Source organism: Pinus tabuliformis, chromosome 7 (assembly GCF_031772625.1).
Source record: "Pinus tabuliformis cultivar Carrire ecotype Pingquan chromosome 7, CPIR1, whole genome shotgun sequence".
In the NCBI taxonomy this organism is placed as follows: Eukaryota; Viridiplantae; Streptophyta; class Pinopsida; order Pinales; family Pinaceae; genus Pinus; species Pinus tabuliformis.
In genome coordinates, this window is record NC_142293.1 from 1,680,555,843 (window position 1) to 1,680,844,200 (window position 288,358).

At 39.9% G+C, this 288,358-nt stretch overlaps 1 protein-coding gene across 1 annotated transcript; it reads left to right on the forward strand.

Annotated features, from left to right (window-relative positions):
- Positions 1-2,572: 2,572 nt before the first annotated feature.
- On the forward strand, positions 2,573-241,684 carry LOC149254923 (thioredoxin-1-like). The gene is made up of 6 exons (XM_089457144.1): positions 2,573-3,038; positions 40,095-40,160; positions 40,323-40,373; positions 105,799-105,878; positions 203,128-203,172; positions 241,238-241,684. The coding sequence occupies exons 1-6, from the start codon at positions 2,828-2,830 to the stop codon at positions 241,334-241,336; spliced, it is 552 nt and encodes a 183-aa protein (XP_089313270.1). The 5' UTR covers positions 2,573-2,827; the 3' UTR covers positions 241,337-241,684.
- Positions 241,685-288,358: the final 46,674 nt, after the last annotated feature.

The following is a 288,358-nucleotide window of genomic DNA, read 5'->3' on the forward strand; positions in this document are numbered from 1 at the left end:
TGGCTCTCTCATTCATTCTCTCATACTCTTGCACACTTAGAGTATTCTTGGAGCACTTTGACATACATTAGATTTGGAGAAAGAAGGCAAAGGAAAGCAGGAAGCGCAAGGGAATAGGTGGATTAACAACTACAACTAGACTGCTTTGCAGGTAATAGGTTGCATGCGTGATTTCCTTGCTCATTTATGGATGCATGGTAGATGCATGTAGTTTTATGGTTATGTGCTTTCATTGGCATGGAAGATTGCATGGATTGACATTGATTTTAGCCTTTCCTTGCCATTTCTTGGATAGCCATGGTGTTGTGGGTTTTTCCACTTGATTGTTTTTTGGTTGGTGCTCATAATTCCTTATGGTTGTGGGTTGGAACAAACGCTCTTGAAGCCTTAGAACAGGTTGGGTTGAGTTACTAGTCCTAGAGCCTAGGTTGGGACAAACGCTCTGGAGCCCTTGGTGGGTTGAGTTACTAGTCCCTGGAGCCGGCTTAGACAAACGCTTTGGAACCTTGAAAGGTTGTGGGTCGAGTTACTAGTTCCTAGAGCCTTGGACAACTTGGGTAGAAACTGATCTGGTTGGTGTTAGTGATGTCCGACCGTGAGGTGGAATCACTAGATGACGGTTGAGGTGGTTTGGCCTCTTGAAGCTTTGGTTTGGTTTTGTCTTGGTTTATTCCATGAGATCCCACATTCATGCTTGGAATATGGCGTTGGGGTGATTCGCTGAAAGAGAGATTTGTTTCAGCCCAATCTATGGTCAGGTGGTACGTGGAAGTCCCTAACTTGGTTGGTATGTTCATATTTTAATAATATTTATTCTTCTATTGTGATTCATATATATTTGTTGGCAACATGTTGGTGATATTATAGTTGGGTTGTCATGGTTTATATGCTAGTTATTTTATGGTTATATGTTGTTCATATCATGTGTATCTTCTATGGCTCTTGTCATGAATTGTTTAACTATTGATTAGTGGATGAATATATGGACTAATAAGTGTTGTTGCAGGTAAGTGGAGAGGGAATAAGGCCTTCTTGGTGATTCTGAGATGAATTTCATACTTTTATGACCAAACATGCATTCATGACACCAAACATGCATTCATGACCTGTAGCTTACATGTTTGGCATGTGTTTGACAAAATGTCTGTTATGTTCTAGGCAGTCTATGTAAAGTTCTACCTTCAAGTTTGTATATTTAGCCTTGTTGTCATGATATTAATGATTTTAAGAAGTTTAAGGAAGTTCAGGGCAGTAGTCTAGAGGCTGACCTGGAATTGAGGTTATGATCTCGGGACCACACCCTCTAAACTGGACAATTTGGGTCACAACCACACCCAGATAGGTTTGTGAGCGTTGTTGGAGGCCTTCAACCACATGGAGGCCTTTTCATGCATGCAGTTGGGGGTTAAGTTGTGTGAAAATGAGCCCCAACTCAGGGTTTGGTCACTTGGGGTGGTTCTTTGGTCCTTGAGTGTCCCTGTAGCCCTGAGGAATGTTGTGAGTTGTTAGTCGGTGGTCAGTTGTAGGCCCCACTTCGTTAACTGGAGCTAGGAGGTCGGGCCATGTCATAGTAACTCTTCGTCTCATGTTTAACATGGCAAGGCGGTGAAATTGGACAAATGTGGGAAGAGATGGTTACATTTAAAGACAAGAAGCTTCTTGTCCTTGAAAATGAGTGAAGTGTTCACCCTAAATGTTGAGCATATCAATTTATTAAAAACACAATTTTTTCTAAAAATTATCAACACTAAAAAATTATAATATTACAAAAACATCAACCTAAAAAAAATTGATTTCTTTCATATACATTAAAAATTTAAGTGTCTAAATTTCAATATAATAACATTAAAAGTAAAAAATTATGTTATTAGAAAAACATCATCAATTTTAAACTTCACCTCTCTCCCAATAAACTTATAAGCTTTGAGGAAAAAAAACAAAACTACATAAAATATAGTAAAAACTTCAAATTATCTTTCTTAAAATATAACTAAAAAAAATCTAAAATTTATATAATTTAGTCCCTAATGAAAACAAAAATAATTTCCTTTAAAAGTATTTTTAATACATTAATGTAATAATAATGAATGTTATAATCTCAATTTAATTTATGAAATTCAAACTAATTTATTTTTTTATTAAAATTTAAATTCATATCAAAACAAATATCCAAATAAGTAATCTAAAGATTTTTGCTTTTTATTTTGTTTTATTCGAATATTTTAGCTTTTTATTTTATTTTCTTTATTCGAATTTTGAAAACTAAATTATTCTAACATTCACCCTTTTTCCTTTCGGGAGACTTAGAAACATTTACTTACATCATCATCTTTATGATAATTCGCCTCAAATTAAATCAAAAAAATATTATTAATATACTCTTTCTTCTTCTTCTCTTTCTTTTTTTTTTTTTTTTTTTATAAAATTCTAAAATTATTTTTATATAAATAATTTAAAATATCTAAGTGAAAATAAATTTAATTTAAATTATTAATATTTTTACCACAAACCTTTATTTTTATTTATTAATATTATTTACCATTTATTTCGATATAAAACGAACCAAATTCTCTCTTTGCTATAGAAACACATGCGCATCATTGCAAGTTCATTTTTTATCTGCATTTGAAATCCAGTTCCCACGCTATATTTTCTGTTATGTTTCAGGAATGTTATAGGAGATCGAGTTAGCGCTTTTTTTCTACCCCTTAAACCCTTTCGACCTACTGCTCCCAGAGGACTTGCCTGATTTTCTTCTTGTAAATTTTGTTCATATTTCAATTGCATTGAAACACGATACAGTACAAATCCTTCAATTTACTCCGTAATGGGGTCCAGAGTCTTGCAGACCATTGCTCGTGGGTGCTCACTCAAAACCCCAAATCCTATTCGGTCACTTTATTTATGCTCTGCTGCCAAAATCCACTCATCTTCGAACTCTTCGTCAGCTCTTCAGCGTCCTCCTGCTTCTCAGATTTGGCAGCATAAGCCATGGAGCCCTTCTTGGGCAAGTACGAGACCTTTAAGTGCTTCTTCAGGTAGGTCTTTTTGTATCATTCGTAATATTTTTACAGTGTCATATATAATGAATTAAATTGCTGCCACGTTGAGCTCCTCATTGAAAACATGATTACTTAGTCAAAGTTTCTCCCTGCCAACCGTAGGGAGGTGTTTATTAACATCAAGAGAAACCCACTTCAAGGCAATATTCTTTTAAATCCTATTTGCACAAGTTTTGCACCTGAAGCAATCCAATGTGCGAGGTTTTCATTTAAAAACATGAAAGCATACATGAGCAAATATCCATGCTAAAATTGTGTGTTTTGTTATAAAGCCCAAGGTTTAGAAATTCGGACAGAAATGATGCATTTGGGAAACTAGAACGTTATAATGAATGTCATAGCTCTGAAATGTAGCTGTAAATTGCACTTTGCGCAGGTGCAATGCACAATATTTTGTGACTTGCTTTCCAATAACAGTACAGGGTATGATTAAGTATAAGACATTCCATATACAAGGATAGATATTAAACACTGATAAAACACTAGAACTGAATGCCTTTAGTATGGCCCTCACTAGTGTAGTTTTAGCTCTTTTGAAATGCCACCCACTTATCCTAATTGGACATGTTTTTGGCTACCACTAAGCTTACTTATTAAACGACTTGTGAAAACTGGATAGGCTAGGAATCAAATCCAGAAGCTGCCCTTGGCCAACGGCCTGCTCTACCACTGAGCTTCATCCCATTTAAAGAATGGGCAAACATACTGGTTTTTTATCATGGTGTGGATTGTTCTCTCGAACATTCCACCGCCAAAGAACACTATGGCTCAGGCCTCCCAGCCATCGGCAACCAACTTGGCTCTGATACTGTATTGAAAATTGGACATGCTAGGAATCAAAGCTAGTATCCAACTTTGGCTGATAGGCTTGTTTACCACTGAGATTATCACACTTTTTCTGACCGGCCACCATACTGGTTCCTTATCAAGCAGTGGTTTGCTACGTCCAACACTGTTGTCCTGAAAATTGTCTTAGAGTGAGGTATTATGGTAGCCATGTTTGGGAGAAATGGAGAATATACAGAATAAGAAAAGGGTTAAATGTGATACAGGCAAAAATTCAAAGAGAAAAAATGGCAAAATTAAAAAAATTCATGCTGTAAAGTCTCACAAACACCATGGATCACCAATGTTTGATGAAGATTCCACAGGAAGTAAGAGCAATAGAGGAGACAACTAGGTTGATAATCATTTGAATATGAGAATATGCTGCAAACAGCAGATAAGATATGATAAGATAAAATAATTTTATTAATATCCAACACATAACACAAAAGTAGGTCAACGGGACTAAAAGAGTACACCCAGTGTGTGAAAATTCCTTGAAAAAGCAGCAACTGGAAATATCTCTTCTGACTGATAAATTAATTATGCAGTTTTTTTTGTTAATGGAAAAATAAAGAAATATTCACGCTGCAATTTCTTCACAAATAAACACTGCGGAAGATAAACTGGAAACTGAGAAAATACTGACACCAAGGTTGCTTGGGAGCGGGAGCAGAAGTGGGAGCAGGGAGCGACATTTTCAAAAGCTCCTGATTCGGGAGCGAATTTTTATAAAATATATATTTTAATGTATTTTGATGCATATATGTCAACAAAAGCATGCAGAATGATGAATTAGATATAAAAAGCATAAAAACGTGGATTGAACCATATAACATCAATCATCTAGAAGTTATAATCTTCATCAACCACATCCAAAAGGTAGGAACATACAACATATCAAGTCTCATGATTCATCAATCTTAAAGTTTCAAGGTTTCAAAATTCGATATATAACATTTGTCATCATTGATCACTAAAGTTGTAACTTGTATTTGTAACTGCTACTATTACCAAGTAACCAAATTATAACAAAGACTATCTAACATGAAATGGAATGTTTCGACTTTCAACTTTCACGAAACATCATATTCATAATTCATTACCAATGAGTTATAATTGCCAACTTCAAACTCCAAACTTAAATTGTCATTTATAGTTTACAAAAAATATCATAATAAATATGAAAGAGTCAACAGTTATAAAAACTACTTCAAACCAATGTTTTAAAACTTCGACTCCGACTCCGACTCGGCCGAGGGTCGACTCCGACTCTGACTCCGACTCGGTATCGACTCGGCCGGCTCGATTTCAATGACTCGATCGTTGTAAAAAATACATTAAATATTTATTTTTTATAAAAACACATAATTTTAAAGATTTTCTTTCATGTTTCCAAACACACAGCATTAGAATATAGATAGAAGACAACATATTATCAAAGTAGGCTCATGAATATATCCATTATATCAAAATGGCACCCAGTGCATTGTCCAATACATACACGATGATGATATAGAGATCAAAACAAAAACAAATAACCAAGGAGGCTATAAATGGCCTCTACAACAAAACTCTGTGACCAGTACTACTGGCTACTGCTAGAGTTGCCAACATCATTTGGCTCAGTGCTACTTGGGAGCGGGAGCGAAAGTGGGGAGCAAGAGCGAAAACGGGAGCTGGAGCGACATTTTCAGAAGCTCCTGGTTTGGGAGCGAATCCTGGAGAAGTTCGACAACCAATGTCACTAACATCAAGGTACAAAGAGGGATTGGTGCTCTTGGTTAAATACGAATTCCATACCTTAATACATGACAAAATTCAATGGAAACATTGCAATCCTCCAATCTTGAAATCCTGAAAATCTGATAAGTCTGCTGAATTTTGAATGAAATCTAAAATTCTACTTTCTCCATATGAAATCCAATGAGGCCGGAATCACTCTCAAACATCCTGAGTCATTTCATGGTAATGTTAAAAATTTAAGTAAAAGGATGAAAATGAAGATTAAGGAGTGCCACTTTTACTTTAAGAATTTAACATTACAATGAAATTTGAGTAGCATATCAATACTAGGAGAGGTGAATGGACCCCAAATAGCACTTAACCAATTGAGAAAACACCTTGGAGTCCCCAACAATCAGCTAAATGTTAAAAAGTTCCAAAAAAATTAGAAAAATCGCTGTTTTTTGTGGGGACTGGCTAGATTTAATGACTCGGCCGAGTAGATGTGGAAACGGCCGGGTTGACCGAGTCATGATTGACTCGGCCGAGTCATGCAATAACTCAGCGAGTCAGTCATGACTCGGCCTCCCGAACTGGTTTTTCTGCCGAGTCATAAAATTCTTCAATGACTTGGATCAACTCGGCCGTTTCGGATTCGATTCGGCCGAATTTTAAAACTATGCTTCAAACTAGAAAAGACAAGTAAATCTATCATCTATTTCTAATGCTTGGGCTTCTTGCCACCATGAGAAATGTCTAATTTTTGAGAAAGCATGTAGAATGATGAATTAGTTATAAAAAGCATAAAAACATGGATTAAACCATATAACATCAATCATTTAGTAGTTACAATCTTCATCAACCACAGGTCCACAAGTTACAAGTTTTGATTTATATAGCATGTAAGGGTGCACATAACCAAAATAGCATCGAGTGCAATCCATCTCTAAACCGAAAATACATCAACAAACAGGCTCTAGATGGCCTCTAGCATCCAAAAAAATCATGCTACAACAAATAGCTACATATCATCAACATCATTGCCTATTTTGGGATCTTTGTCATTAATATCACCCTCTAAGCATTAACATAAGATAGAAAAAATGTAGCATGTCAAGTCAATATTTTGTTTGAGTGATAGGTACATTTTTAATAGGGTCATGATAAAGGAGTTTGACAACCAATGTCTCTAACATCAAGGTACATAGTGGGATTGGTGCTCTTGATTAAATATGAGTTCCATACCCTAGTACATGACGAAATCCAATGGAAACATTGCAATCCCCCCAATCTCGAAATCCCAAAAAATTGATAAGTCTGTTGGATTTTGAGTGAAATCTAAAATTCTACCTTCTCCATATGAAATCCAATGAGGTCAGAACAACTCTCAAACATCTTGAGTCATTTCATGGTAATGTTAAAAATAAGTAAAAGGATGAAAATGAAAGATAAAGGAGAATGTCACTTTTACTTTAATAATTTAACATTACCATGAATTTCATATCAATACTAGGGCCATAGGTTTGATCATTAGGAAGCCCTAGTCAAAGATTCTTGGTTCTTTGAAAAAATTGCGTTCAGAACGTGTTTGCAATTTTTTTTTGCGAAAAAGGCTAGGGAGTGATTTTTTTTAGGGAGCACGATTCGAGAGCGGATTTGGGGGGGGGGGGGCCCGCTCCCTCGCAACCCTGACGGCACACACACACAAAAGAATGACATAATTATTTTTGGACAAATGTCCCCGGAAAAACCCAATGTGGGAAAATCGATGTAACAACTGAGGGTTTTATTATTATGCAGCAGTGAGAAATTTTGAGTACCACTGGATGCCCAAAATTGACAATCCACAGCAAAATATCTTGCAAAATTATAAGAGAGAATTTTCTTTCTCTATGGGCAATCCTAAGAAAACCCAACTCAGAAAATCTAACTGTCCAAGACCCTTGCGTGGCTCTGCGTAGCCTATAACTCGCACTTCCTGGAATTGCCTCAAGTCTGATGTCCTGCTTGCTGCTGCTAGTGGAACTAATCCTCTGACCTTCTGGAATACTTTCCCGATTGTTATTTTTTGTAGCATCTGATGTGATCAAGCCACAAAATTTGGTGGAGAGGCTAGAATACATGTGATCTCCAAAACCCATAAATTGTTTCTGGAAATTCCGCCTAGAAGTGTCTCAACTAGATTATTCGTTGTTTTTTATATATTTCTTAAGTCTAAACTTAGGGAATATGGTTAATTAATCAATATTAATTGAGATAAGGCGAGATTAGTCTAGAAACTCACATGGATCGATCCAGAGATGATACTAGCCATCATTTATGTTTTAATCTTGGCCATTGGTGCTCCAACAGTGGATTATAAGAGGAGGTCGATGTGGTGATGGAGAAAGCACTTGAACAGTTCGATTTCTTGGTAGATCAATTTCCAGAGTATCAGCAGTCAATTGCGAGAGAAAGCCAGAGATCAAAGCAGTGAGTGAGGGGCAGAGACAGTTATCCGAAGGAAGATTTCCAGATCTAGAGGCAGCAACAAGAGGGCCGAGTTATCCCAGTGAGGTAGCGTGGTAGCTTTAGAGAGGGCAGCTCGATTTGCTGGAGAGAAAATCGTTCTCAGTTCCAGAGGTCGGGTAGAGGTTCCAAAAGGCTGGAGAGACTATTTCCTCAGCAGCTAGAGGCAGAACGACTTCATCAGAGATTGGTTGGAGGCTTGACGTCAAGCAAACTGCACAGAGGATGACGCAGAGGGTCAGAGGGCCGAGTTTCTGAAGGCAGGTTGTGTCGGGATTGCTGGTGGAGGAAGGGTAAATTCCCTTCAATAATTTTGCCCAAAATTTCTTGCTGTGGATTGCCAGTTTCAGGCATCCAGATTGTACTCAGATTTTCACTACTGCATAATAATAAAAACTCTCACTACTGCACTAGTTTTCCCAATTCAGGGTTTTCGAGGACATTTGTCCAAAAATAATTGTCTCATATTTTATGTGTGTGTGCTAGCATTTCTCAGTTTCTAGCGTATTATTTTTCTGCAGTATTTTATTTGTGAATGTTGCAGTGTGTTTATTTCGATATTTGCCGTAGCAGATAAATTGTTAAATTAATTAACAATTAGGAACAATAATTCCAGTTGTTGCAATAGGATTCCAATTTGGAATTTTCACACCGGTCACTGGCTATTGAATCATACCCCTGCTAAGCCAAATCAAACTGCCACTCTAAATCTGCTTGCATAAACCTCTGCCCAACCAGTAGTGGAATAATGCTGCCTCTTGCTGCTGGCTCTCAGGAACTGGAAAGCTTCCTCTGGACTCACTGTTTCTGCCGCTCTAACACTTGCTACTCGATCATTGGCTCAATCTTGCTGCTCGATCGCCTGCACTGCAAAATCGAACTGTCCAGACCACCGAGTATCTGCAATGGTGTGTTCTCCATCTACCCATCGACCTCTATAATCTCCAGTTAGGACTCCAACGATCACGATTAAAACTTAATCGATGGTTGAGATCATCTTTGAGTCGACTCGTGTGAGTTTCTAGAATATTCTCACCTTTCTCAATTAATTCTTATTAATTAATCGATTTCTTTAAGTTAGATGTTAGGCATTTTTAATTATCGATCAATTAATTTAATTGAGCTATCTCTAGGTGGAATTTCCAGAAACAATTTCTGGGTTTTGGAGAACTTATGTGTTTTAGCCTCTCTGCAAAATCTTGAGACTAGAACACCATCTGATGCTACAAAAATTAACACTCCCTCTTAGTGAGGAAGGTGTTCTAGTGTTGCACTGCTACAACACCTTGTCTCTGCATCATCCTCCCATACACGCTGCTGATGTCTGACATGAAACTCTACTGGAAATGCTTGCGCTGCTCCCTTAGCCACAATGCTGCTCCCTTAGTCACATTGTTGCTTCTTCAGTCGTTATGATGTTCCCTTAGTCATTGCGTTGTTCCCTCAGTCACTAGTCATCAACCACTGTGTCAACTTTGATTCATCTGCCATTGACTGTAGCTGAACCAAAATGCTGCATTTGCGCTGTTGCTGACATTGCACGGTACATCCTAAACTGTTTCGAACTCTGCATCTGCGTTGCAACACCTATCCCTCTCACTGTTGCTGCTGTTACTGCAACAATTGCAACTAAGAAGTATCCAAAATACTAATCAACTATGTCTCTGTGTTGCAACTGTCTCTTGAGCACTTGACTTCTACTAGCCTCTACACTGTTTACTAAGGAATCTGCATTGCTATTGACTCTGCTACTGAGCCTCCTACCCTATTATTAACACTGCTCTGTGCTCTTCAATATTAGACTACAACTATTCTGCGACTGTCACTCTGGAATTTGATTGTATCAACTGACCTTGATCCTCCTGCTACTAGTGGGCCCCTGTAGCAAGGGTAATGAGTCTGATCTCCCCAGATCCAGAAGTACTAGCTTCCATATCGTCGCTCCCTCTGAAACTAGACTCCCTCTAAGTCTCAATCTCCCTTTGGGAAATCTCTCTGCTCCCTCCTGGCAACTCGCACTATCCTCTTGTATTAGAAATTGGACTGCACAACTCTACATTGGGAATCTCTATTGGTTGGAACTGCACCTAAATCCTGTAATTGGGCAATTCGCATTGCTTGTGTCACTGCAACTAGTTCTGCAACTGTCCCTTGAGTACTAATTGCAACTAGCTATGTAATAGTCATCTGAATAACTAACTGCACCTGCTGACACTGAACCTGCTACTATGATATTGTGGGCTCTTGTAGCAAAGGTGATGATCCTGCTGCAACAACTGGAACTGATCTAACTGATCTCATTGCTACTTCTGCACTGGATCCTGCCCATCTAGCACATTGGAGTTTCATACTCCTCCTCTTGGATTTGGTGCCCCACTACCTCCTTTCGAGCCTTGCCCCTTACTGGGACCTTTCTTCGCTTTGCAACTCGCACTTCCTTCGGCACTCGTCTCCCGCAACTGGAAGTCGATTTGCTGCCCAAATCCCCATTTTGGCTAACTCGTATGACCTCCTTTGGCAATCTTGTACGACCATCTTTGGGAAGCTACAAAATCTCTGAAACTCAAATACTGGAGAAATAAACATGAATCTCCTCCCTTTCCTGCTCGACTTCCTGCATTGCTACTTGCACTCCTTCATGAAATGCACAGCTCTGCTCTGCGACTATTGGAAATCACATATTTTTGAACTAGAAACCCTCTGAGAGAAAGTCCCTCTGTGTGTGTACTTTTCCTTCCACCAGGCACTGATTCTGCTGGAAACCTGCTGCAAACCCTCTGTGCCTAGACAAGAATATGCTTTGCGAAAATACTAAGTTGCTGCTCCCTTTGCTTGTTGGAATCGCTTTCCTGGACAAGTCGAATTTTCTGCCACCCTGCAACTGAAAATCGAACCCTCTGTGCAGCAATTCGCACTGCCTGGCTAGGCACTACACAACCCTTGAATATTTCGGCTTGTTGCTCCCTTTGAACAACGAAATTTTCTCTCTTCCGCCTATGAGCTTTCTGCCTGTCAAATATGCTTTGATACCATGTGAAAATTCCTTGAAAAAGCAACAACTGGAAATATATCTTCTAATTGATAAATTAATTATGCAATTTATTTTGTTAATGGCAAAAAAACGAAATATTCACACTGCAATTTCCTCACAAATAAATGTTGCAGAAGATAAATTGGAAACTGAGAAAATACTGACACACACACACAAAAGAATGATAGTTATATTTGGACAAATGTCCTTGGGAAAACCCAATGTGGGAAAATTGGTACAGTAGTTGAGGGTTTTATTTTTATGCAGCAGTGAGAAATTACGAGTACAACTGGATGCCCAAAACTGGCAATACACAACAAAATATCTAGAAAAATTATTAGAGAGAATTTTCTCTCTCCACATGTAATCCCGACAAAACCTAGCTCATAAAATCTAGCTGTCCAAGACCCTTGCACAGGCCTCTGTGCTGTCTCTGCGCAACTTGTAACTCACACTTCCCGGAACTCCCTCCATGTCTGATGTCTCGCTTGCTGTTGCTACTGGAACTGATCCTTCGGCCTTATGGAAGACTTTCCTGGTCATTGGCTACTAAATCAAGCCCCTGCTCAGCCAAATTGAACTGTCACTTTGAAGCTGCATGCGCAGACCTCTACGCAACCTTTAGTGGAATAATGTTGCCTCTTGCTGCTGGCTCTCCGAAACTAGAAAAATTTCTCCATACTCACTGTCTTGCTGCTTTGACACCTGCTACTTGATCACTGGCTCAATCTTGTTTCTGGATCACCTGCACTGCAAAATCGAACTGCCCATACCACTGAGTGTCTACACTGGTGCGTTCTCCATCTACCCATTGGCCTCTTCTTATAATCTCCAGTTGGGATTCCAATGGCCACGATTAAAACTTAATTGATGGTTGAGATCATCTTTGAGTCGACCAATGTGAGTTTCCAGAGAATTTTAGCCTTTTTCAATTAATTCCTATTAATTAATCGATTTCCCTAAATTAGACTTTAGGCATTTTTAATTATCGATCAATTAATTTAATTGAGCTATCTCTAGGTGGAATTTCCACAAAGTATCGAGACTAGAACACCATACGATGCTACAAAAAATCACATTGTCGGTGTAAAGTGAGAGGGGAAAACCAACTCCTAAACAATACTGAATCTAGGACAAGATAAAGAAGTAAGAAATAAATGTCCAGATAGAACCAAATGTTGAACAAAATAAAGTGCTCAATAGATCTAGATCATTTTTTGGTTTATCTTTATTTTTTTAATGTTTGGGTCAGTGTTCAATCATCAAACCACAGCCTGCCACAACTGTTAGAAAAATTGTAATATTTAGACAGTGACATCAAAGAAAGTTCTAAACATTGGTTTTAGAATCTCTCCTTTGTACTGTAACCGAACAATATTAAATTTAACACCATAGGATCAATACCCTGGGATAGTCCATATCCACAACACATGTTATGTAATACGAAGTAATTAAACATAAACTGCTCAACATACACATTGTTGAAGTTTCTAAGTCTAACAGTTAGAAACCCTCCATGTACTTTTTGATTTATTCCTTCCTACTTGTTGTGATTAATTAACAAGTTATTTACCATGTAAACACTGAAAATAAACGCAAGTACATGCTCAACACATTACAGATCATCAACTGAAGGAAACAAAAACAAACACACAAATGAGACCGTTATTTTTGGACTAATGTCCTAGGAAATACCCAATGCGGGAAAACCGGTGCAACTATTTGAGGGTTTGATTTATTACGCAGTTTCAAAATACAATTTGGGTGTCAAATCCAGCTCACCCAACAGAGAAAAATCTCGGCAATAGTACCTCTCCTTTGGAGATATATGCTCTGGCTGAAACCTCGGATAAACACTCCGACAACTCCTCAACTCCAATCTACCCCATGGAAAACCCTAGCGTCAGCGTCTAGGGACTGTGTCAGCCTCTTCTGCCCTCTGCATCAGCTTTCCCGACAGTTCCGGCAGTTCCCGGCAGTTTCAGCAGTTCTCGACTGTTCTGGCTTTTGCCCTCTGCGTCAGCTTTCCTGGCAGTTCCGGCTTCTGCCCTCTGCGTCAGCTTTCTTGACAGTCCTGACAGCTCTCGGCAGTTCTGGCTATTCCCGGTAGTTTTGGCAGTTCCTGACAGTTATGGCTGTTCCCTGCAGTTTCGGCTTCTGCCCTCTGCGTCAGCTTTCCCGGCTGTTGTGCTGATCCTCTCGACACTATCTCTGCCTCTCTGCTTCTGTATTCACTGCCCCTCAGCTGCAACTCCAGATCACTCTCTCAACTTTCTCAGCAAACCCAGCCCCAGAAAGTCGAAATCTTGATCTCTTGGTGTGTTCTCCAAGTGACCCTCAAGCCTCCTCTTATACTTTTCTCGTTGACAGATCAATGGCCGAGATTAAGTCCCTAATCAACGACTAAGATTAGATCTGGCTTGATCCATGACTTTTGGACCATTCTAACACAATTTTATATTAATTCACATTAATATTTTAATTTCCCTAAGTTTAGACATAGGGACTCCATTAAAAATATTAATTATTTTAATATCTCCCAAACTGTTTAGAATCTGCCCAAACCCTTTCTCGGTATTGGAGATCACATGTGCCTTAGCCTCTCCTCCAATTTCGTGGCTAGAGCACATCCGATGCTACCCCAAATCAACACTCCCTCTTAGCGAGGACTGTGCTCTAGTAATACTCCTCACTGAGCATCACTCTGATCATCCGGCATCGGTCCCTATGCTGATGCTAGGCCTGCTGCCTAACATCCTCTACACTGCTGCATCTTGTACTGCTACCCATGGCCCTACCACTGCCACTGCTGCATCCGTACTGCAACTTCCTCTTCATCCGTGTTGCTGCCCATGGCCCTGCCACTGCCACTGCTGCATCTGCACTGCAAGTCCCTCATCATGCTGCATCGTGCTGCCCATAGCACTACCACTGCAACCCAGTTACTAAGAAGTAAGTAACTGATCTCCCAACTTTGACATCTCAGTGAGGCTAGAAACTCTCCTGATGTTGAAGCTCCCTTTGTCACTGACAAGTGCTCCCTCTCTGACCTCTGTGCTGCTGCAACAACTCCCTGCATCTCGCACCGTTGCACACCTCTTTGTGCCATCCTACACTGGTGCAACACTCCCGTGCCTTTCGCACTGTTGCAGCTTGCTAGCCTCGCGCTGTCGTGGGAATCCTGCATTGTAGCTCTCTCTGCTGCTCCATTCTCATCCGTCTCTACCGATATCCGCCAATCCTGCTACTCCTCTTCAGGGCTCCTATAGCCAGGTATAATCCAAGAGGTTGGGTACCTTAAAGATCTTGCCCCTCATCTTTTGTAGTCCTCCCGACTACAGCTCGATGTCTCCCCACTTTTGCCCAAGTGGTGTGTGTGCACTCATGGCACAGACATCATCTATCTCCACTTCCTTCTCTGCCCTTGCTGGCGCTGCCTTGGTCTCGGAAGCCTCTCCCTTTCTCTTCTTCCTCGGACACTGTGTCGCATAATGACCCACCTCCCCACAGTGGAAGCATTTGACCTTGGAGAGGTCCTTCTTCTTTCGCTTTTCTTGCTTACCCTCAGATGCTAGGGCAACATCCACCTCCTCCTCCTTGATTCTGATCCCCTTGCTATTGCTTCTTGTCTTGGTCACCCTCCTGATCTCTTCTTGGTGAAGAGCCGCCCACATTTCCTCCCAATCTGGAAGGGTCGCCCTGCCCAGTATGCTCTGGACAAATACCTCCCAGTCTTCTGAGACTGCATTCAGGGCTGTTCTCACCATCAACTCTGGATTTGGTGTGGCCCCTATCGAAGTCAGTGGATCTCGGATCTCCTTCAATCGACCGAGGAAGGTGTCGATCTGTTCTCCCTTCTGCATTTGGTATGATCGCAGCTGATTTTCTAGGAGCATCTTCTTTTGCACAAAAGTATGTTGATACAACTTGGTCAGGGCCTCCCACATCTCCCGTGCCATATTCTTCTCGACAATATGTGGTACTATATGATCCTTGACCTCGTCAAGAATGATACTCTTGGCCCTCACCATTGCTTCCTCATACCTGTCATTGTCAGCTTGGTCAACTTGGACCGCTATCGTCTTCAAGGCGAAGTGCTTGACATGATTTCTGTCAAGTATGGGTAAGATTCTGGCCTTCCAGACTACGAAGTTTGAGGCTCCGTCTAGTCTGTCCTGGTCTCTTACTCCGTGTAGTGCCATTTCGCTACTCTTCTACTTCCCTCTTGGAAGTTCTCGATGTGACTCCCTCTGAGCCTCGATTTCCCTCCTGGAAATCCTTTTGCCGATGTCGAGATGCCCCCTACTTTGATCGTCTGTGCAACTGCACCACTGATCTGGATTTCTCAGCTAGAAACCCTCGGTAGCAACTCCCTCCTCCTGGGCCTTGTCCTGTTAGGTACTGTTTTGACAACATTACCCCATCAGCTCCACTCTGCAACTTATCCACAGCCTCCTAAACCCCAGCAACCTGAAGGTGAGAGCTCCTAGGCTTTGCGCAGTCCCAACACCGACAAACTAGCTCCCTAAGCCAACTGCGTTAGCCCTCCTGGCCTCTGAGTGGCTCTATGTGAGCTTGTATTTGCCTCCCTCAGCCTCTACATAGCCTCTTCTTGGCCCGAACTTGATGACGCAGACATTTCGTCACCCTTTCCTTGCTGTTTTGCTGCTAGGAACAACTTCTGTCACTCGGGACAACTGTTTTCTGCTACTGTTGCTCTGCTCGACTGATGTCCTCAGTTCTCCTGTGATTTGCAACAACGCTCTGATACCATGTTAAAGTTTCTAAGTCTAACAGTTAGAAACCCTCCATGTACTTTCTGATTTATTCCTTCCTACTTGTTTTGATTAATTAACAAGTTATTTACCATGTAAATACTGAAAATAAACATAAGTACATGCTCAACGCATTACAGATCATCCACTGAAGGAAACAGAAACAAGAACACAAATGACACCGTTATTTTTGGACTAATGTCCCCGGAAAAACCCAATGTGGGAAAACCGATGCAGTTATCTGAGGGTTTGATTTATTAAGCAGTTTCAAAATACAATCTGTGTGCCAAATCTGGCTCACTCAACAGAGAAAAATCTCGGTAGTAGTACCTCTCCTTTGGAGACAGATGCTCCGACTAAAACCCCAGATAAACACTCCGATAGCTCCTCAGCTCCAGTCTGCCCCACAAAAAACCCTAGCGTCAGCCTCTAGGGATTGTGTCAGACTCTTCTGCCCTCTGCGTCAGCCTCTTCTGCCCTTTGCGTCAGCTTTCCCGATAGTTTCGGCTGTTCCCGACAGTTCCGGCTTCTGCCCTCTACGTCAGCTTTCTTGGCAGTTCCGGCTGTTCCCGACAGTTCCGGCTTCTACCCTCTGCGTTAGCCTTCCCGGCAGTTTCGACTGTTCTCGGCAGCTTCGGCTTCTGCGCTCTGCGTCAGCTTTCTCGACAGTTCCCGACAGTTCCGACTTTTGCCCTTTGCGTCAGCTTTCTCGGTTATTGTGTTGATCCTCCTGGCACTATCTCTGCCTCTCTGCTTCTGTATTCACTGCCCCTCAACTGCAACTCCAGATCACTCTCTCAACTTTTTCAGCAAACCCAGCCCCAGAAAGTCAAAATCTTGATCTCTTGGTGTGTTCTCCAAGTGACCCTCAAGCCTCCTCTTATACTTTTCTTGTTGACAGATCAACAATCGAGATTAAGTCCCTAATCAACGGCTAAGATTAGATCTAGCTTGATCCATGACTTTTGGACCATTCTAACACAATTTTATATTAATTCACATTAATATTTTAATTTCCCTAACTTTAGACTTAGGGACTCCATAAAAAATATTAATTATTTTAATATCTCCCAAACTGTTTAGAATCCGCCCAAACCCTTTCTCAGTATTGGAGATCTCATGTGCCTTAGCCTCTCCAACAATTTCATGGCTAGAGCACATTCGATGCTACCCAAAATCAACACACACGTCTGCTAACTCAGAAGAAAAGTCATCTCTTCCTTCAAGGTTTGACACCTGCTACTTGATTACTGGCTCAATCTTGTTGCTAGATCACCCGCACTTCAAAATTGAACTGTCCAGAACACTGAGTATTTGCACTGGTGTGTTCTCCGTCTACCCATCAACCTCTATAATCTCCAATTAGGACTCCAACGACCACGATTAAAACTTAATCGATGGTTGAGATCATCTTCGAGTTGATCTGTGTGAGTTTCTAAAGAATTCTCACATTTCTCAATTAATTCCTATTAATTAATCGATTTCCTTAAGTTAGATATTAGGGATTTTTAATTATCGATTAGTTAATTTAATTGAGCTATCTGTAGGTGGAATTTCCAGAAACAATTTCTAGGTTTTGGAGAACTTATGTGTTTTAGCCTCTCTGCAAAATCTCGAGACTAGAACACCATCTGGTGCTACAAAAACTAACACTCCCTCTTAGTGAGGAAGGTGTTCTAGTGCTGAATTGCTACAACACCTTGCCTCTGCATCATCCTCACATACACGCTGTTGATGTCTGACAGGAAACTCTGTTGGAAATCATTGCACTGCTCCCTCAGCCACAGTGCTGCTCCCTTAGTCACATTGTTGCTTCTTCAGTCACTGTGCTGTTCCCTTAGTCATTGCGTTGTTCCCTCAGTCACTAGCCATCAACCACTGTGTTAACTCTGATTCATTTGCCATTGACTGTAACTGAACCAAAATGATGCATCTGCGCTGCTGCTGGCACTGCACAGTACATCCTATACTGCTGGCAACTTTGCATCTGCGTTGCAACTCCTATCCCTCTCACTGTTGCTGCTGCTACTGCAACAACTGTAACTAAGAAGTATCCAAAATACTGAATCAGCTATGTCTCTGTGCTGCAACTGTCTCCTGAGCATCTGACTACTACTAGCCTCTACACTATTTACTGAGGAATCTGTGTTGCTGCTGACTCTGCTACTGAGCCTCCTACCTTGCTATTAACACTTCTCTGCGCTCTTCAGTATTTGACTGCAACTAGTCTGCGACTGTCACTCTGGAAATTGATTGCATCAACTGACCTTGATCCTCCTGCTACTGAATATTGTGGGCCCTTGTAGCAAGGGTAATGATCCACGAGGAAACACCATCCGATGCTTGCCTCATTGGAACCTGTCCCAATCTCTACACAACTCTAGGACTAAAGCTCCATATTGCCCCACCTCACTCCTGGAGGTATAGCTGCAAACATGGCGAAATCTAATCTACTCATACTGCTACTGCTATTGCTCTGCTGATGCTTCCTCACTACTATCGCAACTACTACAATAATGAGTCTGATATCCCCAGATCCAGAAGTACTAGCTTACATAGCGTTGCTCCCTTTGAAACTAGACTCCCTCTGAGTCTCAATCTCCTTTTGGGAAATCTCTTTGCTCCCTCCTGGCAACTCGCACTGTCCTCTTGTATTAGAAATTGGATTGCACAACTCTACACTGGGAATCTCTACTGGCTGGAACTGCACCTACATCCTGCAGTTGGGCAATTCACACTGCCTGTGTCATTGCAACTAGTTCTGCAACTGTCTCTTGAGTACTGATTGCAACTAGCTATGTAATAGTCCTCTGAATAACTGAATGCACCTGCTGACACTGAACCTGCTACTATGATATTGTGGGCTCCTGTAGCAAAGGTGATGATCCTGCTGCAACTACTGGAACTGATCTAACTGATCTCCTTGCTACTTCTGCACTGGATCTTGCTCATCCAGCACATTGGAGTTTCATACTCCTCCTCTTGGATCTGGTGCCCCACTACCTCCTTTTGAGCCTTGTCGCCTACTAGAAATTTCTTTGCTTTGCAACTCGCACTTCCTTCGACACTCGTCTCCCGCAACTAGAAGTCGATTTGCTGCCCAAATCCCCATTCTGGCTAACTCGTACGACCTCCCTCGGCAATCTTGTATGACCATCTTTGGGAAGCTACAAAATCTGCGAAACTCAAATACTAGAGAAATAAACATGAATCTCCTCCCTTTCCTACTCAGCTTCCTGCATTGCTACTCACACTCCCTCATGGAATACGCAGATCTGCTCTGTTGCTACTGGAAATCACTAATTTTTGAACTAGAAACCCTTTGAGAGAAATTCCCTGTGTGTGTGCACTTTCTCTTCCACCAGGGACTGATTCTGCTATGGGAACCTGTTGTAAACCCTCTGTGCCTAGACAAGAATTTGCTTTGCGAAAATGCTAAGTTGTTGCTCCCTCTGCTTGTTGGAATCGCTGTCTTGGACAAGTCGAATTTTCTGCCACCTTGCAACTGAAAATCAAACCCTCTATCTAGCAATTCACACTGCCTGGCTAGGCACTACACAACCCCTGAAAATTTCGGCTTGTTGCTCCCTCTGAACAACAAAATTTTCTTTCTTCTGCATATGAACTTTCCGCTTGTCAAATATGCTTTGATATCATGTGAAAATTCCTTGAAAAAGCAACAACTTGAAATATCTCTTCTAACTAATAAATTAATTATGCAATTTATTTTGTTAATGGCGAAATAACGAAATATTCACATTGCAATTTCTTCACAAATAAACGTTGCAGAAGATAAACTGGAAACTGAGAAAATACTAACACACACACACAAAAGAATGACAGTTATTTTTGGTCAAATGCCCCTGGAAAAACCCATGTGGGAAAACCGATGCAGCAGTGAGAAATTCTGAGTACAACTGGATGCCCAAAACTTGCAATCCACAATAACATATCTGGAAAAATTATTAGAGAGAATTTTCTCTCTCCATAGGTAATCCTGACAAAACCTAGCTCATAAAATCTAGCTGTCCAAGACCCATGTGCAGACCTTTGTGCTGTCTCTACGTAACCTGTAACTCGCGCTTCCCAGAACTCCCTCCATGTCTGACGTCCTACTTGCTGTTGCTACTGGAACTGATCCTCCGACCTTCTATAAGACTTTCTTGGTCACTGACTACTAAATCAAGCCCCTGCTTAGCCAAATCGAACTGTCACTTTGACGCTGTCTGCGCAGACCTCTAGTGGAATAATGCCTCCTCTTGTTGCTGGCTCTACGGAACTGGAAAACTTCCTCTAGACTCATTGTCTCTGCCGCTTTGACACCTGCTACTTGATCACTGGCTCAATCTTGCTGCTGGATCACCCGCACTGCAAAATTGAACTGCCCATACCACTGAGTATCTACACTGGTGCGTTCTCCATCTACCCATTGGCATGTTCTTATAATCTCTAGTTGGGATTCCAATGGCCACGATTAAAACTTAATTGATGGTTGAGATCATCTTTGAGTCGATCCGTGTGAGTTTCTAGAGAATTCTCATATTTTTCAATTAATTCCTATTAATTAATCGCTTTCCCTAAGTTAGACTTTAGGCATTTTTAATTGTCGATCGATTAATTTAATTGAGCTATCTCTAGGTGGAATTTCCAGAAATGATTTTTGGGTTTTGGAGAATTCATGTGTTTTAGCCTCTCCACAAAGTCACGAGACTAGAACACCATATGATGCTACAAAAACTCACATTGTCGGTGTAAAGTGGGAGGGGAAAAACAACTCCTAGAACAATACTGGAAGCAGGAAAAGATAAAGAAGTAAGAAATAAATGTCCAGCTAGAAGCCAAATGTTGAACAAAATAAAGTGCTCAATGGATTTGTTGATTTGGGGTAGCATCGGATGTGCTTTAGCCATGCAAATTGGTGGAGAGGCTAAAGCACATGAGATCTCCAAGACTCAGAAATGGTTTGGGTAGATTCTAACTGGTTTGGGAAATATTAAAATAATTAATATTTTTAATGGAGTTCCTAAGTCTAAACTTAGGAAAAATAAAATATTAATGGGTATTAATACAAAACTGGCTAGAAGGTTCCAAAAGTCATGGATCAAGCCAAATCTAATCTTAGTCGTTGATTAGAGATTTAATCTCGGTCGTTGAAGGACCAACGAGAAAAGTATAAGAAGAGGCTTGAGGGTCAGTTGGAGAACACATCAGAGTGATCAGTCATTCATTTTGCTAGAGCGGGGTTGCTAAGCAAAAGTGAATCAGTGATCAGCAGCGAGGGGCAGTGAGTATGAGGTAGAGAGGCAGGGACATAGCCAGTCCAGGCGACGCAGAGCCCAGTAGACACAGCGCAGAGGCTAGAGTGACTGCGTCATCCAGAAGGATTTCCAGGAGGGAAATCGGGACTCAGAGGGAGTCCAGAAGAGAACTTCTAGACGGGAAGTAGAGAGACTCAACAGGAGTCGAACCGAGAACTTCCAGGCGGGAGTAGAGAGACTCAACAAAATTCGAAGTAGAGAGACTTGGCGGAATCAACAGAGGAGCGGAGATGGCTGTGAATGGGCTGAGGGATCAGGATAGGCTGGACAGAGCGTCCAACTTTGTGGTCTGGAAGGCTAGGATCCTGCCCATTCTAGACAGATATCGCATCAAGGCCTTCGCCTTTAAAGTAGTGCCCAGTTGACCCGACTGAAAATGAGAAGTACGAGGAGGTAATGGCTAAGGCGAAGTGCATCATCCTTGATGGGGTCAAGGATCATGTGGTCCAACATATTGCCGAGAAAGAAACGACAAATGAGATGTGGGATACCCTGAAGAAATTGTACTAGAATACTTCCGTGCAGAGGAAGATGTTACTTGAGAATCAGCTGCGGTCATACCAAATGCAGAAGGGGGAGCAGATAGATCACTTCCTCGGTCGGTTGAAGGAAATCCAGGACTAGCTAACTTCCATAGGGGCCACACCTGATGAGGAGATGTTGGTGAGGACCACACTTAACACAGTCTCCGAGGAGTGGGAGACATTTATCCAGAGTATACTGGGCAGGGCGGATCTTCTAGATTGGGAAGAATTGTGGGTGGCTCTTCGCCAAGAAGATATCAAATGATTGAGCAAGACGGGGAGTAGCGGGAAAGGAGTGAGGATTAAGAAGGAAGAGGAAGAGGATGCAGTTCTAATATCTGCGGGAAAGCAAGAGAATAGAAAGAAGAAGGACCTCTCCAAGGTCAAGTGCTTCCATTGTCGAGAATTGGGTCACTATGCGAATTAGTGTCTGAGGAAGAAGAGTAAGGGAGAGGCTTCTGACGCCTGTAGTCAGGAGGACTACAGGCGATGAGGGGCAGGATCCTCGAGGTACCCAACCTCTTGGATTATACCTTGCTACGGGAGCCCCGAAGAGGAGTAGCGGGACTGGCGAATGTTGGTAGAGACGGATGCGGATGAAGCGGCAGAGAGTGCTACAGTGTAGGAGTTCCTGGGCAGCGCGAGGCTAGCAGGTTGCAACAGTGCGAGAGGCACGAGAGTGTTGCACCAGTGCAGGATGGCACAAAGATGTGTGCAACGGTGTGGGATGCAGGGAGTTGCAGTAGCAACATAGAGGTTAGTAGAGGGAGCACTTGTTAGTGGCAGAGAGAGCTTTAGCATTGGGAGCGTCTCTAGCCTGACAGGGATGTCAGAAGTTGTGTGGATCGGTTACTTCTCAGTAATTGAGTTGCAGTGTAGTAGCAGTATGCAGTAGCACGATGCAACATGATGAGAGGGGGATGCAGTGCAGATGCAGTGTTGGGAGGATTATCCAACAACAGCACAAATGCAGAGGGAGCTGCCGTACGGATGCAGTAGTGGCAGTGGCAGGGCCATGGGCAACAGTATAGGAGGCAGCAGTTGCAGAGGATGTTGGGCGGAGAGGCCTAACATCAACACAGGTACTGGTGCCAGATAATCAATGATGTTTAGTGAGGAGTATTACTAGAGCACAGTCCTCGCTAAGAGGGAGTGATGATTTGGGGTAGCATCAGATGTGTTTTAGCCAGTGAAACAGGAATCGCCGACTTTGGCGATTAATCGCGAGTCATACTCGGCTCGGCGGCTAAAAGATCCGATTGGAAACTCTGCGAGTCAACTCGCGTTGACCGAGTTTGACTCGTGGTCAACGCGAGTTTGACTCGCGAGTCTGGCGATTTAGCCGATTCTGCGTTTTTTTGGCGAGTCCCGCCAGTTTTTTTTATCGGGTTTTGGGTTTCGGATTATGGCGGTAAGGCGTTTATAACTATCTCAGTTACGTGATAGCGCTGTTTCATTGTTTCTAACTTTCTCACTGTCGATTGGCGCTGAATTTCTTTCTCATTTCAGGCTGAGGTTACCATACCAAGAGGTTGGGCGCATCTCTCTTTGCTGGCCAAGTATACCTTCCTTGCTAGCTGAGAGCTGAGTGTTAAAGTCGGGCCGAGTCCAGTTATTTTAGAGGCCCGAATTCATCCTAGTATGCTGCACGAGTTGCTGGAAAGGGTCACAATTCACTGGCTAAGTTGTCATCATATTATGCCGAGTTTATACCTGTTGTAGTGACCATGAACTCCCTGGTCTGTTGGCTGAGTGGACTGATATAAATATACAGTCTTTTGTGTAGGTTGAGTATTAAGAAAAGGGGTCGACCTGCTGCCGGTTTAGAAGACTATACAAACAACCTTGCACGGGACTGCTATCTCTGTGGAAAAGGGGCCGAGTTACAGTCATTTTATTCATAGTCCCGAGTCCGCAGAGCCGGATTGCTGAGTACCTGCGTGAGCCGCCTTCAGCCTTGAGGACCGAGGTAACCTGCGTGAAGTTTGAACGGTTACGTATTCCGCAGAGCCGGATTGCTGAGTACCTGCGTGAGCCGCCTTCAGCCTTGAGGACCGAGGTAACCTGCGTGAAGTTTGAACGGTTACGTATTCGGTATTGACAGTGACTTGACATATTAAGTTTTAACTTTTAACTTTTAACATATATATTATAAACTTAACAGTCTAAATCCCTGTGTCCCTTCAACACAGACAATACAATATTAAACTTTGCTGAGGAACGAGAATCAAACAGCCCAACCTCAAACCAAATAACAAGGAAGAGCAGACCTAGTGGGAGGCTCGAATTTCACTAGATTACTATGATCACACAACCCAGGCTTATACCTCTGCAGCATAAACACACAGACCCATACTATAAAGCTGCATCCGAAAGAAAATTTACCTTGGTTCCAAGACGATTGCTGGCCAGCTACCATTAGACGGGTGCATTGAAGTTTTGAACCTCCAATCCCTCCTCTGCCTTGTTTAAATAAGAAAGCTAAGCTACTCAGGGGGTACACAAACTGAGAGTGCCACCTTCAGAAAGATCATGCTGAGGCTCACCTCTATCCTGAAGCATATCCATCCATAATTTTGCTCCCCTTAGATGATGTACTGAGCATAATTCCCTCTTGAATTTATCATCACACCGCAATTGCATTAGCACCATCATCCCACTGCCATCGAATTCGAAATGACTTGCGCATATCCTAAAGTAAGGCACTGGATTATCAAGCCACAACTCGATAAATTGGCATCATATCTAACCGTTCTTGTCCAACAAGTGAATGCACCTTACACCTGGATACATGACCATATGGTCTGCTTATGTGGAAGACGTGCCTATGTCGAAAAACTATCAAAACAACAGAAATTGGATCTCAGAGCTGAGAACTTAATATTATCAAAATTCCTTCTCTGGATTGGAGGTGCCCTACTTTCCTAGGTAAACACTCTCTGTTCAGGTTGACAGTTGGAAGTTGGAACTCAGTATGTTCAGCAGAAGTCCCTTCATCTTCACATAAATCATGGTCTGGCCCTTATGTTGACCATGTCTTCTTGAATCTGCCTTATATTTGAACTACTAATGCTCTCATCCATGACCGAAGAAAGAGTTAACTGTTAAACAACAGTAGGGCAGCCAAAAGAGGTGCAGCCCTACAGAGAAAAATAAACCCCAGCACAAGTACACTAGAGAGAGAAATAATCCAGATTCCAAGCACAGGGTTCTGCTTTTATTGAAAGGCAACATTTCTATATGTTTACAACTTTACTGACATCTGTCTTCATTTAATTTTTTAAATTTCTAGCATATTTTAAATTTTTGGATCATTTTTAAATTTGATTTTTTGTTGTCTTTCACAGGAGCCACAAATTAAATAGAAGCCACGACTCCAAATCTTAACAGAAGCCACAAATTAAACACAAGTTCAAAGCAACAACAATGCCGAGAGAGATGGACTTTGCTTGGGCTTATTGTGACAAGATTCCCGGAAAATCCAAGCTCCTTTGTAAATTTTGCAAAAAGGAATGTAGTGGAGGCATTTATAGATTCAAGTTCCACCTTGCACAAATACCTGGCCATGATATAGGTCTTTGCGGCAAGGTTGACGACAATGTCAAATACCAAGCAGCCTTGGCCCTTGAGATGTTAGAGCAGCATAATGCCAAGAAAGCAAAGCAAAATACTGAAATAGGAACTGTTGGAGTTGATACTTTTTCTGCCACTAGCCCCATGTCACCTCAATCTGTTGAATCCTCAATGCCATTCCCAAGTTTTCCACACATGCCTCCAAGGCCAAGTCAAACTCAAAGCCATGCGAGTCCTTCAACTCCTTCCTTCAACACTGGAGGTGGAAACGTAAACACCTTTTTTGCTCCCCGCACAAAACCTGGTTCCCAACCTACCTTGGATGGCACTGGTTGGAAAAAAAAAATATATAGTCAGGCAAGGAAGGCCATTGCTAACTTTTGGTACTATTCTGACATACCTTTCCACTATGCCAGAAGTCCTTATTGGCAAGCTATGATTGATGCAATTGCTGTTGCAGGTCCAGGGTTCAAAGCCCCTACATCAGAGAGCCTTAGGACAAATATGTTGTTAGAGAGTGTTGAAGATGTCATGCTTGTGCTAGCTGAGTTTCATTCATCATGGGTAGAAACAGGGTGCACCATCATGAGTGTTGGATGGACAGATCAGAGGAATAGAACTTTAATAAATTTCCTTGTATTTTGTCCCGCAGGCACAATGTTTCTCAAATCAGTGGATGCTTCAGACAAGGTTAAGACTGCCCAACTTATCTGTGAAATGATGGAGGAAGTCGTTCAAGAAGTGGGAGAAGAACATGTTGTACAAATTGTCACCGATAATGCAGCTAATTATATGGCTGCTGGTAGACTTTTTGAGATGAGGCACCCCACTATTTTTTGGACCTCTTGTGCTGCCCATTGCATAGATTTAATGCTTGAGGACATTGGTAAGCTTCATTGGATACATGAGGTTGTGGAGAAGGCAAAATCCATAACCAAATACCTATACAACCACACTATTGTCCTAAACACTATGAGAATATACACTGAAGGTAAAGAAATTGTTCGACCTGCAGTGACTAGATTTGCAACAAATTTCATATCTTTGCAATCTGTGGTTGAGCAAAAGATAAATCTGAAGAGGATGTTCTTGGGACCTGAGTGGATGGGATCTAAACATTCCAAGACCCCTGAAGGCATCGAAATTGCTGCACTTGTGTTTAATGATGGCTTCTGGAAAGATGCCGAAGAGATTATTGCTGTGACCAATGTTACTTGGGAGCGGGAGCGGGAGCGACCATTTTCAGAAGCTCCCGGTTTGGGAGCGAATTTTTAAAAATATATATATTTTTTATATTTTTTAATTTTTGATACATATATGTCAACAAAAACATGTAGAATGATGAAATAGACATAAAAAACATAAAAAAACATAAATTGATCATTGAACCATATCACATCAATCATCTAGAAATTATAACCGTCATCAACCATGTCCACAAGTTAGTAAAATAGATATTACAACTGCAACATATTGAGTCTTATAAATCATGATTCATCAAATTCAATATTAAAGTTTCAACTTCAAGCTTTCAGAATTGAAAATTCAATAACATTTATCATCATTGATGACCAAAGTTGTACTTGTAAGCCAAGTTTAACCATTACAAGAAGTAATATCGAAGATATTTCTAAGTCCTAACTTCTAACTGTTAACATGATATGAAATATTAAAAATTTATAAAATGAAACATGAATAATGAGATGAAATGAAACAACTTTAGTCTTTCACAAAGCATCATATTCATAATTCACAATCATTACCAATGAGTTATAATTGCCAAGGCTCAACTTCAAACTTCAAATTTTCATTGTCACAGTGATATAATGTTTACAAAAAATATCATAATGTCATAATGATATGAAAGAGTCAAGAGTCAAGAGTCAAGGACTCAAAACTCAACAGTTATGAAAACTAAAGTCTAGCAGAAACTAAAAAAGACAAGTAAACTGTAAATCTACAAGTGGCCCTTGCCACGAGAGTCTCCAGGAGTATAAGTAGGTCATGGTGGTCTTCTAGGAGTCTCCCGCACAGACCGACGACCAGAACTAGAGCCTCCACGCGAGGGTGTCGATGTTGATGGAGGTGGCGACAGCAATGGAACAAGACTCGGGCCCCGAGCACTGCTACTGGATGGTGGAGGTGGAGGTGGCATGGCTGCTGCAGCTGCTTCATTTTCATCCCTTACAAGCTCCTCTTCTAGTTCTTCAATATGTACAATGCCATCCTCCAAATTGTCGTCCTCAGGGTGATTGTTCCAAATTTTATATGTGGGATCTTCATTAGCCCGATCACAGTAATGGCTCAACAACCTCAAGTTGTAGTGGACATAAACCAAGCTTTCTGCTCGATTTTCGTTGAGTCTGTTTCTTTTCACATTATGTATATAATTGTAGGTGCTCCAACACCTCTCTGCAGAAGAAGAATTTACAACCTATGAAAGAACTTTTTTTGCCAATTTTGGCAAAAGTCCGTGGCCGCCATATGTTTCCCACCATGTGAGAGTATCAAATTTATCTCTGTCGTCCATTGCATGGAAGTTACCATACAAACCACTGCCACTGAGGTATTTGCCTATTTCAAGGCGTACAACTGCACATTCCTCCCTGTCAGGTATCAATTTTTCTAATGCTTCCAAATATCCTCTAGTTACCTCTTGATCTAAGTGGGGTTTGGTCCTAACCCCACCCCCTGCTGCAGGTTTGCCCAACCAAGATGAAGAGTAGTATTTTGGCGTAAGGATATACGCCAAGCAATGTAGTGGAACATTAAGCTTATTCCACCGTTCACACACACAATCATGAATTAGTTTGTACAAGTTGGGATCTCTATTATGAACAATATCTTTTATTTGCCCCAACATGGTATCCATTTGCTCATACACCTCGCCAATCACTGGTTTGTCTGTATCTGCAAACCGAATCATGTGATAAATTGGCTTGGTGAAATCCAATACCTGCCTCACACTTGTCCAAAACTGCCCATCAAGAGCGGCCTCCTCCACCATTTTAAAACCTCCCATGTCAGCTGCATTTGTAGCCCTTTCCTTTAATACCTGCCAATGTGCATTGTGGACTTGATACCATGCTAGCTAATGCCTCTCTTACCTTCACAAGGCGCCTGAAGGTGAGGTAATAGCTACCAAATCTTGTCTTCGCAATCTTCAGCAACTCCAATCTCGAGTGATTGCGGAAAAGGCCATGGGTATTGCTATGATTTGTAATAAATTTTATCATTTGTTTGCCTTTCTTGTACAAATCACCAATCCATTTGTATTGTGCATTTTTGTTTTTGACAATATCATGCAACAAAAGGTTCAATGTGTGAACCAAACATCCAGACCAAAATATGTTGGGGTATTTATCCTCAATAATTGCTCCCGCTGCCTTACAATTAGCAGCATTATCAGTGATGACTTGGATGACATTGTATGGGCCAATACGCTCAATTGTTTCAAGTAATGCTTCTGCAATGTTGATAGCGGTCTTGAACTTGTCTGAGTAATCATGTGCAGCTAGAAAGATGGGACCACTAACAGACACAGCAAGAACACTTATCAATGGCTTGCCTTTTACATTTGTCCATCCATCAGATACAATGGACACCCCATAGTCAGTCCAAGAACTTGTCATTTTATTCAAAGAATGTGATATTTTTGCTTTTTCATGATCAAGGCCAACGGTTCTTGCCTTGTCATACCCAGGGCTCTTGTATCCTTTAGGGGCATCATTTATGGCAGAAACCATTTCGTGCCAATAAGGTGAGCGTAGAACATTGAATGGTATCCCACATGCATAGAGAAACCTGTAAACTTTTGAATCCACATCATTCCTACACCCCTCATCAAGGAAATCTGATATGGTTCTACGGCGTAAAGATGATGACCCTGTGCCTCCATGTCCATATCCACTGCCTTGGGAGGATGCTGAAGGAGTTCTTTGTGAGCTTGGTTCAAAGAAACCCCTTGATCTTTTTGTTCTGTATTGGGCTTCCTCCTCTTCCTTTATGTATTTGGCTCTATCTGCTGTTGACACCGCTGCACAAGTTTTGATTCCTATTTGTTTCTCTCCATCCCATGGCCTTTTCCCGCAGAGGTGTCTTCTAGCACGGGTGTATGAACCTGTGTAATCAGTGTTGCAATGGGGGCAATGAAATTTAGTGGTTCCACCCCCTCTCCCTGTTTCAGCCCTTTGAACATATTTCCACAGTGGAGTTTGGTCTTGTTTAGTTTTTTGAGGGTCATGTTCACCCTCCTCCACCTCCTCCTCACTGGGGTTTTCACCCATTTGACTTCCTCCGGCTTCTTCATCCACCTCTTCAGTTTCAGGCCCCCTCCGTTTCCTACTCTCCACCACCATAATAACCATAAAAGGGACCAGGAAGAGGGAAATGCCAATAAATATCCCCAGGTCCATGGTGTTTGATGTTTGTAGGGTTTGAGTCTTGAATCTGCAAATTAATTTAGTTTATTGGGATTAATTCATTTAATTTATTAATTTAATTTAAATACATGATCTTTAAACTCAAACAGCTAAATTAAACTAACCAAATTAACTACCTAACCAGCTAAACTAACTAAATGATTAAGTTACTTACCTCTGCAGGCTTGCTCCTCGCTCCTTGGCACTTGCTCCTTGCTCCTTTGCTCTTGCTCCAGTGCTCAATCTCCTGCTCAATGAAGTTGAAATGAAATTTTTTTGGCCCATTGGGCTTATAAAATAAAATTTTTTTTCTAAATTTTTTTGAAATTTCGGGTCCGGCGGATTTTTTTTTCCGCCGACCCGCTCCCGGCCCGGCTGAAATCGCTCCCGGAGCGATTTTTAATGCCCGGGAGCAATGATTGCCAGTTCTGTGTTCCATCTTCATCCTCTACATTCCAGACTGATGAATCCCCTAGCTCTGAAGTCTTTATACCTGATATCAAAAGTTTCTCACTTCCTAGAGCTCAGTCAGAAGTTACTGCAAAAATACCAGAAAGATATTTAGAATCTGGAAATTCTAGAAGGACATTTAGCAATGGAACGAAGAAAGCAGACTTCCAATGGTTATCTATGAGAGCAACTTCTGATCCAGATCAGAATGAAAATGAAAAGCTGCATAATTATACAAACTACCAAATAGTTTGTATGCTTCAGAATATTGATGATATAGCCCGAGATGTTTTAGAAATTAAAGAGCATATAAAAAAGATGCATACTGGTTATATTGAGACATTGGGAATCCAAGATGCACACACACAAAAGTTAAATAATATTCAGTCAAACATGGGCATTATCTCCAAGTCTTTGGAACATCTTACAAATGCACTCCCCACTCCTGCTTCTCCACCTCATTATAGAGAAGTAGATGTCTTAAGTTCAAAGCTGAAATTCTCCTCCAATTCTGATGAATCAAAGCAAATCTTTTTTAAAGGGATAGAGAATATAGATAGAGCCAGACTTGAGAAGATCAAGAAAGGAATCAATCTAGCTAGAGAAAAGACAGAGTTGATGAAGAATAGACTAGCTGATCTTCCTTATGTTGAAAGTCTAAGATTACCAAAGAACTATGTCAGCCTTAGTTCTTTGATGAAACAAAATGGCCAACCATCTGCTCCTTCAATAATGGCCATGTCAGGAGTAACTGGTGAGCAAACACAAGGTGAATCAAGTTCTAAAAGAGACAGAAGTGATTCATTTTTCCATTCCAACAAAGGGAAAAGAGGTGCCGGTGATACCAATGCACATGAAGCATCAGCATCCAGCCCGTTCAGCAGATATACTGAAAATCTGCAATCTGTACCTATAAGGCTAGACAATCCTGCTTCCAGAGGATATGGAAATTCATTGTTAGTAAATATTGATTGCCTTGATTATAATGAAGTAATTGCTGTTTTGCATAATGTCCATGCTTGGGCATTATAGAGGAAAACTGAAACCAAAGTATCATGGTCTGATGTAGTTACTCAGATTGTATGGTCTTTTACTGGCATACTAAAGCAATGGTGGGAAAGGCTTGCAGAGGAAGAGAAAGATCAAATAGTTGAACATAGTACTGATCCATTAAGAGCATTGTTTGAAGCTTTAAAACATGAATTTGTTGGATTAGTCCCTGAAGATTCAGCCCATCATTCACAACTATTTCTCTCCCAGAAGTTATGCGACATTGATTACTTGCAAGAGTATTTTTGTGTTATGCAAAAACTTCTGTATCAGGCTAGTGATCCTCATAATGTTGCCTATCTAAGATATTACATCCAGTCTATGCCTGGTAAAATTCCTGATCTAATTAACCAGTACATAGCAGATCATAAAGTAAATTTGGAAGGACAATCATTTGCAGCTATTCACCAATTGATTGTCACAATATTGCAGAAAGAATGTGCAGAAAGCAAAGCCAAAAAGAATTTTTCAAAACAGATGCACTTTAGCACAAAGCTTTGCAATAATTTCAAAGAAACCTATAATTTTGGTTGTCACAAGAAAAATGAAAGAAAGGTTTCTAAAAAGGCAAAGTTTGATAACTCTTGCTCCTGCAAGGCTGATAAATACTTTCCTAAAAAGAAAAAATACTTTCCTTCCAAAAGATCATTTAAAGGACGAAGGGTAGTATTTAGGAAAAGATCAAAACCTTCTAAAAAAGGTGTGTGTTTTATTTGTGGTAAAGAAGGTCATTATGCTAACGCTTGCAGAGAAAGAAAAGATAAAAAGCAGATGAAGATAATGAATATCTTTTTTACAATACATGATCCACAAGATTGGGATCTCATATCCCACTCTGATGGAGAATATTTTGAAGTTTCAAGTTCTTCAGAATCTTCAGATAGTGAAATTCCTGAAATCAGGAAATTAACAATTGATTCAGAATCATCTGATTCTGATGAAACATTCATTCCTGATATTAAAATGTTCAGTTTGAATTCCTCAGGAGAGATACAAGCAAAGATTGCAACAGTTAAAGCTGATCTAGCACAGTTAGATCCAGTTCAGTTTACGGCAAGAAGAAGATTGACTGAAAAACTTGAGAATCTTGAGAAACAACTGCCATCCAAAAAGAAAGAAAGATTTTCAGAGGAAGAAAGAGATGATGATGACTTCATCGAGAAAGAGTTCGATTCAATGTTCAGACCTTTGCAGATTTCAGTATCTCCAGGTATGAATCAAATTGATGCTCTTAAAAAGAAGATCACAGATTTGGAATCTTCAATTCATCATACAAGGTCAGAAATGATACAGTTGTCTTCCAAACTTCAAATACTTATTTCTGATTATGATGATTGTAATTCCAAATTAACCAGCCTATTGATGAAAAATGTGCCAGTTATTGAAGAGATAACCCCAAAGAAAAATGTTGAACTTTTTAATGTTATGGGCATCGGAGATAGAGTAGTTATTCCAATAAGAATTAAAGTCCCTAGCATTAAACCGTATACTTTGGATGCTCAAATAGATTCTGGTGCTATGAGTAGCTGCTGCAAATATAAAGCCATTCCTCATTATTATTGGCAGCCTACTAAACTCCAATTCAGGGCTATCACTGGTGATTTAATGGAAATAAGTCACATAGCTCCTGAATTTCCTATTTTCTTGAATGATGTCCAGGTTTTTGTCACTTTGTATAGTTTTGATACTGGTGCTGATGTTCTGTTAGGACAAGATTTTCTGAAGAAATATTTGCCAGTCACTTTTGGACAAGATTATGTTATATTCTCCACCACTGCTGGTCCTATCACAGTCCCTGCTTCTAGTGACTACAAAATTAATGTGCAGCCTGAAGATCAGGATCCTCTCCAGTATAGTCTGCAAGATCTAACCAAGATTAATAAGATCGTAAAAAATGCAGAGTTACATGGTCCCAAAACTTTGCAACAAATTTCTGATAAACTTCGTGCAGATTGTACTTCCAGTAGGCCAGATGCCTTTTGGGCAAGAGAAAAGTATTTTGTTGCACTACCTTACCGAGAAGGATATATTCCTAGGCCACAAAAAGCCAGTGCAAATCATATGAGTCCAAAAGAGCAAGAATTATGCAAAGCAGAAATTGAACAATTGTTAGAACAAAAGCTTATTGAATCCTGCAAGAGCCCTTGGGCCTGCCCGGCTTTTTATGTCAATAAGCATAATGAGCAGAAAAGAGGCAAGAAAAGGCTTGTGATTAATTATAAGGCTTTGAATGATGCTCTTCTTCCTATTCGATATCCTCTGCCTAACAAAGAATTGTTACTTGCTAAGATTGCTAATGCTAATGTGTTTAGCAAGTTTGATCTTAAAAGTGGATTTTGGCAGATTGGTATTATTCCTGCTGACAGGTATAAAACAGCCTTCACTGTTCCTCATGGCCAATACCAATGGACTGTGATGCCCTTTGGTTTGAAAAATGCTCCATCTGAATTCCAAAAAAGGATGGAAGACATTTTTGTGGGGTAGAGTACATTATTGTATATATTGATGATTTGCTTGTATTTAGCAGAGATGTAAATATGCACAAGATCCATTTAGAACAATTCTACCAACTTGTATATAAGCATGGATTAGTACTTTCAGATTCAGAAGAGAAGTTTCAGATTGGAAAAGTCAAGATTGATTACTTGGGTTTACACATAGAAAAAGGACATGTAGAACTTCAGCCACATGTGCTAACCCATCTATTAAAATTTCCTGATATAGTTGCCGATGTAAAGACCCTGCAGAGATTTCTTGGATGTCTGAATTATATAAGAAAATTTTATGCTAAACAATCAGAGGATACAAATATACTGCAGAACAGACTAAAGAAGAAAGGTGCCAGTTGGACAGATGAAATGACAGCAGCAGTAATTAGTATTAAGAGTAAGATTAATGATTTGCCAAAACTCAAGCTTCCTGATACTAATCTTCCTTTTATACTTGAAACAGATGCTTCTTATCACACTTGGGCTGCAGTTTTGGTACAAAAGCATGGAAGAAAAGAATTGGTTTGTGCTTATTCCTCAGGATCTTTTGATGATACAGAGAAAAAGTATCCTTCTTCTCATAAAGAAATACTTGCAGTAAAGAGAGGAATAAAGAGATTTCACTTGTTCTTGAAAAGTGTTAAATTTATTGTCAGAACAGATCTAAAGCATATGAAACAGATGTTGGCAAACAAAAGATTGTTAGAACAAGGGAGTACCAGAGTACTAAGATGGGCACTTTGGCTAGAAGGTTTTGATTTTGATATTGTTTACAAATCTGGTGCAGAAAATTATCTTGCTGACATGCTTACAAGAGAAGGTGCTCAAGAAACCAAGGAGATCAAGATGTTTAGACCACTTAATCAGCACGAAGCTTCTACAAGTCAGTCCAGTCATGTCGAGTCTAAAAGAGTTAAGAATGTTACAGTCTGTAGTAATTGTCATTATGAGTTTTGTCTAGAATGCCTATCAAAACAGGTCCGAGTCTTGCCATTATGCTTAAGACAAATCATTTTGCAAAAATGGTTTGATTCTGAGGAATCTAGATGGTCATATACAAAAGAGTTGCCATATAGGATCAGGCCATGGCGTGTTTATTATGCATTGTCTAGGGAACCAGATCCTGTTTATTTTGGGTGTATTCAAAATACTGACTGGACATGGTCAGACTACTTTTCTATTCATCAAAGAGCTAGGATACATGGTTCGGTTAAGGTCATATTTTATGCTAGCGCTATAGATCCCTCTAACAATTGGTGGAGCCCATGGTTTAAGCTATTCATGTTTAGATATTTGCCTAGAGCTAAAAGCATTTTTGATAGGACTTTTGCTGAGTTTGTGAGAATCTTCCATTGGGAAATGCATGTAGCTGTCCAGAATGATTACGTCTTAGAATTCGAATTCATCCACAAACACACAATTGTCATTCCTAATGAAGAAGATGAGTCCTTTAAGCTTTCTGTCAGATTCAGAGGATTAATATCAGTGGACCCACATGACAGGCCAACATTCATGTTCACATTCCCATTCTTTTGTTGTACCAGAGATGCAGCACCATATTGGCTAGATGAATCTATCCCATACGAAGTGCTGGCTCCAAACAATGAAGAACTAATTGAGGAATTGATAGAACAAGACCAAATCAGACTTGGCCATAATAATCCAGTTGTTCCAGATACTCATGCACATGATTATGACGACAGGGCTAACAGCGACTGATTGAAAGGATCAATCAAATGAAATCCTTTCATATCCTACTTTATTTGTACATATACTGCTCTTTGGTTTCCGTGGGATTTAGTCCGAATAAAATCTCCACTGTGTAATTACTTTATCCTGCTGTTCTATGGTTTCCGTGGGATTTAGTCCAAATAAAATCTCCACTGTGTAATCACTTTTGTATAAGAGCCGATGTCCTAGATTCCGGCCATCTTTTCACTTCAGAGATGTCATGATTCGGTCCCCATATGGCCTAGCCTCCAAGGGACGAGATAACAAGTGGTTGTCCCCACTTGCCCGAATCTTTAGAACTATTCATTACTTTTGTACAAAGTCCTTTCGTGATAGACATCTTGCATGATGTTCTAGCGAAAGTTTGATTCTTTTGGTTTCAAGTTCCCGGTAAAACCTTTCACCGGATGACCTGCTAGGATATTATAAATACTAGCATTGTAAGCTCATGAGGGGCATTAGAGTCTTGAGAGTTTGAGAGTCTGAGTATTGTTAAAGTCTGAGTGAAGTCTCCCTGCTCTGCATCTGCGAGAAGTTTTCTCGATCTGCTTGCATCACGGAGTTTAACTCTATAGTCTGTATTGTGAGTTTGAGTTCTTTGAGTTTTAGACGAGACGAGATCTCCCTGCTCTGCATCTGCGAGAAGTTTTCTCGATCTGCTTGCATCACGGAGCGCTAGTCTCATATCTGGATTCTGTAATTATCTGAGAAGCTAATATATCTTTCGCATCGCATCTTTGTATTTATGATCGCTCCCCGATCGCTCTCGGGCATTAAAAATCGCTCCGGGAGCTCGGGAGCGATCGCTCCCTAAGTCGCTCCTTAACAGACCAGGGAGCGCAAATTTTTTTAAGGGAGCGCGCTCCCGAAAATCGCTCCCGTCCGGGAGCGATTTTGGGAGTGCGCTCTCGAGCCGCTCCCGCCCGGAGCGTGGTTCGGGAGCGGGTTCGAGGGGGGGGGGGCGCTCCCCCGCAACATAGGCTGTGACTGAGTCCTTTGTTAGAGTTCTCAGGTACTTCAAGTCTTTTAACTTTTTCATTTTTTAAATTTCATTTCAAGCTTCTTTTTATTTACAATGTTTCATATTTCTTTAAATTTGAATGCTTGAACTTTTAGGATGGTTGATGGTGACAAACCCGCTATGGGTTACATTTATGAGGCGATGGATCTCGCAAAGGAGGCCATCAAAAGAAGATATGGGGATGATGAGACAAAGTATATGCCTCTTTGGGACATTATAGATGCACGTTGGGATAGGCAATTGCATTCCCCCTTACATGCTGCTGGGTACTTCTTAAACCCACAATATTTTTATGATAAGAGCAAATTTAATGAGGATGGGGAGGTTGGCAGAGGACTTATGACATGCGTGGAAAGGTGCTTCCCTGATCCAGAACAACAAAGTCGTGTCTTTTCCCAACTACAAGATTATAGGGCACCATCTAAATTGTTTGCCTATACCAGTGCTATAAGACAAAGGTCTAAGATGTTGCCAGGTACCCAGCTTGAAGGCTTCATCAATTCATTAAATTTTTTTTAAACTTTATTTTGTATGTTAAATGTTTTATTAAATTTTCTTTTCTTTTTAAGTTTTTACTATTTACTAATTTAGTACTTCTAGTCTTCTACTCACAAACCCTTACCACTTGCTAGGTCTTTGGTGGCAAAACTTTGGTAGTGATACGCCAGATTTGAAGAGATTTGCCATTCGAATCTTAAACCAAGCATGCAGTGCTTCAGGTTGTGAACGCAACTGGAGCATGTTTGAGAAAATACATTCTAAGAAGCGCAACCGATTGACACAAAAACGCTTGAATGACCTTGTATTTGTCCATTACAATCTACGACTTCGCAACAAACAAATACAAGGTGAGATTCAAGAGCTTGAATTTGAAGGTTTCATAATCTAGTTCATACTTTAAAGTTTAAAGTTCAAAGTTCAAAGTTCAAACTTGAAAGTGAAAATGCGGCAGACTGGGTTCAATTAGATGAGCCTCCGCTTTTAAGCCTTCATGACTTGGAGAACCTTGAGAGTCAAGCAAGCGAAGGAGTGGAAGGAATCGCTTTTAGTTCTCACTCTTAAGAGTCTTAGACTCTTAGTTGCTGATTTTTTTTTCTGATTAGTATGCAGTTTTTAACTTTTTTGTAAACTTTTAGAAGCATATGCTTCTAAGGACTCAAGACTCAGTGCTTTGGATCATGTTTGGACTCATAACATATATGAGATACTTATTTATTCATGATATTTTGGACATCTATTGATATTATGCATTGTTTGGACATGCCTTTACCCAATATTGATGAAAAATGGTTTTTTTAATTCAATATATGTGTATATTTTTATTTAATGAATTCAACGATTTTTTGCCGATTTTTTCCCGATCTGATTAAAACTCTTCGCTCTTTTGCCTCGCCGATTTATTGCCGATTTCGAGTCTGGTAACATTGGTTTTAGCCATGAAAATTGGTGGAGAGGCCAAAGCACATGAGATCTCCACGACCTAGAAATGGTTTGGGCAGATTCTAACTGGTTTGGGAGATGTTAAAATAATTAATATTTTTAATGGAGTTCCTAAATCTAAACTTAGGAAAAATAAAATATTAATGGGTATTAATTTAAAACTAGGTTCGAAGGTTCCAAAAGTCATGGATCAAGCCAAATTTAATCTTAGCCATTGATTAGAGATTTAATCTTGGCCGTTGATGGACCAACGAGAAAAGTATAAGAAGAGGTTTGAGGGTCAGTTGGAGAACACATCAGAGTGATCAATCATTCATTTTGCTAGGGCGGGGTTGCTAAGCAAAAGTGAATCAGTGATCAGCAACGAGGGGTAGTGAGTACAAGGCAGAGAGGCAATGATAGTATTGAGAGATTAGTGCAGAAGCAGAGAGAGCGAGAGTAGCAACCAGTCCAGGCTACGCAGAGCCCAACAGAGACAACGCAAAGGGACTGTGTCATCCACATAGAGGCTGCTGGAGTGACGCAGAGGGTCCCAGAGGCTGCCTAGTGCCTCAAAGGGTTGACGCAGGTCAGCAGGAGGTTGACGTAGAGGCCAAAAGGGCCAGTGCTGAGCTTTAGTTGTGCCGGAGAGGGTTTCGTGGGACAGGTTTTCTAAATAGTAAATACCTGTTTCCGAATATAGAGGTATTGCTGCCGTGTATTTTTCTCTGTCGGGTGAGTCGGTTAGGCACCCAGTTGTACTCAGAAAGACTGCATAATAATATAACCCTCAGAATAGCTGCACCGGTTTGTGTTTTCCGGGGACATTTGTCCAAAAATAACGGTGTCACTTGTGTGTTTGTTTTCTTTCAGCTGTTGATCTGTAGATGTTGTGAATATATTGTGTTTATTTCGGTATTTAACTGTATTAAATAACTTATTCAAATTTAATCAAGTAGACGAAATAAACCAGCAGAACACAGATTAATTTTCTAACGGATAGACTTATAACATTCAACATTTAGATCATTTTTTGGTTTATCTTTCTTTTTTTAATGTTTGGGTCAGTGTTCAATCATCAAACCACAGCCTGCCACAACTGTTAGAAAAATTGTAATATTTAGACAGTGACATCAAAGAAAGTTCTAAACATTGGTTTTAGAATCTCTCCTTTGTACTGTAACTGAACAATATTAAATTTAACACCATAGGATCAATACCCTAGGCTAGTCCATATCTATCCTACCTTACTGAAAAATTTCACTTTAACCCCTTTGGGTAGTAAAGTCATATATGACATCACATGTTATGTAATATGAAGTAATTAAACATAAACTGCTCAGCATCCACACGTCCGCTAACTATGAAGAAAAGTCATCTCTTCCTTCAAGGTCTGCTCTGTTAGGGTGGCTACTAAATTTCTTTGAGATACGTGGATTCCCAGTTTGTTTGTCAAAACTTTAGTTATTTTTAGGATGAACTTATTGATGACTGTATAATGGCAATTTGAATCCACCTCTTGTTCGTCAAGCACTTCAAAATAAGTTGACAGTTTTGGACACGAATTGCCCTCAACTAATGAAAAACTTACAATGAAGTTGGCCCTTATGGAATATGACCCTAACTGAAATTCCGTTGCTATTAATAAGCGCAATGGTTCCACCAAATTCTTGAAATTGAAAACTTTTCTATGTGGTGTCAAGCTTGGTTGCTTCCACCATTCTTCTTTCTTGTGCTGTAGCAGACACTTCCTAGACGCTGCATTTAAAAAATGAGTCTACAGTGAAGAGATCCACTTGTTCCTCTAGGAGCATATGATTGGTATCATAAATAATTGAGAGCTTTGCCAATCTTTCACATCATTCTCAATCATTTATTTTGATTGCTTTTGCCAAGTGAAATTGTTCAATTTCCAAATCAGGTGCCAATTTGAAAATATGTCATTTCCTACCGTGACTTTAATCATTAACCCTGACACTCTAAAATGATAAGGCTATCTATGTGCAGGATGCTTTGCCTTCCAGCTTCGAAGATTAGGACCTCGAGTTTTAGAATGTTTAATAAATAGTCAGTCTGCATTTGTCTTTTCTTTTCATCTGATCTATATATTAACCATTGGCAAAAGACCTTTGGCATTTAAGATTGCTGACTTATTGAGTCAATTCTGTGCAGGCTCGTCAAAAATTCTTTTAGTGAATTCAGATGCAGAATTTTCAAATGCACTAAGCAAAGCACAAGGTAGTTTTCTATGCGTCTTTAGTTTGGCTGAGCAAAAGTGGTAGGTTATGTTTGAAGAGAGGAGGTTATTAGCTTTGCCTGTATCTCTATGATTGGAGATCATTATTATTTATAGTCTGTAATCAGAGATCTGAGATTGTATTTTGTCATGCTTATTTTCAGATAATCAAGGTCTTGCAATTGCCTACTTTACTGCAACATGGTGTGGGCCATGTAAGTTTTTCATTTTTATTTAAATTAAGTTTTGGTTTATGCTCTTCTTGTTGCATGTCTACACATATGCATTTTTTTTCCTTAATTATTATTATTATATTAGTAGGGCAAACACCCACAAGGGGATTTGAACCTTGAATCTCACAATTTACATAGTACTTCATAACATGGCGATCGCCAATTGAGCTGCACCCCGTGGGCTTACACATATGCACTTGTTGTATAAGTTAAACTAAGATAATTTTACCAATGTCCAACAAGGGACCATAAACATGTCAAAGTGACTGCTAGGTACATCCAAAACAATACATAGTGGGAGTGTGAGTGTAGCTCCTATGGAATAGCACACTCCATTGCACCCCCTAAGGCATCTTTATATACCATTAAAGACAACTCAGAACAATGTTATGGTATGAAACCATAGTTGCACTGAGATATTCCACAGGTCCTTTTCGTTTTTTGAAAAATATGCATCTCATGTTACATTAAAAACACATAATTGCATTTGACATTTGTCTGGATGATGTTGCAATCAACCCCCTTTCCCAACATAGGGGAGCAGAGCCAATGCATCTGTATTATCCTCTATCTGCATAATCTACTTGTTTTCTGGCTACTATTATGGTGCTATATCAGCTTTAAATGCAGCAAACACTCCAAGACAAAGATTTTGAGAATCCTCGCTAGAAGTTGCTCTACATCGTCTCTTCAAAGGAAGCAATCCTTTTTAACCAGATAGTGCACTAAATTTCTCTGTCATGATGTTTAACCATCAGGAAGTCTCTGGAAATTGCTCCTGCTGAGAGACCCATTTAACAGACTTGTACAGCTCGAAGCCTTGTTACAAAACTTGTCTAAGTTGCTAAGTACTCCTAAGTCAAACTCAGCTTGACACAGAAAATGAGCTGAATTGTCTTGTTGGCGAGTCAAACTTGCTGTTAGCATGTTTGACTCATGGGCAGCGAGTCTAAGTCATGAGTACTTGCTGGTTAAACTCCAAGCAGTGAGTGCTTGCTGTTTTTTCATGGGTCAACAAAGTCGTTTTCTGGCTACTATTATGGTGCTATATCAGCTTTAAATGCAGCAAACGCTCCAAGACAAAGATTAGGAGAATCCTCACTAGAAGTTGCTCTACACTGTCTCTTAAAAGGAAGCAATCCTTTTTAACCAGATAGTGCACCAAATTTCTCTGTCATGTTGTTTAACCATCAGGAAGTCTCTGGAAATTGCTCCTGCTGAGATACCCATTCAACAGACTTTTACAGCTCGAAGCCTTGTCACAACACTCGTCTTGCTGAGTACTCCTAAGTCAAACTCAGCTTGACACAGAAAATGAGCTGAATTGTCTTTTTGGTGAGTCAAACTTGCTGTTAGCATGTTTGATTCATGGGCAGTGAGTCTAAGTCATGAGTACTTGCTTGTTAAACTCCAAGCAGTGAGTGCTTGCTGTTTTTTCATGGGTCGGCAAAGTTTGATGAAAAACTCAGTGGGGTCCTTTGCAAGTTTATATAACTCCAAAGATGGAAAAGAAAATGGCCATTCTGCTCAGAAAAAAAAATTGAGTTTTTGCTGAGTTTGAGTTAAACTCTTACTCTTTGACCTTGCTGAGTTTTCTACCTAGTCAAGTTTTGTAACACTGCTTTTCAGAGACCCAATCTTCAAAAGCTCAAGCAACGCTACAATGCCCTTGATCCAATCCAAAACGATCTTTTCAACTTTCTTCCTTTTGGCAAATTGTGCACGTTTGATCAGTCAAGCCTCACTCATGAAGTCTGTTTTTCACACCTACACTTTGATTGATTGTCTTCCATCAAGGAACTTGGGTATTGGATACAATTCTTGTTCTCTATATGCCTTGACATCTTTTGCTACACCTATCTTTTATGTCGAATGGCCCATTTTTTATTCAACATTTTTGATACCAAGGAATTATCTTTTATTCTTTTGTATATCCTTTTAGTCTTATAACGGAAGATGGACTTATTAGAACTCCCTTTCTAGTCCTTCCAAATAGGTCCTCTCGCATTCATTCCCATTTTAAAAATATTGGACTGTTTGCAAAGCTCTATACAATCCACCTTTATTATTAGGTCCAAGGCATTGAGAGTGATTTATATCATTCCAACAGCTCCTCTCCCTGTGCCACAAATCTCCTCATTTCTTAAATTCTGTCCACAGTCGGATTTGCCTATCTCCTGCTGTCTTGGAATAGCTTCTATGAGTATAATTCTCTTCTTGTAGTATATCTTTCTTTGTAGGGTTGGAAAAGCACCCTGTTTGTCTTTGAATTAAGGGGAAGGTCTGAATTGATCTTGTGGCTAAATCCAATCCATTTCCTAGACTCTCCAAAGTCTTGTAGAGACAACTTTCCTAGCCTTCCAAATCCTTGTAAGAGTTGGTGACCTTTGCTGTCTATAGTCCTTGTAGGGTTGTGACATTCCACATGTTCAAAAATTCTTATTATCCTTGGCACCTGCTTTGTGAGCAATTGACTCTATTTGATATCTAACCAAGGTTTGCTATGTGCATCTCTCCATTCAAGGATTTTACCACCCATTTTGCAACAAAAAATGATTTTGACATGCAAACCTCTTTTTGTTCTTTGGAAGCATATACAAATCCCAAGCCGCTAAAGGCAATCCCTCTTCCCACTTTACAGCAACCCCCCCCCCCCCCAACCGAGAAAAAAAAAGTTCTCGAGACAAGATATAGAATACATGGCTAGTTGGTAGGATTTTATCCAAAATGGTGAGTTCCCTTGCTAGGGGAAGTGTTGATGTTAATAGCTCAAATAGGTGCTTCTGCATAGGCTAGGTATCAAACATGCAGAAAATGTCTGATTGCCTGTTTTTGCTCATAAGGAGTAAGTGACTTTTATAATCTCTTTTCTATGTTTAACTTAGGAAAAATACATTAATTAATTTATTAATTAATGTTGACTATTGAGCTAAGTTTCTAAGGATAAATAATTTAATTATTTAAGTGATCTAGATCTGATCTCAACCATTGATCTCAAGTGAGGCTTAGGATCTAATCCTAGCCATCCATCACTTAGGAGATCTAGGGTTTGAGATCTATCTCAATGAAAAATTATAAAAGAAGCCTAAGGGGGAGGTGAAGACACATTATTCTTGGGAGAACAATTTTTCTCAAATGAGTGAGAGACTTAAGACTAAAGAGAGGTGAAAAGTGTGCAACTATAGGAATTTTGGAGCACAAGTTTGCAGGTTGAGCACACAAGGGGAGTGTTGTTTGTGGAGGTTGAGGGTGTGCCGCGTGGAGGAGGCCAAAACTTGTGAGGTTGAATTCTAGTGAGTAGTTTGTTGTTGAGAAATCGAGAGGTGTTAAGTTTAGGTATGTTCTATGCTTAGAGCAATTTATTTCAATTTTCACAGTTAGCTCAATATCTTTCCCATATTAGCAATCACATCAGCATTAAAGTAAACTGCAGATAGAACATAAACATAAATCGCAGAAGACAAGCCAAGACAAGAGGACACAAGATGTGGCGCTAGCCAGGGACAAACCCCAATGTGGGGAAACCCTTGATCAATTCTTCTTATATGTTCTTCAATAGTTTAGCAGAGAGAGAGAGATAGTACATTTACGACAGAAGTCAACACTTTGACTTATCTAGATAAGAGCATAGATCATCTCTAAGAAGATGATACATGAGATCAGTTGAAGACATGCTGCTTCAACTGATTCTCCAAGGTGACTCTTTCACCTATCATCGTGCTGCATCTCGTCATCACGTTGCACCTCACCGTGCTGCACCATGTTGCACCTATCATCACAATGCTGCATCTTATCATGCTTCATCAATCACGATAGTACCCATCACTGTAGTGCATCATGTACCTTCATGTGCCATTGCTGCACCTTGTTTTGCCACCATGTGTTTGCTGCACCTTGCTTACTGTTGTCGCGCAAGGTGTCTAGGCACTGCGACAACGCTCAGAGTAAGGGCTGCCACTCTTGATCCTTACTTCGTTTAGACTCTCTCCTAGGCAAGTCAAGGGAGGTAGTCCCTTAAGGTAAATGGATGAGAAAGCCTGTGGATCACGGGCTTTAGGAGATTTTAATGATGGACAACCTGACAAATCTAAATGAATCTCAATTAATTCAGATGAATAGATTAAATGCTAATATAACCAAGACACGACCACAAGATAGAAACAATTATAGACCAGTGCCTTTATGATCCATTAATCGTAGATTAAGTAAAACAAGCTATCCATAACAATTGTCCAATATGTGACGAATAATGACAGTCGTGAATAATCAATACAAATACCCAAAACTGTAACACGCAAGATATTCTAGATTTAAAATGATTTTCATCAACTGCCCAGATCTAGGATTAATTAACCCTTTCCAACAGTCAATATGATTTATCGCATCTTGACCATAGAAGAATCATAACATTTAAGATTTAGCATTTAACATCAGAAACGCCAAACGACTTTAATTTAGGCAATAAACATTAATGAAGTAAAACAAATCAATGGGTTAAAAAATCGAATTTTTAATGGGCCATAGGCCACATTAAAAATTTTAATGTTTAAGCAAAAAATCCCTTAATTTATTTCATTTTAAATCCTTAGTCACAAATTTAAAATTTTTAGAATTTTTTAATGTTTAGGATTTTTAGGTTTTTCAAAAAAAATGTTGAGTATTTTAGATTTTATTTATTATTTAACTTTAAGATTTTTTAATGGTTAGAACTTGTTTAATTTTTTTTTTAAGGTTTTTAATGTTTTTTTAGATTTTTAGATTTTATATGTTTTTATATTTTTTTAATTTTGTAAAAAATAAAGAATGATTTTTTTTCTTTTAGAATTTTTTATTGATCAAAATCAAAATAAACAAAAAAGTAAAAAAATAAAATCTAAATGAAACCAAAATCGATTTTTGATTTTTGATTTTTAACTAAATCAAAACTAAAACACACTTCATAAAATTTTTTGACGCTACCTATCTAAAGAAACCAAAACTAAACGAAACTAAACCTAAGCTATCCTACCTAACTCCACCCATACACAAATAAAAGGTAAAGCTTGTGCGTATTATGTGCAGGTCTGACGGATGGAGAACAAAGGAGTAGCAGGTTTTTGCGAGTTGAAGGATGAGGCTGGAGATAAGGTCGATGGGAAAGCGAGAGACAACGTGAAAGGCTGGACAACAATGGTGAGAACGACAGGGTAGGAAGAGAAGACGACGTATGGAGCAGAGAGGCTGAGGCAGTGTGAGGGAAGGGGAATGATGGAGGAGACTGTGGCAATGATAGCAACGTATTTATTATTATTATTATTATTTTATTTTATTTTTGCTTGCAGGTTTAGGGTGAAAGTAGAACGCGTAGAGGATAGAGGGCTACGCTGGAGGGAAGGCTTCGACGTTCTGGTAGCATGGAGAGCGAATGAGGAGGCTGCAGGGAGATGGTGAGGAAAGACGTGTTTGTGGCAAATGTAGAGGGGGTTTGTAGGACGATGGGAGAAAGAGGCAGCGTGGAGAGTGAGGATGAAGGACGTGGAGCTGTGATAGGAAGAATAAGATAGCGTAGAAAGGTAAGCCGCAGGAGAAAGGGGTTGACAGTGATGAGGAGACCGAGGGTGATGAGGGCTGCTCGTCGGATAGCAAACAAAACGACGGCTATGGGGAGCCAGATGAGGCTTATCTGCGAGCTTGAGCAGAGAAATGTGGATCTATTGCAGGGTTTAGGCAGCAGGAATGTTAGAGCTGTAGGCTTGTTTGTCATGCAGGTCGATGGCAAGGAGCTGGACAGAGAAGCTGAGGGTTTAGGCCAGTATTTCGCTTTCTTTTGCAAGTTTTCGTCGGATAGCAAACAAAACGACGGCTATGGGGAGCCAGATGAGGCTTATCTGCGAGCTTGAGCAGAGAAATGTGGATCTATTGCAGGGTTTAGGCAGCAGGAATGTTAGAGCTGTAGGCTTGTTTGTCATGCAGGTCGATGGCAAGGAGCTGGACAGAGAAGCTGAGGGTTTAGGCCAGTATTTCGCTTTCTTTTGCAAGTTTAGCAGTGATGAAGAAAAACTCAGCTGCAGAGACAGAAAACAACAGTAAAAGCAAATTCAAAATCTTTTGCTCAAGAAACCCCAGGCAACAGAGAAACTGTAGCCCAAGAAACTGAAGAAAAATTCACAGATTGTAATGTTATACTTATGCTTAAAATTTATCAATGAAACCCTTATGAAAATTCTCTAGATTTAATTAAAATATTAAATCCACCTGCTTTAGATTTGACTTGGGTCAAACCCTCACGAAATTTCCAGATCTGAATTTAAGTTTAAACCTTTGGACTGCAAAATCTGGATATGATCCCTGCGAAAATGATGCTGATGGACCCAAAGATCCAGATCTTACCCTCCAGGGCCTAGATCTGGGCTCTGCAGAGCTTTCAGCTTCAGATCTGCAGCTACAAGACAACAAGAAACACCTAAACGATATATACAATGACTCAAAAAAACTAAAACCCAAAAAACCCAAGTCAGAAAACTGAAGAAAATTACAGATCTATGTACATAAATGGCAGATCTATCAGATCTAGGGAGTGTGAGTCTGACTCCGCTCCCAGATCTGATGATCTGAGGCTCTCAACAGCCAGATCTAACGATTTAGCACAGAAAAAATTAATTTTTTGAATTTTAAAGGAGGTATTGAGCTCAAAACCCTTCATGCATCACCCATAAAAAATATCTTATGATAAGCCCGGGATCAAATTTAAGCTGGGCTCTTCAGAAAACATGGATCGGGAGTTGGCTGGTTCAACCGAGAACTTCCCCGAATGTCCGATGATCTAATAATCAAGGATTTCCTGCAAAACTCAATTTAACCATCAACATAGAGCGAGAAAACGATAATAAAATTCAGATAAATAAACATACCTGCTATTATATTCAAAACTTAAATTATCATTCAAACCCCAGTGACTGAGCAAGATACTTGTACTCAAATCGCTCTTCAGAAAGCTATCATCAATGGCTAAATAGAAATCTATGCATGAAAATGACACATCTTACAATATTTCCATGAAGAGTAACACCAACAAAGATTAACCCCAAAGTCTTTCTTTATTGCTCATAAAAGTATTACAAGAGAGCTTTTTGCTTAGTACACGATCAAAAGATCGGATCAATTGACTGACAAATGACCTCCTATTTAAAGATAAATCCTCCAACGGCTAGTTCGAGTGATCCTCGTCAAAGCAATCTCGACCGTTGATGAGGATTAAAATTTCTTTTAATTTCATTCGTCGAAATTTTAAATTATTGAGGAAATTCGAAATTTTCAATTAAATGCATTTTAATTAATTCAAAAATTAAAATTTTTGAATTAATTTCCTCAAAATTTTGACTTTGACTTAACCCCAGGGACCAAAGGCTTAAAATTTAGCAAAATAATTAATTTACCTTAGTCCCTGGACCTCTTAAACTTTAATTTTTTAAGGACCAACGAATTTTGCCTTTGGAGAATTTAAATTTACCTAGGACCTAGAATTAATCAAATTTCTGGCTTAGGATTTTAATTAATTTTGGTCAGAAAATTTAATTAACCTATGAGGGGATAAATTATTTTTCTAACCCTCAAGACACTTTACATCATGATTTTTACATTCTTTACATCTCAAGGGGAAAACCCATTTGCAAAAGACTCTCACAGAGTACCTAGTCCTGCGACACAAAATATAATCTAGCAGATCAAGCAATCTGTAATAAAATAACCTAACCAAATAGTTAGGATTATTCCGAAGTCACTTTTACGTAGACTCGATCTAGAACACTAGGACTCCACTAAGATCCCAGTGACAAAATCCATTCCGGCTTTGGGGTAAGGCTGAAGGAAAACTCTGCCGACCATCCGAAGAATGGATCGGTGAGACAAAAAACCTCCCGGAATGTAGATCGTCCCTAGAAAAGTAGGTTTACCTAGGTAATTATATACACGACACAGATCTGCTGAGATTATTTACATTATACACATGCAGACTGGGTTTACATTATAAAATGATGATCAAGCTGACGATGATAGCTGGATGGCACTAACACATCAATCAGGTGTTATCCCTTTTGCGAAAAAAGGGGGTGTACTGTTGTGGGTTGTTGACATGTAGTGGTCAACACTTACCATACTGCTGTCCCAATTGCTATTACAACACCATGTCTTGCTGCTGTCCCAATTGCTATTGCAACACTATGTCTTGCTGCTGTCCCAATGCTTACTGCTGTCCATGTGCCTTTGCTGCCATGTCACAGCTGTCCCATGTACCTATACAACACTATGTACCTTGCTGTCCCATATCTCTTGACAACACTATGTACCTTGCTGTCCCATATCTCTTGACAACACTATGTACCTTGCTCTCCCATATATCTTGAAACACTATGTACCTTGCTGTCCCATATATTAGCATTGCTGTACTAGTTGCCTTGCTGTCCCATGCATCTAACTATCAGTCCACAAACAACCCTCAATTCGCTGCATGCTACTGCTGATTTCTGCCTAGGGTTCTGTGCATGTACTTGACTGGTTAGGGCACACCAACAAGCCTAACGTATAGGGAGAATACCCCTGTTTGCCTCGTTGTCCTTAGAGATGACTGCGGCTTAGTTAGGAGGTCCTTTCTCTCCCAACAACTACTGTAATAGTCCCTTACTGCGTCCCTATAAACAGAGATATACACCCCAATATCATACATAAAACAATCATGAAACTCATCACTAGTCCGCGGTCTGATTTGCGCGGTAAGATTGCTCCAATATGTCACCTTAATCCATCCTTCTTGCCTCATGCAATGACTAAGAGCTGCATCTCTTCTTCTCTAAAATCTGCACCCAAAACAATCCACAAACTTGGACCTGCCTCAGCCTTCCTTGCTCCAAATTCACACTATATTTCAGACCTTAGGATTGCATTAGGGCATCCAGTGTTAGGGCTGCTTTAGGTCTGCGTTAGGGCAGCCTTTAGGTCTGCGTTAGGGCAACCTTCCATGTGTGTCTAGGGCAGCCTTCCATCTGCGTCTAGGGCAACTTTTCATGTGTGTCTAGGCCAGCTGCATTTAGGGCAACCTTCCATGTGTGTCTAGGGCAGCCTTCCATCTGTGTCTAGGACAACCTTCCATGTGTGTCTAGGGCAACCTCTCTTCCTCCAACGTCTAGGGCTTCCACTCCTAGATTTCTCTTCCACTAAAACCCAAGACAAGTGGAGAGAAATCAAGATAGAAGTGTGTGTGAAATGACTCTCAAGTCATCTCCTTTTATACTAAAACGTTGAGCACATGTGGGGTTTATTTGGTTGTTGGCCGACCTTGACGAATTGTCTTATAACACAAATAAATTCATAACTCCATGAATACTTATCGGAATCGGATCGTCTTTAGATCAATCCTACACCTCTCGATGAGAGGGATCCAAGAAAAATATCCGCTGCCATAAATAAGATGACCCACATGGAGTTTGGCCCTAGTTGCCTATTTTAACAAGAGGCTTGTGAATTATGTTAGATTTCTCTTTCTTTGATAATTTCTTGTGAAATTTGTTGGCTTCTTATTAATTTAATTATGTTCTTCTTCATCAAACAATTATCAAATGTACAAAACATGAAGATAACAAGAACATAAAGAACACAAGATATAGGCTCCAAGCTAGGGCAAAAACCCTCCAAGGGGAAAACCCAAAAAAATTCTCTTCTTATAGAATCAGATTAAAGTGAGATATCCAAGACCCATGACCACAAAAAGACTCCAACCCTTTAGATGCCAAGTCAAACCCTCCTTTTGCATAGAAAATCCATCAAAATCAAGAGACCATCAAGATGTACAACATCATAAATAATCCTTCAATAAGAGATGTTTCAAGGTAGAACTTCCACAAATCCAAGCCCTTTTTTTGCTTGTCAACTTCAGACTTCGGTCTTCCTTCCTTTTGCGAAATTTCAGAATAGATCAAGCGAATTGTGTGTGTCCAAATGAGCTCAACTCATCCTCTATTTATATTGTCCAGAGGGGTTCAAATAGACATGTCCTTCGGGGCAGGGCCGACTTGACAGGCAGGGCTGACTTGGGATCTACAGGGAATTTTGACCCAAATTACATATTTTAAAATTCTTTTTTCCAGGCTATAAATAAGCCTTTGACTTTGACCAATACAAATAAAAATGAGCATGAAGAACATGCTTCAATAAAATAATAATTTTGATTTGAGCATGAAACCCTTGCTTAAAAATAATATTTCTTTTCATTTCTCTTTCTACAAAAAGTACATAATGATACAAATTATGAAGACCGAACCTAGCTACATTTTTCAACACTCCCTCTTAACTAGGGAGGTATTCATAATTACACAACAAGGTACAAGGTTACTCTCAAATTAAAATACTCATAAGAAGAGCAAGATTGATAAGCCATCTTAAGCATCAACATCATGACCAACATTGTCAACATAGCAATATAGCAAGGCCTTGACTAACAAGCTCTATCTCTCCACTAGATTAGAGCACAATGCTGGGAGGCATACAAATGGACACCACCATAGCCTCTTAAGGCACATACCCCATCCAAATGTTCACCAGGTATGTCCTTTTAGGACTATTCTTATCTTGGATTTCCAATCCTCAAAGAATATCAGTCCTCTTTGACCACTCTTATCTTGGATACCCTGTCTAATCCTCAAAGAGTGTAAGTCCACGAGACTACTTCCAATCTTGGATTCCTAATCCTTAAGGAGTATTGGTCCTAGCTGCTTATCCAATCCTCCATTCTCCCTCTTAGTGCCTTCACTAGACGTACGATTGTTAGACCCGACATATTGCATGACACATGGAGAATACGATGTCACCATGACTCCCTCTCAATCAGGAAGACTTGACTATAAGCGTCATTTTGTCTCATTCATCAACTACATGTTTTGTTTTGGAGATCTTTGATTAGTAGTTACAAGGCTCCTTCTTCTCACATCATCATATTGTTCCTGAGCTCTGACCTTCCTAGATGTCAAACGGTTTACGAACCCAAATTCTTTCACACTATCTTTTCATGACAGGGTTTTTCGGCTCCTAACTGTATCACATCATATCAAGCTTCGACCTTTTTGGATTTTTGTTAATCATCATATAATTTTGTCATCAAATGGTTCATCTATCGTTTGCAAGGAGCCAAACTGCCTTACAGCTGCTAGCACATGCCTTCTATAACAAAGTTTTGCCTCATAATTCTTCAAAGAGTAAAATCAATTTTCCAATATCAATTATGCCTTCATGCTTATCCACGTGTTCCATGATTAAACCACACTATTGTAGGTACATTAATATCATCCAACAAATTATCTCAACTGCTATCTTTCCAGCCTTTGCACATACTTCTGCTCCCTCTAAGGTCAATATTCCTTTGCATGGTCTATTTCATATTGCAACAGAGTTATGCTTCATGCTCTTCATCTTTCGATCATCAATCTGGAACGAACCAATCAACAAGCTTCAATATCGTAATCATTAGGATCTTTACAACTCCCTCTCTCCATCTGAGGTTAGTAAACTTTTTGCCATCTAATAGTCTTCTTTGATGCATACATCAAATTGCTCCTTCCTTCACAGTCTTCATGCTATGCCACGTTCCTTCAAGTCTTTCATTTGCTTAGTCAAGCTTTAGATAGAACTTGCCTTGTAATCTTGGTTAGAAGACTTATGAAAGAACAAGGAGACAAAATATAAAGACAATAGCATTAGTAATAATCAAGATGTTAAATACTTATCTCTGGAGGAAGGTTGACTCCCTCTTAATCTTGGATCCTTTTTCATCAAGCCTTGTCTTCACATCAACATGATATAATGCTTATCATTCTTAGATTATTTTTTCTTTCACAATGGAAACAATCAATTAGGGTTTCTATTTCTAGGGTTTCTCCTTTCATTCCATACTTTGCTAGGGTTTACAAACCATAGATGCCAATTCCTGTCACTTACAAATTGTAAAGTTCTACAACCACACAAAAGAGTTAGTTGCAAAACCCTAAATTTTTAAGGTTTTCAAGATCTATGATAAAACCCTAGAAACCTCATTATCATCAGAGTTGTTATCCAAGCATTGCAAAATACTAACATACTGCAAAACCCTAGTGATGTTGCTTGATATAACTTTAATCCATATCGATTGATTACAGGACCTAGTCTTTATATGCAACATAATCTATTACCTGTTATTGTCTCTATTTTATGTAGACCCTTTCTATAATCATCACCATGACCTATAACATTATAAGCAATTGACATAGGTCACAGGAATTATATGTACCTCTTAGATTTTACCTGCCCTCTTTTACAGAGACCTGGTCTTTGACATTATGAACTTCATTTAAAAAAAAGCAACTTCTTAATGCAGAGATAAGCTTCATTAATCTTTAGATATAGTACTTCCATAGTTCACAAATCTTGGTCAGTGTGACCTTCTGTTCTTATTATATAGTATAACTTTCTTCAGGTCTGGGACTTGCAATTTCATTTTAATCATTTTCTACCAAACTTTAGGTCAACTTCCTAGCTGTTACTTATTCTTGCATTATTTATAGAAAGAAATCATATTAATTTTAGATAATAATGGTATGCTCTATGCTTTAGCACAATTTACTTCAATGTTCCTTATCAGCCCAATGACAATTTCCAGTTATTTCCAGTAGCAATCACATTAACTTAATCACATTGATAGTAAATGCAGATAGAACATAAAAACAAGTGCAGATTACAAGCCAAGACAAGAGGACACAAGATTTCGCTGATGCCAGGGAAAAACCCCAATGTGGGGAAAACCCTTTGATAAAATCTTTTTACTATTATTCATTAGTTCAATAGAGAGAGTACATAGATCAAATTCACTTGCCAATTTTGCTCTCAAATCTGAAGTCAATGCTGAGGTCAACGCTGGTCAAACCAAAACACCTCGATTTTTGTGCCCAACAACTAGGCCTAGGAAAATCAAATTTCTACCCTAAAAACTGAGGTCAAACTTGGTCAAATCAACCTTGGTCAACGCTGGTCAACACAGGTCTAATTCTCTGAAATTTTGGCCTGTTCTGTCCCTGAAATTTTCCGCCTCCTGCCACACGCGTGAGATAGAGAGAGAGGCTGCCCAAGCTATATGAACCAATCAAGAGAAGAGAGAGATGAATGACGTATATGATGGATGCCCAAATGAGGAGAGAGGTCACTCCTATTTATACAAGTCGTTGAGGGCGAGGAGACACATCCATTGGGCTTCTTGAGCCTACATTTGAGTAAGGCCGACCTTGACAATTTGTGCATGAGAGAGAATAAATTCAAAATTCCACTTTTGCTTGTGAGAATAAGATGATCTTTATATCAAAATTGGACCTCTCGAAAAGAGGAATCCAATGCAATAATCATCTCCATCATATGAGCCATCCTAAGGTGGAATTTGGCCCTAGCTACCAATTTTAACACTCCCTTTCAACTAGGGAGAATTGCACCTGCCAATCCATCTGTCATCATCATGGCATCCTGTGATCATGTACCATCTTTGTCATCACTGCTCTGCTGAACCATGAAGTAATAATGAAGAAGAAGTGATCGAGAGTGAGTCACAAGACCTTACCACTCTCCATTGACAAAAGTCAGTCCTTGATCCTAGATCAAGTTGTTGAACACCATGCATCCTAGTCATAGGGAGTACGACAGTACACGATGTGTCCATTGGTAGTGCTATGGTCCCTAACCACTTTTCCCAACTCATTGGCTAGATGAGAGGTACTTCCCATGAGTCCCGGACTCCATGGGTAGGATGTGTGCTGGGGCATCGACAGGAGAAGGTGAACCACTCATCTTATGCATATGACAATCGTAGGGGAAGGTGAACCACTCACCCTACATACATGTGTCCGCAATCGTAGGGGAAGGTGAGCCACTCACCCTACGCACATGTCAACCATCATGGGGTATCACAGGGGAAGGTGACCACTCACCCTGTATTTAGCGCACCACTAGGGGAAGGTGAACAACTCATCCTCTATCTAGCGCACCACTAGAGGAAGGTGAACCACTCACCCTATGGTTACTCAGCTCCAAGAAGTACCCCAAGCCCCCAGGAGCTCCTAGAGCTCAGTGTCCAACTCATACGAGACCCTCATAAGAGGGTCTTTCCACGACTCCAAGTCTCTCTCAGAAGATTAAGAATTTAACCTTCCTCAAAGGCTTCGTGAGAATCGCTGCAACCTGCTCATCCGTCTTGATGTGTTGGAGCCTTATTGCTTCCTGTTGTACCATATCCCGGATAAAGTGGTACTTGATATCAATGTGCTTGGAGTGGTTGTGGAACACGGGATTCTCTGATAGGCGAATCCCACTCTGGTTGTCGCAGAAGATCACGGTGGTATCTAGCACGTGCTCAAATAGCTCACTGAAGAGCTTTCTCAACCAAACAACTTCACAACAGGCCATACTCGCAACAATGTATTCAGCCTCGACAGTGCTTAAAACAACTGATTTCTGCTTCCTGCTCATCCAAGATATTGAAGCAAACCCCATAGAGAAGCAACACCTCGACGTGCTCTTATGCTCCACCACACTGCCAACCTAGTCAGCATCTGAATATCCATGGAGACTCAAGTTCCCGATAGTGTATCTTAGTCCATAGTGGATTGTGCCCCAGAGATATCTCAAGAGATTCTTAGCAACAATCCAATGAATGTGATGAGGCTCAACCATAAATTGACTCAATATGTTCACAACGAAGCATATGTCAAGACGAGAGTTGACCAAGAATATCAGGGCCCCCACAAGTCGACGATACTCAGAAGGGTTCGCTAATCGGGGCCCATCAACACTTCCACATTGCTTCTTGAAGTTGAGTTCCATCAGAGTAGATACAGACTTGCAGTCCACCATCCTACATCTATCAAGTAGCTCCACAATGTATTTTTCTTGAGAAAGGAAAATCTTACCTGGCTTTTGCCAGATCTCCGGTCCTAGGAAGTAGTGCATCAGTCCTAGGTCGTTCATCTCGAACTCGGAAGCCAACTCCCTCTTTCATTGATGAATGAGAGAGTCATCACCCGTCAAAAAGAGATCATCCACATAAAGGACCAAAATGAGAGGCCTGTCCTTTTCAACCTTGAAGTATAGGTTCGGGCCAACATCGCTCCTTGTAAATCCTCGCTTCATGAGATAGCTATCAATCCTCTCATACCAAGCCCTTGGGGCTTGCTTCAAGCCATAGAGGGATTTCTTCAACCTGCATACATGTGTCTTACGATCTTGAACTTTGAACCCCTCGGGTTGTTCTACATAGACTTCCTCTTTAAGCAAGCTATGCAAGGAAGTAGTTTCGACATCCATCTGGTGTAGTCTCCAACCTTGCGAGGCAACAAGGGCTATGATCGAACAGATGGTGGTATATCGAGCAACCGGTGCAAATATCTCATCATAGTCTACTCCTTCCTTTTGAGAGAAGCCTTGAGTAATGAATTTGGCCTTGAACTTTTTAGCACTCCCATCAACTCCATGTTTGAGCCTGTAGAGCCATTTTGAAGTGACCACTGTCTTGTCCTTGGATCTAGGGATCACATCCCAAACATCATTCTTCATGATCGACTCATATTTCTTGTTCATCGCATCCTTCCAAACTTGGTGTTTCTTGAACATACATAGTGGTGTTGGTAGCTTCTCCCCATAAGAACTTCGGTAGACCTTGGTCATGAAGCATGGCACGTGTGGCTTCTATGATCGTTCGATTCTTCCTTTCGGAAACACCATTTTGTTTAGGAGTATACGTAGCAATGGTCTCCCTCTTAATGCCAACTTCTCTACAATAGTCAATGAATTCATTTGACTCATATTCGGTCCCATTATCGGTCCTCAATATTTTGATCTTCTTCCTTGTTTGATTCTTGACCAAGGCTTTGAAAGAGCGAAACCATTTGAACACTTCGTCCTTCTTCTTTAAGAAATAGATCCATGTTTTGCGAGAGAAGTCATCCACAAAAATTGCATAGTACAAATATCCACCCAAAGATGTCACAGGCAACATACTTGATAGATCAAAATGGACCAATTGAAGAATATCGGTAGTTTGACTTTGACTTGAGGGGAATGGTCCCCTTGCATGTTTTCCAGCTACATAACCCTGACACAGTCCATGATCTAAGTTGAATTTGGGCATACCTGTGACCATCTTCTTTACTGATGTAAGGCTTTGTAATGAAGGTGAGCAAATCTTTGGTGCCATAATTTGGATTGAAGAGAAGTATCACAAGTCATGGCTTCTAATGGACTTCCTCCAACTTGATAGAGACCTTCAACCCTAAATCCAAGAGTGAATACATCTCATGGGTTCCTTTGCCGAACACGAACCTTCCCATCAATGAATGTCACCTTGAAACCTTTATCTTTCATCGCAGAAATAGAGACCAAGTTCTTTTTTAGATCAGGTGCATACAACATTTCTTGTAAATGAAGGGTTTGACCTTGATTTTGTGAGAAATTGGTGACCCGATTCCTACTGCAGCAAACTAATGATATTTCTCCTATTTGTTAAATTACTTGAACAAATTACTTGCAATTTTCTATGCAAATATTGAAATACATACATTGCAGCCTACACAAAATAAAATAATGCGGAAACTAAATACTGCACTGGAGAGAAATAAACACAAACATATACACTATTGTTTTTGGACAAATGTCCCTGGAAAAACCCAATGTGGGAAAATTGGTGCAACAACTGAGGGTTTTATTTATTATGCAGTGGTAATCTGAGTACAAATCGTTAGATGCCCAAACGGGAAGTCTGATACAGAGAAATACTAACATGGTTATAGTGAGAAAAATCTCACACTATCACTGGCGATCTGAATCTGATCTAGGCTCTGGATGGTTGGCTCCACGCTGCCTCTGTGTCAGCTTACGTAGATTTACGTCACAGTCTCTGGGCTCTATGTCACCTACTCCTCTGATCTCCTGCTGGCTGGAACTTCGATCCTTTGGCCCTCCGGTCTCACACCCTGAATTCTGGCTCTGGAATTCGACTTTCCCAGCTGAATCTCAGACTCCCTCTGAAGCTCTGCGCTGCCTCTTTGAACCTCTCTTTGTCTTCTCTACCTTGCACTCCCCGGATTTGGAAAACTCTCCTCCGGTCTACTATCCCTGCCCCTCTCTCACTGCTTCGACTTTACTAAGTCACTTTCGACAACTCACAGCTGCTACTAAGGAAATCGACTTCCCAGCAAAATCGAACTGCACAAGTGTATCCTCCAAGTGCCTATCAAGCTCCTTCTTATAATATCTCGTTGGAGCTCCAACGACCAAGATTAAATCATAATCAAGGGATAAGATTAACTGGGAGTTGATCCTCATCTTCTTCTAGAAGATTCACACCTAATTTAATTAATACCCTTTAATTAACCAGATTTCCTAAGTTTAGACTTAGGGAACCATTTAAAAAAGTTAATTATTTTAATTAAAGCATCTCTAGGTGGAATTTCCCAAATGATTTCTCAGTATTGGAGAATGCATGTGTCTTAGCCTTTCTGCAAAATCTCGAGGCTAGAGCACATTTGATTCTATAGAAATCAACACTTCCTCTTAACAAGGAATGTGCTCTAGTGTTGCAACCCACTGAAGCATCACTCTGTCTCTGCACCATCTCCTGTTGCGCTGTTGATGTTTGGCTCTACTGCTCACCAACTACTGCGCAACTTTGATATGAGCTGCATCTGTGCTACTGCTGGCCCTGCTGAACTGCTGCCAACACTGCATCTGCACTGCAACCTTCTCCAACTACTGCTGCTGCAATTGCAACAATTACAATGAAAAAATATCCAAAATACTGAACCAACTGTGGTCAGTATGATGCATCTGTCGTCAGAGTTCTGACTGCTGCTAGCCTCTGTGCTGTCACTGAAGCCTCTACGCTGTCACTGAAGCCTCTACGCTGCTGCTGACTCTGCACTGTGCCAACTGCATTACTTCCAACTCTGCTCAGTCTTTGACCTTATACTTGCTACTATATCTGTCACTTTGGCACTTGAATGCACCAATTGCCACTGGCCCATCTTGCTACTACATGTCTTGGGCTCCCGTAGCAAGGTACTAATTCATGAGGTGGATCTCCTCAAGAATCCTGCCCGTCCTGTAGCTCTTTGGGGCTACAACTCCAAATCACCCCACCTCACCCCCGGAGGTAACTCGGCAATCATGGCAAATTCTTTCTCCAGTCTGGAGGACAACCTATCGATATGAGCAGATGCAACCTGCTGGTCTTGCTTCTCCTCTTTGTCCTTCTTTTTGAGAGGACATTGAGTGTTGTAGTGGCCTAGCTCACCACTCCTGAAGCACTTAATCTTCAAAACGTCCTTCTTTCTTCTGCACTACTCCTGTTGCCCCTTTGACACAAGGGCCACATCCTCCTCTTCCTTCACTCCCTTTGTCCCACAGCTGCTGCTGGCATTGATGGTGGCCTTCACCAGATCACGCCTCATCTCCTCATGTTGTAGATCAACCCACATACGTTCCCAATCTAGCAGTTTTTCTCTACCCAGGATGCTTTGGACGAAAACTTGCCAATCTTCAGAAGCGCTGTTCAACGCTAATCGTACAAACTTTGTATGCTAGGGCACTGACCCTACTGAAGCCAGTTGGTCCCGGACATCCTGAAGCCTCGTAAGGAAAGGGTCTACACGCTCCCCTTTCAACATCCTCGTGCATCTCAGCTTCTTCTCTAAGTACATCCTCCGCTGCTCAGAAGACCATTCGTGTAACGTAGCTAATGCTTCCCACATCTGTCAGGCAGTATCCTTGCTAGCTATATGGGATACCACATGATCTCGAACTCCGTCGAGAATGATCCTCTTAACTCTCGCCATCTCAACCTTGTACTTCTTGAGCGGATCTGCATCGGCGGGTACAACTACCACACTATTGACATAAGTTTTGAGATCATGCTCATCTAGAAGGCAGGAGATCCTAGCCTTCCAGATCACATAGTTGGAGGCTTCGTCCAACCAATTTTGATCTCTCAACCCAGCTGATGCCATCTCTCCTGAAAAAGCCGAATTGCTTCCTCTTCTCCTCTGTGCAACGGTTGCCCAACTATTCGCACTCACTTTTGGAGTGAGAAATCCCGCACACAGCTACTGCTGCTCTGCTAAGAATATTCAAACTTCTTGACTAGAAGTCCTCTGAGGAAGGAATTCACTCAGTATGTGTTCTTCTCTCCTTCTGACGCTATTCTGCCAACAACTGCTGCTCTGCTAAGAAAATTCGAACTTCTTGCCTAGAAGTCCTCTGAGGAAGGAATTCCCTCAGTATGTTCTCTTCTCTCCTTTTGACGCTATTCTGCCAACAACTGCTGCAAAATAATTGCGTCCCAGCTGAAGATCTGCTCTGCAAGGAAACTGCTGCTACTCCCTCTGCCTCTGGTACTCTTCGATCTGGGAAATTTTATTCTCTGTCGACTCACTTAGAGAAAAAATTCCCACGAAAAACTGACCCTTCTGGCCAAGGAAATACGTTGCCCCTGAGGGTTTCGATTTGCTGCCTACGCAGAAATTCGAACTTCCTCCTTCCTTCTGCGTTGAGCTCTCCGACTTACGATCTGTGCTCTGATACCATGTGAGAAATCGATGACCCAATTCCTACTGCAACAAACTGATGATATTTCTCCTATTTGTTAAATAACTTGAACAAATTACTTGCAGTTTTCTACAACAAATATTGAAATACATACACTGCAGGCTGCACAAAATAAAACACTGCGGAAACTAAATACTGCACTGGAGAGAAATAAACACACACATATACATTGTTGTTTTTGGACAAATATCCCCGGAAAAACCCACTGTGGGAAAACCGGTGCAACAACTGAGGGTTTTATTTATTTTGCAGTAGTAATTTGAGTACAAATTGTTAGATGCCCTAACTGACAATCCGATACAGAGAAATACTGACAAGGAGATAGTGAGAAAAATCTCACACCATCACTGACGATCCGAATCTGATCCAGGCTTTGGATGGCTGGTCCCACGCTGCCTCTGTGCAGCCTCTGCGTCAGCCTACAGAGATTTACGTCATAGTCTCTGGGCTCTACGTCACCTCCTCCTCTGATCTCCCGTTGGTTGGAACTTCAACCCTCTGGCCCTCTAGTCTCACACCCTGACTTCTGGCTCTGGAATTCGACTTTCCCAGCTGAATCTCAGACTCCTTTTGAAGCTCTGCGCTGCCTTTGTGCTGCCTTTCTGGACCTCTCTCTGTCTTCTTTGCCTTGCACTCCCCGAATCTAGAAAACTCTCCTCCGGTCTACTATCCCTACCCCTCTCTCACTGCTTCGACTTTACTAAGTCACTTCCGGCAACTCACAGCTGCTACTCAGGAAATCAACTTCCCAGCAAAATCGAACTGCACAAGTGTATCCTCCAAGTGCCTATCGAACTCCTTATAATCTCTTGTTGGAGCTCCAACGATCAAGATTAAATCATAATCAAGGGCTAAGATTAACTGGGAGTTGATTCTCGTCTTCTTCTAGAAGATTCACACTTGATTTAATTAATACCCTTTAATTAACCAGATTTCCTAAGTTTAGACTTAGGGAACCATTTAAAAAAGTTAATTATTTTAATTAAATCATCTCTAGGTGGAATTTTCCCAAACGATTTATGGGTATTGGAGAATGCATGTGTCTTAGCCTCTCTGCAAAATCTCGAGGCTAGAGCACATCTGATGCTACAGAAATCAACAGATTTAAGTGAAGAGTAAAAGTCCCAATTCCTTTCACGGGATAAGTGGCATTATCCCCAAGTATAATCTCCATATTTGTCTTCTTTTCAATCAAGTTTGAGAGAGCCCCTTTGTACCCAGTGAAGTGCCTTGAGGCACCACTATCAATCAACCAGTGATCCAATGTATCCGGAGGAGAGGCAATAGTGAGGGCAAAAATAAGATAAGATTCTTTTTGTTTTACAACTTTAACTTCTTCATACCTGGAGTTTCTCGACTTCTTGGGCAGACGACCATTTCCATTTCGAGTAGCGGGAGCATTCCTATTTCCTTTGTTGTTGTCCCTGTTGAAGTTTCTAAGTCTACCAGTTAGAAACCCTCCATGCACTTTACTGATTTATTCCTACCTACTTGTTCTGTTACTTAACAAGTTATTTACAATGTACACTAGTGCATGCTCAACATATTACAGATCATCAACTGAAGGAAACAAAAACAAACACACACAATGACACCATTATTTTTGGACCAATGTCCTCGGAAAAACCCAATGCGCGAAAACCGGTGCAGCTATTTGAAGGTTTTCTTATTAAGCAATTTCAGAGTACAATCTGGGTGCCAAATCCTGCTTACCCAACAGAGAATTTCCTTGGCAGTAGTACCTCTCAGCCTGAGACAAATGTCTAGGTAAAAACCCCGGATAAACCTTTCGGCAGCTCCTTAGCTCCAATCTGCCCCAGAAACCTCAACGTCTGCCTTTTTGGACTGCGTCAGCCTCTCTCTGCCCAACGCTGGCCCTGCATCAGCCTCAGGAGGCCTTGCATCAACCTTTTGGCCCTCTGCGTTAGCAACGTTGGCCTCTCTGAAGCATTGTGCAACTCCTGGCTGCCTCTGCGTAGCCCTGCGTGAGCCCTGGCTGCTATTACGTCACTCTCTCTGGCTCCTGCGCTGATCTCCTGACACTATCTCTATCTCTTTGTCTCTCTGTACTCAATGCCCCTCAGCTGCAACTCCGATCACTAATTCTATCTCTCTTAGCAAACCCCGCTCTAGAGAATAGAATCACTGATCATCTGGTGCACTCTCTAAGTGACCCTCAAGCCTCCTCTTATACTTTTCTCGTTGATATATCAACGGTCGAGATCCCTAATTGACAACTAAGATTAGATTTGGCTTGATCCATGTCTTTTGGACCATTCTAACACAGTTTTATATTAATCCACATTAATATTTTAATTTCATAAACTTAGGGACTCCATTAAAAATATTAATTATTTTAATATCTCCTAAACTGTTTAGAATCTGTCCAAACCATTTTTGGGTATTGGAGATCTCATGTGCCCCAACCTCTCCAGCAAATTTCGTCGCTAGAGCACATTCGATGCTACCACAAATCAACACTCCCTCTTAGCAAGGACTGTGCTCTAGCAATACTCCTCACTGAGTATTACTTTGATCATCCGACATCGGTCCCTGTGCTGATGCTAGGCCTGCTGCCCACCATCCTCTGCACTGCTGTATCCTGTACTGCTGCCCATGGTTCTGCCACTGCCACTGCTGCATCTGTATGACAACTCCCTCTGCATTCGTGCTGCTACCCATGGCTCTGCCACTGCCACTGCTGCATCTGCACTGCATCTCCTCTCATCATGCTGCATCGTGCTGCCCATTGCTGCACTGCAACTCAGTTACTGAGAAGTAAGTAACTGATCTCCCAACTCTGACCTCTCTGTTGGGCTAGAGACACCCGTTGATGTTGAAGCTCCCTTTGCCACTGACAAGTGCTCCCTCTCTGACCTCTACGTTGTTGCAACAACTCCCTGCATCTCGCACCGTTACACACCTCTTTGTGCCATCCTGCATTGGTGCAACACTCCCGTGCCTCTTGCACTGCTGCAGCCTGCTAGCCTCGCGCTGTCTCGGGACTCCTGCAATATAGCTCTCTCTGTTGCTCCATCAACATCCATCTCTACCCACATCAGCCAGTCCTGCTACTCCTCTTCGGGGTTCCCGTAACAAGGTCTAATCCAAGACGTTGGGTACCTTGAGGATCTTGCCCCTCATTGCCTGTAGTCCGCCTAACTACAGCTCGATGTCTCCCCACTTTCGCTCAAGTGGTGCGCGTGCACTCATGGCACAATGATCGTCTGTCTCCACTTCCTTCTCTGCCTTGCTGGCGCTGCCTTAGTCTCAGAAGACTCTCCCTTACTCTTCTTCCTTGGACACTGGGTCGCATAATGACCTAGCTCCCCACAGTGGAAGCACTTGATCTTGGAGAGATCCTTCTTCTTCCGCTTTTCTTGCTTTCCCTTAGATGCTAGGGAAACATCCTCCTCCTCTTGCTTGACTCTGATCCCCTTGCCGCTGCTTCCCACCTTTGACTGTCGTCTGATCTCTTCTTGGCGAAGAGCCGCCCACATCTCATCCCAAGGTGGAAGTGTCCCTCTGCCCAGTATACTCTAGACAAATACCTCCCAGTCTTCTGAGACAACATTCAGGGCTGTCCTCACCATCAATTCCTGATCTGGCGTGGCTTCTATAGCAGTCAACTGATCTCGGATCTCATTCAGTCCTCCGAGGAAGGTGTCAATCAATTCTCCCTTCTTCATCTGATATGACCTCAACTGATTTTCTAGTAACATTCTTCTCTACACAGAAGTATGCTAGTACAATTTCTTTAGGGCCTCCCACATCTCATTTGCAATTTCCTTCTCGGCAATGTGTGGTACTACATGGTTCTTGATCCCGTCAAGGATGATACTCTTGGCCCTTGTTATTGCCTCCTCGTACTTGTCATTCTCAGCTGGGTCAACTGGGATAACTATCGTCTTCAAGGCGAAGTGCTTGACATGATTTCTGTCAAGTACGGATAAGATTCTGGCCTTCCAGACTACGAAGTTTAACGCTCTGTTCGACATGTCTTGGTCTCTTACTTTGCGTAGTGCCATGATGTTCTTCTACTTCCCTCTTGGAAGTTCTCGATGTGGCTCCCTCTGAGTCTTGATTTCCCTCTTGGAAATCCTTCTGCCGATGTCAAGATGCCCCCTACATTGATCGTCTGTGCAACCGCACCACTGATCTAGATTTCTCGGCTAGAAACCCTCGGTAGCAACTCCGTCCTCCTAGCCTTGCCCTGTCAGGTATTGTTCTGACTATAGTACCTCACCAACTCCACTCTGCAACTTTCCCACAGCCTCCTAAACCCCAGCGACCTGAAGGTGAGAGCTCCTAGGCTCTGCGCAATCCCTGCACCAGCAACACGGCCTCAGCCAACTGTGTCAGCCCTCCTGGCTCTGCGTGAGTCTCCCTTTGCCTCCCTTAACCTATGCGCTGCCTCTTCCTGGCTCACCCTTGATGACGCAGGCACTACGTCACCCTTCCCTTGTTGCTGCTCTGCTAGAAACAACTTCTCTCACTCGGGACATATGTTTTCTACTGCTATTGCTCCGTCCGACTGATGTCCTTAGTTCTCCCGTGATTTGCAACCACGCTTTGATACCATGTTGAAGTTTCTAAGTCTACCAGTTAGAAACCCTCCATACACTTTACTGATTTATTTCTACCTACTTGTTCCGTTACTTAACAAGTTATTTACAATGTACACTAGTGCATGCTCAACATATTGCAGATCATCAAATGAAGGAAACAAAAACAAGCACACATGATGACACCGTTATTTTTGTACCAATGTCCCCAGAAAAACCCAATGCGGGAAAACCGGTGCAACTATCTGAGGGTTTTCTTATTAAGCAATTTCAAAGTACAATTTGGGTGCCAAATCCGGTTTACCCAACAGAGAATTTCCTTGGCAGTAGTACCTCTCAGTCTGAGACAAATGTCTTGGTTGAAACCCCGGATAAACCTTCCGGCAGCTCCTCAGCTCCAATCTGCCCTAGAAACCCCAGCGTCTGCCTTTCTGGATTGCGTCAGCCTCTCTCTGCCCAGCGCTGGCCCTGCGTCAGCCTTCTGGCCCTCTGCGTCAGCAACGCTGACCTCTCTGAAGCACTGCGCAGCTCCTGGCTGCCTCTGCGTGGTCCTGCGTGAGCCCTGGCTGCTACTGCGTTACTCTCTTTGGCTCTTGTGCTGATCTCCCGACACTATCTCTGCCTCTCTGTCTCTTTGTACTCAATGCACGTCAACTGCAACTCCGATCACTAATTCTATCTCTCTTAGCAAACCCCGCTCTAGATAATATAATGATTGATCATCTGATGCACTCTCCAAGTGACCCTCAAGCCTTCTCTTATACTTTTCTCGTTGACATATCAACGGCTGAGATTAAGTCCCTAATTGACAGATAAGATTAGATCTGGCTTGATCCATGTCTTTTGGACCATTCTAACACATTTTTATATTAATCCACATTAATATTTTAATTTCCCTAAGTTTAGACTTAGGGACTCCATTAAAAATATTAATTATTTTAATATCTCTTAAACTGTTTAGAATCTGCCCAAACCCTTTCTGGGTATTGGAGATCTCATGTGCCCCAACCTCTCCACCAAATTTCGTCGCTAGAGCACATCCAATGCTACCACAAATCAACGGTACCTGTTGTTCCTTTGATTGCCATTGCCTTTGTAGTTGTTTTTATTGTTGTCATCATCTCTTCGAGTATCCTTCTTTTGAGGATACTCTCTAGTGAAGTGGCCAAACCCGTTGCAATTGAAGCATCTTCCTTTTCTTCTTTCTTTGAATCCTGACTTGAACCCTTGACCTTGTTTTCTTGGACCAACATTGTTCTTCCTCTTAGTATGAGCAGAGAAGGCGGTAGGATTGTTTCCATTTGAGGGCTTGTCTCTTTCCATCATCCTTATTTCTTCTTGAGTGCATCTAGCCAATAATTCATCAAATCCCGGAATCTTGTCATTGTTGAGGATGGTAGTGTTAAACACATCCCATTCTCTTGTAAGGCCTCCAAGTGCAATAAGAGTGAGCTCCCTGTCACCAATGACTTCTCCAATAGATAGGAGATCATTCTTGATTTTAATAATCCTCATGAAGTAGGATTGAAGTATTCTCCTCTATTCACCTTGATGTCTTTCAACTTGTTCTTGAGAAAGAGAACTTGATTTGCATGATTTACTTTGAACATTCCAACCAACTTGTCATACATCTTCTTAGATGTTTCCAAATCAGAAATATGGGCAACCAAAGGCTTGTGAATAAATTCAGCAATAATGTTCTTAGCTTTAACCTCACCTTTCTTGTACTTGGTTTGTGCAGTTGTGGATGAATTTGAAAGAGGCTCCACTACTCTTCCTTTGACATAATCCATGGCATCATTTTCTTCCAAAGTCAAATTTGGAGACATCTTCCATGCATGATAGTTGGATTTGTCCATAAGCTTGTCCTCGGATTTGAAGTAAGATGTAGTCGTCATTGGGACTAGTTCCAAGTTTTAGTCCAACAACTTCCCTTAGTGATTGCTTTTCTTCACTCTTGCTTGGGCTTTGTCTTCACTTGAGCTCTGATACCATGTTAATGTGATAACAATGGTTGTTCTATGCTTTAGCACAATTTACTTCAATGTTCCTTATCAACCCAATGACGATTTCCAGTTATTTCAAGTAGCAATCACATTAACTTATTCACATTGACAGTAAATGTAGATAAAACATAAAAACAAGTGCAAAAGACAAGCCAAGACAAGAAGACACAAGATTTGGTGATGCCAGGGAAAAACCCCAATGTGGGGAAAACCCTTTGATCAAATCTTCTTATTATTATTCGATAGTTCAACAGAGAGAGAGAGTACATAGATCATATTCACTTGCCTAATACATAGACAAAATAGCCCTGTCAAAATGAGTAGTCAACTGCAGCCCTAACCATAAAGTCAACGCTGGACAAATCAACACCAAAACTTCCTCCAAGCAGCTTGGTCAACAGTAGTGCAATTCGGACTTCAAGGAGAGTCAAAGTCAACCCAAACTAGTTTGGTCAAACTCGATCAAAGGAGAGAGAAATACTGATGTAATTTATGCGGTCAAATTTGAAGTCAATTCTGAGGTCAATGCTGGTCCCCAACAACTTAGCCTAGGGAAATCGAAATTCTGCCTTGAAAACCAAAGTCAAACTTGGTCAAATTAGCCTTAGTCAACGCTGGTCAAAGCACATCTGATTCTCTGAAATTTCGGCTTGTTCATTTCACCACTTGGACCCTCGCAGAGGATCTCCGATTCATATGGAGACCCATGGGGTCATCTATGTGCCCTCATACCCAATGGGAGCACCACATGTCTACTACTTGGAGAAGAAGGGGCCACCCCCTTGTCCATCATATTTCGAGGAATTTATTCCTTAATATGGCACTTCAGGATGTTATTGAGCCTTTTAGTGGGCCCTACGACATGCATACATTATTATTTGGCCCCTTGTGAGGCTTGTTTTTACATTATGAGCTAGTATGGTGGGCTTGTCACCATTAGGAGTTATTATTTGCACATTATTTTATCTTTAGGGGCCCATAGGTTAATTCAAACTCATTAGGAAGCTGTACATTGATGTTAGATACATTCATTTGTATCATCACTTGACACTGGATCTATCTAATTTTTAGATAACTTCGCATTTTTTGCTTGGAGGATATTTTTTTGGAGATGGATGAATTTTGACGTATGGATTTGGGTTATTCTTCTTGTCTTGGAGCTTTGTCTTGTGAACGAAATTCTAGGTGGATATACTCTATAACGTTGTAAGTGAATTTTGATGTTATTATTCTTGCTGCTGCATACTGCTAAAATTAGCGCTAGTTGTTGCATAATCGAAATGTGGAATTGAGCATGTTTTAGCTAATTTAATGTATGGGCCAATGTTATATGAATGAAATGTCCTAGAGCTTATCTGTCTCGATAAGCTTGCATCGTTTGCTTTAAAGTATATATGCTTGAAGGTCAATTTTCTTTTCTCTCTCTCAACATTAGACGAAGTTGACTTTCTGGGCCTCCTTGATCAAGAAACCAAGTTCTTACTCATCGCCATCCTTGACTTCATATCCCCAAGTGAATTAGGCAATGGTCCCTTTAAGAGGTGATCATTTGAACCCTCTTTTTACCATTTTCCCCTTCTTCCCCAAGTCTAGCCCCATTAGGTCACCTAGGGCATCAATTTCCGGGGAATTGACCCAAGGAAAAAATTCGATCTCCTATAGGCTACTGCGCTGGTGGGTCCCCTCCCTCTTCTCCAAATTTGAGGAAATTCTAACATTGGAATCTCTGGGAATCTTAGTCCCTAGCTCTAGGATTGAATTGTGCCTAGGCATCCCCAAGGCTAGACCTCAGTAGGATCAATTTAACCTTTTGAAGAAAGTATTCTTGTTTGGTCCTTTCTCCTTGCGTTGTCCAGGATAGGAACATCATTGTTTGCTACATTCCATCCTCGAACTTGGGCTGGGTCTACTTGGCCCCTTGTGGTCCCACTTCTCGATAAAGACTATTTGTCAACGACCATTTGGGAATCCAAGTTTCCCAATGATTATAGGGATTGAGAAACTTGTTCATAAGCCTATCCTTTCTCCCTCAACCCTCCAATCCTCACGCCTTATCCTTGTTGGACGAAGTCCCTTGCTTAAAGAGAAAGCAAGCTCCATTCTTCACTCCATCTTTGGGAAAGTGTTTTCGGTGTCACTTCTCACCTATCCATTGACATATACTTTACAAGTGAATCCGTACACTACTGGGATTCCTCCCATCGGTGAAAGTCCGTAAAGAGCAGGGAGACTTAGCTGTGGTGACAATGGGCTAAGCCTCCAGAGTTGCCCTTAACCTAGTAGTTTGCCTTTTAAAGAATCCCTTTGGGTCCCTTGCTGGTTTGTGTGGTAACATTTCTGGCGCCATTGCTAGGGACACGAGACGTGTGTTTTGTTCCTCGTACGACATATCGACATATCATTATTGGTGACTCCATTGGAAGAACGAAGCCCTAGTTCTTCATTGAACTTTAAGGTCGATGCTTGTAGGGTGAAGCAAGCATTTTTCTAGGCATCTTTAATTTCAGCTTGGCGACTCCTACATATGTTTCATATATACCTCAAATAGGCTGTCATTCTTTCATAATTTTCCCGCTTTGGACATTACTAGCATCCCTGGACATCCTAATCATGTCGCGGGAAGGATGCTACGTGGGATGCCCGTATTTGATGGTGATCCACTCTCCACAATAAACCACGTAGAAAAATTTAATGCACATACTTCAAGAGAGAAGGTTGTCCACCAGGATGTCCTTATGTTGTTATTCTTTAGTTCTCTCTATGGTCATAACTCATGGTTGCAAAATCATGAACCTAGGAGCATCTCATCTATTGAGGAGTTCATTGATGGCTTTCTTAGGCATTTTCAAGTATGCCCCGCATTGAGCATTCAAGAGGAAGGCTTCATCAAACATCATCAAGGCCTTGATAATCTAAGTGATGAATGGGAAGATGAGTCCTATGGGGTCCACATGACGAAAAGAATGATTTTGAGAACACGTGTTGAGAAGGATGAGTCTATGGAAAGTGAAATTGAGACCAACCCTACCTTTCTCAAGGATATTACTCTCGATGAATCCTCTTTTGAAAACCTTGAGAGGGATGATCCCATTGGCCCCTTGGAATATAACATTGAAGATTATTTCCACATTGAAAAGGAGAAATGGGAAATTGTTGGTCCTCAATTTGATTGTGCTCCCATTTACGACACTAACAAGGAGGATGAGGATGAGATTGATCTTCCTTTCCCCTCAGGCACTGCTTATGATGACATACCCTTTGATACCCTTGGGAAGGAGAATCTTCATTTTCCTTTGCATAAAGAGGAGCAGTTGGAAGTGATCAATTTTCCTTTAAGAAGAGACCTAATCTTTGGTACTAAAGACATTGATAGGGCTCCCACTTCTCCTGAGTATGATTCTATGTTAAAATCACTTGAGCCTTTAGATTATGATTTTGGAAAAGCACAACCAATTGAATACGATATTTTGTTCTCCCTTTTTCCTATTAGTCATCATGTCGCGTCTTCATCAAGTGATTCCCTCGCCCTTGGTCATATAATCTCAAGTAATTGTGAGCCCTTCCCCCTCCCGAGTATAGTGTCAAGGAGAAGCCCTTCATTGATTACACCTTTTCTCCTTGGACACACCCTCAGGGTTCTGATCATTCCATAGTTCCCCTTCTCCAGTGTAATCATGTTGTGCAATCTACTTGTGTTTCTTCATCTCGAGGCTTCCCTTTCCTACTAAGTATAACCCAATGAAGGCCATAAACCATGATGTAAATAATGATTACGAGGGTGGAAGTGATATGCCTGAGGTTGCCATCTATCAAAAGTTTATGAGCTTGGTTGTTGACATCTCTATATTTTGGTTGCAAGAGAAGATCTCATGGACTAGATTACATCCTTTTCTTACCTCTTCCCGCATAATCATCCATGTGTGGGCATCATATTTTCCCACCTCTCCCCGCAGCATCGTCTATGTGTTTAGATTTGCATTTGCTTTTGGATTTGCTGCATGAGTAATCATATAGGTTGACATCTTTATATTGACTTGATTATATGTTGGTTGCACTGGCTTTATGATTACACTTAGTATTAACGTTACTATATGCATGTTAGGGTAGGATGCATTGCATGATAACTTTTCCATTAGAAGTAACCGCATATTACGTTTCTCATGATAGATTAGATTGCATATATATATATATATATATATAAGATATTTTTTTGCATATTTTATTAGTTTATGGGCTAAAATTAAGCATGGGTGATCATCAAACACTATGAAAAACATGCTGCCCCGTGGCTTTGATCTTTGACATGTGCAGATAACAGGTCTACGGTGACCAAGAGATTGCTGGAGTTCTCGTGACCTCCCGTTCGAGCAGCCTCGTCCACTTCTTCGAGAGATCACGTCCCAGTTGGAGCCAGATGTTACCCACCATTTTGTGGGTGATATCTCTAGGATAAATTTTTCTCCATGATGAGCCTCAGCCGGTAGCCAACAGTGCCTTGATGCCTCCTACTAGCTCGTTGTGCCATTTCTTTGCCACCTGAGCTAGCCGTGTGGTCCCTCACCCACCTATATTGATCGTATGTTTGAAGGTGGGCCTCTCGAATCTAAAGGTATGTCTTGTCATTTGGTAATTGAGTATTGGGTTTACTTATCATGGATACTTCTGGGTATGGATTGATGGGGGGATTTGGCAGAAAGAGTGGGCTTAGTTTGTGCTCCTGTCCCCTTGATCTCTTTTGGTTGTTACCCTTGGATCTTAGTCCCGTGGGATCTCCTTTATTGACCATTTGGTTCTAGGGTGGTACTACTTGGGAAACCTCGACTTTGGGTGCGTGGTCCCGCTCCTTTATCCGCACATATTACTCCCTTTCCACTCACTATACCCCCATTCATCTTTTCTCACACCTGGGTCCACATTCCCATTCTGGGTCCACATAGGGCTAGCCTCCCTATCCCCTTGCCCCCACCTTGGGTCAGGCCTAAAATGATGCCCCAGAGGTTGAAGCAACTAAAAAAGAAGAAAAAGCATAATTGGCCACATTTAACAGGAAATTGTACCACAAAATGCAAAAGATGGTCGGGACAAAAATAATTAACACGTGGGCAAAAGCCAACACATGAGCTCTACCCCATCCATGGCCATCACCCTGGTTCCATAGGCCCTAGATGAGCCTCCTTTATCATTCAAGAACTCATGATTGTCCCATCCCCTGGAGGGCAATGAACCACCCTACCTCAAAAGGGGTAATCACTGCTATATCTTATGCATCATGCTCTTGTCCTTTGAGCCCGAGCTGTTAATTAAAAAAAATCATAAAAGGCAAAAGGTATATGAAGAAGGGTGGAAAAATCAAAGTCGGGGCACCTCATGTACTGTGATTACTCCCTCTTATATATTACATGCCCAAGTGTGGACTTCCCCTTATATAGCTACCCCTATGCCCCACTATGTGGTGCATGATTGCCCCTCTCATTACCTATTCCATTCCACTTATTTGTCAGTTGCCACCACTATTAGAGGGATGTACCTTGGACAAACTATCCCCTTTAAGGGGTGAAACCACCTAATATGGTATTTGGCTAAACCCCTTTGGAGCTTGGAGACACTAACACATGCCAAAGCCCATTACGAAAGGGCATGCCATTATCAAGTGCCCATGTTGTTATCCATGATTTGTAAGCTTTTTTTACCCGGTTATTTTAATGACTGGTTGTACTGAAAGCCTAGGGGACACATTGGATCTTATGCAGGATTACAGGTGGTTTCCATTTGGGTTGGGTTTCCTTATATGGGATCCTAACCCCCAAAGATCTACATTGGTACATGTAGGGTGTGCATAGAGAGCCATAGGCCTCCATAGCAGCATACAACACTCCACGGATCTTCATGGATGTTCAAATATTACTAGCGATCCACTTTTGGGATGATAATGATATGCTTGCTACATTATGCCCAGCAGGCCCCCACAGGAGCCCCTCACTCTTGACAGGGGTCTCTCCTAAGACTTGTATGATGTCATGGTAGCATTCATTCCACCACTTGGACCCTTGCAGAGGATCTCTGATTCATATGGAGACCCATGGGGTCATCAATGTGCCCTCATACCCAATGGGAGCACCACAGGTCTACTACTTAGAGAAGAAGGGGCCACCCCCTTGCCCATCATATTCCGAGGAATTTATTCCTTAATATGGCACTTCAGGATGTTATTGAGCCTTTAGAGGGCCTTATGACATGCATACATCATTATTTGGCCCCTCGTGAGTCTTGTTTTTACATTATGAGCTAGTATGGTGGACTTGTCACCATTGGGAGTTATTATTTGCACATTATTTTATTTTTATGGGCCCATAGGCTAATTCGAACTCATTGGGAGGCTATATATTGATGTTAGATACATTCATTTGTATAATCACTTGACTTGGGATCTATCTAATCTTTAGAGAACTTCACATTTTTTCCTTGGAGGATATCTTTTTTGGAGATGGATGAATTTTGACGTATGGATTTGGGTTATTCTTCTTGTCTTGGAGCTTTGTCTTGTGAACGAAATTCTGGTTGGATATACTCTATAGCGTTGTAAGTGAATTTTGATGTTATTATTCTTGTTGTTGCATACTGCTAAAATTAGGGCTAGTCGCTGCATAATCGAAATATGGAATTGAGCATGTTTTAGCTAATTTAATGTATGGGCCAATGTTATATAAATGAAATGTCCTAGAGATTATTTGTCTTGATAAGCTTGCATCGTTTGCTTTAAAGTATAAATGCTTGAAGGTCACTTTCCTTTTCTCTCTCTCAACATTGGACGAAGTTGACTTTCTGGCCTTCCTTGATCAAGAAACCAAGTTCTTACTCATCACCATCCTTGACTCCATATCCCTAAGTGAATTAGGCAGTGGAGGCGATCATTTCAACCCTCTTTTTACCATTTTCCCTTCTTCCCAAAGTCTAGCCCCATTAGGTCACCTAGGACATCAATTTCCGGGGAATTGACCCAAGGAAAAAATTCGATCTTGTTAAATTTGGACAACTAGGTCCAAACTCCATGTTCTGATGCTCAGATTAAGAGGCTAATATTTTTGTTGGATTCCTCTTTCTGAGAGGTGTAAAATCCATATAAAAATAGTCTTAATCCGATGAGCAGAACTTATATTTTGAATTTATTATTCTTAATAAATTATATGTGCAAGGTCAGCCAGTTTTGTAATGTAGGCTCACATGTCCAACAGATGTGTCACACACCCTCATTGATGGATATATATATAGGAAAAGTTGGAGAGAATTTGATCACGACACAACTCACATCTTCCTCTCTCATTCTAAAAAGTACGAGCTACCTGGAGGATGAATTCCAGCCACACGTGGGAAGGACGAAGAGGATTTTTCTGCTGCTAGGGTTTCGCAGAAGTTTGACCAGCGTTGACTTTGGTCAACGCTTGGTCCAAACAAGCTGAAAACTTGTGGGAGGTTCGATTTTTGAAGGCCGTACTACCTGGCACAAAAATCGAGGTCAAAGGGTTGACCGTTTTGCTACTGCGTTGACTTTTAGCTTGCTGCCCCTGCGTTGACTTTTCAGGACAGCGTTGACTTTTGTAGAACTGACTTGGGTTGACTCATCTACTGGTTGGAGGGTTGTTGTGACACATGCTGGGCTGGCTGACCAAAGGAGACTTTGCTGGTTGAAGCATCCTGTTGACCGCCGAAACGAACACATACATTTTTCTTGTTTCTGATTTGTCTTCTGTAAGATCTGCTTATATGTTCTATCTGCATTTTGCTTATCTACTTGTATGATTGCTGTGAGAAAAGTGAAATTGCTCTTAGCATAGAACATCTACAAAACTTTACATGGTATCAGAGCTGAGGTGAAGACAAACTCTATCTATAGCAATCATCATCGAAGGAAATGGATTCCTCTAAGCTTGAATTCAGGGAGAATGACAAGCTGACTGGAAGTGATGACTTCCATGCCTGGAAGATGTTATTAGATCTCAAATTAGAAGATCATGATCTCCTAGATCATGTGACAGGGAAGATTCAAGAACCTCCATCAAATGCCTCTGCTGCTGTTAAACACAAGTATAAGAAGGGAGAAATCAGAGCAAAGCTGCTGATCAGGGAATCCATAAATAAGAGTCTGGTTGCCTACATATCTGAACTAGGCACATCCAAGGAGATGTATGACAAACTGATACTTATGTTCCGAGTAAACAATGTGAACCAAGTGCTATTCCTCAAGAACAAGTTGAAGAATATGAAGAAGGGCCGAGACGAGTCTATTCAAACTTTCTTTATGAAGTTGACCGAAACCAGGAACAATCTGCTAGCTATTGGGGAGACAATAGCTGATCGTGAGATGGTTCTCACCGCACTTGGAGGACTTCCATATGAATGGCAAGTATTCACAACTACCATTCTCAACAATAATACCATCCCTAACTTTGATGAGCTTCTGTCTAGATGTATGCAAGAAGAAACAAGGATGAAGGAATTTGATAATGAAAGAAATGCTGCCTATGTTGCTCATTCCCGAAAGAAGAACTCTAGTGGTTCCAAGGACAAAGGAAGGACTAAGAATCAAAAGAAGAAGGGTAAATGTTTCACCTGCCATAGGACTGGACACTATGCTAGAGAATGCCCCTTCCAGAAGAATTCTCCCGATAGTGACGACAACAACAACAACCGAAGGAATGGGAATCGAAGAAATGACAAATCCAAAGGAAAGAGGAAGGCTCACTTTGAAGGAAACAATCCACCTTCTAAAAGGACCAGAAATACCAGGTATGAGGAGTCTAATGTTGTTAATAAAAGAAATGAGTATATTCTAATATCTGCTCTCTCAGCTGCATCTCCGCCCGACACTATGGATGTCTGGCTAATCGATAGTGGTGCCTCAAGACACATCACCGGATTCAAGGAAGCATTTTCTGACATGGTTGAAAGGGATACTAATCTAGAAATTATCCTTGGGGATAATGCCACTTATCCTGTGAAAGGGACCGGGACTGTGACCCTCCACTTGTCTCAAGGACAAGTCCTCCATCTACAAGATGTACTCTATGTACCCAAATTGAAGAAAAACCTTGTGTCTGTATCTGCCATGGAAGACAAAGGTTTCATTGTAACTTTCTCTGATGGAAAGGTACTCATGTGGAAGAAGAGCTTCAAGGAAGCTATCTCAATTGGTTTTAGAGTTGGTACACTCTACCAGGTTGGAGGGAGTCCGTTGGGAGCTATGACTTGTGATACTATCCGTCAAACCGAACTATGGCACCGAAGATTTGGACACCTTCATTACAAGGCTCTTCCCGAAGCAAGGAAGGTGGTGACAGGGATGCCTGATTTTGGAAATAATCATAAAGGTGTATGTAAGGGCTGTGCTGAAGGAAAACATACAAGGGGACCTTTCCCCTCAAGTGTCACAAAGACATCTGAGATATTGCAACTGGTCCATTCTGATCTTTCCGGTATGTTGCCTGTAACATCCCTGGGGGGATGTTCTTACTATATGACATTTACTGATGACTTCTCTCGCAAAACCTGGATATACTTCTTGAAGAAGAAGGATGAGGCTTTCATGTGGTTCCGTACCTTCAAAGCCTTGGTGGAAAATATGACCGGAAAGAAGATCAAGATTTTGAGGACTGACAATGGCACTGAATATGAGTCAAATGAGTTCAAAGACTTTTGCAGAGAAGCTGGCATTAAGAGGGAGACTACCACTGCATATACTCCTGAGCAGAATGGTGTTGCTGAACGCAAGAATAGGACTATTGTGGAAGCTGCCCGTGCCATGCTATGTGACCAGGGTCTTCCAAAGTTTCTGTGGGGAGAAGCTGCAAATACTGCTGTGTACATTCAAAACCGATGCCCTCATTCCGCTTTGGACTCCAAAACTCCCGAAGAGGTTTTCTCTGGTAAGAAACCTGATGTCTCACATTTTAGAATTTTTGGATGTCCTGTCTATTTTCATGTGCCGAAAGAAAAGAGAAGTAAGCTGGATGCTACTGGGAAGAAAGGAATGTTTGTGGGCTACAGTGAGACTTCTAAGGCATATAGAGTCTATGTACCTGGTCAAAGGGAAGTAGAGATAAGCCATGATGTCACTTTTGACGAAGATGCTTCCCTGAAGAAAGTAGTAGATCTTCCTAGATCTGAAGAAAACCATGAAGAAAGACCTGGAAATCTGGAAGAACCCCAGGATGAGACTATGCCTGATGTTGAAGGGCCAATGGACCCTATTGATCCTTCCCCTTCTCGAGGAAAGAGGCCATCATGGCTCAGGGACACCCTCGAAGATGCTGAGGGTCATGCTGCCCCAAGGGGAACATTCCGAGAAAGCAAGAAGCCGTGTAGATACCAAGGGTATCTAGCTGCCATGAGTACTATTATACAATCTGAACCTGGATCTTTTGAGGAAGCCATCAAGCATCAAGTCTGGAAGGATGCTATGCATGAAGAATATGAGGCTACTATGAAGAATGATGTCTGGGATGTGGTCCCGAGACCGAAGGACAAATCTGTTGTCACCGCTAAATGGCTCTACAAGATTAAACATGGATCTGATGGGAGTGCTGAAAAGTTTAAGGCAAGATTTGTTGCCCGTGGCTTCTCTCAAAAGGAAGGAATTGACTATGACGATATATTTGCACCTGTGGCTCGATATACCACCATCCGATCCATCATAGCCCTTGCTGCTACGCAAGGATGGAGTCTTCATCAGATGGATGTCAAGACCGCTTTTCTGCATGGTGCAATAAAGGAAGAGGTGTATGTAGAACAACCTCTGGGATTTGAAGTTCAAGATCGAGACACTTATGTCTGCAGGTTGAAGAAAGCCCTCTATGGGTTAAAGCAAGCACCTAGAGCTTGGTATGAGAGGATGGATAGTTACTTGATGAAGCTGGGCTTCACTCGAAGCAATGCTGATCCAAACCTTTACTTTAAGGTTGAGGAAGGAAAGCCTCTCATTCTAGTGCTGTATGTGGACGACCTCTTCCTGACAGGTGATGACCCTCTCATTCATCAATGTAAGAGGGAGCTTGCTGCTGAGTTCGAGATGAAAGACCTAGGACTGATGCACTATTTCCTAGGCCTGGAGGTCTGGCAGAGACCTGGAGAGATTTTCCTTTCTCAAGGAAAGTATATTGTGAAGCTTCTGGAAAGATTTGGGATGGTGGACTGTAAGTCCGTGTCGACACCAATGGAACTCAACTTTAAGAAGTTGAGTGGCAGCGCTGCAGGGCCTATCTTGGCCAATCCTACTGAGTATCGTCAACTCATAGGAGCTTTGATGTTCTTAGTGAACACCCGTCCGGACATATGTTTTGCAGTGAATACTTTGAGTCAACAGATGGTTGAGCCTCATCATTTTCACTGGGTTGGTGCCAAGAATCTTTTGAGATATCTTCGGGGCACGATAAACCATGGGCTGAGATACACTGCCGGGAGTGTGATACTCCGGGGATATACTGATGCCGATTGGGCTGGCAGTGTGGTGGATCGTAAGAGCACATCTGGATGCTGTTTCAATCTTGGTTCTGCTTCGATCTCATGGATGAGCAGGAAGCAGAAGTCGGTGGCTTTGAGCACCGCGGAGGCCGAATACATTGCTGCTAGTATGGCCTGTTGTGAAGCAGTTTGGTTGAGGAAGCTCTTTAGTGAGCTGTTCCAACATGTGCTAGATACCACTGTAATACTCTGTGATAATCAGAGTGGGATTCGTATGACTGAGAATCCTGTGTTCCACGACCGATCCAAGCATATTGATATCAGGTACCACTTTATCCGGGATATGGTACAGCGAGGCGCCGTAAGGCTCGATCATATAGGAACTGATGAGCAGGTCGCGGATATTCTCACTAAGCCCCTGGGGAAGGTCAAGTTCCTAACCTTCCGTGAGAGTCTTGGTGTCGTGGAAAGACCCTATGATGTGGGTCCTGTTGGACGATGAGCTCTGGGAGCTCTGGGGGGCTTTGGGGATAGCTTCTCGGAGCTATAAGCACTCATAATGCTTCTGCCCCACCCTTGTGATTATTGAGCTGGTTCGCCACTCATTTAATCTGTGCCCCGTATGCATCCTACCCATTGAGTTCAGGGCTCATGGGAAGTACCTCTCATTTGGCCAATGAGGTGTGGAAAAGCTAGAGACTATTAGCAAAGACTGATGGACGCATCAGAGATTGCGGTACTCTCTATCTAGGATGGCATGGTCCAACCACTTGATCTGGGATCAAGATTTGTGAGGTCTGGGACCTCTGGACTGATTATGTCAGTCAGGGAATGATGTCTTTGTGACTGACCCACTTCTGTTCTGAAATAAAGAAGCCAACAAAGCAAGTTTCGGCGGGATGACTCACGATGTTAATTGCACTAATAGATGGAGTTCTCCCTAGTTGAGAGGGAGTGTTAAATTTGGACAACTAGGTCCAAACTCCATGTTCTGATGCTCAGATTAAGAGGCTAATATTTTTGTTGGATTCCTCTTTCTGAGAGGTGTAAAATCCATATAAAAATAGTCTTAATCCGATGAGCAGAACTTATATTTTGAATTTATTATTCTTAATAAATTATATGTGCAAGGTCAGCCAGTTTTGTAATGTAGGCTCACATGCCCAACAGATGTGTCACACACCCTCATTGATGGATATATATACAGGAAAAGTTGGAGAGAATTTGATCACAACACAACTCACATTTTCCTCTCTCATCCTAAAAAGTACGAGCTACCTGGAGGACGAATTCCAGCCACATGTGGGAAGGACGAAGAGGATTTTTCTGCTGCTAGGGTTTCTGCTGCTAGGGTTTCGCAGAAGTTTGACCAGCGTTGACTTTGGTCAACGCTTGGTCCAAACAAGCTGAAAACTTGTGGGAGGTTCGATTTTTGAAGGCCGTACTACCTGGCACAAAAATCGAGGTCAAAGGGTTGACCGTTTTGCTACTGCGTTGACTTTTAGCTTGCTGCCCCTGCGTTGACTTTTCAGGACAGCGTTGACTTTTGTAGAACTGACTTGGGTTGACTCATCTACTGGTTGGAGGGTTGTTGTGACACATGCTGGGCTGGCTGACCAAAGGAGACTTCGCTGGTTGAAGCATCCTGTTGACCGCCGAAACGAACACATACATTTTCCTTGTTTCTGATTTGTCTTCTGTAAGATCTGCTTATATGTTCTATCTGCATTTTGCTTATCTACTTGTATGATTGCTGTGAGAAAAGTGAAATTGCTCTTAGCATAGAACATCTACAAAACTTTACAGATCTCCTATAGGCTACTGTGCTGGTGGGTCCCCTCCCTCTCCTCCAAATTTGAGGCAATTCTAACAGTGGAATCTCTGGGAATCTCAAGCTCTAGCTCTTGTATTGAATTGTGCCTAGGCATCCCCAAGGCTAGACGTCAATAGGATCAATTCAACCTTTTGAAGAAAGTATTCTTGTTTGGTCCTTTCCCCTCACCTTATCCAGGATAGGAACATCATTGGTTGGTACATTCCATCCCCAAACTTGGGCTGGGTCCACTTGGCCTCGTGTGGTCCCACTTCTCCATAAAGATTATTTGTCAAGGACCATTTGGGAATCCAAGTTTCCCAAGGATTATAGGGATTGAGAAACTTGTTCATAAGCCTATCCGTTCTCCCTCAACCCTCCAATCCTTACACCTTACCCTGGTGGACCAAGTCCCTTGCTTAAAGAGGAAGCAAGCTCCATTCTTCACTCCATCCTTGGGAAAGAGTTTTCGGGGTCACTTCTCACCTATCCATTATCCATTAAGATATACTTTACAAGTGAATATCCACATTACCAGAACTCCTCCCATCAATGAAAGTCCGTAAAGAGTAGGGAGACTTAGCTATGGTGACAGTGGGCTAAGCCTCCAGAGTCCCAGCATACATCCTACCCATGTAGTCGGAGACCCATGGAAAGTACCTCTCATCTAGCCAATGTGCTGGGAAAAGAGGATAGGGACCATAGCACTACAAAATCCAGATGGACGCATTTTGTATTGCCGTAGTCCTTATGTCTAGGATGCATGGTGCTCAACAACTTGATCATTCATGATCAAATCCGATTGGGGTTTTACCCTTGGACTGACTTCTATCAGTGTAGAGTGGCAAGGTCTTGTGACTCACTCTCTATTGGTTCTTCTTCATTAGTACATCAGTGTTCAACAGAGTTGAGATGAGATGCAAAGATAGTTCATGATGACAGGATGGCATGATGATGGATGGATTGACTAGTGGAATGCTCCCTAGTTGAGAGGGAGTGTTAAAATTGGAAATTAGGGCCAAATTCCACTTTGGAAAATTCATTTGATGGAGATGATTATTGCATAGAATTCCTCTTTTCGAGAGGACCAAAATTGACCAAAAGATCATCAAATTTGGATAAGGAAATATATGTTTTTGAGGTCATGCCCACACATATGCAAATCGTCAAGGTCGGCCACATGATTATGTAGGCTGATGAAGCCCAACGGAGATGTCTTTTGGCCTTCAATGACTTGTATAAATAAGAGAGACCTCCACCCTCATTTGGAACTTCATCAAATCAACATATTCTTCTCTCTCCTCATCTGATTGGTTCGTACAACTTATTGGGCATCTCTTTTCCTCACATGTGTGGCAATGAATAAGGACGAATTTCAGGAAAAATTACAGGGCTGAACTTCAGGAATTTGTTGCAAGTTTGACCAACATTGACCAGGGGTGCATTGACCAAGTTCGACTGCAATTTTTGAATCAAAATTTCGAATTTGGAGAGCTGCATCTATTAGCACAAAAACTGAGGTATTCTAGGCATATTGACCAGGGCTGGCCGCAGACTTTGACCAAGTTTGACTGTTGTTTTCATCGCTGTTTTGGGTCGACTTTGACCACCTTAGAAGGCCGAGTTTGACTGGGTAATTTGCTGCTGTTTTGAGCAGTGTTGATAGCTGTAGGAAAATTTCAGATTTGATAGGGCTGCTTTGATCATCATTTGGCAAGTCAATTTTGACTTTATTGTACTCTCTCTCTTTTGAACATTTGATATAATAATAAGAAGAATTAATAAAAGGGTTTTCCCTATCATCGGGTTTTCCGCGGGATTCGCCAAATCTAGTGTTCTCTTGTCTTGGCTTTGTTGAAAAGTGTAACTTGGTTCAGTCTTCATAATGACATATGTAATTGTGATTTTATGTAATTGATGAAAAAAAGAAAATAAAATTATTTTTGTAGTACTTGATTCGTGGGTTTCATGATCAAGGAATTTTATTTTAGTTAAGTTTCCCATTGTGAACCTTTAGGTTTTGTCATCTAGTCATAAAATTCAAATTTAGTCAATGTCATGTATGAAGAAGCCTTCATAGGCATGTTACATTTTTGTATGTGTCAATAAATGTATAATAAGGTCCTCCAAGACGTAGCAAAGACACCTCCTACAAGTCAGCGTCAAGATGGAATAAATGATCTCCTCCCAAAGACATGTCGGCTCACTCTCACTCAAGTCGGCTTAGTTGCCTGGTAAACAACTATAGATAGGGTAGCTCAGCCTCATTTCAGAGCAAAAATTTTGGTCATCATCAAGTCTGAAACAAGAAGTGCGAAAAGGTCAAGGAAGATAGTCCTATAGCTAGCGAAGTAAAGCAAAGGAAGAGCGAAGTCTTTAAGAGTGTTTTTGGGTCTATTTTGGGTCACACGTGCAAAGAAGAGAGAAATCATTTGTTGCAGAAGAAGCTGAGAGGTATTGCAGTCCTCTTAGTTAGCCGAATTGGAAGAGGAAAGTCAAAAGGAAGCAAAGACAAGCCAAAAGGAGACCCTATCCTAAGTGAAGGTATCAAGGACATTTTTCTAGAAGGATAAACTATGGTTTTTGAATTAGGGTCAAAGATTGCAGCCCTAATTCAAGGAGGCCAAAATATAGGGAAGGTCTGAAGCAAAAGGAAGCCAAAGTTGAAGAGAAGCTGAGAAGGATGAAGGAGTAGAAGTTTGACTATCGTTGACTAAGGATCTCATCGTCTTGGTCTTGGAGTGGCAAATAGGTCTGAGGTCTTGGTATTCGTCAATTGAAGTCTCTATAAGAAGAAGAATTTGTTCGGGTTTTCCTCTCAAGTGGGAGAGGTTTTGGCCTTGGATGATAGCCTATATTATGTGTCTCTTGTCTCGTTATGGTTTGTCCATTGGTAGCTGTTTGATGAAGAAGAACACTATAATAACATAAGTAATAGAAGATCCTAACCTAAGAAGTGAAAACATTCACAAGCAGTTATCTAACGAAGAGAAATCACTTAATATTGATGCCTTAGATTTCTCAACATGGTATCAGAGCTAAGGTGACAAAATCATGGAAGGGCATCTTATTAAGGGACACTCAAGGATCAAATCTCGAGGAAGGCATCAAAGCGAAGATCATCTTGAAGTCAAGATCTACAAAGGAAGCATCATAACCCTAGATCAAAGAAAGTCTACACCAACAAGAAGTCTTGAAATCCTCAAGTCAAGGGACCTCAAAGATCCTACATTTACTCAAGTTTAAGAGATGTACGAATCGAGGTAGCTTGAAGTTTATTGATCCAAGAGAAGCACTTCAAGATCAAGATCAAATCATCATCTTGAAGAAAGTAAAAACCCTAGCTCAATCAAAGAAGAACTCCTGGGATCCGCTCTCAATCGGTTTGAAGTTGAACTAAATCAAAAGGCATTGTCATCAAGATTCTAAGGCGATCTCACTCTCATTGAAGCAAGGTGCTTACCATTGAAGACATCACCAAGAAGTCATCATTGATCTTCATCAACAAAGACATCACCATCAATGGATCCAAAGTGATCTCATTCTCTGTGGGATCAAGGATCATTCTTGATGAAAACTACCTTTATCAAGGTGAAGTTTTCTATCCTCTATATCATCATCAACATCAAAGAAGCAACAAGAAGAAGTAGCATCCTATCAAGTAAGTATATTTATGTCAACATCTGAATCTGTCAAAATGTATTTTTGCAAGGAAAGCAACAAATTGGTTGCGGCTTCAAACTATCTTGCATGGAAGAAAATGACATATATGAATCTCATTGAAAATGAGGTTATGGAACATGTCAAAGGATCTATCACTAAACCAGGAAAGGAAGATGCTCAAGTTCTTGCAAAGTATATGAAAGGGGAAGTTAGGGTTCAAAGGATTCTCATAGAATCCATCAAGGATCACCTCATCCCATATGTATGAAAACTCGAAACTTCAAAAGAAATCTATGAGAAATTGATAGAGTTGTATTCCGTAAGCACTGCTGGAGAAGTCATCTCATTAAGGCAAAAACTCTACAAGCTAAAGATGTCAAGGGAAGATGGAATAGCCTCATACTTTATGAGGATATCTGAAATCAGGGATCAACTTCAAGATCTAGGAGAAGTCATGTCTGATAGAGAAATGACTATAGTTGTACTAAATGCACTACCGGAGGAGTGGGGTAACTTTACTTCAAGTATTTATGGGAAGAAAAAAGCTACTCCATTCCAGGATCTATGGTCAATGTGCAAGATTGAAGAATCTAGATTGAAGGCCAAATCTGATGTGGGAGCAGGTGATCAGAACCAAGGTTATGCTACAATGACAAGGAGAAAGAGAAAATTTGTGAAGTCCGGTTCTTGGAAAAAGAAAAGGGACATGACCAAGATTCAATGCTATGGGTGTCAAGAATATGGACACTACAAAAGAGATTGTCCTAAGATCAAGAAAGACAATAACAAAAGAGGAAGAGAAGAAGCCCATATCATCGAAGAAGTGGAGGAAGCTGAAATGAAGAAGTCCAAGAAAGAGGAAGTAAGAGATCTCTACTATGACTGAGATAGTCTTCCTCACCTAAGTTATTTTCAAGTTCCTAAGTCTTCTGTTGTAAGATATGGATATCATGATTTACTAGAAAATTTGATGGGATGCATCATAGCATCATAGAAGCATTGAAAGCAAAAGCTCGTGACATCATCATAGAGAAGCATGAAAGATGTTTGGAATATATGGCAGTCAACTATGAAAGAATATAACTCTTGGGAACTTCATTGGAAACATAAGTGACACTTATGGAAAGGAAAAAGTCATCCAAAACAAAGCTCATCATACATCAGTCAAAAGGAAACATCTGCTGGATGGGGATACTCTAGATCCTCAAGATTCTCTGATGGAATCTTCATCGAAAGGTTCATCGATCAAGAGGGGAAGCAAGTTTTTCATCAAAGAAATCCAACTTGTGGAATTCATGGGATGATGGTATGATGAAGGAAGTTGTTGAAGAAAGTTTGGATGACATAAAAGAAAATGAGGTATGTATGCTTACATTCAATATTGTAAAGTCATATCATATGGTTGCAAGTAACATAGATCAATGCTCCATCTTGAGAGCATAATCCAAAGGAAGAATCTCCTCCTTCGAAGGAATGCAAGAATGGATGGTTCACTCATTTACTAGATGAAATCAACATAATATGTCCTCATATGTAATATGACGTGGTTGACATTAATTGGAAGAACTCTGATTGGAAGTTCCTGGAATAAAATGTGTGAAGAAAGGAAGGAAGAAGATCGTGAGATATGCAATCATGGAAAAGGCAATCAGCATACGAGAAACCAAGAGATCTCACAAGAATATCTCCAAGAAAGATATGTAGACTCTGATGAAGTCTGAAAAGAAAGAGACCCTTGACAATATATATCTTTGGGAGATGTGTCGATATGTATGCAGGATGCTGATGCAAATTAGAAGATGTCACGATGAAAGACCATGACAAAGGTAATTTTGATTTAAGTGTTCATTTCTTATTTTTGAACAAATATCTGGATGGGCTTATGCAAGACTACCGAGGGAAGATCTATGGATGTCTTCCACCACCGATGTCCATGTAGTAGGATGAAAGATCCTTAAGAAAACATGGCATGAATAAGGCAACATTGCATGAAGGAAGGCCATATATGGACTGATGGATCACTTTCCAATGATGACATTATTGACTCACGGATGAAAGTGATGGATGGTCTGTGCCCTATGAAGAAGTCCCAAACATAAAGACTCCTAGATAACGAAAGAAGTTGATGACACCATGAGGAGGAGTTCTTCAAGTAGCTTATTGTCCCATCATCTCTAGCTGAGGAGTTGCTGTAGGTCCCTAATTAAGAGGGAGCCAGGAAACAAATTTCTAGTTGATTTCTGGTAATATCGGATGTGCTCTAGCCTTGAAATTTGGAGGAGAGGCTAAGGCACATGAGATCTCCAAGATCCATAAATCTTTTTGAGAAATTCCATCCGGATGAGGAGTTATTAAAATAATTAATATTTTTAATGGGTTCCTAAGTCTAAACTTAAATAAAGAAACGATGATCAAGTCTGTTTTAATCTTAGCTGTTGATTAGGGACTTAATATTGGCTGTTGATTCATCAACAAGAAAAGTATAAGAGAAGACTTGAGGGTCATTTGGAAAGAAATCGACAGATATTCATTATCTGAAGGAAATTCGATTCTCAAGGAAGAGGAGATCGATTTCGGAGGGAGTTGCAGGGTGGAGGAAGAGGAGGGCTTCAACAGCAGACAGTGATTGAGGAGGAGGTGACGCAGGGGCAGTGGAAGACAACACAGAAGGAGAGATGCAGTCCAGAGGAGAGACATAGAGCCTACGTAGGTTGACACAGAGGGACGCAGAGCCACTTAGAGCCACGCTGGGTCAATCAGAGTGACGCAGAAGTGGGAGCAGGGTCTCCAAAGTGTTAGATGGTCTCAGAGGGAAAAGTCTCAGGTGTTTTCTTTAAGTTTTGCTGTAAAATCATTCCTTGTAAAAGCAATTGTTGTTGAATATTAATAAAGCCCTCATCTGCAGCACTGGTTTTCCCGCATTGGGTTTTTCCGGGGACAATTGTCCAAAAATAACTGTGTCAATGTGATTTATTCTTGTGCATGTATTTTTTCTCTGGGTAATTGTGCGATAACTGCAGTAGAATTTATTATAATATTTGCTAAAGGAATTTCGTAAATAACTTATTGAGAATAATAAGTAGGCGAAATAAATCAGTTGCTGCAGTAATAGAATTTCCGTTTAGAAATTTTCACATTTCTTACTTGGTAGAAACTTGGAAGCAAAATTCCTAAGCTAAGACGGGGCTTAGCTACATTCCTTCTGTAGGAATGAGTACATTCCTTTGTTGGAATAGATATGTCCTCCCTAATTAAGAGGGAGAGATAGACACATCATTCTTGCCTTCACTTGGGAAGACAGAATGGAGGATTGGGTAAACATCTGGCATCCGATACTTTTTGAGGATGAGTTAGGGCATCCAAGATAAGTGTAGTCGTAGAGGACCGATATTCTTTGAGGACTGGGAATCGAAGATAAGAAGTCCTGGTGGAACACACCCTAAGAACTCAGGTGGGGTATGTTTTGAGAGAGACAATGATGAGGGTGTCTATACATCATTGGTCTCACCAACACTGTGCTCAGATCTCGTGGAGAGATAGAGCTTAGTCAAGGCCTTGCTATGTGCTTATGTGACAATGCTGGTTGATATGATGCTAAACATATGGGTTACCAATCCGATTCTTCTTATGAAAAATTCTTCAGAACGAGAATGACCAAGTACCATTATGAATACCTCCCTAGTTAAGAGGGAGTGTTGAAAAGTTTAACTAGGTTCGATCTTCATAATGACATATGTAATTGATGAAAATAAGAAAATAAAATTATTTTTGTAGTACTTGATTCATGGGTTTCATGATCAAGGAATTTTATTTTAATGGATTGCAGATTTCTGTGGTTCGGTTTTTTAGAATCTGAACTCGGATAATCCACAGTTTTCATTTTTCTTGTCGACGTTTTGAGTCTAGACCAAGACTCATCATCAGGACTTGATTACAAAGGAGAGAGAGAAAAGAGTTGAGATCAAACTCTTTCCTTTGTAATTTAACCCTCATCTTTTCGAGATTACGTATCTCCTTCCATGTTTCCCCTCCGTACAGGTTCAAGATAATGGATTGCAGATTTTTGTGGTTCGGTTTTTTAGAATCTGAACTCGGATAATCCACAATTTTCATTTTTCTTGTCGACGTTTCGAGTCTAGACCAAGACTCATCATCAGGACTTGATTACAAAGGAGAGAGAGAAAAGAGACATCAGACTCTTTCCTTTGTAATTTAACCCTCATCTTTTCCCATTGTGAACCTTTAGGTTTTGTCATCTAGTCATAAAAGTCAAATTGAGTCAATGTCATGTATGAAGGACCCTTCTTGGGCATGTTACATTTTTTGTATGTGTCATTAAATGTAGAAGAAGGCCCTCCAAGACCAAGCAAAGGCACCTCCTACAAGTCGACTTCAAGATGGAATAAATGATGTTCTCCCAAAGACATGTTGGCTCACCCTCACTAAAGTCGGCCTAATTGATTGGGAAACAACTATAAATAGGGCAGCTTAACCTCATTTCAGAGCAAGAATTTCGATTGTCATCAAGTCTGAAACAAGAAGTGCGAAAAGGTCAAGGAAGATAGTCCTATAGCCAACGAAGTAAAGCAAAGGAAGAGTGAAGTCTTGAAGAGTGTTTTTGGGTCTGTTTTGGGTCACACGCATGAAGAAGAGAGATCATTTGCTGCAGAAGAAGCCGAGAGGAATTGTAATCCTCATAGGTAGTCGAATTGGAAGAGCGATGTCAAAAGGAAGCCGAGACAAGCTAGAAGGAAACCCTATCCTAAGCGAAGGTATCAATGACATTTTTCTTGAAGGAGAAACTAGGTTTTCTGAATTAGGGTCAAAGATTGCAGACCTAATTCAAGGAGGCCAAAATATAGGGAAGGTATGAAGCAAAAGTTGAAGAGAAGCCGAGAAGGAGGAAGGAGCAGAAGGTTGACTATCGTTGACTAAGGATCTCATCAAGGAAGTTTTGTGTCTTGGTCTTGGAGTGGCAAATAGGTCTTGGTCTTGGTATTCAACACTTTAAGTCTCTATAAGAAGAAGAATTTGTTCGGGTTTTCCTCTCAAGTGGGAAAGGTTTTGGCCTTGCTGATAGCCTATATTATGTGTCCCTTGTCTCTTTATGGTTTGTGCATTGTAGCTGTTTCATGAAGAAGAACACTATAATAACATTAGTGATAGGAGATCCTAACCTAAGAAGTAAAAAACATTCACAAGTAGTTATCTAAAGAAGAGAAATCACTTAATATTGATGCCATAGATTTCTCAACAGGCTTGTCGTCTTCTTTTTATTGTTCATGTTCTATCTACAGTTACCGTCAATTTGATTTATGGTTAATGTGATTGCTATTGGATACTAAATTGGAAATTGTCATTGGGCTACTAAAAGGATTGAAGTAATTGTGCTAAGCATAGAACACACCATTGTTAACTAAAATTAACACTACTGCAAACTTGCAATTTCAGCCCCTTCCTGCAACCAGAATTTCGCACGTGTGGGAGAACAAGAGAGAACTTTGGCTCCTTTGGCTTGACAAATGTTCCTTCCTCTTTCGCTTTTGTTTCTTCTTCCTTTCTAGGTTTCTTCACACCGTTTTCTTCTTCTTTCAACTGTAGAACAAAACTTGCTTGGATAGATTCTCAAGTAGGTTGAATTGCACTGCTTTTATAGTCTTTCCATGTTGTCAAATTATTTCAATGAGGCTGACTTGTCTTCTCCTAAGGCTGACTTGGTGGAGGAGGTATAAAAGACCAAATTACATAAAATAAATTTTCTTTCTTTTTTTAACATAATAATCCCTACAAGTGTCTAGGATTGTTGGAAAATCGGAAAGGCAGAAAGATTTTCTTATACTGATAATTACTTGTGATGTCTTTATATTCTTATTAACTTTCTTATGTTCTCTTTTATCTTTGTTCATCAAACAATTACCAAAACCAAAACACAAAGATCAAGGACACTAGATGTAGGCACTGAGCCAGGGCTAAAACCCCTATATAGTGGAAAATCTAGTGAAAGAACTCTCCTTTAGTAATTCAAAATGAGATGGACCAAGACCTTAGAACAATAGACCTTCCTCCTCCACCAAGTTAGCGTTCCAAAATGATTCAACAACCTTCAATAATCTCTTCTCGTTCAATAACTTCAACCCAAAAACAATCTAGAAATTTGACTTCCCAGCTTCAGAACTTCGACACCCAACATTAGAATTTTGGCCCAACAGTAGAACAAAATTTGTGACACTTCCAACAACAAAGCAACTTCACACGTGTGAGAGAGATAGAGAGAATTTTAATTTCTTATGCTTGAGATAGACCTCCTTCTCCTTCGCTAGCATTTTTCACCTTCTTCCTTGAATTTCACACTTTTTACTGCCCTAACAACTGTAGATCGAACTTGGTGAGTTGGTTCTTCAAATGAGGTCGAATTGCTCCAATATATAGGCTTCTTGTGAGGTTGAATTCCCTTGTTTGAGGCCGATTTGTCCTTCCTTGAGGCCGACTTGGTGTAGGAGGCCTAGAAGACCCAATTTACATGAAAATAAATTTCTTTCTTGACAAATAAATCTCAAGAAGGGTTCTTTACATTATGACATGGACAAGGACACTTTACATAAATGCTAAAGGTTTGCAATGGAGGCTTTGCCCTATAAACAATTGAGCCAAGCATGAAACCCATGCTTGAATAAGTCAATTTTTGTAACAATATTTTTTCTCTTTCTTTTGATAAATATATTACATGATGACTCAAGTGCAATTATGAAGATCGACACTAGTTACATTCTTCAACAAGGACAAGATGATGTGGACAATGACTCATGACACAAATGCTAGAAGCATTCAATGGGTTCTTTGACCTAGAAACAAAATAAATAAAGCATGAAACCCATGCTTATAAATAATTTTGTTTTACAATAAATTTTGTTTTTCTTCTTTTTACAAGTACATATGAATTACATCATGTTATGAGCTATACAACAATTATGAAGACCGAAACTAGTTACATTTTCAACATTATGGTGCTAGGTGATGAGGTAGGACATGTCCACAGATTTGCACATCCAAGACAAGTGGGAAAAATCCTCAACCCCACAAGGTGTGTTCTTTTTGGCAACACACAGATAAGGTGTTGTCACCTGATCCCAATGCTCTCCGTTTAGGTAATGTCCTAGCTAAACCAAGGGGAGTGGTCCCAAGGAAGATTCTAATAGGAAATATTGCTAAAGATAATAAGTTCTAGGAGATAATTAGTAAATTAATTAGGCAAACTTGAAATATAACTTGAAATGAAATTGATAACAAGCTCAAATAAAGTATGAGCATATATAACATCAAATATGGTGATAGATCAACTAGATTCAACAAGATAGATTCTGCAAGGCAAATTGTAAACAAACCAGTGCCAATAATATACTTGCAAGAAATATATTCTCAAAATGAAATCACAATATTTGCAATAAAATATATCTTTCAAGATACAACAAGTTGCAAGAATGGGGAAGTTGCAAAACAAGTGTTAGTGAATCAAGACAAGATTATATACAACTTTGAGAGATGAACAACAAAATGGAAATAGAACTTGCAAGAGAATAGAACTTGTATTTAAAAGAGAGATTGCTCAAATATGATATAATAACATCAAAGGACAATTAACATGAGCATGAAATAGACAAATACAAGAATATAAAGTGTAATGCTTGCAAGTAAATGAGATGCTCACAATCCAACTTGTATTTATTTGAGAAATAGCATAAATGATAACCAATTACATACAAGGTAAACCAAAGTTGTAGGTGAGTGTGTGAAGTTAAATGGTCTTGGTTAATTCTATTAATGCCTATTGTAAGGTGTTACTTCCCTTCAATTCCTTTGACTTGGTAAGGACTCGAGGTGGTTGCAAGAAGGTTAGAGTGAGGAAGCTAAGGCTTCATTAACGATACCCACCTAGTTCTTCAAGAGAACTCGCATGCCTTCATTCCTACAAGGGACTTAGCCACGCAAGAGAGCTGCGAGGTAATTTGTTTTATGTTGAAAATAATAGTGAGAAAGGGTTCCTTGATTTGTGCCTTAATCAAAGGAACCACAACGAGTTTCTCCTTGGCATGCTTGAGTTTCCTATAAGTTAGGTTGAATTCCTAAGATCTAGGGGAGTTCCTAAAAGTTACGAGGAGTTATAAAGCAGTTAACTGATGTTTTACAGTGGAAGGCCGGGTTATTAGCCTTCTAGTGCAAGTTAATTGAGGAAAAGAACCTGTGTTTGAGTCTCAAGTCCTTCATTTAAGATGGGACGAGTTGCATGAGTAGTTAACTCATGCTAACTCAATCAATCACAAAAGCAAACTCCTTAATTAGAAACTCACTAAACTTAGCCATTCGAATTACTCTAAAAGGAGGAACGAAGGCACAATTTGATTCATTGTCTTGTGAGCATGAGTTGGTGAGACAAGGCAGTGGAGAGCACAGGTTGGTGCTTGTGTGTTGAGGCTTGTGTGAGATTGATAGAGAGCGAATTCCTTGCAGAGTGCACACAAAAATAGGGAGAATCCCTATTTAATAGGAGGCCTATTGCACTATGATTTAGGAGCTCAAGCTCAAGAAAATAGGACATAAATTTAGGAGGCAGGGTTTCCAGCTTGGTTCAAGGTAGGAAAACAAGGTTGTTTTCAGATTGAAACAAGTTGTATTTGTAAGCGATCTTGTTTGTCAATTTAATTGTCTTAAATTGCTACATAAATTATCGATCAGAGTTGGTAAACTTGTGAAGTGCAAGTGCACTATATATGCTAGAAGCCTTCAGATTATTAATGTGTATGCTTGAGCTATTGAAAAATTATTTCTAAAGATGTTTTGTGTTCCTATTTTACTCTTTTAAAGAAAATAAAATTAACATATTCAATCTCAATTACATTCCTGCTCACTCCTTTCTAATGAAATAAAAAATGCTCTTCACACTTACAACATGAAACTAAAAAAAACTCACACTATCTCATTAAATTAAGAGAACTTAACCAATCTATTGCAACACAAATTTAATTTTTAAAAGCATAATTATTCATCTAATATTCTAGCAATTCTTTGCATAAAAACCAAAATGAGTTTGAATTCTAGCTAAATCGAAAACTACCCGTTTTCTCATTATCGATCACTCATGCTTTGAAATGAAAACTGTAAAGAAATCACTCATGCTTTGAAATGAAAGATTGTAAAAAAATCACTCATACTCTGAAATGAAACACTGTAAAGAAATCACTCATACTCTGAAATGAAACTATAACAAAAATCTATGAAAAGCGATTACACTACTATTAGCATCATTATAAATCAACTTGAAAAGAATGATTACTGAAATCTTGCTATCACTATCTATTTGAAATCAACACTACTAAACGATTCTAAAACATGTAGATAACTGTAACAAATGTCAAAGAAAAGATACGAAAATGCAGAACCTTCACTGTTTGCAGGGGCCCTTCACAAACAGGTGGTCTCAAAACTTTAATCGAACAGTCAGCGACGCATCAAAACTTAATTTTTCATTAATAGGTAAAAACGTAGTTTAAAGCAATACTGTCGTGTATAAAATTAATTTCCTGTTCATGTTTGCTGCACGGTATTTATAAAAGCCCGTGTCAATAAATGTTCGAGGCTTTTATGCCTACCCTAGCTAACAACGTTCGAATTTTAGCTTCTAACAGAGATCAAAATATCGTTTGCTCACGATTTGCTATTTGGTAAAGGAAATCGTGAAGCGCAAGAATTTCGGACTCTTGCTTGCCTGTTCAGCAACATGTCAACTCTTACCCTTTGACCATGCAATCGAACAATCCTTTGATGATCTGGTTCGGATGAATAAGAGGAAATCGTCAAAGGGATCAATATCCACCTGTTCATATATTTCTCCTCTTAGCTGGCACCTCATATCCTGATAAGCCTTGGAAACAGAAACATAAATTAGCTACAAAATTGCATGAATTTGGTAGCTAATACAAACATTAATTCAATAATAAGGAACATTATTAAATATGAAAGATAAGACAATTAAATACCTTACCATGCCAAAAACCTTGTAGTTTGATGCCTTTTAAGTTGATGATGATGGTCAAAGAGAGGAAAAAATGGTAAGGGAGAGTGTCAAAATGAAGCATTCATGAGGCTCTACATTCCCCCACACGGAGGCCATTGCATGTCCTCATGCACAAATTCAAAACTGTAAGTTTTTCTTTGTCACTGCTCTCTCTCAGAAACTTGGGCCAGAACATCCTAGTTTGTCTTTCTTACCTTTTTTCTTGCAACTATCATTTTGGTTTCTTCATCAAAATCCTGCATTTTAGACTAATGACCTTCCTTTTTAGAGATTCATTCTTTTTCTTTAACTTCTTGTTCTTTTCATACCATAAATCCATATGTAAAAGAATGTAATCATTCTCAGTCCTTTGTATCTCATTCTACATCTTTAATGTTTCATGTTCCTTCTTCAGATGTCTATTCAGTGTCTCCAACTCAAAGACTTCTTGTTTCAGAGTTTTCACGAGTGGAGGTTCTTGTGGATTGTTAGAATGGATTTCTTTTTCATGGATTGTAGAACAAGATGCCTTTTCTGCAGCTCTCTTCTCCAGAGACTTAATGTAGTCATAGATTTCAGATCTCTTTCTGGTGCTTTTCGGCTTGGGCTATGAATAGGTGAGATGACAGTAGGTGATGGAACTTTCATTTTCTCTTCTTTCTCCAAATTAACAACATCTGTAGACTGTTGAGATGGTTTTTGATTAAGCCTGACGCTTCTTCTTACATTTGATGGAAGAGGGTTTTTAGTTTTAGTTCTTTTCTTTTCTGTTTTAGCTTGCTTTGTTTTATTGGATGTGCTTTCTTCCTTTTTGATGAATTTCTTTCTTTTGCCAGATTGTCATTTAATGCTTCCTAAAATTTTTGCAATAGGAGTTTCATCTTCTGACTATTCTTGTAGTTGTTGTTGAAGTAAGTTTTTAATAGGATTCTCAGATATTCTCTTCCTTCCTCTTTTTGCTTTGCTGCTGCTAGGTGGCTCTTGATCCTCCTCCTTAAAATGATTTCTAATTAGGAAGCGATCCCAATTATCTCCTAGTTTTTCAAGATGAAATTCAATGAGTATTTTTATAAGGCCGTGGTGATACATGGTGTTTTCTATGAATTGGATCATTTTCTGGACATTCCCAGACATTTTCCTTAAGCTATTTCACAAAAAATAAGGAAGATTGGTTTCATTCCCTTCGAGAAAATGCATCATCAAGTGAATGTGGCAAAAGAACATACAACCAAATCTTCCTTCACAGGTGACAAATTTCTGAATTACTAGCAACAAATTCCTCCATTTACCTTAAGTGTTGTACTGAGAATTCCTTTCTTAAAAATAGTGATATCCATACCTGGGTTTTTCAAGAAAGTCTTCCATTCTTCTCCTTAAATGCCCATGTTCTTAAACCATCTCTCTCCGATTCTTAACAGTCTGGTGGCTTTGACAATAAGAGATTCTGTCATTGCAAACTTGATGTCACCAATTTCAACCTCTACGCCATCAAAAGCTTTGGCAAATGATTTGGTTACTTTTTTGTTAAAACCATCAAACTTTTCCACAAACTCTAGCCACTGTGTTTTCTGTAGCATTTCCTTCACCTGCGGATATCCTTCCATGAATTTTCTTCCATTTGGTTCTGTTCTCACTATGACACCCATGGTTGAGAAGTTTTACCTCAGAATTCGCTTCTTGACAGGGTATGAGTCAGGGTTTCGGGATAATGGCTTAGGTGAGAGTATGAACGAGAGCGAGAGGAAAATAAGTGAAGTGACCGTTAGGGTATGAATGAATGTAGGTTGGGCGATTTCAACAATGAATTTGCAATTTGAGATGAGTGTTGTGTAATGATGAGGGATGAATGGGCAGTTTACGACTTTTATTTGATATGACAAGATATTTTCATCTCACTTTCGGCAATGATGGTTTTTGAACTAGCGATATATCATCCATATAATTCATATACTAATGTTTTGACCCTTATTATTAAATTAAATATTTGCATACCTTTTGAATTGATGATTCTAACATTTGATTGCTCCTTTTTGCATTGTCTTCAGGTGCTTCCAAGGGTGGATTTGATCATTTCTTCAATTGCTCCAATTAGTGGTTCTTGTCAAACATCAACTGCAGAATTTTGTCAAAGCTGCAGAATCTCATTAATTCTGTAGCTAATTATTCTAAAAAGAAGAAGAGGGATAAAAAGAAAATAGGAATGGGAAAGAAAATTTAGGATGCCAAAATTACTTGGTTTTCACCCTGAATTTTCTGTATAAACATGCCAACAATGTTGGTTTTCATGTTTATACAAATTTTATTATTATATATATATATAATTTTTTTTTTAGAAAAGAAAAAGGCTTGCGAGTCGAGTTGGAGAAGGAAAATCCTTCTTAACCAACTGGAAATTAGTGTTGTCTTGCAAATGTTTGATAAACTCCTCCTTTGTCAATGGCTTATGATAGATTCTCAATCGATGACCATTCACAAGAAAGGTGATCCTTTCTTCATCAATAGTTCTGATCCTAACTACACCATTATCAAAGACTGTTTCAATCTCATAGGGCCCAAGCCAATGAGTTTGAAATTTCCCTTGGAAATCTTTGAACTTTGAGTCAAAAAGTAATGCCCAATCTCCTGGCTGAAATTTTCTTTCTTTTATGTATTTGTCATGCCACCTGGATCTTTGTTGTTGAACTAGGTTGGTTCTTTGGATAGCATCTTGTCTTATCTCATCAAGTTCATTTAGCTGCTCCATTCTTTGTTTTTGTGCCTCTGAAAGATCAAGACCCAATTTAACTGTTGTCTTGAAAGTTTTTATTTGAAATTCAATAGGAAAAAGGACTTGCTTCCCATAAACAAGTTCATAAGAAGTATGCCCTGTAGTGTTTTTCCATGTGGTACGATATGCCCATAAAGCTTCTGGAAGCTTTTCCGCCCAATCTCTTCTATGCAGATGCACAGTTTTGGTGAGAATTGCTTCAATTACTTTATTGGTGGACTCCACTTGTCCATTTTCTTGTGGATGGTATGGAGTGGACATCCGATGTTTGATTTTGTATTCCTCCATTATCTTTTGTACCAACTTGAATGTGAATTGAGTACCTTGATCTGTTAAAATTTCTCTTGGGACACCAAAATGAGTAAAAATATGCTCGAAAAGAAATGAAACTACAACATTTTTAGTAACAAAGGAAGTGCTTTAGCTTCTACCTATTTTGTAACATAATCAATGCAAACAAGAATGTACCTTTTCTGTCTTGATGGTGGATTGATTGGGCCAACAAAATTCAGAGCCCATTTTTCAAACGGCTCAATAAGTACCCGAGGCTGTAGAGACATTTCATCAGATGGAACAATTTTTCCCGTTCTTTGACAACTATCACATCTCTTAACATATTCTTTGGCATCCTTAAATATGGAAGGCCAATAATATTCTAAGAGAAGGATTTTGTAAGCAGTGCTTTTATCAGCGAAGTGTCTTCTACATGGCTCATCATGACAAGCTTTCAATATTTCTGGTACTTCATCCTCTCTTACACACCTTCAAATGATTAGATCTGGTCCTGTTTTATACAATTCTTCATTTATCCATGAGTAAGATGCACTAATTTGAATTACCTTTCTTTTTTCTCGAGGAGACAAATATGATGGTAACTTCCTTGTAGCCAAATAGTTAGCAATATCTACAAACCATGGAGATTTAATAGATACTGCAAAAAGATATTCATTAGGGAAATTGTCTTCTACATGTACATCATTATTATCATTTTGAATCCTAGACAAAAAGTCAGCAACTGTATTTTGTTTCCCAGGTCGATCCAAAATAGTGATGTTAAACTCTTGCAACAACAACAACCATCTTGTAATTTTTCCATTAGTGACAGGTTTATTCATTAAGTATCCAACTGCAGAATGATCTGTATGTACAAAAGTTTCGTAGCTAGTAATGTAATATCTAAATTTATTGATGGCATGGACAACAACTAAAAACTCCTTTTCTGTTATAGTGTAATTTAACTTTGTAGGAGTCAAATTTTTACTGGTGTAATAAATGGCATAAGGAGTTAAATCCTTTTGTCCTAGTACAACTCCTAAAGCTGTGTCTGAAGCATCAGTTGAAATGTGAAAAGGTAGTTTCCAGTTTGGTCCTCTAAGAATGGGTGCTTCAAAGATTTTCTCTTTTAATGTTTCAAAGGCCTTTTGGCAATTAGAATTCCAATTGAATTCACAGTCTTTTGTGAGTAGTTTGAAAAGTGGGGATGCAATTTTTGTAAAGTTTTCTATGAATCTTCTATAGTAACCAATGAAACCAAGAAAACTTCTAACATCTCATTGACAAGTTGGAATTGATAATTTAGAAATAACTTTTACTTTAGATGTGTCCACTCTAATTCCATTTCCTGAAATATGGTGTCCTAAAACAATTCCCTCAGTAAACATCATAAAACATTTTTCATGGCTTAATGAGAGATTTGCCTCTTTACATCTAATAAGAACTTTTTCCAAATTTTTAAGAGCTTCTTCAAAAGAATTTACTTAAACTGTAAAATCGTCCATATATACTTCCACACAATTATGAATTAGATCGGAAAAAATGCCTAATACTGCTTTTTGGGATGTTGTAGGTGTATTACATAATCCAAAAGGAAGTACTCTGTAAGCATAAGTTTCCCATGGGCAGGTAAAGGTAGTTTTATCTTGGTCTTCTGGGGCTACTTGGATTTGATTATACTCGCTAAAACCATCCAAGAATGAAAAATATTTCTTTCCTGCTATTGTATCTAAAACTTAATCTATAAAAGGAAGTGGAAAATGATCTTTTAAAGTGGCTTTATTCAATTCCCTATAGTCAATGCATACTCTCCATTTTCCATTCTTCTTAGGAACAATTACTAAAGGTGAAGCCCACTGACTGAACGTCGGCCTGTTTGAACGAATTCGGTTTCAGAGCTTTGTGTATATCTAATTATGAATACCTCCCTAGTTAAGAGGTAGTGTTGAAAAATATAACTAGTGTCGGTCTTCATCATTGTATTTGAGTCTTTGTATTTGTCAAAAGGAAATAAAAGGAATTTTATTATAAAATAATTTGACTTATTAAAGCATAGCTTGCATGCTTGGGTCAATGGTCTTAGGCTTCGAGGGTTTATGTCAAGTGTCCTTGTCCATGTCATAATGTAATAGACCCTTCTTGGGCTTTATCAATCAAGAAATAAGTTTATTTTTATGTAAAATAGGTCATTTAGGCCTCCTCCACCAAGTCGGCCTCAACTTGGACAAGTCGGCCTCATTGAGGGGCATAATCTACTATATGAAGGCAACAACTCGATCTCATTTGGTGCACATCCTCAACAGGTTTGATCTGTAGTTGCTGGAGATAGAAAAATGTGCGAAATTCAAGGAAGAAGGAAACCCTAGTGAAGGAGAATGAAGTCTTTGTCTAGCATAAGATGTCAAATTTTCTCTCTCTGTCTCATATGTGCGAAGTTGCTGGAAGGGCCGAAATTGAACTACTATAGCTGGGCCAAAATTCTGGAGTAGCTAGGCCAAAATTTTGGGTTGTTGCTGGGCTATAGCTGCTGGACAAGAAGAGATTACTCAAGTTTGTTAAATCATATTGGAAGGCTGACTGGGTGGGGGAGGAAGTTCTTTTGGTCAAGTCTAAGGTCTTGGTCTATCTCAATTTGATTAGCGGAAGAGTTTGACTTGGTTTACCCCTAGAGAGGGGTTTTAACCTAGATGAGTGCCTACATCTAGTGTCATTGATCTTTGTATTTTGCTTTGATGATTGCTTGATTAAAAGAAGATAAAAGAAGAACATAAAGAAGATAATAAGAAAACAAGAATAACACAAGTAATTATAAACATTAAGAAAATCTTTCTGCATTTATGATTTTCTAACAGGGGAGTTGATCACCCACCAGGGGGTTCCTTAATAGTGTGGGGGCACTCATGGGGTCCTTGGAACTAGGGTGATGACCATGATAAGGGGTAGAGTTCATGTTTGGCTTTTGCCCACGTGCTATATTAAATGTCCTGACCATCTTTTGCATTTTATAACATTCTTTTCTTTTGTTTCTTACTTGTGGCCATGATATGCTTTTAACGTTCTTTTTGCTACATCAACCTCAAGGGCAACATTACCAAGGTTGACCCAATTATTTGGACAAGGGTAGTGGGAATGCCAATGCCTTGTGGACCCAGTGGTCATGTGGACCCAAAGAAGGAAAACAATGAAATATGACTTGTAATGTGCGGAGGGGAATGAAAAATGCGGAACGGGAAAACAAGACCACACTACCAAAACCGAGGTTTCCCAAGTAGTGCCCTTCCTAAAACCATGGGTCAATAGGGGAGATCCCACAGGACTAAGATTGAAGATTAACCCCCCATTTAAGGTGACAGAATCAAACTATAGTCAAAGTCGTTCCTTCTTCCAAGTCACCCAATAATCTATGCCCAAGATGCCTAAGAAAAGACAAGCATAAGCACCTGATTGCACAATGAAAAACATACCTTTTGGGTTGGATTTCCCACGTTTTAACATATGCTTTTAATAGGTGGGTAAGGGGACATACGATTGATGTAGGGAGCAGAGGTCAAATGGCACAATTTATCGGCTACACTGGTGGCTGTCAGGGGTTGATGGCTGCGGGATGAAGAGATAACTAGGAAAAAAAATCTCCTATGGGGTCACCCACTTGTGGTGGGTAACGGGTGTTAATGGAGAATGAGATCTAGGAGTTTGCAGATCAACAACTCACCCCTCTTATCATGTTGCACAACTAGCCATCCATAACCAAAAGGATGTGAAATCTAGGAGGATCAATTTGGATGGGGTGAAGAATCATGTGATCCCTCATCTTTCCAGAATGAAATGAGCTATGGAAACAAAGTTGTACTAAAATGACAATCACAACACAAAAATGGTGTTGAGGGAAGAACTCAAGGGCTTCGAGATGTCTGGGTAAGATATTGTAACATCTTATCTCACCAGGATTGCAGTAGTTCGCGATTAGTTGGTTGCAGTTGGGGGGACCATGTTAGATGAAGAGTTGGCGAGGATGACCCTGAATGGTGTCAAAATTCTATTGCAGTTACTCGTCGTTAATCTTTTATCTTTGGAGATTATTTTTATTTTGGAAAATTAATTCACGACAAACACTGAAAATAACACAATTGCAATTTTACAAATAAATAATCACGAGAACTAAGAAAATAACACATAAAAGATTTGACACTAGTATTTTTGGACAAATTGCCCTTGGAAAAACCTTGAAGGGAATACCAGTTCTGCAAATGAGGGATTTTATTATCCTTCAACAAATCAAGGATTACATCAATTGCTTTGTCTTTCTCTAGCAAAAGTCTGACAAAATTATCTCTTCAGTTATGCTGGTCAAATTGAACCTCAGGAAGCAAATTGACCCATTGGAAAACAACTCGGCCCAACTCTGGCAACTCACATTGCCTCAAGCTGGTTGCTCGCTTTGCTTGAACCAACTCGCACCTCCTTCTGGAAATGCGCACTGCCTTCCGAGAATTATTCTGGCAAGATAAAATGACTCTAGAAACTTGCTAAACCAACTCGCACTGCTTGTGGGAAGTAGCGTTGGCAACTGATAACTAAAACAAGCCTCTGACAATACACACTAGATAACCTGGCTACTCGCTCTAGAAATTCGGCCTCCCATTGCAGAATAAAATCGAGCTCCTTCTATCACTTAGAAACTGGAAACAATTTGCAAATAATTCTCTCTAGAAATTCTCTCCTTAATCTCTTTTGCTGAAAACCCCACTACTGGTGTCTCCAACGCTATCACTGTGCCTTTCTGGTTATTGCATCATATTGTTCTCTCATAGCCCCATCGATCTCCTCTTATAATCTCTCATTGACAAATGAACGACCATGATCTAACTCCAATCGATGGCTTATATCATATCGACTTCTAAAAACTTATTTTCCTAGAAGTCTCTAGAGCAAAATCGATTTGTCTCAATCAATCCCAATTAATTAACCCATTTCCCTGAGTTAGACTTAGGAAAATAATTAATACTAGCTAATTAATTTAATTAAGACAATTTCACTGGGAAATATTTTTCTTTGTTTTGGAGATAATCAATCTACTATGTTCCTTAGCCTCACAGACACTATCATGTTGAAAAGTGTAACTAGGTTCGGTCTTCATAATGACATATGTAATTGTGATTTTATGTAATTGATGAAAAGAAGAAAATAAAATTATTTTTGTAGTACTTGATTCATGGGTTTCATGATCAAGGAATTTTATTTAAGGTTTCCATTGTGAACCTTTAGGTTTTGTTATCTAGTAATAAAGGTCGAATTGAGTCAATGCCATGTCTGAAGGACCCTTCTTGGGCATGTTACATTTTTGTATGTGTCATTAAATGTATAAGAAAGCCCTCCAAGACCAAGCAAAGACACCTCCTACAAATCGACTTCAAGATGGAATAAATGATATCCTTCGAAAGACATGTCAGCTCACCCTCACTCAAGTCAGCCTAATTGGCTAGGAAACAACTATAAATAGGGCAACTCGGCCTCATTTCAGAGCAAGAATTTCGGTCATCATCAAGTCTGAAACAAGAAGTGCGAAAAGGTTAAGGAAGATAGTCCTATAGCCCGTGAAGTAAAGCAAAGGAAGAGCGAAGTCTTTGGGAGTGTTTTTGGGTCTGTTTTGGGTCACACGTGTGAAGAAGAGAGAGATCATTTGCTGCAGAAGAAGTCGAGAGGAATTGCAGTCCTCTTAGGTAGCCGAATTGGAAGAGGGAAGTCAAAAGGAAGCTGAGACAAGCTAGAAGGAGACCCTATCCTAAGTGAAGGTATCAAGGACATTTTTCTAGAAGGAGAAACTAGGGTTTCTGAATTAGGGTCAAAGATTGTAGAGCTAATTCAAGGAGGCCAAAATATACTGAAGGTCTGAAGCAGAAGGAAGCTGAAGTTGAAGAGAAGATGAGAAGGAGGAAGGAGCAGAAGGTTGACTATCATTGACTAAGGATCTCATCAAGGAAGCTTTGTGTCTTGGTGTTGGAGTGGCAAATAGGTCAAGGGTCTTGGTCGTGGTATTCGTCAATTGGTCTCTATAAGAAGAAGAATTTGTTCGGGTTTTCCTCTCAAGTGGGGGAGGTTTTGGCCTTGGTTGATAGCCTATATTCAGCGTCTCTTGTCTCTTTATGGTTTGTGCATTGGTAGCTGTTTCATGAAGAAGAACACTATAATAACATAAGTAATAGAGGATCCTAACCTAAGAAGTAAAAATCATTCACAAGTAGTTATCTAAAGAAAAGGAATCACTTAATATTGATGCCCTAGATTTCTCAACATATCAGAGACTAGAACACCTATCCGAGTTACAAAAACTAACACTCCCTTCTAGCAAGGAAGGTGTTTTCCACGACTCCTAACTTATCCTTGATGAAAACAAACTTTGCTTTACCCAAGGCCTTCGTTAGGATATTTGCAATTTGTCGATCTTTGGAAGCATACTGTAGCCGAACTGATCCACGCTTTACACAATCCCCGATGAAGTGATATCTAATGTCGATGTGTTTCGACCTATCATGAAACACAAGATTCTCAGAGAGCTTGATGCAACTCCAATTATCATAGTAGATATTGGTCGACCCCAACCTCTAACCAAATAGTGCCACTAGCGACTTCCAAAGCCATATAGCCTCAGATGTAGCCATGCTCCCTGCCACGTATTCTCCTTTTGCAGAACTTGGTCCCATGGATTTCTGCTTCTTGATGTACAAAGGGACAACTTCTGATCCAATATTGAAGCAACACCTTGATCCAATGCTCTGGCCTATCATGGAACACTAGATTCTTAGGGAGTTTAATGCAACTTCGATTATCATAATGTATCATAGTAGGATCCAACTATTGACCAAATAATCGTGTCAATGTTTTGTGAAGCCAAATATCTTCGCAACTTGTCAAACTTGTTGCCATATACTTTGCCTTTGCTGAGCTAAGTGCCACAGAAGCCTTCTTTGTATTAAACCGTGAAATCACTGCTAATCCTAGGCCGAAGTAGAACCTTGAGGTGCTTTTCCTATCCACTGCACTCTCTTCCCAATCTGAGTCTTTATGCTCTTGCAACTTTACTCCATCATCCTGACATATTTTAGTTCATACTCCATTATACCATGCAAGTACTTGAGCACATGCTTCGTTGCAATCCAATGCACCTACCTTGGTTCCACCATGAACAAGCTCAGGGTGTTCACAATAAAGCAGATACCTAGGCTAGTGTTGATTAGATATATCAAAGAACCAATTATCTGCCTAAATAAAGTCGGATCCACCAACTCTGAACCCGAACCACTCAATGTATTCAGATTGGTGATCATAGGTGTAGTCATTGCCTACAATCCACCATCCCAAACCTCCTCAAACTATCAACTACATATTTTCCTTGCCCAACGGAAATCTTGCCTGGCTGTTTCAACACCTCCAACCGCAAGAAGTAATGCATCAGGTTGATGTCCTTCATCTCGAACACTCAAGCCACATCTTGTTTGCACATAGCATCAGGCTTCTCCACAAATGTAAGAAATAGGTCATCAACATACAATATGAAGATAAGTGGATTATCACCAACATGTATGTAGTACAGGTTGGGATCCGCCTCACTCTTGGTGAAGCCCATGCTTAGCAAGTACCCATTAATCCTTGAGTACCATGGCCTAGATGCCTGCTTGAGTCCGTAAAAGGCTTTCCTAAGCCTGAATACATGAGAAACCCTTCCATGAATCTCAAAGCCCTTAAGCTGCTCAATGTACACCTCCTCCTTAATAACTCCATTGAGGAAGGCTGTTTCCACATCCATCTAATGTATCCTCTACCCCATCTCTAAATAGATACAACAACTTGAATAGAAGTACACTTGGCAATTGGAGCAAACGTCTCCTTGTAGTCCACTCCCTCTTTTTGGGAGAATCCTCTCATCAAAAATCTCGCCGTGTACTTTTCAATGCTGCCATCCGTGGCAGGCTTGATCTTAATGATCCATATAGAGCTCACAACTGATTTCCCCCCTGGCCTCGGCACAATGCCCTACACATCATTCTTCTTGATGGAGGCATATTCCTCCATCATGGCATCCCTCCAAATTTGCTGGTCTGCTGCCTCCTCAAAACTGGTAGGCTCTGAATCAATTATGCTACTAATCAGAGTCATGTAACTAGGAAACTTCCTTGGTGGTCTACTGTCTTTGAATGTGATCCTAGGGGCATCCACATGCTCCAGAGCCTCCCTCCATGTCAAACTTAACACTACCCTATTTTTAGCAAAAATTTGGTACCCAACTAAAATGGGCAGTATAAACCTTCCCAGTACTAGCATGCATGTGCATGTATGTGTGGAATTAGTGGCTACCATTCCACCAGCAGGTGTCCATGTGACTAGCATGGACCCACCAGGACTACCATGGCGACGATGCATTCCAAGTCAAGATGTCATTTTATCCTATGGCTTCTGAATCTAAACGCAATGATAATCAACTTGATTAATAAAGGTTACAATATAAAATGCCACTTCTAACCATCATTAGGCTAATGGCCATAAATAGGAAATGAAAATAGACAACAATTTCAGGGAATAAGAAATGGTAAATCAAAATGCAAGGGTTCTTTAGCAGCACATTCAGTCCAAAATGGTAATTTGACCAGCAAACGCTGGAATAGAATTGGTAAACAATATCCATCTTCTGATCTATGACATTGATTCATAATGCAGATTGCCACATTAAGAATGAAGTTGTCTTTTTTTTCATTCTGTGGAATTTGGTGCAGTTCAAGTTACAGTATGGCCGTAGGCCACTCTCAAATGTCTAACCAGGCTATAGCTCCAGTGCCAATAGGGCTGTAGGATAAAAATATTAATGCACAGTGCAAAATTTTGCAACAATGACTGGTCACAACATAAGATCCCTTGATAAATGTAGGTTGCTACATTGACATGTGAAGTACTTCTTGAAAGGAGGCTGTTAAAGAGTTGAATTTATAGATGCTACTATATTATTTATGTTTTAAACTGATGCTAGTGACTTGTCATTCCACTTCAGTTCTGGTCAAATTATTTTTCTCACTACAGTTGAAGTATTCATTACCTATGTATTCCATATATTAGCAATGCACTTCGTTTTCTTCGATATTCTCAATTAAAATTTACATATAAAAAAATGATATTATTTGAATCCTTTTACAGGTCGAGCCATAGCTCCTGTTGTTGAGAACTTGAGCACAAGCTATTCAAATGTCACAATTTTGAAACTAGACATAGACGAGGTAAGACATTAACATTATGAGCTTTTTCATATTATCTTCTGATACTTTCATATGTTGTTGATGAGTGAAAGGAGCTTGCATGCCTTCCCTGAGAGGCATAAAATATTCTATGTTTGAGTAGGGAAACTAGCATGCCTTCCCTGAGAGGCATTAAATCTTTTATATTTAAGTAGGGAAACTCTTATGGAGAATTAAAATGTATGTGTCTGGATTAGTTGGGCAAAGATGTTGACAAAGTTTCTCAGGTACTCTTGATGTTACAGTTTTAAGTTCAAGGGAAGATCTCATCAAAGTCTCAAGGAGAAATATTATTCAAAAGAGATCTGTTTATGGCCACTTGAAGTGAGGGAGCATTCTTTCTTTTGTAGGATTCAGAGTATCACCGACTAGGTTGCTGTTAGTGTTAGCTAATGCCTAGATGTGTTGGTCACTTTAGTTTGAAGGGAAATTTAGAAGGTAATCAAATTTGTGCCTCGGAGAGTTTTCACAAGAATACTTATCATGACATTGAGGCTATGAGATTATTGTGTTTAGCATAAGCATGTGTTGTTTTGTGTTGATTTGGGGTATTATCTGATGTGCTCTAGCCACGAAATTTGGTGGAGAGGTTGGGGCACATGAGATCTCCAATACCCAAAAAGGGTTTGGGCAGATTCTAAACAGATCAAGAGATATTAAAATAATTAATATTTTTAATGGAGTCCCTAAGTCTAAACTTAGGGAAAATAAAATATTAATGTGTATTAATATGAATCTGTGTTAGAATGGTCCAAAAGACATGGATCAAGCCAGATCTAATCTTAGCTGTTGATTAGGGACTTAATATTAGCCGTTGAGATGTCAACAGGAAAAGTATAAGAGGAGGCTTGAGGGTCACTTGGAGGATACACCAGAGTGATCAGTCATTCTATTCTCTAGAGCGGGGTTTGCGTGATCGGGAGAGCAGCTAAGGGGCATTGAATACAAAGAGACAGAGAGGAAGAGATAGTGCTCGGATATCAGCGGAGCAGCTAGTGCTCACGCAGAGCCACGCAAAGGCAGCTAAGTGCTGTGCAGAGCACCAGAGGGGCTAGCGTAGTTGACGCAGAGGCTCAGAGAGTTGACGCAGGGCCTCCTGGGGTTGACGCAGGCCAAGATAGGCTGACACAGGGCCAACGCTGGGCTAGGAGAGGTTGACGTAGTCTAGATTGGGTAGACACTGGGGTTTCAGGGGCACATTGGTGCTGAGTAGCGGCCAAAAGGATTATCCAGGGTTTTAGCCAGTGGATTTGTCTGAAACGGAGAGGTATAAGTTATAACTGCTAAGGAAATTATCTATTGGGTAGGCCAGTTTCGACACCCAGATTGTACTCTAATATTGCATAATAAGAAAACCCTCAGATAGCTGCATTGGTTTTCCCGCATTGGGTTTTTCGGGGGACATTGGTCCAAAAATAATGGTGTCATGTGGTGTGTTTGTTCTTGTTTCTTTTAGTTGCTCATCTGTAATATGTTGAGCATGCACTGGTGTTTATTTTCAATGTTTACTTTGTAAATAACTTGTTAAAGAAAAATAACAAGTAGGTAGGAATAAATCAGAAAAATTGCATGAAGGGTTTCTAAACTAAGTAAACTTAGAAACTTCAACATGGTATCAGAGTGTGGTTGCAGATCACAGGAGGACTAAAAGACATCAGCTGAGTGGAGCAATAGCAGCAAAAAACAGCTGTCCCGAGGTGACAAAAGCTGTTTCTAGCAGCGCAGAGCTAAGAAGTGTAATGCAGAGTCAGCCAGAGCCACGCAGAAGAAGCCGGGAGCTGCGTAGAGCCTTAGAGAGGCCAACGTTGCTGGCACAGAGGGCCAGAGGGCTGACATAAGGCATCCCAGGGCTGATGCATACCCATCTGGGGTGACGCAGAGCTAGCGTGAGGCAGAGAGGGGCTGACGCAGTTCACAGAGAGGCAGTTGCTAGTGTCTAGAAGGTTGCAAAAATATTGCAGAGTCGAGATAGTGAGGTACTGTAGTCAGAACAATACCTAACAGAGCAGGGTCAGAGGAGTTGTTACTGAGGGTTTCTAGCCAAGGAACCTGGATCAATAGTGCAGTTGCACAAGATGATCAGAGTAGGGGGCATCTCGACAAGCGGCAAAAGGATTTCCAGGAGGGAAATCAGGACTCAGAGGGCGTCCAAAAGAGAACTTATAGACGGGAAGTAGAGACTCATAGGAGTCGAACAGAGAACTTCCAGGAGGGAAGTAGAGGAGCGTCATGGCACTACACGGGGTAAGAGACCAGGATAGACTGGACGGAGTATCAAATTTCGCAGTCTGGAAGGCCAGAATCTTATCAGTGCTTGACAAGAATTGTGTTAAGAACTTCGCCTTGAAGGTTATAGCTATCCTAATTGACCCCAATGATAATGACAAGTACGAGGAGGCGATGGCGAGGGCCAAGTGCATTATCCTTGATGGGGTCAAGGATCATGCGGTACCACATATAGCCGAGAAGGGAACGACAGTTGAGATGTGGGAGGCTCGCAAGAACTTGTACCAACATACTTCTGTGTAGAGAAGAATGCTGCTCGATAACTAGATGAGGTCGTATCAGATGAAGAAGGGTCAATCGATTGACACCTTCCTCGGAGGACTAAATGAGATCCGAGACCAGTTGACTGCTATAGGAGCAACACCGGATCAAGAGCTTATGGTGAGGACAACCCTGAATACTGTCTCAGAAGATTGGGAAGTGTTTGTCTAGAGTATCCTAGGCAGAGGGACTCTCCTACCCTGGGAAGAGATGTGGGCAGCTCTTTGCCAGGAAGAGATCAGACGACGGTCAAAGATAGGTAGCAACAACAAAGGGATCAAGGTTCAGCAGGAGGAGGAGGATGTGGCCCTAGCATTTGAGGGAAAGTAGGAAAAGCGGAAGAAGAAAGATCTCTCCAAGATCAATTGCTTCCACTGTGGGGAGCTGGGTCATTATGCGACCCAGTGTCCAAGGAAGAAGAGTAAGGGAAGTCTTCCGAGACTAAGGCAGCGCCAACACGGGTAGAGAAGGAAGTTTTGAAAGACGATGACTGTGCCATGAGTGCACACGCACCACTTGAGCAAAAGTGGGGAGACATAGAGTTGTAGTCAGGTGGACAATAGGCGATGAGGGGCAAGATCCTTGAGGTAGCAGGACTGGCTGAGTGGGTAGAGATGGATGCGGATGGAGCGGTAGAGAGAGCTACAGTGCAGGAGTCCTGAGACAGCGCAGAGCTAGCAGACTGCAGCGGTGCTAGAGGCACAGGAGTGTTGCACCAGTGCAGGAAGGCACAGAGAGGTGTGCAATGGGGCGAGATGCAGGGAGTTGTTGCAACAGCGTAGAGGTCAGAGAGGGAGCACTTGTCAGCGACAGAGGGAGCACTTGTCAGCGACAGAGGGAGCTTCAACATCAATGGGTGTCTCCAACCCAACAGGGAGGTCAGTTGGGAGATCAGTTACTTACTTCTCAGTATCTGAGTTGTAGTGCAACAGTGGGTAGCATGATGCAACATGATGAGAGGAGGTGCAGTGAGGATGCAGTGCTGGGAGAAAGGACCAGCAACAACATGGATGCAGAGAGAGTTGTCGTATAGATGCAACAATGGTAGTGGCAGAACCATGGGCAGCAGTATAGGATGCAGCAGCGCAGAGGATGTTGGGCAGCAAGGCCTAGCATCAGCACAGGTAGCGATGCCGGATGATCAGAGTAATATTCAGTGAGGAGTATTGCTAGAGCACATTCCTCGCTAAGAGGGAGTGTTGATTTGGGGTAGCATTGGATGTGCTCTAGTCATGAAATTTGGTGGAGAGGTTGGGACACCTGAGATTTCCAATACCCAGAAAGGGTTTGGGCAGATTCTAAACAGATCAGGAGATTAAAATAATTAATATTTTTAATGGAGTCCAGATGATTAGAGTAATACTCAGTGAGGAGTATTGCTAGAGCACAGTCCTCGCTAAGAGGGAGCGTTGATTTGGGGTAGCATCAAATGTGTTCTAGCCACGAAATTTGGTGGAGAGGTTGGGGCACATGAGATCTCCAATACTCAGAAAGGGTTTGGGCAGATTCTAAACAGATCAGGAAATATTAAAATAATTAATATTTTTAATGGAGTCCCTAAGTCTAAAGTTAGGGAAAATAAAATATTAATGTGTATTAATACGAATTTGTGTTAGAATGGTCCAAAAGACATGGATCAAGCCAGATCTAATCTTAGCCGTTGATTAGGGACTTAATCTCGGCCTTTGAGATGTCAACAGGAAAAGTATAAGAGGAAGTTTGAGGGTCACTTGGAGGATACACCAGAGTGATCAGTCATTCTATTCTCTAGAGTGGGGTTTGCTAAGAGAGATAGAATCAATGATTGGGAGAGCAGCTGAGGGGCATTGAGTACAGAGAGGCAGAGATAGTGCCGGGATAACAGAGGAGCAGCTAGTGCTCATGCAGGGTCACGCAGTGGCAGCTGAGTGCTGCGCAAAGCACCTGAGGGGCTAGCGTGGTTGATGCAGAGGCTCAGAGAGCTGACACAGGGCCTCCTGGGGCTGATGCAGGTCAAGATAGGCTGACACAGGGCCAACGCTGGGCTAGGAGAGGCTGACGAATCCAAATTGGATAGACGTTGGGGTTTCAGGGGCAGATTGGTGCTGAGTAGCTGCCGGAAGGATTATTCGGGGTTTCAACCAATAGATTTGTTTGAAATGGAGAGGTATTACTGCTAAGGAAATTCTCTGTTGGGTAGGCCGGTTTCGGCACCCAGATTGTACTTTGATATTGCTTAATAAGAAAACCCTCAAATAGCTGCACCAGTTTTTCCGCATTGGGTTTTTCTGGGGACATTGGTCCAAAAATAATGGTGTCATGTGGTGTGTTTGTTCTTGTTTCTTTTAGTTGCTCATCTATAATATGTTGAGCGTGCACTGGTGTTTATTTTTAGTATTTATTTTATAAATAACTTGTTAAACAGAAATAACAAGTAGGTAGGAATAAATCAGAAAAAGTGCATGAAGGGTTTCTAAACTAAGTAAACTTAGAAACTTCAACATTTTGTGCCTTATTCTGTAGCATTTAGAGCATTTAGAGTGGAAATTAAAATAGATGATTTTTTTTTCCTCATTTAGTATGTTTGATAGTTTTGTCTTACATGAGATCTCAGGTAGTAGTCCCTGCTTTTTCTTACATATGATCTGCGGTAGAAGAATTATGATTATAGTCTTTCATATGAATGATTTATAAATTTATCTTAGTGTTGTGTATCAGGGATTCGAAGCATTTTTATTATGTTTCACAGATAAACAGATTGTTGTGCCCCTATTAGTTATATTGTATTCTCCATGGCATAAATTAACAACATCTGTTGTGTGCATTATTTTTCCTGAGACTTTAGTGGTATTTAGGGATTGTTGGTACTTGTAATCACAGAACCTAAAAGAAGCACAACAAAATTACAAGAACACAATATTGGGACTACTAGACCTAAGATTGTTAAATTGGCAACTAGGGCCAAACTCCATGTGGGTCATCTTATTTATGGCAGCTAATATTTTCATTGGATCCCTTTCATCGAGAGGTGTAGGATTGATCTAAAGATCATCCGATTTCGATAAGTATTTATGAAGTTATGAATTTATTTATGTTATGGACAAATTGTTAAGTCGGCCAACATCTTATGTAGGCTCAGAAGCCCAATAGACGTGTCTATTCATCATCTACGTTTTTAGTATAAATAAGTGTGGACTTGAAGTCATTACACACACTCTTCATGTGATCTCCTCTTCACATTGTCTTGGGTTTTTGGTGAAGGAGAGACACACAAGAAGATACATTGGATGATGCCCTAGCAATATACACACAAACATTCATACAATATAAGGGAAGGAACACAACATGGATGGAAATACTTACACAGTTTATACACTATCATGAAGGCAATATATACGCACAGTTATGGAACGCATAGTGATGGAAACCCTATACGCTGAGCAAGCAATGAAGACATCCATGCAATTCATACGCTGTCCAGATACCCTAGACGCAGTAATGCCTATTCGCAGTAAGCAACAGGCTAATGAAGAAATATAAACACAGTCAATGGGTCAATAAGACGCAGTGAGTCAACAAGATCTGTTCACGCATTCCTCTCTGCCATTCTATACATATATACGCTATATATATACGGTATACAGGTATGGCCATCCTACGTGAAGTTTGGAACAGGTGTGGCCTTTCTACGTGATACATATATACGCTATATATGGAAATTATAACTGCGACAGCCGCAGTCAAGGAAAGGGGTAGCCGCAGTTGAGGAATAACGAAGCCGCAGGAAATGAAGTAGCTGCAGTCAAGTGAAAATGACGAGGCCGCTGGAAATGAAGAAGCCGCAATCATGTATATGAAGTTGCAGTCACGACATATACAACCACAATCAAGGAAAGGGTAGCCGTAGTAATAAGGAAGAGCTGCAGGGAGCTGTAGGTGGCCGCAGTAAGGTAATGAGGCCGCTGGAACGAACTGCTGTAGCCGCAATCAATCATTATAAATCTCAGTGGTATCCTTGTGACAATTTAGATGCAATGAACAACATAACTTGGATTGCACAATGAAAATTACATTGGGTATCATCTCAGTCTCGCAGATGTATATGTTACTGTCTCGACATAACTATAATGATGAAGCAGGTTTTAGTATTGATCAAGATCCTCTCAGCATACTTGTAAAAGGAGACATATAGTGGCAATAGTCATCACAGTATTCAGATCTAGTATTCTTGATATGATCAAGTATCTCAGAGGTGCAGCAAGGATGATAATTCCAACAACATGATGATGAATGAGATCATGAGCATGGGCAACTTGATGATGAATAAGACCATGGAAGATGCAGCATGATGAGCAGCATGAAGATGATGAACGAGAGGCAGCACTATGATAGGTGAAGCCGTCACCTTGGAGAATCAGTTGAAGCAGAATGTCTACAACTGATCTCATCGTTATAGGAAATGATCTATGCTCAGATCTAGATAAGTCAAAGTGTTGACTTTTGCTGTAAATGTACTATCTCTCTCACTTTCTTTGCTGAACTTTGAAGAACATTAAAGAAGAATTGATCAAGGGTTTCCCCACATTGGGGTTTGTCCCTGTGGCTAGTGCCACATATTGTGTCCTCTTGTCTTGGCTTGTCTTCTACGATTTATATTTATGTTCTATCTGCAGTTTACTTTATGCTGATGTGATTGCTAATATGGAAAAGAAATTAAATAAATTGCTCTAGCATAGAACATACCTAAAGATAACATGGTATCAAAGTTGAGGTGAAGACAATGCCCAAGCAAGAGTGAAAGAGCAATCCATGAAGACAACTGAGACAAGACAAAAGGATCAATGGGTTCCTCATAATTCACCCAGGGTGAAGTCAAAGCAGAGAATATTATCAGAATGGCGCAGCGGAATTTCTAACGGCCTACCTAAAGATCACTTCATTGGGAAGTTCGGATCTAAGGGTGGAAGGAAAGGCAGATGCTTTGGTTATAAGTTCGGCTCTTATGCGAAGGAGTGTCTGAATGGCAGAGATGCAGGTCATCAAGGACACGATCGACTCTTCAGAGAAAGCAAGGAACCCCAGTGGTTCAAGGCACTTCATCGGACAGAAGGGTGCACTCCCTAATTTGGTAGAGACGGAAACAACTGTGGGATTATACTTGGAGTCGGTACCACCTATCCCGAAAAGGGTGCAGGGAATGTTACCCCTCAATTGAATGAGGGTAACTTGATTCATTTACAGAATCTCTTTTATGTACCTAATTGCAAGAAGAACCTAATGTCCATCTCGGAAATGGAAGTCAAAGGTTTTAGGGTGGCACTCGTCGATGGAAAGGTACGTGTTTGAAAATAGAATTTTCACAGATGTTTTTGAGTTTAGTGTTGTATTAAGTTACAGGAAGTCCACTGGGGACCATGCCCATTGATACATAGCACTGGAGGTCTGTGAGTCAGATGGTGACAGGGAACCTGAATTCAAAACGAGCATGAAAGTACATGTCTGAGATGTACCGAAGGAAAATCTTACAAGGGGACCATTCCCCTCATGTAGCAGGTCCACAGGTTTGGAACGACCCGTGGAGTTTGAGATTCATGATCGGGAATCTCATGTATTCAGGTGGAAGAAAGCCCTCTATGGCTTGAAGCAAAACACCTCGGGCGTAGAATGAGAGGATTGATTGCTGTCTGATGAAGTCGAGATTCACTAGGAGTGAGACCAATCCAAACCATTACTCAAAGGTTATGGATGATAGACCTCTCATACCGACACCTATGTCTGACAGGTGCTGACCCTCTCATTTGTAGAAGACAAAGGGAGTTGGATTCCGAATGTGGAAAGATAAACTGCAAGCCTGTGACTACCTCGAGGATCTTAACTTTCAGAAGTTATATGGTAGTGATGTCGGACTAGATTTGGGAAATGCCTCTGAGTTTCATAAACTCATTCGCATTGATGTTCTTGGTGAACCTCCGTCCAAACATATGTTTTGCATTTAGTAGAGTGAGCTCATATTTGGTTGAGCTTCACTGGATTGGTGCCTAGAATCTTCTGAGATATCTTCAGGGCAAAATCTCTCATGGATTGAGAAACACTGCTCTAATATTTCAAATGCTGAGTGGGCAAGTAGTGTGGAGGATCACTAGAGCACTTCTTAGTGCTGGTTCTCCTTGGGATTTGCTTCGATATCCTGGATGAGCAGGAAGCAAAAGTCGGTGGCTTTGAGCATCGCCGAGGCAGGGTATATTGCTGCTAGCAAGGCCACCTGAGAGGCAATCTGGTTATGAAAGCTCTTCAGTGAGCTGTTTGAATACGATTAAGTAGCATGATGATTAATTCTCCTGTGAGGTCTGGATGATGTGTTCTCCATGACGATTATGTAGCAGGATGATTAGTTCTCCTGTGAGGTTTGGATGATGTGTTCTCCATGACGATTATGTAGTAGGATGATTAGCTCCCTTGTGAGCCTTGGATGATGTGTTCTCCATGGCGATTCTGTAGCAGGATGATTAATTCTCCTGTGGAGACAGGATTGATTAAGTTCTGTTGTCGAGGCATCCTACCCATGCAGTCTGGGACTCATGGGAAGTACCTCTCATCTGATCAATGAGCAGGGAAATGAGGATAGGGACCATAGTAGTACCGATGGACGCATCGTTGTATCTACCGTACTCCCTATGCTAGGATGACCTTCATTGATCTGGGATCAGTGATACTGGTCTAGGACCAGTGGTAGGAGTTGTACCTACTATGACATTGACTTCAGGTTGGTTGAGGACTGGTCTGGGACTAGTGGTACATACTCTGAGATTGACTTCGGGTTAGTAGATCACTGGTCTGGGACCAGTGAGAGTGGTACATACTATGACGTCGACTTCGGGTTAGTTGAGACTGGTCTGGGACCAGTGGTACACACTCTGAGACTGATGATACTGGTCTGGGACCAGTGGTAGGAGTGGTACCCCCTATGACGCTGACTTTGGGTTGGTTGAGACTGGTCTGGGACCAGTGGTACGCACTCTGAGACTGACTTCGAGTCAGTGGAGAATGGTATGAGATATTCTCGATCAATTCTTCTTCTTCATGGTTCAGCAGAGCTAAGTAGAGCAGAGCAGAGCCAATAGCGCTGAGCAAAGCTAAACAAAGCAGAGTAGAGCCAACAGAGCTAAGCAGAGCTGAGCAGAGCAGAGCAGAGCTAGCAGAGTTGAGCAGAGCCAGCAGAGCTGAGTAGAGCAGTGCAGGGCACTGATGGCAGAGATAGTACAGTTGGACATATGGATCAATGGATGGAGTTCTCCCTAGTTGAGAGGGAGTGTTAAATTGGCAACTAGGGCCAAACTCCATGTGTGTCATCTTATTTATGGCAGTTGATATTTTTATTGGATCCTTCTCATCGAGAGGTGTAGGATTGATCTAAAGATCATCCGATTCCGATAAGTATTTATGAAGTTATGAATTTATTTATGTTATGGACAAATTGTTAAGTCGGCCAGCGTCTTACGTAGGCTCAGAAGCGCAATAGACATGTCTATTCATCATCTACGTTTTTATTATAAATAAGTGTGGACTTGAAGTCATTTACACACGCTCTTCATGTGATCTCCTCCTCACCACGTCTTGAGTTTTTGGTGAAGGAGAGACACACAAGAAGATACCTTGGATGATGCCCTAGCTTATACGTGGATGATGCCCTAGCAATATACGCACAAACATTCATACAATATAAGGGAAGGAACACAACATGGATGGAAATACTTACGCAGTTTATACATTGTCATGAAGGCAATATATACGCACAGTTATGGAACGCACAATGATGGAAACCCTATACGCTGAGCAAGCAATGAAGACATCCATGCAGTTCATACGCTGTCCAGATACCCTAGATGCAGTAATGCCCTAGCTGCAGTAAGCAACAGGCTTATGAAGAAATATAAACACAGTCAATGGGTCAATAAGACGCAGTGAGTCAACAAGACCTGTTCACGCATTCCTCTTTGCCATTCTATACATACATACGCTATACAGGTATGGCCATTCTACGTGAAGTCTGGAACAGGTGTGGCCTTTCTACGTGATACATATATACGCTATATATGGCAATTATAACTGTGACGGCTGCCAGTCAAGGAAAGGGGTAGCCGCAGTTGAGGAATAACGAAGCCGCAGGAAATGAAGTAGTCGCAGTCACGTGAAAATGACGAAGCCGCTGGAAATGAAGAAGCCGGAGTCATGTATATGAAGTCGCAGTCAAGACATATACAGCCACAGTCAAGGAAAGGGTAGCCACAGTAATAAGGAAGAGCTGCAGGGAACTGTAGGTGGCCGCAATAAGGTAATGAGGCCGCTGGAACGAACTGCTGTAGCCGCAATCAATCAATATAAATCTTTGTGGTATCCCTGTGACAATTTAGATGCAATGAACAACATAACTCAGATTGCACAATGAAAATTACGTTGGGTATCATCTAAGTCTCACAAATGTATATGTTACTGCCTCGACATAACTATAATGATGAAGCAGGTTTCAGTGTTGATCAAGAGCCTCTCAACATACCTGTAAAAGGAGACATATAGTGGCAATAGTCATCACAATATTCAGATCTAGTATTCTTGATATGATCAAGTATCTTAGAGGTGCAGCAAGGATGATAATCCCAACAACATGATGATGAATGAGCTCATGAGCATGGGCAACTTGATGATGAATAAGACCATGAAAGATGCAGCATGATGAGTAGCATGAAGATGATGAACGAGAGGCAGCACTATGATAGGTGAAGCCGTCACCTTGGAGAGTCAGTTGAAGCAGAATGTCTTCAACTGATCTCATCGCTATAGGAAATGATCTATGCTCAGATCTAGATAAGTCAAAGTGTTGACCTCTGTTGTAAATGTACTATCTCTCTCACTTTCTCTGCTGAACTTTGAAGAACATAAAAGAATAATTAATCAAGGGTTTCCCCACATTGGGTTTGTCCCTGGTTAGCGCCACATCTTGTGTCCTCTTGTCTTGGCTTGTCTTCTGCGATTTATATTTATGTTCTATTTGCAGTTTACTTTATGCTGATGTGATTGCTAATATGGAAAAGAAATTAAATAAATTGCTCTAGCATAAAACATACCTAAAGTTAACAAAGGTCCATTGCAGATAATAGTGGGACAGTGCTCATTGTTAGCTTGAAACTCAACAGTCTTTAGGCAAGCCAACCAAACCCTCGGGAACTTAGTAGATGTCATACAACTAAGCCCTTGGCTGCAATCCAATATAACGAAAAGTGATTAGCCATTCTGGTATAAGCTCCACCCCATTAGTTTATGTAAACGTAGATACCTTAGATCCTTTACCAGTAGCAACTCTTGTTTAGCTCAACTTGTTGAGAAATGTATAGGGTTGCAATTAGGATGATTTCTCTTAATTTGATGACTGCTTGTGATGTCTTTTTACTTTTCTTAATTATTAACTTCTTCTTTTATTATGTTGTTCTTATCATCAAATGTTACGAACATAAATTTTATAAAATAAAATAAATATAAATAAATGTAAATACTAAATAATCAAGTAATGATTATGTTAAGTAGTCATTAGTTAAGTGAAAAGGCATGTCTAAAAGACATGCCCAGTCATGAAAGGACACCTGCTTAAGTATATATGCAGGTCCTCATTATAACATTCTACATCACTTGTACATTATATAAATATATTAATAAATTTTTTCAAATACCTTTTGTATAATTTTACATTAAAGCCAACAAGCTATAAGTTTTGTTGCTTCAGTGGTATCGGAGCCATGCCGCATAATATAACCATACAATTCTTTGAACGTTGTTCGCTGCACAATATGCCATTACGTACACGTCCTGAATTTATGGAGCAGTTTAGTAAAATTCAAGAAGCATTTCAGCGTTTAGAAAAAACATTTACAAAAGTTAAAGCATGTCGAAAGGAAATCGATGATAAGGAAGAGAATAGCGATAGTGAAGAAACAAAACAAGGTGAAGCAGGAAAAGAAGATGTTGATCAAAACGATGATAATGAAAATGAAAATATAATAGATAATGATGAATATGAGAATGATATTGATCAAGATGATGATCCAGATGAAGATGATGTGGATGAGGACTATCTTGAGAAACAGGGAGATGAACAATATCATAACAATGAGGAAGAAGACATTGATGATGAAGAGGAAGACATGGAAGAAGCAAAAGAAGAAGCTATTTTTGAAGATAAGTATGAAGACGACATATTTGAAAAAGAAAAAGTGGATTATGGGGAAGAGGAAGAAGAAAATGCAGGAAACACAGATTCAACCTCTGTTGAGGGCGCCTCTATTATCCAACCAGAAGAGGGGAAAGGAAGAAGTCCCAATAGTGAAAGTGGTGATACAATTGATTCAACCTTAACTATTGGAGACGAGAATGGCCATGCAATTTCAACTGTTGGAGATTTTGTTATTCAAGATACAGATCATTATTATGAGAATGAGAATAGGAAGAACAATGAAAGTGATCATACAACTAACTTTGCTTTAACTATTGGAGATGAGATTAAGGATGCTTGGCTTGAGGTGGACACTCGTTTTGCAGAAAACTACATGACAGAAAGGGATGAATTTTTTCCCTACTTGAATATTTTAAGCGTGGAAATAACATCTATAAAAGCAGGACGAACTAACAAAGACAGAGAGATTTATGCAGACGAAGCGGACACGATTACTTGGGATTTAGATATTCCAAATTGCAGGGGCATAATTTACAATGAAGAGCTGAGAGTTTCTGATTTGAAGGAATATAATGAGATATCCACCATACAAGTTGAAAGAAAAATAGATTGGTATTTTCAAAGTCGAGGAAATATGTACGTAGTGATATATTTCGATGGAAGATCAAGTGACATTTTGTTTAAAATTTATTCGGAACAGAATAGAGAACTATGTCGTGGCCCGCATATATTCCACTAACAGTGTGCTGTGCGTATCGACTTCCCCCGTTTGAACTTCCACTGTCAACAGATCCTCTGTATGCTGCTTGCTACCACCATATTCGCATCGTTCTCCATCGTGTCTGTAGAGTACGACTTACGCATCACACTGGACCATTGTTTCGCCAACGACAAGGGAGCCGCAAACTGTGGGCACTGCCCCCACTGTCGATAAAGAATCCGCATAACTGTTAAAAGATAGTGCCGTCTACTGCCAAGCATCGTAGTCGGTCCAAGGGTTAACGAACATGAGGTGGATCCGCATCGGTTCATACGTCGTTTCATAAATGGTTTGGTCTAGATATATGGTATTGGTCGATACACCGGAGGATTCGTGGTCAAAAAAATCGAGAATGTAAACAGTGTATACATCGTGGGCTTCGTATATATATAGTGGATATGCCGTGGGCTACGTAAATGGGCTCAATACACTGGTTCGTCCCTGATCGATATATATATATATATATATATATATATATATTCTGTTCAATATACTGTGCTCGAAAAAAAAACGTGGGTCGATACATTAAGGTGTTTGATATACACATTAAGGTGTTCAAAACCTGGTTCAGTATATATTAGTTACCATTCGAATTATATTATATTCAGAAGGAGATCCAGAGATATAGAGGCTTCTTCCAGTGATACCAGACCTACCCGTATCAATACACTGCTGTTTCTAAATCTTCGCGTGCTGAAATTTGATGGTCTTAAGCCTTCAGACTCCATGGCTTACATGGAAAATACCATCTGTGTATCTTCAAAGGATGACCGTGGACTCTTAAGAAGCATGAACTACCTAAAAGTTATTGTTGTTGTCGTCAACATTATAAATCAATTAATTACTTAATTAAATAAATAAATAAGTAAATGAAATGTTTAAAATATTTATATTTAATAAAATAAATGGATAAACCCTAATTCCAAGGGGGTATCATTGAAAAAAAATTTATACATGCGAGACGACCAATGCCAACGTCAAGAAAATTGGCGACAATAAAGCTTTGAGGACAAAGCTTTTGAAGGAAGAGGCAATGTTTTTTTTTATCAGGTAAGAGTAGGACCTTCTATTAATCAAGTTAAAAATACATAATTTACATGCTGCAGCCTCGTGAGAGTTCAACAGGTATCCGTGTAGTCAGAAAACCGAACCATGCATCCAAAACCATGTGAAGTCCTAACAAAACAACCGGGGAGATACCTCCGTTAACTCTGGACAGCAGGCAAACAGTACATTGTCTAGTCATGCTGTCTAGTACTGAAAGAATTTGAGCCCTCAAAGGAAGTTTCAAGTGAGGGTCCACTAGACTTCCAACAGAGAAGATCAACTAGAAACTTCATAAAGCTTGTAGAGCAGCGCACCCTCCGAACCGACCTGTTAGTATCCACTGGACTCGCACTGAACGCGGGCCCACAACAACCCATACCAGACCAATCTTACGGACTCGAGGTAAACTTTATTCCAGCCCTCTAAACTTTATTCGGGTCCGAGACACCAAGCTAACTTGCACGATCAAACAAACACCATTGATCTCCCGCCAATGATCCAACGGTTTACGGGGATATCGGGTGGACAAGTTGCACGAGGGATAACCATCCGATGAAAGCAGTATTCTCTTACCTCTCCCTGCTATGTGTCGCACGAAGAGTGGAATCGAAGCCTTCCTCAAAAAAACCTGATACCACTTAGACCCCGCCCAATAAACGTCTTGTGGTTTTAGAAAACAACTCCTCGCAGAATAACTACCGCGCTCTTTCGCCAAGCTGTAGCCAATGGTCTTGCGCATTGGACGGTTCTTATGCCGTCCTCCCAAAATCACTGTTAATCCCAAAACACCATCAACATTTCCACCTAATGTCTTGTTCCATGGACAACCCAACCTGTAGTACTTCCATAGGGGGTCCGAAGGAATACTAAGCTGTGGATTGCAACCCATGCCCCAAGAGGGCAGACAATTTCGGGTACTCTATCCTCCCCCCTATCTTCTATACCATCTCAGTCCTTCCTGTGAATCCATAGCTCTATATCTTTGTCTGCCTGACAGAGACAGTCCTGCCTCAGTTTGCCTGGGGGCACAAGATCCCATTCATATCGGGAATCCCTTTCCATGCTGTGACTCCCTCGTTCGCCAAGCGATCCGCTAACATATTAGCTTTCCTCTTCACATGAACAAAGCTGACCGTTTTTAAGGTTTGTAGGTGGTAGTCGATACGGTGAAAGACTTGCAGAAGCCTCCAGTGCTTTGAAACTTTATCTGGAGAAGTACCATTACATATTTTCTTGGCCGCTCTAATATTCAATTCCGAATCTGCTTCTATGATGACATTATGCAAATTAGAAGCTAACAAAATTTCCAAGCCTTGTTCTAGTGCCATGAGCTCCGCCATGTTGTTAGTAGCCTTGCCTAAGTGGCCATGGAAGATTTTCTTTCTTTGACCCTTTTCATCTCTTATAACCCCTCCAAAGCCAGCTAAACATTTATATTAATCTTTAGAAAGCCATGAGGAGGAGGTTGCCAAATATTAATATTTGCATCAATTTGGCTGACGCCCTTGAATAAGCTCTGTGGGTTTATGGATTGGAGACCCAACTGCATAAGAATGCTCGCCTCTTGGGGCAGAGGAGGATCCTTAGGAAGATTCCTCAGCAGGCTTCTTATTGTGTCTTTGAGCTGCCTCAAAATTTGGGAAATTATGTGTTTGGGCTCTCTTGCTCTATCTTTGAAGATCCGATTGTTGCATTCTTTCCAAACATTCCAGATAACAAAGCTTGGTACCAGAATCCAGGCTTTATTAATAATTTCATTTCTTGAGAAGTTTACCCGCCAGTTCTTCAAAGTATTGGAAATGTTGAGACCATCCCTGTCTGTTTGCCTAAAGATTGAGGCCGCCTAGTCCCATACGATTGATGTGAAAGGATAGAGGTTGAGAAGGTGATCCATCGTCTCCTCTTGAGAGCCACAGAGATAGCATTGGGAGGGGCCAATAAATCCTTTTTTTTGAGATTCTCCCAGGTTAAGATTTTCCTTTGATGCACTAACCAGATGAATAACTTTATTTTCATCCAGTGGGGGCTTTGCCATAGTTTCTTCCAGACTAGATCAGGATTCTGATAGTTAAATCCTGTTACTTCCTGTTTAGCTTCTTTGAGGTTAAAGTTGCCTTCGATGTTCTTTCCCCATCTTAATTGGTCAAGTAAGGAGGAAACTAGAATCCTTCTATGCTCTAGCTCCTGGGCGAGGATTCTTGCCAGGACCTTCAAAGGACTATCATCACTGTGGCCCAGATCCTTCCAATTCCTCCATTTTCCATTATCCCTATCCTGGTCCCAGAAATATTTAACCATAATCAGCCCTTTGTTATCTGTGTCTCTCTTGAGAGCTGCTAATTCATCCTTATATAGGTTGGGTTCCTGTTGCCAATTGTCCTCCCAAAATCTTGCTAGGTTCCCTGCTCGAATTTCCCAGAAGCTGTGTTGCTGAACAATACTTTTATTCTCCTAGGCCAGATTCCAAATATGGGAGCCCCTAATTTGCCCTGACATTCTAATGTGATCCTTTTCCTGCCAATACTTGGCATATTTTTGTTTCCACAGCTTAGCCCAGGGAGCTGCCGATTCCTTAATCCATCGCCACCAAAGTTTGGCTCCCGAAACTCTACTAAGGGTTTCAGGGTCATGAAGCCCCAAGCCACCATGGTTTTTGGGCTTGCAAATCTTGTCCCATGCTACTAAAGCCCACTTCTTTTTTTCTTCACCTCTGCCCCACAGAAAATCCCTTTGTATACTCCTAATTTGTTGCATAATGCCTTTAGGAGCAGGAAGAGCTGAGAACATAAAAATGGGAATAGCCTGCAAGACTGCTTGTGTGAGCACCAGGCGTCCTGCCAAATTTAGTGACCTGTGTGTCCATTTCCTGACCTTGTCTTGAAGTTTGTTAATAGTTGGCTCCCACACACTCTTGCTCAAAGGTTTATTAGTAAGAGGTATGCCAAGATACTTAGAAGGTAGCTGTTCCCTTTGAAACCCAAGAATTCTGGTAATATTTCTCTAAATAGCAATATTGGTATTAAAGAAAAAAACTTTGGATTTGTTGAGGCTTACCTCTGTGCTTGCTGCCTTAGCAAAGTCAATCAAGATGTGTTTGATCTCTCTAACTTCCCTGACTGTGGGTATACTCTGAAGCATCGTATCATCCACAAATTGTTGATGAGTATTTGCTGCTCCATCTTCGGTGAGTTTGATACCTTGGATACATCCTTCAGCATTTGCCACTTTGAATGCTCTACCTAGCCCTTCCATCATGAGAACGAAGAGGAAAGGCGAGAGTGGGTCTCCCTGTCTGAGGCCTCTGGATGGTGTGAAGGTTCTTGATGGAGCTCCATTGAGCAGTATATGGAAACTGGTCGTGGTGACAAGTGCCATAACCCATCTTATCCAGTTTTGGTCGAAGCCATAGGCCCTTAGAATTGCTCTTATGTAAGACCAACTTAGCTTGTCATAAGCTTTTGCTAGGTCCAACTGAATGATCATACCAGATTGTTTATTGCTTTTGAGAGTGTACCACCTCATGTGCTTGGATAATGTTGTTGAGAATTTGTCTTCCTTCCACATAGCCCGTTTGCTCCTCCAAGATTAGAGATGGTAGAAGGGGCTTGAGTCTATTGGCTATCACTTTGGAAATGATTTTGTACACCACATTACATAAGGCTATGGGTCTGAAACCATCCGGAGTCATGGCATTTTCCTGTTTTGGGATCAGAGTTATGAAGGAAGCATTAAGAGCCTTCAAAACCTTTTTAGATTTTCTTGAGTCTTCCACAACCTCAAGGATATCCTGTTTGACTGTTTCCTAGCAGGCTTTGAAAAAGTCCACATTGAACCCATCCGGGCTTGGGGCTTTTCCATTTTGCATTTCATTGATCACTATGCTGACTTCCTCTTCCGACACTGGCCTGTTAAGATTGTGGTTATCTTCTCTGGTGACCAGTTGAGGGATGTATTGAGTGAATTGTTCAATGAATCTGGATCTGTCCTCCAAGGGCTCCTCTGCTATATTGAGGAAGTGTTGTACAAGGACTGATTCCATATCATTGTGAGAGACAAGCTCTGTTCCTTGAGAATCTTTGAGCTTGGTGATTCTGTTATATGCCCTGTGAGCCATGGTGGATTTATGAAAAAATTTTGTATTCCTTTCTCCCTCCCTAATCCATTGTATCCTTGATTTCTGCCTCTAGAAAATTTCCTCTTACAAGCATCGCTCTTCCCATTCTCCCTGCAAAGAGTCAGTAAGCTTTATCTGCTCCTCGGTAAATCCCTCTGTGATGTTTATTTGATTAATCTCTTGTAGCTTCTGCTCCACTTCTTTTTTGGCTTTGAAGATATCACCAAATTCCTTTTTGTTCCATTCTTTGAGTTTGGATTTGATGTATCTGAGTCTCTGATGGAGCATGAACATTTTAGTGCCTTGGATGTTTATATCTTCTCTCCACCATTTTCCAATATTACTGCTGAATTCAGGGTGAGATAGCCAAGCATTTTCAATCCTGAAAGGTCTATTTCTGGGCGTGCCCATAAAAGTGGCTTCCAACTATACAGGCCAGTGATCTGATCCTCCAAAGGGTAGAATATAAGCTTTCATGGCTGGGCCTGCGAGAAGGAGGTCCTTTGAAATAATGAATCTATCAAGTTTGGAAGCAACTTGAGAAGCTTCTCCCCTCTTGTTGTTATAGGTGAAGGTTCCATTTATAGTTTCAGTGTCCACTAGCCCCATGTTCATTATAAAATTCTAGAAAGCCAAGGAGTCTCTTCCTAGTTGTCTAATACCTCCTTTTTTCTCTGAGAGAGATCTTATCATATTGAAATCTCCTGCAATAATCCAGGGCAAATTGGGGTATCTTGCTCTGAGATCCTCAAGGGAGATGAGAAGCTTGAGTTTGTCTGCTTGCTTCTGTGGTCCATAAACATTTGTAATCATGTATACTTCTTTATCACCTATAGGTTGACAAACCATAGAAAGATAGTTCTTGGATGCTTCAGCGTCCAGGATCCCGAATTTCTGTGGATCCCATAGCGTGAGAATCCCTCCCGCCGAGTTGTTTGCTTTAACTTCTAGGTACTCATATCTGATTAGCCATTTGTTATGAATTTCTCTAATCTTTTCCATCGAACATTTTGTCTCCTGAATAAAGATCATATCTGGTTTTTCTTCCTTAATTCTATAACTGAGAGTCCTTTGTTTCCTTTTATTTCCTATGCCTCTGATATTCTAGGTTGTGAGCTTCATTAAGAAAGGTTAGTAAAGGAGTAACTGGTAAGATTTTTCATCTTACATGAGTTAATCAGTAGTTTCCCACACTCATTGAGCAGCTCATTTTGTCTTTTCCTTCCTCTTTTCTTTCCTGAGTTCTTTGACGATTGTGCCTGTACATTTTCCATCATTATGACTCCATCGTGCTCTTGAATTTCATGATTTCTTTTGACTCCAACTCCCTTCGCTTGTGATCTCCATGGAAAGAGCTGTTGTACCCTGTCATAGTCCTCTTTTGGCAGGGAGTCCACTCCTATAGTCGTCCCTTGTTCCAGAAATTTTTCTAGATCTAGATTTTCTTTATCTAGAATCTCCTGTAGTTCATAGTCCTCCATTCCCACTTCACTTGGAGTCATCTCCTAGTCCTTGCTAATCTCCATACAGCTCGGTGGCTCATCCTTTTGCTGGTTATCTACCGTGATGCCCTCCATGTCGTCTTCCTTTTCCTTTTCATTGTTTATTTTCTCCATATCCTGCATTGTTTCTTGGTTCACCTCTTCTTCCTCTAAGATTTTGAACTGATTGTGTCTTGACTGTCTATCCTCATTCATCTTCTTTTGCAGACATTTACCACCTTTCCCTTTGTTCCCGACCTTGGTGAAACCCTCATGATTCTTATTCTCAGCAGTTTTGGCATTTCCTTCCATATTATTTGTTGGGCAGTCTCTGAATAAATGCCCATGTTCATGGCATTTGCGACACCTAAATGGGATGTGCTCATAATCCACAGTCTGCACCCATTCTTCATCATACAACTCTTGAATTATTGTTTCTGGAAGAGCTCCAGATAAGTCCATTTCCACACAAATCCGAGCAAAGGAGGTGTATTTTCCAGTGTTGTTAAAAGCGCGATTAAATCGCGATTTAATGAAAAAATCGTGATTTTTTCAAGTTGCCGATTTAATCGCGATTTTTATACGAAAAAATCGCCTATTTTTTTTTTGCCGATTTGTATTGAAAAAATCGCTCTTTTTTCAAAAAATTGCGATTTTTTCGAAAAAATCGCGATTTTTAACGAAAAAATCGCGGGGGCTTGGGACAGCGCGATTTTATAATTTTTTTTTTGGTTTTTCATTTGGTCATTTGGGTTTTTTCATGCAAATTTTTTTGAAAGAAACAAATAATTTTTGAGTGGGGCAGCTTAATGATAAAGTCTAGGCCCTAGTATGGATATGCTATTCATGGTAATGTTAAATTCTTAAAGTAAAAGTGACATTCTCCTTAATCTTCATTTTCATCCTTTTACTTAAATTTTTAACATTACCATGAAATGACTCACGGTGTTTGATAGTGGTTCCAGCCTCATTGGATTTCATATGGAGAAAGTAGAATTTTAGATTTCATTTAAAATCCAGCAGACTTATCAGTTTTTCAGGATTTCAGGATTGGGAGATTGTAATGTTTCCAGGTGACACCACCTGCTCGGGCTACCCCTGCCACCAGTAGAGGACGTGGTCTACCTCCTATAGCTCCTACTTCTAGTTCTTCAGCTTCTAGAGCACATCAGACTCCACTGCCATCTCCACCAGCACAAGCACCGACATCTACATCTAGAGGGAAAGGGAAAGCTGTGGCATTTTCTCGCAAGAGGGGCAGAGGAAATCAATAGGATTAGACTTCATTTTATTGTATATGACATTATGACATGATGAGATACATTATCATATTTTTTGTTGATATTTTGAGGCTGAGTTGGGACTCAGGAGTCAGGACTTACTATTCAGGACATGATTCAATGTTATGTGTGATTTTAGCGCTAGAAATGATATTAAACATCTTATATATTAGTTTTTTTATCATATTTATGTGTCAATGTATTTATTTTATGTTGTAGATGGTTTAGATATTAAAAAAATTGAAAAAAATTGAAAAAAAATGAAAAAAAATGAATATTTTTGTACCAAACGATTTTTTCCCGCTTTTTTCCGATTTTTTCCCGATTTTTCCGATTTTTTCCGATTCGTTCCCCGCGCCGATTTAATCCCGCTCGCGCTTTTAACAACACTGGTATTTTCCTTTCAGAGTCGCCTCTGAAATCTTTACAAAATGCCCCAGCTTATTGCCTATTGTTTTCAGAGATTCTGATAGCCAATAATCCAGAGGAAGGGAGTAAAGTCTAATCCATACTGGTACCGATGTAAAGGTTTCCTGCTCCAGGACAAAGTTCATCATCCATGGCCTCATGTAGAGTCCTGCCGCAGCGTAAAAATATGGACCTCCTTCGAACACTCTATCCTTATCCTCTAGGCTCGTGAACACCACTGTAAAGAAGCCCTTAGAACCCAGATGTAGGTGTATTTCCCCCTTTGGCTTCCAATGACTCCTTATCCAGATATGTAGCGCCCTCTCCGTCGGCCATAACCCCATAAATTTGCATATGATCGCATGTTCCGTCATGTGATCCCTATGTGCTTGAAGCGCAGGATTGCTCAATATGACCCGTGGAATGGTACTCGACTTGGGTTTGCAGACCCCTGTTGTCCTTATGGAAGGATGTTTTCCATGGCTTCCTACATTCTCCTTCTCCTTGTTTGTTTCCGGTTTATCCCCTTCTTGTTCCTGAAGTCCGTTTCCTTCCAATGTTCCTTTGCCTCTTGCTTCTGTTGCCTTTTCTAGAGGTTTTTTAAAGTGTTGCTTTCTTGCTTCCTTATTTTTGTCTGTAACGACCTGACTGTAGGAGGGATTCGCACTCCCCCCTGCATGTCCCGCCATGGTTCCCAAAGCCAAAACCCTAGCGCCACCTTCAACCCTAACTCCAGTTGCAGAGCTCCCTATCTCTTCAGTATTCCGAACTTTTTCCAAAATTTCATTAACATAATTATTGTCAAAATTAATTCCACAATCAACTGAAAAAATCAACGAAGAGGCAATGTTACAAACATAAATTGTATAAAAGAAAATAAATATAAATAAATGTAAATACTAAATAATCAAGTAATGATTATGTTAAGTAGTCATTAGTTAAGTGAAAAGGCATATATACATGCTTAGGTATATATGCGGGTCCTCATTGTAACATTCTACATCACTTATATATATATATATAGTAATAAATTTCTACAAATACCTTTTGTGTAATTTTACAATAAAACCAACAAGCTATAAGGCTTCATCAAACAACTACCATAACAAGAAGATCAACAGTACACAAGAACACAGGATGTAGGCTGCGAGCCAAGGCCAAAACCTCTCCACTTGAGGAAAAAAAACCCACAAATCTCTTCTCTTCTTATAGATTCTTCAAATGACGAATGCAAAGACCAATACCCTTCCAAGGCCAAGCCATACCTTGATGATGTGCTCCTTCTATCCATGTCGAACCCAATCAAATCTCTTCCAGCTGCACAACTTTGACCCCCAGTTATAGAATTTTGGCCTCCACTGCAGGTCTGAAATTTTCGGCCCCTGCAATAGCTACTGCTTCCACACGTGTGAGCAATTCTAGGGCTTCCAAAACTTTCGCTGACCTTCGCTTGGGTTGTTTCTCCTTCTAGGGCTTGTAGGTGACCTAATAGTCCTTTTTTCGACCTTCTTTCTGCAATTTTCTCAACTTCGACTTTGTAGCATCAAAACCCTAGCCTTATTCTTTGCACGTGTGAGATAGAGAGAGAGAAATAACCCAAACCTTTGTCCTTCGTCCTTCTTCCTTCTTCACTAGCCTTCTTCCACTTCTCCTTCGTTTAGATGATGAGAAGTGAGTGTATATCCATAGGAGGTCGAGTTCCCTCCTATATACAGGTTTCCGAGGAGGACGACATGCCCTAATGAGGCCAACTTCTCAGTTGTCATGGAAACTTGGTCTTGGAGGGTATTTCGACACTTTAAAATACAACAATAATTGAATTTAGGCTTTTGTGATCCATATCTTATGTGTTAGGAAATCTTTTCAGAGAAATTACATTAGAGATAATTTATCGACACGTTTCGAACCATCCAGTGTGGTTCATCATTAGGACAAGATGGAGAATCAGATCATGGCACCATATTAAATAGAGAAACCAATGTAGAGATCCTTAATATTTTTAAAGGCCATATTAAACAACGAGTTTTGAAAAAGGATTTTTATGATGTTAGAATTGACTCAAGTCAAATTTTGAAAAAGTCAAATATTTAGATGTAGAATTTTTTTTGATTAAAATATAAATAAATAGGAATCAAATTGAACTAGTAAAATAATAGTTTATTATAAAATCAAATATTTATATTGAATTATATTAAATTTAAATCTATTATTAATTAATGGTTAGATATTAAGTCAAATATTTAGATTCAAGAATTAAACTATTTGGAATAAAATGCTATATGAAATAATATAAATTAAGCTATTTAGATTTAAATATGAAAATAATAAATTCAAGTCAAACTTAAAACAGGGGTCAAGACAAAAATAAAAATAAAAATAATCCAGTAATAATAAAATTCTTTGAATAATAAAAAAGGAAACCTAAAAATTAAGAATAAAACCAAATAGATTTTTAGTCTAGGTATTAAAGAAATAAAAAATAAAGTTATTGACCAATATATATTATTTAATTTAATTTAATTAATTAATTAGTTAATATATTCATTCAAAAATTTTCTTAAATAATTTTTTTAGTAAATTTAATGACCCGAAAAATAAAATAAAAATAAAAATTAAATAAAATTTATGAAGAAAGGGCAGGGCCGCAATGATCACTAATCTTCCATCCATCGTCTGTGTTTAGATTGCTAGGCTTCCTATCAATCTCAATGGCCTCCCCAAACTTCCGATGAAAGAAATTATCAACCCTTGCAATGACCTGGACCTCTTCAATGCATATGTGATATTTGGTCTTTTCCGTATGCTTTGCCAAAGCTGAGGAGCTGGTCCTCCCATGTTTTATGTCAGCCACGTGCTCATGGATCCTTTGATTTTTTGAACAACCAATTTCACCAATGTAGGGGGTCCTGCAAGAACATGGGATTTCGTAAACTCCTTTCGTGTTTTTAGGATCAACCAGGTCTTTTATAGACCTTAGGGAGCTTCAAATGATTTTAAGGGGCCTAAAGGTATAGGGAACCTTATGCTTCCTCAAGATTCTAGCAATCTTATTAGTCATCTCTTGGATAAAAAGAAGATGGACACCTGAAATTCAATCTTTGGGTTCTTTCTTAATTGAAGGACCTTTGCTAGCCCTGAGGAAAGATTTGAGCCCTTAGCGCCTACTGTACCCATTATTATTGAACACACTAAGAAGATGGGATTTTTCATCAGAAACTCTTAATGCACGAGTAGCTAAGGTGTTGAGAACACCCAAATTTCGAGCAGGGAAATGATGAGACTTAGCATGAAGATACTGCTTTGTATGAGTTTTCTTTTGAAAGACCTAGTGGGAAAAAGAATCATCATCTTTTCTTGAAATAAGGGCATCAAGGAAAGGTAGGCAACCATCAACCTCGCATTCCATGGTAAACTTTAACCATCAACCTTGCATTCCATCAACCATCAACAATTCTTGTCTTTCTCCTATTGGATCATTGATGAATCTGTCACAATTGTATTTGTATGCATAATGTTACTTTGTAAAACTTACATGTAGATGAAGATCTATGTTTCAATCAATCAATCCGTATCATGAATGAGAATTTTTGTAAGAAATATCTAATTTTTAATATATAAATATATATATTTTTAATAAAATAATATATAACGTGTGCTAATGTATCCTATTCCGAGGGGTCAACGTGCCCGTGTCGGACACTCGAATCCTTGTGTCCCGTGTCCCCGTGTCAGGTGAATTAGGTGCCAAATTGTGCCCAAAACTTGTCAAGTGTTAGAACAAGTTTTCCAAATAAAAAGAAAATGTTTTTTTAAGCCCTTTAAGATGTGATCTACTGATTTATATCAGATTTGTATCATGAATGAGAATTTGTGTAAGAAATATCTAATTTTTAATATATAAATATATATTTCTTATAAAATAATATATAATGTGTCCCAACGTGTCTTGTTCCGGGGGGTCAACGTGCCCGTGTCGGACACTTGAATCCTTGTGTCCTGTGTCCCCGTGTCAGGTGATTTAGGTGCCAAATTGTGCCCAAAACTTGCCGAGTGTTAGAACAAGTTTGCCAAATAAAAAAAATTGGTCTTTTAAGCCCTTTAAGATGTGATCTTCAGATTTATATCAGATCTGATCAAACCCTTATGCAGATATATTTCAGTCACTAAACTTGGAGATTTATGCCAAAAAATTGATGCCCAAGACACTTAGATGTTATGATAATATGCCAAATATCACACCAATAAATTTTGTGCCTCTTAATGTGTTCCTTCTGGATTATATCAGATCTGATCTATGTGATTATGCAGAGATATTCCAGCCAACAAACAAGTAAATCTAAGTTCAATATTCAATGCCCAACTACCCAAAACACTACTGAAATTTTATCATGAATTTCTTAGTGTGTTTAGACCACTTAGATGTGATTTTTAGGGCACTTAAACATAAATTTAATCACTTTTATAAATGATTTAGAGAGCTGTAGCAAACAGTGAGGAAAAATGAGGGTTTAGAGATCAAACCCTAGGCCCAAGGCCTTGAAGAATGCTTGCCCAAGTTGTCAATTTTTTTCCAATGATTGTGCCACTTGAAATCACAAATTTGAGCCACTTTCTTCCTGCAAAACCCATCAATATTCAGCCCTGAAATTTTTAGAGATGAATTAGGGCAAATGAGGGCAAGGAAGAAGGCCAAAAGGGAAGGAAAGAAGGCTAATGAAGGAAAAAACTAGGGTGAAAAGGTCTTAGAGGCCTAGTGGCTCAAGGGATTGGCCTTAGGAGGCCTATGAGAATCCCTAGAGGGATGCCGCTTGGCTAGAAGGAGGGTCGAGAGGCCCCTAGGGGTTGCGACTTAGGGTTCTGAGGCCCTAAGGCCTGTGACACCCTAAGGGAATCCTCTAAGAGGATTTCGCAAGCCATTTAGGGTTGCGGCCTAAGGAAAAAGGGGAGGAGGAGGGGTGTATAAGGCACTAGGCGTCACGGCTAGGCCTAAAAGGCCCAAAAACTCAGACGTAGGGGAGTAAAAGGGAGGCCGAGGCCCTACGGGGGTAACACAGGGCCTCAAATGATTGATGCTGGGGAGGAAAGGGATAACGTTGGCCTTGGAGGAGTACGCGGGGCCTTTTGGCCCTAATAAATTTCGAACTCTCATTCCAAAATAATTTTGCTTCAGATCTTCACATTTATTGCAAATTTTCTTCAGTAGCTGGTCCTGCAAAAATTGTAGAGGCTAGATCTTACCCTCAAGGGCCTAGATTTAGCTCTAATCCAATTCTTTCCACTTGATCTCACCTGCACAAATGAATTTACAAGTACCCAAAACCCCAATAGATACAAAAATTCAAAATAATTTCAAAATCCCAAAACCCTAGCTGCAAACAAGGGTTAGAAAATAAAATTACTTACAAAAATCTATTTTACAAATCTATTTACAAAATGTACAAACATACAATGCTTTTGAAAAGGAATTTTGAGAGTTTTTTTTGTTTTTTGTTATCTTTATATATATTTCTATGATAATGGCTAAATGTATTTCAAAGGATAAATGTAGAAACCACAACCTTAACGAAATTAGAGAACCATAAAAATAATTAGGATCGAAACAAAGTCAGCCTTTGTCCACAATTCGTGAACTTGGAGTCCAAGGGCTGGGGAACTTGCAAACACTATATATTTTTCAAAGATAACGTTAGAACACACAGTGAATCAGATCACTTAAGATAAACCCACAACTTACCAATTGAATGCTCCTATCACCTACAATGAATTAACAATTAAATAATAATTACAAAGCACAATATAGAAATGCCCGTACCCAACACATACAACAAATCAATAGATCAGAGACACAATGAACTGCACCCCAAAGTCTTTATTATGATTATTCCAACGTTCCTAGTGGGACAATAATTTATATCAACTTTTCAGAGTTACATTAGCTAAAATCAGAGGGCTTGAGACACAAATGACTCAATTTATAGATAAATCCTCCAAGTGGAAAATAATGGCTAGTTGGCTTCATCCCCGTCAAAATAATCTTGGCCGTTGAAATAGTTATTTTTGAGGAATTCTCGAATTTCTCTTTAAATCCATTTTTTATTAGCTCAAAAATAATTATTTTTAGCTAATTTCCTAAAAAATTTGGCTTTGACTTGACCACCAAGGCCCAAGGGTCCAATTTTTCTTGAAATTTCGAATATTCCCTTGGTGGGGGACCTCCAAAAATTAATTTATTTGAGACCCACGAATTTTTCCACTTGGAGAAATTAATTTCTCTAGCAATTTAAATTTTTGACTCTAATTAATTAATTTTTTGGCTTAGGACTAATTTCATTTTTGCCAGAAAAATTAATTAATTGACACTTGAGGGGATTAATATTTTTTCCTCCCTCAAATATTTCAGCCATGTGTCTAATATGAGGGACCATGCACTAATTTTTTATTTTTATTTTATTTATTTATTTTTTTACATAAGATTTTACATAATTCAACACTCAAAGGGGGAACACCCGTTCGTTAAATACCCTCAATTAATTACCCAATTCTGCGACACAATATGATCTAGTAGACCAAGTGATTTGTAATAAAATAATTTAGCCAATTATCTTAAATTATTCCCAAATCACTTTTACATAAGACTCGACTAAAACATTAGGAATCACCTAAGAGTTTGATAATAAATTCCACCCTAGCTTTGAGGTCGGGCTGGAGGGAAAAACTCTGCCGATCATTTGTGTTTAGAAACACAAATGAATTAGTGAGACGAAAAACCTCCTAGGATGAAATTCGTCGCCAAAATAATAGGCTTACCTAGGTTGTTACATACATACATGGTCTTACTAGCATCATTTACATTACAAATTTGCAGAATGGGTTTACAATGACACAATAGTTGATGGTTGATGATCTCAATCTTTGAAGAAAAATATGGTATATCTGCTTCCTTGGAACTTTGACAAAATGTGTGCAACATGTGGCTCCATATGGGAAAACGTTGCTTCCATGAAGTAACGTGAGAATCCCATAATCTTTTATCCAAGAAAACATAAAGCTATCAAATAGATATGTATTGAAAATCCAAATCATCATGTTTACATATAAAATTTGTTGGCATAGAAAATATCTGTTCTAACAAACTAAAATGTAAAGAACAAATAACTTAAATGCATGAAATAAAACTATCTAACGACATAAATGAAAAGGAGTAGGGTTAGAGATACTATACAAAAGATGCCCCAAGGCATCAAATGTCATCGGTGTGACACAATCTGGGTCATCTGCTCGCTGACAGGTAGATCAGCAGGCGTGCTTATCGAATGTTCCTTGACGAAACTTGACCCTCTTTGGTTGATGAAGATTCTGACCATTGTGCTGTACATCTTTGTTATAATGAAGTCTTTTTCTTTTTCTGCTGAGAAGGAAGGATGGAAGATGCAACGAAGAAAAGTGATACAATGGCTAAATAAACATTGACTCGAAATGTGGTGGATGACCTTGTGGCTTGACTTCTTCACTATTCTCTAGCTTTTTTGGCACCTCGACATGATACCTTCCTTTAAATTCCCTTAATAATTTGACCATACTACTCGCTGCAACAAGAATAGTGGCATATGATAAGTCCATCTGAATAGATCCACCTAAGTCAGTTGCAAACTTCCTGGACAAGGGCATCCACCATACATCTGACACATCAATGATAGTTATATCCATTGTGATGATTTTATATGGATAATCAATCAAGGAGACCTGTAGATCTTTGACCACACCAGGACTTAAACTTTTCTAGAATCCATTGAGCAAATGTTATGATATGGCCTAGAGATTCTCAAGTTCAACTGATCCATAACCTTCTTAGTCATAACATTTGTTGATGTAGCGGAATCAAGCATGTAATTATGAAGCAACCAATCATTAATGTCCAAAGTCAAGAAGAAAGGCTGGTGGTCTTCATTGGTCATGTAGTAGTTTAGATCTTTTAATTTAGTTTCTTCATCTTTTGGATTGTTATCTGTATTCCTTGTTGGACCATTTCTAAAGCTTTGAAGAAAGATGCTCGCTGAGACAGAATCTTTAGTGTGAAAATTCCTACACTGAAGGAACCCCTATTGCAGCAAATTTGAATCGACTTCTCCTACTTGATTTTTTAAATTACATTCATCAAGTTATTTTTCTGAATACTGAAGCAAATTACTTCTGCAACCTAGGACAAACAGAGCAAAGAACAAGATACATAGGACACTTATTTTTGGACACAATAGTCCCTAGAAAAACCCAATGTGGGAAAACCGGTGCAGTAGTTATGAGGGTTTATTATTATGCAGGAGAAATATCTGAATACAACTATAGGATGCTCATATAGCAATCCTTTAGAGAAAATACTGGTGAAAAATCTGAGTGAGTTTTACCTCACTTTACCTGGCAGAATTCTGGCTAATCTGGCACAACACTTGCTAACCCCGACTATTTCTGCGCTGGCTCTGTGTCAGCCCTGCGTCACCTTCTCTGCCCTTTGCGTCAGCTTTCCCTGCTGTTTCGGCAGTTCTCAACAGTTCGTGGCAGTTCCGGCAATTTCGGCTGTTCTTGGCAGCTTCAACTGTTCCGGATTCTGCATGACATGCAAATTTTCTGCTCTGCACTGGCCCTTCTGGCTTTGCGTCAGGACTGCGTGGGTCCAGACTGGCCCAACGTTAGCCTTTCCCGACTACTGCACTGCCTCTCTGCAAGCTCTCTCCGCCTCTCTGTCGGTATTCTCCGGAAAGTCCTTCTCCCAGATTCTCACTGCCCCTCTGCTACAAAATGGTCATTTAGTTCGAATTTCTCAGCTTCCTAGCCCCATAAATCGAACTTTAAATCAATTCTCCCTGTGTGTGTGTTTCCAAATGAACCCCAAGCCTCCATTTTATACTTTTCCTGTTGAGGCTTCAACGACCGAGATTAAGTCTCTAATCAATGGCTAAGATTAAAACATGACTTGATCTGCCTTCTAGATCATTCTCACCCATATTTTTGATTAATACCCATTAATATTTTAATTTCCCTAAGTTTAGACTTAGGGACTCCTTTAAAAACATTAATTATTTTAATAAAATACAATACAGGTGGAATCTCACCAAACGGTTTCTGGGTTCTTTAGAACTCATGTGCCTTAGCCTCTCCACCAATTTTCAAGGCTAGAACACTTCTGACGCTAGCAAAAACTAACATTTAGAAGCTCAAGCCTTGGGACAAACATTTGAATATTGTTAATCCAGGTGGCCCAATCAGCTTTCAATCTCAGCTTATACTTTTAAGAAGCAACCTACTTACTATGACCTTGCTCTTTACCCTTCCTTTGAAGTGTAGACCTGACCTTTAGCAATTTCCAAAATTTGCTCCTGAGATGGATTTTCACCATACGTTTGTATGATAAGATCCTTTTCAGCACTAAAATTGTTGATGGTGAATGATGAAGGAATCATACCCTCACAACGACTTTCCCTAGATGAATCCTGACGAACATGATTTATTCGTTCATTTGCTGCTTCATCCAAGATCTTTTTAGCTAAAGCACATCCACTCTCTTCATGGAAACTTTCACAAGGTCTGCAGAAAGGGATACGTTCATCAACAACGTTAGCAGATTCAAGCAGAGTAGGAGGCCATTGATCATTGGGAGGGTTCTCTCTTGGCCATGGATTGTTGTTACCCCTGTTATTATTCTTATTTCTGGGCTGCATTATATGCATTCAACTTCTTTCCATTTGTATTTGCTGATTTTGCATATCACTTATTTGTCTGGGATGTTCAATTTTCATTTCCTTAATTACTCGAGTTAATTCTTTAACTGATTCTTGTTGTTCTTCTTTAATTTCTTTTCCCTTAGATTTAGCATGACCTTTCTCAAACCCTGAGATCTCTGACTTACCTGAAGCTGTCCTATCCTTCTCTAATCCTTAAGCTGTACTTTGGGCAGCGACTAAAGTAATAGGATTGGCACGTTTAATCTCATATTGAGTATCACCATTGAAAGTTTCAAGACACTGCTTTAATACTGTCTTGTTAGCGGGTCTATAGTCTTGAGTCATATCCTTTAAAAGACCATTAAATCATTGGCGAAACTCCTTAAATTCCTCAACCATTTCATTTTCCCTTTTCTTGATAGTATTAAGCTCTTTGACCAAATACTTCCCTTCTCTTTTATCCCCAAATTTATATTTAAATGCATCAGTGAGGGCTCTTAAAGAGCCAACGACATTAGCTGCTTTGTCATGAAACAATTCAAGCGCATTATCTTCCAATGAGAGGACAAATAACTTCATTTTGACATCTTCATGATTGTATGCAGTGGCATGAGCATATCTATGTACGAAAGTGTTGAACTTCTTTATGTGAGCTTCGACATTGATGGCATTGTTCCCTTGAAAGATCGGAAGTCTGTTCATAGTAGAGTCATCTAACAGATCATGCGGATATCCTTGGATGTTGGTGAAGATGCAAGGCCTATAATAATCAACCATGAAGTCTTGATTGGGAGGATTAAAAAAACAAATGGAGATCAGAGAGGGCTTCCTGTTTGAGAAATAATAAATGCTCTCTAGAATTGAATTTATTTAGCCGAGCTCTTAGAACCTTCTTAGGATCGGGAGTGGGGTTAACCAAGCTACTAGGATTCCTTCTAGAGTAGCTCTTCTGAATGGATGAATAAGCGGAGTCGCCATCCAAACAGGAAACCAACCTAAATGTCCAAGTGCTAAAGGTGCGGATAAACAAGATGAAAGGATTAGTGAGAGGCAAAAAGGATAAGATGATGAAAAGATGAAGAATGATGAAAGGAAGGAGCCAAAAAATGTTGTGGCGTTGCCATCAAAATGAAAGATCAAAGGTGAAGATGAAAGATTGAAAAATTTGTCATGAGGAACGAGGACAAAAAAAATCTATCCCCGATAATGGTGCCAAAAAAAGTTGTCGCTTAGATTGTATAGGCACAGGCACTGCGACAACGACTCAAGTCAGGGGCTGTCACCCTGATCCCTGGCCTCTTCGTTCTAATTGTCTCCCAACAACAGGCTATGGGGGGTAGTCTCTATGGAAATGTGAAGACGAATGACAAGTTGGTATCCAACAATTCTTGGAGACACAGTTGAGTGGCCTAGCTACTTGGTTAAATTTAGCAAGATTTTAAGGATTAAATTCAAATACGAGACCAGTGCCTTATGGAGTCAAAACTCTTGCTTACTATTAAATTAAGACCAAGTAATCGGATGGACAATTGCTGCTTAGATGCTTCATTAACCTATATGAGATGCAAATTCTAAGACCTAATTGTGATGCCAGGATCTTGGTTAATTTTAATTTATATGTCTAATTTAAGTATGACCTTCCCTTAACTATTTTGGAACCAGTCTTCAGAGTAGGTTGTGGGATGGAAGCCAACAATTCTTGCTTACTATTAAATTAAGACCAAGTAATCAGATGGACAACCGTTGTTTAGATGCTTCATTAACCTATATGCGATGCAAATTCTAAGACCTAATTGTAATGCCAGGATCTTGGTTAATCTTAATTTATATGTCTAATCTAAGTATGACTTTCCCTTAACTGTTTTGGAACCAGTCTTCAGAGTAGGTTGTGGGATGGAAGCCAACGGGAAGTAAGCAAAGGCTTGATTAATAATACCTCCCCCTGTGTTTTAACCACCCAATGCCTCTGACGCTGCGGAGACTGTGACTCTAACGACTGCAAGGTCATCGTGTTAACCACTAGAACGGTACTGAATTCCTCAAGCTAGGTGAGAAGGGTGGCCCTAGAAGTCTATCAACTAAGCTTATGCTTGGAGGTAAATTATTAATGCAACTAGGCCTAGAATGCCTATGCAAAGGATATGAGTGAGTTCTTAATTTAAGATTGACTTAATGTTTAAGTACTTAAGTTATGATTTCAATGACAAGAGTACTTATGAAAGGACAATCTTATTACCAAGAAAGTGCCAATTATTAAGTGCCAATGTTAAACAATCCCAAAATGGACTTATCTTCCACAAAATGCTTAATCAATGATAGCAAGATTAGAACACTTATCTATTGAAATCAAGAATTTTCAAACAAAGTAAATGCCAATGATGATCTTATGCCAATATTGAAAGATGCTCACTTAGAATTTGTGAACTTTCAAGATGCTAATGCTTAAGATAGACAATAAAATGTGTTTGACAATTATCCAATTGATTCCTTAGCAATGCTTAACAGTAATGCCAATTAGATTATAAGATACTCAAAAAGGAAAGAGCTACCTCAATGCTTATGGAGCATAATTAAAATAAGATACTCAAATGCCAATTTATCAGTTGCCAACACAATTAGATATCAAGAAGTAATATGACTTCGATAACAAGATATCAATATGCCTAAAGAGAGTTAAGATATTCAACACCAAGAGATTTTAAGATAAGAGTGCTTTAGTGAGTGTTTATTAGATGTAAAGTTTTAATGATTTTGGATCTGACACAAGACAAGCAAATGTTAGATTTAAGCAACCTTTTTTCTCAATATCACAAATTCTTTTCACAATGAACTAATTAGGGCATGAAACAATGAAGATCACTTATGTAAGTTATAGTTCACTGTTAAGACAAATTTAGGACAGCAACTAGTAATTCACTCTAGATATAAAAGATGACAAGCATGTAGTAACCAAATATAACCAATGAAATTCTCTATGACCTGCCAAGCAACTATATGGGGTGATTAACCTTCTTATGGTGAATTGTTCAGAGCTATATCTGATCTGAAAACCACTTGTTACAGTAGTAAGAAATACATGCAAACAGTGAGCTTGCAATGTGAAAGTGTGTGCCAAATTGTGCCCAAAATTTGCCAAGTGTTAGAGCAGGTTTGCCAAATTAAAAAAAAATGATTTTTTAAGCCCTTTAAGATGTGATCTTCAGATTTATATCAGATCTGATCAAACCTTTTTGAAAATATATTTCAGTCACTAAACTTGGAGATTTATGCCAAAAATTTGATGCCCAAGACATTTAGATGTTATGACCAAACGCCATATATCAAACCAATAATTTTTATGCCTCTTAATGTGTTCCTTCCGGATTATATCAGATCTGATCTATTTGATTATGCAGAGATATTCCAGCCAACAAACAAGTAGATCTAAGCTCAATATTCAATGCTCAAATAGCAAAAACACTATTAAAATTTTATCATGAATTTCTCAATGTGTTTAGACCACTTAGATGTGAGTTTTAGGGCACTTAAACATAAATTTTATCACTGTTATAAATGATTCGGAGAGCTGTAGCAAACAGTGAGGAAAAATGAGGGTTTAAAGATCAAACCCTAAGCTCAAAGCCTTGATTAATGCTTGCCCAAGTTGTCAAAATTTTTCCAATGATTGTGCCGCCTGAAATCACAAATTTGAGTCACTTTCTTCCTGCAAAACCCACCAATATTCAGTCCAAAAATTTTTAGAGATGGATTAGGGCAAATGAAGGCAAGTAAGAAGGTCAAAAGGGAAAGAAACAAGGCTAAGGAAGACAACCACTAGGGTCAAAAATCCTTAGAGGCCTAGCGGCTTAAGGGAACAGCCTTAAGTGGTCTATGACAAGCCCTAAAGGGTTGCCGCTTTGCTAGAAGGAGGGCCGAGAGGCCCCTAGGCGCTGCGGCCTAGGGTTTTGAGGACCTAGGGCCTGCGAAATCCCAAGGGAAGCCTCTAAGAGGTTGTCGCAAGCCCTTAAGGGATGCAGGCTTAGGAAAAAGGGGAGGAGGAGGGGGCCCGAAGGCCCTAGGCCTCATGACCAGGCCTAAAAGGCCCAAAAACTTAGATGCAGGGGAGAAAGAGGGAGGCCGAAGCCCTCTCGAGTTGACTACTAGGCTCTGGAGGGCCTCAGGGGGTAACATAGGGCCTCAAATGGCTGACGTTGGCCTTGGAGGTGGACGCCGAGACTTTTGGCTCTAAAAAATTTCGAAACCCTTGTTCCAAAATAATTTTGCTTCAGATCTTCAGATTTACTGCAAATTTTCTTTAGTCACTGGCCCCACAAAAATTGTAGGGGCTAGATCTTACCCTCAAGGGCCTAGATTTAGCTCTAATCCAACTCTTTCCACTTGATCTCTCTTGTACAAATGAATTTATGAATACCCAAAACCCCAATATATACAAAATTTCAAAATAATTTCAAAACTCCAAAACCCCAGCTACAAACAAGGGTTAGAAAATAAAATTATATACAAAAATCTATTCTAAAAATATATTTACAAAATGTACAAATATTCAGTGCTTTTGAAAAGGAATTTTGAGAGATCAATTTTTTTTATAAATCTTTGATAATGGCTAAATGTATTTTGAAAGATAAATGTAGAAACCACAACCTTAGCGAAGTTAGAGAACCATAAAAATAATTGGTATCTGTTACCCACCATTTTGTGTGTGATATATCCTTAGGAGAAATTTTTTCTCCAAAATATGGTCTTCAACCGGCAGCCACTTCTCCGCACTTGAGCTAGCCATGTGGGTCCCTCACCCATCTGTCATGATGTGGGCCTCCCGAACCTAAAGGTATGTCTTGTCATTTGGTAATTGAGTATTGTAGTTTGCTTGTCATGGACACTTCTTGGCATGGATTGATGGGGGGATTTTGTGCAAAAGAATGGCCTGGGTCTGTGCTCTTGTGCCCTAGACCCCTTTTGGATATTAACCTTGGATTCTAGTCCCACGGGAGGATCTCTTTTACTGACCATTTGGCTTTAGGCATGGTATTTTATGGGAAACCCAGATTTTGGTTGTGTGGTCCCGCTCCTTCATCCACATATATTGCCCCCTTTCCACTCATTATAACCCCATTCATCATTTCTTCCATTTGGGTCGACATTCCTCCATTGGGTCCACATAGGGCTAGCTCTCCTCTTCCCCTTGCCCACAAATTGGGTCGAGCCAGGAATAATGCGCCGGAGGTTGATGTAGTTGAAAAGAAAAGCAAAAGCATAATTGGCCACATTCAATAGGAAATGTACCACAAAACGAAAAATATGGCCGAGGCAAACACATTTAGCATGTGGGAAAAAGCCAATACATGAGCTCTACCCCATCATCGTGGCCATCAACTTGGTTCCTACAGGTTCTCTGAGCTTCCTTCATCATATAGGAACCCATGATTGTCCCAACCCCTGGTGGGCAATGAAACACCCTACCTTAAAAAGAGGTATCCACTGCTATATCTCACACATTATTCTCTTACCCCTTGAGCCCCGAGCAGTTAAATAAAGAAAAATCATAAAATGCAAAGGCATATAAAGAAGGGTGGAAAAATCAAGGCCGAGGCACCTCATGTACCACGATTGCTCCCTCCTATACATTATATACTCAAGTGTGGGCTTTCCTCTTACTAGCTACCCTTGTATCCCAGCATGTGGCCCAGGGCTACCCCTTTTCATTCCCTACTCCATTCATCTCTTTATCACATGCCACCACCTTTTAATGGATGTGCCTTGGATATATTCGTTGATTTCTGGTAGCATCGGATGTGCTCTAAGTCTCAAAATTTGCAGGGTGGCTCGGACACATGCATTCCACAATACCCATAAATCGTTTTGGGAAATTCCATCCGGAATCAGTTTTATTAAAATAATTATTTATTCTTAATGGGTGTCTAAGTTTAAACTTAGGAAATTAAAATAATTAAAGAGTATTAATCTAAATGTTGGTGAAGTTTCTAGAAGAAGACAAGGGTCAAGCCAAAATGATTTGAGCCATTGATTAAGATGTCATCTGGGCCGTTGGTTCTCAACATAAGGATTATAAGAAGAGGCTTGATGGGCATTTGGAAGATACATCGAGTAGAGATCAGAAGATCGAATTTCTGAAGCACAACAGTTGCTGGAAGAGGACTTCGAAGTGATATTTTGTAGTGAGGGGTAGGGATAGTTCCGGTTGGAGATTTCTCCTGATCCGGGAGTACTCAGCAGAGAAAACAGAGAGAGATCCGAGAGAGGTAGCACAGAGCCTTGAGAAGGTCCATAATTTAGTTGGAAGGATCGATTTTAGAAGCTGGAAACCGGGGTGTTAGACCGGGAGGTGGAAATTGAAGTTCCTGGGAGGCAAATCGATCAGCAAAGGGAGTGATGTTGTCCCTAAACACTGTGACGCTGAGTTGACGTAGTGACTGCGCAGAGGCATCAAGGGGCAAGCCATTTTGTGGTTGGATCAGTCGGGATCGCCTGTGATAGTGTGAGGTACTTCTCATTATTCGTCCATCAGTGATATTCTCTGTAATGGATAGCCAACAAGCCATCCATAGATTGTATTCAGAAAAATACTGCTTAATAATAAAACCCTTAGCTACTGCACTAGTTTTCCTGCATTTGGTTTTTCCAAGGACATTTGTACAAAATTAATTGTGTAGATCTGTGTAATGTTTATTTCTCTCCTGTGCTGTATTTAGTTTCTGCAGTTTTATTTGGTGTAGGCTGCAGTGTATGTATTTCAGTATTTGCCGTAGAAAACTGCAAGTAACTTGTTCAATTAATTTAACAAGTAGGTGAAATATAATTAGTTTGCTGTAGTAGGAATCGAGTAACTGATTTTTCACATGGTATCAAAGCACAAATCATGAGCAAAAAGAGCTCAGAAGCAAAAAGGAAGAGTTTGAATTCACTATAGCGGCAGCGATTCGAAATCACGGAGGCAACGCAGCTTGTGGGCCAAGGAGGTCGAAGTTTTGCAGTTGTTGGTAGAATAGCGTTAGTGGGAGAGAGAGAGACACTTGACGGAATTTCTTCCTTAAAGAATTCCTAGCTAGGGAATTTGAATTCTCATTTGTTGAGTAGCAGCAAGGGGCAGCAGATCTACTGACTCCAATAGGGAGTGCGTAGACTAGCCCAACAACAACACAAAAGAGAGAGGAGGTCATTCGACTTTTTCGATTGGTAGAGATGGCAACTAATGGATAGCGAGATCAGGATGGTTGGAAGGTGCATCCAACTATGTGATCTGGAAGGCGAGGATGTCATGCCTTCTGGATAAATATTTTCTTAAGATTTACGTCGACAATGCGGTAGCTGAGCTTGTGGATCCAGATCCGCTCAAAAACTACAAGGGAGAGATGGCGAAGGCCAAACGGATGATCCTCGATGGAGTGAAGGATCATGTAGTATGTCACATCTCAGGCAAAGGGACTGCTAAGGAAATGTGGGATGCCTTGTCTATGCTATATCAGGGATCTTCTGAGCAACAAAAGATGTACTTGGAGCAGAAGATGAGATCCACGCAGATGTAGAAGGGGGAGCGTATTGATTCGTTCCTTGTAAAGCCTCAGGAGACCCGAGATGAGTTGGCAACTATGGGGTCAATACGTCAGCCTACCGAGATGGTGAGGCTGGCCCTGAACTCAGTTTCAGAAGAGTGGCAAGTATTTGTCCAGAGCACCCTGGGCAGGGAGAAATTGTTAGACTGGGAAGGAATGTGGGCCGCTCTTCAAGAAGAAGATATGAGGAGGGACTTGGTCAAGTGTAAACTTGATGGCAGCAGCAGCAGTGGATCGAAGCCCAAAGAGGAGGATGAGAATGCAACCCTCGCATCTAAGGGGCAACAGGAGCAGCATAAGAAGAAGAAAGGTATTTCGAAGATCAAGTGCTTCCGGTGTGGCGAACTAGGTCACTACGCTACACAGTGTCCTCTCAAGAAGAAGGACAAGGATGAGAAGCATGATTTGAAGGCTACATCCGCATAGATTGAGGAGGAGGAGTTGGCCATGATCGCCCAGAGGTGGGGTGATATAGAACTGTAGTTCGAAAAAACTGTAGATGGGCAGGATCCTTGAGGAGCCCACCTCTTGGATCAATACCTTGCTACAGGAGCCTAGATTAGTTGTAGCAAGATGGACCGGGTCAGTTGATGCAAAGGAGTCTCAGAGAGAGAGATGCAGTTGTTAGGAGTGCCAGAGGCTGAGCAACGTAGAGCTAGAGTTGGCAGCAGTGCAGTTGGCACAGAGCAGAGTCAACGACAACACAGAGGCTTTAGAGGGTCAGCGCAGAGACTAGCAGCAGTTAGAACTCCAGCAATAGATGCATCATACTGAACACCAGTTCAGTAATTTGGGATGCCTTTCCGTTGCTGATGCAGTGCCAACATCGGTTGGAGAAGGATGCAGTGTTGGCAGTGGCAGTGCCAGCAGTAGCACGGATGCAGAATCGGAGAGGGAGTTGCAGTGTTGGCAGTGGAAGTGTCAACAGTAGTACAACTGCAGCATTTGTGTAGTAGTTGGTGGGCAGCGATGTCAGACATTAGCAGAGCAGAGGGATATGTTACAGTGCAGGGTGATGTTTCAGTAGGTTGCATTACTAGAGCACATTCCTCGCTAAGAGGGAGGGTTGATTTCTGGTAGCATAGGATGTTTTCTTAAGCCTCAAAATTTGCAGGGAGGCTTGGACACATGTATTCCACAATACCCATAAATCATTTGGGAAACCCCCCCCGGGAACCAGTTTTATTATAATAATTAATTATTTTTAATGGGTGCCTAAGGCTAAACTTAGAAAATTAAAATAATTAAGGAGGCTGAGGAGTGAGTTGGAGCTCCTAGTGCCACATTTAGACAAAGTAAACAACGATAGAGATATACGGGGTACATGGCACTTATGACTGAAGTGATAGACTTAGAGCCTTCTTGTTACTAGGAGGAAACCTCCCAGTTGGTTTGGTGTGGTGTTATGTTGGAAGAGTACTCTTCTATCATGCAAAACGATGTTTAGGAGATAGTGTCGAGATCGGTTGGCAAATCAGTTGTGGGATCACGTTGGGTGTAGAAGGTCAAGCATGTAGCTGATGGGAGTGTGGAGAAGTGCAAGGCTAGAGTTGTGGCCAAAGGATTCTCTCAAGTCAAAGGGTTGGAGTATGATGAGACGTTCGCATCAATGGCCCGATATTCGTCCATTAGGACTATTTTGGCGATTGAAACACAAATGGGATGGAGGATTCACCAAATGGATGTGAAGACCACCTTCCTTAACAAAGTTGTTGAGGAAGAGATTTATGTTTAGCAGCCTGAGGATTTGAGACTTTCAACAGAGACACTCATGTTTGCATGCTAAGGAGTGCAATTTATGGGCTCAAGCAAGCACTGAGGGCATGGTATGCCCGTATAGACAACTGCCTTCTCGGATTAGGCTTCACCAAGAGTGACATTGACCTCAACTTGTACTACATTGTGGTTGAGGGGTAACCTCTCATTCTTGTGTTGTACGTAGATGATTTGATATTGGCAGGGGACAAGGAGCTCATCCACGATTGCAAGGGCGATCTTGTAGAGGAGTTTGAGATGAAGGATATAGGGTGGATGCATTATTTGCTTGTGTTGGAGGCATGGGAGGGTGTTGGACAGATATTCTTGGGATAGGACAAATACACGCAGGAGATTCTCAAGAGGTTCCACATGCAGGATTGTAGGCCCATAACCATGTCTCTAGTCATAGACCTGGAGGAAGGTAGATGCTACTAGAGGTGAGCAAGTGGAGGCCACTCTATACAGGGAACTCATAGGGTTAGGTTAAGCCGTTTCATGGTTGAGCCGACCAAAGTGCATTGGGTTGTTGCCAAGAATGTGTTGAGGTATTTCAGTGGCACAACAAATTATGGCTTGTTGTAACGGTAGGTTGATGGAGTGAGTCTTCAAGGATTCACCGATGTAGATTGGGTAGGGGGTGTTGGAAATGGCCTCACGACTGATTGGGGAGGTGGGGGTGAATCAATGGTGACTGTAATTACATAATTTTGTCTCTTTTTACCAAAACACAAGATTGAGTGACCAATCAACTAAACTTATAAAACCAATATAACATCAATAGATAAGAGCATGTAAAATAAACATAAAACACCATAAACAATATCAATGCATGCACATAAGAAAACACATGTTTCTATTGGAAAACCCTCTCTAGGGCAAAAAACCACTTGCTGCTGCTGCTGCTCAAATCTTCTATAAAGTGCTGAACAAATTTTTACATGGAAAAGCTAGCACCCACTAGCTGGAAGACTCGAACACTATGACAGTTAGCTAGCAACACTAGATAGAAAGACTCCTTCTCTCACGACTCGACGAACACTTGTTTGCTAGAAGCCACCACGACCAACGAGCCTCGCCCAATACTACTGGACTCAGGAAAAATCTGCTTCCCGTTTTGATTTGCTGGCTAGAAGGACCCCACCTTCTCTACACATTGTCTACTATGAAGCCTCAATGACTTCAACACCTCCATGCGAACCACGTTTCATGCATTTTCAAACTGGGCTGTCAAATCTGCTCAACGTGAGCAACCCAACAGCCTCACTGGTTTGAATCTGAAAATGATAAGTTGATAAACACACTCTACTCAACACAACTACAAATATGCAATATGCTAGACAAAACATTGTAGCACATTCTCATGCTCTTACTCCATCAATCCAACAACTCAATACTCACACACAAGTATATTGCAAACTATCCTCATCAATCTCCAAACCAATACCACGGGAGAATACCATGGTAATAGCAATACCAAGGGCACCTTTACCATGGTATTACCAATACCAAGGGCACCTGTACCATGGTAATACTAATACCAAGTGCCAACCTCCTCCAGACACATACCAATATAATGTTACTCGTAATTAAACCTACAGCCGCACCCATAGCACATGAAAATATCTACTGCAACCGCAACCATAAGATTGCATTCATGCAGTTAAATGCCTACAACCGCACACATAAGGCTGACTCAATGCGGTTGTGGTAGAGGATAGGGAAAAACAGAAAACTTCTTAGCCCAGACCTCTGCCAACCTGCTCCACAACTCTTCCAACACCTGCACAACTGTCAAAGCACCAGTGACATACCCTGCAACTAACAAGCCAAGCATCTGCCATAGCAACATACCATAACATCTGGCATAAGCCAAGCTGCCACTTGTAACACAAACATTTGCTATAGCACCCAATCAAGCATATGCATAACATCTGCAATACATGCTTAGGTTGACATCAATGCGACCATCAGTGACTGCAACACAACATCAATACCAACAAACTCCCCCTTTAGCATTAATGGCAACCCCGGCTGATCCGTCGAATTGATACCGACCTCCATAAGTACTGCCCCTTTGACATCAATGACAAAGGGCTAAAGTCATCAATGGTATCCATAACTAAATAGTCAATAACTCCCCCTGAACAATAGTCGAATCTGACCACAATACATCTCGAGGCAGCAAACACTCTCTCTCCTCTACGAGTGCATGACAAGAAGTAACAATAGCAATAGCTCACTCTCTCCTGAAGCAACAACAATATACTGAACTCTCAGCTGAATCAACAACAACAAAAAGATGTATCCTAGCAGAAACAAACCCAATTAACAACTTCATCTCTATCAACATCACTCTCCAATGAAAACAACAACACTTGCTTCTAAACTCAAGGAGCAACAACATCGCCATCATCAATCATTAAGCCTTCACCTAACCAACTAATCCATGTAACCAACCATCCTAAAATCCCTTCAACGTTCACCTCAGGAACCCCTTCTAAGCCCAACCCTTAGCCTATAAAAGAAGACCTTATGTACTCCTCCAAATACATTATCTCAACCGTCTCTCTTATGTTTTAGCTTTGAAATTTTGGCCACCTGAGGAAGACAACGAATATCATGAGGTTTAGGGTTTGATTTTTATCATGGTTTTGTTTGTTTTTTTATTGGATTTGTGATTCGATTTGGGGTAGAACCCTCTTATAAGAAGGAAGTGAAGGTCTAGTGAGTCAAAGCTTCTGAACAACACGAATCTCTGTCACTACTTGTAAAATTTCGAACCTATTTACAGTATCAAGAATTTTTTGGGATCAGGGTTTCATTGTTTGGAACTTGGGGATTCGATTTTGGGTATTCTCTTATTGCAGGTCATCGAAATTTGAATAGCAACCCCAAACTCTGTGGTGATAAGGTCTGCTTGATCTCAGCCTGCATTTTAGAACTATCCCTATGACTAGGGCACCTTTTTCTCTTATAGATTTCGGCCCTCTAACTTGCAGTGAAAGTTTCTTGTACAGTAGTCTAAAGACCAATGGTTTTGCATAACAATTTTGTGTTTCTTTTGTGTTTATTTGACATTTGTTTGAGCATCATTTTTTTTGCAAAGATCTTGGTCGTTTTACTCTTGTTTGGCAGACTTTGCCCTGCATTTGTTTCAACCTATTGGTCTCCTTCAACTTATTGTTTCTGCCTTATTCTTGCCTTAGTTCTTTCCATATTCCAACATTTGTTCAAGTCTTTTTGTTCTATCCTAGTTCTAATCTTCAATTTAGCCCTAGTCCTGTACTATCCATCTAATCTAAAGTCTTGTCTTTTCTAGGTCACCTATCGCATAATCTTTTGTCGCCTAGATTGTACAAGCAAGATTCGACAATGCTTAGCATGGGGGCTGTCACTCTAATCCCCAACCTGTTCGTTTTAGCTGTCTCCCTACAACTAGCTATGGGGTGTAGTCTCTATGAAATGTGAATAAGAAAGACTCATTGGCAACCAACAAATCCGGAAGACACAACTGAATGGCCTAGGAACATGGTTGAATTAACAAGTTAAATGATTTGATTAAATTGTCGCGAAAGATCAGTGTCTTAAATGGAGTCAATTACTTGCTTAAGATAGATTATTTACCAAGTTGCTGGATGAACAATTGTTGCTTAAGGATGCTTCACTATCCTAAATGAAATGCAACACCTAAAATCTAAGTGAGATGAAATATCTTGGTTTATTTTAGTTTATATGCCTAACTAGGTCAATCCCTTATCCCAACTGTTTTGAAGGTAGTCTCGAGAGTAAGTTGTGGAGAGAAAGCCAGGGGAAGCAAGCTGAGGCTTGATTAACGATCCCTCCCCTTGAGATCTAACCACCCAATGCCTCCAACGCTTCAGAGACTGTGGATTTGATGACTTCAAGGTCACCGTGTTAATTACTAAAGAGGGTCTATCCTTCGCAAGCTAAGTGAGAAGGGTGGCCCTATCTTTCTATCAACCAAGCTTATGCTTAGAGGTTAATTAAATATTGCAAGAGGCTAGTCCTAAAATGCTAATGCAAAATATGAGTGAAGACTCTTAAGGTGAGATTATTAATTTCTTAAGTGATCAAAGATAGAATACAATGATTTGTAACTTAAACAATAAAACAATGATAATCTTCACCACAAGAGAAAGTGCTAAATTAAATGGTGCCACAAAATTTTGCCAATGTATCAATACACAATTGCTTGACAAGATCAAAGCTCTTTAACACGGTTATCAATCTTCAAAATCACCAATATGCCAATTAGCTCCTTATGGACACAATTCGATTTAAGCACTTTTAAGAGTGGCTTAGATTATTAATCCACAAAAGCTATTTGACCAAACAATAAAAATGTATCCAATTATCCAATAATGAAAATACAATGAGAAACAAGACCATTAATCACAATGTCATTTAGAGTAATTAGCCAATCTCATCAACAATTACCAATCCAATTAGAGTACTTGAATGTAGAATGCTGATGCAAAAGATGATAAGATGCTAATAATTTTGTTGACCAAATTTTAGTCCAAGTTGCTTCAACCATTTATCACTGATGCAACCTTGTTTTCAGAGGTTTGCAAATTTATATCAGCAGTCAAGAAACATTGCAAGATATCAAAGATAAGCTAGAAAATCAATGCATTAAATCTTCCAATGATTTCTAGTTGATTATGAGACTGGTTAGAAGCTATAGATCAAACTTTTAATGTGTTGAATTTTCTAAGTCTAGTCGTTAGAAAATTATTCTGTATTTTGTTGGTTTATTTCTCCTACTTGTCTAAATTTGAACAAGTTATCTATTACATTTAAACACTGAAATAAACACAATACAGTCACAATATTTACAGATCAACAACTGAAAGAAACAAGCACACAAGTGACACCGTTATTTTTGGACCAATGTCCCTGGAAAAACCCAATGTGGAAAACCAGTGCAGCTATTATGAGGGTTATATTATTAAGCAGTCTTTCTAAGTACAACTGGGTGCCTAACTGGCTCACCCAAAAGAGAAAAATACACGGCAACAATACCTCTCTATCCGGAAACAGGTATTCAGAAAACCTGTCCCACGAAACCCTCTCCAGCACAACTGAAGCTTAGCGCTGGCCCTTCTGGCCTCTGCGTCAGCCTCCTGCTGACCTGCGTCAGCCCTAGGGCCCTTTGCGTTAGCCCTCTGAGGCACTGCGCAGCCTCTGGGACCCTCTGCATCACTCCCTCTGCTCTCTGCGTGGATGATGCAGTCCCTCTAGGCTCTGCGTTGCGTTTGCTAGGCTCTGCATAGCCTAGCCTGGCTGCTACTCTTGCTCTCTCTGCTTTTGCACTGGTCTCCTAGTATTGTCCCTGCCTCTCTGCCTTGTACTCACTGCCCCTCGATGCGGATCACTGATTCACTTTTTCTTAGCAACCCCGCTCTAGCAAAATGAATGACTGATCACTTTGGTGTATTCTCCAACTGACCCTGAAGCCTCTTCTTATACTTTTCTTGTTGGTCATTCAATGGCCGAGATGAAATCTCTAATCAATGGCTAAGATTAGATTTGGCTTGATCCATGACTTTTGGAACCTTCTAACCCAATTTTATATTAATACCCATTAATATTTTATTTTTCCTAAGTTTAGACTTAGGAACTCCATTAAAAATATTAATTATTTTAATATCTCCCAAACTGGGTACAATCTGTCCAAACCATTTCTGGGTCTTGGAGATCTCATGTGCTTTAGCCTCTCCACCAATTTTCATGGCTAGAGCACATCTGATGCTACCCCAAATCAACACTCCCTCTTAGTGAGGACTGTGCTCTAGTAATACTCCTCACTGAGCATCACCTTGATTATCCAGCATCGGTCTCTGTGTTGATGCTAGGTCTCCCCGCCCAACATCCTCTATAGTGCTCCATCTTGTACTACTTCCCATGGCCTTGCCACTCCCATTGCTACATCCGTACGACAACTCCCTCTGCATCCGTGTTGTTGCTGGTCCATTTTCCCAGCACTGCATCTGCACTGCATTGCCCTCTCATCATGTTGCATACTGCTACTGCACTAAAACTCAGTTACTGAGAAGTAAGTAACTGATCCACCCAACTTTGATATCCATGTCAGGCTGGAAACACTCGTGATGCTGAAGCTCCCTTTGCTGCTAACAAGTGCTCCCTCTACTGACCTCTGCGCTACTGCAACAACTCCTTGTCTCTCGCACCGTTGCACACCTCTCTGTGCCATCGTGCATTGGTGCAACACTCTCGTGCCTCTCGCACTATTGTAGCCTACTAGCCTTACGCTGCCCCAGGACTCCTGCACTGTAGCACTCTTTGCTGCTTCATCCTCATCTGTCTCTACAGACATCCGCTTATCCTACTACTCTTCGGGGCTCCCATAGCAAGGTATAATCCAAGAGGTTGGGTACCTCAAGGATCCTTCCCCTCATCGCCTGTAGTCTTCCTGACTACAGCTCTATGTCTCCCCACTTATTCTCAAGTGGCACATTAGCACTCATGGCACAATCATCGTCCTCCTCGACTTCTTTCTCCGCCCTCGCTAGCGCTGCCTTGGACTCAGAAGCCTCTCCCTTGTTCTTCTTCCTTGGACACTGGTTTGCAAAATGACCTAGTTCCCCACAATGGAAGCACTTGACCTTGGAGAGGTCCTTCTTCTTCCTCTTCTCCTGCTTTGTTGCTGATGCTAGAGCTGCATCCTCTTCTTCCTCCTTGATCCTGACCCCTTTGTTGCTACTCCCAGCCTTGGTCAGCCGTCTGATCTCTTTTTGACGAAGAGCCGCCCACAGTTCTTCCCAATTCGGAAGCTTCGTCCTGCCCAGTATTCTTTGGAAAAATACCTCCCAATCCTTGGAGACTACGTTAAGTGCGGTCCTCACCATCGATTCCTCATCCGGCGTGGCCCCTATGGAAGTTAGCTGGTCACGGATCTCCTTCAACTAACCGAGGAAGACATCTATCTGCTCTCCCTTCTGTATCTGGTATGCCCTTAGCTGATTCTCCAGGAGCATCTTCCTCTGCACGGAAGTATGCTGGTACAATGTCTTCAAATTGTCCCACATTTCCTTTGCCGTTTCCTTCTCGTCTATATGTGGTACTACATGATCCTTGACCCCATCAAGGATGATGCGCTTTTCCTTAGCCATTTCCTCCTCGTACCTATCATTTGCTACCGGTTCAATTGGGATAGCCATCGTTCTCAAGGCGAAGCCCTTGATGCAATGTCTGTCTAGAATGGACAAGATCTTGGCCTTCCAGACCACAAAGTTGGACGCTCCATCCACCCTGTCCTGATCTCTCAGCCCATTCACGACCATCTTGCTGCTCTTCTGTCGACTCCTCCGAGTCTCTGTACTTCCCTCCTAGAAGTCCTCTGTTTGACTCTTGCTGAGTCTCTCTACATCCCGTTTGGAATTTCTTGGTTCGACTCCTGCTGAGTCTCTCTACTTCCCATGTGGAAGTTTTCCTCTAGACTCCCTCTGAGTCCGATTTCCCTCCTAGAAATCCTTTTGCCAATGTCAAGTTGCCCCACTCCAATCGTCCATGCAACTGCAACATTGATCTAGATTCCTTGGCTAGAAATCCGCCTCGGCAATAACTCCCTCCACCTTGGTCATGTCCTGTTAGGTACTGTTCTGACCACAACACCCCACCAGCTTTGCTCCACAAATTACCCACAGCCTCCTATGTCTTAACAACTGAAGGATTGAGCCACTTGACTCTGCGCAATCCTGACACCAGCAAATTAGCTCCCGCAGCCAACTGCGTCAGCCCTCCTGGCCACTGTGTGGCTCTGCGTGAGCCTGATTCTGCCTCGTTAGCCTCTGTGCTGCCTCTCTCTGGCCCAAAATGATGACGTAGTCCCTCTGTATCACTCCTTCCTTTGTCACCTTCTGCAATGATCAGCTTTGCCACTCGGGACAGCTGAATCTGCTGCAAATGCTCTGCTCGGCTGATGCCTTCAGTTATCCTGTGATCTGCAACCACGCTCTGATACCATGTTGAATTTTCTAAGTCTAGTCGTTAGAAAATTAATCTGTATTCTGCTGGTTTATTTCTCCTACTTGTTTAAATTCGAACAATTTATTTAATACATTTAAACACCGAAATAAACACAATACAATCACAACATTTACAGATCAGCAACTGAAAGAAAACAAGCACACAAGTGACACCATTATTTTTGGACCAATGTCCTTAGAAAAACCCAATGCAAGGCAACCGGTGCAACTATTCAGAGGGTCATATTATTATGTAGTATATCTGAGTACAGCTAGGTGCCTAAGCGGCTCGCCCGATAGAGAAAAATGCACGACAGCAATACCTCTATATCCAGAAACAGGTATTCAGAAAACCTGCCCCACAAAACCCTCTCCAGCACAATTGAAGCTCAGTGCTAGCCCTTCTGGCCTTCGATCAACCTCCTGCTGACCTGCGTCAACCCCAAGACCCTCTGCGTCATCCCTCTGAGGCATTGTGTAGCTTCTGGGAGCCTATGCGTCACTCCCTCTGCCTTCTGCGTGGATGACACAACCTCTCTAGGCTCTGCGCTGCCTCTGCTGGGCTTTGCATAGCCTGGACTGACTGCTACTTTTGCTCTCTCTGCTTCTGTGCTGGTCTCCCAGTATTGTCCCTGCCTCTCTGCCTCGTACTCACTGCCCCTTGCTGCTGATCACTGAGTCAATTTTGTTTAGCAAACCCGCTTTAGCAAAATGAATAACTGATCACTATGGTGTGTTTTCCAACTGACCCTCAAGCCTCTTCTTATACTTTTGGTCCATCAACGACTGAGATTAAATCTCTAATCAACGACTAAGATTAGATTTGGCTTGATCCATGACTTTTGGACCCTTCTAACCAAGTTTTATATTAATACCCATTAATATTTTTTTTTTCCTAAGTTTAGACTTATGAACTCCATTAAAAATATTAATTATTTTAATATCTCCCAAACCGTGTACAATCTGTCCAAACCATTTCCGGGTCTTGGAGATCTCATGTGCTTTAGCCTCTCCACCAATTTTCATGGCTAGAGCGCATCCGATGCTACCCCAAATCAACATAATGTTAAGATTAAACCTCAGAAAACATATATCAGACTTGCAATAACTCAGAAAATTAGTGATTCAGTGATTCGTAAGCCAACAATGTGCCAAATTATCAATGCCAAATAAGTTCCAATGATTAGCTAATTAGGTTAAGTGATTATTGGATGATCTTTGGTCAATTTTAATGTATTTTATTAGAATTATATGATTGCGTAAATGGCTGTAGCAAGACAGAGAAGTTAATGAGTAGAAGAGAGGCAGACCAAGAGGCATAAAGGCCTAGTTGAGGGCTAGAAAGCTTGAATATGGCTTCCACTTCCTATAGCCACAATGTTAGCAAGGAAATAGTTGCAAACACAAAGTGTTAGAGATGAAAAACAATGTAGCACCTTAGCATAAGCCTGCAACCACAAGAAAATGTAAAATTTTGATGCCAAAACCCCACAGCCAAGCCAAAAATGCCTAACGATTGAAGGGAAAGGCTTGACAAGGCCTGCGACTAGGGGAAAAAGGTCACTAAGGCCTGGAACGTGGTTGGAGAAGCCCTAGAAGGGAAACTGCTAGCCTGATTAGGCTTGTGGCTAGAGGGGAAAGGCCCTGAGGGTCTGCAACCAAGCAATAAAGGGTTGTCGCTAAGGGCAAAAACCCTCAAAGACCTAGGACAAGGGCTAGGAGCAGGGTTGAGGGCCTTGGGAGGCATCCCAAGGCTGCGACCAAGCCATAAGAGGGAGTCGAGGCCCTAAAACAGGTAGACGGCTAGGGTAAGGGCCTCGACCAGTCGGTAAGGGCTTGCGATGTAGGGAAAAGGGAAGGACGAGGGCCCTAAGAGGCCACTAGGCCTCACAATTGGGCCAAAAATGGAGGACTGCTAGGGCTTAGGGTTCAAAAAAAATTCAAACCCCGACAAACATGAAATTTTGCCACAAATCACAACAAAAATGTTGGACGCTGAGCTTGGAGGATGATTGGAGGCAAGATCTTTCCTTCCTAGGCCTAGATCTGCCTCAAAACCCCAACAAAATTTTGTTGATCAGTTTGAAATTTTCCTACACAAATGATTCAAAGAATTCCAAACCCCAAATATATAAAACGACAAATAATACAAAACCCCAAGTGCTGCAAAACAAATGGGTTAGAAATAATTCACAAAATTATTTACAAATGTTCAATACTTACAAAATAATAATTTTTTGGATAAATATTTTTGAATGAATAATAATGGATGAATTAATTTCAAAATATAGATATTGGCCAAAACCCTCTGCAAAATTAATTACCAAAATGAAATCTTAGAGCCCAAACACAGTCGGCTCTTCTCCACAGTTTATGAACTTGGAGCTCAAAAGCTATTGTACTTGTAAATCTCTATAATTTCTCTCAAGTAAAATTGTTAGATCACATAGTGAATTAGATCACTTAAGATAACATATATCAATAAAATGTTCTTATCACCTACAAATGAAATAACAATGATTGAACAATATTCAACACAATATAGGTTCACACATAGCTAATACATACCATAGATCACTAGAAGAAGAACACCATGCACTAAACCCCAAAGCCTTTATATTATGATAAAAATGCTCCCAACAAAGCAACAACTCAATACCAATGTTCAAGAATTACATCTTCCAAAAATATCCACTAGAAGCAAAATGACTTCTTTATATAGAGAAAATAAAGTGGAAAATAATGTTTAGTTGGCTTGATCCTCGTCAAAATAATCTCGATTGTTGAAAATAACTTGATCATCTTTTAATCTCCATCGTCGAATTTTTAATTTTGAGGAAAAAATTGAATTTTTCTTAAAACCCACTTTTAATTAATCCAAAAATTAATATTTTGGATTAATTTTCTCAAAAAATTGATTTTGACTTAACCACCACCAAGGTCCAAGAGCTCAATTTTTCTTAAAATATCCATTTTTCCTTTGGTGGGGGACCTCCAAAAATTGACTTCTTTTTGACCCACGAATTTTTGGTTATTTTCCACTTGGAGAGAAATTAATTTCTCTATAATTATTTTTTGACTCAAAATTAATTAATTTTTTGGCTTAGGAATTTTATTTAATTTAGCTAGAAAAATTAATTAATTGACACTAGAGGGAATTTTAGCCATGGTGTCTAAATATAAGTGACCATGCAATAAAATATGTTTTACATTAAGTTATTACAAAATCAACTCTTGAAAGGGGAAAACAGATTTAGACTCGTACTTTCAATAATTTATCAAATTCTGCGACACAATATGATCTAGTATAGACCAAGTGTGTTTGTAATAAAATAATTTAGCCAAATGTGTTTAAATTATTCCCAAACAGACTTTTACAAAGACTCGATATAACAGTAGGACTCACCTAAGAATTTGTCAATGAACTCCACCCTAGCTTCGGGGTTTAAGTTGGGAGAAAAACTATGTCGATTATTTGTGTTTAGAAACACACACATAATTCGGTGAGGTTAAAAAGTTTCCTAAGATGAAATCCTTTTCCAAAATCAGAGGCTTACCTAGGTGCTGTTACATAATTAAATGGTCATAGTAGCATTATTTACAATATAACTTGCAAAATTGGGTTTACAATAATATAATTGTGCTGGGTGATGACTTTGATCTTTGAAATTTTTTCTTGATTGCTTTGTACCCTGCTTCCTTGGACTGTTGACAAAGTCTGTGTTATATACCTAGGGGGATAATATGGGGTACCAAGGGAGGTACCCAAGGTAATAATGTAATAATGGGATGGGCCATAGTAATAAATAAGGTGGTTAACCCATGTCATGTAAGGGACCACAAGTAGTTAATAATAATGTAATGGGCCCATGGCATTAGTTTGATGGTATGAGGGAACCATGGTAATGACCCATGGTATTGTATGTATGAGGCCTATATAGAGGCTAGAGACTCCAAGTCAAGGAATAGAGTGAATGATTATTGTATGAACAAGCATATGGCTTGTGGAGTGTTCTCCTTCCTTAAGGAGTGAATGTATGGTGTTGCCCTACCTTAAGGGTTTGATCAATAATACAGAAGCATTTATCTATATTTGGATCTTATTATTCTTGGGTTACTTCTATTCTCATATATTTTTGGGTTAGATCTACAACAATTGGTATCAGAGCACTTTCTTGGGCACAAAAGTGGAGATTTTTTATGGGTTGGTTTGCATTATCTATAATATTCTTGGGTTTATTTCTATTATCATATATTTTGGATTAGATCTACAACAATAGCTCTGATACCACTTGTTATAGATCTGACCCAAAAATATAAGATAATAGAAATAAACACAAGAATAACAAGATAGAAATAGATATAAATGATTCTCTTTATTAGATATCATTTTTGGGATTCAACTGCGTTAAGTAAGTCATTCACGTAAATGGTCATACGTGAATGACTTACTTAACGCAGTTGAATCCCAAAAATGATATCTAATATAATGCACTGCGTAAACCCCCATACTTAAATTCAAAAAGAGTCAAGGGATCTCTACATGAATGGTTCATGAGGCACAATACTTGCTAAGGTTTTGCAAATGGGGTAGCAAGCTAAGTGGGCTTGATTGTGCGGAAAACTCCACAATTAAGCGCGCTTGAGCCAGAGGAGTTCTGGGATGGGTGACCTCCTGGGAAGTCCTGGTTACCGGGTGCAAGCCCCGGAAGTGATGATTGATGCTATGTGATTCATTTCACTAGTTTCAATCCCACTTCTTCACCCCTGTGAGCATCACCCGATGCAATGAGTGCTAAGTGAACTATTCAAAAATCATGAGAAATTAGTCAGTTACGACTACCTCTCATGGAAATGGTCATACGTGAATGACTTACTTAACGCAGTTGAATCCCAAAAATGATATCTAATATAATGCACTGCGTAAACCCCCATACTTAGATTCTCTTTATTGATATCAAGACCCTTAAGGTAGGGCAACACCATACATTCACTCCTTAAGGAAGGAGAACGCTCCACAAGCCATATGCCTGTTCATACAATAATCCTTCACTATCTCCCATGTGGAGTCTCTAGCCTTTATATAGGCCTCATACATACAATACCATGGGTCATTACCATGGTTCCCTCATACCATCAACTAATACCATGGGCCCATTATATTATTATTAACTACTTGTGGTCCCTTACATGACATGGGTTAACCACCTTATTTATTACTATGGCCCATCCCATTATTACATTATTACCTTGGGTACCTCCCTTGGTACCCCATATTATCCCCCCTAGGTATATAACATTCCACCCCCCTAAGCCTGTTTCGTCCCCGAAACATGGGAAGAACATAAATAATAAGATCTACTCAAAAGAGTAGTCCACTGGTACCATGCACGTGCATCTAGCCATCCAAGAGAAAGGTGAACCCTCGATCTCGCTGGGGCCTCGCTCGCTTGAGATGGAAGTTGACCGTTGCAGCTCTTCAGTGTTGATGTGTAGTAGGTGGATCTAGGCTCCTTGCTATCCATCATATGGGGGTTGTTGTCCTTGTGGCTAGTTGGTTGCCATCGTGTTGGTTGTTTTCTTGTGGGGTGATGTGGGTGATGATATGTTGAAGTTTTAACCCACGGTGTCTTTTTCTTTAATTCACCCTGCTGTGGTGCCTGTTGTCGTGTCTTCTTGTCCAATATGACTTCAACCACTGAGCCGTCCTCTGATGTATCAACACCTGTAGCCTTTTCTGCTTCAGCCTCTGTTTGTGTTTGATTATCTATCATTACTAGCTCATCATCAGACTCTGGAACATCTTCTGCTTCAGCCTCCTTGGACTCTACCTGCTTATTAATGGAAATATCCTGTAATGTAATTTTCTTCTTTTTATACCAGAGCTTCAGGAATTTCTTCTGCACATTAATATTTATGGTACCCACTGATTCCATCCAAGGGTATCCCAAAACAACATCCATGTTATCCATATCTGAAGCATAAAAATCACCATGAAACACATATTTATCCATAGAAATCTTCAAATCCTTGTACACTTGAACATCCTCATTATCAACTTGTGCAGTTTCAATGAGTTTTTCTGGAACTTGCAATTTTTTTGCCAAATTAACATTGATGAAATTATGCTTGCAATTAGGATTTATAGAAACAATGATTTTCTCTTTCTGAATCAATCCATGAACCTGCAATAAAGATATACCAGTAGGAAATAACCCCACATGTTTCCCCTTATCTTGTTTTCTAGTCTGAGACCATTTGTCCATAAGGAGTTTTTCCATTTCTTCATTCGAGAATTTGGACAAGGCTATATGGCCCAGTGAGTTCCACCATATGGTGGCCTCTTCTTTCAAACCAAGTGGTACCATAAACTTCCATCTCTCCTCAAATATTTTCTTTAGGTTTTGTATGAATTCTTCAATAGTAGGGCTATCATCTTTTCCAGTAAAATATTCCATGAAGAGGGTTTGAAAAAATTTCACTTACTTGGCGAAAATTTGAAATTGTCACAGTTTCGTCAATATTGCTCAGAATCTCTATTATAACCTGTTTTTAGAAATGGAACAATCATTCTGCATCTGCCCATGTGGTAGAAATCTTGATCCAGACACTTGAAATTTCAGATCTGTGTTGCTACTCTCCCGCCGTCACCAAAATTTCTGCAAAAAGAGCTGATTTTAAATCAGCGATATCTCCCTCATCCGGACTCCGATTCGACTAATTTTTTTTTTGAAATTGGGTATTTTTTCCCAAAGAATCCAGATCTGCAATTAGATTTTGCAGATCTTGTACCAGGACGTCTAGATCTGCGCCGCAAAATCACTGCCCTGAAAATTGTCTGCAACCCCACTGATTTTTAGATCAGTGATATCTCCTTCATCCGGACTCCGATTCAACTGATTTTTTTTTTTTTGAATTCGACTATTTTTGCACAAAGAATCCAGATCTGCAATTATATTTTACAGATATTGCACCAAAATATACAGATCTGACCTGCAAAGTTGCTGCCCCCGAAACCCTGCAAAAAATTAGAAAAAAACATATCTCCACTTTTGTGCCCAAGAAAGTGCTCTGATACCACTTGTTGTAGCTTTAACCCGGAAATATTATAGATCTGATATGAAAATATAAGACAATGCAAATAAACCCAGAAATAATATAGCTCTGATACCAATTGTTATAGCTCTGATACCACTTGTTATAGATCTGACCCAAAAATATAAGATAATAGAAATAAACCCAAGAATAACAAGATAGAAATAGATATAAATGATTCTCTTTATTGATATCAAGACCCTTAAGGTAGGGCAACACCATACATTCACTCCTTAAGGAAGGAGAACACTCCACAAGCCATATGCTTGTTCATACAATAATCCTTCACTATCTCCCATGTGGAGTCTTTAGCCTCTATATAGGCCTCATACATACAATACCATGGGTCATTACCATGGTTCCCTCATACCATCAACTAATACCATGGGCCCATTATATTATTATTAACTACTTGTGGTCCCTTACATGACATGGGTTAACCACCTTATTTATTACTATGGCCCATCCCATTATTACATTATTACCTTGGGTACCTCCCTTGGTGCCCCATATTATCCCCCCTAGGTATATAACAGTATGGTCAACCTCTGGCCCCATATGGGGACACGTTTCTTTGTTGAAGGAATGTGAGAATCTAGAATCCTGTATCCAAGAAAACAGAAGTCCATCAAATAGATATCCGCTCAAAATCAAAATCATCATGTATATAAAAACATTCGCTGGAATAGGAAAAATTGTTCTAACATATGAAACATAAAGACATAAAACTTAACTGCATGAAAATGAATCTAACTAATGACAAAAATGAAATCCTATCTAAGAGAATAGGTTTAGGGATACTATACAAAGATGCCCTATGGCATCAGTTGTCTTCAACACAGTGCATACTGAGAATCTGCCGAATTTCAGGAAGGTCCGTGGGTTGCTTCTTTGATGTCCCATGTTGAATTTTGAAAATCCTAGGACTTTGACTTATCTGAATATTGAGTTGTTCCCGACCATCAGAAGCATCAAACCTCTTCTTCTCTTCTGCTTTTTATGTTTCTTTCGGGTAGGTTGTGTCGTTAATGATGATGCTGTCGATGTACAACTTTCTATCTGAAATGGAAAACACTCATACAAAAAATTTGGAACATCCAATATTTTTGTGATATACTCTTCTTCTTTTTCATGAACCTGTTCTGTCAAGGCCGAGGGATTAGTCTTGCAAGCATCAACCTCATTCCCCTCAGTTTCCTTTCTTTTAACTCTTATTGGACCTCTTTCAAATCTAGGAATTTCTGACTTACCAGACACATTCTTATTTTTTTCTAACTCTTTGACAATAGCTTGAGCAGTGGCCAAATCAGTTGGTTTAGCACGTCTAATTTCATAAGATGTATCAACACAAAATGTTTCAAGATACTGCTCTAACAGAGACTTGTTTGGAGGCTTATAATCCTAAGTCATTTCTTTGATAATACCATTGAACCTTAAAAGAATTATCAAGCTTGTCTAAGTACCACTACAATGCATCATCTTCTAATGAAAGGACAAAGAGCTTCATCTTGACGTCTTCATGGTTATAAGCGGTTGCGTGAGCATGTCTTAGCAGGAAAGATGTGAACTTATTGATATGAGCATCGACAGTGATTGCATTGTTGCCTTGAAACATAGGAATCTTATCCAAAAGGACATTTGGAAGATTATGAGGATAACCTTGGATATTGGCAAAGTTGCATGCCCTATAAAAATCCATGACGCCTTGATTGACGGGACCAGGGAAAAGTAAGTGGATATCAGGGAGGGCTTCCTGTCTGAGAAAGATTAAATGCTTACTAGAATGTAATTTGTTTAACCAAGCTCTTAGAGCCTTTTTAGGATTGGGAGCGAGGTTAACCAAGCTACCAAGATTTCTTCTAGTATAAGCTCTTGTAAATGGATGAATCAGTGGAGTCGCCACCCAAACAAGAAACTAACCCAAATGTCTAGGTGCTAAGGGTGCAAATAGAAAGGTGAACAAAGTGATGAGAAGATTAGTGAAAAGATGAAGAATGAGAGGATGAAAAGATGATGAAGAGAATGTCGTGAAAACCAGGGACAAAAAAACTCTATCCTCGACAACAACACCAGAAAATGTGGCATTGCAGGGATAAGGAATGATGATGAAAAGAAAGGATGATAATAAAATGCCGTAATGCCAAGGACCATGAAATTTCTCCCCGGCAATAGTGCTAGAAAATGTTGTCGCCCAAATTGTATAGGAAAGATGTGACAACGCTCAAGACGGGGGCTGTCACCTCTGATCCCCGCCCTCTCTGTTCTAGCTATCTCCCTACAACTAGCTATAGGGGGTAGTCCCTATGGAATGTGAAGATGAGAGACTCGTTGACAACCAACAAGTCTGGGAGACACAACTGAATGGCCTAGGAACTTGGTTGAATTAGCAAGTTAAATGATTTGATTAAATTGTTGCGAAATATCAGTGCCTTAAGTGGAGTCAATTACTTGCTTAAGATAGATTATTTACCAAGTTACCAGATGAGCAGTTGTTGCTTAAGGATGCTTCACTATCCTAAGTAAAATGCAATACCTAAAATCTAAGTGAGATGAAAAATCTTGGTTTATTTTAGTTTATATGCCGAAGTAGGTGAATCCCTTATCCCAACTGTTTTGAAGGTAGTCTCGAGAGTAAGTTGTGGAGAGAAAGCAAGGGGAATCAAGCTGAGGCCTGAGTAACAGTGACTTCTAACCACCCGATGCCTTCGGCGCTGCAGAGACTATTTTCTCTAGACTCTAACCACTGCAAGGCCAACGTGTTAACTACTAAAGAGGGTCTATCCTTCGCAAGCTAAGTGAGAAGGGTGGTCCTATCTTTCTATCAGCCAAGCTTATGCTTAGAGGTTAATTAATTATTGCAAGGGCTAGTCCTAAAATGCTAATGCAAAATATAAGTGAAGACTCTTAAGGTGAGATTATTAATTTCTTAAGTGCTTAAAAACAGAATACAATGATTTGTACTTAAACATCAAAACAATGATAATCTTCACCACAAGGGAAAGTTCTTAAATTAAATGGTCCCAGAAAATGTTTCCAATGTATCAATAGACAATTATTTGACAAGATCAATGCTCCTTAACACGATTAACAATCTTCAAAATCACCAATATGTCAATTAGCTCCTTATGAACACTATTCACTTCAAGTGTTTTAAAGAGTGACTTAGATTATTAATCCACAAAATCTATTTAACCCAACAATAAACAATGTATCCAATTATCCAATAATGACAATAGCAATGAGAAACAAGATCATTAATAACACTGTCATTTAGAGTAATTAGCCAATCTCATCAACAATTACCAATCCAATTAGAGTACTTCAATGAAGAAAGCCGATGTAAAAGATAATAAGATGCTAATTATTCTTTTGACCAAATTTTAAGTCCAAATTGCTTCAACTATTAATGTTTATGAATTATAAGCGTTGCTTAGTCAATTTTAGACACTCATATGTCATTTATCACTGCTGCAACCTTGTTTTCAGAGGTCTGCAAATTTATATCAGTAGTTAAGAAACAATGCAAGATATCAAAGATAAGTTAGAAAATCAATGCATTAAATCTTCCAATGATTTCCAGTTGATTATGAGTCTAGTTAGAAGCTATAGATCAGACTTTTAATGTTCATAGTAGACCTCAAAAAGCATATATCAGACTTGCAATAACTCAGAAAATTAGTGATTCAGTCCATCATAAGCCAACAAGGTGCCAAATTATCAATGCCAAATAAGTTCCAATGATTAACTAATTAAGTTAAGTGAATATTGGATGATCTTTGGTCAATTTTAATGGATTTTATTGGAATTCTATGACTGCATAAATGGCTGTAGCAAAACAGAGAAGATAATGAGGGGAAGAGAGGCAAACCAAGAGACCCAAAGGCCAGTTGAGGTCTAGAAGGCTTGAAGATGGATTCCACTTCCTGCAACCACAAGGGTAGCAAGAAAATCGCTGCAAACACAGTGTTAGAGATGAAAAACAATGTAGAACCTTACCATAAGCCTGCAACCACAAGAAAATGTCAAATTTTGATGCCAAAACCCCACAACCAAGCCAAAAATGCCCAACGATGGAAGGGAAAGGCCCAACAAGGCTTGCGACTATGGAAACAAGGCCACTAAGGGTTGCAATGAGGGAGGCGAAGTCCTAGAAGGGCAGCCTCTAGCCTAATTAGGCTTGTGGCTAGAGCGGAAAGGCCAGTAGGGCTTGCGGCCAAGCCCCAAAGGGCTGTTGCTAAAGGTAAAATCCCCCAAAGGGTTGCGACAAGGGCTAGGGGGAGGGCCGAGGGCCTTGGTAGGTAGCCCAAGGCTGCGACCAACAGGAGGGGAGCCTAGGGCCTAAAAGGAGTAGACGACTAGGGTAAGGGCCACGACTAGCCTGTAAGGGCTTGCAGCCTAGTGAAAAGGGAGGGCCAAGGGCCCTAAGAGGCCACTGGGCCTCACGACTAGGCCAAAAATGGAGGACGGTTAGGCCTTAGAGCTAAAAAAAAATTCCAACCCTTGAAAACATGAAATTTCGCCACAAATCATTGGAAAAATGCTGGATGCTGAGCTTGGAGGATGATTGGAGGCAAGATCTTGCCTTCCTAGGCCTAGATCTGTTTCAAAACCCTAACAAAATTCTCTTGATCAATTTGAAATTCACTTGCACAAATGAATTAAAGAATGCCAAACCCCAAAAATATATACAAAAATATAAAACCCCAAGTGCTGCAAAACAAATGGGTTAGAAATAATTTACAAAATTATTTACAAGTGTACAATATTTATAAAAAAATATTTTTTTAGAGGTATATTTTTGAATGAATAACAATGGATGAATTAATTTCGAAAAATAGATATTGGCCAAAACCCTTATGCAAAATTAATTACCAAAATGAAATTTTAGAGCCCAAACACAGTGGGCTCTTCCCCACAGTTTGTGAACTTGGAGCCCAAGGGCTAGCGTACCTATAAATCTCTATAATTTTTATCAAGTCAGTGTCCCTTGCTCTTTACGGATTTTCACCGATGGGAATAGTCCCGGTATGTGGGAAATCACTATGATAGAGTCGATGACTAAATATGGTGTGATTTCCAAGGCCTGTTCAAAGGAAAGGCTGAAATAAAGGCTCAATGCTTTAAGAGAAGGAAAAGGCTTTCCAAGAAAGACCTATGAGGAGACCTAGACTTAGGGTTAATGATATCCAAAAATGACAAGGAGACCTATGGTCAAGGCTGCAAAGATGATAAGGACCTTTCAAGAAGCTTTGTAAGATGATTATGTGCTCTTATATAAGCTTTTGCTATTCTTGAGAAACCTAGAATGAGACCACATGAGACCTAGGGTGTATCTATTATCATGGGAGAAGACTGTCCAAAGTGCTCTCTAGGTCAAAGTGGGATGAGATAAAAGGGTTTGAATTATTTGTTCCACTGAATACTATGTGCAAAACCTCTCAAGAAGGCCAACACACCTAAATGTTCAAGATGAGTTTCAAAGTTGGAGCTAGGGCTTGAGATTTCTCAAAAACAAATTGTGGGAATTGCAGGAAACCTTTAGGATCAATAGAGGAGACACGAACACAGTAGCTCATCCAAGTGGATTTGAAAAATAATCCCTCTATTGAATTTCATAGGAATCCCCACCTAGGCCGTTTAGGTTTGGAGGCCGTGAAATTTGGAGGAGAAAAAGAGAAAGGAAGAAGGGGTGATCACCAAATTTACTTGGATCAGTGCCTTGTCCTTGGGCTATGGAGTCTATGGAATTCGAACTTTGTCTAAAATTGTTTTCAAGGAGGCTAAAAAGTGATGCCCTAGCAAGCACTCTTTAAGTTTACCCACCCAAAATCAAAGGATTTTTATGGAAGAAAAACAAGTTTTACTCCACTAGGAACATTCATCTACTTGTTATCAATGAGTAACATGCACAAATTTGCAATCTAACAATCCTTTACAATGATATTCAATAATTAGGGCACAAAAGAAAGAGCTAGTTACAAAATTTCCACACATTAGACATTTTTCATGCAAAAATCTTCCACAAGATTACTTACAAGACAACAAGAGATATATCCAAATCCAAGATCAAGAAGATGGCTCCAAGAGAATGAAATTTCAACTCCAAAAATATCGAAATGCATCAAGAGATCTCCAATAGACAACCAAGAGAAAAGTGCGAAATTCTCAAGAAGAGATATCCAAGTTCAAGTGATGATGATCCAAATGAATGAGGATTAGCTCTATTTATATGAGCCTCCTCTAATTCAAATTAGCCTAAAAATGCCCCTAATATTATTTTAATGTGCAAAAATAACATGTCTTTGGTGACAAGCCCACCAAATAGCTCATAAAGTGAAAGATAAGCCATCCAAAGCTAGCCGAAATGATGAAACAATGGTGTAGGAGGGTCGTTGGAAGGCCTAAATGAGTCCTCAAAGTGCCATGATGAAGAAGAGGGCTCCATGAATGATGATCAAGGGGGTGGCCCCTTGATTTCCAAGCAAAACATCATGTGGTGCTCCCAAGTGGCTTTGGGGCATAAGGAATGGTCTCGTGGGTCTCCAAATGGCTCAAGATCAAGTTGATGCTCCATCAATGAGGGCTAGAAGATAACACTTGCCCTCCCATGTCTTCCCAAGAGAGACAAAACCTCCTCTGGGCCCTGGATCAACTGCCAAGTGTCGGGTGCAATGTGTAGTTGGCTGGGCAACGTCGTCCAAGTGAATCATCATCTCTGTATATCTAGGGCACAAATAGGCAATGTGGTGGTGCTAAAGAAACCCATGGTGTGGCAATCAATGCTCTGCAAGGCGAAGGCCCATGAATCTCAACAATCACCCAACAAGTGTCGTTATGACCCTCTAGAAGGCTTGGATCCCATATAGGGAGGCCAAGACCAAGATGAAAACCCATCTGCAATCCTGTATAAGATCCAATGCGTCTCCTCATCTTCCATTACAATAATTCATTAGTGCAATTGAGTAAATAAGCTTGCTACTGAAGGACATAAGTGGACAATTCACAGTGGCATGCCCTTCCAAATAAGCTTCAAACGTGTACTGGGGTTACCTTCCTTGACAAGAGAGGTTAATGGATGACCCTATTAGGTGATTTCAACCTCCAAAGGAGTGACAAGTCCATGGTAAATCCATCAAATGGCAGGTGGTATGTGAAATAATAATGGAATGGAGTGGGGACAGAGTGAAGACTCCAAGCCACATGCCATGGTACAAGGGTAGCTATGTTGAAGGAGGCCCACACTTTGGGTATATGAATGTAGGAGTGTTAAATTGGCAACTAGGGCCAAACTCCATGTGGGTCAGCTTATTTATGGCAGGTGATATTTTTATTGGATCCCTCTCGTCGAGAGGTGTAGGATTGATCAAAGATCATCCGATTCCGATAAGTATTTATGGAGATATGAATTTATTTTGTTTGTGTAATTATTATCAAGCCGACCAGCACTTATGTAGGCTCTAGAAGCCCAACTGACGTGTCTATTCATCATCCTCGTTTTAGTATAAATTGGTGAGGATTTGAAGTCATTTTGAAGATGTATCCTTGAGGTGATCTCCTCTCCACGTTTGGGTTTTTGGAAGGAGAGAACCAAAAGATACGCTGGCCTTATGGTGATGCCCTAGCCGCAGGTTGATCTATGTAGCTAACAGAGACACCTATACATTGTCAAATGGAGATATCTCATACGCTGGAAAGAAAGACCTTATACGCAATTATGGAGACCCAACTGTAGTCATAAAGGATCTCATCGCAGTAATTGAAGCTATCTTACACGTTGTTCTTGAAGACTTCTTGTACGCTGTTCACAAGTCTTCTCATATGCTGTTCTGTTCCTGGAAACATATATACACACACAGTGAATCTGGTAGCGTGGTTACACAAGGCACGCAGTGAATCTGGTTGCATGGTTATACTTGGAAACATATATACGCAGTCTATATATGGAACTGCTACAAATACCCTAAGCCGTAGACGCTGGATATTCATACGCATAATATAAATTCTGGTTGCTGGGTATACGCTGGACAGTCTTACATATACGCTGGACAGTTTTATATACAGTTTGTAAACGCTGGACAATTTTATAAATGTGTTTGTAAACGCTGGACAACCTTAACATACGCAGCAATCATTATAGTGATGTACGTAGTGATAAATACGTTGTCCAGAAGTTGAATATAATACGCTGTCAAGAAGTTGAGTATGGAAGCACCTAATGTGCTGTTCAAAAGTTTAATATGGATGCACATAATACACTGTCCAAAAGTTGAATATAATACGCTGTTCAGAAGTTGAATATGGATGCACCTATTACACTGTCTAGAAGTTTTATGTGGAGGCCCTAATACGCTGACCTGTAGACTTATACTCAGGCCCTCATACGTAGCCTAATGCAGTCCATCTTCGTTGGCCTAAGGAGGCCCTAACCACAGATAATATGCACTCCCAGAATAGTCACTATCACAGCTAATCGAAGCCTGTTGACAGCAAGAAGGAAAGTTCGAATCACTATAGGTAATAGCACTGTCATAGAGACAGGACTGTTTGTATATTCTTTTGTGACTGCATGAAGTTGTTCTCTTCTTGTAGGAGAACTAAGTTAGAGGAGCTAAGGGATAGATCTGTTGGGATCTCGTTGGAAGGACAAGAAGCAAGGGTTATGTTGCCTGGAAGCCACATAAAGACTGTGTGTTAGGCCGCAGGCCATAACACCACAGTCTAGGATTGTGCATGAGTTTGAGGACGTGTACATATGCCCAAATCAACAACATATCCAGAGTAGTGTTTGTTTGAAGGATTGTTTCAATAGTGCTTGGTACCCTAACCAGTCATCATGATGACAGCAGCAAAATATGTACAACATGATGATGGAGGGCAGTAAAGTTGTGTACATCAACTCAGCAATAGAACAGTATGATGCAGCTTGGACAACATGAAGCTTGGCGAGATCATGGGCAGCACAGTGATCATGAGCAGCATGAAGATGCATGATGCAGCATGATGATGCTACATGGTAAGGTGCAGCAGATGAACAAAATGGATAGGTGAAGTCATCACCTAGGAGATTCAGTTGAAGCAGAATGTCTTCAACTGATCTCATCATTATAGGAAATTATCTATGCTCAGATCCAGATAAGTCAAAGTGTTGACTTTTGTTGTAAATGTATTATCTCTCTCTCTCTCTCTCTTTCTCTGCTGAACTTTGAAGATAAAAGAAGATTTGATCAAAGGGTTTCCCCACACATTGTGGGGTTTGTCCCTGGCTTGCGCCATATCTTGTGTCCTCTTGCCTTGGCTTGTCTTCTGCGATTTATAGTTATGTTCTATCTGCAGTTTATCTTAATGCTGATGTGATTGCTAACTATGAAAATTTAAATAAATTGCTCTAGCATAGAACATACCTAAACTTAACATGGTATCAGAGCTGAGGTGAAGACAATGCCCAAGCTAGAGTGAAAGAGCAACCACCGAAGACAGTTGGGAGAAGACAGAAGGATCAATGGGTTCCTCATAATTCACGTAGGGTGAAGTCAAAGCAGAGAATGTTATCAGAATGGCGCAGTGAAAGATTCTAATGATCCATCTTAAGATCACTTCATTGGGAAGTTCGGATCTAAGGGTGGAAGGAAAGGTAGATGCCTTGTTAAGTTCGGCCGTTATGCGAAGGAGTGTCCGAATGGCAGAGACACATCTCTTGATGAAGATAACAATCATTCCTAGGACATCTTCAATGATCATAAGAATGACTGGTAATGCAGATCATCAAGGAAATGGTAGACTCTTCCACGAAAGCAAGGAGCCCCAAAATCTCTTTTATGTACCTAATCGAACCTGATGTCCATCTCGGAAATGGAAGTCAAAGGTTACAGGGTGGCGCTCATCGATGGAAAGGTACGTGTTTGAAAATAGATCTTTTAAAGATGTTTTTGAGTTCAAGGTTGTATCAAGTTGCAGGAAGTCCACTGGGGACCATGTCCATTGACTCAACACCGGAGGTCTGTGAGTCAGATGGTGACTAGGATGCCTGAATTCAAAAAGAAGCATGAAGGTACATGTCTGAGATGTACTGAAGGAAAATGTTATAAGGGGACCATCCCCCTCATGCCACAGGTCCACAGGTTTGGAACAACCTGAGGAGTTTGAGACTCATGATCAGGAATCTCATGTATACAGGTGGAAGAAAGCCCTTTATGGCTTGAAGCAAATCACCTCAGGCGTAGTATGAGAGGATTGATAGCTGTCTAATGCAGCTGAGATTCACTAGGAGTGAAACCGATCCAAAACCATTACTCGAAGGTTGTGGATGCTAAACCTCTCGTACCGGCACCTATGTCTGACAGGTGTAGACCCTCTCATTTATAGGAGACAGAGGGAGTTGGATTCTGAATATGGGAAGATAAGTTGCAAGCCTGTGACTACCTCGAGGATCTTAACTTTCAAGAAGTTATATGGTAGTGATGTCGGACCTGATTTGGGAATGCCTTTGAAATTCATAAACTCATTCGCATTGATGTTCTTGGAGAACCTTCGTTCGGACATGTGTTGCAGTTAGCATGGTGAGCTCATATTTGGTTGAACCTCACTGGATTGGTGCCAAGAATCTTCTGAATTGAGATACACTGCCGAAAATATGAAACCACATGATTATTCGAATGATGAGTGGGCAGGCAGTATGGAGGATCACTAGAGCACTTTTCAGTGTTGGTTCTCTTTGGATTCTGCTTCGATGCAGGAAGCAGAAGTCGGTCACTATAAGCACCGCCAAGACCGAATACGTGGCTACGAGTATGATCTCGTATGAAGCTGCATGGTTGCGGAATTTCTTATGCTAGTTGTTTTTCTCTGTGACAACCAGGGTGTGATTCGATTATTGAGGAATCCTGTATTCGACAATTGCTCCAGCAAACAGACATCAGATACTGCCTTATCTGGGATATGGAAAGTCGATGAGCAAGGAGGCTCCATCGCACTGAGATGATATACAGGTCGCTGAAGCCCCGGGGGAAAAATCAAATTTGTGATTTTCCTGAATGACTTGGAGTCATCAAGAGACCTTTGCAAAAGGGTTCTGCATGTTGCATACATTGAGCTCTGGGAGCTCTGGGGGGCTTGCAGTTCTACTGGAGCAACATACGACCACAAGGTGACTCACCCTCCCCTGGTGGTGCGCACTGGAACAAGATGATTCGCTCTCTTGTGGGACAAGATGATTCGCTCTCTTGTGGAACAGGATGATTTGCTCTCCTGTGTAGCAGGATTGATGTGTTCTCCTGTGAGGCCTGGATTGATGTGTTCTCCATGGCGGCCTGGATTGATGTGTTCTCCATGGCGATTGTAGCAGGATTGATGTGTTCTCCTGTGAGGACAGGATTGATTAAGTTCTCCTGTCGAGGCATCCTACCTATGCAGTCTGGGACTCATGGGAAGTACCTCTCATCTGATCAATGAGCAGGGAAATGAAGTTAGGGACCATAGTAGTACCGATGGACGCATCGTTGTATCTACCGTACTCCCTACGCTAGGATGTACTCCATTGATCTGGGATCAATGATACTGTTCTGGGACCAATGGTAGGAGTTGTACATACTATGACGCTGACTTCGGGTCGCCTGAGACTGGTCTGGGACCAGTGGTACATACTCCGAGACTGACTTCGTGTCAGTGCAGGACTGGTCTGGGACCAGTGAGAGTCGTACATACTATGACGCTGACTTCAGGTCGGTTGAGACTGGTCTGGGACCAGTGTTACGCACTCTGAGTCTGACTTCGGGTCAGTGGAGAATGGTATGAGACATTCTTGATCAATTCTTCTTCTTCATAGTTTAGCAGAGCTGAGTAGAGCAGAGCAGAGCCAACAGAGCAGAGCTAGCAGAGCCAACAGAGCTTAGCAGAGCAGAGCTAGCAGAGCCAACAGAGTTGAGTAGATCAAAGCAAAGCCGGCAGAGCTGAGCAGAGTAGAGCAGAGCCAGCAGAGCTGAGCAAAGATGGGCAGAGCAGTGCAGGGCACTGATGGCAGAGATAGTACAGTCGGACATATGGATCAACAGATGGAGTTCCCCCTAGTTGAGAGGGAGTGTTAAATTGGCAACTAGGGACAAACTCCATGTGGGTCAGCTTATTTATGGCAGGTGATATTTTTATTGGATCCCTCTCGTTGAGAGGCGTAGGATTGATCCAAAGATCATCCGATTCCGATAAGTATTTATGGAGATATGAATTTATTTTGTTTGTGTAATTATTATCAAGCCGACCAGCACTTATGTAAGCTCTAGAAGCGCAACCGACGTGTTTATTCATCATCCTCGTTTTAGTATAAATTGGTGAGGATTTGAAGTCATTTTGAAGATGTATCCTTGAGGTGATCTCCTCTCCACGTCTGGGTTTTTGGAAGGAGAGAACCAAAAGATACGTTGGCCTTATGGTGATGCACTAGCTGCAGGTCGATCTATGTAGCTAACAGAGACACCTATACATTGTCAAATGGAGATATCTCATACGCTGGAAAGAAAGACCTTATACGCAATTATGGAGACCCAGCCGTAGTCATAAAGGATCTCATCGCAGTAATTGAAGCTATCTTACACGTTGTTCTTGAAGACTTCTTGTACGCTGTTCACAAGTCTTCTCATACGCTGTTCTGCTCCTGGAAACATATATACACACACAGTGAATCTGGTAGCGTGGTTACACAAGGCACGCAGTGAATCTGGTTGCATGGTTATACCTGGAAACATATATACGCAGTCTATATATGGAACTGCTACAAATACCCTAAGCCGTAGACGCTGGATATTCATACGCATAATATAAATGCTGGATGCTGGGCAAACGCTGGACAGTCTTACATATACGCTGGACAGTTTTATATACAGTTTGTAAACGCTGGACAGTTTTATAAATGTGTTTGTAAACGCTGGACAACCTTAACATACGCAACAATCATTATAGTGATGTACGTAGTGATAAATACGCTGTCCAGAAGTTGAATATAATACGCTGTCAAGAAGTTGAGTATGGAAGCACCTAATGCGTTGTTCAGAAGTTTAATATGGATGCACATAATACACTGTCCAGAAGTTGAATATATTACACTGTCCAGAAGTTTTATGTGGAGGCCCTAATACGCTGACCTGTAGACTTATACTCAGGCCCTCATACGTAGCCTAATGCAGTCCATCTTCGCTGGCCTAAGGAGGCCCTAACCACAGATAATATGCACTCCTAGATGTTGGAAATAATACTGAGAGGGGGGGGGGGTGAATCAGTATTATCAGATCAGTAAAACCTTTCCAATTTCATACTCAGAAACATATACGCTACTTCAATTAAGTGAACCCGCGTGTACACGCTACTGTGTCTAATGCAACTAGCGTATATCTAGAGATCTTATAATTCAGTTAGCTTAATCTTCAGTAAATGCATCAGAACATTATCAAGCATATTAACAGTAAACAGGTGCAGTATAACAGAACAGAACATCACACAAGAGCCACACACATGAACACCATGATATAAGGTGGAAACCCAATGTGGGTGAAAACCACCTGCTGCAATTCGTCTCTTTCTTCTTTAATAAGAAACTTCTTTTACAATGTACTGGTGCAGTCCTTTACCAGTACGCAGGCTACAACCTGCAGAGGGCTACAACCCTCTCTCGTTTTCCAACTACTTCTGGAAGGGAGCTACAACCCCCTCAGCTCTTGTACTAGCCGATCCATTTACTAGTACGTAGGTGCTGACCCTACAACCTTCTTTCCTTCAGGGACCACGTTTCATCAATTTTCAGACTGGATCCAAGAGTACAAAACAACCATTACTGCAATACAATCATCAACTTATACTTGCATCATAATTCATTAAACAACCCAATACTGAATCACTGAAACCCTGTCATCAAGAACACAGAACCCAAACCAGAGGCCAGAACTCTGCAACAACCACCAGAATCAACAGCAACCTGAAATATCAAATCTTATTATGCATACGCTACTTCACTGTAACAAAACCGCGTGTATACGCGCTTTCTCCAAAGGCAACCCGCGTGCAGATCTAGAAATAATTACTTATGCCTTCGCTGTCAGATCCGACCCTTGCCAAGCGTCCCGAACAGATAAATAGTAATACCAGATCTTCTCACTTCGTCAGACACACAATACATACCCTTTGCCTAATGATCTTCTACTTATATAGCCTTAGGCCCTTCACAATACCACGGGCCAAAACCATAGTAACACAACATCATCAACTTCAAAACTAGGGATCGACACGTCCGTCGAGACACCATGGTCCAAAACCATAGGCACAACTTCCAAGGACTAACCGTCACGGACCAAAGATAAGTTTTCCACATACACGCTCTTTTACTGAAGCCAACCTGCGTGTACACGCGACTTGGTATATAGCGAACCTGCGTATACGCGACTTGGTATATAGTGAACCTGCTTGTATACGCGACTTGGTATATAGTGAACCAGCGTGTATATATTTTCTCTTCATACTTGTAGTCTGATCATCAATTCCTTGCTGCTATCCTTCTGCACTATGATTTGTCATCAGTGTGATTTGCCATCAAGGACAACACTTGTCTCATAATGCCAACAATCTCCCCCTTTGGACTTGATGGCAACCACCACACCAAGTCACTCTCCCCCTTTGACATCAAGGGCAAAGGGCGGACCAAGATATTTTCTTCTTTGGTATACCTTCTGCTGTCCATACTCTCCCTGAGTACATGCTGAAGTTTCTGATTTGGCTCCCCCTTTGTTTATGCCAAAGTGTACCAATCTATCCATGCTCCCCCTGAGCAGATGCAGGTTCTAAGACCAACCATTCAGATCTATACCATAAGCATCAGTCTGCAATACTATTCCTTTGATCAAACAACAAGATGTATCATTTAGTTTCATCAGCAACTTCTAACCATAATGCCAACAATGAATTATTTGAAGTATATGCTCCCCCTGAGTGTGAGCCAACCATTTCCTGAGTCTGTTCTGCTCCCCCTGAGCCTGAGCCAACCATGACTGAACCTGGGTCTGTTCTGCTGCCCTTTCTGCATATACGCGACTTTGCAGCCTGTAACTCGCGTATATACGCGACTTGTCTTCATTATATCAGCGTATGCAAGATGGAATACTGAAATTCATCACTTTCAGATTCCCCTGTGTCTGTTGTGTCAGCTGTCTGAATTATGCCACACCTTTCTGTCTCTGTCTTCTTTAATTCCTGGAACTGTGATGATGTATCGTCCTCTTGTTTTGAATTTTGAAATCTGCTCCTGCATTCCCTTGCTTTATGCCCATAGTTGTTGCATGTATAACATCTTACATATTTCATGTTCCTTCTATCGCAATCCATTGCTTTGTGTCCATATGCATTGCAGGCAAAGCAATATCCTCTGAAATACCTGGGATGTGATGATCTTTTGTAATGGTCTTGACCCATTCTACTTCTACATATGGCTGCAACATGTCCAAGATTATGACATACATAACATTCAACATTATTCAGTGGAGGAGATAATCGTTTATCACTTCCATAGTTAGGAGTAAAGGATCTTCCTTGAGGAATTTCTTTCCTTGGTTGTTCCTTGTTCAGCATTTCAGATTTCTCATTAGAATTCCTTGCCTCACCTTGTGCACTAGATTCACCTTCAACATATTCATGAAAACCAAGACCAGTTTTGATAGCAGGAGACCTTTGACTATTAAGAATATCATCCAAGACTTTAGTACTATCTTGAAATCATAAAAGCTTATCCTTTTCTTTTATTTTACCTTTCAAGATATTTACCTCAACTTGATGTTGTTCTTCCTTTTTCAGATACTGATTCCTTAGGTCTTCTTCAGCTTTTCTTCCTTCTTCCACTTGTCGCTTTAGTTTGATCACTTCATGTTCTTGATCTTCAAGATCTTCTTTTAGAGAGAGAATCTTTGATTCAAGTCTCTGAATAGTTGTGCTCTGATCCTTTACTATATCCTGTAATTGCTCCCTTACCCTGGTTTCTGTCTCCAATTGTTCTTTTAATTTGGCAACTTCTTCAGTTTCTGCATTCTTCTTTTCATGTGCCATGAGACTTTTAATATCTTTGCTATTATTGGATGAAGCATTCTTCTTTTCATGTGCCATGAGACTTCTAATATCTTTACTATCATTGAATGAACTTTTAATATGGGTATAATAGCTTCTACCATCTTCTTCAGATATCTTTCCTTTGTTATGAGGGCATCTAGCAGCATAGTGACCAACTCTACCACATAGAAAACATTTGAAAGGTAGCTTACCCTTGAACCGTCCAGTTCCCCGTTCAAGATTCTTGACAAAATTTACCTCATGTTCTTCCTCTGACACTTCGAATGCGGCTTCTGGTGGTACCTCTTGTCGCATTTCAAAAGCAGTTAAGATCCCGTGAAGCTGTGACATGGTGATTTTCTGCACATTCTCCTTTTCTTCTATGGCAGATACTTTAGAATCAAATTTAGCAGACAGAGATCTCAAAACCTTTTCAACTAAGACAACTTCCTCAAATTCTTCACCCAGATCCCTCATACAATTCACAATCTCATCCATACGCAGGAAATAATTAGCTATGCTTTCATTACTATGCATCTTAAGAGTTTCATACCGGATTCTGAGAGTTTGAAGCTTTGCTCTTTTTACCTGATCATCTCCTTCGTAGCTTGTAACGATTTTGTCCCATATTTCCTTAGCTGATTTGAAATGCATGATCTTCATAAATTCTGATTGTGTCAAACTACTCAATAGGACAGTAACAGCTTTGGCATTGAGTTCATATTGCTTTTTCTCTGTTGGATCTGTAGGAGTTGCTGATGGGAATTTGTATCCTCCTTCTACGATTCCCCAAACTTCTGCTCCAAGTGATTGTAGATATGCAGTGGTTCTTATCTTCCAGTGAGTAAAATTGTTCCCGTTAAAGACTGGTGGCCTGATGTGTGCCTCTCTTTCTGGATTAGCCATTCTGATGGATCTTTTCCTTCAAGCGATCAAGCTTCCTCTGAAGGACCTGCTCTGATACCAATTGTTGGAAATAATACTGAGAGGGGGGGGGGGGGGGTGAATCAGTATTATCAGATCAGTAAAACCTTTCCAATTTCATACTCAGAAACATATACGCTACTTCAATTAAGTGAACCCGCGTGTACACGCTACTGTGTCTAATGCAACTAGCGTATATCTAGAGATCTTATAATTCAGTTAGCTTAATCTTCAGTGAATGCATCAGAACATTATCAAGCATATTAACAGTAAACAGGTGCAGTATAACAGAACAGAACATCACACAAGAGCCACACACATGAACACAATGATATAAGGTGGAAACCCAATGTGGGTGAAAACCACCTTCTGCAATTCGTCTCTTTCTTCTTTAATAAGAAACTTCTTTTACAATGTACTGGTGCAGTCCTTTACCAGTACGCAGGCTACAACCTGCAGAGGGCTACAACCCTCTCTCGTTTTCCAACTACTTCTGGAAGGGAGCTACAACCCCCTCAGCTCTTGTACTAGCCGATCCATTTACTAGTACGTAGGTGCTGACCCTACAACCTTCTTTCCTTCAGGGACCACGTTTCATCAATTTTCAGACTGGATCCAAGAGTACAAAACAACCATTACTGCAATACAATCATCAACTTATACTTGCATCATAATTCATTAAACAACCCAATACTGAATCACTGAAACCCTGTCATCAAGAACATAGAACCCAAACCAGAGCCCAGAACTCTGCAACAACCACCAGAATCAACAGCAACCTGAAATATCAAATCTTATTATGCATACGCTACTTCACTGTACCAAAACCGCGTGTATACGCGCTTTCTCCAAAGGCAACCCGCGTGCAGATCTAGAAATAATTACTTATGCCTTCGCTGTCAGATCCGACCCTTGCCAAGCGTCCCGAACAGATAAACAATAATACCAGATCTTCTCACTTCGTCAGACACACAATACATGCCCTTTGCCTAATGATCTTCTACTTATATAGCCTTAGGCCCTTCACAATACCACGGGCCAAAACCATAGTAACACAACACCATCAACTTCAAAACTAGGGATCGACACGTCCGTCGAGACACCATGGTCCAAAACGATAGGCACAACTTCCAAGGACTAACCGTCACGGACCAAAGATAAGTTTTCCACATACACGCTCTTTTACTGAAGCCAACCTGCGTGTACACGCGACTTGGTATATAGCGAACCTGCGTATACGCGACTTGGTATATAGTGAACCTGCTTGTATACGCGACTTGGTATATAGTGAACCAGCGTGTATATATTTTCTCTTCATACTTGTAGTCTGATCATCAATTCCTTGCTGCTATCCTTCTGCACTATGATTTGTCATCAGTGTGATTTGCCATCAAGGACAACACTTGTCTCATAATGCCAACACTAGAATAGTCACTATCACAGCTAATCGAAGCCTGTTGACAGTAAGAAGGAAAGTTCGAATCACTATAGGTAATAGCACTATCATAGAGACAAGACTGTTTTTATATTCTTTTGTGACTGCATGAAGTTGTTCTCTTCTTGTAGGAGAACTAAGTTCGAGGAGCTAAGGGATAGATCTGTTGGGATCTCGTTGGAAGGACAAGAAGCAAGGGTTATGTTGCCTGGAAGCCACAGAGAGACTATGTGTTATACCGCAGGCCATAACACCACAGTCTAGGATTGTGCATGAGTTTGAGGACGTGTACATATGCCCAAATCAACAACATATCCAGAGTAGTGTTTATTTGAAGGATTGTTTCAATAGTGCTTGGTACCCTAACCAGTCATCATGATGACAACAACAAAATATGTACAACATGATGATGGAGGGCAGTAAAGTTGTGTACATCAACTCAGCAATAGAACAGTATGATGCAGCTTGGATAGCATGAAGCTTGGCGAGATCATGGGCAGCACAGTGATCATGAGTAGCATGAAGATGCATGATGCAGCATGATGATGCTACATGGTAAGGTGCAACAGATGAACAAAATGGATAGGTGAAGTCATCACCTAGGAGATTCAGTTGAAGCAGAATGTCTTCAACTGATCTCATCATTATAGGAAATTATCTATGCTCAGATCCAGATAAGTCAAAGTGTTGACTTTTGTTGTAAATGTATTATCTCTCTCTCTCTCTTTCTCTGCTGAACTTTGAAGATAAAAGAAGATTTGATCAAAGGGTTTCCCCACACATTGTGGGGTTTGTCCCTGGCTTGCGCCATATCTTGTGTCCTCTTGCCTTGGCTTGTCTTCTGCGATTTATAGTTATGTTCTATCTGCAGTTTATCTTAATGCTGATGTGATTGCTAACTATGAAAATTTAAATAAATTTCTCTAGCATAGAACATACCTAAACTTAACAAGGAGGGAGCAATCATGGTACATTAGTTACCTTGGCCTTTGTTTTTCCAACCTTCTTCATATGCCTTTTAACTTTTTATTGATTTTTCTTGACTATATTGCTCAAGGCTCAAGGGAATGAGAGCATGATGTGTAAGATGTAGCAGTGATTACCCTGTAAGGTGGGGCAGCTCATTGCTCACCGTGGGTTGGGACAATCATGGGTTCCTTAATGATGAGGGGGGCACTCATAGGGGCCCTAGGAACCAGGGTGATAGCCATAATGATAAGGGGTAGAGCTCATGTTTGGCTTTTGCCCATGTGCTAAATTTTATTGTCTCGGCCATCTTTTGCATTTTGTTGTACATTTGTTGTTGTGTGCGGCCAAATTATGCTTTTATGTTTCTTTTTAGCTGCATCAACCTCTGGGGCATCATTCCAGGCTCAACCCAAGGTGTGGGTAAGGGGAAGGGGAGGCTAATACCTTGTGGACCCAATGGACAAATGTGGACCTAGATGGGGAAAATGTGAAAAGGGCTTGTAATGAGCAGAGGGGAGTGAGATACATGGTGTCGGGAAGTGGGACCACATAACCAAAATTAGGGTTTCCTATGTAGTGTCACTCCTAAAGCTAACAACCAATAAAGGAGATCCCATGGGATCGGGATACAAAATTAACCCCTAGGTTGAGGTAAGGGAACAAGAGGACTGTCAAAGCCTGTTCTTTCTGCCGAATCCCCCCACTAGTCCATGCTCAAATGTGCCCAAGGAAAGCAAGCATAAGCACCCAATTACATGATGAAAACCATACCTTCGGGGTTGGATGGCACACCTTTAAACATATAATCATAACAAATGAGTGAGGGCACACAAATAGCTGGCTCAGGTGGTGGAGAATAGTAGCACATTGAGCTATCAGGTGGTTGCAAGGGGTTGCCGACTGAAGACAAATATAGGAGAAAATTTGTCCTATAGGGGTCACCCACTGGTGGTGGGTAATAGTACCCTTTCATTATAATTGTACACTTTATCTCCTATATATACACCAGTGATACCTAGTCTCAGGATCATCAAATCTTGTCTTATACATTGTGTTCATTGTAAAAGGAGACTTTCCTTCAAAATGAACTGTAATGATTGGTTTCTTATCATTTTTAAGGAGCATGATTCATAAAATTTGACCTTTTCCAATTGCCCTTGATGAATGACTCATGATTTTTGTGAAATGAGGAAGAAAATGTTTTTTTTGTAGGAAGAAGTTTGAAAATTGGTGGACAATTCCACTTCCCAGCACTTGGAATTCCTTCCAACACTACACAATAACCCTCAACTGCACTCTAAAACATCTCACACCTACAACCTGTTGGATGGAATGAGCTAAAATGAAAGGGAATCTTTTATGGGGGACACAGTGAGGGCATATGTCAAACATGTGCGTGGGACGTATCTTGTTCATAGAACACATGGAAAACACATGTCAAACATGTACCCTCATGTATCTGTGTTCAAACCCACTTGCAATCCTGTATTAGATCCAATGCGTCTTGTCACCTTCCAATACAATAATTCATTAGTGCAATTGAGTAAATAAGCTTGCTAATCAAGGGCAGAAGTGGACACTTCATAGTGGCATGCCCTTCCAAATAGGCTTCAAACATGTACTGGGGCTACCTTCCTTGACAAGAGAGGTTAATGGAGGACCCTATTAGGTGATTTCAACCTCCAAAGGGAGTGACAGGTCCATGGTACATCCGTCAAATGGCAGGTGGTATGTGAAATAATAATCGAATGCAGTGGGGAAATAGGGAAGGCTCCAGGCCACATGCCATGGTATAAGGGTAGCTATGTTGAAGGAGGCCCACACCATGGGTATATGAATGTAGGAGGTAGCAATTGCGGTACATTAGTTACCTCAACCTTTTGTTTTTCCAACCTTCTTCATATGCCTATTAACTTTTTATTGATTTTTCTTGATTATATTACTCAAGGCTCAAGGCTATGAGAGCATGATGTATAAGATGTAGTAGTGATTACCCCCTAAGGTGGGGCAACTCATTTCCCGCCAAGGGTTGGGACAATCATGGGTTCCTTAATGATGAGGGTGGCACTCATAAGGGCCCTAGGAACCAGGGTGATGGCCATAATGATAAGGGGTAGAGCTCATGTTTGGATTTTGCCACATGCTAAATTTTATTGTCTCGACCATTTTTTGCATTTTGTTGTACATTTGCTGTTGTGTGCGGTCGAATTATGGTTTTATGTTTCTTTTTAGCTCTGTCAACCTCCGGGGCATCGTTCCAGGCTCGACCCAAGGTGTGGGTAAGGGGAAGGGGAGGCTAATACCTTGTGGACACAATGGACAAATGTGGACCCAGATGGGGAAAATGTGAAAAGGGATTTTGTAACGAGCGGAGGGGAGTGAGATACATGGTATCGGGAAGTGGGACCACACAACCAAAATCTGGGTTTCCCATGTACTGGGGTTACCTTCCTTGACAAGAGTGGTTAATGGAGGAATCTATTAGGTGATTTCACCCTCCAAGGGAGTGACAGGTCCATGGTACATCCATCAAATGGCAAGTGGTATGTGAAATAATAATGGAATGGAGTGGGGACAGAGGAAAGGCTCCAAGTGGGAGCACACAACCAAAATCGGAGTTTCCCATGTAGTGTCACTCCCGAAGCTAGTAGCCAATAAAGGAGATCCCATGGGACCGGGATACAAAATTAACCCCCAGGTTGATGTTGAATTTTCTAAGTCTATCCATTAGAAAATTAATCTGTATTCTGCTGGTTTATTTCTTCTACTTCTCTAAAATTGAACAAGTTATTTAATATCAGTCACAATATTTGTAGATCAACAACTGAAAGAAAACAAGCACACAAGTGACATCGTTATTTTTGGACAAATTTCCCCGGAAAAACACAATGCGGGAAAACACAATACAGTGACAACATCTACAGATCAACAATTGAAAGAAAACAAGCACACAAGTAACACCATTATTTTTGGACAAATGTTCCCGGAAAAACCTAATGCCATAAAACCAGTGCAACTATTATGAGGGTTATATTATTAAGCAGTCTTTCTAAGTACAACTTGCGCCTAACCGACTCACTCGACAGAGAAAAGTGTACGGCATCAATACCTCTATATTTAGAAACAGGTATTCAAAAAACCTGTCCCATGAAACCCTCTTCGACACAACTGAAGCTTAGCGCTGGCCCTTCTAGCCTTTGCGTCAGCCTCCTGCTAACCTGTGTCAGCCCTAGGACCCTCTATGTCAGCTCTCTGAGGCACTGCGCAGCCTCTTAGACCCTTTGCATCACTCCCTCTGCCCTCTGCATGGATGACACAGTCCCTCTGGGCTCTGAGCTGCCTCTGCTGGGCTCTGCGTAGCCTAGATTGGCTGCTAATCACTCTTTCTGCTTCTACGTTGGTCTCCCAGTATTGTCCCTGCCTCTCTGCGTAGCCTAGATTCACTTTTTCTTAGCAACCCCGCTCTAGAAAAATGAATGACTCATCAGTCTGGTGTATTCTCCAACTGACCCTCAAGCCTCTTCTTATACTTTTCTCGTTGGTCCTTCAATGATCGAGATTAAATCTCTAATCAATGGCTAAAATTAGATTTGGCTTGATCCATGACTTTTGGAACCTTCTAACTCAGTTTTATATTAATACCCATTAATATTTAATTTTTCCTAAGTTTAGACTTCGGAACTCCATTAAAAATTTTAACTATTTTAATATCTCCCAAACCGGGTACAATCTGTCCAAACCATTTATGGGTCTTGGAGATCCCATGTGCTTTAGCCTCTTCACTAATTTTCATGGCTAGAGAAAATCTGATGCTACCCCAAATCAACAGTTGAGGTAAGGGAACAAGAGTACAATCAAAGCCCATTCTTTCTGCTGAATCCCCCCACTAGTCCATGCCTAGATGTGCCCAAGGAAAGCAAGGATAAGCACCCAATTACATGATGAAAATCATACTTTCGAGGTTGGATGGCCCACCTTCAAACATACAATCATAACAAATGAGTGAGGGCACACAATGGCTGGCTCAGTTGGTGGAGAATAGTAGCACATTGAGCTATCAGGTTGTTGCAAGCGGCTGTCGACTGAAGACAAATCTAGGAGAAAATTTGTCCTACAGGGGTCACCCACTGGTGGTGGGTAATAGTACCCTTTCATTATAATTGTACACTTTGTCTCCTATATATACACTAGGGATACCTAGTCTTAGGGTCATCAAATCTTATCCTATACATTGTGTTCATTGTAAAAGGAGGATTTTCCTTCAAAATGAGTTGTAATAATTGGTTTGTTATCATTTTTAAGGAGCATGGTTCATAACATTTGACCTTTTCCATTTGCCCTTGATGATTGACTCATGATTTTTGTGAAATGAGGAAGAAAATGTTCTTCTATAGGAATAAGTTTGAAAATTGGTGGACAATTCCACTACCCAACACTTGGAATTCCTTCCAACACTACAAAAGAACCCTCAACTGCACTCCAAAACATCTCAAACCTCCAACCTGTTGGATGGAATGAGCTAAAATGAAAAGGAATCTTTTATGGGTGACACAGTGAGGGCATGTGTCAAACATGTGTGTGGGACGTATCCTATTCACAGAATGCATGGCAAACACATGTCAAACATGTGCCCTCATGTATCTGTGTTCAACATGTATGATACGTGACATGGGAGTTGTTTGGATGTGTCTTGCTACTTAGGTTAGTCAACTTACCAACATTATCATTGCTATGAACAAAGTTGAGAATTATTTTTGTTCTAAAGAATCAAAATTCCAATACTTCTCTCTAAAGACATATTTCAATGTTAGTTTTTGGTAGCATCGGAAGTGCTCTAGCGTTGAAAATTGGCGGAAAGACTAAGGCACATGAGTTCTAAAGAACCCAGAAACTGTTTGGTGAAATTATACCTGGATTGTATTTTATTAAAATAATTAATATTTTTAATGGAGTTCCTAAATCTAAACTTAGGGAAATTAAAATATTAATGGGTATTAATCAAAACATGGGTGAGAATGATCTAGAAGGCGGATCATGTCATGTTTTAATCTTAGCTGTTGATTAGAGACTTAATCTCGGCCATTGAAGACTCAACAGGAAAAGTATAAAATGGAGCCTTGGGGTTCATTTGGAAACACACATAGAGAGATTGAGGAAATATATTTTCTGAGGTGAGAAGTTCTTAGGAGGAAAATCGATGGGGAGATCCTGCAGCGGAGGGGAAAAAGGGAATTCGGAAAAAGGACTTTTCAGAGAATACTGACAAAGAGGCAGAGAGAGTTGACGCAGAGGCAGCACAGTAGTCAGGAGAGATGACACAGAAAAGCAGCCTGTCACGCAGAATCCAGAATTGTTGGAACTGCCGAGAATTGCCAGAACATCCGGGAAAGCTAATGCAGAAAAGCTGCCTGTCACGCAGAATCCAGAACTGCCGGAACAACCAGAACAACTGAGAGAGCTGATGTAGAGGGCAGAGAAAGTGATGCAGGGCTGATGCAGAGCCAGCGCAGAAAAAGCCAAGGTTAGACAATCTTGTGCCGGATCAGCGGAAATTCTGTCGAGTGAAGTGAGGTAAAACTCACTCAGATTTTCTGCCAGTATTTTTCTCTGTAAAGGATTGCTCGATCAGTATCCTAGATTTGTATTGAGATATTTCTCTTGCTTAATAATAAACCCTCAGAATTGCTGCACCGGTTTTCCAGCATTGGGTTTTTTCCGGGGACTATTGTGTCCAAAACTAAGTGTGTCCTATGTATCTTGTTCTTTGCTCTATTTTTTGTTTCCGGAGATCAAATATTTAATTAAGTGTAGGATGCAGAAGTAATTTGCTTCAGTATTCAAAAGAATAACTTGATGAATGTAATTTGAAAATCAACTAGGTGAAGTAGATTCAGATTTGCTGCAGTAGGGGTTCCTAGAGGATTTGGAATTTCACATGGTATCAGAGCATTGATTTTGAAACAGGAAGAGCAGATCCAGTGCTGAGTAGTGAGGCCGAAAGCTGCACTTGGCAACAATTCAAATCCCCTTGAGGTGATTACGCAGTACTTGCCGGGAAGCAGATCCGAGCAAATCTCTCTTTCATTGAGACGACAAAGGTACGATTTCCAGTTTGTGAGCTTGCAGAGGCAGAGGGAGTGACGCAGAGCCTCAACGCGGTGCTTGAAGGGTTCGGTTTCTGCCGGGGGAATCCACTGGAAAAGAACAAAGACACATAGGGGGGAATTTTCTCCTCAGAGAACTTTCCGCCTGAAAGTTCGAATTTCTCACTTGTTGAGCAGCTGAGGAGTGGTAAGCAGTGACTAGAGGAGTCAGTTCGACAGTTGGGTGAGATGGCATTGCATGGGCTCAGAGATCAACACAGGTTGGAAGGTGCTTCCAACTATGTCAGATAGAAGACCAGAATCGTAGCTGTTCTGGAAGAATATGATCTCAAGGCCTACGTCAATAGTGTTGTAGATGTTCTTGCTGACAACGATCAAAAGAAGAAGTACAAAGTGGAGCAGGGGAAGGCGAAGAGGCTCATTCTCGATGGAGTTCGAGATCATGTGGTATCACACTGCAGGGCAAGGATATAGCCCGAGAGATGTGTGAAGCCTTGTCTTCTCTTTATGAAGGCTCTTTCGAATAGCGGAAGATGTATTTAGAGTAGATGTTGCAGCAGACTTTGATGTAGAAAGGAGAAGGGGTGAACCTCTATCGTCAACGTCTTCAGGACACTAGGGACTAGCTTGCTGCAGTGGGGTCCACTCCTTAGCCAACTGCGATGGTGAGGATAGCCTTGAATGGAGTCTCAAATGAATGGTAAGTTTTCGTCCAAAGCATATTGGGCAAAGAAAAACTACCTTCATGGGAGGAGATGTGGGCAGCTCTTCAACAGGAGGAATTAAGGAGGGACTTGGGGAAGGTCAACCTTAGTGGCAGCAGTGGGAGTGGCACAAAGATAGAGGAGGAGGAGCAGAACGCAGCTCTGGCATCGAAGGGACAACAGAAGCAGAAGTAGAAGAAGGGCATTTCGAAGGTAAAATGTTTCAGATGTGGCGAGATGGGTCCTTTGAAGCAAAAGGATAAGGATGAGAAGCATGATCTAAAGGTTGTAGTCGCGAAGATAGACGAGGAAGAATATGCCATGAGTGCCCACGCATCTCCAGGAGGGAAATGGGGCGATATTGCGCTGTAGTCGGGAGGACTACATGTGGGCAGGATCCTTGAGAAGTCCACCTCTTGGATCAATTCCTTGCTACGGGAGCCCAAAATTCAACAATAGCGAGATGGACTTAGTGTCAGATGATGGAGTGGAGTGTTTGGAGGACAAATGCAGTGGCTTAGAACCAAAAACTGATCACGACAGTGCAAGGTTGGCATCAGTGTAGAGGTCAGCAGCAACGCAGAAGATTCAAAGGGCAGCAGTAGTCAAATTCCAACATTCATTGTATTATGTTGAACACAGTTAAGTTCAACTAATTTTGGATGTTTTTCAGTTGCATCTCTCAGTAACTGAGTTGCAGTACGGATGTAGTGCTAGCAGCATAGCAAATGCAATGTTTGAGAGGGAGCCGTAGTACAGATGCAACAGTGGCAGTGGCATTGCATGGGTAATAGTACAGTTGCAACAAGAGCACAGTGTTGGTGGCAGCTGTAGTGCAGAAAAGAGGTGCTTCAGAAACAGAGTAGCATGCAGGTGGACGTTGTTGTCAGAGCACTTTGCTCGCTAAGAGGGAGTGTTATTTTTTGGTAGCATGAGAAGTGCTCTAGCATTGACAATTGGTGGAGAGGCTAAGGCACATGCGTTCTAAAGGACCCAAAAACCATTTGGTGAAATTCCATCCAGATTGTATTTTATTAAAATAATTAATATTTTTAATGGAGTCCCTAAGTCTAAACTTAGGGAAATTAAAATATTAATGCATATTAATCAAAATATGGGTGAGAATGATCTAGAAGGTGGGTCAAGTCATGTTTTAATCTTAGCCGTGATTAAAGACTTAATCTCGACCGTTGAAGACTCAACAGGAAAAGTATAAAATGAAGGCTTGGGGTTCATTTGGAAACACACACAGAGAGATTGAGGAAATCGATTTTCTGAGGTGAGAAGCTCTCAGGAGGAAAATCAATTGGGGAGATCTCGCAGTTGAGGGGTAGAGAGAATCCGAAAGGACTTTCCAGAGAATACTGACAGTGAGAGCTGACGTAGAGGCAACGCAGTAGTCAGGAGAGCAGATGCAAAAAAGCTGCTTGTCACGCAGAATCTAGAATTGCCGGGAACTGCTAGAACAACCGAGAGAGATGACGCAGAAAAGCTGCCTGTCACGTAGATCCAGAACTGCTGGAACAACCGGAACTGCCGGAATTGCTGGAACAGCCAGGAGAGTTGATGCAGAGGGCAGAGAAGGTGACACATAGATGATGCAGAGCCAACGCAGAAATAGCCGGGGTTAACCAGTCTTGTGCCGGATTAGCCAGAATTCTGCCGAGTGAAGTGAGGTAAAACTCACTTAGATTTTCCGGCAGTATTTTTCTCTGTAAATGATTGCTAGACGAGCATCCTAGATTTGTATTCAGATATTTCTCCTGCATAATAATAAACCCTGAGAACTGCTGCACTGGTTTTCCCGCATTGTGTTTTTCCAGGACTATTGTGTCAAAAAATAAGTGTGTCCTATGTATCTTGTTCTTTGCTTTGTTTTTTGTTTGATGAGATCAAATGTTTAATTAAGTGTAGGCTGTAGAAGTAATTTGCTTCAGTATTCAGAAGAATAACTTGATGAATGTAATTTGAAAATCAAGTAGGTGAAGTAGATTCAGATTTGCTGCAGTAGGGGTTCCTACAGGATTATAAATTTTCACTTTCAAGTCATAATAAGAGAAGTTCCATTTGAGAATCTTATCAACATTTTATATTTCTGATAAAAGTTGACCTAAGATGGGTTGATGCATGAACAATGCACAAGTATTGTTTGGAGCTTTGACATTACTTTCTTTTTGTTTCTTGATGTGCTTCAAGGATGAAGATTTTCTAGATGGGAGGGGATGCAATATACTTAATTCTTATTTAATTATATTGATAGTTTTTATGTGGGGTCATATACTTCAGAATAGTCTCCTGTGTGCTATAAATATTCCAGTTTTCTTGGTTGCATATCACACAATTCCTTGTATCATCAGTGTTTACTATTTATTAATTGTTATTATATTCCTGGACTATTTTGCCTTGTCCTATGCTAGTAGGTGTCCAGTTTAAATCCCCTTGGGTGAGGCACACTGGTCTAAAGTAACAGATTTGCTAGGTTTTCTATCGACAAATGTGGGGAAGCATTCCTTGGGTTTCTCCATGAAGTTTTCCTTGGCAAAAAACTATGGCATTGTTCCTTTTTCTATGAATTAATATGGTATTCCATGAATTAATAGGGTGATGGCCATAATGATAACGGGTAGAGCTCATGTTTGGCTTTTGCGCACGTGTTAAATTTTATTGTCTCGGCCATCTTTTGCATTTTGTTGTACATTTCCTGTTGTGTGTGGTCAAATTATGCTTTTATGTTTATTTTTAGCTGTGTCAACCTCGAGGGCATCGTTCCAGGCTCGACCCAAGGTGTGGATAAGGGGAAGGGGAGGCTAATACCTTGTGGACCCAATGGACAAATGTGGACCTAGATGGGGAAAATGTGAAAAGGGCTTGTAATGAGTATAGGGGAGTGAGATACATGGTGTTGAGAAGTGGGACCACACAACCAAAATCAGGGTTTCCCATGTACTGGGGTTACCTTCCTTACAAGAGAAGTTAATGGAGGAACCTATTAGGTGATTTCAACTTCCAAGGGAGTGCCAGGTCCATGGTACATCAATCAAATGGCAGGTGGTATGTGAAATAATAATGGAATGGAGTGGGGACAGAGGGAAGGCTCCAAGCAGAACCACACAACCAAATTCAGGGTTTCCCATGTAGTGTCACTCTTGAGCTAGTAGCCAATAAAGGAGATCCCATGGGACCGGGATACAAAATTAACCCCCAGGTTGATGTTGAATTTTCTAAGTCTATTTGTTAGAAAATTAATCTGTGTTCTGCAGGTTTATTTCTTCTACTTGTCTAAAATCGAATAGGTTATTTCATACATTTAAACACCGAAATAAACACAATACAGTCACAACATCTACAGATCAACTACTGAAAGAAAACAAGCACACAAGTGACACTGTTATTTTTGGACAAATGTCTTCGGAAAAACCCAATGCAGGAAAACCAGTGCAATTATTTTGAGGGTTATATTACTAAGTAGTCTTTCTGAGTACAACTGGGTGCCTCATCGGCTCGCCCGATAGAGAAAAATATACGGCAACAATACCTCTATATTCGGAAACAGGTATTCAGAAAACCTGTCCCACGAAACCCTCTCCGCCACAACTAAAGCTCAGCGCTGGCCCTTTTGGCCTCTGCGTCAGCCCCAGGACCCTCTGCGTCAGCCCTCTGAGGTACTGCACAGCTTCTGGGACCCTCTGTGTCACTCCCTCTGCCCTATGCGTGGATGACGCAGTTCCTCTGGGCTCTACGTTGCCTCTGCTGGGCTTTGCGTAGCCTGGACTCGTTATTGCTCTTGCTCTCTCTGCTTCTACGCTGGTCTCCCAGTATTGTCCCTGCCTCTCTGCCTCGTACTCACTGCCCCTCGTTGCTGATCACTGATTCACTTTTTCTTAGCAACCCCGCTCTAGCAAAATGAATGACTAATCACTCTGATGCAATGTTACTTGGGAGCGGGAGCGGGAGCGGGGAGCGGGAGCGGGAGCGACCATTTTCAGAAGCTCCCGGTTTGGGAGCGAATCCGGGAGCGATTTTTTAAAAATATATATATTTTTTATATTTTTTAATTTTTGATACATATATGTCAACAAAAACATGTAGAATGATGAAATAGACATAAAAAAACATAAAAAACATAAAATTGATCATTGAACCATATCACATCAATCATCTAGAAATTATAATCGTCATCAACCATGTCCACAAGTTAGTAAAATACATATTACAACTGCAACATATTGAGTCTTATAAATCATGATTCATCAAATTCAATATTAAAGTTTCAACTTCAAGCTTTCAGAATTGAAAATTCAATAACATTTATCATCATTGATCACCAAAGTTGTACTTGTAAGCCAAGTTTAACCATTACAAGAAGTAATATCGAAGATATTTCTAAGTCCTAACTTCTAACTGTTAACATGATATGAAATGTTAAAAATTTATAAAATGAAACATGAATAATGAGATGAAATGAAACAACTTTAGTCTTTCACAAAGCATCATATTCATAATTCACAATCATTACCAATGAGTTATAATTGCCAAGGCCCAACTTCAAACTTCAAATTTTCATTGTCACAGTGATATAATGTTTACAAAAAATATCATAATGTCATAATGATATGAAAGAGTCAAGAGTCAAGAGTCAAGGACTCAAAACTCAACAGTTATGAAAACTAAAGTCTAATAGAAACTAAAAAAGACAAGTAAACTGTAAATCTACATGTGGCCCTTGCCACGAGAGTCTCCAGGAGTATAAGCAGGTCGTGGTGGTCTTCTAGGAGTCTCCCGCACAGACCGACGACCAGAACTAGAACCTCCATGCGAGGGTGTCGATGGAGGTGGCGACAACAATGGAACAAGACTCGGGCCTCGAGCACTGCTACTGGATGGTGGAGGTGGAGGTGGCATGGCTGCTGCAGCTGCTTCATTTTCATCCCTTACAAGTTCCTCTTCTAGTTCTTCAATATGTACAATGCCATCCTCCAAATTTTCGTCCTCTGGGTGATTGTCCAAAATTTTATATGTGGGATCCTCATTAGCCCGATCACAGTAATGACTCAACAACCTCAAGTTGTAGTGCACATAAACCAAGCTTTATGCTCGGTTTTTGTTGAGTCTGTTTCTTTTCACATTATGTATATAACTGTAGGTGCTCCAACACCTCTCTGCAGAAGAAGAATTTACAACTTGTGAAAGAACTTTTTTTGCCAATTTTGGCAAAAGTCCGTGGCCGCCATATGTTTCCCACCATGTGAGAGAATCAAATTTATCTTTGTCGTCCATTACATGGAAGTTACCATACAAACCAGTGCCACTGAAGTATCTGCCTATTTCAATGCGCACAACTGCACATTCCTCCCTGTCAGGCACCAACTTTTCTAATGCTTCCAGATATCCTTTAGTTACCTCTTGATCTAAATGGGGTTTGGTCCTAACCCCACCCCCTGCTGCAGGTTGGCCCAACCAAGATGTAGAGTAGTATTTTGGCGTAAGGATATACGCCAAGCAATGTAGTGGAAGGTTAAGCCTATTCCACCGTTCACACACACAATCATGAATTAGTTTGTACAAGTTGGGATCTCTATTATGAACAATGTCTTTTATTTCCCCCAACATGGTATCCATTTGCTCATACACCTCGCCAATCACTAGTTTGTCTGTATCTGCAAACCGAATCATGTGATAAATTGGCTTGGTGAAATCCAATACCTGCCTCACAGTTGTCCAAAACTGCCCATCAAGAGCGGCCTCCTCCACCGTTTCAAAACCTGCCATGTCAACTACATTTGTAGCCCTTTCCTTTAACACCTGCCAATGTGGACTTGATACCATGCTAGCTAATGCCTCTCTTACCTTCAAAAGGCGCCTGAAGGTGAGGTAATAGCTACCAAATCTAGTCCTCGCAATCTTCAGCAACTCCAATCCCGAGTGACTGCGGAAAAGGCCATGGGTATTGCTATGATTTGTAATAAATTTTATCATTTGTTTTCCTTTCTTGTACAAATCACCAATCCATTGGTATTGTTCATTTTTGTTTTTGACAATATCATGCAACAGAAGGTTCAATGTGTGAACCAAACATCCAGACCAAAATATGTTCGGGTATTTATCCTCAATAATTGCTCCCGCTGCCTTACAATTAGGAGCATTATCAGTGATGACTTGGATGACATTGTATGGGCCAATACGCTCAATTGTTTCAAGTAATGCTTCTGCAATGTTGATAGCGGTCTTGAACTTGTCTGAGTAATCATGTGCAGCTAGAAAGATGGGACCACTAACAGACACAGCAAGAACACTTATCAATGGCTTGCCTTTTACATTTGTCCATCCATCAGATACAATGGACACCCCATTGTCAGTCCAAGAACTTGTCATTTTATTCAAAGAATGTGATATTTTTGCTTTTTCATGATCAAGGCCAACAGTTCTTGCCTTGTCATACCCAGGGCTCTTGTATCCTTTAGGGGCATCATTTATGGCAGAAACCATTTCGTGCCAATAAGGTGAGTGTAGAACATTGAATGGTATCCCACATGCATAGAGGAACCTGTAAACTTTTGAATCCACATCATTCCTACACCCCTCATCAAGGAAATCTGATATGGTTCTACGCCTTAAAGATGATGACCCTGTGCCTCCATGTCCATATCCACTGCCTTGGGAGGATGCTGAAGGAGTTCTTTATGATTGTGAGCTTGGTTCAAAGAAACCCCTTGATCTTTTTGTTCTGTATTGGGCGTCCTCCTCTTCCTTTATATATTTGGCTCTATCTGCTGTTGACACCGCTGCACAAGTTTTGATTCCTATTTGTTTCTCTCCATCCCATGGCCTTTTCCCGCAGAGGTGTCTTCTAGCACGGGTGTATGAACCTGTGTAATCAGTGTTGCAATGGGGGCAATGAAATTTAGTGGTTCCACCCGCTCTCCCTGTTTCAGCCCTGTGAACATATTTCCACAATGGAGTTTGGTCTTGTTTAGTTTTTTGAGGGTCATGTTCACCCTCCTCGACCTCCTCCTCACTGGGGTTTTCACCCATTTGACTTTCTCCGGCTTCTTCATCCCCCTCTTTAGTTTGGGGCCCCCTCCGTTTCCTACTCTCCACCACCATAATAACCATAAAAGGGACCAGGAAGAGGAAAATGCCAATAAATATCGCCAGGTCCATGGTGTTTGATGTTTGTAGGGTTTTGAATCTTGAATCTGCAAATTAATTTAATTTATTGGGATTAATTAATTTAATTTAAATACATGATTTTTAAACAGTTAAACTCAAACAACTAAATTAAATCAACTAAATTAACTACCTAACCAGCTAAACTAACTAGATTACTAAGTTACTTACCTCTGCAGGCTTGCTCCTCGCTCCTTGGCAGTTGCTCCTCGCTCTTCAGCACTTGCTCTTCGTTCCAATGCTCTTGCTCCAGCTCCAAACTTGCTCAATGAAGTTATAATGAATGTTTTTTGGCCCAATGGCCTTATAAAACAAATTTTTTTTTCTAAATTTTTTATTTTTTTCGGGTTCGGCGGATTTTTTTTTTTTTTTCCGCCGAACCGCTCCCGGCCCGGCTCGATTCGCTCCCGGAGCGTTTTTTAATGCCCGGGAGCGATCAGGGAGCGATCGCTCCCCGATCGCTCCCGGGCATTAAAAATCGCTCCGGGAGCGCGGGAGCGATCGCTCCCTAACAGATCAAGGAGCGTAAATTTTTTTACGGGAGCACGCTCCCGAAAATCGCTCCCGTCCGGGAGCGATTTTGGGAGCGCGCTCCCGACCCGCTCCCGCCCGGAGCGCGCTTCGGGAGCGGGTTCGAAGGGGGGGGGGGGGCGCTCCCCCGTAACACTGCTCCGATGTATTCTCCAACTGACCCTCAAGTCTCTTCTTATACTTTTCTTGTTGGTCCTTCAACGACCGAGATTAAATCTCTAATCAACGACTAAGATTAGATTTGGCTTGATCCATGACTTTTGGAACCTTCTAACCCAGTTTTATATTAATACCCATTGATATTTTACTTTTCCTAAGTTTAGGCTTAGGAACTCCATTAAAATTTTTAACTATTTTAATATCTCTCAAACTGGGTACAATTTGTCCAAACCATTTCTGGGTTTTGGAGATCTCAGGCGCTTTAGCCTCTCCACCAATTTTCATGGCTAGAGCGCATTCGATGCTACTCTAGATCAACAATTGAGGTAAGGGAACAAGAGTACAGTCAAAGCCCGTTCTTTCTGTTGAATCCCCCAACTAGTCCATGCCCAAATGTGCCCAAGGAAAGCAAGGATAAGCATCTAATTACATGATGAAAATCATAGTTTCGAGGTTGGATGGGCCACCTTCAAACATATAATCATAACAAATGAGTGAGGGCACACAATGGTTGGCTCAGGTGGTCGAGAGTAATAGCACATTGAGCTATCAGGGTGTTGCAAGGGGTTGTTGTCTGAAGACAAATCTAGGAGGTTGTGTTCATTGTAAAAGGAGGCTTTTCCTTCAAAATGAACTGTAATGATTGGTTTCTTATCATTTTTTAGGAGCATGGTTGATAACATTTGACCTTTTCTAATTGCCCTTGATCGTTGTCTCATGATTTTTGTGAAATGAGGAAGAAAATGTTCTTCTGTAGGAAGAAGTTTGAAAATTGGTGGACAATTCCACTACCCAGCACTTTGTATTCCTTCCAACACTACAAAATAACCCTCAACTACACTCCAAAACATCCCAAACCTCCAACCTGTTGGATGGAACGAGCTAAAATGAAAAGGAATCTTTTACGGGGGACATAGTGAGGGCATGTGTCAAACATGTGTGTGGGACGTATCATGTTCACAGAACACATGGCAAACACATGTCAAACATGTGCCCTCATGTATCTGTGTTCAACATGTAGGATATGTGACATGGGAGTTGTTTGGATGTGTCTTGTTACTTATGTTAGTCAACTTACCAACATTATCATTGCTACAACAAAGTTGAGAATTATTTTTGTTCTAAAGAACCAAAATTCTAGTACTTCTTTCTAAAGACATACATCAATGTTAGTTTTTGGTAGCATCGAAAGTGCTCTAGCCTTGAAAATTGGTGGAGAGGCTAAGGCACATGAGTTCTAAAGAACCCAAAAACCATTTGGTGAAATTCTATCCGGATTGTTTTTTATTAAAATAACTAATATTTTTAATGGAGTTCCTATGTCTAAACTTAAGGGGAATTAAAATATTAATGGGTATTAATCAAAATATAGGTGAGAATGATCTAGAAGGCGGATCAAGTCATGTTTTAATCTTAGCCGTTGATTAGAGACTTAATCTCGGTTGTTGAAGACTCATCAGGAAAAGTATACAATGGAGGCTTGGGGTTCATTTGGAAACACACGGAGAGATTGAGGAAATAGATTTTCTGATGTGAGAAGGTCTCAGGAGTTAAATCGATTGGGGAGATCTTGCGGTTGAGGGGAAAAGGGAATTTGGAAGGACTTTTTGGAGAATACTGACAGAGAGGCGGAGAGAGCTGATGCAAAGGCAGTGTAGTAGTCGGGAGAGCTGACGTAGAAAAGAAACCTGTCATGCAGATTCCAAAACTATCGTAACTGTTGAGAATTGCCGGAACAGCCGGGAAAGCTGAAGTAGAAAAGCTGTCTGTCACATCGAATCCAGAACTGTCGGAACAACTGGAACAATTGGGAGAGCTGCCGCAGAGGGAAGAGAAGGTGATGCAGGGCTGTTGCAGAGCCAACTCAGAAATAGCCGGGGTTAGCCAGTCTTGTGTCGGATCAGCCGGAATTCTGCCGGGTGAAGTGAGGTAAAACTCACTAAGATTTTCTGTCAATATTTTTCTCTGTAAAGGATTGCTCGATGAGCATCCTAGATTTGTATTCAGATATTTATCCTGCATAATAATAAACCCTCAGAACTGCTGCACCGGTTTTCCTGCATTGGGTTTTTCCAAGGACTATTGTGTCCAAAAATAGGTGTGTCCTATGTATCTTGTTCTTTGCACTGTTTTCTGTTTGATGAGATCAAATATTTAATTGTGTAGGCTCCAGAAGTAATTTGCTTCATGATTCAGAAGAATAACTTGATGAATGTAATTTGAAAATCAACTAGGTGAAGTAGATTCAGATTTGCTGCAGTAGGGGTTCCTAGAGGAATTTTCACATGGTATGAGAGCATTGATTTTGAAACAGGAAGAGCAGATCTAGTGCTGAGTAGTGAGGCCGAAAGCTGCACTTGGCAGCAATTCAAATCCCCTTGAGGGGATTGCGTAGTCCTTGTTGAGAAGCAGATCCGAAGAAATCTCTCTTTGAGTGAGAAGACAGAGGTACGATTTCCAGAGCCTCAACGCGGTGCTTGAAGGGTGCAGTTTTTGCCGGGGCATAAATACGTTGGAAAAGAACGAAGACACATGGGGGGGAATTTTCTCCTCAGAGAACTTTCTGCCAGAAAGTTCGAATTTCTCACTTGTTGAGCAGCTGAGGAGTGCTAAGCAGTGACTAGAGGAGTTAGGTCGACAATTGGGTGAGATGGCATCACATGGGGTCAGAGATCAGGACAGGTTGGAAGGTGCTTCCAACTATGTCATATGGAAGGCCAAAATCTTAGTTGTTCTGAAAGAATATGATCTCGAGGCCTACGCCAATAGTGTTGTAGTTGTTCCTACTGACAACGATCAAAAGAAGAAATACAAAGCGGAGTAGGGGAAGGCGAAGAGGCTCATTCTCGATGGAGTTCGAGATCATGTGGTATCACACTTGCAGGGCAAGGATATAGCCCAAGAGATGTGGGAAGCCTTGTCTTCTTTGTATGAAGGGTCTTCCTAATAGCGGAAGATGTATTTAGAGCAGAAGTTGCAGCGGACTTTGATGCAGAAAGGAGAAGGGGTGAACCTCTAACGTCAACGTCTTCAGGACATTAGAGACTAGCTTGTTGCAATGGGGTCCACTCCTTAGCCAATCGCGATGGTGAGGATAATCCTGAATGGAGTCTCAGATGAATGGCAAGTTTTCGTCCAAAGCAGATTGGGCAGAGAAAACTACCTTCACGGGAGGAGATGTGGGCAGCGCTTCAACAAGAGCAATTAAGGAGGGACCTGGTGAAGGTCAACCTTAGTGGCAACAGTGGGAGTGGCACAAAGACAGAGGAGGAGGAGAACACAACTCTGGCATCGAAGGGACAACATAAGCAGAAGCAGAAGAAGGGCATTCCAAAGGTGAAATGTTTCAGATGTGGCGAGGTGGGTCCTTTGAAGAAAAAGGATAAGGATGAGAAGCATGATCCAAAGGTTGTAGCCGCGAAGATAAACGAGGAAGAATATGCCATGAGTGCCCACACATCTCCAGGAGGGAAATGTGGTGACATTGCGCTGTAGTCGGGAGGACTACATGTGGGCAAGATCCTTGAGGAGTCCACCTCTTGGATCAATTCCTTGCTATGGGAGCCCAAGATTCAGCAGTAGCGAGATGGACTTAGTGTCAAATGATGGAGTGGAGTGTTTGGAGGACAAATGCAGTTGCTTGGAACCAGAAACTGATCATGGCAGTGCAAGGTTGGCATTAGTGCAGAGGTCAGCACCAGTGCAGAAGATTCAAAGGGCAGCAGTAGTCAGATTCCAACATTCATTGTATTATGTTGAACACAGTTAAGTTCAACTAATTTTGGATGTTTTTCAGTTGCTTTTCTCAGTAACTGAGTTGCAGTGCTAGCAGCATAGCAAATGCAGCATTTGAGAGGGAGCTGTAGTACAGATGCAGCAGTGGTAGTGGCATTGCATGGGTAATAGTACAGTTGCAACAGGAGCACAGTGTTGGTGGCAGCTGCAGTGCAGAAAAGGGGTGCTTCAGAAATAGAGCAGCATGTAGGTGGACATTGTTGCTAGAGCACTTTCCTCGCTAAGAGGGAGTGTTATTTTTTGGTAGCATCGAAAGTGCTCTAGCATTGAAAATTGGTGGAGAGGCTAAGGCACATGAGTTCTAAAGAACCCATAAACCCTTTGGGGATATTCCACCTGGATTGTATTTTATTAAAATAATCAATATTTTTAATGGAGTTCCTAAGTCTAAACTTAGGGAAATTAAAATAGTAATGGATATTAATCAAAATATGGGTGAGAATGATCTAGAAGGCGGATCAAGTCATGTTTTAATCTTAGCCATTGATTAGAGACTTAATCTCGACCGTTGAAGACTCAACAGGAAAGGTATAAAATGGAGGCTTGGGGTTCATTTGGAAACACACAGAGAGATTGAGGAAATCGATTTTCTGAGGTGAGAAGTTCTTAGGAGGAAAATTGATTGGGGAGATCTTGCAGTTGAGGGGCAGAGAGAATCCGGAAGAAGGACTTTCCTGAGAATACTGACAGTGAGAGCTGACGCAGAGGCAACGCAGTAGCCGGGAGAGATAACGCAAAAAAGCTGCTTGTTACGTAGAATCTAGAATTGTCGGGAACTGCCAAGAACTGCTGGAACAGCTGAGAGAGCTGACGCGGAAAAGCTGCCTGTCATGTAGAATCCAGAACTACCGGAACAATTGGGAGAGCTGATGCAGAGAAGGTGACACAAGGATGATGCAGAGCCAACGCAGAAATAGCCGGGGTTAACCAGTCTTGTGCCGGATCAGCCAGAATTCTGCCGAGTGAAGTGAGGTAAAACTCACTTAGATTTTCCGGCAGTATTTTTCTCTGTAAATGATTGCTAGATGAGCATCCTAGATTTGTATTCAGATTTTTCTCCTGCATAATAATAAACCCTGAGCACTGCTGCACCGGTTTTTCCGCATTGTGTTTTTCCGGGAACTATTGTGTCCAAAACTAAGTGTGTCCTATGTATCTTGTTCTTTGCTCTGTTTTCTGTTTGATGAGATCAAATATTTAATTAAGTGTAGGCTGCAGAAATAATTTGCTTCAGTATTCATAAGAATAACTTGATGAATGTAATTTGAAAATCAAGCAGGTGAAGTAGATTCAGATTTGCTGCAGTAGGGGTTGCTATAGGATTAGAAAATAGAAATTTTCACATTCAAGTCATAATAAGAGAAGTTCCATTTGAGAATCTTATCAACATTTTATATTTCTGATAAAAGTTGACCTAAGATGGGTTGATGCGTGAACAATGCACAAGTATTGTTTGGAGCTTTGACACTGCTTTCTTTTTGTTTCTTGATGTGCTTCAAGGATGAAGATTTTCTAGATGGGAGGGGATGCAATATACTTAATTCTTATTTAATCATATTGATAGTTTTTATGTGGGGTCATATACTTCAGAATAGTCTCCTGTGTGCTATAAATATTCCAGTTTTCTTGGCTGCATATCACACAATTCCTTGTATCATCAGTATTTACTATTTATTAATTGTTATTATATTCCTGGACTATTTTGCCTTGTCCTATGCCAGCAGGTGTCAAGTTTGAATCCCCTTGGGTGAGGCACACTGGTCTACACTAACAGATTTACTAGGTTTTCTATCGACAAATGTGGGGAAGCATTCCTTGGGTTTCTCCATGAAGTTTTCCTTGGCAAAAAAATATAGCCTTGTCCCTTTTCTTATGAATTAATATTGTATTCCATGACTATGCAACGTATGGGATGTTCTAGGTTGTAGGGTGCTGATTAGTAACAGAAGTCAGTGCTGAAATAGTTCTATGCGCTGATATTGCAGTTCATATTGGGGTAATGTGTCAATGGGTTGTCCTTTATGGTGATATTGTCTTTATTGAGACTTGTCAGATCATCGTTTGCATAAAGAGTGTCTAGAGAGGTAAATAAAATAAAGAGAAACGTTTTTTAATGATATTTTTTTACTTAATACAGTTCTGCTGAAGTAATGATTCTAGCTCATGTATGAAATCATTTTATATCAATGTTACCAGACTCGGAATCGGCAATAAATCAGCGAGGCAAAAGAGCGAAGAGTTTTAATCTGATCGGGGAAAAATGGGGAAAAATCGGTTAATTCAATAATTTAAGATATACACATATATTGAAAAAAAATAAAATAAAAACACACACACACACACAAAACAAAACAAAACAAAACATTTTTCATTGATATTCAGTAAAGCCATGTCCAAACAATGCATTATATCAATAGATGTCCAAAATATCATGAATGAATAACTATCTCATATATGTTATGAGTCCAAACATGATCCAAAGTATTGGTTCTTGACTCCTAACCTGTGATTACATCGAACCAGAAGCACCTGCTTCTAAAAGTTTATAAAATACTGCATACTAATCAGTAAAACAACAGTAACTGAAATCTGTTGATTGCTGCTAAAATGATACGATAATGGTTTGCTACTGAAATCTCTGACCAAGCACATGCTGAAGCTACAATGGAGCACACTGCACACTGCGCCTCTATTACACTACGACTCTATTACGTGGAGTAAATTGAAACTGAAACCATGCCTCTATTACCTTCTCGACGTATGAGTTGTAGGCCTGAGTAGTGAGAAAAGTCAATTACAGACTGACTTTTAATTTTTAACCTAACTAAACTACGCAGCGAAAAATGCAGGAACCCTAAAAGTTAAAACCTGTGCCCCTTGAGTTGAGGGTTGAAAATCACCTCAGTCGCCTAAATCGCAATTAATCGGTGAGTCTCAAGTGAAACTCACATGACCATGATTCAAACACGGTCAATGCAAGTTTGACTCGCCCATAGTTGAATTGGATCGTTTGAGGGAAGAGTAGAGTTTGACTCGTGATTAATCGCGAGTGATCGGAGATTCATGTTTCACTGTTTTATATGCATCATCTTGATCACTGTAGGCAGCTTACAACTAAGATATTAATTTTGGCTTCTATGCTGGATTACCTTTGATTCCAAGGGAGGACTTTTCTGCGTTTATTTTTATTTTTTGCTTCTGACCTAAAAACTTGATAGGCTTCAATGGATGATTATTGCATGTTGGAGACATATTCCTATTATTAGAGACAGATAAATCACACTGGTTCAGTTTCTTGTTTGGTTTGTTTTTAAAGGAGGTTAACAGTGTACGGAAGACCTGTTTGGGCCTCTGATATTTTTCACGTCTCTCTTCTTTGCAGGAAACTCTTTCTAACAGTTTGCAAACTTCAGGAGTCACATCTGTGGTGGGTATTTTTCATATAATTTTGTTTTAATAGTAGGCCTTGGTATGGCCAAAAGTTGATTTGCTTTACATATCATTAGAAATACATTTACATGACATTGCTTGCACATTTGCTATGAAAGGAATTTGACAATTATTCTGTTTATAATAGATTAATGGCTTCACTAAGTGAAATGAAAACTTGGTTTGCTTTTAGTTTTTCTTTTTCTGTGAGCGTGTTCTTCTTTAATCATTATTCTCTGTATTTCCTATTTTTAGGGACTTTCCTTGTTTAGCAGATCTGATTTTGAACTAGAGTACATTGGTTGACTAGTGATTAGCCATCAATGTGTTATTTGCATTTAAATAATTAGTTAAGCGCTGGGCATGTGTTGGTGTATGTTCACCACATAGAGGAGTATGCTTGGCATATGTCGACCTATTCTTGGCACGTGTGGTTCACATGCATAGATGAGTGTGTTGGCATGTTGCCACCATATGGAGGAGTGTGCTCATGGTGTGCTGGCATGTGTCTACCTTTTCTTGGGAGTCATTACCTGGGGACTTACTCTTTTTTATTCTTGGACATTTTTGCATGCATGGATGCCTTTTATTCTGTAATGAGAGAGGTGGAGGGCACATTAGCAAAATAGTCATTGCATTTGTGCTTTTAATGTTAATATGAAGTTATGTGATTGCTGCTACAAAGTTCTAGCTTGCTGGTTCTGATTTGCAGATATAGTATTTACTATTTGTTAGATCCACACGCCATCAACACCAGTTGATATAAAATTCTAATATGCAGTGCTTACACACCTGATCTATACTCTTATGCATTTAGTTTTCAATTTTTGAAGTATTAATGATTATTTCTTGATGTTTTTAGTATCAGCTATTGGCTAAAATCTTTACATGCAGATATGCCATCATACATTAGAAAATTTAACACGGTATCAGAGTTGTATTGCTGAAATTCTTTGATCCAATAAATGGAGAAAGAAACTCCTTGTGAGAGGGAGTTGACAACAAAGGATTTCAAAGGGTGTGAATCTGTAATAACCCACCTACAATTATAATAGAATATGAATATTAGCATGCATATGATAGCTACATATGCATGCATCACATGCACTGCACTAGTATACATACTAGCTAATATAAGATAATGAATTGGTTTTGAAGTAAATATCTAGCACATCAGAATATAATGATTATATCAAATAAAGTACTTGATAGGCATACCATGATCATAAAAGATGTTTCCAATAATAAAATTAATATAATGGTTATACAAAATAAAAGGGACTTTTTTTTTTAACAATGTGGTGAATCGGTAACTGCCAGACCTAATCTAAGGAAGACCCGAGATCAATTCTCGTAGCTGCCACTATAACACCAAGAGTACATCCAACAACCTGCAAGCCAGATATACTAATTTCTTATGATTTTGGCAAGAGCCGAGACTCCAGCTAGTGGGGAGTCTACTCCTTGAGCTGCACACCATAGCAGGACAATATACTCAATGTGATTTGAACCTTGACCTCGTGGGTTTCACCCGTCGAACCCATCTGTCTCACAACACATCACTGTATATAACATAAAAGGGAATTTTAATAACTAAATAAAGTAGAACTTATATATATATATATATTCATTAAAAGAAACTAAATAAGAATAATGGGAAAGGACATATGACACTATCTTTTCTAAATCCAAAACAACCTCAAAAAAATTATAAGTAAATTAACTTAATAAATAAATTGTAATAAAATATAAGATCAATAAAACAGAAAAACATTAAAAGGCTATATATATATATAACTATGATTCTCATAAACTATATAAGCTAAGTCCATCACTCAAATTGTGACCGAGCAAGGTGGAAGCTGAAATCTGCTCCACATGTGACCGACAAAGAACCATCAAGAACATAAATTATTTAATGAAGACCTTGAGATGGTGAAGAAGAGGGCGGTGGAAGGATTGGTGTATAAGAAGAGAGGTGGGGGTTTGTTACAGGGGAGGCAGCTGTTAGTATTCTCTGGAGTTAAAGGAACGTTTTTCCTTGGTTCTGAGGGGTTCTTGACCCTTGAAGAAATTTTATTGCACAGTAGGAATTTTTGAAGAGAGTCACTCATAGAAGGAAACCAAGCCTTGGTTGTTCTTGAAGCTTTTGGGCACGGGGGCCAGAGTGTTGCAATTTTGAAGTACTCTGGAGCTGGGTACCGAGGTTGTGCCCAGTTTGGCAGGGAGGATTTGGTCATTTTGGTAACAGGAGTGAATTTGGAGCCACAACATCTTAGGATCGACTTCAAACATGGAATACAGGTATATATCTGTGTATTAAATTGATAAATTCTGTTTTAAATATCACTGTCTTGACTCTGAGCATCGATTTTGTTAAATTTTCCTTCATTTTCCCAAATTAGGGCTTCACACACTGGATTCAGAGCTTGTCTCAAACCCTTGGGGACCTTAGGGCAAAACAAAAATTGGTTATAAAATTGCGCCATTAAATCTAGCCTTTGCTTCCACTGTATAAGAAAGCTGGTCTGAAAAACTGAAATTTGTCTTCCACATCTTTGACAATGTCTTCAGTAACTTGTCTCTTAGCAGTAGAAATTATGGTTACCAATCTGAGTTTTCCTCCATTTCAAATCAAGCTATATGCAACAAGCTAGGTTTTCCTTGACATCAGTGTATTCAACAATTCTGCTTCTGCAAAGCTCTGTCACATGTCTGACTGCCCTTCCCTACACAATCTGTGTCTATTTAGATGTCTACAAATTTGCGAATCTGGACATTTATGCCATAGATCAGTATTTCTCTTAACTTCTCTGTAAATGTCCTTGTGAATTTAGTCCTAAGGTGTTTTTCTACATGATCATTGTTAATGACATTTTATGGCTTGTGTTTGCATTGTTTCCCCTATATGGTGGCCCATTTCTAGACGTCATCCTGAAGCTTAATCGCTACTGATTCTCCAATTTCTCATGTTTATACATCTGCATCTGCTGTTAAATGGAATAATTGGGATTGTTTTGAAATAATTGTTTTATCAATTGTAGTGAGATTTAATTCGATTAGTTGGGGATTATTTCATCTATTGTTCCGACACAACACTCATAAACGAAGTTGTTTATAATGAGAATATAGAGGATCTTCCTCTTCTTCAATATAATCCTTCAATAACTTTGCTGCAAGTTCAATTTCACCCAATGCCTCAACCATTTCTAGCTTCCCCTTCACTTTTGTGGTGTGTTGATGATGAAATCACCTGCTCAGTTGTTCAAGTACTTTGTTTCCTTTACGGCCTAGTCGGGCTTTGGTGCAGTCAGTCCTATGGTGGGAAATGTCATGGAGAGAGAGAGCTCCGACGCCGACCTGCACAGTCAATTGGAAACCGACTCTGGCATGTCTGGTGGGACCCCGCAACGTATAAAATTATATATTAAGTTCAGGTTTATAAGAAAGGGGTTTGAACTAATTTGGGAAGAGGGTGTTCCACAGAGAAGAAGGAAACATGTGTACACTGTAATATGTATGCGCGTGGATCTCGAGGCATACCATGAGGAAGGCTTTCAGCTAGCTTGGAATTTGAAGGAGAAAAAGAAATTATAGCTTCTGCTGCTATCAGATGGACTATAATCAACATACTTGTCACAATAACCATTTATTAATATTATATAGACCAGTGTTGTTAAAAGCGCGATTAAATCGCGCTTTTTTGAAAAAGCGCGATTAAATCGCGCTTTTTTGAAAAAGCGCGCTTTTTTCCTTAAGCCGATTTAATCGCGCTTTTTATGGGAAAAAAGCGCCTAAATTTTTTTTGCCGTTTTTTTTTGAAAAAAGCGCGCTTTTTTGATTTAATCGCGCTTTTTTGAAAAAGCGCGATTAAATCGCGCTTTTTTGAAAAAGCGCGATTAAATCGCGCTTTTTTGAAAAAGCGCGCTTTTTTCCTTAAGCCGATTTAATCGCGCTTTTTATGGGAAAAAAGCGCCTAAATTTTTTTTTGCCGTTTTTTTTGAAAAAAGCGCGCTTTTTTGAAAAAAGCGCGCTTTTTTCGTAAAAAAGCTCAGGGGTCCCTGGCAGCGCGATTTATAATGAAAATTAAAAAAAAATGAAAAAAAATGAATATTTTTGTACCAAACGCTTTTTTCCCGCTTTTTCCGATTTTTTCCGCTTCATTCCCGGCGCCGATTTAATCCCGCTCGCGCTTTTAACAAGACAACGAAGGACCACAATAATTGAGTAATTTGAGGGGTCATGGTCATCAACCTGAAATGAGATATTGAAGAAATTAAATAATTATTAAGACAATTTCCATCTCGCTGTTCAATTGCAATGCTAATCCTTTTCAACACTTCGTAACCCTGTAAGATAGTGGACTTGCTCAATTTTCCAAGAGGTAGCTTCTCAACATTATATCCAATCTCCAGCATTTGTTGTTCCATCATGCACACATTGCATATGAGAGAGATAAATTGTGCTAAGCGATTATCCAACTTACTTTGTCGAGGTTGGGGCTTAACAATGAGTCAATTTCCTTCTTTTGTTCTTGTTCACATGATTTATCTCCCTCATAATCCATTTCTAGCCAAGTATTCTTTTTGGGTAAGGAATGAAAGTGTGTTGATTGCACCATTGGTTCTTGGTTTTGTCAAAGAACTTAGTTTCAAATTCTGAAATTGCTTCAACACGTGATACAAAAGGACCAAAAAGTTTATCTTAACCCTTAACACCAACTCTGCCCCAGCAATTGTACACCATATATTTTCCTCCAATATCAATGTCTATTGTTTGAATGACATAAAACTTCTTGTTATTTTCACCAGCATTTGTCTGATTTAGCGTGGCATGAAAGATATTATCCCCTATATGTAAAACATGGTAATGTGACTTTATGTCGTCTGGAAGCCACTTGTCTAAGACCGCATTGCCTTTCTTAGTCGCTAGAAGACATCACATTGGCATTGAAAATTGCAGTGCAAGAAAAAGACATTTTCAATTTTTCACTGTTCAGAATAGTAGCCAACTTGAACTCCTCATAAAAATTGTGAATGTATGTATAAATAATTGTATTTCTGGATCATGAGAGGCCTCACTGAAAGAAAACTTCGCCTGAAAGAAAATCTGTGAGAAACGTTGGCCCAAAACAATGTGACCGAAGTTTTGCTTAGAATATTGTTTATAGAGAACTGATTTTAGTGCAGAGATTATAATATATATATATATTTTGATAGGTGAGTGTTAATAAGTTAACCTTTACATCTGAAGTTACTTTAAAAAAAAAATGTTTCTATATATACGATTAACATGTTGAAATTATAATGACCCTTAGTTTCCCCTCTAAAACATCATTTATATTAATATTCATAAGGTTCATAATAATATTAATTGAATGTACTTGTGCCTATGAAAGGGATATTGTTATATTTTTATAACATTTTATTGGTTGTTATTATATTTTATAATTTTGTCATGCAATCACCTAATTCAATATTGTAATTTAAAATTTATTTTAATACATTTCGTAATTTAAATATGTTAAGAAATTTTGTGATTAGCAATATCTAAGAAGATATTTGGTGAATGATATTTGGTGAGCATAATTAGGGATTTTCAAGACGATTAGTAAATATATTGTATAGTTGTTTAATTAGATAGTTAGAAAACTTTATAAACTTTATTAATAAATGTTAACAATAATAATAAAATAATTTTATTATTTAAAATATATATCAGTCTAAGAAGACCCATGCATTTTGATAAGTATTATTACGCATCAGGATAGAACACCATACATTAGGACAAGGAATGACAAGGTGTTTCGCACTAAGAGAATATTCTTCTACCTCTAAGAGAAAGATCGCTATATTTCAGCATAGAGAAAGTGCTTTGATTTGGTGGGGAAATCTAAAAAAGCAATTACATCTCACATCAGAGAATGTTTGCTAGGAATTGTTCGAGGAAGATTCCGTGTAAAATACTTGCCACCTTACTTTCAAGAGCAGCACGCTGGAGCCATCCATATGTTAGTGCAAGGTAACAAAACAATGGAGGAATATGAGAAGGTTTATGGAGCTTGTGAAATATGTTCCTTATCTAGATACTGACAAACGTCACACTGAGTGTTTCTGTTAGGCCCCTATACTACTAGTGTAACCCCTTATTGTTATTAGTACAACCCACTTATTATATTGATGTACCCATGTAGTGCCCATATTGTTACTATTGTGCCACATAGAAGCCCACTATTGTTATTGTTGTGCCCTACAATATTATTGTTATGTAGGCTTTGATTGTATTGGGACCACTTAGACTCCTATATATAGAAAGGAGGTATTTTCATTTGTATCATCCAAGAATTGTTCATTTATGTAATGTAAAGGAGGTTGCCCCCTCGAAGAGGCTGAATTCTAAGGCGTGGATCTCTCTTTTCTATCTTTTTGTGAGCTGGTTTCATAACATTTGGTATCAGAGCTTTGGATTCTAGGGTTTCGCTGCTCCAAACAGGTCATCGTGGCATTTTCGCTATAACTTTTTTTCTGTGACGTTTCAGAAGTCGCAAAAAAAAACCCATTTGAGAAGAATTGGCGCTGAACCTTGGGTCCGAATTTCAGAGATTTTCGCGCGATATTTTCGGAGATATGATCTAAGGAAGTTGGCCTTTTTGCAGACTCTTGAATTACATTCAAAACAGGTGACCTGGGGAAAATCGTCATAACTCTCTCTCTGAGGATCGGATTGAAATTTCGTAAAAAGGTGCAGAAAGAGGACGGACTGTAGTTTCTTGTATGTGTGTTTTAGATTCAAAGGTTGAAACAGTGGCTCGTGGCACGTCGTACAAGTTCGCTCTACTGAACCAGTCTAAAAGCAAGTCACTGTGGGAGATTTCACATAACTCTTCCTTGGAGAATCCAATTTGGCTCAGACTTGTGGCATTGGAAAGAGGACGCAGAAGGCTACTGCAGGTAGCAATTTCAAAACTGGATGATTCGAAATTACAGAGACACATCAGATTCAATATCAGGCTTCTATAAAGTGAAAAAAAAGGTGTGTAGTTTTTTTTTAAATTTTTGTGTAAGCTTGGTTTAAAGGAATTCAAAGGGCATAGTAAAGAATTATTATTGGTAACTGATGCCCCAAGAAAAGAAAATGCAAACACCTAGTAATGAACCTAAAAGCTCTAGCATGACTCATGAAGAAGAAGAAGAAGAAACGCTACGTGATATATCAAAATTACAAGAACAAGTGCAACAAATGTCACGATCACAAAAGCTAACAGAAGCTAAGATAAGTGGCGTGGAATATAAGATAAAGGGCATGGAAGCTAAGATGGATGATTCAAAGACAGATTTGAAGAGAGACATGGCAGATTTGAAGATAGATTTGAAGACAGATTTGAAGAGAGACATGGCAGATTTGAAGACAGATATGGAAGAATTGAAGAAGTTGCTACAAGAAAGTGTCACTAATGGTGAAAAGGTAGTAAAGGAAACTCATGATGAGAACAAAAGAAATGTTAATCATGATACCATAGACGCTAATGTTGGATCGAAGACTCATCATGTTCCAAAAATCGATATGAGGAAGTTTGATGGCAAGGATCCCGCCACATGGATATTACAGATGGAGCAATTCTTCGATCTCAATAATGTGCAAAACACACAAAAGGTACGTATGGCAACTTTATATTTGGAACCAAATCAGTTTGTATGGTATCAATGGCTTTGTTCTCGTAAACAATTTATCACTTGGGCAATTTTTACGGAAGAATTGATAGCACATTATGAGGATACAGAAAGCAACACTTTTTTTAGCCAATTGATGAATCTCAAACAAAAGGGTTCAATAATGGAGCACATTGAGGAGTTCCAAAAATTGAACATAAGGATAAAAGATATTCCAGAGGAGCATAGGATTGATGTGTTCATAGGGTCTTTAAAGGATAATATCCAACATGATGTGCGCCTTTGGGAACCTGATTCATTAGAGAAGGCATTCAGGTTAGCAAGAAAAATGGAAAGCAAAATTATGGCAACTAGGAAGCATACCATTCACAACTATAAAGATGGAAGTGTTGTTGCACATAGTCTTCCACAACCTACAAGGTTGACACCGCAACAATTGGAAGAAAAAAGAGCAAAAGGGCTTTGTTGCAATTGTGATAGAAAATGCACTAAAGGTCATAAGTGTGCTGAGAAGAAATTATTTTACATAGAATATGAAGAGGAGGAAGAAAAGGATCAAGAAACAACAAAAGAAGAAGATATACGCCGGGACCCCACCCCAGAGAAAGAAGAAATGAATCAGATGATATCTTGTAAAGCATTGGCAAGAATTACCACTCCTCAAACTCTCAAGATAGAAGGACATATCAAGAAGAAAAAGGTGCAAGAAGTGAAAGATCACATCGAGAAAGAAGAAATGAATCCAACCATATCTTGTAATTCATTGTTCGAAATTACCACTCCTCAAACTATCAAGATAGAAGGACATATCAAGAAGAAAAATGTTCAAGTAGTGAAAGACCACATCGAGCATCAAGAAATGAATCCGACCACATCTTGTAAAGGATTGGAAGAAATTACCACTCCTCAAACTCTAGAGATAGAAGGACATATCAAGAAGAAAAAGGTTCAAGCAGTGAAGGATCACATCGAGCATCAACAACAAGTTCTCCAACTTTTAAAGGATAACGCCACTTCAGTGCAAAATCAAACGAAACAACAGGTAGATCAACATCGTAGTGAAAAATGTTTTGATGTAGGTGATTGGGTATTTTTACTGCTACATCTCAAGCAAGCTATTTATGAGAAGGAAATGTTGGCAATACTACATGCACTTAAAAAATGGCGACCTTACTGAATGGGAAGACTCTTCAAGGATGAGGATGTGGAAGCATTGTTTTGTGCTATTTATATTATCCAACCAGATTGGATAAACGAAGCAAGGGATGAATGGAAGAAGGACGAAGAAGTATGGCCACTTATTCAAAAGTTGCAAAAGATCCCAATTCAAACAATATTGCCAGAAATTGAAGAGGAAAGAAAAATCATATTGGAACCAGGAGCAGTCACAGAAAAAAGAACCCGACAACTACGAAATTGATCAATTTCAGAGCATCTCATCAAGTGGAAGAACTTACCCGCTGAAGATTCCACATGGGAGGACAAGAATCTTATACAGAAGCATCAAGAACTACTCAAGCGTTGAGGACAACTCTTTTTGAAGGAGAGGGGCATGTTAGGCCCCTATACTACTAGTGTAACCCCTTATTGTTATTAGTACAACCCACTTATTATATTGATGTACCCATGTAGTGCCCATATTGTTACTATTGTGCCACATAGAAGCCCACTATTGTTATTGTTGTGCCCTACAATATTATTGTTATGTAGGCTTTGATTGTATTGGGACCACTTAGACTCCTATATATAGAAGGGAGGTATTTTCATTTGTATCATCCAAGAATTGTTCATTTATGTAATGTAAAGGAGGTTGCCCCCTCGAAGAGGCTGAATTCTAAGGCGTGGATCTCTCTTTTCTATCTTTTTGTGAGCTGGTTTCATAACAGTTTCGTATATATATTAATTCCTTGAATCAGGGCCATGGATAGAATGTGGAAGCCATCATCAGTAGCTGAGGCAGTTGAATGTGCCCGTTATGCAGAGGAGCATCTGGGGATAAAAAGGGATGTCAGACTGACAAGACCCCCACAACCAAGAATTCCAGGGAAGACTCCCTGGAACTTGTTTAGGGGGAATAATTTGTGACCACCTCCTTATGGTAATAGATTTACCCTAAGAGGAGTATGAAAAAGAGCTCCCATGGCAGTTAATACTATAGCTATTGAATCGTCAAACACAAGTCAGTTGAAATCTCAAGGAGCTACTAATAGAGAGAAGCGTGAGAGGAAGTAGCACAAGAGGACGGAGATCCTTTTCTAGAAACTCACAATCTGACTTAAGGGTATCATTCCAAGTTAATTGTTGTGGATGTGGAGGACCACATTTTCAGTGTGATTGTTCAGAAGCCTCATTAAATGTAATGTATAGAGCAGGAAAAGAACCATCATCAAATAACTAAGGCAATCATAGAATCCATGCTGTGGTCAACAACAACCAGGCAGAACATCAACCCACTGTAGTGGAGTCCCCAGGTACTATTAATGGCTTAGGACTTAAAATCTTATTTGATACTTGTGCTATTGATAGTTTCGTTTGATCGTATGCATTAAAAGAATGTGGGTTGACAACCTGCAAGCAAAACGATTTCAGACAGGTGGAAATGGCTTAAGGAGAACTTCAATTTGTAGATTTGAGTGTTGAGGAATGCAAAGTTGATCTACGGATCTCTTCGATTAAGTTAAAAGTATATGTCACAACCCTAGGAACTTATGACCTCGTCATAGGGATGGATTGGTTAGAAACTCATCAAGCTTGGGTAGACTATTATGGGAAAATAATTCTCTGCATAAATGACAAAGGAGAGATGATCCAAATCCAAGGTATCAAGATAAAGGTATCTTTACGCTTCATCTCAACAATGCAAATGAAGTGTTGCTTAAGGAAATGATGTCGACTATACGCAGTTCAGGAAGTAAGTAAGGAGAAAGGACCGTTCTTAGAGCAATATCCGGTGTTATCTGAATTTTCGGACGTTTTTCTAAAGGAACTACCAAGATTACCTCTTGAAAGGGAGCTTGATTTTACAATAGAATTGAAACCTGGTACAAAACAAATTTCTAAAACACCCTACAAATCCAGCTGAAGGAACTACTGGATATAGGACACATTCGAGCTAGTACCTCACCTTGGGGTCCAACTGTAATTTTTGTCAAAAGAAAGGATGGTTCCTTGCGACTATGCATAGACTATCAAGACTTAAATCAAGCTACAGTAAAGAATAGGTATCCAATGCCCCGAATTGATGACCTCTTCGGCTAAATGAAAGGAGCTTCTGTCGTTTCAAAAATCGATCTACGATTTTGTTATTATCAACTAAGAATTCAGGAAAGCGATATCTCTAAGACTACATTCCGAACATGCTTCGGACATTATGTGTTCACAGTGTTACCATTTGGGTTGACCAATGCACCAACAGTATTCATGAACCTTATGAATAGTGTTTTCCGCAAATATCTCGACCAATTTGTACACACATTATTAGATGATATTCTCATATACTCCAAAAATGAGAAAGAGCGTGAAGAACATTTGCGGATAGTATTATCTTGCCTCAGGGAACACCAGTTATATGGAAAGTTATCCAAGTGTTCCTTATTTGAGAAAAAGATTCATTACCTAGGTCATATTATATCTGGTGAAGGAATCTCAATAGATCCTGAGAAAGTAAAAGAAATCATAGAATGGCCGATACCAAAGAATGCACATGAAGTGTGAAGTTTTATGGGTTTAGCCGGATACTATCGAAGGTTTGTAGAAGGGTTCTCAAAAATTGCAAAGCCTATCACAACCCTCCAGTGTAAAGGAGTTAGATATGAATGGACTGAGGAATGTCACACTACATTCTCTGAACTTAAGAGATTGTTGACCAGTGCACCCATCTTGAGAGTATCTGATATGGACAAAGACTATACTGTATGTACAGATGCATCCAAACAAGGATTAGGTGCAGTATTGATGCAAGACAGAGGAGTAATAGCGTATGCCTTAAGGAAATTAAAGCCTCATGAAGAAATTTACGCCACGCATGATTTAGAGGTAGCCGCTGTAGTGATAGCTTTAAAGATATGGAGACATTATCTTGTAGGGAGAAGCTTTATGGTCAAAAGCGACCACCAAACTTTACAATATTTGTTTATCCAAAGGGACTTGAATGTTAGGCAAAGATGATGGAGTAAATTCTTAAGTGAGTATGACTTTGGAATTTCATACATTAAATGAAAAGAGAATGTAGTGGCAGATGATATAAGTAGAAGACCAAGGATCTCTTCCCTCATACCTATCGAGGTAGACTTGAGGAAGCACATACTAGAAGATATGTTGAGGATGAACGTTATGGACCAGGAAACACATTGGAAAAAGTACTTTCCCTTAGTTGAATTTTCATGCAATACCAGTTACCATAGTTCAATCGAGATGCCTCCATTTGAAACACTGTACAACAGGCCTTGCAGAACACCGTTGAGTTGGGATAGGTTAGAGGACTGAGTGATAGCGGGATTGAAATTAATTCAAGAGATAGAAGAACAGGTGAAACAAATTAGACAATGGTTAAATGAGGCACAGGATAGACATAAAGTTATGTCGATGCTCACAGGATCGATAGGAATTATGAAGTAGGTGATCAAGTTTTCATCCGTATCAAACCCAACAAAAGAACCATCCGGTTTGGAACAGGGACAAAATTATCACCTTGATTTATAGGGCCATTCAAAGTCCTAGAAAATGTTGGACTTATCGCCTATCGACCTGCACTACCACCTCACTTGCATAAAGTTCATAATGTTTATCATGTGTTTGTATTAAGACATTACATAGCTAACACATATCATAACCTTCAATGGAAGGAACTGTAAGTATCGGACGAGGAAACCATTTCAGTTGAACCATTACGTATACTGGAACGTAGGGTTCGACAGCTTAGGAATCCCCTGGTAGACCAAGTTAAGGTCCAGGGGGACAAGTATAGCCTTGTATCGACTACCTGGGAAGACATAAAGACCATATGTCAAAGATTCCCCAACTTGTGTTGATTTTGAGGAACTTAAAACCTTATTTTGTATATATTTACTTTATTTTGAGTTGGATACTTAAGACTATTATTTTTTATTATTACATTTAAAAATGAAGTTTTATTTTTCTGGTACATGAATACCAATAAGAAATATGTTATTTGCTTAACTCTGTGGGTACATGGTATATGTTATTTGCTTAACTCTGTCGGTACGTGGATACCAATATGAAATATGTTATTTAATTAACATTACTAAAATGTGGATACCAATATGAAATTTAGTATTTAATTAACTTTGCTATGAAATCTAAATTATAAACTAGGTTATGGATGAGATATCTATAATTTTATTTTATTTCGCATATCAACATGATTGATGAGATGGAAATAAATGGATGACTACTTAATATGAAAGATAACTTACAAATTTATGCGCTGGACATGACCAAGTACGTTATATCATAAATAACAACATATATGAAATATACAAAAACTGTTATTTAAATACAATTTGTTTTGAATATATTGATGCATATGTTATAATATATGGACAAGTGTTTACATTGTAGATAACATCATTACCAAAATGACCACATGATGACAAAACTCCAAGAACAATTGAGGCTCAATGAGATTCCATGATAGGGTGTTGACCCTGGTCCTACTAGGAGGGGTGGAAGTGTTTTTCACTATTTATCCTCCAAAACCTAGAGTCATGGGAGGACTGTGCAAATCACGCTCCCTTAGAAGTGTGATGATCATTGTTGGATGCCTACTGGGAAATCAGATCGATATAGTCGACGCTGTCATCCTTAAGGTCTATGAATGGTTAGGTCAGTATAGTTGACGCCATGACATACTCCAGTAGAGGACAGATAGGATGGGAGCGGAAGAGATTAGGAATGATGGGATGATTCTAGAATAGCTTGGGAACCCGACTGGGGCAGGGCATGACTATTATAGTTGTAAAAGTATAAATGTTCAGAACACAAATTTTAAATGCCCTCACGTTAAACAAAAATTCAATTATAAAACATAATTCTTACATGATTATACTAATCACTAAATAATTACACTTTGACATACTATATAAACCCTAACTTTGGGACGAAGTTTTCTAAAGGGGGGGTGTATGTAATGACCCACCTACAATTACAATAGAATATGAATATTAGCATGCATATGATAGCTACATATGCATGCATCACATGCACTGCACTAGTATACATACTTGCTAATATAAGATAATGAATTGGTTTTGATGTAAATATCTAGCACATCATAATATAATGATTATATCAAATAAGATACTTGATAGGCTTGGGAACCCGAAAGACGTCCAGAGGAGGGTTGATGTTGGCCTACGCTAATAAAGAGGCAGCGCAATCAATGAGGGGAAGTCGAGTTTCTGCTGAGGGAATTCAAAGTTTTGTTGCCGAAAGCTAGGATGTGAGACTGGGAGGCAAGAAAGTCGATTTCTCAACCAACAGAGGATCCAGAGCAGAGAGGCAGCGTAATACCCATTGTTGTCGCGCGGATTGACACGACAACGCTCAGACCAAGGGCTGTCACTCTGATCCCCGATCCCTCCGTTTAAGCCTGTCTCCCGCGGCTAAGGGGGGTAGACCCTGTGAGATGATGAGACCAACTGTGGACCAGTTGGTTGGGAGACACGAGATACGATATGAAAAAGCACTTGATTGATTTGATTAATTTAGCAGACCAGTGCCTTAAGAGATTGTGGTTAAAACGATTACTTGTTAAATGATATAAAAAAAAAAGATATGGACCATGAACAGCAATCATCTATCATCAGCGAAAACACAATGCTCTTTAGAATGACCATATCCAGCAGCTAAACATTTGAAAGATGAATACTTTAAATCACCACGAGAATCATAAACCATCAACCAGATATCAATTTCACATCTCGGCTTGAAAACTTTAGACCTCAGCAATAAAGATATAACGCAAAAGCTCCTGAGACTTGCAAAAATAATTTCCCACAAAATTTTTATTTTTCAATTTTTTTTTTTTAATTAAAAAAAAAAAAATACAAAAAGGAAAATCCTAAATCTAAACTAACACCCTAAAAATCCCTTAAAAAAAAATATTTATTTATTTATTTATTTTTTTTTAAATCAAAAATTAAAATCTAATTAAAGTCTAGATCTAAACTTAAAACTAAGCTAAAATTAAAATCTACAAATTTAAAATCTAATAAATCTAAAGGAATTAAAATCTCATTAAAAATAAAAATCAAAATATAAATCTAATACTACAACTAGTCTAACCCTAAACTAAACTCAAAAATAAATTAAAATTTAAGCTAAATCTAAACATAAACGAATTTTCTTTTTATTTGATTTTTTATTTTTTGAATTTATATGTAATGAAACTATTTAAAAAAGAACCAAAATCTAAATCTAAATACGTGACTATATTAAATTAAAATCTACATAAATTAAAATCTAAAATTATAAAATAAAATCTAACTGTACATAAAACTTTAGACTAAAAATCTAAAAAAAGTAAAACTAAAACAATAAACCTAAATTAAACATACGATGCCTAAGTCTAAACTAAAAAAAAAAAAGAAACGAAACTTAAAAAACTATACATCGTAACCTACACAGCAATGCATATACCGTAAAACTCAAAACTGTTGAACGTGAGCCAAACGAAAATTCCAGTGTGTGAAACATAAGCCCACGACCAAGAAAAGCGTGCTTGGAAACTATGATGATACTCAGTCAGCCAGAGGCAAGCGATGGCCGCAGAAAAAAAAGATTTGAAATCGATTACAGGTTACACAAGCTCCTGAAAGATATTACCTTGCCCAGCGACGTGTTGATAGCAGACAACAGTGAATGAAGATGCGTGAATCGATAGCTGATACGCAGGTCAACAGCGTGGATAAAGGCACATTCGTTTTTTTTTTTTAAAAGAAAAATGTTCATCGTTTGTCTAGAAATCTGAGGGTTTTGAGCGATTAGATCTGTTATCTCACTCCTCGTGAATTTGCTTGACCCATCCGTGTGTGAATGGAGATCATACACCAATGAAAATCCACTGTTTGTCTGACGTGATGAAAGGCTTATGATCGAAATTTTGCTGAAGCCCTTTGCTCGGAGGCTTTGGCGCGCTCTTTATTACCAGCCAAGAGTTCTGACGGCAGCTAAGGATTTTTCAGGGTCACAAAATTTTTTCCAACGGCCTCTACATATTTAACTTGCAGCTATCAATACCTTCTACGCAAAAATGCTCACTTCCGTCACACAGGAATGATGGCTCTAAACAGTGAAACACGCCGTCATTTACACATTCTCGATAGTTCAAACTATTGCAGTTACGTTGAAACTCTTTGTGCGCAGGCAAAGAAAGGCTTCCATACGCCCCCACGGCTAAATCAGAAATAGGAGTATTAGCGCATAATAGTCATTTTAAGCTGCTGGTCAAGAAATGAGAAACTGCCCCAGAAGTAAGCCGGTATCTGCAATTGCAAAAAGACAAAACCCTAATGAAAACTGAACAAAATAAAAAAAAATTAAAAATAAAACCCTAGGTCAGCCTAATAATTTACAGATTATGGCCCCTGAAATGCCAGATTTAGCTATAACAGCAGTAATATTTCAAAGAAACAGAAATTTGAACTTTGCTGTAAGCAGAAAGAAAATCTCTCATGTAAAACAGGAAATAAAACTCTTAATGATTAACCCAGGGCCAAAATCAGCTGGGCTCTACAAAGAAAAGCCTGTGGGAGTCGGCTGGTTCAGCCTAGAACTTCCCCAAACGCCCACGATTTCCTTCAGAAAGGTTGTCCTGCACATCTCAAGCAACCATCAGCAAAGAGAGAGAGAATGCTGCTAGATCTCAGGAAATAATGGAGATACCTGCCATTATCCCAGAAACCCTAGCAACACTCAAACCCTAGCAAGCGAACAAGATACCTGTGCTCACAATACTCTAAAAAAAGCAAGCTATAACTAATGGCTGAAAACTGAAATATGCGGAAAATTAAAACAATCTCACAGCAATCCCAGAGAGTAACACCAGCACGATTTAGACCCCAAAGTCTTTCTATTAACCAGAAAATCAGATTACAAGAGAGCTTTCTCAGTACAGACTCACAGATCAGATGATTTGAAATGACCCCCTAAGACCCTATATAAAGGAAATGATCCTAACGGCTAGTTCGAGTGATCCATGTAGAAATGATCTCGACCGTTGATGAGGATCAAGACATCTCTTGATCTCATCCGTCGATTTATTCACTTAAAATATTATTATTTTATTAGTTAGGGTTTTTGCTTGATTTTTTTAATTATTTTTCATTATTTTATTATTTTTATTCATTTTTTTAATTTTTTTAATTCATTTTAAAATGGATCACTGAACTAAACCTTCGGAAACATCACCTAGGACCTAGGTCTTAGGACTCATGAGGGGATTTAAAACATTTCTCGACCCTCAGGACACATTACATCATGACTTTTACAAAATTACATCTTAAGGGACAAACCCATTTAATACAGACCCTCACAAAACACCCAGCTCTGCGACACAACGATAATCTAGCAGATCAACACACTAGGATTCTCCTAAAGTTCAAATGATAAAATCAATCCCGGCTTTGGGGTCAGGTTTGAAGGAAAACTCTGCCGATCCGTGGATCGGTGAGACAAAAAACCTTCCGGGACGTAGATTATCATCAGAAAGTTAGGTCCACCTAGGCAAATTACATACATGACTTCATGTCTGCTAAGATTATTTACAGTTAATACATGCAGACTGGGTTTACAATCAAAAAGATCAAACTGCTGATGATGGCAGGGTGGCACGGACATGCTGCTCAGGAGCTACCCCTCTCTGCCAACAGAAAGGAGGTGCACTGCATGGGCAGTTGACCAGTAGTGGTCAACACCCATGACAGGTGATGTAGAAGTTGCCCAGGGTGATGCAATTTGACGCACAAGCCACACAGAGGGTGACGCAGACAAAAATTATGTAATAATTTCTGTCCTCTCTCTGCACTAGTATACATACTTGCTAATATAAGATAATGAATTGGTTTTGATGTAAATATCTAGCACATCATAATATAATGATTATATCGAATAAGATACTAGAATAGCTTGGGAACCCGACTGGGGCAGGGCATGCCGCATGACTATTATAGTTGTAAAAGTATAAATGTTCAGAACACAAATTTTAAATGCCCTCACGTTAAACAAAAATTCAATTATAAAACTTAATTATTACATGATTATACTAATCACTAAATAATTACACTTTGACATACTATATAAACCCTAACTTTGGGACGAAGTTTTCTAAAGGGGGCGTGTATGTAATGACCCACCTACAATTATAATAGAATATGAATATCAGCATGCATATGATAGCTACATATGCATGCATCACATGCACTGCACTAGTATACATACTTGCTAATATAAGATAATGAATTGGTTTTGATGTAAATATCTAGCACATCATAATATAATGATTATATCAAATAAGATACTTGATAGGCGTACCATCATTATAAAAGATGATTCCAAAAATAAAGTTAATACAATAGTTGTACAAAATAAAAGGGATCTCACCCTGTCACTGGAGAATCAGTGACTGATCCTTCAGCTCTGGAGGCTCTGCGTCACCCTCTGTGTGGCTTGTGCGTCAAATTGCATCACCCTGGGCAACTTCTACATCACCTCTCATGGGTATTACGCTGCCTCTCTGCTCTGGATCCTCTGTTGGTTGGGCAACAGAACTTTGAATTCCCTCAGCAGAAACTCGACTTCCCCTCATTGATTGCGCTGCCTCTTTATTAGCGTAGGCCAACATCAACCCTCCTCTGGACGTCTTTCTGTCCTCTCTCTGCCTTGTACTCTCCAGAAATTCCTTCTCCCGGATTCTCACTGCCCCTTTGCTGCAAGATCTCCCCAATCGATTTTCCTCTTGAGAACTTCTCACCTCAGAAAATCGATTTCCTCAATCTCTCTGTGTGTTTCTAAATGAACCCCAAGCCTCCTTCTTATACTTTTCTCGTTGAGACTTCAACGACCGAGATTAAGTCTCTAATCAATAGCTAAGATTAAAACTTGACTTGATCCGCCTTCTAGATCATTCTCACCCATATTTTGATTAATACCCATTAATATTTTAATTTTCCTAAGTTTAGACTTAGGAACCCCATTAAAAATATTAATTATTTTAATAAAATATAATCCGGGTGGAATTTCACCAAACAGTTTTTGGGTTCTTTAGAACTCATGTGCCTTATCTTCTCCACCACTTTTCATGGCTAGAGCACTTCCGATGCTACCAAAAGCTAACACTCCCTCTTAGCGAGGAAAGTGCTCTAGCAACAATGTCCAACTGCATGCTGCTATGCTTCTGAAGTAACTCCTTTCCACACTGTTGCTGCCACCAACATTGTGCTACTGTTGTTATTGTACTACTTCCCATGACACTGCCACTGCCATTGCTGCATCTGTACTACAGCTCCCTCTCAAATCCTGCTTTTTCTATGCTGCTAGCATTGCCACTGCTAACACTGCATTCGTACTGCAACTCAATCACTGAGAGAAGCAACTGAAAAAACATCCAAAATTAACTGAACTTAACTGTGTTCAACATAGTACCATGAATGTTGGAATCTGACTGCTCTAGTCTTTGACCCTCTGAATCCTCTGCACTGTTGCTGATTTCTGCACTGCTGTCAACCTTGCTCTGCACTGCTGCTGATTTCTGCACTGTGCCAACTACACTGCTGCCAACCTTGCTCTGCGTTGATCAGTCTCTGGTCTACGGCTACTGCATCTGTTTCTCCAAACAATCCACTGCATCATCTGACACTAAGTCCATCTCGCTACTGCTGAATCTTGGGCTCCTGTAGTGAGGAATTGACCCAAGAGGTGGACTCCTCAAGGATCCTGTCCACATGTAATCCTCCCGACTACAAATCAATATCGCCCCATTTCCCTCCTGGAGATGCGTGGGCACTCATGGCAAACTCATCTTCGTCAATTTTTGTTGTAGCAGCCTTAGGATCATGTTTCTCCTCCTTATCCTTTTGCTTCAAAGGACATTGGGATGAAAAGTGGCCCATATTGCCACATCTGAAACATTTCACCTTCGAAATGTCCTTTGCTTCTGCTTCTGCTGCCCCTTTGATGCTAGAGCTCTGTTCTCCTCCTCCTCCTTGGCCTTCGTACCATTCCCACTGCTGCCATTGAGGTTGACCTTTACTAGGTCCCTCCTTAATTCCTCTTGTTGAAGGGCTACCCACATCTCCTCCCATGAAGGTAGTCTTTCCCTACCCAATATACTTTGGACAAAGACTTGCCATTCATCCGAGACTCCATTCAAAGCTATCCTTACCATCGTGGTAGATTGAGGAGTAGACCCCATTGCAGCAAGCTGGTCTCTGGTGTCTTGAAGGCGTTGAAGATAGGAGTGAACTCATCCTCCCTTCTGCATCAATGTCCGCTGCAACTTTTGTTCCATGTACATCTTCTGTTGTTTGGAAGAACCTTCGTACAATGAAGACAAAGCTTCCCACATCTCTCGGGCTGTATTTTTGCCCTGCAAGTGTGAGACCACATAATCTCGAACTCCATCGAGTATGAACCTCTTCGCCTTCCCTTGCTCGGCCTTGTACTTCTTCCTTTGATCATTGTCAACAGGAACATCTACAACACTTTTGACGTAGGCTTCAAAATCGTACTCCTCCAAAACAACTAAGATTTTGGTATTCCATATGACATAGTTGGAAGCTCCTTCCAACCTGTCTTGATCTCTGAGCCCATGCAATGCCATCTCACCCAATTGTCGAACCGACTCCTCTAGTCACTGCTTAACACTGCTTAGTTGCCTATCAAGTGAGAAATTTGAACTTTTTGGCAAAACGTTCTCTGAGGAGAAAATTTCCCTTGTGTCTTTGCTCTTTTCTAACGGATTTCTGCCTCGGCAGAAACTGCGCCTTTCAAGCACTGCACTGAGGCTCTGCATCACTACCTCTGCCTCTGCAAACTCACAAGCTAGAAATCGTACATCTCTGTCAACTCTCTCAGTGAGAGATTTCCTTGGTATCTATGCTTCCCAGTATGGAGTGTGCAATCCCCTCAAGGGGATTTGAATTGCTGCCAAGTGTAGCTTTTGGCCTCTCTGCTCAATGTTGGATCTGCTCTTCCTATTTCAAAATCAATACTCCGATACCATGTGAAAATTTTTTGATCTCAAGGAACCCCTACTGGAGCAAATCTGAATCTACTTCAGCGACTTGATTTTAATATTCATTCATCAAGTTATTCTCTGAATACTAAAGCAAATTACTTCTGTAGCCTACACTATTTTAATATTTGATTACATGAAATAGAAAACTGAGCAAACAACAAGATACATAGGACACAGTTATTTTTGGACAAAATAGTCCCCGAAAAAAGCCAATGTGAGAAAACCGGTGCAACAACTCTAAGGGTTTATTATTATGTAGGGGAAAATCTAAGTACAAATCTAGGATGCTCAACTAGCAATCCTTTACAAAGAAAATATTTGACAAAGCACTGGTGGAATGATCTCACCTTGTCACTGGAGAATCAATGACTAATCCTTTAGCTCTGGAGGCTCTGCGTCACTCTCTGTGTGGCCTCTGCGTCAAACTGTGTCACCCTATGCATCTTCTGCGTTAACCCTCCTAGGTATTATGCTGCCTCTGTGCTCTGGGTCCTCTGCCAGCTGAGAAATCGACTTTCCTGCCTCCCAGTCTCACACCCTGGCTTTCGGCAACAGAACTTCGAATTCCCTCAGTAGAAACTCAACTTCCCTTGACTGAATGCGCTGCCTCTACGTCAACATTGTGTAGGCCAGCGTCAGCCCTCCTTTGGACGTCTTTATATCCTCTCTCTGCCTTGTACCCTCTGGAAATTCCTTCTCACAGATTCTCACTACCCTTCTGTTGCAAGATCTCCCAATCGATTTTCCTCCTAAGAACTTCTCACCTTAGAAAATCGATTTCCTCAATCTCTTTGTGTGCTTCTAAATGAACCCCAAGCCTCCTTCTTATACTTTTCTCGTTGAGACTTCAACGACTGAGATTAAGTCTCTAATCAATGGCTAAGATTAAAACTTGAACGATCTGCCTTCTAGATCATTCTCACCCATATTTAGATTAATACTCATTAATATTTTAATTTTCCTAAGTTTAGACTTAGGAACCCCATTAAAAATATTAATTATTTTAATAAAATACAACCCAGGTGGAATTTCACCAAATGGTTTCTGGGTTCTTTAGAACTCATGTGCCTTAGCCTCTCCACCAATTTTCATGACTAGAGCACTTTCGACGCTACCAAAAACTAACACTTTTGACTCTTACAATGACTCAAATAAATATGTAACATGCCCAAGGTGGGTCTCTCATACATGACAAAGGCTCCTTTGACTTGTAGACCACATGACAAGCCCTAGAAGCTCTCAATGGGAGTTTTATCTACAAAAATAAAATTCCTTGAGCATGAAACCTATGTCTCAAGCATAACAAAAATAATTTTATTTTTCTTCTTTACACCAATTACACACAAATCATGATTACACGTCATTATGAAGACCAAACCTAGTTACATATTTCAACACAGATTGACCTTTGGGGCATGTTCCAAGGAAAAGATACTATTGTTACCAATCTCCAACATCTCACTATGAGAAAAGAGTTGCTAAGAGGAACTTTTTCAAGCCAAAGACGATTCTTTTGGAGTACGTGAAGGACCACTTGGTTTCACACATCATACAAAAACTAGCAAAGGATATGTTCAACGCATTAATAATTTTTTATTAGAGAGTCAATATTTCTGGGAAGATGCTCTTAAAGAAGATCACACAAACACACGAGTAAGTTAGACAATGTTGTGAGATACCTTATGAAGATCATTAATCTTAGATATCCACTCTTCGTTATTGGTATTGTTACCCATCCATATGCATGAATAACCTTTGGAGAATTTTTTTCTCCTATGTTGCAGCTTTCTAGCCAACAACCCTACCACAATCCACATATAGTGAGCCTCAGTTGCTTATCATAGATTTTTTGGTCAGTCCATTAATTGATTTAGGCTACTCATTTGATGAAGGTGGGTCATCCATTATGAGGTATTTCAACCATTTTTTTGCATTCAAGTGCTTTCGTTTAATGTTTAAGGCATTCTAGTATGGATCATAGGCTGAAATTAGATTATAAACCACTATTGGCTATGTAGATGTTCCCTTACTTCACCTTGGTAGTTATCACGTGTCCCTAATCTAGTGTGGCCTTCCTTAGGGTCTTTCCTTCACTATCTAGGAGGGGCACAAATAGGAGGCTTTGATGATGATAATGCTCCATGTGTTTCATACTTAACACTTGCCATCATTGCCAAATGTCCATTGCCCCCTTTTTTTTATTGGTTGTTGTCAGTGGCTCATACTGTTTCCCTATTGGCCATGTCCTATGAGAAGAAAAGGTTGAAAATACTCGAGGTTGATGCAACTGTAGGAAAAGAAAAAGCATGAAACAAATATCAAAATCCAAAAGAATAGCAAGGGATGTGTTACCCACCATTTTGTGGGTGATAATTTTTTTTTCCAAGATGGTCCTCTTCCGACAACCAACAACCCCTTGCAACCACCAGCTAGCTCATTGTGTCACTTCTCTACCACTTGAGCCAATCATGTGGCCCCTCTCCTATCTGTCATGCTTATATGATTGAAGGTGGGTCTTCCAAACCTAAAGGTATGCCTTGTCATTTGGTAATTGAGTATTGTAGTTTACTTATCATGGAGAATTTTGGGCATGAATTAATGGGGGGATTTGGCAGAAAAAGTTGGCTAGGTCTGTGCTCTTACTCGCTAGACCTCTTTTGGATGTTACCCTTGGACCCTAGTCCCATGGGATTTATTTTACTGACCTTTGGGCTTGTTGTCTCTCGGATTGTACAGGAACAACAACAACCGCTTAGGGCAGGGGGTGCCACTTTGATCCTTGCCTACTTTGTTCAAGATGTCTCCCAACAACAGGCTATGGGGGGCAGTCCATATGGAATGAGGTGAAAGAAAACAAGTTGGGAACTTGTTTTGGGAGACACGGATGAGTGGCCTAGTTACTTGGTCAAATATAGCAAGATTAATGATGAGATCAGATTTTGAGTACGAGTCTAGTGCTTTAATGGAGTCATAATTCTTGCTTATGGTAAATTGAAACCAAGTGACTGGATGGACACCTGCTACTTGAATGATTAACTAACCTATATGATGTGCAAGTCCTAGGACCTATGTGAGGTGCAAAGATCTTGGTTAATTAGATCATGTGATCTGCAACCACCCTCTGATACCATGTTGAAGTTTTTAAGTATACCAGTTAGAAACCCTCCATGCACTTTACTGATTTATTCCTACCTACTTGTTCCGTTACTTAACAAGTTATTTACAATGTAAATGTTGAAAATAAACACTAGTGCATGCTCAACATATTACAGATCATCAACTAAAGGAAACAAAAACAAGCACACAAAATGACACCATTATTTTTGGATCAATGTCCCTGGAAAAGCCCAATGCGGGAAAACTGGTGCAGCTATCTGAGGGTTTTCTTATTAAGCAATTTCAGAGTACAATCTGGGTGCCAAATCCGGCTTATCCAATAGAGAATTTCCTTGGCAGTAGTACCTTTCAGTGTGAGACAAATGTCCCGATTGAAACCCTGGATAAACCTTCCGGCAGCTCCTTAGCTCCAATCTGCCCCAGAAACCCCAGCATCTGCCTTTCTGGACTGCGTCAGCCTCTCTCTGCCCAACGCTGGGCCTGCGTCACCCTGAATGGGCTTGCGTCAGCTTTCTGGGCCTCCGTGTCAGCAACGCTGGCCTCTCTGAAGCACTGTGCATCTCCTGGCTGCCTCTACGTGGCCCTGCGTGAATCCTGGCTGCTACTACGCCACTCTCTCTAGCTCCTGCGCTGATCTCCCGACACTATCTCTACCTCTCTATCTCTTTGTACTCAATGCCCCTCAGCTGCAACTCCGATCACTGATTCTATCTCTCTTAGCAAACCCCGCTCTAGAGAATAGAATGATTGATCATCTGGTGCACTCTCCAAGTGACTCTGAAGCCTCCTCTTATACTTTTCTTGCTGACATATCAACGGCTGAGATTAAGTCCCTATTCGATGGTTAAGATTAGATTTGGCTTGATCCATGTCTTTTGGACCATTCTAACACAGTTTTATATTAATCCACATTAATATTTTAATTTCCCTAAGTTTAGACTTAGGGACTCCATTAAAAATATTAATCATTTTAATATCTTTTAAACTGTTTAGAATTTGCCCAAACCCTTTCTGGATATTGGAGATCTCATGTGCCCCAACCTCTCCACCAAATTTCGTGGCTAGAGCACATCCGATGCTACCACAAATCAACACCAAGTGTAAAGGGGAGGGAACATAAGTGGAGACAAACTCCCAAGAATATCTCAACCAATATCTTTCCAATATCTCCCATGTGTATTAACTCCCAAAAAATTCAGTTTTCCAAGTCACTAGCTGTTGCATTTATGTCTAGAAATCCGATTTCCTTGAGTGGGCCATGTATTTATGATGTAGGGTGCCAAATCATTTTCCAACTTGTCCTTTGACTTGAGATATTGTCCAAGTCATTTCCATGTCATTTTGTCACATGGAGCAATTTATTTCTCTCCATTTAATTTATTTCTAGTTTAATTTATTATCAGATTTCCCATTAAATTTAGGAAAATGGGTTTTGAGGGTCTATAACACATTTTTAACCCCTTAAAATGTGTCATAGTAGAAAGTTGAGGGTGAGAGGTGTAATTTTTATTACTCATACCCCATACAACTTTTTTAGACATCACTTTTTATATTTCATATACAAATTTTATTCCAATTTGCGCCCCACGAGAAATTTTAAAAATTAAAATATAACCCCCTAGACCTATTCAAATTCCACGAAAGTTTTTGTGTGATCTAGTATGGTAATATACAATGACCCTAAACATTAGGAGTCACCCAAGGCCTCACCATCAAGCCGTACTCCGGCTTTGGGGGTATGCTAAGAGGAAAAAACTCAATTAATTATTAAGTCGTTGTAAGGAGATGATAATTAACCAAGTGAAAAAAATACTCCTAGAGTAATACTCACTTGATGACAAGGTCCTAGGCTACCCAAACCTGTTACATGGCTCAATTCCTCATACTAGCATTACTTTTACGTTGTCCTCGTAGGGATTGTGGAATTTGAGTACAACGGAAATGATAAGAAGAAGAAGTAGAGTTGAAAAGCTTTGGTAATATGATGATCTCTGATGGTACAAGCAGCCTTTGGTACATCCTTGGGCATGGAGTCTTCAAAAAATCTTCAGGTACCACTCCAGTGGTCAATAGGACCACCACCCTTGGCTTAGCTAGGAGAGAGTCTAAACAGAGAGAGTTGGGATTAGGTGACAACCCCTTCTCTAAGCGTTGCCACAAAGAACACACCTTGTGGGGTTGATAATTTTTCCCACCGGTGTGTGAATTTGTGGTCACAACAAGGTCTAATCACATTTTTTTCCATGTAACATTTGTATAAAAATATGTTGAATGTTCAATGAATCTAGAATCTATATGTTTTTCTTTTCTTCTCCTACTCTTTCCCACTCTCTCATTTTATTACAGACAATAATATCAACCTTCAACAAACATGATGGCTATATGGCTTAGCCTTATCTCGTTGGATCCATTTTTTGCTATGGTGATGGTGTTGGGAAGTAGAAGAAGAAGAAATGATGAAGATGGTGAAGAAGTTGGGTAGTGGTGGAGGATACCTTGGAGAAGAGGAGTACCAAGAGGAAGAGGAGGAGGATAATGGGAGTGAAGATGATGGAAAGAAAACCAGGGAAGACCAAACACCCTTGTGGAAATATGTCACAAGGCTTGGAGGAGGGAAAGGGGCTGGAACCACTAAATTTGTATGCCCCAATTGCAATGCTACGTACATAGGTTCATATACCCATGCCATAAAGCATCTATGTGGGAAAATGGCATGGGATGGGAATAAACAAACAGGGATCAAAACTTGTGCAAATGTGTCAACCCAACAAAGAACCAAATATATAAGGGAAGAGGAGGAAGCACAATGTCAATAAAAAGGATTAAAGGGTTAACATGACACCACTAGTGTTGATTTGGGGTAACCTCGGATGTGCTCTAGCCATGAAAATTGGTGGAGAGGCTAAAGCACATGAAATCTCCCAGACCCAGAAATGGTTTGGACAGATTGTACTCGGTTTGGGAGATATTAAAATAATTAATATTTTTAATGGAGCTCCTAAGTCTAAACTTAGGAAAAATAAAATATTAATGGGTATTAATATAAAATTGGGTTAGAAGGGTCCAAAAGTCATGGATCAAGCCAAGTCTAATTTTAGTCGTTGCTTAGAGATTAAATCTCGGCCGTTGGAGAACCAACGAGAAAAGTATAAGAAGAGGCTTGAGGGTCAGTTGGAGAACACACCAAAGTGATCGGTCATTCATTTTGATAGAGCGGGGTCGCTAAGCGAAGTTGAATCAGTGATCAGTAGTGAGGGGCAGTGAGTATGAGGCAGAGAGACAGGGACAATACTGAGAGACCAGTGTAGAAGCAGAGAGAACGAGAGCAGCAACTAGTCCAGGCTATGCAGAGCCCAGTAGAAGCAACACAGAGCCCAGAGGGACTGTGTCATCCACGCAGAGGGCAGATGGAGTGACGCAGAGGCTCCTAGAGGCTGTGCAGTGCCTCAGAGGGCTGACGTAGAGGGTCCTGGGGTTGATGTAGGTCAGCAGGAGGCTGATGCATAGGCCAGAAGGGCCAGTGATGAGCTTCAGTTGTCCTGCAGAGGGTTTCGTGGGACAAGTTTTCTAAATACTTGTTTCCGAATATAGAGGTATTGTTGCCGTGTATTTTTCTCTGTCGGGTGAGCCTGTTAGGCACCCAATTGTACTCAGAAACACTGTATAATAATATAACCTTCAGAATAACTGCACCGGTTTTCCCGCATTGGGTTTTTTTGGGGACATTGGTCCAAAAATAATGGTGTCACTTGTGTGCTTGTTTTCTTTCAGTTGATGATGTAGATGTTGTGACTGTATTGTGTTTATTTCGGTATTTAATGTATTAGATAACTTGTTCGATTTTAATCGAGTAGAAGAAATAAACTGACAGAATACAGATTAATTTTCTAACGGATAGACTTAGAATATTCAACATGGTATCAGAGGATGGTTGCAGATCACAGGAAAACTGAAGGCATCAACTAAGCAGAACCTTTGCAGCAGATTCAGCTGTCCCGAGTGACAGAGCTGATCCTTACAGAAGTCGACAGAGGAAGGAGTGACGCAGAGTGACTGCGTCATTAGTCTGGGCCAGAGAGAGGTCAGCGCAGAGGCTAAGGGAGGTAGAATCAGGCTCACGCAGAGCCACACAGAGGCCAGGAGGGCTGACGCAATTGGCTGAGGGAGCCGATTTGCCGGTTCGGGGATTGCGCAGAGCCAAGTGGCTCAATCCTTCAGGCGCTTGGGCATAGGAGGCTGTGGGTAAATTGCGGAGTGAAGCTATGGGGCACTGTGGTCAGAACAATACCTAACAGGGAAAGACCAAGGTGGAGGGAGTTGCTGCCGAGGCGGATTTCTAGCCAAGGAATCCAGATCATTGTTGCAGTTGCACAGACGATTGGAGTGGGGCAACTTAACATTGGCAGAAGGATTTCCAGAAGGGAAATCGGGACTCAGAGGGAGCCCAGAGGAGAACTTCTAGATGAGAAGTAGAGAGACTCAGCAGGAGTCAAACATAGTACTTCCAAGAGGGAAGTAGAGAGACTGAGAGAAGTCGACAGAAGAGTAGCGAGATGGCCGTGAATGGGCTGAGAGATCAGGACATGCTGGATGGAGCGTCCAACTTTGTGGTCTGGAAGGCTAGGATCTTGTCCATTCTAGACAAACATCGCATCAAGGGCTTCGCCTTGAGAACGATTGCTATCCTAGTTGACCCGGTAGCTAATGATAGGTACGAGAAGGCAATGGCTAAGAAAAGTGCATCATCCTTGATGGGGTCAAGGATCATGTGGTACCACATATTGCCGAGAAGGAAACGACAAAGGAGATGTGGGACACTTTGAAGACATTGTACCAACATACTTGCGTGCAAAGGAAGATGCTCCTACGGAATCAGCGAAAGGCATACCAGATGCAAAAGGGAGAGCAGATAGATGTCTTCCTCAGTCGGTTGAAGGGGATCCGTGACCAGCTAATTTCCATACGGGCCACACCGGATGAGAAATTGATGGTGAGAACCACACTTAACGCAGTCTCCGAGGATTGGGAGGTATTTGTACAGAGCATACTGGGCAGGACAAAGCTTCCGGATTGGGAAGAACTGTGGGCGGCTCTTCGTCAAGAAGAGATCAAACGATTGACCAAGGCAGGGAGTAGCGGCAAAGGGGTCAGGATCAAGAAGAAGGAAGAAGAGGATGCGGCTCTAGCATCTGCGGGAAAGCAGGAGAAGAGGAAGAAGAAGGACCTCTCTAAGGTCAAGTGCTTCCATTGTGGGGAACTGGGTCATTTTGCGAACCAGTGTCCGAGGAAGAAGAACAAGGGAGAGGCTTCTGAGTCCAAGGCAGCGCTAGCAAGGGCGGAGAAAGAAGTCGAGGAGGATGACGATTGTGCCATGAGTGCTCATGTGCCACTTGAGAAGAAGTGGGGAGACATCGAGTTGTAGTCAGGAGGACTAGAGGCGATGAGGGGCAGGATCCTTGAGGCACCCAACCTCTTGGATTATACCTTGATACGGGAGCCCCGAAGAGGAGTAGCAGGACTGGTGATGTCGGTAGAGACGGATGTGGATGAAGCGACAGAGAGTGCTACAGTGCAAGAGTCCCCGGGCAGCGCGAGGCTGGCAGGCTGTAGCAGTGCGAGAGGCACGAGAGTGTTGCGCCAGTGCAGGATAGCACAAAGAGGTGTGCAACGGTGCGAGATGCAGGGAGTTGTTGCAACAATGCAAAGGTCAATAGAGGGAGCACTTTTTAGCAGCAGAGGGAGCTTCAACATCGGGAGTGTTTCTAGCCTAACAGGAATGTCAGAGTTGGGTGGATTAGTTACTTATTTCTCAGTAACTGAGTTGCAGTGCAGTAGCACGATGCAACATGATGAGAGGGGAATGCAGTGCAGATGCGGTGCTAGGAGGATGGACCAGCAGTAGCACGGATGTAGAGGGAGCTGTCATACAGATGCAGCAGTGGCAGTGGCAGGGCCATGGGCAGCAGTACAAGCTGCAGTAGTGTAGAGGATGTTGGGCGGGGAGGCCGAGCATCAACACAGGGACAGGTGTCGGATAATTAGCGTGATGCTCAGTGAGGAGTATTACTACAACATAGTTTTCGCTAAGAGGGAGTGTTGATTTGGGGTACCATCAGATGTGCTCTAGCCATGAAAATTGGTGGAGAGGCTAAAGCACATGAGATCTCCAAGACCCAGAAATGCTTTGGACAGATTGCACCTGGTTTGGGAGATATTAAAATAATTAATATTTTTAATGGAGTTCCTAAGTCTAAACTTAGGAAAAATAAAATATTAATGGGTATTAATATAAAACTGGGTTAGAAGGGTCCAAAAGTCATGGATCAAGCCAAATCTAATCTTAGCCATTGATTAGAGATTTAATCTCGGCCGTTGGAGGACCAATGAGAAAAGTATAAGAAGAGGCTTGAGGGTCAGTTGGAGAACACACCAGAGTGATCAATCATTCATTTTGCTAGAGCGGGGTTGCTAAGCAAAGTTGAATCAGTGATCAACAATGAGGGGCAGTGAGTACGAGGCAAAGAGGCAGGCACAATATTGAGAGACCATCGCAGAAGCAGAGAGAGCGAGAGCATCAGCTAGTCCAGGCTACACAGAGCCCAGCAAAGGCAGTGCAGAGCCCAGAAAAGGCAGTGCAGAGCCCAACAAAGGCAGCGCAGAGCCCAGCAAAGGCAGTGCAAAGCTCAAAGGGACTGTTTCATCCATGCAGAGGGCAGAGGGAGTGATGCAAAGGCTCCTAGAGGCTGCGCAGTGCCTCAGAGGGTTGACGCAAAGGGTCCTGGGGCTGACACAGGTCAGCAGGAGGTTGACGCAGAGGCCATAAGGGCCAGCGCTGAGCTTTAGTTGTGCTAAAGATGGTTTCATGGGATAGGTTTTCTAAATACCTATTTCCGGATATAGAGGTATTACTGCCGTGTATTTTTCTCTGTCGGGTGAGCCTGTTAGGCACCTAGTTGTACTCAGAAAGACTGCATAATAATATAACCCTCATAATAGCTGCACTGGTTTTCCCGCATTGGGTTTTTCTGGGGACATTGGTCCAAAAATAACGGTGTCACTTGTGTGCTTGTTTTCTTTCATTTGATGATCTGTAGATGTTGTGACTATATTGTGTTTATTTCATATTTAATGTATTAAATAACTTGTTCGATTTTAAACAAGTAGAAGAAATAAACCAGCATAAAACAGATTAATTTTCTAACGGATAGACTTAGAAAATTCAACAACTAGCACACATAGAGCAACTGCGAGAACTCCACCAGTGTCTATTCATGGTAGTGGATTTGCAGCCACAAGCACAAACATCCCTTTAAGGTAACAATATCAGAACTCCTTGATCAAGGTTGTAGGGATGAAGTGGATGCAAAATTTTCCAGTTTCTCTATGCATGTGACATACCATTCAATTTTTTTTCTCACCTTATTGGCATGAAACGGTTGCCACCATTAATGATGCCCCTAAAGGGTACAAGAGCCCTGGGTATGACAAAGCTAGAACTATGGGACTTGACTGGGGAAAAGCCAAAATAAAAAATGCTTTGGATAAATTCACAAATTCTTGGAATGAATATGGGGTATCCATTGTATCTGATGGTTGGACAAATGTAAAAGGCAAGCCATTGATAAGTGTTCTTGGTGTGTCTACTACTGGTGCAGTCTTCCTTTCATCTCATGACTACTCAGATAAGTTTAAGACCAACATCAACATTGCAGAACTGTTAATTGAAACAATTGAAAGTATTTTTCCTGTTAATTTTGTGTCTATTCATGACGCATTAGCCAACATGGATATTAATGACCTAGTGCTAGAGCTAGTCACTTTTGATGATGAGTCTCTTGAGGGGTCATCCTCCACATCGACAAATGTAGCAGGAGATCTTGTATTGGGCAAAAAGGAGGATGGAGTAGAGTCAGATGGTAGTGGTAGTGATGGTGATTATGACATGGATGAGGACTTGGACTATTGATAGAGTCGTGACTAGTGAGTCATGACTAGTACCACTGACGAGCTATGAGATTCCTACCTCTTTTGAATTATCTACTCTATTGTTTATTTTATCAATCATGATATTTCTAAATTTCTAGTTTTTCATGTGCTTGAACAATTGTTAATAATATGAACAATGAACATTGAATTGTGAACTTCATTGATGTAGTAAATTAATAAACTAACTAGTTCTAAAATTGTAAAATTGTAAATACTAAATTAGTAAATTAGTAAATAGATATCATCACGATTCATATTTGTAGATGTTCTAATTTCTAAAAAATATGGATCAAGCACTATATTTTAGTATTTTTTTAATATATATATATATATATATATATATATATATATATATATATATATATATATATATAACGTGTCCCCGTGTCTTGTTTCCGAGGTCATTGTGTCTCGTGTCGAATACTCATATTTACATGTCCTCCATGTCTTGTGTCCTCATGTCATGTGACTTAGGTTGTAACTTGTAACTTGTGGACATGTGGTTGATGAAGACTATAATTACTAGATGATTGATGTTATATGGTTTAATCCATGTATTTATGCTTTTTGTATCTAATTCATCATTCTACATGCTTTTGTTGACATATATATATGCATCAAAATATATATTATATAAAATTCGCTCCTGACCCGGAAGCTTTTGAAAATTGTCGCTCCCCGCTCCTGCTTCCAAGCATCCTTGATTAAGAGAACCTATCACTTCATGTACCCCGATGTTGATTGTGTTGATTGTTGAACTCCTTTATCATGGCCTTAGAAAAAGTGTACCCTTGACTCAAGCTAAAATGAATGATTAGGCATGTTAAACTTTTTCTACCATATTTTAAGGTTTGGATTAGGCAGTTTCATCAAAATTGAATGATGTTAATTAATGTCCTTAGAGGATAGAGGTAGAGGAAAAGGCTAGATGGTGCATCGTTGCTTGTAATTTAAATGTTCTTGTTCATTTATTCATAATGTTTTTTTCCGAAGTTTTAATATATATTAGTGTAGCATGACTGTTATAAGACCCACGAGTACCCGCGGGTCTTGACGGGTTTTATAGCGAGACGGGTCGCTCGCATAGAACCCGCGATTTTTACTTGTACCTGCCAAAAACCACATAAAACTCAGCTACCCGCATTGAACCTGTGAAGAGCCGCATATGATCTGCATAAGACCTATGGAGACCCTAAAATTTTGGCTTTTTTTTTTTTTTTTGTTTTTTGGAGATCATGTGGAGCGAAAGGGAAAATGGAGGTAGAGTCTTAGCCATATGAGTCTTATACGAGTACGATTTGTGCAACACACACACACACGCACATATATATCACATGTCCTTGTTTCCAAATTTTTGAGTGGTCATGTTTTGAGCACATTTTTGTTTTGGAAACTTGTGCTTGTTTCTCTAAACTTAGCTTCAGATTTTTCAAACCTTTGTTAGTATTTCACTTTCTTAACCTTAGTACACCCTAGATCTTTTACACCACTTTGGGGGATGGAAGATTACAAGCTAGTATGTACTTTTATTGCTTTAAGTATGAAACTTAAAGTGAAATCCCTGTCACTAGTATTTAATGCATCACTTTATTAGCCTTTGGTTGACAATCTGCTTTATCTTTACACTTTCTACTAGATATCTCCATTATAGCTGGATGTGTTCCCACTACATGCACAAGCCTCATGAGAGTCATTGGCAACCTGCTAAACGTATCTTGCTCTATCTTAAGGGCACATCTCGCATGGTCTTTCTTTACGCAACTCGCATTGACATTTGTCTCCTTGCTTTTTTGCATAGTTACACAGGTGTCGCTCCCAGGAGCTTGGGAATTGGTAGGAAACACTCCAAAACCGCCGGGAGCTTCAGTGGATACTTTGGAGCTTTTCAGGGGCTTCACTACAACAAGTATTAACGTTTCAGGAGCTTCAATTCAACAAATTTTAATGTTTCGGGTACCTATTTTTAGCAAAATTTGACGGTTCGAGTACCTATTTTGAGCAGGGAAGGTACCATTTGTTTATTTTCTAAGTGATACGTGCCAGATTAGGGGGATGGACTGCATGAGCTTTGTAAAGTGATAGAGACGTGGAGATGTAGCAAAGGTTTCAACAAAATATAGACAATTGCCAGTCATTCCTTGGCAGCATCTGTTGCTAAGATTCAACAAATTACAGTGATGGTCAAAAAGAGAAAGAGCAGTGTGTTAGTTAGTTTCATTTTATAAATTTCCAAACTTGAATTTCAAAGTTGAATATAATATAGCGTTGCATGAAATCACATAATAATCGAGTAATAACAACCTTTTTTCCGGTTTGGGAGTTTAGCATGTTTCTTTGCTGGGAAGGAATTTGATTGGTAAATTGTTGATGGATTAATATTTTGATTTTTTTTGGCAGTGTTTCAAAGTTCAATCTTTTACATATTTCTTTGCAAGACGGAATCTGCATAATGGAATTTGATTGGCAAGTTTTGGATGGAAATAAATAAATAATTTTATTTATTTTTTTAATATATATTAAATTTTAATATATTATATTATTACTGCTCCCAACTTGACGATTCTTGTAAATTTGGGCAAAGCTTCTAGCCCTGCTGAATACTTGTTCCCCTGTACCCGAAGTACCCGAGTACCAGAAACTCGTGCAACATAGTTTTTTTGAATGTTGACAAGTGGTTGGTCTTCATTCTAACCAATTTGTTGGTGTTCCAAGAAGCAATAGGGTGTGGGACTCACCTCCATTGAAGTTGAATATGCTAGAGTATCTCATCTTGTGGAGCATCTTGCCTAAGTATAGATGATACTTGATTAACTCTTGCTCAACATCTTGCCTCCACCTTATTTTGTGACAATCAAAGTACCATTAAGCTTATTCATAATCTAGTGAATCATCAAAAGTCCAAACACATTGAAATTTTCATGCATTACATTCATCATCTCCATGCACAAGGACAAGTTGTGCTAATCTTTGTTCCTTCCATAGACCAGTGTGTTGATATATTCACCAAATCTCTTTTGGAACCTAGCTTCAGCATTCTATGAACACCTATCAGTATAAGAAACCTGCCATCAAGGGGTTAAATATGATGTTTTCTAGTGCCCTCTCCATGACTTCCTATTTAGGTTAAGGAGGGGTGTTGAGATTGTGTGGTCATTCTTTACTTGAGGCCACATGCTGATCCATTGCATTGATCATAGATTTACTGGGCTTACCTATAGGTACCTAACTAACCCATTTATTGTGCTTTCTATATTTGACTAGGTCAGCCTAGTCACCCTCTTGAGGCAAGCACCCTAACCCTAAATGATGTGTATAAATAAAATAGATTTCTCATTTGCATCATTCCATTCAAGTGAATTCATACCTTTTTGTGGAAAGGCACCTCTAAACAATTCACTCTACTTATGGTACCCTCTTGGGGTAAGTGCCTTAACCATTAAGGATGTTTATAAATACTAAGATAGATTCCTCATTTGTATCATTTTGTTCAAGTGAATTCATTCCTTATTTTTGTGGAAGGGTACCTCTAAACAATTCACTCTACTTGTGGCACCCTCTTGGGGTAAGTGCCCTAACCATAAAGGATGTGTATAAATGCTAATATTCTTATTTTTTATCATTTCATTCAAGTGAACTCATTCCTTCTTTTTGTGGAAGGGCACCTCTAAACAATTCACTCTACCTGTGGTATTTAGCTCTATTTGTGTGATTGGTTGTTCTTGGATGAAGATATGTATGTAATATAATCTTTTTTTGATCTATGTTAAGGGTTGTTATAAATCTACTGGTTTTATGATCGGATCAATGTTTGTTGAAAATATTGCCATAGATATACTATGTTCTTACGATTTCAGCAGTTGGCTCTCACATACTTGAGGATTCATAGTGAGAAGGGTAATCACCAATTGGTTGGCAGTCTATTAGCATTTTAATATTTTATTGGAATGAAAAGTCATGATAATGGGTATCCTTGTTGAACACCCTGGTTTGGTATGTTGGCTTAGGATTGATATCCATGTGTTAGAGTTTTGTGTTTAAAGTTTGACATTTGAAATTCTGCTAGGGCAATGATATGCATACAATTGGATTGTTGTTGCTGTTGAAGCTAGTGGTAGCTTCAGAAGGTCTCCTATATAGCTCCGTGTCTTAGCATGTGGAAGACATTATTTGCTTCTTCTAGATGCTTTCTTGGTGAAGTGATTTATGTCTCCTTTCCAAAGTTTAACTTGGGAAATTTACAATAATTAAAGTGAATTAATTATTGTGGACTATTGAGTGATAAATAATTTAAGTATTTAACTGACTTAGAAATAATCTCAACCGTTGATCTCCAAGATGGTTCTAGAATGGAGATTGGGGTTAGGGATTTGGAGTCAATGAAGATTATAAAGGGAGCCTAGCAAGGAGGTGAAGACACAAGTGTGTGATTGAGTCATCATTCAGAGAGATGGATTTTCTCGAAGTGCAAGTGGCTCTGTGGCCCAGGAGCACAGAGAAGGAGAAGTGTGAATCGTTTGAACTTTGGGGTGAATCCAGGAGGGCCGAGTAAGAGGAGATTGCAGGGCTGAGTTGCCAGAAGGAGATCAATTTTATCTGGAGGAGGTCGGGTTGCTGGAGGGCTGAGTTTTCCCTAGTGCACATTAGTGGCATGCAAGGGGGACACAAGCTGAGTTGTTGGCTGAGTATTTGGGCCAATTTCTTCTGGAGGCTAATTTCCTAGAGGCCGAGTTCCTTGGGCCGAATTCATTTCATGGGAGCCAAGTTACAGGTTCCAGGATTTTATATTTTTCCTTGTATCTGTGGGTTGAAAAACCCATATTTTCAAGATAATTAAACGACAGAAGCTTGTTGTGGGTGATTTATTTTTGCAATGTGTGATTGATCTCTCTGGTTTATTTTCGCTGCATATATTTAATTTTAAAAGTTAAAAATACCAGTGATTTTATTTATTGGTGATTCAGTAATTATTTGTGTAAATAAATAACTTGCTGGGTATAAATTAATTGCTGTGAGAAAATAAATCTGTCTGGTATTAGAAATTGAACAATTGCAGTGCAGTGAAATCCACAATTCATAACAGTGGGTAATTTTGGGTCCAATTTTATTAGTAACAAGGACAATTTGTCCTGCAGAAAATATATAGTATGGTGTCATAGCTGATCAGTCTCTTATTTTGAAATCCAATGTCTTTCAATCACAGCATTTATTTTTTTGAAATATCTATAAATCTGCAACTTAAATATATCCTTTGCAACCTGTCAATCTTCAGGGGAATGGTAAATTTCGGTATTGAATCTTGACCATATTAAAATTCTGTTGGTGCAATGACTTATGGACAGTTGGATATTATTCTGTGCTAGAGAAGTTATGTCATAGCAGGATTTGTGGGGGATGACATTCAGTCATTAGGTACAGTATAGTATGTGATAATTACATCATGGATGTTTTTTATGAAAGTGTCATGGTTGATTAGTTTCTTTCTCGTCTATCTAAATATACATTTTTTCTACACTAAACTATGTAGCTTAAAAATATCCTTTGCTGCTCTGCCAGTACCTTGGGAAATGGTGGACTTTTGCTGTTCACTAAAAATGAATCTTGATATAGTTTTTCCTAATGTATTTAACATTGGTCAAATAATATTTGATTGGATGAAGTCATTGTTCAATTTTTACCGCCTCAAGATGCTGGAACCAAGATGTTATACAAAACGAAACTCATTTGTGATGTTTTAAGAGTTTATAGCATCCATCGGTTGCTGATACTCTTAACATTGGAAGAATTGTTGTAATCCCACAAACTATTTTTTTATTAGAGTCCTAGCCTGCACGATTTGAATGAGCATCTACCCATATCTCACTCTGTTTCATGAATTTTGTGTTTTAAGATCATTGGATGCCTGCTAATTTTTGTGTATTGTCCCTGTGATCACAAGTCACATATTGTTTTCTTGTCATCTTTAAGGCCATTTGTGGTTGTTTAGATCCCAGCAAAAGAGAAATACTTATGATTTGTTGTTGATCTTTGTTTTGCAGCCAACCTTTCACTTTTACAAAAATGGGGAAAAAGTTGCAGATCTTGTAGGAGCTGATCCTCACCGCTTAAAGGAGATTGTTGGAAATCTAGCAAAATGATTATTTTCAGGCTTCAGCGATTTTCATGCAAATATGCTGAGGAATACTAGAAAACTTGAACAAAGCAAGATACTAATCCTAGCAGCATAGCAAGCAGATCTCCATCCTAGTATGCCAAAACTTTGGCAGAAATGACAATACTAGAATTTGTTTTTAAGAACTCATTCTTGTATTTTCATGTAGGCAGCAAGTTTAAATATATGTATTCCTACGCTTAATTCAATTCTCAATTACCTCCATGGTGGATATGCTGATATTAGATCACAGAAACTGGTTTAGTATTTAGAATTTCAGTTCATGGAATGCTACGCTTGTTTCATTTTAAAATATTAACGATGTTAAAATTCAGTTAAAGCATCTGATTCAGTTGCAGAATTAGCTTCTTCCCCAACCTAAAAAGAGACAAAAAGGGAAAATGAAATATTAGGATACATGCTGGCCCCTATGGAACAAGATTTGTGTGTGCGTGTGTTTGTTGGTGGGTCTGGGGTTAGCTTTGTATTCATGTAAAACAACAGACATGAACACATTGGTAATTCTATTTGATCAAATGAATGTACACCAGTAATTTTTTGAAATTTAACATTCTCACATACATGCACACCCTATCTCTCTCACATACCCCTTCACAATGTGAACATACATAGAGCTTTTTGAGTTCTGGACTAGGAGCTGATTTTTAGAATAGCACATCATTTTTATTGCTTATCGTTTCCTGCATAAGTTTGGGCCAACTCAAGTCTTGTAACCTGGTGCTGCCATTGGTAGAAAATAATGGTTTCCTCTGTATTGTGACTACGTTTTTACTAATAAGAATACGATAAATAATGTAGCATAAAATGCTTCTCACTAAATGTTGTTATGGTCGTCATTATAATTGTTTACCATGGGTTGCTACTTGGTGTTCTCGCAGGCTGGTAATGAGGGCCGTGCACATCATCTTTATTTTCTATATATATATATAATCCTAGAAAATGTGGCGCACATTTTTGTGGCAGTCCACAATTCCCTTTTATCATGTATGTGTCTTAATCCAAATAACAACAATTTTTTTTGTGGAATAAAATTGTGCATATACACGTAACGATGGACTTATACTGTCAATTCACGTGACCGCAACAGTGATTGGATTGCTGCCCCATGTTCAATATTCAATTCATTGATTGTGAGTGAAGTCTAAATATGTTATATTTATATGAATACTTCTAGCGTTCATATATATTAATTAGCAGGATTCGATTGTGTTAGTCAACATACTATTACATCTTAAATACATGCTTTTCAAAATAAGTTTAATCAAGATGTTGAATTACTGTCTAAAATTCTGCATACTATTCCAATATCCTATTTGCTCCTTTATGTGTATATTTTGATATAAACACCTAATAAAAGGCATATTTTGAAATACATTAAAAAAACATTAAAGAACAGTCTGAGTCAATAAAGCTTGAAGTCTATGCTTACTGGGCTCTGACCAACAGATTCCACTTCCATGTCAGCAAGATGTTGCTAAACTATTTTAGCTTCCTTGTTACTTGAAGATCCAATTGAGAGATGTGCCATATTCCAGTAATTCATTGGTTGCATCTGATCAAGGCACATTCCCTTTTCAGCTCCACAATGTCCTAGTTTTGGTGATGCATTGTCTTCATTGATAGACCTATTTTCTTGTCCCAATTTTCTTCTTGACCCTCAGCAATGTCCGGTTTGTTTTCCAAGGAAATGATTTCCTGTATCCTTAATTGTCTTTTAGAGACCTCATAGGGCAACACATTGCTCGTTTATGTGCCAAATCCATTTTGAATTTTTGCTTCAAAGACCAGAACATTCTGCACTGTTATCCCAAAAACAACACTACAAATTGAAATGATATAGAGAATACTCACCTTGTACCAATTCGATTGCTTCTAGAGATTTGAATGACTAGCTCTGTCGGCATACGCAACAAATGGTTCCAAAAAGTCTAACATCTGCAACAAATGCAAAGTGGATTACTTAACCAAAATGACAACTCTAAAAGAAAACAAAAATGTAACAAAAGCATATATACAAAGAGTGTACTATACTTAATCAGGGATAGTAACGTTTAAGATACAACCCATTTTGGGGCTACGACAGTGGAATTCCATCATAATTGAACAGTTCGTAGGCTCTTTTTGTTAATACTCATTTAACAATGTAGGGGACCATCCATAATGGTTCAAATTTACCTGCTCTCAATTTGTCAGAGTCCTAATCGTAAAGCAAGACCAGGTCACCTTCTAAGAAGACATGAGGCTTGACATTTTTGTCAAATTGCGCGTTGACATGTTTCTTATGAGCTTCATTAACCAGTGCAGCGTCACGACGAGTTTCATCCAAGTGGATTGGTTCCAAGAAATGAGCCTCTTCCTTCGAAGTTCGGGAAGTAGATCAATTGTGAGCTTGAGAGATGAAATTTCGCACTGAATTGTTAAGACAACTTCCAGACCATGCACCAATTGAAAGGGCGTAAATCCGGTCGCATTTCTCACCAAAGTCTTATATGCCAACAGAGTTGAGTACAAGATTAAATGCCAATTCCGTTGTGGACTCTAATCATTCTCTGCAGCATGCGCTTAAGGACTTTGTTGATTGCCTCAGCTTGTCCATTAGCCTGCAGATAGTATGGAGTAGAACTATCGTGGGATAGTCCTAATTTGGCAGTCAATTCAACCATCATGTGATTACGAAAATGCGACCCATGATCTGTGACTATAGCCTGTGGAACACCAAATCTAGAGACTACATGATTAAAAAGAAAAGAGCAGCGGTTTCACTGAAGTTGAACAATTCCAAGAGGAATTCCTATGTGAGAAATGCACTTCAATTAATATAGAAAAACACTCGCTTGAAGTAGTATTAATAGAATTTCGACATGTTATGAAACCAACTCACAAAAAGATAGAAAAGATAGATCAACGCCTTAGAATTCAGCTTCTTCGAGGGGGAAACCTTTTTTACATTACACAAATGAACAATTCTTGGATGATTCAAATGACGAAACCTCATTTCTATATATAAGAGTTTAAGGGGTCACAATATAACCAAGCCGACCTAACAATAATAATATAAAGACACAAAAATAACAATATTGGGATTCTATGGGGCACAATAATAATAATATATGGACAATAGGGGCACAACAATAACAATAAGGGATACAACGACAATAATAATGGGGAATTCACTAGTATTATAGAGACCTAACATGCCCCTCTTCTTCAAGAAAGTGTTGTCCTCATCGCTTGAGTAGTTTTGGATGCTTCTGTATAAAATTCTCATCCTCCCATGTGGAATATTTAACGGGTAAGTTCTTCCACTTGATGAGATACTCTGAAATTGATCGATTTCATAGCTATTGAGTTCTTGTTTCTTTGACTGTTTCAGGTTCCAATATGATTTTTCCTTCCTCATCAAGTTCTGGCAATATTGTTTGAACTGGAAGCTTCTCACATATAACCTTCTTTAAACATGAAACAGGGAAAATTGGATGCACTCGGGAAGCTGCAGGAAGCTCCAATTTGTATGCCCTAGTACCTATTTTTTGCAACACCTTGTAAGGACCATAATACTTACTTTGGTGATAATTTATTATCCTTCTTAGCTTGTTTGAGGGACATTTGTTTATATGGTTGTAGCCATAGGAATACCCAATCACCTACATCAAAACTGCTTTTGTTGCAATGTTGATTTGCCTACTATTTCATTCTATTAGTGCCAAGGTGAAGTTATCATTTAAAAGTTGGAGAACTTGTTGTTGATGCTCAACGTGATTTTCCATTGCTGGAACCTTAGAATTTTCTCTTAAATATGATGTGATGGATGGTGAATGATATCCATAAAGTGCCATAAACGGGGTCATTTTTGTTGCAGTATGGAAAGAAGTGTTATACCACCATTCAACTAGAGGCAACCATTTGACCCATTGTGTCTGTTTATTAGATACAAAGTAATGAAGATATCATTCCAAACATTTGTTTACTATCTTACTTTGCCCATCAGATTGAAGATGATAAGATGAGCTATGAGCTAAACAAAAAAATAATTATGTCCAAAAATTTCCAGTGAAAATGGGATCTCTGTGGCTTACAATAATCTTTGGGTTTCCATGTAGCTTTTGAATTGTTTCCATAAACGCAGTAGAAATTGTACTTTCTTTAAATGGATGAGATAATGCACAAAAGTGTGCATACTTGGTAAGTCTGTCAACTACCACCATAATAACACTCTTTCCTTCGGACTTGGTTAAACTTGTGATAAAATCCATTGAAACCTCCTACCAACGTTGGCTTGGAATGGATAAAGGTTGTAATAGTCATGGGGTATTAATTGTTTCAACTTTATTTTGTTGGCAAACCAAACATTTAGCCACAAACTTTTGAATATCTGATTTAAGGCCATCCCAAAAAAATCCTTCTTAACCCTGTGGTAGGTTTTTAGAAATCCTGAGTGCCCTCCTAAGGGAGAGGTGTGCTATTCCGAATCTTTTGTTTGAGTTGGGAATTCTTACATAGGTATAACCGATCCTTGTACCATAACGAATCATTTTTCCAGCTAAATGTATCAGATGTACTGGGATCTTGTTGTATCTTTTGAATGAGTGCTCACACTTACTCTGTAGGAATTTACAGGGTAAGTTCCTCAGAAAGAAAACCAAAAGGACACCGCTCACAACCAGATCACACATCAATACAGCAGTATTTTTGACGTGGTTAAAACCCTCAAAGAGGGAAACAGTCCACGACCTGCGCCAACGTGGCTATTACAGGCAATTTATTAATCAAAGAATGAAAATTTACATAAGCTTCTCTCATGCACGGATTACCCGAACAATGACCCTCCATGCGCTTTAAATAGAACTCATGGACCAATCGGGTGTCAAGCCACGGATCAAGTGTCGGTAATACCGAGGAGAGAGTGAACCGTCGGATTGTAAGTTACAAAATGTACAACGGTAAAGAAACACACTTTACCTAACTCTATACTAGACCAAGTTGAACTTAACTATTTCCTATGTGTCGGAATATCCTAACATCCCCCCTTAAGAACAACTTGGGATAGGATTGAAGGATTTACAAATATGACACAATAGGAGAAGGAAGGAGGCACTAGAGCCTATCCCCCATTAGTGACAACTTCCTGAACTCCAAGCATATATCGAAGTTTAGTGAAGTTCGCCTCTGTGAGAGCCTTTGTGAAGATGTTTGCAACCTGATCATCTGTTGAACAATATTGCACTTCAAGAACATGGTCTTGAATGAGCTTTCTGATGAAGTGCATGTGTAGTTCAATGTGTTTGCTGCGCTGATGTTGGACTGGATCTTTGCATAGCTGAATGGCACTTTGATTATCACACCAAAGTGTGGTTGGATGCTGCTGCTCAAAGCCAAACTCTGATAGGATCTGACGAAGCCACAAGGCTTCCTTACTAGCTTCCACGGCACCACGATACTCTGCTTCTGCTGACGAAAGAGAAATGGCAGCCTGTTTCTTACAAGCCCATGTAATAGGTCCTGAACCAAGAGTGAAGACATAACCGGCAGTAGACTTCTGATCATCAGGGTCACCAGCCCAATCAGAATCAGTGAAACCAACTAATAGAGGAGCTGCTTTGGCACTTTAATGAATCCCAAACTGTACTGTACCTCGAACATAACGAAGTATTCTTTTAGCTGCTTTCCAATGACTTTCACGGGGGTTTTGCATAAAACGAGCAACAAGGCCAACAACAAAGGAAAGGTCAGGACGAGTATGGGTTAAATACAAGAGTTTTCCTACAAGTTGACGGTATAAGGTAGCATCAACTTCAGGAGAAGTACAAGAGACTGAAAGTTTGACTCCAGACTGAAAGGGAGAAGGGGCTGGCTTACAGTGTTCCATGTGAAAATGACGAAGAATATCACAAGCATACTTGGACTGGGAAAGAGAAATACTCTCCTTGGATTGTAAGACTTGAAGACCGAGAAAATAGTGTAAGTGTCCTAAGTCTGTCATTTCAAATTTCTTTTTAAGGCTGGACTTCACATGGTTTATAAGGTTGGGATCACTACCAGTAAGAATAAGATCATCAACATAAAGAACAAGGATGATAAGAGAGTTGCCCACTTTCTTGGTGTAGACAGTATTGTCAGAATAACACCTAGAAAAGCCAGATTCTAGAAGAAAGCTAGCCATTTTGACATACCAAGCCCGAGGAGCTTGCTTGAGACCATAAAGAGATTTCTTAAGTCGACATACAAGGCTGGAGTCTGTTTGGATGAAGCCAATGGGTTGTTCCATATAGATTTCTTCATGCAAGTCCCCATGCAAGAAGGCAGATTTAACATCCATCTGATGGACTTCCCATTTTAAAGAGGCAGCAAGGGAAAGAACAAGGCGGATAGAGTTCATTTTGGCAACAGGGGAGAAGGTTTCAGTGTAGTCAATGCCTTCAACCTGTGAAAAGCCCTTAGCAACAAGACGAGCTTTATGTTTATCAACTTTCCCATCTGGTCCATACTTGGTTCTGTAAACCCATTTACATCTAACAAGTTTGCGTCCCTTTGGTAGAGGAACAAGATCCCATGTATCATTTGTCAACAATGAATGATATTCTTCATTCATAATTGCTTCCCAATGTGGATGGCCTGAAGCTTCTGCAAAAGTGTCAGGATCATGATTTACTGGAGCTTGAGCCAGTAAAGAAGAGGCTCTTTCAAACTGAGAACGTGTACGTCGCTGATCTGTAGGATCACCGGCAAGATCACCTGCTGCATCCCGAGTAGCATGGACCCATCTTGGAAGTTGAGGATCCTGAGAAGGTGGGGGAGGATTGTCATCCTCACTTTCATCATCTGAAGAATAAATGTTTTCAAAGGTAGAAGAGATAGGAAGAGGTGGCACATCCGCCGGACTAGGCTCGCAGGCCGATTTATTTTCATCAAATTTTACATCTCTTCTAATGATAACATTTTTGGACTTAAATGGAATAAGTCTATAACCTTTTACATCTTCAGAAAATCCAACAAAAGTACATTTCTCACTCTTAGGTTCTAAAGCTTTATGCTTTTCATCTGGAATATGGGCCCATGCTTCACTTCCAAAAACACGAAAGTGACTTACATCTGGTTTAATGGAACTCCAAGCTTCTTCTGGAGTGATATTCTTTAGAACCTTAGTAGGAGTGCGATTTATTATATAATTTGCACAATTAATTGCTTCGGCCCAAAAACTAAGACTGAGTCCTTTAGATTGCAGCATACAATTAGCCATTTCCTTTAAGGTGCGATTTTTCCTTTCAGCTACACCATTTTGTTGTGGAGTGTATGGAACAGTATGTTGCATTTGAATTCCATTTTCGGTGCAAAAGTTGATGAATGTATTTTTAACATATTCTCCACCATTATCAGTTCTTAGCTTAAGAATTTGATGTCCAAATTGTTTTTCAACAAAGGCTTTGAAGGCCAAAAAGGTGTTAAATACTTCGCTCTTGAGTTTTAAGAAGTATACCCAAGTGCGTCTAGAGAAATCATCAATGAAAGTTAAGAAATACTTGCAGCCAGAGAATGAAGCAACAGGAAGTGGACCACATAAATCACTGTGCACAAGCTGTAAAGGGGCTGAGGTGTGCCAAGAGGCACGTTTTTCAAAACTGTCCCGATGATGTTTTCCGAGTACACATCCGGAACAAACACCATCTCTGCAAGATACCATAGGAAGACCTGTCACCATATTTTCTTTACATAGATGCTGAAGGGAGCGATAGTTTAAGTGACCAAATCGCTCATGCCAAAGTTTGCTCACTTCATCATTATGAGCAACAAATACTGAGGGAAGATTTGATGACCCAAAGTTGTTAAACTTATACAACCTTGTGGAATCATCAGCAATACCAGTAGCTAGAATCTGTTTAGGATCTCTTAGATCCTTGATTACAACATCATGAGGTGAAAATTCAACAATTTTACCTTCACCTGAATGAGTTATCTGATATACAGATAGAAGGTTGCAGGATAAGGTTGGAACACATAATACATCATTAAACTGACCATTGTCTAGATGAACAGTTCCAGTCCCTACAACATTAAGAGATCTATCATCACCAACATATATATTTTTGGTGTTACAATCATTTAAAGAAGAAAACATGGCTTTGTTTTTGGCCATGTGATAAGAGGCTCCAGAATCAATGAGCCACTCATGAGAATGAGAAGAAGAAGATACATTTAATGCATAACCAGACTGAGATGATTGACAACGACATGTAGAAAGTGCCATTCCTGAAGATGAAGTTGAAGTTGAAGTTGAAGAATGCTCCACATGGATGTTATGTTTCTTCATTGCGGCTTCCAAGGCTTCCATCTTCTTAAAGCATTTAGATTCTAAGTGGCCATCTCGATTACAAAAGTTACAATGTCTATCAGTCTTCTTCCATTTGTTTTTATTGGTCTTATCATTTTGCTGAAATGATCTTTCATTTTGAGGCTGAGTTTGCTTAGGACCCTTGTTTGGTTTAGGACCATTCTTTTTAGGATATGACTTCTTAGGATTCTTTGAATTTGGTTGCTGCTGGGCGGCTAACGCTTTCTTGGAAGAGTTTCCAAGATTAAGAAGACCAAGGTGTAAGAGTTTTTCTTGTTCTCTTATTAAAGAATCACAAAAAGAGTCAAAGGAAGGGGCCTTGTAGTCTTTTCCTTGACAAATGAAAGCTTCCCTTGTAGAATGGAAGGTGGAAACAAATACAGAGTAGGCTGGTCCCAACTTAGTAAGGATGGAATAAATAAGGTTACTATCTTCTTTCTTAACCTTAACACCTTCCAAGAGATATCTAAGGGTCTTGAATTTGGACAAGAAATCTTCAATGCAAGAAAAATTATTAGGATCCAATGTAAGCAACTCATTTTCAAGTTGATGGGTTCTAATTTCATTTTTAATCCCAAAAACTTTAGTGATTTGTTCCAATGCTTCATGAGGAGTTTCAAGTTCTGCAATATGGAATCTAAGATCAGGAGAAATAGACATCCCTATCAAACCACGTGCTTGATCTTGTCTATTTTCCCATTTTGCAGCCTTGTCTTCATCTTTTGGTTTCTTCTCTTGGCCTGTGGCTATTCTGTAGAGACCTTTACTTCTAAGTAAATCTTCCATGTAGGCTATCCATTAAAAGTAGTTAGTGCTGTCAAGAATGACTTGGCATGGACTTTCCATTTTTTTTTTTTAAAACTGAAGCTGAAGATGCTGAAAGTAAGTGTTCCAATGGATAGATCTCGAAAAAATAGGCTATTTTAAAAAAACGGCTCTGAAAAAGGCTTCTGGATGAAGAAGTTATGGCTTTTTAAAAAAAATTGTTGAAGTTGCCAGCAAAGTGCGCGAATGTGCGGGAATGAAATAATCCGCCCCCACAAAATGGAGACTTGAACCCAAGACCTCTACTCTCTTAAAATAGCTTTGAACCAATTGATCTATACAAAAAATTAGAGAGAGAGAGAGAGCGGGGGGGGGTCTTGGTTTGCGTGCTTGCCTTGAGAAAGCTCTTTTTCCCTACAAAACACAAAACACAAAACCCAACACGGACATGCAAAGAAAACGAACCTTATGGCTCGAAGTTAGCTTTAGCAAAAAAACTAGATATTTAAAAAAAATGAACCTTGCGGCTCAAAGTTAGCTTTAGCCGAAAAACTAAATATTTTTCTCAATGTTTCTGATTTTCCGAGATCACACTAAGGTGCAGGGAAAAGAGCATACGCATGAGAAAAATCCTTCCTTTCTGTTTCTGATTTGCCCAGATCGCACAGAGTCGCAGGGCAAATAGCATACACAGAAATGAAAGGTATAGATCCGGTAATAAATAAAAGCTAAATAAACAGAAACCGAAATAACCAGAGAGAAAATAACGGTAAACTGCAAATAAACACTGTATACCTCCAGATCTTAAAAATAACGCAGCTAGGGCTACCGGAAACCTTTTCGCGTGAAACGAAAGGGGTTCCTCACTGGAACAGATGCTCCGAACACAACAGAGCAGTCCTCTCGGCCCGAAAGCAGTCAGAAACAACAGATCTAGGAAACGACAGCCGCATGCAGTTCTACCGGCTTCAGATTTGGATCACCAACGGACGCGGCCCTCAAATAGCTCTGATACCATGTAGGAATTTACAGGGTAAGTTCCTCAGAAAGAACACCAAAAGGACACCGCTCACAACCAGATCACAGATCAATACACCAGTATTTTTGACGTGGTTAAAACCCTCAAAGAGGGAAACAGTCCACGACCTGCGCCAACGTGGCTACTACAGGCAATTTATTAATCAAAGAATGAAAATTTACATAAGCTTCTCTCATGCACGGATTACCCGAACAATGACCCTCCATGCGCTTTAAATAGAACTCATGGACCAATCGGGTGTCAAGCCATGGATCAAGTGTCGTTAATACCGAGGAGAGAGTGAACCGTCGGATCACTACATATCGTGACCGTCGGATTGTAAGTTACAAAATGTACAACGGTAAAGAAACACACTTTACCTAACTCTATACCTAACTCTATACTAGACCAAGTTGAACTTAACTATTTCCTATGTGTCGGAATATCCTAACATACTCGTCATTGTTCCATTCATCCCTTGCTTTGTTTATCCAATCTGGTTGGATAATAGAAATGGTGCAAAGAAATGCTTCCACATCCTCATCCTTTCTTGAGAGTGCATTTGCCACAACATTTTGCTACACTTTTTTGTAGATGATTTCAAAGTCATAACCCAACATCTTTGTGACCCATTTTTACTACTATTTTGAAGATAATCTTTGTTCTAAAAAGTATTTAAGACTATCATGATCCGTTTTTACCTTGGAGTGTCTTCCCATTAGGTAGGGTTGCCATTTCTTAAATGCATGTAGTATTGCCAACATTTCCTTCTCTTAAATAGCTTTGTGTAAATATTTTCCTTTGATTTGACGACTTTCGAAAGCAATGGGTCTTTCTTCTTGAATTAAAACAGCGGCAACTCCATTTCCTGAGGCATCACATTCCACAATAAAGGTTTTTGTAAAGTCCGGTGTAGCTAAGATTGGTGCTTGGCACATTGCCTCTTTAAGATGTTCAAAAGCCTTCGTTGCTTCTGGAGTCCATGAAAATTCATCTTTCTTCAATAATGTTGTTAGAGGTGCTGCTATTCTCTCATAATTCTTAACAAATTTGCGATAATACCCTGTCAATCCGATAAATCCTCGTAGATGCTGTTATCGCTTCAATATTTCTCTGAAGTTGATTAGAAAGAAATGATTAGAGGTAACCACAAACCTACTTTGGAGATTAGGATCTAGCCTTCCTAATGCTCAGAGAGGGCTCTTTTTTTATGTTTTAACTTTATTTAGTTAATTGATTGTAGGTTAGCTATGATTGTACTTGGGTTTTGATTTGGATTTGGTGGTGGGATCACTTACTTAGATGAAAAGAGGGGTGTCTTTTACCATTGGGTTATGGGGTCAAATATCAGGAAAATAGGACTGGATCAAGTTCTAAAAACAGTGTCTATAGGGCAAGATAGCAGAGTTATTTCAGATTTCAAGGCTGGATGGTGAAGTGGTTTTCAATCGGATCCAAAGAGAAATTAAGGGTTCCTTAGGCCGGATTATGAAGAAAGTGAAAGAGGTCAACCGAGATGGGAGAGCAATTAAGGATTCTCACATTTGGATATCAGAAGAAAACATGGAAATGACCAATTGTTCAAAACATATTGTACTTAAACAAATTCTGAGATAAATTCCAGTTAATTCATTCAACTTTAGATAACATTCAAGTTTGTGAAAAACACAAGAAAATAACAAATTTGACAAAGAAAATACTTCACTGTAATAGCTCAACACATGAATCCTATAATGCAATCTTTTTATTACTTGGTCTAGTCTGCTGACTTGAAAAATTGGTACAATAACCCTTAGGTTTATGATCAAAATAATTCTACAAATGTATAGCAATCCACACTCAATAATTTGAATTATGAAGTATTTATACAAAAATAATTTACAAAATATCCCAAACTGTCTTGGAATTAACCTAGGAGAAAGCAATATCTTCATGCAGGAAGATAGAGACAAATGTTCAACCTATGTATGTCGTCCCTGTTTATTAGGTTGTGTTATCTTTATGCTCTGATATTTTCCCTTTTATTCTTTGCGTTGTTGTTGGTCTTCACGCTGAATGCTCTTTTTATTCTGATCTTTCAAATGATACACTTTTACTTGATACTGTTTCATCTGGCTGGCCTGTCATTATCCTTTTACTGTGATTTTTCACTCTTACTGTACATTTTTACATTTGATTGTGTATTTTTACAGTAAGTCATTCAATTTCTCCCATGTTTCTGTATCTGATAATTGGATATTTACCATCTTCATATAAATTTCATCTGCCTCCATGTACTTGGCAAAAGTGGACTTATTCACAAAAAGGTGTTTTACCTCATGTTGGAGGTAAACCAAGTTCTCAAAAGTCTAGTATAGGACCTTGCTAGTAGGCATCCCCTTCATAGATGAAGTATTTCCCTGGTCTCTGGCCACTTCTCCAATTCTTCTATTGTAGTCCTCTTGTGGCATTAATTTATCATTTATTACTAAGGGATTTGGCAGACCCTTTTGCCTCAAAAATTCAAATTTAATCATGAATCTGTCTATAACCAGTGACATGGTTTGGCACTTATCTTCCAGGTTTAACATTAAGTTTCTTTTGGTGAGGACCCTTTTTACTTCTAATATTGTATATGTCCTATCAGGTATCTCTAGCTCCTGCCATTCATACTTGTTTTTGGAGTTGAGGAAGTGAATGATATTTGTAGCTTCCTCGGACATGTCTCCCAGTTCTGTTTTTACTCTTTGTATGACTTCTGTAGCCTGCTTCACTAAGTCAATATGTTCAAAAATTACTTGAATGGATGGCCAAATATCATTGATAGAGTTAATGATATTGACCCATAATTGTTCCTTAGCCTGTCCAAGTGGTTCCTTTAAAGTCAATTCCTTCTCCAAGCTTTTGGTTCTCTTATTCATCCTGGTTGCTTTCTGCACTTCTTCTTTGTGCGTAATCTGTGCAAGCTTATAGTCGGTCTCTAGACTGGTAACCTTTTCTTTGAGCTTGTTCATTTCTATGGTCAGAATGGACATGTCTTCCATTACCTTGACCAATTTGCTAGCCTCATCACCTGTTGACCCTGTTGCTTATGTAGACGTTGTAGAAGCTGGCAGTGTTGTAGCCATTGGAGCTGTAGGATCTAATGACACTGCCAAAGTGGAAGGTACTGCAGTAGTAACTGTTGGGATAACAGTGGCAGGGGCAGTGTCAAGACTAGCTTGTTTTAAACGTATCATGCTATCTAACTCCTTTTCCATTTCCTTCAATTGATCCTTTAATTTTAAAACCAGGTCCATCATCCCCTCTTGATGTGTTTGGCTCTCTAGGACCTCCTTTTTCTGTGGGTGCTCTAAATGAGGAAGTTTTAGTTGTTTTTTGAGAGCTGCAATGTTCTCATTCTTCTTCTTGATAAGCTTTTCAGCAGCCTTGATGTCATTGGGATCATGTCCCAGCTCAATTACCAAGTCCTCCAGTGACTTGATTCTGTTGTCCTTGCCATGTGAGGAGGCCTTTTCCAATTTGTATTGGGCTGTAATGTTGTCTAATGAACTCTGCAACTTATGTGCAACCATGGGCTTTCCTGTCAAGGTGGAGTAGATCATCTCTCTTGCCTGCTTGTGGAATTCAATCTGGTCAATGGGATGAACATCCCTGGCCAACACCTCAAAGTCTGTTTTTTCTGTAGTCAGCTGATGTCTTTGGCTGCTGGACAGTTGGCTGCATGAAGGACACTTGCATTTTTCCTGCTTTGATGTCAAAATCTGACATCAACCTGCTTTGATTCGCTGGTGTATGCTTGAAATACTGAGCATAGGTTTCAACCTTCAACTTTTCATTTCTCATTTTGATTTCCTTGTATCTGTCCTTGATGTATTTTTCTCTATCTGCTGGCCTGGTGAAAGAATAAAACCTCAACACTGAGCTGTCTCTCAATTAGTTGACTGTTAGATGTTGAAGGCTGTTGTGTTTCTTCTGAAGTAGTTATGCCTTTACTTCTTTCCACCATTGTATCAATGTCATTTATTTCCATTAATTCAATGGTTTCTTCCTGTTCAGTTACAAGATTCAGTTTGGGCCTTGTCCTGAGCTCAAACTGCTCATCTGTGGTTTCCATAGCAGAGCTGGAACCCTCCTCCCTCTTTCTCTTTGGGTTTGTCTCCTCATTTACTGGGGTCTGTAAAACAGGAGGAATATTCATGGGTTCCCCTAGTTTTGGAACCTGTAGGAAAGAACTTTCATCAATTTGTTTCTCTACATCAATCAATGTATTTTCTACATCCACTACTGCGCTATCCATGTAAATTATAGTGTTTTCCAACCATTCTAATTGGTTGGCAAACCTCTCAATATCCGGTGTAGGATGGTGGATGAAAGGTCCCAATTTGACCTTGATTCTCAGCTTATTTATGACTCCATAAGGGTCATATTGCCACATAAAGTTGTTTTTGAACTTCATTTGCTGTAACATCTTGTCTGCCTCTGGTCTAGCTTCTCTGTTATTACAAATGAAGGGGCCCAATTGATTTTTCATTTTGAATTGGGTTTTCTTCCTAGCTGCTAGGAAGTTGACTTCATCAGAATTGATGATTTGCCTAAAATATTCTAGTGCAAATATCCTCATAGGGAGGTATTTGGGCAGTTTGTAAGGGGCAAGTTGGCATCCATAAATTCTAATCTCTGTGTGGTTCTGGTATAGATACCAGTCTCCCACCTTACTGTTCTTGGCCAACTGTAACACCCTTTTGATCTCTTGACTGATTCTAGGCTGAGGGCTACTGGTTAGCATATTCATGACTAGATGGAAAAATGAATCAATGAAGTCCTTATAAGTGAATGTAGTGGAATACTTTTGGATCAAGGGTGTCCAATAAATAACTGATCTTTGATTTCCCTTGGTATCCAACTTCTAAGTGCTGATGGGGAATTTATTTGATTGATAATACAAGAACATATGAAATAATACAGAAGACTACTTGAAGACTCTTTCAGTAGGTAATCTGGTGAATTGTTCATGCATCATGTTTGGAATGAACTGAGCATAGTTATAAATAACAACAGGAGGCTTTCCTGGGCTAAAGATGGAAAGAAAGGCCAAGACAACCTCATTCACATGCTCATCTGTGGTATATCCTAAGATGCAAGAGAGCATGGTAATAATATGTCTGTTCCTTTTTGAAAAAATGGTGGCAGCATAGGGGGACTATCTGTGGGAGTATGGCATTCCTCTATGATGAAAGTTTTGAAAATTTGGGCTATTTTGGCCAAGTCTAACTTGACATATAGGTCCAACAAGTCTCCAATAGATGGTGGGGTCTCATTAGGGCTTGGTTGGACCTGAAGCATTTGGTTGATAAATTCTACAATGATGGTAAATAACACTTGCTGGTTAGGGGTGACAACATCTCTTTGGCTAGGAATGTAGCAAGCATGACAGAAATGGATGATGTCTGGGAATGGGTGTACTTCTGGAAACAAATATTTGGGCAAATTAGATTCACAAAGGTGGATGTCATCGTTCTAGTTTAAGAATCTGTCCTTACTCTAGGAGTGGAGCTTTAGGAGGTAGGCAGGGGAGGCTGTATCATTTATTTGAAAATCTCTGTCTGCTAATGCAAGGTGGTTGATGTCCAGGTGAGGAGTTTGTAGAGGTCTCACATCTAAGGAAGTTTGGGAAGCCATAACTAGGTTTAGAGATATGAATTAGGCTTGTAGAGTTTCTAGAAGTGAGGTTTTATGAGTTTTTGGTACAGTGAGTGAGCAATTACAAACTGTAAAAGGAGGGTTTGGGGTATACAAATAAGCTTGTCTTCAATTTAGGCAAATTTCTTAATTTATTTCAATTAATTAAGCTTTGAATTAGACTGTGCGTTTTCAAAACGAAGGGCCATTCTGGTTTTCCCAAGAATACCTGGGATGTTAGATGATCCAAAAATACAATTTTATCATAGGTTATAAAATTAGAATAAAATAATTATTAATTTAATATATTAAATTAATAATTATTATTCTAGAATGTTTAATTATTTAATGGAGACTTTTAGAATTAGCATATTGTTGTAACTAGATATGACTCTCCAAATGTGTCGTATCTTAGGCTCTATTTTAGGAGATTAGTTAGCTAGTTGGTTTGAATAGCATTTATTGTAAATGGACACTTGTTTTTTAATAAGTGATCCATAATTAGAGGTAGTTAGGACATGAAGCTTATAAATAGCTCATTGCAAGAGTGTTTGGTTGTTCGGGTGTAAACTCTTGCAAAATCAATTATGTAATTGTTTTTTTCTGATTAATAAAATTACATGTCTGAGGACACTTCTGCCATTATTGTGGTATCAGAGCTCCAGTAATGCTGCAGTTGATTTGAGGAAGAGATTCCAGCAGTTGATTTGAGGAGGAGATTCCAGCTCTATCAGATCGTGGAAAAACTCAACTCCGTTGAAGTGATCAGCAAAAGATTGGTATGAAATTTGCAACAATTTTTTTTTTTTATTGATTTTAGATCTGCCAATTCTAAAATCATTTTTAAAAAAAAAAGCTGCATAGAAGCCTGAAGCTGCATATTAGCCTAGAACTACATGTGGGCAAGTAATATATATATATATATATATATATATAATGAATTATATTTCATCTTTTTTCTGAGCGCCGAGCTAGATCTGAACCTATATTGTTTCAAATTAACCTGGGCCATGTTCTGCTCATAGAAACTCTTAATTCTGTCTCTGGCGTTTCTCTGTTATGGGGTTACCTTAGTGTCAAGAAACTCTGCCGCTTTTTTAAAAGACCTCTCGTCTACGATTGCCTGGAAGGCATGGACAATTTGCATAGGACATAGCACCGCTGCAGCGCAGCAATTCTCACCAACAGTAGCGCAAAATCATTTACAGCGCTATCAAATCTCTGATCACCACTTTTTGCCGAGAAGTTTAAGCCAGGACTCTTCATTTCGTGTACCCTTTATGGCTTCTTCCCTTCATTTTATTTTCTCAGTCTCTGAATCGTGCTTCAAAAATTTCCCAAGCACTGCAAAACCTTTAACTTGATACCGGCACATTGAATGCTATTTATACTCATGCTAAACTCTAATGCCTCGAGAATAAACAGAAGACAAGTGAACAGGCAAAGGAGCACTGTTGTTTCAGAAAGAACTTCGTTGCCTAACATACATACATCGTCACCTGTAATATGAACCCATGAAGAAAAGCGTGATTGCAGAAGCTATGGTCACAAATAGTTCCTGGCTATTGATAAGAGCACGTGGAATGGAAAGCCCAGCAAATTCAATTACGTTGAGGAGCCCCGTGTAGGCCACTGATGAAACAGCGATGCAACGCAACTGAAGACGAGCCGAATATTATTTTTTATGAAAATGCAGGGGTGAGACACGACCCGTTCAAGAAAAGGGAAGGGCCATCGCATCTCTGAGGGCTGAATTTTTATTTTTGACCAAATGATAGAGGGCCCATTAATTTTTTTCCAGGAGAATGAATATCAGTGAGGCAAATTAATTTTTCAAGCGACCGTGTATGTGCCAAGGCGTGGAATTAATTTCATAGTTGAGACCAAGCCTGTCTTTGCTATGGGCTAGCATGTGAGAAACGACTCACAATTTCTCCAGTCACTCCATTTGTTAAGGTGCGAAAACGACCTTTCGAAATCACTTGTGCCGGGAATGACGACATGTTCTTCGCCAGGAGTTGAGTTCTGTATGCAGGAACGAGAACTGTAACGTATGACCGCATTCTTCCTATAGCGAGTCAACGTGAAAGGTCAAAGGGTCATTGAAAGTCTGGATCGCACAAATTCTCTTATCAGTCCCATGCCTACCGTTCAAAAAATGCCCAGAAGCCAGGGGCAAGCACATTTTGTAAATTTGAAGAATATTTTGCGGAGATATAAGTGTTTTATTTTGTATTTGGAGTAATAAGGAGTTTTATTTGTAATTTGTAAATTGGGGAGATAAGGTGTGTTGGGTAATTTGTTTTTAAGAAGTTTTTTGGGATCATCACATTGTAACTCAAAGTATTTTTTACTTTGAGGGGGGATAAATTTATTTTTTTACCATATTGTGCAAAAGCACCATTGTAAAAAGTCAAATTTTGGAAGTTGCCTTGTAAAAATTTGAGAAATTGACTAGAGCCAAGTGCAAAGCTCAGTCAATTGTCTCCTGTTTTGACGACTATTCGAGGGTCAAGGCCAAGCCCCGATAGATCGTGTTTTTGCATGTTGTGTTGACTATCTTGTCATTTCTGTTCTGATTCTTGGTGCGACGCTACAACGCTAAAATGTCTAAGTTGATTAATTTGTTTTCTGATTCCGACAAACTAGAAGGCACCAAATCTTATAAAACATGGCATCGTCTCATCGAAAGCACACTCATTTACAATGAATTATGGTAGGGAATATGTGATGGAGATGTTAAGCCGAATAAACCCACAGATGCAGATGCACTGGCAAAATGGGAAATCAAGAATGCTAAAGCCTTAGCTCTTATTAAATCGTCTGTGAATGATGAAATGTATGTCCATATAGAAAATGCTTTAGATGCATGCACTGCCTTGAAAACTTTTAAAGACCTCTTTGATACTCAGCCTGAATCAAAGAAGGTTGATCTACAGTTAAAATTGTTGCAACAAAAATGAACTGATGATGGTGATATTCTTGAATATCTCTCCAGACTTAAGAATATTAGGCAGGAAATTAATAATGCTATTTTTCCCGCAATTGATGATAGCTTTATGGTCACAATTGTAATTGTTGGGCTTCCTTCTTCCTATACACATTTTTTAGAGACTTTACAAGTAACTGGGAAATTAGAAAAACTAAAGTTTGATGAACTTTGTGAAATGTTAAGTCAACATGATAAAACTTTTGGGAAGAAGAAGAAAGTTGGTGAAGATGTTTTTCTCACAGAGGCCAGCACTAGTAAGTCATCAGCAGATAGTTCTCGAGGAAGAGGCAGAGGGAATCAGAATCAAGCAACACATAATCGAGGTCGAAGCTAAAGCAGAGGCAACAATTTTAACAGAGGAGGAAGATATAATTTTCAAGGTAGAGGAAACAACCAAGGAAGAGGCAATTTTCAAGGACAAGGATATAATAGTCAAGGTAGAGGACAATCTCAAAATAGAGGTCAAAGCAGAAGCAGAGGACAATCTTCAGGAAGAGGAAGAGACTTAAGTCAAATTGTATGTCGAAGATGTAAAAAGTTGGCCATTATGCTAAAGATTGTCGAACTTCACTTAATAAAATTCCCAAGTTTCAGCAGCATTCAGCACAATTTGCAAATGATCAGATGAAGATAACTCAGAATATGTTTTTACTTCCTCACCAGCATCACAAATTTCATCCCATCTTAGAAGTGACTATGAAGATGCCTGGACCTTGGATTCCGGGGCAACTCAACACATGACTTGTCGACGTGATTTTTTCTGGAATTTTCAAGAATGCCAACTTAATTCCATTTTTCTTGCTGATGATACAAAACATACTCCTTATGGAAAAGGAGTAGTAAAAGTTTTTCTCCCTGACATTGGAGAAAAAATGATTTCCAATGTATGGTATGTACCCAGTTTCAAGAAAAAATTGCTCTCTTTAGTCACGATTCGACAAGCAGGACATCAGGTGATTATGGAAGATGGTTTAGTGAAGATTAATTCAGTGAAACAGAACTTGAAAACAGTCATGACAGGTTATGAAGATGGAAAACTGTTACGGATGAAAGGGACAGTTATTCCAAGGCATTCTGATTTTGTAGAGGCAGTGACTACATGTATTTCACCTATAAGACTATGGCATGTAAGATATGGACATTTGAATTTTGAGAGTCTTTCTCAATTGCAGAAACAAGGAATGGTTAAAGGACTTCCCACATTCAAAAGGGAAAATGCAAAATGTGAAGCTTGCATTTATGGCAAACAAAAATGAGAAAGTTTTCCAACAAGTTCATGGCGTGCAAACAGGCGGCTACAACTAGTTCACAGTGATGTTTGTGGTCCACTACAAACTTCATTTGGTGGTTGCAAATATTTCTTACTATTCATTGATGATTTCAGCAGAATGACTTGGGTTTACTTCTTGAAGAACAAGTCAGAAGCATTTGATAAGTTTAAATTTTTTCGCCAACTTGTTGAAAATGAAGTCAAAGAAAAGATAGGTACTCTCAGGACGGATAATGGAGGAGAATTCACTTCAAATGAATTCAGAACTTATTGCAGTAAAAATGGCATAAGATGACATCTCACTAATGTTTACACTCCATAGCAAAATGGAGTAGTCGAAAGAATGAATCGCACTTTGTTAGGAATGGCGAGATCCATGTTAACCTTCAAGAGGTTAAGTCCAACATATTGGGCGGAAGCAATACATACAACTGTCTACTTAAGAAACAGATCTCCAATTGCTTCTTTAGACGGAATCACACCTTATGAAGCTTGTTTTGGTTTCAAACCTTGAGTTAAACATCTTAGAGTTTTTGGGTCAGTGTGTTATGCCTTAGTTCCGAAAGAAAAACGAACTAAGCTTGACTCAAGAAGTTTAAAATGCACAATGATTGGCTATTCTGATGAGAAGAAAGGATATCGTCTTTTGACCAATGGAAAATTCATTGTGAGAAGGGATGTCATTTTTGATGAAACAGAGAGTAAGAGTGCTGAAGAAATTGAAAATCTTCTTCACAAATTAGAAACTAAGGGAAGTAAAAGAAATGGAAAAATGCAAAGTCAACTAACTTCACCAAATTGGTATGAACTTGATTTTCCTTCCTCTGACGATGAGTCATCCAGTCCATCTACATCAACAACATCATCTGGGTCTTCTAGCAGTTCATCCGCATCTCTAAGCAGCAGTAGTTCTTCTGACAGTGATTCTCCACATTCTTCACCTGAACGACGAACATCAGTTTATATTAATCCTCTTTACAATGATGGGGACTTTACAGAAGCACAAACAAGTGAGCACCAACTTCCGAAATGGGCAGTTCAACTTTTGAAAGATGTCAAGCCTGATGAACAGAATAAAATTGGCACCCGAAGGACACATAGAAGTGAAGGCAATTTTGCCTTGATAGCAGATGATTTTAATGAACCTTCCACATACAAAGAGGCAGTAAAATATAAAGAATGGCAACAGGCTATGGTTGAAGAATATCAAGCAGTAATTGATAACAACACTTGGAAACTTGTTGATTGTCCAGCAAATGTTAAACCCATAGGATGTAAATGGGTTTACAGAATTAAGTATAATCAGAAGGGTGAAATTGAAAAGTATAAAGCACGACTTGTCGCAAAGGGTTTTGCGCAGCAGGAAGGCATTGATTACGAAGAAACTTTTGCTCCAACAGCTAAATGGAACACCATCTGATTAACACTTGCATTGGCCACTCAAAAAGGATGGAAAGTTCATCAAATGGATGTGAAAAGTGCTTTTCTCAACGGGGATTTACAGGAGGAAGTGTATATGACGCAACCACCAGGTTTTGAAGTTGAAGGACAAGAACATAAAGTTTGCAAATTGATCAAGGCTTTATATGGGTTAAAACAAGCTCCCCGAGCTTGGTATGCAAAGATGGATGAATACCTTAAGAAAGTTGGTTTTCAACGAAGTGAATCTGATGATACTTTGTATGTGCGACAACAGGGAAAATATTTGGTAATTCTTGTTATGTATGTAGATGATTTGATCATCACTGGCAATCATGATGATCATATTGCACAGGTGAAAAAGGAGTTACATGCAGGTTTTAAGATGACAGATTTGGGATTACTTCACTACTATCTTGGAATTGAAGTCTTCCAACGTCCACATCATATTTTCATTTCTCAGAGTAAGTATGCCGCAGAGGTTCTTCAGCGATTTGGCATGCAAGATTGCAAGCCCGTTCTCACTCCCATGGAGAAAAACTTGAAACTTTCAAAATTTGAAGGGGGGGAAAAGGTGGACAGTACAACTTACAGACAGTTGATTGGCAGCTTGATTTATTTGACAAATACTCGTCCTGATCTATCTTATGCAGTCAATATTATTTCACGTTTTATGCAGGAACCACGAGACAACCACTGGAATGCAGCCAAAAGAGTTCTTCGATATATCCAAGGAACAAAAGATTTTGGTCTTCTTTACACAAAGACTAAAAATTTTGTACTTGGTGGATATTCTGATGCCGACTTTGCTGGGAGTATTGATGATCGAGCATCAACATCAGGTTATTTAATGAATATGGGGTCAGCAGCAGTATCTTCGAGTTGTAAAAAACAAGCTACAATGGCCACTTCTTCAGCAGAAGCAGAGTACATTTAAGCATGGGAAGCAGCATGTGAAATTGTTTGGTTGCGCCAAATTTTGCAGGACTTGGGCATTTCTCAGGCAGAAGCTACATCATTGTTCATTGACAGCCAGTCAGCCATCAAACTTGCCAAGAAACCAGATTTTCATTCAAATACAAAGCATGTGGACACCAAGTATCATCATATCAGGTCTCTTATTGCCAAAGATGTCCTCAAACCAGTTTATTGTCCTTCCGAAGATCAGATCTCCGACATTTTCACGAAACCGCTTGGCAGAATAAAATTTACTAAGTTCAGGGATGAACTTGGTATCTGTTGTAATGTATCTTTGGATCATAGGGGGGAATGTTAGATGATCCAAAAATACAATTTTATCATAGGTTATAAAATTAGAATAAAATAATTATTAATTTAAGATATTAAATTAATAATTATTATTCTAGAATGTTTAATTATTTAATGAAGACTTTTAGAATTAGCATATTGTTGTAACTAGATATGACTCTCCAAATGTGTCGTATCTTAGGCTCTATTTTAGGAGATTAGTTAGCTAGTTGGTTTGAATAGCATTTATTGTAAATGGACACTTGTTATTTAATAAGTGATCCATAATTAGAGGTAGTTAGGACATGGAGCTTATAAATAGCTCATTGCAAGAGTGTTTGGTTGTTCGGGTGTAAACTCTTGCAAAATCAATTATGTAATTATTTTTTTCTGATTAATAAAATTACGTGTCTGAGGACACTTCTGCCATTATGGGAATTGGCAGTCTGGCTTGCAAACTTGGTTCAATTGTGAATGTAGAGGGCACGGTGGCTTCAACTGTAAACTGGTTGCTTGAATTGGGTGCTCGGAGCTTCTTTAGGCGACAAACAGTGGTCAATTCGGTTGTTTTCATGTTCAAGGTGTCGCAAATAGCTTGAGCAGCTTTTGCAGTGAAAAACGAGCGAAAAGAGAAAATTGGGGCTCTTCCGGCTTTTTAACCGGTAATCACATTTTGGCGCGGAAAATATAAATGAAAAATGGGCAGTTTTTTGGCTTGGGCAGGGAGGTGGTTTTCTGGGCCATTGCACTGCTTTTGGAGGGCAGGCGGTATTTATTGCGAGCACACGATCTAGCCTAGGGCCGCCATGTAGCAGAACAACGCCCAGGAAAAACCACAAATCTCTCGTGCTCTCGGGCTGCTATCGGTCGGATGGTGAACCCGCGCGATATGGATGCGCACCATTGGATTTGGGGGTAGAAGATCAGACGACTGTCATGTGGTTAAGCTGCACAGAGGGAATCGGGAAAGGGATTTGCAAGGCCCGGGGTTTAATTACAACAAATTGTAATTAATTAGTGTATAAGGTCGGGATTAATATAAATAGCGGGTTAATAAAGTGGGACCATGGGTTATGTGGCGGGGTTTTTTAACCATACCAAAGGTTAGTGGGTTAAAAAAGGGGTTGTCAGGGAAATATAAAGCGGGGAAATTAATTTGAAAATGTGGGGGAATAAAAAGTTAGGATAAGGGGGTTTTTATGGGTTTTTGAAGGGAAATAGGGAAATTAATAAGGGGGGAAGGTAATATTTGCAATGGGAAATGAGTTTCACACTAGGGAAAAGGGGTTTTGGGTAGGGGGATGATTTTTGAAGGGTAATTACTAAGGAAATGTGTGAAACCAATGGGTAAGGGTCAAAATGAAAGGAAAAGGGGATTTATAACTGATAAAGGGATAATGGGGAAATTAGCAAATAAGCATGTGGGTATAGTGAAATGAGGGGAAGTTAGTTAAACCAGCTTGTGAATATCCTTTCTTTCTCATGAATCCTCCTGCACATGAAACATAGGATTAAGCATGATAAATATGTTTTTGACTCAGCAACCTTGTACATTTGCAACCTTTCTTCTACCTACGCTTTATTTATCCTAACATTTTTTCTTCACTTTATTGGGTGCATTTGAGCTTGCTGACCCTTTATTCCCTTTTCTTTTTACAAACAAACTATCTAATTCTAACCTTATAACTTCCAATGGCTCAGATTAAGCTAATAAGCTCATTTTTATTCTCTATCTAACTACTAATCTGTCAAGCTTAAACAATTTGGCTAGATCTTCAATCTTTATCTATCAACATGAAATTTAAAGCATGAATGAGTCAAGATTAAGCTATTTGACCATCATGGATTGTGGCATTTCTAACATGCTGCACATAACCTTATTTTGCATAGTAAAGTAAAAAGTAGTGGCATTTGAATTTGCACACTTTCATGATCTGTTTTATTCCTTCTTGTTTTTTTGGTTCATATTTTCACTTTTTTGATCATTTTCTCTTTCTTTTTGTCCTTTGATTATTCTTTTAGGGCATACCCTTTTTACATTTTTTAAAATTTAATATGGAAAACATTTTGTAGAAAGCAAAAGTATGTACAATATTACAAGACTAACCATAGCCAATCAAAATTATGGATACTATTATTATAGGACCCTAACAGTGGCTGCACATGGGGATGGCATTTCTTGGTGAAATGTCAAGAACTTTAAGACTAGTAGCCTTTGAAACTGTGTCTGAGGTTAACTTGTAAATTTTTCTTTTGTGATTTTGCTTTAATTCATACTAATGATGGTGAACCCTTCAAAGCTTAGGGCCTTCTCTTCAGGATTCAACTTCAAAAGATTACCATCCAATCCAATCTAAACTCTGCAATGTTATACACAATGATTAAAGTAAAGTGAACCACTGTTAATCTGTGGACAATTAATGCTTCAACATTCTACCATTGATAGGTCCTCCTGGTAAATCTGTTCCATCTAACTCTCTCAAGAAAATTGCATTGTTACCTCTGTAACCATAAATGATATAAGGGCCTTGCCATAGGAAATCAAATTTTCCATGTTTTCCCTTGTCTTCTCTTCTAGAATCCCATTTAAGTACTTTTTCACCTATGTAAAAATCATCAACTTTAATCTTTTTGTCAAAAATCTTTTTGATTTTATCCTAGATTACTTGTGATTTGACGTAGACTTCTTCTCTGGTTTGCTGCAAGTGTATTGTTTGATTTATCATTTTTTGGATATCCTTTGGTTCTACCTGCAACTCCTGGATGATCTTCATCACTGGTACTCCTAAAGAGGATGGAAAAACAACATCCATACCAGATACTAACTGATAAGGAGATGTACCAATGGAATTTTTGGTAGTTAGTATGTCTGCCCATAAGGCATTGACCAACTTTTTATTCCATGTCTTCTAGTTGTCTTCTAGCAATTTCTTAATGATATTGACAAAGATTTTGTTATAGGATTATGCAAATCCATTACCTTGAGGGTAATAGGGAGTGGAATGGCCTAGGGTGATGTGATATTTGTTACAAAAGCCTACCATTTTCTTGGATTTAAAAGCAGTTGCATTATTAGTAATAAGCTTTTGGGGGCATCCAAATCTTGACAGGATATTGTTTTCAAGGAATGAGATAATGATAGTGTTTGTGGCTTGTCTAGAAGGAATGGCTTCTATCCATTTGGTAAAGTAATTGGTGGCTATCAAAATTCATTTATGATGAGCTGAGGAGGCTGGGTGAATTTCCCGAGTGAAGTCTAAACCCCATTGTTGAAATGGCACTTCTATGGATATAGGTTTGAGAGGTAAAGGTAAAATCTTTCTTTTACCCTCAAATATTTGGCACTTATGACATGAGGTCACATGTTTCTTGACATCTGCAAAGGGAGTGGGCCAGTAAAAACCAGCCCTTAATATCTTATCAGCAGATGTTTTCTAATACAAGTGTCCTCCACAATCTCCTGCATGAAATTCTTGCATAATTTTATCATCTTCATCTTTTAGTAAATAGTTTAATAGAATACCACCATTGTCTTTCCAAAATAAAGCATTATCTATGATACAATATTTCAATGATTTCATTTTCAAAAATCTAGCTTTAGTTCTAGATAAACCAGGAGGATCTTGTAAGTTTAGTAAAACAAATATGATATTTGCATACCAAGGTGAATCTGTAAAAGCTTCACTGATCTGTGGAGTCGCCATCTCTTCCTGATCATCTAGGGCACCAATGAAATTTATATCTAAGGCCTGACAGTTCGATTCAACCATAATTTTGGCTAAACCTTGGCCTTTGATAAGTTTTGTAGGCTTTATTTCTATGTCACATTCCAAAATAGTGGCAATCAATTTGCCTCTCTTTCTTCAGGCCCATTTTGTGTCAAAATGACCTTTACTACTGAATTTGGAACATAGGCAATGATGTGTGAATACAAGATGTACACTCTGAAATCTTTAATAGCCTTCGCTAAAGCTAGTGCTTGTTTTTCCATTATGTTGTACTTTAGTGTTGCATCTCTTAAATATTTACTGAAAAATGCAATTGGTTGCTCATAACCTTAATCATTCTTTTGCAACAAGACTGCTGAAATAGTATGTTCTGAAGCAAAAGAAAAAAATTATAAAATCTTTCTGAAAATCAGGACTTATGAGGACTGGAGTTTTGGTAAGGGCTTCTTTGATGGCCTCAAAAGATTGTTTAGCCTCTACAGTCCATTTAAGTGCTAAATCTTTCCTTAACATGTTATTTAGTTCTCTAATTAATTCTTCTAGGTTTGAAATGAATCTCCTAAGGAAATTTATTTTGCCTAAAAATGACTATAATTCTTTGATGTTTCTAGGATGAGTGATGGTTAATATAGTCTCTATTCTAGCAGAATCTATTCTAATTCCATCTTTGGGTATTATATGTCTCAAGATTTTACCTCCTCCTAGACCAAAGAGTGTCTTTTTGGGATTTAATGAAATACCAAATTTTCTGCATTTAATGAAAACTCTTCTCAGGTGATCTAGATGTTCATTATCAGATTTGGAAAAGACTGTGATGTCACTTTGGTAAACAACTAGGAAGTCATGGATTTCTTTGGCAAAAGCTACATCCATAGCTTTTTGAAATTTTGTTCCTGCATTCATTAATCCAAAAGGAATTTTCAAATACATGAAAGTACCCCAAGGAGTAGTAAATGCAGTTTTTGCTTGGTCCTCTAGTTGAACTAAAGATCTCGTTGTATCCAGAAAATCCATCAAGCAATGAAATTCTGGATGAGCCTACTACCCTCTGAAGAATATGGTCCATTTTTTGGAGAGGATAGTTATCTTTCAATGAGACTTTGTTCAGATTTCGTAAACCAATGCAGAGTCTGATTTCTCATGTTTTCTTCTTAGTGGTGACTAAGTTTGAGACCTAATCTGAATACCTAATGGGAGCTATGATTTGGGCATCATACATCCTTTTGACTTTTTTTTCAATTGATGGCATAAGAACTAGATTAATTCTCTTAAGTTTTTGTTTAAAAGGTTTATGGTCTTCTTTGATAGGTATCTTGTGTTGAATTATGCTAGTGTCATAAGACTTTAAGTCTTCATAACTCCAGGCAAAGACAACTTGAAACTCTTTGAATAGACTTATATATTTAACCTTTTCATCTGGAGGTAAGGCTTTTGATATTTTAATGAACTTAGGTCTTTCTTCAGTTCCTATGTTACATTCTACTATATTTGCTCGTAAAGGCTCCATTTTTGGTTTCCTAGCTACATCATTTGAATCAAACAAATCCTCTAAGGGGACTAATCCCTTAGGTAAAAAATTATTTTTAAGGTTTAGAATTTCAGGATCATCATTCATTATTCCTTCTATTTCTACATTTTCTATGTTATCTATTTCTATTTAAGTGAAATTAGTGGATCTACCTATCTCTAAAATATTTACATCTATCCCACTATCTATGTCATTGTCTACTGTACAATCTGTATCTATATTACAATTTTGAAACTCACCTTCAACATTCATGAAATCATAAATTTGAGAATCTTGTGAGAAAATCTGCCAATATTTCAAATTGTCAGGAATGACAGGCCTATGTCTCACTTTTGCAGTGTACTAGTGGTTGGGCTGAAAAGACAATTTGCAGGTACTAGCAAAAGTGGACAAACTGTGGGTTTGCATATTCTATTTTCTAGGAATGGCAGCAAAGTCTGTTTCCAGAAGGTCTTTAATCAAATCTAGGACAGTCTCTCTATATTGGCTCACTATGAGATTATTTACAGAGTATTCACCTTTGATTTGTTTAATAATCAATTTTGAGTCTCCCATTATAGAAACTCTCTTGGATCCAAGTTTTCTAACCATTTGTAGTCCTAAGATTAGAGCTTCATATTCTGCCATGTTGTTTGTGCATTTAAAGTTTAATCTAAATGCATGACCCTCAGAATGATTGTTTTCCATGTTGTGAATCCACACTCGTACACCTGCTCTTAGTCTATTCACAGATCCATCAAAATCCAAATGCCATATAGACTCATGAAAAATGTTTTCACTATCAAGTGTTTTGTATTTTTCTTCTACAGCTGTGATTTCCTTTTTGTCATGGTCTAAATTATACAATATGAAAGAGTCCATATCAGAATGCATGGAGTATATAGGGAAATTATGTGGTTTTTCTGCACTACTCACCATGTATTTCATCAAGGTCTCTCTATAAAATTTTCATTGTTGACCAAAAACAGAGATGGTGGCATATGACATATCTAATTGTAAAGATCCCTGCAATTTTTCTCCCCATGATCGAGATAATAACATTCCATATTTGAGTGGGATGTCAGCAACTACTATGTCCATGACAATACTCTTCGTTGGGCACTGGACTAGTGTTACACACAAATCCTTGATCAGGCCAAGGCATTTAACTTGGCTACCGTGAAAGAAAAAGAGGTCCTTGTATGGTCTGGTGATATCTAAGTTTAGTCTCTCCATGATTGCCTTTGGCATTAAGTTATGAGATGCCCTTGAGTCTAGCATAGCATTATGTAATATTTTGTCATGAATGTTCAAGCTAACGTAGAAAGGAGGGATACCCCCTTCCTGGTGTGTACCATTTACTTCAGGACCAGACAATAACTCAGGTTGATCATCATTAAAATTCACACCATTCTCTCATTCACATATATTTAATGTTTTAGTGATATATGATATATAGGATTCATTTTTCACTAGCTCGTTCAAAGGAACTGATATTTTCAATTTTGTTATCTCAGTCTTAATGTTAAATGGAAATTGAGTTTTGCTTGACTGGATGAGATCTTCCTTAACAAATGTGGTCTGTGTGTTTTTATATTCTTTTTTAGTACTAGGCACTTCAGTCTGTGTTTCAGCAGTTTTGTTTTGAATTCTCTTATTTGGAATGATTTGAGTAACAATTTCAGTTTGATTTTCAGATGAAGTTATATCTACAATGTTGGGTTGTGTTATATTCTTTCCACGACTAAACTACGTAGTGAATCGGGGGGTTAGAGGGGGGGGGGAGGAAGCCCCCCTTCGTTGCGCCGATTGCATAGCGGGGGGGTCACAGGGGGGTTTGAGGGGGGCGGGTAGCCCCCCTCTATGGGGTCCGGAGCAACGCCCCGGGAAAATTTTTTTTGGACCCTATATTAGGTTGGGCGAACCTATCTATGGTTTTCGGTCCATGGTATTGGATGCTTCGGCATGTATAAATATGTATTGTAACATTGAAAGGAATATAATGAAAAATCAAGTTGGTAGTCCCGGTTTTGGGATCCAGGGGAAATCTCTGTGTATATGTGTTTTATATGTTATGATCTCGCATTGTTTATTGTTCTATGATTTAGAATTCGTATGCAGGTAATTTCTGTACGGGGTTAAAACCTACATTTGGTATCAGAGCTGTTTTGGCTTCAAGGGGACGCCTTTGTTGCTGAGGGGTTTCGCTCGGGCCTGTGGTAGAAGATTTGCGAGATCGATTCTGGTGGTGAAAGAAGACGGCAAGCAGTGGAAAGATAGAGATCAAGAAGTTCAATGGTCAGAGTTTTGAGTTGTGGAAACTCAAGATGGAGGATCTGTTGGTGGATAAAGATCAGTGGATCGTAGTAGATCCAGGTACTAAACCAACGGGAGTGGCCGATGAAGAATGGAAGAAGTTGGATCGGAAGGCAAATAGCACAATACGATTGTGTGTCTCAGATTCAGTATTGCTGAATGTATCAGGGGAAGCTACGACGAAGGCTTTGTGGGACAAGTTAGGGACTTTGTACCAATCTAAGTCTCTGGTGAATAAACTGTTCCTGTGGAAAAAGCTTTATAACCTGAGGATGAAAGATGGAGACTCGGTGACAGAGCATATGAACGCATTTAATATTGTGGTAAGTCAATTAGCATCTATTGATATTAAAATTTCAGATGAAGATAAGTGCATCAGTTTGTTGTGTTCTCTACCAGATTCGTGGGATAGTCTAGTTATTGTAATAGGTAGCAATGCAACTGCTTTGCAGTTTGATGAAATAGTCTCAGCCTTACTGACGGAGGAGATGAGACAGAAAAATATGGAGAGCCAGAATGGTGATGCCTTGTCTGTACGAGGACGGTCCCAAAATAGAAACAAAAATAAGTCATCGAGTGGGAGATCTAAATCTAGAGGGAGATCTAAATCTCCAGGAAAACCTGTAAAGGTGGTGTGCTGGAAATGCGGAAAGGAAGGGCACTTCAAAAGGGACTGTAAATCTAAAGCTCCTGATAAAGGAAAGGGATCTGATGATGCTCCTTCTGCAGAGGCGAAAACCACCTCAGATGAAGGTGGGGATGTGTACTTGGCTTCTTCAAGTACACATGTAGATCATGAGGCATGGTTGATTGACTCAGGTGCATCCTTTCACTTCACTCCCCGTAGAGAGTGGTTCTGCAAGTATGAGAAATACGATGGTGGTGATGTCTTCTTAGGAGATGATAGGAAGGCTAGAATCATTGGTCGCGGAAAAGTAAAGTTGAAGTTGCAAGGTGGAAGGGTTAAAACACTTCCGGGTGTTCTGCATATTCCTGCATTGGCCAGAAATATGATTTCTGTAAGCAAGTTGGATGATGCAGGTGTAAAAAATAGTGTTCGAGAAGGATACTTGCAATATGGTTCGGGGAGCACTGGTATTGATGCGGGGAGTTTAGACTGGAACTCTGTACAAGCTACAAGGTAGCACTATTGTTGATGGGTGCAACAGTTCTGTGGTTCCTGAAAGTGGAGCTGAAAATCTAGTGGTCTCTGGAGAGAGAAGACCATGTTGTGGCATCAAAGGCTTGGACATATTGGAGAGAAGGGCCTTCGAATACTTCATGGTAAAGGTATGGTAGAAGGTATGAGTAATAGCTCTCTAGATTTTGATTTCTGTGAAAATTGTGTATATGGGAAGCAGAATCGGGTGAGGTTCCCCTCTGGTGCTAAGAGGGCGAAATAGATATTAGAGTTTGTGCACAGTGATGTGTTTGGACCTGTGAAGGTTCCATCACTGGGTAAGTCTGTGTACTATGTATCATTTATAGATGACTTCTCAAGGAATACATGGATATATTTCCTTAAGAAGAAATCTGAAGTCTTTAACAGGTTTAAAGAATTTAAGGCTCTGGTGGAAAATCAGACAGAGAAGAAGATAAAGGTGCCGATGACAGATAATGGTGGAGAGTTTTGCAACAAGGAATTTGAAGAATTATGTAAGAAGTGTGGTATAGCACGGCAGAAGACTACTCCATATACACCTCAGCAAAATGGAGTTGCAGAAAGAATGAACAAGACGTTGATGGAAATGGCAAGAAGCATGCTCAGTGGTGCCGGGTTAGGACAGGAATTCTGGGCAGAGGCGGTGGATACTGCATGTTACTTGGTCAACAGGTCACCTTCATCAACGTTGGAAGATAAGACTCCACAAGAAGTATGGACTGTGAAGAAACGCTCTCTTTCACATCTGAGGGTATTTGAATTTGATGCATATGTACATGTTCCAAAGGAGAAACGAACCAAGTTGGATAGTAAATCTGAAAAGTGCATCTTTATTGGGTATAAGGATGGTTTAAAGGGTTATAAGCTTTGGAACCCAGTCACACGGAAGGTTGTGTACAACCGAGATGTGGTGTTCAGAGAGGTAAAAGATGTTATTAAACATGAAGTCCAACCAAAGGAACCTGAGAAGATAGAGTTTGAGCTAAAGGAGGAAGAATCAGACTCTACAATAGAGGAGGAATCAGAAGATGAAGAGCCACAAACTCTGGCTCTGAGAAGATCAATTCGAGAAAGAAGGCAACCAGAAAGGTATAGTCCATCTACTTTCTGTTCAAATTTTGCTTTGTCTGTTACTCATGATGATCCTAGAACTGTGAAGGAAGCAATGGATTCAGAGGATGGAAAACTCTGGAAAGAGGCCATGGTTGATGAAATGGCATCTTTGCATAAAAATGAGGCTTGGGATCTAGTGAAGTTCTTGGCTGGAAGGAAACCCATTGGCAGCAAATGGGTGTTCAAAAAGAAGACAAATGCAGAAGGGAAGGTGGAGAAATACAAAGCTCGGTTGGTAGCAAAAGGTTATTCCCAGGTGCCGGGAATTGAATTTTTTCTCCTGTTGCCAAGGTAACTTCTATTAGGTTACTTTTATCTGTTGTTGCTGCTTTTGATTTTGAGGTAGAATAGATGGATGTGAATACAACATTTCTTCACGGGGATTTGGAAGAGGAAATCTACATGAAGCAACCTAAAGGCTTTGCGGTGAAGGGTAAGAAAGAACTGGTATGAAAGTTAAAGAAGTCTCTGTATGGGTTAAAACAGTCACCAAGGATGTGGTATCAGAAATTTGATACATTTATACGGGGACTTGGATTCACCAGAAGCAAAGCAGGTCACTGTGTGTATTTTAAATTAATTGGTGACCGTGTTATTTATCTGGTCTTGTATGTGGATGATATGTTGCTGGTTGGAAATGACAAAGAAATTATCCAGGATTTGAAGACCCAATTGTCCTCCAAATTCGACATGAAAGATCTTGGTGTTGCAAACTATATTTTGGGCATGGAAATTAAAAGAGATCGGGCAAAGAGGAAACTCTAGTTAAACCAGAGGAAGTATGTCAAGACAATACTGCAGAGGTTTAATATGCAGGATAGTAAACCGGTGAAGGTTCCTATTCCTGTAGGTGTGAGGTTATCTGCTGAACAGTGTCCCAAGACACAAGAAGAGGAAGAGGACATGTCCCGTGTTCCATATGCGAGTGTAGTCGGTATCCTGATGTATGTAATGGTCTGTACTAGACCAGACATTGCACATGCAGTGGGAGTATTGAGCAGATTTATGTCAAAACCAGGGAAGGAGCACTGGACAGCAGTGAAGCAGGTTTCAGGTATTTGCGTGGCACTAGTGATTATGGTTTGTGCTACCAAGGAAGACCAGGATTGGACAGAGTGTTGGATATTCGTGGCTTTGTTGATGCAGACTCGGCTGGAGATCTGGATCAGAGAAGGTCTGCAAGTGGGTATGTGTTTAACCTATTTGGAGGTGTAGTCAGTTGGATGAGTAAGAAACAATCTGTAGTGGCACTATCAACTACAGAGGCAGAATACATGGCAGCCACTCATGCGAGCAAGGAAGCAGTTTAGTTGCAGAGATTGTGTTCAAGTATGGGGTTAGTACAGGGAGCTATAAGAATAGACTGTGACAGCCAAAGTGCAATTTTCTTGGCAAAGAACCCTGCTTATCATTCAAAGATAAAGCACATTGATGTTCAGTATCACTTTGTGAGGGATATGATAGAAGACAAAAAGGTGTTGCTGGTAAAGGTGGACACTTTGAAGAATACTGCAGATGCATTGACAGAATCTATGAGCTCTGAGAAGTTCTCTTGGTGTAGAGAAACAATGGGCATTTCAGGGCTGGAAAAATGACTAAGCTTTCCTGTGGCCCCCTGTGGAAAGAAAACAACAAGTGGGAGATTGTTGGGTTGTGTTATATTCTTTCCACGACTAACCTACGTAGTGAACCGGGGGCTTAGAGGGGGGCGGTTAGCCCCCCTCTACGGGGTCCGGGGCAGTGCCCTGGGAAAACTTTTTTTGGACCCTATATTAGGTTGGGTGAACCTACCTATGGTTTTTGGTCCATGGTTTTGGACGTGATGGTTTTCGGTCCATGGTATTGGATGCTTTGGCATGTATAAATATGTATTGTAACTTTGAAAGGAATATAAGGAAAAATCAAGCTGGTAGTCCCAGTTTTGGGATCCAGGGGGAAATCTCTATGTATATGTGTTTTATGTGTTATGCTCTCGCATTGTTTATTTTTCTGTGATTTAGAATTCGTATGCAGGTAATTTCTGTACGAGGTTAAAACCTACATACAATTTTTGGGCTAGAAGTCTCCTGTGTTCCCCTAGGGAGGATTTGTAGGACTTTGGTTACAAGAGCTTCTGTTATCTTTTTAGTTTGGGTTTGGATTGATCTCTTAGTGGGAATTTCATTATTCTTTTTACTTTTTAGGCTATATTGTTTGTGAACCTCATATATGGCAGATTCATAGCCCTGTTTAAAGTCGAAGGACTCTCCAGATTCTAATTGCAATTGCCACAGCATGTACAATTTATGTTCTTCTTGAGTAAGAAAAACATCTTCATTTTTTATCCCTAATAAGTTTATCTGGGTGTCATCCTCTCCCTCATGGTTTTTTGAACCCTCAACGTAGTTTTCCTAGAAGGGTGGTCTAATTTGTTGATCTAGTATAGCATTCTTTCCAGTGTTAGGATTCTTCCTGGAGTTGGGGTTTCTTATTGGAGGTGGTTGTTGATTCTCCCACTGAGTTTTTCTTTCCATGTTTTCTAATCTATCCATTATTCTTTCTACACTCTTCGCTAAACTATCTATTTTATTGTCAGAAGTGGAAGTTACCTCTTTAATGACAACTCTTTTTTCATTTCTTATCCTAGCTTTCTTAACTAATAGATTGGCTTCTACACTAACAACATTACTTTGCATTTGTTCCAATGTTTCAGGATTTCTTTCCCTTAATTGATATGACATGTCAGTGTCAAAACCATCTGGGAATTTGATCAATGCTAGGTCTGGTGGAGGCTTAATATTAGCAAGGATTGCATTGTAGATGCTATTGAACCTAGTACAATAATCCTGAACTGACTCATTAGGAGCTCTTCTAATGTTATCATATTCAGAAAGTATTTGCAGAGGGTTTTTCTTTCTCTCCCATCTATCAATAAACAATCTATGAAAAGCAGCTAAGTCTGCAATATGATTAGCAGGTAAACCTTTGAACCATTTCTTAACATCCCCAGTTAATGTTTGGGCAAACAACCTCATTTGGACATCAGATTCATCAATCTCATGCAACTCAAAATAGTCAGTCATTTTGTTCACATGTTGTTGGGCAGTATACTGACCAGTAGCATCAAACAAAAAGATTTTGCTTTGGTAATCTTGGGGCACAACATGGAGCTGTGCCGGTAAAACCAAAGGTGCATATGTGTCTGCCATGGCTGAGATCCTGGCTTGACTAGGGGCAAAGTGTCGGTGCTTGAGGAAGGGCTTGAAATGGATGGAGATGAACTAGATGAAGTTGATGCATTTGGTGGGATAGGAAGTTGAAGAACAATTGGTTTAGGGGAATGAACTGCGGTGGATATTATAGGTGAGGTGGTAGTAAATGGAGGTGTATTTACAGTATTTGAAGATTGTGCAGAAATTTCAGAGGCAACAGCAGTGAGGGCAGCGAATTCAACTGATTGTTAAAGGTAGGCATCGTCTATATGGCTTATCAATGTAGAGGTTAAATCTTCTAGCTTGTCAAAAGTATCCAACACAAGTTTATCTAAATCTGGATGTATAGGCACCTTTTTTGACTCAATGAATTGAATAAAATTAGGGTCTAACACAATTTCATGAATTACATTTTTGATTTAGTTCTAAACAATGAGAGGTCAAATGACAAATCAAATGGAATTTCCTCTAAAGTTGATAATTCCTCGGGGAATTAATTTGCTTTAACTAACTGGCTACTACTTGCTTGAGTTTCTACCTTTTTGGTTTTCTTAAAATTCTGTCAGGTTCATCAATTATTGTAGCAGGGTTTGGATCTGGATTTGGCCGGGTATAATGAGTCTTTTTGGGAGCCAGAATTTTAATTTTTTAATTGTTTTTTGAAACTTTTTAACATCAACTCCTTAAAATGACCCTAAGGGGCAAAAGATGAAATTTAAGGTTTCCTTAAAGTTTTATTACACTGAGGAACGAAGTCCCCAGTATGGTCACCAATATCGTATCGCTCCAATATTTCTCTAGAGTTGATTGGAAAGAAATGATTAGAGGTAACCACAAACCTACTTTGGAGATCGGGATCTAGCCTTCCTGATGCTTAGAGAGGGCTCTCTCTTTATGTTTTAACTTTGTTTAGGTAATTTATTTTAGGCTAGCTATGATTGTACTTGGGTTTTGATTTGGATTTGGTGGTGGGATCGCTAACTTAGATGAAAAGAAGGGTGTATTTTACCATTGGGCTATGGGGTCAAATATCAGGCAAACAGGACTGGATCAAGTTCTAAAAACAGTGTCCACAGGGTAAGATAACAGAGTTACTTCAAATCTCAAGGCTGGATGGTGAAGTGGTTTTCAATCAAATCCAAAGAGCAATTAAGGGTTCCTTAGGCCAGATTATGAAGAAAGTGAAATAGGTCAACTGAGATGGGAGAGCAATTAAGGATTCTCAGATTCGGATATCAGAAGAAAACATGGAAATGATCAACTGTTCAAAACACAGTGTACTTAAACAAATTCTGAGATAAATTTACAGTTAATCTATTCAACTTTAGATAACATTCAAGTTTGTGAAAAACATAAGAAAATAACAAATTTGACAAAGAAAATACTTCACTGTAATAGTTCAACACATGAATCTTGTAATGCAATCTCTTTATTACTTGGTCGAGTCTATTGACTTGAAAAATTGGTACAATAACCCTTAGGTTTCTGATCACAATAAATCTACAAATGTATAGCAATCCACACTCAATACTTCGAATTATGAAGTATTTATAAAAAAAATAATTTACAAAAATATCCCAATCTGTCTTGGGAATTAATCTAGGAGAAAGCAGTATCTTCATGCAAGAAGATAGAGATAGATGTTCAACTGATGTATGTTGTCCCTATTTATTAGGTTGTGTTCTCTTTATAATCTGATATTTTCCCTTTTATTCTCTGCTTTGTTGTTGGTCTTCACGCTGAATGCTCTTTTTACTTTGATCTTTCACCTGATACTCTTTCATCTCGTTGGTCTGTCATTATCCTTTTACTGTGCTTTTTCACTCTCACTGTACATTTTTACATTTGACTGTGTATTTCTACAGTAAGTCATTCAATTTATCCCATGTTTTTGCATGTGGTAATTGGATATTTACCATCTTCCTATAAATTTAATTTGCCTCCGTGTACTTGGAAAAAGTGGGCTTATTCACAAAATGGTGTTTTACTTCATGCTGGAGGTAAAACAAGTTCTCAAAAGTCTGGTATAGGACCTTGCTAGTAGGCATCCCCTTCATAGATGAAGTATTTACCTGATCTCTAGCCACTTCTCTAATTCTTCTATTGTAGTCCTCATGTGGCATTAATTTATCATTTATTACTAAGGGATTTGGTAGACCCTTTTGCCTCAAAACTTCAAATTTAACCATGAATTTGTCTATAGCCAGTTGCATGGTTTGGCACTTATCTTCTAGGTTTAGCATTAAGTTTCTTTTGGTGAGGACCCTTTTTACTTCTAATATTGTATCTGTCCTATCAAGTATCTCCAACTCCTATAATTCATACTTATTTTTGGAGTTGAGGAAGTGAATGATCTTTGTAGCTTCCTTGGGCATGTCTCACAGTTCTGTTTTTACTCTTTGTATGGCTTCTGTAGCCTACTTCACTAAGTCAATCTGTTCAAAAATTACTTGAATGGATGGCCAAATATCATTGACAGAGTCAATGATATTGGCCCATAATTGTTCCTTAACCTGTCCAAGAGGTTCTTTTGAAGTCAAATCCTTCTCCAAGCTTTTTATTCTCTCATTCGTCCTGGTTTCTTTCTGCACTTCTTCTTTGTGCATAATCTGTGCAAGCTTATAGTCAGTCTTTAGACTGGTCACCTTTTCTTTGAGCTTGTTCAATACTGTCGTTTGAATGGACATGTCTTCCATTGCCTTGACCAATTTGCTAGCCTCATCACCTGTTGACCCTGTTGCTAATGTAGATGTTGTAGAAGCTGGCAGTGTTGTAGCCATTGGAGTTGTAGGAGCTAATGATGCTGCCAAAGTGGAAGGTACTGTAGTAGTAACTGTTGGGATAATAGTCGCAGGGGCAATCTCAAGTCTAGTTTGTTTTAAATGTATCAAGCTATATAACTCCTTTAATGTTGCCTAATGAACTCTGCAGCTTACGTGCAGCCATGGCCTCTCCTGTCAAGGTGGAGTAGATCATCTCTCCTGCCTGCTTGTGGAATTCAATCTGGTCAATGGGATGAACATCCTTGGCCAACACCTCAAAGTCTGTTTTATGTAGTCAGTTGATGTATTTGGCTGCTGGAAAATTGGCTACATGAAGGACACCTGCATTTTTCCTACTTTGATGTCAAAAGTTGACATCAACCTGCTTTGATTTGCTGGTGTATGCTTGAAGTACTGAGGATAGGTTTCATCCTTCAACTTTTCATTTCTCAATTTGATTTTCTTGTATCTGTCCTTGATGTCTTTTTCTCTAACTATTGGCCTGGTGAAAGAAGAAACCTTAACACTGACCTGTCTCTCAATCAGCAGAGTGTTAGATGTTGAAGGTTTTTGTGTTTCTCCTAAAGCAGTTGTGCCTTTTCTTCTTTCCACCATTGTATAAGTGTCATTGATTTCCACTGATTCAATGGTTTCTTCTTGTTCAGTTACATGATTCAGCTTGGGCCTTTTCCTAAGCTCAAACTGCTCATCTGTGGTTTCCATAGCAGAATTGGAACCCTCCTCCCTGTTTCTCTTTGGGTTTCTCTCCTCATTTGTTGGGGTCTGTAAAATAGGAGGAATATTCATGGGTTCCCCTAGTTCTGGAACCTGTAGGAAAGAACTTTCATCAATTTGTTTCTCTACATCAATCAGTGTATTTTCTACATCCACTATTGTGTTATCCATGTCAATTAGAGTGTTTTCCAACCATTCTGATTGGTTGGAAAACCTCTCAATATCTGGTCTAGGATGGTGGATGAAAGGTCCCAATTTGACCTTGATTCTAAACTTATTTATGACTCCATAAGGGTCATACTACCACATAAAGCTATTTTTGAACTTCATTTGCTATAACATCTTGTCTGTCTTTGGTCCAACTTCTTTGTTATTACAAATGAAGGGGCCCAATTAATTTTTCATTTTGAATTGGGTTTTCTTCTTAGCTGTTAGGAAGTTGACTTCATCAGAATTGATGATCTGCCTAAAATATTCTAGTGCAAATACCCTCATAGGGAGGTATTTGGGCAGTTTGTAAAGGGCAAGTTGGCATCCATAAATTCTAATCGTTGTTTGGTTTTGGTACAGATACCAGTCTCCCACCTTACTATTCTTGGCCAACTGTAACACCCTTTTGATCTCTTGGTTGATTCTAGGCTGAGAGCTACTGGTTAGCATATTAATGACTGGATGGACAAATGAATCAATGAATTCCTTATAAGTGAATGTAGTAGAATACTTTTGGATCAAGGATGTCCAATAAATAACTGATCTTTGATTTCCCTTGGTATCCAACTTCTGAGTGTTGACAGGGAATTTATTTGATTGATAATACAAGAACATATGAAATAACATAGAAGAGTACTTGAAGACTCTTTCAGTAGGTAATCTGGTGAATTGTTCATGCATCCTGTCTGCAATGAACTGAGCATAGTTATAAATAACCACAGGAGGCTTGCCTGGGCTAAAGATGGAAAGAAAGGCAAGGACAACCTCATCCACATGCTCATCTGTGGTATATCCTAAGATGCAACAGAGCATGGTAATAATATGTCTGCCCCTTTCTGTAAAATTGGTGGCAGCATAAGGGGGACTATCTGTGGGAGTATGGAATTCCTCTATGATGAAAGTTTTGAAAATTTTGGCTATTTTGGCCAGGTCTAACTTGACATATAGTTCCAGCAAGTCTCCAATAGATAGTGGGGTCTTATTAGGGCTTGGTTGGACCTGAAGCATTTGGTTGATAGATTCTACAGTGATGGTAAATAACACTTGTTGGTTAGGGGTGACAACAACTCTTTGGCTAGGAATGTAGCAATAATGACAAAAATTGATGATGTTTGGGAATGGGTTTACTTCTGGAAACAAATATTTGGGCAAATTAGATTCCCAAAGGTGGATGTCATCGTTATGATTTAATAATCTGTCCTTACTCCAACAGTGGAGTTTTAGGAGGTAGGTAGGGGAGGTTGTATCCTTTATTTGAAAATATCTATCTACTAATGCGAGGTGGTTAATGTCCAGGTGAGGAGTTTGCAGAGGTCTCATGTCCAGGGAGGTTTGGGAAGCCATAACTCGGTTTAGAGATATGATTAGGCTTGTAGAGGTTCTAGAAGTGAGGTTTTAGGAGTTTTTGGTATAGTGAGTGAGAAATTACAAACTATAAAAGGAGGGTTTGGGGTATACAAATAAGCTTGTCTTCAATTTAGGAAAATTTCTTAATTATTTCAATTAATTAAGCTTTCAATTAGACTATGCGTTTTCAAATTGAAGGGTCATTCTGGTTTTCCCAAGAATACCTGGAAATTGGCGGTCTGGCTTGCAAACTAGGTTCAATGGTGAATGTAGAGGGTACGGTGGCTTCAACTGTGAACTGGTTGCTTGAATTGGGTGCCTGAAACTTCTTTAGGTGGCAAACAGTGGTCAATTCAGTTGTTTTCAGGTTTAGGGTGTCGCAAATGGCTTGAGAAACAGTTGCAGTGAAAAGCAAGCGAAAAGAGAAAATTGGGGCTTTTCCGACTTTTTAATAGGTAATCAAATTCTGACGCAGAAAATATAAATGAACAATGTGAAGTTTTTTGGCTTGGGCGGGGAGGTGGTTTTCTCTGCCATCGCACCGCTTTTGGAGGGTAGACGGTATTTTTTGCGAGCATGTGATCTATTCTGGGGCGGCCATGTAGCAGAACAGCACCCAGGCAAAATCGTGAATCTCGCGTACTTTCAAGCTGCAATCGGTCAGACGTTGAAACCGTGTGATATGGATGCGCACCGTCAAAACTAGGGGTAGGAGATCGGCTGGCTGTCGCGTGGTTAAGCTGCACGAAGGGAATCAGGAAAGGGATTTGCGGGGCCCAGGATTTAATTACAACAAATTGTAATTAATTAATGTATAAGGTCAGGATTAAATATAAGCAACGGGTTAATAAAGTGGGACCAGGGGTTATGTGGCAGGGTTTTTTAACCGTACCAAGGGTTGGTGGGTTAAAAAAGGGTTTGTCAGGGAAATATAAATCGGGGAAATTAATTTGATAATGTGGGGGGATAAAAACTTAGGATAAGGGAGTTTTTATGTGTTTTTGAAGGGAAATAGGGAAATTAATAAGGGGGGAAGGTAATATTTGCAATGGGAAATGGGTTTCACACTAGGGAAAGGGGTTTTGGATAGGGGGATGATTTTTGAAGGGTAATTACTAAGGAAATGTTTGAAACCAAGGGGTAAGGGTCAAAATTAAAGGAAAATGGCATTTATAACTGATAAAGGGATAATGGGGAAATTAAGAAATAAGCATGTGGGGTATAGTGAAATAAGGGGAAGTTAGTTAAACTAGCTTGTGGATATCCTTTCTTTCTCATGGATCTTCCTGCACATGAAACATAAGATTAAGCATGATAAATATGCTTTTGACTTAGCAACCTTGTACATTTGCAACCTTTCTTTTACCTACCCTTTATTTTTCCTAACATTTTTTCTTCAATTTATTGGGTGCATTTGAGCTTGCTGACCCTTTATTCCCTTTTATTTTTACAAGCAAACTATCTAATTCTAACCTTATAACTTCCAATGGCTTAGATTAAGATGATGGGCTCATTTTTATTCTCTACCTAACTACTGATCTGCCAAGGTTAAACAATTTGGCTATATCTTCAATCTCTATATATCAACATGAAATTTAAAGCATGAATGAGTCAAGATTAAGCTATTTGACCATCATGGATTGTGACATTTCTAACAAGCTGCACACAACCTTATTTTGCATAGTAAAGTAAAAAGTAGTGGCATTTGAATTTTCATACTTTCATGATCTATTTTATTCTTTTTCTTTCTTTTTTTTGGTTCATATTTTTCACTTTTTTTATCCTTTTCTCTTTCTTTTTGTCTTTTGATTATTCTTTTAGGACATATCCTCTTTACATTTTTTAATTTTTAATATGGAAAACATTTTGCAAAAAACAAAATTATGTACAATATTACAAGACTTACCAGTGCCAATTCAAAATTATGAATCCTATTATTATAGGACCCTAACAAATGCTTTATGGATGTGGCGATTTTCCTTTTCTAGGGTCTACCTTAACACCTTCATGAGATACAATATGACCAAGATATTCCACCTCTTGTACTCCAAAGAAACATTTGGAGATTTTTTCATATAATTGTTTCTCCTCCAATAGTTTGAGCACCATGTCAACATGTTGGACATGATCCTTCCAAGACTTGTTGTAGATTAGTATATCATCGAAAAATACTAACACAATTTTTCTAAGGAAGGGTTTGAAAATGGAATTCATCAAACCTTGAAATGTAGAAGGTGCATTAGTAAGGTCAAAAGGCATGACCAAAAATTCATAATGATCCTCATGAGTTCTAAATGTTGTTTTTGGAATGTCTTCAGTCTTCATTCTAATTTGATGAGATCCTGAATGAAGATCCAACTTAGTGAAGTAAATTGATCCATGCAATTCATCCAATAATTCATCAATGACAGGAATGTGAAATTTATCTTTAATAGTGAGCTTGTTGAGCTCCCTATAATCTGGACACATGCGCCATGATCCATCCTTCTTGTGAACCAATACTACTGGAGGAGAGAAAGAACTTTGACTAGGTTGAATTATACTAGCCTCTAGCATTTCTGCAACCATACATTCAATTTCACTCTTTTGGACATAGGGATATATGTAAGGCTTGATGTTTGGAGGAACACTTCCTGGGATCAAATTAATAGCATGATCATGATCATGAATAGGTGGGAGGTCTTTGGGAGTCTCAAATAACTTGGAATGATTGTCCAAGACTTTTTGGAGATATGGAGAAATGGATGATTTCGATGTGGGCACCTCTAGTGAACATAATTGTGCAATTATGCCTCGTTGTTCTTTCTTTAGAAGCTTTGTCATTCCGTTAGAGCTGATTATCTTTCCCGGTTCCCTGCGATACCCCTTAATTCAATTTCCTTTCCTTTTAAAGAGAATTTCACGAAAAGTTCTTGAAAATTAAAAGCTATTGTACCCAAGGATTGTAGCCATTGGACTCCTAATACAACATCAACACCACCCATTGGAATGGAAAGCATTGGGCTATTCAATACATATTCTCCCATGGATAGCTTGATATTATGGTACTTGCTTGATATTATGGTACTTTCCTGAGCAATTTATGGTTCCTCCACTTGCAACCATCACTTGACACTTTGGTGTTGGATAAAGGAAGCAATTCAATCTGATGCTGAGAGCAAAAGTTATGACGATTTTCCCAAGGTGACCAGTTTGGAATGTGATTTGGGGGTCTGCAAAACCCTAACTTTCTCAGATTATATGTCCGAAAATATAGCGAGACAGGATCTGAAATTCGGAACTGAGGTTCAGATCAATTTCTTCTCAAATGGGGTTTTTTTAAGCTTTTGAAACGTTGGAGAAAAAAAGTTATAGCGAAAATTCCATGATGACCTGTTTGGAGCAACGAAACCCTAGAATTCAAAGCTCTGATATTAAATGTTATGAAACCAACTCACAAAAAGATAGAAAAGATAGATCAATGCTTTAGAATTTAGTCTCTTTGAGGGGGCAACCTCTTTTACATTACATAAATGAACAATTCTTGGATGATTCAAATGAAAAAACCTCCTTTCTATATATAGGAGTCTAGCCACAAAATTTGGTGGAGAGGTTGGGGCACATGAGATCTCCAATAACCAGAAAGGGTTTGGGCAGATTCTAAACAAATGAGGAGATATTAAATAATTAATATTTTTAATGGAGTCCCTACATCTAAACTTAGGAAAACTAAAATATTAATGTGTATTAATATGAATATGTGTTAGAATGGTCCAAAAGACATGGATCAAGCTAGATCTAATATTAGCCGTTGATTAGGGACTTAATCTCAGTTTGTACATACGATGGATACCACCGTAATCCTTTGTGTCAACCAGGGGGGAATCGATTTTTGAGGAATCTCGTATTCTATAATTGCTCCAACATATAGACATCAGATACTACCTTATTTGGGATATGGTACGTCGATGAGCGAGGAGGCTCCATCGCATTGAAACTGGTGTACAGGTCGTAGACATTTTGTCTAAGCCCCAGGGAAAGGTCAAATTTGTGACTTTCCCGAACGACTTGGAGTCACTGAGAGACCTTCTTATGAGGGTCCTTCATGATGCATGCATTGAGCTTTGGGAGCTCCAGGGGGATTGGGGTATTTCTTGGAGCAAAAAGCGACCATAGGGCGACTCACCCTCCCCTAATAGTGCATTGTGTACAGGGTGAATGGTTCAGCCTTCCCCTGTGATACCCCTTAGCGACCTAGGGACAGGATGAGTGGTTCTCCGGTTGAGGCATGTTACCCATGCAGTCTAGGACTAATGGGAAGTACCTCTCATCTAGCCAATGAGCAGGGAAATGGGGTTAGAGACCATAGTAGTACTATCGATGAATGCATCATTGTATCTACCGTACTCCCTATGCTAGGATAACCTCCATTGATCTGGGATCAGTATGAGTGGTTTGAGACACTCTCTTTTGATATTGATCTGGGATCAATAAAATTGACCTCGGGTCAGTAAGAGTGATATGACACATTCTATTCATATGGAACTGACTTCGAGTCAATAGAGAATGGTATGAGACATTCTCGATCAATTCTTCTTTTTCATCGTTGAGCAGAGTAGAGTAGAGCTCAGCAGAGTAGAGTAGAGCAGAGCTCAATAGAGCAGAGTAGACCAGAACATAGTAGAGCAGTGCAGGGCACTGATGGCAGAGATAGTACAGTTGGACAGGGATCAATGAATGGAGTGTTAAAATTGGCAACTAGGGCCAAACTTTATGTGGGTCATATTATTTATGGCAGCTGATATTTTTCTTGGATCCCTCTCATCAAGAGGTGTAGGATTGATCTAAAGATCATCCAATTCTGATAAGTATTCATGGAGTTATGAATTTATTTGTGTTATAAGACAATTCGTCAAGGTCGACCAGCAACCAAATAAACCCCACATGTGCTCAACGTTTTAGTATAAAAGGAGATGACTTTAGAGTCATTTCACACACACTTCTATCTTGATTTATCTCCACTATCTTGGATTTTAGTCGAATAGAAATCGAGGAGTGGAAGCCCTAGACGTTGGAGGAAAGAAAACTAAGGGAGCCACCCTAGAGGAGATGCCCTAGCCCTAGATGCAGTCAAAAGGAAGGCTCTATGCAGGTTTCTATAGTTGTCAATGGAAGTCCTAGACATTGTCAAAGGGAAGTGCCTAACACAAACCTAAAGGTTTCCCTAACACAGTCCTCAAGGCTTCCCTAATGCAGCCCTGAAGGCAACCCTAACGCAGATATGAAGGCAACCCTAACCTATCAAAGAAGGAGCCCTAACCTAACATAGAGGATGCAGCCATACCCCAATTCTCCACGTTGTCTCAAGGGTAATCAAGAGGAGGATATATGCTGCCATAATAGGTCTTAGCCGCAACAAAAGCCATGGGTATTTTGGAGAACCAAGCTGCTGTTATGAGGGCCGGTACGCTAGGCTAGAAGGCCGCAATACAAGGTCTACTTCAACAAAAGAAGAGGGGACGTTAAGGTCACCCTTGTGATTGTTGGAGAGAAAAGGAAAGGAGCTCAGATTTGCTCCTTGAAGACTGTGTGAAGAGGCAACAAGGTATGTGTGAAGGCTGCCCTTATAGAAGGTTGTTCTGGATGATGGGACGCCAATGGACAACAGCGGCACAATGATGGGAAAGAAATGGACAGAAGCATGTTGGGATAGCACAATGGTGGGACAACAATGTCATTATGGACAACAACATGTTGGGACAGCATGACTGTTAGGGACAACAACGACAACAATATAACTAGGCAGCAGTGGCAAGCATGCAGCTGCAAGGGATAGTTACATGATAAATAGGACAACAATGACATTGTGTAGCAACAACACAATGGGATAGCAGCAACAACAAGATGCAGCAAGCAAATGGGACAGCTAGGCATGGTGCTTAGTACAGTATGGCACAAGGGACAATTGTGGCAGCATGGTGCAACAATGGCACATGGGACAACAGTGCAACATAAGGTGCAGCAGTATGATGTGTACAACATGGTCATGAGGTCCAACATTATGATGATGGGTGCAACATGGTGTAGCGCAGTGAGTTGCAACATGATGACGAGATGCAACACAATGATAGGTGAAAGAGTCACCTTGGAGAATCAATTGAAGTAGCATGTCTTCAACTGATATCATGTATCATCTTCTTAGAGATGATTTATGCTCTCATCTAGATAAGTCAAAGTG

Bases quoted from the DNA above. Each gene is read 5' to 3' on its own strand.
- LOC149254923 (XM_089457144.1), top strand. From the start codon at position 2,828: ATGGGGTCCAGAGTCTTGCAGACCATTGCTCGTGGGTGCTCACTCAAA. The intron at 40,161-40,322 runs GTAGTTTTCTAT...GCTTATTTTCAG, and splicing joins TGCACTAAGCAAAGCACAAG to ATAATCAAGGTCTTGCAATT. The intron at 105,879-203,127 runs GTAAGACATTAA...TCTTCTTTGCAG, and splicing joins TGAAACTAGACATAGACGAG to GAAACTCTTTCTAACAGTTT.